This window comes from Musa acuminata, chromosome BXJ1-2 (genome assembly GCF_036884655.1).
Source record: "Musa acuminata AAA Group cultivar baxijiao chromosome BXJ1-2, Cavendish_Baxijiao_AAA, whole genome shotgun sequence".
Lineage (NCBI taxonomy): Eukaryota > Viridiplantae > Streptophyta > Magnoliopsida > Zingiberales > Musaceae > Musa > Musa acuminata.
The window spans coordinates 31,173,180-31,451,000 of record NC_088328.1 but is presented as its reverse complement, the minus strand read 5'-3'; the positions used below and the strand labels follow the sequence as shown (position 1 = coordinate 31,451,000).

At 39.6% G+C, this 277,821-nt stretch overlaps 37 protein-coding genes and 2 long non-coding RNA genes across 59 annotated transcripts; 19 read left to right on the top strand and 20 right to left on the bottom strand.

The window, feature by feature from the left end:
- Positions 1–1,958: 1,958 nt before the first annotated feature.
- On the bottom strand, positions 1,959–2,645 carry LOC135613452 (dehydration-responsive element-binding protein 1F-like). The gene has a single exon (XM_065110482.1). It carries the CDS (start codon positions 2,643–2,645, stop codon positions 1,959–1,961), a length of 687 nt encoding a protein of 228 aa, XP_064966554.1.
- Positions 2,646–4,678: 2,033 nt separating this feature from the next.
- LOC135613446 (uncharacterized) lies at positions 4,679–11,808 on the top strand. Of its 2 annotated transcripts, XR_010487309.1 has the most exons (5): positions 4,679–5,031; positions 8,776–8,859; positions 8,930–9,040; positions 9,476–9,591; positions 11,189–11,808. It is a non-coding gene; the product is annotated as an uncharacterized LOC135613446 (long non-coding RNA). The 2 variants fall into 2 exon arrangements; XR_010487306.1 differs by having other exon boundaries at positions 8,776–9,040.
- A 496-nt stretch (positions 11,809–12,304) lies between these two features.
- On the bottom strand, positions 12,305–14,420 carry LOC135609975 (uncharacterized). The gene has a single exon (XM_065103844.1). It carries the CDS (start codon positions 13,616–13,618, stop codon positions 12,551–12,553), a length of 1,068 nt encoding a protein of 355 aa, XP_064959916.1. The 5' UTR covers positions 13,619–14,420; the 3' UTR covers positions 12,305–12,550.
- Positions 14,421–24,542: 10,122 nt separating this feature from the next.
- LOC135609956 (glucomannan 4-beta-mannosyltransferase 9-like) lies at positions 24,543–29,876 on the top strand. The gene is made up of 9 exons (XM_065103805.1): positions 24,543–25,421; positions 25,510–25,608; positions 25,860–26,112; positions 27,841–27,951; positions 28,154–28,290; positions 28,369–28,482; positions 28,576–28,775; positions 28,870–29,067; positions 29,235–29,876. Exons 1-9 carry the CDS (start codon positions 25,092–25,094, stop codon positions 29,392–29,394), a joined length of 1,602 nt encoding a protein of 533 aa, XP_064959877.1. The 5' UTR covers positions 24,543–25,091; the 3' UTR covers positions 29,395–29,876.
- A 667-nt stretch (positions 29,877–30,543) lies between these two features.
- On the bottom strand, positions 30,544–34,511 carry LOC135609962 (AT-hook motif nuclear-localized protein 7-like). Of its 2 annotated transcripts, XM_065103822.1 has the most exons (6): positions 34,382–34,511; positions 33,419–34,252; positions 33,008–33,075; positions 32,772–32,903; positions 32,042–32,203; positions 30,544–31,106 (listed from the first exon to the last, which is right to left on the bottom strand). In XM_065103822.1, exons 2-6 carry the CDS (start codon positions 33,885–33,887, stop codon positions 30,801–30,803), a joined length of 1,137 nt encoding a protein of 378 aa, XP_064959894.1. In that variant the 5' UTR covers positions 33,888–34,252; positions 34,382–34,511; the 3' UTR covers positions 30,544–30,800. The 2 variants fall into 2 exon arrangements, with proteins under 2 accessions (XP_064959894.1, XP_064959885.1); XM_065103813.1 differs by lacking the exon at positions 34,382–34,511 and having other exon boundaries at positions 33,419–34,343.
- Positions 34,512–36,370: 1,859 nt separating this feature from the next.
- Positions 36,371–41,791, bottom strand: LOC135609972 (uncharacterized protein C227.17c-like). The gene is made up of 4 exons (XM_065103833.1): positions 41,607–41,791; positions 39,516–39,634; positions 36,949–37,034; positions 36,371–36,566 (listed from the first exon to the last, which is right to left on the bottom strand). The coding sequence occupies exons 1-4, from the start codon at positions 41,737–41,739 to the stop codon at positions 36,506–36,508; spliced, it is 399 nt and encodes a 132-aa protein (XP_064959905.1). The 5' UTR covers positions 41,740–41,791; the 3' UTR covers positions 36,371–36,505.
- Positions 41,792–42,245: 454 nt separating this feature from the next.
- LOC103976511 (protein PSK SIMULATOR 1-like) lies at positions 42,246–44,679 on the top strand. The gene has a single exon (XM_009391737.3). The coding sequence runs from the start codon at positions 42,870–42,872 to the stop codon at positions 44,583–44,585; it is 1,716 nt and encodes a 571-aa protein (XP_009390012.2). The 5' UTR covers positions 42,246–42,869; the 3' UTR covers positions 44,586–44,679.
- Positions 44,680–44,740: 61 nt separating this feature from the next.
- On the bottom strand, positions 44,741–50,235 carry LOC103976510 (uncharacterized). 2 transcript variants are annotated; one of them, XM_065103783.1, is made up of 7 exons: positions 49,040–50,235; positions 47,292–47,436; positions 47,110–47,163; positions 46,902–47,014; positions 45,497–45,732; positions 45,175–45,348; positions 44,741–45,091 (listed from the first exon to the last, which is right to left on the bottom strand). In XM_065103783.1, the coding sequence occupies exons 1-7, from the start codon at positions 49,978–49,980 to the stop codon at positions 44,994–44,996; spliced, it is 1,761 nt and encodes a 586-aa protein (XP_064959855.1). In that variant the 5' UTR covers positions 49,981–50,235; the 3' UTR covers positions 44,741–44,993. The 2 variants fall into 2 exon arrangements, with proteins under 2 accessions (XP_064959855.1, XP_009390011.2); XM_009391736.3 differs by having other exon boundaries at positions 46,923–47,014; positions 49,040–50,232.
- Positions 50,236–51,980: 1,745 nt separating this feature from the next.
- LOC103976509 (pyruvate kinase 1, cytosolic) lies at positions 51,981–61,552 on the top strand. 2 transcript variants are annotated; one of them, XM_009391735.3, is made up of 16 exons: positions 51,981–52,180; positions 52,290–52,386; positions 52,499–52,596; positions 52,897–53,052; positions 54,723–54,800; positions 54,985–55,116; positions 55,991–56,071; positions 56,250–56,321; positions 56,407–56,496; positions 58,051–58,195; positions 58,348–58,436; positions 59,342–59,437; positions 59,549–59,616; positions 59,720–59,819; positions 60,050–60,109; positions 61,192–61,552. In XM_009391735.3, the coding sequence occupies exons 1-16, from the start codon at positions 52,112–52,114 to the stop codon at positions 61,342–61,344; spliced, it is 1,584 nt and encodes a 527-aa protein (XP_009390010.1). In that variant the 5' UTR covers positions 51,981–52,111; the 3' UTR covers positions 61,345–61,552. The 2 variants fall into 2 exon arrangements, with proteins under 2 accessions (XP_009390010.1, XP_064959845.1); XM_065103773.1 differs by lacking the exon at positions 59,720–59,819 and having other exon boundaries at positions 51,982–52,180; positions 61,192–61,332.
- A 770-nt stretch (positions 61,553–62,322) lies between these two features.
- Positions 62,323–64,219, bottom strand: LOC103976598 (uncharacterized). Its single transcript, XM_065103762.1, has one exon. It carries the CDS (start codon positions 63,988–63,990, stop codon positions 62,386–62,388), a length of 1,605 nt encoding a protein of 534 aa, XP_064959834.1. The 5' UTR covers positions 63,991–64,219; the 3' UTR covers positions 62,323–62,385.
- A 3,445-nt stretch (positions 64,220–67,664) lies between these two features.
- On the bottom strand, positions 67,665–75,160 carry LOC135609926 (uncharacterized). Of its 3 annotated transcripts, none has more exons than XM_065103738.1 (8): positions 74,797–75,160; positions 73,214–73,280; positions 71,549–71,595; positions 70,390–70,431; positions 69,435–69,522; positions 68,592–68,725; positions 68,402–68,500; positions 67,665–68,175 (listed from the first exon to the last, which is right to left on the bottom strand). In XM_065103738.1, exons 1-8 carry the CDS (start codon positions 75,016–75,018, stop codon positions 68,098–68,100), a joined length of 777 nt encoding a protein of 258 aa, XP_064959810.1. In that variant the 5' UTR covers positions 75,019–75,160; the 3' UTR covers positions 67,665–68,097. The 3 variants fall into 3 exon arrangements, with proteins under 3 accessions (XP_064959810.1, XP_064959817.1, XP_064959825.1); XM_065103745.1 differs by having other exon boundaries at positions 70,411–70,431; XM_065103753.1 differs by lacking the exon at positions 70,390–70,431.
- A 4,663-nt stretch (positions 75,161–79,823) lies between these two features.
- Positions 79,824–88,790, top strand: LOC135613440 (ABC transporter B family member 9-like). The gene is made up of 12 exons (XM_065110472.1): positions 79,824–80,190; positions 80,806–80,860; positions 84,184–84,359; positions 84,728–84,949; positions 85,024–85,262; positions 85,361–85,886; positions 85,961–86,234; positions 86,309–86,936; positions 87,026–87,254; positions 87,326–87,592; positions 87,674–87,937; positions 88,039–88,790. Exons 1-12 carry the CDS (start codon positions 79,924–79,926, stop codon positions 88,681–88,683), a joined length of 3,792 nt encoding a protein of 1,263 aa, XP_064966544.1. The 5' UTR covers positions 79,824–79,923; the 3' UTR covers positions 88,684–88,790.
- Positions 88,791–89,707: 917 nt separating this feature from the next.
- Positions 89,708–93,975, bottom strand: LOC135609921 (uncharacterized). The gene is made up of 2 exons (XM_065103734.1): positions 93,610–93,975; positions 89,708–90,404 (listed from the first exon to the last, which is right to left on the bottom strand). The coding sequence occupies exons 1-2, from the start codon at positions 93,890–93,892 to the stop codon at positions 90,022–90,024; spliced, it is 666 nt and encodes a 221-aa protein (XP_064959806.1). The 5' UTR covers positions 93,893–93,975; the 3' UTR covers positions 89,708–90,021.
- Positions 93,976–95,030: 1,055 nt separating this feature from the next.
- LOC103976504 (membrane protein PM19L) lies at positions 95,031–96,088 on the top strand. The gene is made up of 4 exons (XM_009391728.3): positions 95,031–95,257; positions 95,330–95,549; positions 95,623–95,668; positions 95,740–96,088. The coding sequence occupies exons 1-4, from the start codon at positions 95,140–95,142 to the stop codon at positions 95,842–95,844; spliced, it is 489 nt and encodes a 162-aa protein (XP_009390003.2). The 5' UTR covers positions 95,031–95,139; the 3' UTR covers positions 95,845–96,088.
- A 474-nt stretch (positions 96,089–96,562) lies between these two features.
- LOC135613431 (ervatamin-B-like) lies at positions 96,563–97,794 on the top strand. The gene is made up of 2 exons (XM_065110461.1): positions 96,563–97,023; positions 97,092–97,794. Exons 1-2 carry the CDS (start codon positions 96,591–96,593, stop codon positions 97,676–97,678), a joined length of 1,020 nt encoding a protein of 339 aa, XP_064966533.1. The 5' UTR covers positions 96,563–96,590; the 3' UTR covers positions 97,679–97,794.
- Positions 97,795–99,141: 1,347 nt separating this feature from the next.
- On the top strand, positions 99,142–103,926 carry LOC103976502 (uncharacterized). Of its 2 annotated transcripts, none has more exons than XM_009391725.3 (4): positions 99,142–99,450; positions 99,558–100,006; positions 100,110–100,198; positions 103,590–103,926. In XM_009391725.3, exons 1-4 carry the CDS (start codon positions 99,339–99,341, stop codon positions 103,597–103,599), a joined length of 660 nt encoding a protein of 219 aa, XP_009390000.2. In that variant the 5' UTR covers positions 99,142–99,338; the 3' UTR covers positions 103,600–103,926. The 2 variants fall into 2 exon arrangements, with proteins under 2 accessions (XP_009390000.2, XP_009390001.2); XM_009391726.3 differs by having other exon boundaries at positions 99,143–99,450; positions 103,593–103,926.
- A 1,749-nt stretch (positions 103,927–105,675) lies between these two features.
- On the bottom strand, positions 105,676–107,880 carry LOC103976501 (probable WRKY transcription factor 31). The gene is made up of 5 exons (XM_009391723.3): positions 107,367–107,880; positions 107,083–107,289; positions 106,709–107,002; positions 106,515–106,628; positions 105,676–106,425 (listed from the first exon to the last, which is right to left on the bottom strand). Exons 1-5 carry the CDS (start codon positions 107,742–107,744, stop codon positions 105,787–105,789), a joined length of 1,632 nt encoding a protein of 543 aa, XP_009389998.2. The 5' UTR covers positions 107,745–107,880; the 3' UTR covers positions 105,676–105,786.
- A 3,575-nt stretch (positions 107,881–111,455) lies between these two features.
- LOC103976500 (protein MEI2-like 2) lies at positions 111,456–120,138 on the bottom strand. The gene is made up of 13 exons (XM_009391722.3): positions 119,898–120,138; positions 119,078–119,138; positions 118,843–118,983; positions 118,285–118,754; positions 115,927–116,085; positions 115,713–115,829; positions 115,465–115,616; positions 114,575–114,666; positions 113,478–114,447; positions 113,309–113,393; positions 113,166–113,234; positions 112,835–113,014; positions 111,456–111,975 (listed from the first exon to the last, which is right to left on the bottom strand). The coding sequence occupies exons 2-13, from the start codon at positions 119,109–119,111 to the stop codon at positions 111,832–111,834; spliced, it is 2,613 nt and encodes an 870-aa protein (XP_009389997.2). The 5' UTR covers positions 119,112–119,138; positions 119,898–120,138; the 3' UTR covers positions 111,456–111,831.
- A 4,213-nt stretch (positions 120,139–124,351) lies between these two features.
- On the bottom strand, positions 124,352–129,417 carry LOC103976498 (large ribosomal subunit protein eL20z). Of its 3 annotated transcripts, XM_065103687.1 has the most exons (5): positions 129,094–129,417; positions 128,894–128,996; positions 126,019–126,098; positions 125,904–125,944; positions 124,352–124,620 (listed from the first exon to the last, which is right to left on the bottom strand). In XM_065103687.1, exons 1-5 carry the CDS (start codon positions 129,344–129,346, stop codon positions 124,561–124,563), a joined length of 537 nt encoding a protein of 178 aa, XP_064959759.1. In that variant the 5' UTR covers positions 129,347–129,417; the 3' UTR covers positions 124,352–124,560. The 3 variants fall into 3 exon arrangements, with proteins under 3 accessions (XP_064959759.1, XP_064959767.1, XP_064959761.1); XM_065103695.1 differs by lacking the exon at positions 126,019–126,098 and having other exon boundaries at positions 129,094–129,399; XM_065103689.1 differs by lacking the exon at positions 126,019–126,098 and having other exon boundaries at positions 125,904–126,018; positions 129,094–129,395.
- A 975-nt stretch (positions 129,418–130,392) lies between these two features.
- LOC135609890 (polyadenylate-binding protein-interacting protein 9-like) lies at positions 130,393–135,805 on the bottom strand. 3 transcript variants are annotated; one of them, XM_065103667.1, is made up of 10 exons: positions 135,267–135,805; positions 134,907–135,017; positions 134,727–134,771; positions 134,506–134,575; positions 134,291–134,403; positions 134,083–134,142; positions 133,790–133,832; positions 133,641–133,706; positions 130,782–130,843; positions 130,393–130,716 (listed from the first exon to the last, which is right to left on the bottom strand). In XM_065103667.1, exons 1-10 carry the CDS (start codon positions 135,579–135,581, stop codon positions 130,645–130,647), a joined length of 957 nt encoding a protein of 318 aa, XP_064959739.1. In that variant the 5' UTR covers positions 135,582–135,805; the 3' UTR covers positions 130,393–130,644. The 3 variants fall into 3 exon arrangements, with proteins under 3 accessions (XP_064959739.1, XP_064959749.1, XP_064959754.1); XM_065103677.1 differs by having other exon boundaries at positions 133,785–133,832; positions 135,267–135,803; XM_065103682.1 differs by lacking the exon at positions 133,641–133,706 and having other exon boundaries at positions 130,514–130,716; positions 135,267–135,729.
- A 3,687-nt stretch (positions 135,806–139,492) lies between these two features.
- On the top strand, positions 139,493–149,767 carry LOC135609880 (E3 ubiquitin-protein ligase GW2-like). Of its 2 annotated transcripts, none has more exons than XM_065103655.1 (8): positions 139,493–140,308; positions 140,502–140,553; positions 140,668–140,713; positions 140,831–140,912; positions 140,997–141,156; positions 141,245–141,347; positions 146,773–146,839; positions 148,988–149,767. In XM_065103655.1, exons 1-8 carry the CDS (start codon positions 140,117–140,119, stop codon positions 149,552–149,554), a joined length of 1,269 nt encoding a protein of 422 aa, XP_064959727.1. In that variant the 5' UTR covers positions 139,493–140,116; the 3' UTR covers positions 149,555–149,767. The 2 variants fall into 2 exon arrangements, with proteins under 2 accessions (XP_064959727.1, XP_064959733.1); XM_065103661.1 differs by having other exon boundaries at positions 139,494–140,308; positions 140,997–141,138.
- Positions 149,768–151,564: 1,797 nt separating this feature from the next.
- On the top strand, positions 151,565–163,032 carry LOC135609874 (ubiquitin C-terminal hydrolase 15-like). The gene is made up of 16 exons (XM_065103633.1): positions 151,565–151,793; positions 152,143–152,477; positions 153,055–153,241; positions 153,332–153,940; positions 155,965–156,391; positions 156,493–156,931; positions 157,038–157,189; positions 157,290–157,387; positions 158,284–158,369; positions 158,469–158,631; positions 159,127–159,250; positions 159,631–159,788; positions 159,873–159,957; positions 160,441–160,653; positions 162,080–162,141; positions 162,214–163,032. The coding sequence occupies exons 4-16, from the start codon at positions 153,654–153,656 to the stop codon at positions 162,752–162,754; spliced, it is 2,835 nt and encodes a 944-aa protein (XP_064959705.1). The 5' UTR covers positions 151,565–151,793; positions 152,143–152,477; positions 153,055–153,241; positions 153,332–153,653; the 3' UTR covers positions 162,755–163,032.
- A 172-nt stretch (positions 163,033–163,204) lies between these two features.
- LOC103976494 (uncharacterized) lies at positions 163,205–164,457 on the bottom strand. Its single transcript, XM_009391713.3, has 2 exons — positions 163,942–164,457; positions 163,205–163,731 (listed from the first exon to the last, which is right to left on the bottom strand). Exons 1-2 carry the CDS (start codon positions 164,166–164,168, stop codon positions 163,299–163,301), a joined length of 660 nt encoding a protein of 219 aa, XP_009389988.2. The 5' UTR covers positions 164,169–164,457; the 3' UTR covers positions 163,205–163,298.
- A 1,460-nt stretch (positions 164,458–165,917) lies between these two features.
- LOC135609869 (protein IQ-DOMAIN 10-like) lies at positions 165,918–171,107 on the top strand. Of its 2 annotated transcripts, XM_065103614.1 has the most exons (7): positions 165,919–166,087; positions 166,192–166,251; positions 167,591–167,705; positions 168,563–168,718; positions 169,731–169,958; positions 170,229–170,342; positions 170,420–171,107. In XM_065103614.1, the coding sequence occupies exons 3-7, from the start codon at positions 167,637–167,639 to the stop codon at positions 170,723–170,725; spliced, it is 873 nt and encodes a 290-aa protein (XP_064959686.1). In that variant the 5' UTR covers positions 165,919–166,087; positions 166,192–166,251; positions 167,591–167,636; the 3' UTR covers positions 170,726–171,107. The 2 variants fall into 2 exon arrangements, with proteins under 2 accessions (XP_064959692.1, XP_064959686.1); XM_065103620.1 differs by lacking the exon at positions 168,563–168,718 and having other exon boundaries at positions 165,918–166,087.
- A 4,763-nt stretch (positions 171,108–175,870) lies between these two features.
- LOC135609866 (transcription factor bHLH30-like) lies at positions 175,871–179,043 on the bottom strand. Its single transcript, XM_065103607.1, has 2 exons — positions 178,258–179,043; positions 175,871–176,578 (listed from the first exon to the last, which is right to left on the bottom strand). Exons 1-2 carry the CDS (start codon positions 178,531–178,533, stop codon positions 176,108–176,110), a joined length of 747 nt encoding a protein of 248 aa, XP_064959679.1. The 5' UTR covers positions 178,534–179,043; the 3' UTR covers positions 175,871–176,107.
- A 792-nt stretch (positions 179,044–179,835) lies between these two features.
- On the bottom strand, positions 179,836–180,395 carry LOC103976490 (uncharacterized). The gene has a single exon (XM_009391709.3). It carries the CDS (start codon positions 180,383–180,385, stop codon positions 179,972–179,974), a length of 414 nt encoding a protein of 137 aa, XP_009389984.1. The 5' UTR covers positions 180,386–180,395; the 3' UTR covers positions 179,836–179,971.
- Positions 180,396–181,371: 976 nt separating this feature from the next.
- LOC135612132 (non-specific lipid-transfer protein A-like) lies at positions 181,372–181,928 on the top strand. Its single transcript, XM_065107984.1, has 2 exons — positions 181,372–181,685; positions 181,919–181,928. The coding sequence occupies exons 1-2, from the start codon at positions 181,372–181,374 to the stop codon at positions 181,926–181,928; spliced, it is 324 nt and encodes a 107-aa protein (XP_064964056.1).
- A 5,458-nt stretch (positions 181,929–187,386) lies between these two features.
- LOC103976489 (NAC domain-containing protein 76) lies at positions 187,387–189,306 on the top strand. 3 transcript variants are annotated; one of them, XM_009391706.3, is made up of 5 exons: positions 187,387–187,788; positions 187,868–188,041; positions 188,166–188,437; positions 188,514–189,039; positions 189,146–189,306. In XM_009391706.3, the coding sequence occupies exons 1-4, from the start codon at positions 187,644–187,646 to the stop codon at positions 189,006–189,008; spliced, it is 1,086 nt and encodes a 361-aa protein (XP_009389981.2). In that variant the 5' UTR covers positions 187,387–187,643; the 3' UTR covers positions 189,009–189,039; positions 189,146–189,306. The 3 variants fall into 3 exon arrangements, with proteins under 3 accessions (XP_009389981.2, XP_009389980.2, XP_064966520.1); XM_009391705.3 differs by lacking the exon at positions 189,146–189,306 and having other exon boundaries at positions 188,514–189,119; XM_065110448.1 differs by lacking the exon at positions 189,146–189,306 and having other exon boundaries at positions 187,702–187,788; positions 187,872–188,041; positions 188,514–189,119.
- A 2,996-nt stretch (positions 189,307–192,302) lies between these two features.
- On the bottom strand, positions 192,303–206,704 carry LOC135609857 (ABC transporter D family member 2, chloroplastic-like). Of its 2 annotated transcripts, XM_065103591.1 has the most exons (10): positions 206,218–206,704; positions 203,105–203,300; positions 202,904–202,971; positions 201,040–201,366; positions 200,761–200,925; positions 198,905–199,133; positions 197,080–197,324; positions 196,192–196,507; positions 193,118–193,389; positions 192,303–192,795 (listed from the first exon to the last, which is right to left on the bottom strand). In XM_065103591.1, the coding sequence occupies exons 1-10, from the start codon at positions 206,464–206,466 to the stop codon at positions 192,610–192,612; spliced, it is 2,253 nt and encodes a 750-aa protein (XP_064959663.1). In that variant the 5' UTR covers positions 206,467–206,704; the 3' UTR covers positions 192,303–192,609. The 2 variants fall into 2 exon arrangements, with proteins under 2 accessions (XP_064959663.1, XP_064959667.1); XM_065103595.1 differs by lacking the exon at positions 206,218–206,704 and having other exon boundaries at positions 202,904–202,966; positions 203,105–203,254.
- A 7,617-nt stretch (positions 206,705–214,321) lies between these two features.
- On the top strand, positions 214,322–214,916 carry LOC135612125 (non-specific lipid-transfer protein A-like). The gene is made up of 2 exons (XM_065107975.1): positions 214,322–214,665; positions 214,907–214,916. Exons 1-2 carry the CDS (start codon positions 214,322–214,324, stop codon positions 214,914–214,916), a joined length of 354 nt encoding a protein of 117 aa, XP_064964047.1.
- A 383-nt stretch (positions 214,917–215,299) lies between these two features.
- Positions 215,300–220,679, bottom strand: LOC135613401 (protein phosphatase 2C 51-like). Its single transcript, XM_065110432.1, has 2 exons — positions 219,486–220,679; positions 215,300–216,442 (listed from the first exon to the last, which is right to left on the bottom strand). The coding sequence occupies exons 1-2, from the start codon at positions 220,293–220,295 to the stop codon at positions 216,308–216,310; spliced, it is 945 nt and encodes a 314-aa protein (XP_064966504.1). The 5' UTR covers positions 220,296–220,679; the 3' UTR covers positions 215,300–216,307.
- Positions 220,680–226,716: 6,037 nt separating this feature from the next.
- On the top strand, positions 226,717–227,064 carry LOC135612123 (non-specific lipid-transfer protein A-like). Its single transcript, XM_065107960.1, has one exon. The coding sequence runs from the start codon at positions 226,717–226,719 to the stop codon at positions 227,062–227,064; it is 348 nt and encodes a 115-aa protein (XP_064964032.1).
- Positions 227,065–229,418: 2,354 nt separating this feature from the next.
- LOC135613392 (non-specific lipid-transfer protein 3-like) lies at positions 229,419–230,157 on the top strand. The gene is made up of 2 exons (XM_065110421.1): positions 229,419–229,802; positions 230,037–230,157. The coding sequence occupies exons 1-2, from the start codon at positions 229,459–229,461 to the stop codon at positions 230,044–230,046; spliced, it is 354 nt and encodes a 117-aa protein (XP_064966493.1). The 5' UTR covers positions 229,419–229,458; the 3' UTR covers positions 230,047–230,157.
- Positions 230,158–230,971: 814 nt separating this feature from the next.
- LOC135612117 (uncharacterized) lies at positions 230,972–236,272 on the top strand. The gene is made up of 2 exons (XM_065107950.1): positions 230,972–231,403; positions 231,512–236,272. The coding sequence occupies exons 1-2, from the start codon at positions 230,972–230,974 to the stop codon at positions 236,270–236,272; spliced, it is 5,193 nt and encodes a 1,730-aa protein (XP_064964022.1).
- Positions 236,273–246,134: 9,862 nt separating this feature from the next.
- On the top strand, positions 246,135–248,820 carry LOC103976484 (abscisic acid receptor PYL3). Its single transcript, XM_009391701.3, has 3 exons — positions 246,135–246,599; positions 247,182–247,397; positions 248,312–248,820. Exons 1-3 carry the CDS (start codon positions 246,396–246,398, stop codon positions 248,525–248,527), a joined length of 636 nt encoding a protein of 211 aa, XP_009389976.2. The 5' UTR covers positions 246,135–246,395; the 3' UTR covers positions 248,528–248,820.
- Positions 248,821–250,104: 1,284 nt separating this feature from the next.
- On the bottom strand, positions 250,105–255,873 carry LOC135609855 (uncharacterized). The gene is made up of 2 exons (XR_010485952.1): positions 255,320–255,873; positions 250,105–250,366 (listed from the first exon to the last, which is right to left on the bottom strand). It is a non-coding gene; the product is annotated as an uncharacterized LOC135609855 (long non-coding RNA).
- A 196-nt stretch (positions 255,874–256,069) lies between these two features.
- Positions 256,070–257,567, top strand: LOC135609850 (ethylene-responsive transcription factor CRF2-like). Its single transcript, XM_065103570.1, has 2 exons — positions 256,070–256,319; positions 256,635–257,567. The coding sequence occupies exon 2, from the start codon at positions 256,692–256,694 to the stop codon at positions 257,511–257,513; it is 822 nt and encodes a 273-aa protein (XP_064959642.1). The 5' UTR covers positions 256,070–256,319; positions 256,635–256,691; the 3' UTR covers positions 257,514–257,567.
- Positions 257,568–260,601: 3,034 nt separating this feature from the next.
- On the bottom strand, positions 260,602–263,723 carry LOC135609837 (protein BUNDLE SHEATH DEFECTIVE 2, chloroplastic-like). Of its 5 annotated transcripts, none has more exons than XM_065103543.1 (3): positions 263,465–263,713; positions 263,293–263,362; positions 260,602–261,900 (listed from the first exon to the last, which is right to left on the bottom strand). In XM_065103543.1, exons 1-3 carry the CDS (start codon positions 263,621–263,623, stop codon positions 261,815–261,817), a joined length of 315 nt encoding a protein of 104 aa, XP_064959615.1. In that variant the 5' UTR covers positions 263,624–263,713; the 3' UTR covers positions 260,602–261,814. The 5 variants fall into 5 exon arrangements, with proteins under 5 accessions (XP_064959615.1, XP_064959605.1, XP_064959623.1 ...); XM_065103533.1 differs by lacking the exon at positions 260,602–261,900 and adding an exon at positions 261,935–263,012 and having other exon boundaries at positions 263,293–263,365; positions 263,465–263,723; XM_065103551.1 differs by lacking the exon at positions 260,602–261,900 and adding an exon at positions 261,935–263,017 and having other exon boundaries at positions 263,293–263,365; positions 263,465–263,716.
- Positions 263,724–267,234: 3,511 nt separating this feature from the next.
- LOC135613385 (indole-3-pyruvate monooxygenase YUCCA2-like) lies at positions 267,235–269,993 on the bottom strand. Its single transcript, XM_065110413.1, has 4 exons — positions 268,899–269,993; positions 267,911–268,159; positions 267,709–267,831; positions 267,235–267,617 (listed from the first exon to the last, which is right to left on the bottom strand). Exons 1-4 carry the CDS (start codon positions 269,646–269,648, stop codon positions 267,414–267,416), a joined length of 1,326 nt encoding a protein of 441 aa, XP_064966485.1. The 5' UTR covers positions 269,649–269,993; the 3' UTR covers positions 267,235–267,413.
- Between the last annotated feature and the right edge of the window lie 7,828 nt (positions 269,994–277,821).

The window sequence follows — 277,821 nt, the reverse complement described above, 5'->3', positions numbered from 1 at the left end:
CGCGCTGAGGTGAACTCGGCAGTCTTTGGCCGAGTCGTGTAGATTCAAAAGGGTTTAAGCCGGGGCTAACCGCTAGCCGAGAGGGGGTCAAGCAGATACTTGAACCTTCGCTCGGAAGAGAGTGAGGCAGGGCTTAGATTTTTTTTCATGAGGACTACATCAAGTAGCCACTACGGGTGCTTGACCTTTCTTATGGAGCCCGCGGTCGGAAGTCGTCCCCTCTCCTCACGATCGCCCAGGCCTCCGCTGCGATGTACCGGTAAGCCCGCTTAAGAATCTCTGGCACCGTGGTGGGAGGTCGCTCTGCGAGGGACCAAAGGAATCTGGAAGGTCGCAGGCCTATCATAAATGTCTGCACTAACAGAGAGGGGTGAGTGTCCGGTAAACCCCATATTTGCATGGCAAAGCGATCCACAAAATGTGAGAGGGGCTCGTCCTCCCTTTGTTTGAGTTCGAGGAGCAGTGCTGCGGAAGGCTTCGGCCGTGCATGGGCCATGAAGTGGAGCTCGAAGTCATTGACGAGCTGGTCGAAGGAAGCGATAGTCCCAGTCTTCAGACCGCCATACCACGCATGGGCCGGCCCTCTCAGAGTGGTGGGAAACGCTCTGCACATCAGAGCATCAGAGGTTCCGTATAGTGCCATCTGGGCGCGAAAAGTAGCTACATGGTCCGCCGGGCTGGTGGAGCCATCATAACGTCCAGAGAGGGGAGCTGGAAGTCCGAGGGGACTGTTTAATCCCGTATCTCGGGTGTGAAGGGAGACCCTTGGTGTGCGTCCTCCCCGAGCTCTCCCTTGGACCTGCGAACCTCTTTCTGCACCTCGTCGAGTCGCTGGCTGACGAAGCGCAACTAGGCACGTAGGGAGTTTATAGAATCCGAGGAGAATGCCTCGGGTTCTGGGCGACCGCTCGGGTTTGCCATCATTGGATCCCCGAGTGGGGTCGGTCGGACCCGAGGCGAAGCGGGAGGCTCCGGAAGTGTCGTGTGGGCCCGAACGGGCGCCTTGCGTTGTCACTGTGGTTCGATCACAGGCGGATGCACCGGATGAGAAACGAGTTGGATAATGGTTTGCACCATATCCATCAGAGCTCGGACTTGATGGGCGAGGTCCTGAAAGGCCTCTAGTGACACGGGTGTCGAGTCGGCTGGGGCGCCGTCGGGCGGCGACAAGCCCGGGTCGTTGAATATTCGCTAATATCGTTCCGAGGTCGTGGCGGGGTATTCGTCACGATGGTCTCCGTGCGGGGGATGTTCCCCCGAGGCTTCAGTCGGGTATGACCTCTCAGCCATAGGCTCATCTGAGCTGCTCGGGTGATCGTTCGACATTCCGAGCCCTCCTTCTAGCGCCAATCTGTTGTGGGAAACAACCTTGAGCCGTGGCCTCGGGGCCGACGCGACTCGGTTCGGGTCCGGACGACGGGGATCTCCTTGGGGCGTTCCTCGAGCCCGCCAAGGTGGTCGCGCTGAGGTGGTCCAATTGGGACGGGGTGGCCGCTTTCTTCGGGCAAGAGCTCCTCGCCCGTGCGTCCCGCAGGGACCTTCGGTTTCGCACCTGCACAAAGGTCAAGTCGGGAAGCTCGACCCGACCCCTCCGACGATCAAGTCAGATGATGTGAAGGGGATTTCAGACGAAGAAGTCTTTTTGGTGTGTCTCTCCCCCTCTTTCCTGTTCAGAATACGAGGGTATTTATATGGAAGCTTACTGTGCCCACTTGTAGGGGGTAGGCTGGTAGCGTCTGACATTGGTGTTGGCGTGGCGTGAAGAACCGAGCCTGAGCAGGAGTTAATGCGCCTCGGCCGACATTCTGGTCCATTTGACCAGGTGCTGTCACGTCGATCGAAACGCGAGGCGTCATCTGACGTCAACCGAGTCTTATCATATAATCACTATCCTCGTCAATTACTATTAATTTTCTCGTCTTAACCAAAACAACGGTGTCCATTTCTATTGCATGTCGTTATTCATCGTTCCAAAGTGGCGACAAGTCTATTTCTTGCTCCTCCTCCACCGCAATATCCCAATCGAACCCTCGCCGCTGCAACGCTGGCGGCGTCAGTAGCATCCCCCTCGCCATGTCCTCGATCAACTCCGGCATGTTGAACAGCTCATCCTCGTCCACGAACACCGCCGCCGAAGGTGCAGCAGCGTCCTCGGTCGTTGTATTCTCCTTCCTTCCCTGACTTCCTTCTGCATCCGACACGGCGGCCAGCTGGGCGGGCGTCGGCTTCGAAGGCCGAAACATCTCCACTGCCTCGGTCGCGGCCCGACGGACGTCCTCAGGAGCCGGCGACCGCGCGCGGGGCAGAGTCCCGGCGAGGTCCGGGAAGTTGAGCAGGGCCGACTCGCCGCGGAGCGTGATGGCGGCCGCGTCGTGCGCCAGCGCGGCCATCTCCGGCTCTCCGAACGTCCCCAGCCAGATGCGGCTCTTCTTCCGGGGCTCCCTCACCTCGCACACCCACCGACCGCCGTTGCGTTCCCGCACGCCGTGGTACACCGGGTGTCGCGTCTCCCGGAACTTCTTCCGCCCGGCCTTCCGCTTCCCCGACGTGATCGGTGCGCCCGATGCCGTCGACGTCGATGAGCAACAGGAGTAGGAGGAGGAGGAAGAGGGCGGCGACGACGACGACGATTCCTCGAACTCCATGTGACAGCTCTGCGGTCAGTGGAGGGGTGGGGGTGTTTTATATAGATGCGAAGGCAGGCAGTGCGTCGACGGGAATCAAGGACGGCGGTCGTCCACGTAAAAGTCCACAGACGAGAGAGGCGGTGAAACACGTGCGCTGAGTGCGGCGCCTCCACACGAGAGCCCCCCAGCCGGTGGCGAACGGAACACGTGGTGGTTTTTGTATCGAGCTCCGCCTGTCGGGGTTTACCGGGCCGGCAAAGAGGGAGACGGGTAAAGACCGAGCGTCCACACGTGAGAGGGTGATTGACTCGAATTGACCCCCGTGACGGCGCGCGAAACATGCGTGGCTTCGACCATATAAATCGTCTATGATCTATAACTAAAAACAAAGATTGAGAAACTAAGAGATTATTATTAATCATCAGTGTCTCTCTCCTTCTTTTATTAGAATATGTTACGATTTTAGGTTTGTTTGAATAACACTAGAGAATTCGTGAGTTGATCAATCGGCCTAACAAATGTGTGACACACCATCAAAAACCTACATGTGATCAACGAGATCTCCATACCCCAAGTCAACAGTGTCTTCGAATCTAAACTACGTTGGATGGACACTGTTGCGTCGGTGTGACAGCAACAGCGTGATGTTGACGGCTTCAATGTGAGTATCGAGAGTGTTGCTGCGGAAATTAAGGAGAGTTGATTCACACACAGGTCAACCATTGAGAACGACCGAAAGAGGAAGACTTTCAACTCTATGTTTTACATGGAGAAGTGGATGAGATAAACACACGTTGTTAATATCTTGAAATTGAATACAAGACTTTCACGATGGTTTGACTGCCGGCTAAACTATGTCAAACATCTCACTAGCGGTCTAATCTCAAAATCATTGACATTCAAAACACTTTCAAACTTGAATCACTAACATACAAAACACTTTCAAACTAATTATTAGAACAAAATAACCCTTTGAACTGTAAGGTCTTTTGAGTTGGCTTACCGGATGCAAAGTGATGTTTGAAAAAATGCTACATAGGTGGACAAAGTAACTCGATTTTGCTTTTTTGGGATGACTTGAAACGTGTGAGTCATATGTATGTCCGAGAGGCCGTCAACATGTTTGTGGAACTTTTCTAATGTGGTGTCGTAGTGTGATCTCGTCAGGCTTTGTCATTTCAAACCTTAAGTCAAAGATTCCATGGAAAGTCAATTTCATGCCCTGAGATGTAAGATTTCGCAATGGAGATATGCCAACAATCCACGCCGGCGATTGTTCCTTCACGTTTTGTGGATCAAACCATACATTTCATATTTGTTCCATGTGTTGGCTACTGGTCTTATCACATACAGGCGATAGTGTCAAAACTTGGTCATACATCAAAGCCTAAGCAAACATGAGTCCACCATCCAAATTTGCAAGTTTGATAAGACGGACTCTTTTTCCTTTTAAGGAAATAACAAAGAGTAATTTTAAAAAAACTTAAGTTTTCGCCTCATGTTTATTTTATTTTCATATAGTATCTTTTATTTTCTAATGGATAAGATTATTCATAACTTTTACTTAGTTGTCTTATCATGATCGTTTTGCGAGAGGCGAGGAAGTAAACAGTAATAGCCTGTAGCATGATATGATGAAGATGGAGGGTGAGGATCTTGCGACAAGGTCTGACACTTTGACAGTGATGAATGAGGGTGAGGACAAAGGCAACAAAAGAGGACGACGGTTTAGATGACGACGTGACAATGACGATAAATAAGAGCGAGGACATGCTCATGGGCAATAAACGTAACGAATAAAGATGCAATAACAGTGACAAATCAAGAGCAAACGTAAGAGGGTAACCAAGCGGAAACTATACATAAATTATCATTTAGGTAAAAAGATATTATGCCAAAAATAAAGTAAACAGAGACTCATTAAAAAAAAAAAATAAACCTAATGTTTTTCTTAAAAGAAATTTATCCTAAAAATAAATGAAAATTTTAAAATATTTTATATAATAAGACGGGGCCGTTTTTCCCGTCTTATTCCGCACCTTCCGCTTCCCTTCTCCTCGGCCCTCCGTCGCTCTGTCCTTTCCCTAAGGTCTTCGATTCCGAAAGCCTTCATGGTTCACAAGAGCAACACGCGTTGTCGAGGAGCTGTGGTGGATTTTGAATCGGGGTAGGTGCTTATGGCCGTCTATGAAGTGAAGTGGAGAAGAGAAGAGAAGAAGAATGGACAGACTCGTGGGCCGGAATCGAGGGAAGGCGATGGGCGATTGATGTTACTCATCTCATTGCTCCCCCTCTTTTTTCCTGAAAAAGTTGATATTTGTGATCCACGGGTTGAAACCATTTGTAGTTGCTGGCGTTCCAACACGGAAATTTGCTGATCGATTCCATTCATGTGAACAAGAAAGTAAGTCTTTCCATCAGTTCCTTTCCCAATAATGATAACCCTAAATCATAGAAATTTTCGTTTGTTGTTCTTGTCGTCACTCGTTTACCATTAGACACAAATCTGTGGGATTCTGAATGCGACAAATCACTGACGTTTCAACTTCACCATGTCCTCTTCATGTCTGTGCCTCCATGTGAGTGTGAGCCTTGTTATCCTTTCCGACAGCCTCTCTACAAAGCATTGGTGTGAACCTCGTGCAGTGGGTGTGAATTTGATTTACCATGCTCCTGAAACAGCATATTTCATTCTTAAGCAGTTCCGATCAAGGTTTAGCATTAGTCTGATGCCAGTTTTGACACCTTGTTGGACCAGTATGGTAACCTGTATGTTGCGTGATACTAAGTAATGCTTGTTATCACTAAAGAATAACAAAAATCTACACCAAACGGTAGCGGGCTATATGGTTCAGTATCATTCCTAGTCAAACCGGTAAATACCAATCAGTACATGCTGACTCGATCAATATTTGAACCTTGCTTCTGATATAAATTATTTTATTATACAATTCATTTTCATCTACACAGTAAGGAGAAGAACGTTTTTATTGACAAAATTAATTTGATGTTTGCCACGTCGACTTGTGTCAAATGAAAATTAATTTGATGACCTAGTACCTGACCAAACAGAACATGATTCCTTGTTTGTTTTTTTTCTCCCAACATATATCATTTGTATTTCTGTATAAGATAGCTGCAAAGAAATAATGCATGTATATATCATTTGATTAATCAATTTTGAAGTTTATAGTCCTGAAAAAAATATTATATACATGTATATATATATATATATATCTGCTTATATTTGCGCATCAAATTTTACCCGATGGAAGCATGTAGTTCCTTCTAAGGTCTTATATGGAGCCTTTCTTTTTCTTTTTTCCAGTGATTTGAGTTTTAGGTTTTGTTTAATCTCTCTATTTTTAACAATTACAAGATTTACATTATCTTCTGAAATTGGTGTACATTCAGTAGTCTTATTTTGGACTGTCCATTCAATTAAGTATTGATGTTACACCTCCATCTTCATGTACCAATTTTTCTGTATGCTGACATGTTCATGATAACTGAATTACGATACCACACAATCATATGATTTGTTGAACTTAATTGTTTCAGGGGTATAGACAGCTCTCTTCTGTTTCATGTGATGTCACTGTCTAAAGACAGTGCATTGGAGCATATGAATAAGTTTTTTTAAAAGATGTATGGGGATCATTTTATGCTAGAAAGCAAGAGATTCAACTTGTTGCTACTTTCCTGCCAAAGAATGAAGGGAACAGTCTTGAAAATCTAAAGGAGATTATAAGTAATTTATGTTGTGAGAGTTATTGGGTCTAGGGACTGGTTAAAATATGGTCATGTTTCGGCTATATATTCATTTCTTTTTAGAACAAAACTTATTAAAGTCAAGGACTTAATCTAAAGAAGTTGTATGATGCTGTTTCACTGGTGAGTGGTGCAGGTTCAATAATGTGAATCCCTTGTTTGACAAAAGAAATCAGAGGATTCTGGATGGTTGGTAACTGCTCCATGTATCTTAGAGGACAATTAGGTTTTTGATTACTTTTGATGCAAGATATGCTCTTCTGAGACTCTAAGATTCTAATGATGAGTATAAACTGATGTAATCATTATGATTTGATTCTATTGTAGGTCACTAGACTTCCCTATTTTACATGTATCGGAGTGGTCTGATTTTAAGTTGGTGAGAGTGGAAATGCATACAAAATCAAAGTTGACAGTCTCGTAACAATTCAAATAATTCCCAGCTGTGGCAAATTTTCTGTTATTATTGTCTCTGTCCTGTATCATATTCAGAACAAAGTTTGCTTCTGAAAGCTTTTCCACTAGGCTATCTGCTTACTCATCTTGTATCCTGATTTACCGAGAAGGTAGTCATACCAGTATGGGCTTTTGTTTGAGCTGACAAGGTGTGATTTCCCGAAGTTAGTGATATGGTCAATGCAATCTTGAATAAGTAAATTTGAGGTTTTGAGGGGTTTCACCAATGGCAAGAAGAGTTGAGGTTGACATGAATTAAGAGAAAGGGCACACACCCATCCTCTCCTCATTCTTTTTCCCGATCACAGCATAGAAACATTTAAGACAGTAACTTAGTCTTGGTATCAAGACCTAAGTAAAAAAAAAGAAAAGAATGCATAATTTTATGCCTCCAAAAACCTGGAAGTATTCAAGAGGTTGTGTAGAAAATGGTAATGATTTTACAAAGGAAGTTCTCATGCATTTTGTAAAACATGCCAAAGTGTGGTTTTATGGGCTCATTTGTTCCTGATCATGATCCTATCTGGCTGATCTAATTGGGATCAGATTCTATCTGGTCTTTTACATGGTGTCATAGCTTATATTTGGCCTTTCCTGAGAAATTATTATTTAATGAATTAAAATTTTTTCCTTTGCAGCCATTTTGTTTCACTAAATTGAGCCTTTCAAAAGAACAAATTTGCACTTGACTTCTTTGCCATTCAAATTATAAAATAATACACAGTAGCACTAAATATTTTAAAATCTAGGATTCAATATCGTCTTTTAAAGGCAGACACTGCCTTTATCCTTCTTGTCGTGAATAGCGAATGGAAGTTTTTGCATATCATCACTACTATCTTGTTTTTTCTTAACTGTTTGTCACATAATCAGCATATCCACAATAAAAAAAATTGTTTGTTTTTTCTAATTTTTTTTATCAAGGAATATATCATTGTATGCCTCCCCATATTTTTTCAGGTTACTTAAAAACTCAATTAATTGCTTGCGATGGACCTTGTGATGTCGCACAAAAATTCTTAACTAGAGACGGTACCAAGTCACTCATCTTTATACAATAATCAATACTTTATAATTTCCTTATGTAAGACAAAATGACAAATGTTTCGCCATGTTTTCAACTCAATCTCAGATGTTCTCATTACTGCACATTGTAGTCCAATAATTCTCCTTTAGGGTTATATACAGACTTAAACTTGATTCGTCATTCATCTCTCCTGCTTTTGCCTATATAATTCAGTGATCCTACTGTTTTATAGCGAAGTATGACCATCTTGGACATCAATCTGACCCGCAAAGTGTTATCCCACTCAAAGGGTCCATAGTAGCTCTAGTTTCTTGGGCTTACCATGAGTGTTTATATATCAGGATAGGTTTGTTGAATATAAGAATGCAGTCTCATTTGTAATGACCATCACAAAACTACTATCAGGAGCTCCATAATGCAAAACCATCCAAACTGCTCTATCAGTTGACCTGTACATTTGTATCTATGCAAGAAAAAAGCTCTCCATATAGGTTTCCTACATATGTTCCACTGCTGTAGAACATAGCCAGAACAAAAGTAGAGTTGTGGAATGGCAGCCAATTGCATTACTGTCACTCACAAGATATGGCCTAATTTTGTTATATGTGATTTGTGCACTCCAGCTAAAGTGATCTCAATCAAGTTATGTTGAATACTCTCGATATGGACTTAGTTATCCACCCATTCAGCTGAAGTTTCTTTCTTTTACTCTCTCTCTCTCTCTCTCACAGAAAAGAGCTGGGCTTGGTTATTCACCTATAGTCTTCTATAGCTAATTTTCACAATGGCTATGCTCTTTGTTTGTCTTTTTTCCTTTTCGACCAGCTCCTAAAAGTTATTCACCTGTTTATTTTCAGTTCGTACCTATCTAATTTGTCCCTCTGTTTTTTGTAGGTGTAGTTTCTTTCAGAATTCCAAGAAAAGGATGTTCTGTACATTCTTCGATTTTGTGGGCTTACATTTCATGGAAAATGCCGTGTGTGTAGAATTTCATTGCAAGATCTCCTGATAGAAAACATGCAACCTTAACAAGAAAATTTTGTTTCAGATCCATGCTAGTATCAGTTTGCAGAGCACAGTCAGACTAGTCTGTGGCAGAGACCCAAAGAATGGCATATTCTTAGCAAGACCACCTAGTGCCTTTGGCCTACTGATCTAGGTGATAATCTTCTAAGCATTGATATAACTGCTCTATCTAAAGCGGAACAAATAGATATTAAGAGATATATCAGAGTTCAGTTTCTTAGCCACTCAAGCAACAGGAAATAGGATAAACTTGAGATTGATGTCCATGCCAATGAAACAAGAATAGAAGGGATTTAGAACCTGATATCATACTCATGCTTTTCATTTTGCATGATGTACATAATATAGCTTTTTCTTTCTGAACTGTCATACTTTTGATCAGGTGGATGTACCTTAGAAGACCCTTTGACCATGTACATAATGAATAGGTTCAAAATTTTCACCTTGAAAACAACCTTTTTTCTTTATCATATCCCTAAATACCAATCCAATCCACAGTGCTGTGGCAAGTATTCTGATATTACATTTCCCCATGTTTCTTTAGTTGCTGAAGCCTTTGCTTTTGCAGTTGAGATTTACCCAACACTCTTTGGTTCATTTCTGAGGATGTAGACTCAACTCAATGAGATCAGCAGCTGTATGTGGTGGTACAAGCAGATGCTGAGCATCAACCTCCGTTATCAGGTGAAATTAGATGATCATGTGATGACTGCCTTAATTGCCTGTAAGGAATCCGGATTAGATAATAATTGCTTATATCTAGCCAACAAATAATTTATCTGCAAATTTATTTAATATGAGCAGTAGTGTGATAATTATAATCTAGGATGAAGGATGGTTGTTTATTTGTCTGCAAGAACAAGTGGTAATTTAACATTCATGGACTGGTTCTAGCATGGCTCATGATGGTATTAAAGCCGAGATAAAAGGATGTAGCAAATCATCAAACATCTTGAAAAGTTTTTTGATCAATTATGTTTGATAAGTTACATAAGAAGGACAATGATGATAGAAGCACTGCATGTTGTTGTTATTGTGGTTGTGTTTTCATTCTTTTATGATAGTTTGGTGAAAGTAGAACATCATGGGGGCCACCATAGCAATAGCCTATGTATTATTAGATGTTTCTTTATTCTTGAAGGATTGCTTAATCGTTTTCTTAGTGAATTAATCATATTTTAGTTAATTAATTAATAGATGGATTATTCATGTTTTATTGCTTGACTGAGTAATTCCTTAACATAATCATCCTCAATAATCGAAAATCCAACATAGGTTTTAAATTCTTAAAATCAAGCTTTTTCTTAATCAAAATCTCTTTGAAATAATCACTGGCAAACAAAAACTTGGACTTAAGTTGTTTGCTGTAAAATGACTTGTAGATAAGTGATCTAGGTTAGTCTTGTCATAGTATGTGAATTGTGATGTAGTGGATTCTTGACTGAAATGTCTGACAGCATCAAACAATTCCTGAAATGAAATCATCTGAAAGGCAACTCTATGTCTATAAACTTGCAAAAGAATTCTGAAGGTTCTCTGAATATGATTCTAACAAGGAAGAAACTATACAGTATCATTAGGAAATTCCTCTAGTGTGTCTTTGCTTTCTCTGAATTCCATGTGTTTGCCTGAAAGAAGAACACTCCAACAGTGAAGTATCCATGGTATGAGCAATATAGGAAACTATTGGTCCTCCTTTCAAGTTTTGTTGCTACTTACCATTGCTAGATAATATCCTCTTTGGTATGCACTATCTAAAAATAGTGTCATCTGCAAGACTGCAATGGTGGCATTATAGGTTTAGAAGTAAACCTGAAATTGGAGTTACTTACCAAATTAATGATTTAAACAACAGAAGTGGAGGCCTGGGAAGTGCATGCATAACCTGTAAGCATGTTGATGATTATTCCAATCATCATCCCAGTCGCGTCATTATCGGGTGAAATGCGAACATGGTATTCGGTCTTTTGCTTTCGGAATCTGTCCAGTAGCACATAATTATATTGAAAATGACATTATAAAAATTATATTGATCTATCCCCTGAATTCTGGAAAAGGTTATACCAGAAGGAGACAAGAAACTAAAAGAAGTCAAGGAGATGATTGTTAAGTTGCTCAACTCAGGAAACTTGACAAAAATGCTTACACTTGCTATGTATAGAAATTTCTTTCTTGTGTTGGTAGCAGTATAATTTGGAGGTTGTGCATACTTACCTATCTTTTATTTAAATTAAAAACCATTTTCTGTATCAGTTTAAAGAAGTATACTTTTGTCATGCAGCAGAATTTTTTCTCCGGAGTTTACTGAATGTGCGTGCTCTGGGAGACAAGAATGAATCAATTCGATTAGGTGTCATCAGATACATGTGAGACACCAGCAGCAACACTCATCAATTAGGTTCAGAGTCTTTGGGTCCATCTCTTGTTGCAACAGTTGCTACTATTCCTCATGGCTCAAGAAATGTCATTTCCACTGCAGATGGCAATGGGTTGAAGGAAATCCTTGCTTGTGAGTACAAGTTTGCCAGTGGACTACATAGATTTTGCTTGAACTCGAAACTTCATCCATACCTTTCCCAGGCCAGAAAACTTTTGGGAGTAGGTAGAACAAGATAGTTTGATATGGACAACGGAAGGCGTCAAACCTACCCTACTACTACTACTACTAATTCAAGGGATGTGAGTTGTTTCGAGTAAGAAGATGACCTCATGAACAGTCTCTGGAGTGGCCAAGACCTATTCAGTTCAAAGAGGAAGCACCTAACACCAGACAGACATAAATAGGAGGTCATAAGAAAACTACAAGAAACTTGACATTCCATTATTGATCTGCCAGACTACTTCCCCAAGTACTTGCCATTGTAGTCTGTGGTTTATTTGCCACCGTTTTAGTTGTGAGGATAGGATATGCAATATTATTCTGTGAGATGGAGTAACTTTGGTCTAAATTCAGGCAAAAAAAACAAAGAAAGAAGAAGAAGAAGAAGAAGAAGAAGAAGAAGAAGAAGAAGGGGCGGGTGGTAAAGAAGCACTCACCCATCTCATCGTCATGTGATGAAAACCGACCGTTTGACATGCTGTAGCCGCTAAAATGGTGTCAGACGTTAGCCCTGGGATCTCATGGAGCCCATAACCAACCCATGGGTTGCAGCATGATTAGTTGGATGAAAACTAGCATGTTATTTTCTATCTCATGACCTTGAAATCCTCCTGTGTGTGTTCATAGAGAGTGTTAGTGGTGGGAGAGCCATCCATCATGACAACAAAAAACACAGAGCTCCCAACAGAGTCGAGACAAACCGTGGCGATTATTAAGGGTGGATTCTGCAATTCTTAGTGGCATTTCACATTAAATGCATGAATGTCCACAACCATTTTCCCTCACAAAGGCAAAGGCTAAGAAAGCTTCATCTCCATGCCTTGGAATTTTTTTTCTTCTCAAAAAAGTCAACTGATAATGTAAAGAGAAAAAAAACTGAAACTGTATTATCAACAAGAAAGAAAGAAAGGGGGGGTTGGGGAAGAAGCAATCTACTCTCCATCCCAATCCACCAATTCACATCTCTGCAACTCGATCGAGTCAGTGACTGCTCACGCGCAACAGTAGAAAGCCAGCCAACATCACACGCCTCGCCAAGCTTCTTCAAGTGCTCTTGAAGGCTTGTTGTATCAGCAGGGAGAACCCCGACGCGCCGCCTTGCTCCCTGTCCACCGTCTCCTCCTCCAGCCACAGCCTGCTCTCCAACGCGCTCCGCTTCCGGAACATGAACACCGCCCACCCCGGCGCGTTGCCGAACCTCCACCCGTGCATGTCCCACATCATGTCCACCGGCGACCCGTCGATGAAGAGCGTCTGGTTCCCCCGGAAGTTCCACCGCAGCCGCCTCACGTGCACCACCCGCTTCTTGTCGACCGTCACCGACAGCTCCGACTCCTTGGCGTCCCACCCGTCTTCCTTGCACCTGATGGTGATCTCGTGGTCGCCGCCGTCCTCCCGAAACCGAGCTCTCGTGGAGTGAAGTCCCTGGCCGATGACCTGTTCTTTCCGGCTGATCATCGAGGATTCCGCGGCCGGAAGCGCCTCCTCGAACCTTCGCGTGCATTCTTCGCTCATGTCTCCGAGCGACAGCGCGAGCTCCGAGTTCACGACCATCACGACATAGAACCCATCGATCGGCTCCGGACCCGATCCGAACTTAGCAGAGGAAATGTCCCAGTGAAGTCGAACGGCGCAGTCCCCGGCGGCGTACCCCCTGCTGCCCTTCTTCTTCCTCAGCAGCTGACAGTTCATGGCGTTTGGCTCCCACCGGTCGACCGACGGGTTGTCGTCGATGCCAACGGAAAGCATGGGGCCGGCATGCCCCTTGGACCAGGCGACCCTGATGAGGAGCTCCCTCTGCGTGGCGATCAGCCTCGTCCGGTAGAGGCAGGTGACGGCGCTAAGAACCGAGCAGCTGGTGTCGACCACCAAGGAGTTGCCGCCGCTGCTGCTGCTCCCCGAGCAGGAGGGCTCGGAGACTTTGACTGCGTGCTCGCTGAAGCATGAGGCGAAGTTCTTCATGGACGGAGGAAGGAGAAGATGACCGGAAGGCAGGAGGTTCCTCTTTGCTTTGCTCACCATTGTTGCTCTTCCGAGGTGCATGGAAGCAGAGCAGAAAGGTAGGGAAGAAATATGCTTGCCGTTGCTTCTTTCTTTCTTCTTGCTTTTCATGTCCAGTTCATGTGGAATCCAAAGAAAAGAAGGCTTGAATTGGTTATGGACTTGGTCTAATTTAAGGTCCTTTTCTTGTGCAGTGGCGAAGAGTGTGTCGAACAAGACATCAAGTAAAGGTAAACAAAGTCTTAGAGCCAAGGATGATGTGAGAGATTAGAGGAGCTCACGAAGAAGAAGCCAGGGTCCACCGAATACCATAAACAAACAGTAGAACCACCAACACCACCACCATAGGCGGAATGACAAGGCTTGTCATGTTCTCCGAGGAATGGAGTGCGGTCATCACCACCTAAGAGCACAGAAAAAGAAGAGTTACATGAAGTCAAGCATCAGCAATGCCGTGCTCCTCCTGAGAAGAGAAAACTCCATTGCTGGTGACGTTGCATTGTGTCTTTCCTTGGTTCATGGCAGGAAAGCTCGGCTTCGTTCTCGTGTGACCAAAGATGGGTGAGAGCAAGCGAGGAGGAGACTTCCTTCCATGGTGGCATTAAGCGTTGCTCGAGGGACTGAAACGGAGGGGATCACAAGAGAACAGTGCTTGTCTCGTTCGCGTGGCACAGAGACCGGTAGGTGCATGAAAGGGAGGCCATGCTTTCTGTTGTGTCGACCGAGACAGGAAGCAGGAAATGGAGCGCATTAGCATCCAGAGAGGCGAGGGTCACGGCCGCGAGGTGCGGCCACATTAAAGGGCATACGGAACCCTGTTGGCGGTGCGACAGGGAGATGAGAGGGAAGGGGGTCCTGCGGACAAGAGTGCAGTTGAGCAGTTGATTGTCGAGGACCATTCACCATTTGTTCTCTCCCCATTTATTAGGGATATAGAAAGCTTGAGATGGCAGTAAGTTTCCCATTCCCTTGGGGAAAATGAAGTCTCTCTCTCTCTCTCTCAAACAAACATTCAACATTTCTCTTTGCATACATACTATTCGATCCAATAAAAAAAAAAAAAGGGAACAAAACAAATCCATCAATAATATATTTGACTGACTCAAATTTGCATCAAAAAGGAGCAAAATTGTCCTGAGGTCTCACCACCACCTACTTCTTCTGATCAACAGCATTGCTGTTTTATTTGAGTTATCCATTGACTTCAACAAAAAGTATAATAACAAGCCATTGAATCAGGAGGAAGAGCAGAGAGATTCTCCGACAAATCCAATTGGATATGACAAGAACACACAACTGTAGCTACATGGACACTGCCATCTCAGCTCGTTGACACCTTGCAGAACGATGCATCAGAGCTTCCCCGAACCCTAGTGATTTGAGTTGGGTGGATACAGAACAAGATTTCGAAGCATCACACACGACTCGGTCATCCGCAGACACTGTCGTAAGGCAAACAACATGAAATAATGCAGCTAAGGATGCATGCATACATCAGCTGCTCTTCCCACGGTTTTCCCCCTCTCCTCACCACCATCTTCTTCTTGCATGCCGTGGTGACCAAACCCACCATGTCACAGCTTGCAGACAACACTTCTACCCTCCCACGCAACCTTCAGGTCAAAGGTCCATATAGTTTGGTGGAAATTAGGTGTTGCCGCAGCAATGACTTCTTCTTTATTGCCGAAGCCCATCCTTCCTTGCACTCACGTTGTCCCTATCATCCTCTACTGTTGTAATAATGGTTATTAGTCCTAAGCTGGCCAGCTATTATCCCATGTTCATCTCCCCATCTTCCTCCTTTAAAGAGACTGAGTCATGTTCAGTGCTACATGTCCTATTCTAACACAGCATACTAACTTGATGTACTCATCCACACATTTATTTTAATGAACCTGAACCGATCGTGACATCGCTTTAACCAAGAACATGTGCAGAGCTGAGAGAGCAGGCTGCCATTGGATCTCAAATTGGCTGGAAAACGAGTGACAAAGACGATGAGTTGCTTGTGGAACAACTGCATCAGCTGCCACTGATATCACTCGATTGTGGAAGCGCAACTCATTGTTTGATTCTTGTGAGAACTGAAAACTAAGCTTAAATCATATTAAAATTTTTAGGAAAGCTTTAAAATGGAACATGAATGAGTGGTATTGATCCCATCTCGAGTGATGCTTTAACAACCATCCATCCAAAAATTTCTTTTGTGTGTCATAGAATTTGGTACAAAAGTGGGTACCATGTTTCCTAAAAGAATTAGGCAACATGTGGTGGTGGTGCCAAGAAAAGATGAGAATCATCACTTTAGTGAGAGGAGGCTTTTCACATCCCCTCTTCACCACCACACACACTCAAGCGAACACCTATAGGTTTAACAAATAATTATGTTGGAGTACTATTCTTCTCTTAGTCAATTGTCGGGATTAGTTTGATTATTCTTCTCGACGTAGGCTTTCAACTCGGATATCTATACGGGCCGAAGCCCGTGGTTGAGACATTGAAGGTTCACAATTTGAGATTTGTTGGTAGATCACGAAGAAATTAGGTCTACACAAATAAGTATTTTTCAAGTTAGTAAAGTTGTCCGATGGATTGATAATTGATCTATAATTTTGTTGAGCTCAAGTTAGTGGTAGCGGACCCATCTAATCCATTCTTAATGGGGCATGTAAGGCGATTCCATATCTAGACTTGTCATCTATCTCTATCGACGGATACTCCCAATCTACTAGAACCCTACTCATCTTGCCTAACAATAGATTAACTATGATACCATTTATCACGATATCATTCGATGGGATAATTGACCTACTAATTCTTTCGAATCTAAATATTTGGTCAAGCATAAGTTATGTTTAGTCTTTGTTTAAGTTTTTTTTTTTTTTTTACTTTTAATATAAAATAAATCAGGATATTATAATGTCAATATTTATATTTTGATTAAGCAATGATGATATTTTGGTGACATATTCACTCATCACTAATCTTGTTATAGAGGTTATAAGAAGTCATAATATTGTCTCGGATGATAAAAGTCATATTGTTTATCTTTGCACATCAAATAAATTAATTATAAAATTTATTTTGGAATGATTGATGATGGTAACAACATACTCTTAGTAATGAAACATTATAATGGTACAGATCTTATAAGACTAAATAGAAATTATATAGAAGTATATATATAATGGCTTAGATAAAATCAATTTGCATGAAATTAATGGGATAAGAACTCCGAAGTCCCAAATCCGAGCTTATCTTTGTTTCAGTAAAGAAGATTCGGAAGTCATATAGAAGACATGCACCAGCTTTATTCCTCATCATGATAGCAAGCACCACCACTTCAAGAAAAGTGGGATTGGATGAAGGAATGTTGGCAGATTTATTAGATAGAGCACGAATATTGAAGAGCCACTTTAGGAGAGTAAAATGTGTGAGAATGATTTTACATACACATACATATCTTTGTATTATATCATTTATGCAAATATATAGAAGACTGTTGTTCAATAAAAGAATCAAATGTTTCCCATACTCGATTGTTTGCACCAAAAAGATGGAGAATTAAGCTACTCTCTCTCTCTCTCTCTTTCTCTCTCTCTATGGTGGTGTTTCCTCCTCTCTTTATTCTATTTATTCTCTTGTGGTGATTCAATTTATGAGAGCTCTTTTTTATTTGCTTGCTTAATAAGATAGAATATATTCATATTTTAATTATAAATTCTCCTGCAAAATGTGATCCAAATTATTCACCCATCAACCCAACTGCAAGACAATAATAATAAGGACTTAAAAGAATGAAATCCTGAAAATTAAGATTGTTTTATAAAATAATTTATGTATTTCTATGGTTTGATGGGAGAAGATAATATAACATATAGTAAGCATTACTGGTTTCCATTAGTATATCTAAAGAGGATAAAAGACAAAAAAAAATGAAGAAGAATTATTTTGGATGTATATATGAGAAGATGCACTACTTAAGTTGAGATTAGTTCAAGTGAACTGATGATTTCATCTCACATCATCACATAAGTAAATTATAAACCACATTAAATCTTACGCCAACTTAGATTTTCTTCCTTAGACACATTAATTGATGCTCAATCAGTTTTGATAATTCAATGCTGCATGCAAATGTAACAAAACTCATAGAAATATACCAAATGTTTATTATAAATATATAGGCATGTGTTCATATAAGAATGTATTCTTCCATGTCATTCTTCAAAGTATTCTCTTTGGTGGGCATGAGGAGGGGATGATCTCATCTCTTCCATCATCTCTACACAGTGAAACCTGCAGTGGTGGTGGTAGGTGGATTCACACACTCTCTCACGGGTGTTGCAGACTCCAAAATCTCACCTACAACCTAATGATCCGCCGGTGGGAAGAAGACTTCTCTCTACCTCTTCGCTGCTTCAATCATTGGCGACAAAGCTTTGGATTGCTGTGTCTTCTCCTTCTTCACGACGTGTACGTTTCATATGGGGAAAGCCAAGAAGGCTACAAATAGAGAAAAAAAAGGAGAAGAGAAGCACCGACATGGTGTGGTGAGGGCCCCTAACACGAGACAAGCACACTTTTTGAAGGCAAGATTCCATGATCTCTCTTCACTGCTGTTGGTCTCTCTCTCTCTCTCTCTCTCTGACCCACAAACATCTTATCATTCGGTGTGGAAAGAGAGATCATGCTTTCGTTTACTAATCATATGAGATTTCGAACCCTCCAACTTCGTCACATCATTATCAAATAAGTATTTTAAAATTTAAAATCTATCGAATGAGATTTTGATATATTAGTTTTGTATATATATATATATATATATATATATATATATATTATAATTTTAGGTATAAAATTTAGTATCCTCGATTGTTAGTGGTGCTATGGATTGATTATTCTCTAACACTAAATTTGGATCAAGAGGGAGGAATGCTAGAATAAATGCAGTGGTGGCTTGATGTGTTGCATTGGAATCATATCCAATGGTACATTGCCTCATTAAGTGAGGAACACCTACATTTCACAGATTAGTTACCAACCAATGGATTCTCAAAGCTTCATTCCCGACAACAGATCTGACATCGCAAGTCCTGCTTGTTGTGTTTCAGCACCACTTCAAATGAATGGAGCTCAGCGGAGGACTTTTTTGTTGGATCCATCGTAGCAAACCTTAAACCATGACATACATAGCAAGAGAATTGTAACGCAGCAATAACATTTGTAAGTGCATATATATATGTTCTATTTTTCGTTAAGAATGTTATTTTATTTATTCTTAGTGATGAAGTTGAAGAAGCAACTCGACTTGATCTATTTTTTCAAACTTTTTATGTCGAAGAATTTGATTCTAAGAAAAAAAATAAATGAAGCAAAGAGACTCCCTTTGCGATCTCCCTCGAATACTCAATGATCGCTCTTGAATATTCGAAGTCCATATTCGATCGAAAGAAGAAAATGAGTTATCCGAGATAGATTTTAAAATTTAGACGATTTGAGTAGTAATATGAGAAGTTAAAGGGATAGAGAGAAAAAAGAAAAAAAGCTTAGTTATACCATATGTTCAATTTATTGGTTGGTTGATAGATATTTCTTATATCATTTATATATTTATATATGATGAGTGACATGAGATATTAGTGACAGACTGTGTCTTCAAAACCGTGCGTTCCATCCTCGACTCGATCGTCAAAAGGTGATGAGATCATGGATTGTCACGACTCGTCGGAACTTTTACTCTCTGCGAACGACCACATGTTGTGTACTACGAAACCCTATGCATGCATATGTGATAATATGAGGGACGACTACGAAAGCTCAAGCAATCACATCAACTGGGGACGAGCTGAAGACATCTCCGAGGGAGCCGCCGTCGCGACCTCATGCAATGAATACCAACTAGCTTCATCTTCTTGCGCTGCACTGTCGGCGGCCACCGCATCGCTCCCTCCCTCCTTTTTCTTCTTTCTAATAATAAAAAATTAACGAAGAGATGATGATGATGATGATCGAATAAAGGATTACTATCACTTGGCACTCATAATATCACTCCATCGAATAATAAAGATCAATTTTCGTAAATTTTACAATCAAAATTTAAGAAAATAGATTAGAATTATTCAGATCTTACTATGTGATAAGTTAAACCATATACAAAATATCTCAAAGCTAATTAAATTTATTCGAATAACATAGAAACTAAATTATGTGATGCGGTTTTGTCTGAGGATTTCGATCTCGCAGGAGTGCGAGTAATCTACGTAAGTTGAAACAAAGGAGTAATTGCAGCACTAAGCACCGTAGGCAAAGGAAATAGTTGTCCCACAGCAGGTGGACACTAATGATACAGACAAGATTTAACCCATTTATCTAAGATGAGGACCACAATGAATCAAATAAATCGCCGGATACGATGCATTACATTTGACCAAATGTTCATAAAAAAATTCTTACTCCATTCGAGTGCCTTCGTTGACTTTGTTTGAAGTTTACGATGTTCGATTGTTTGTCGTGTTGATGATGCTGTGGTCATGTCATCGTAAGTTTTCTTTCTTCGATCGTGTTGTACAAGTGTTAGATTTTGTGAAGCTCCCTCTTATTATTAAAAAAATTAGGATTATAATTCATTTTAACCTATGTGATTTGAATCATTTAGATCTTTATGGTTTACTCGCATCTAAAATAATTTTTATATTTTTAAAAACATAATATATAAATTTCTTCAATCAAATCTGAGTTAACAAATATTAGAATTTGCTTATGTGATATGTTGACTCATAATAAATTATTAATATAATAACATATATAATTTAAATAAAATAAAATAGTTCATTTTAGCCCTTGTGATTTTGATCATGGACCACTTATGATTTTGTTTGTATCTAAAATAATTTTTATACTTTTAAAAATATAGTATATAAGTCCCTTCCGTTAAGTCTGAGTTGATCGATGTTAAAGTATACTTACGTGACACGCTAATTCATAATACATTATTAATATAATGATAATGATACATGCAATTTAAACTTTAAAAAAAATCTATCTTGTCAAAGAAGAGGAAGCGACGAAGGTCATAATGATTGACGAAGGTGGAGAGGCAAAGGTAAAAGAGGTCAAAGTTAGAGCAAGGGAGAGTTGGACCACCACATCGTAAGTGCGACTAATGGAGGTGCACGAGAGGATGAAGTATGAGGCAGTGAGGACGAAGATGCCCAAGAGAAGGAAGAGGGATTAGGAGACCATTGTATGCTTAGCATTAGACTCATCAATGCACATCCACTCGAGGTAGGACCAGAAGCTCTTGAGCTTGTTGTCAGCGTAGGAGAGGTTATATGCGTACGATGCCTTATTAGGCAGTAGCGGCTTGGTGTTGCTGGTGGTGGTCGCTTCCATGATGACACCTTCTCCCACAATTGACGGTGGTCTCAATTTTTTTAATTTAAATTATATATATTATTATATTAATAATTTATTGTGAGTTAGTATGTCACGTAAGCAAACTCTAACATTTATCAACTCAGACTTGACGGGAGAGACTTGTATGTTATATTTTTTAAAATATAAAAAATATTTTAGAGAAAAATAAAGCCATAAGAGCTTAAGTGGTCCATGACTAAAACCACATGGGCTAAAATGGATTCTTTTTTTAAAACTTAAATTACACATATTATTGTATTAGTAGTCTATTATGAGGTAACATGTCACGCAAGCATACTTTAACGTCTGTTAATTCAGACTTGACGGGAGGAGCTTATATGTTATGTTTTTAAAAATATAAAGATTATTTTAGATACAAATAAACCATATAGGTTAAGTGGTCCATAAACAAAACTACAAGGGTTAAAATGTATCTTAACCTAAAAATTTATTATGAAAAAAATAATTTTATTTATTGAGATAATATATATTTATGGAAGAGATTTCTTTCGATCATATGCTCACTAAAGTATATGATTGATCCTTAAATATTATGATTAAAATAGAAATGTAAAATTATCTTTTATATTTATCTACGTCATACTTTCTACCGATTACGACAACATAGTTCGATGACATATGATCTAAGCAATTTTGACCAAGTGGATGTAAACAAATCACAATCTATCAATCAATTTTGTCTCGGGAAGACGTGGGCAAATAATCTCGTCACGTTTGTGGTGTATAGGTGTCTCACGTTTATTGGTTGCATTCTTTAATGCGATGAAGAATAGCTACATATCGACACTGTGTAGTTATTAGAGTCGTAATATCCATTAATGCAGAGATTGAAGCGAGAGAGGCGAAGCAGACACACCCACGTTGTTTCTATCATCGGATGTGTAATGTATCTGATGTTGGCTCTATCATGCCTCAACCGTGTTAAATGCATGTGATTTGTCTCTCATATTAGAATAATGATAGAATAATTGCACGAGGAGTTGTCTTATCTAATTTATTAATTAGTATTATTTTCATTACTCTGCTATTATTCGAGGATCAAAGGTCCTATACAACTTCTAAAATAATGCAACATGAATTATATATCAAAGAGAATCATGTATACATAAACCATCAATTGAATCGATGGGTCAAATCATTAGAATCATGTATACATAACAATGGATTGGGCTAATTACATGTAGTTAGATTTTTTTAGCATCTTGATCTTCTATAATTAATTATGAAAGCGAAATAATTAGGTTCATTTATCATAACATCCTTGGTTTTATCAATAGAAACATAAAATCAAGAGACAAAATGATAATTATAATATTCCAATTGATAATGATAGATGATGACAACGTTGATTGTCATGGGTGATTGTTATAGATAAGGAGAGCGATGATAAAAGATGAGGGATGCTCTGTATCTACGTTAACGCTAACGTAGTTGTTGAGCAACAAAAGGGCTATCGATATACATGTTGAGTGACCCTTTCATTACTCGGCAATTATGTCAACATCGATGCAGATGTGGAGCGACGAAAAGGCCGCTCATGGTATCAGCACCGACGTAGATGCAGAGCGACATCGCTCTACATTTGCGTTAGCACTGATGCAGATATCGAGTAGCCCTTTCGTCACTACAACTGCGTTGATGTTGATGTCAACACAATGAGTGATTTTTTCGTCGTTCAACAACTACGTCGACGTCAATGCAATAAGCGACTCTTTTTGTCACTCGATTATTGCATCGATGCTAATACAAATGTAGAGCGACGAAAGGGTCACTCGACAACTATGTTGGCGTCGACATAGATATAGAGTAACACTCATTTCTCGTTGCTGCTCTTCTCATCCATAACAACCACCATTAGCCCCAACAGTGCTATCATCCATCACCACCAACTCGAACGTTTAAATTATCTTTTTATCTATTATTTTTATATTTTCGTTAATAAAATCAATGATGTTAGAATAAATGGACCTAGATGTTTTACTTTTATAACTAACAAAGATTTCAATGTAAATTTTTTAAGTCTAGGGTCCAAGATACTAAGAAAATCTAACTATAAAGGGGTAATTTGTAACTTACCTGATCGAATTATATACATCCGAATAATAAATAAAATAAGATTTAAAAAAATTAAGGGCATTAGCTCAAACAAGATGATTAGTAAACCGAATTGATCGAGGATTATTTTCTGAACCCAACTAATAAGTTCTATGATTAACTAGGAATGACCGATATAACATGGTGTGAGATGGAAAGGAGGTTAGAGATGACTAAGCGAGGTAATAGGGTTAGATCTCTCCAAAGTTAGATCCACCCAAACCTAATTTTGTCGAGGTAGATCAAGTCCAATTTACACGGTTTGAGTTCTAATTTCCAAAGTCTCATCTCCATCCGATCGGATCTCTAAATCCATGTTGAGATCAAAGTTTTGATGACTATGATCCCTAGACCGAGCAAATTATTCACATGGTTGACTGGTCAACGGCTAATTGTTTAAGGTTCATCAAATCTCCTACTCGGGGCATCGGACAAAGTTGACCAGTTACTCCACGTTGACCAATTCATTGTGTCAATTTGGTGGAGAAATCACTAATTTATTAAGATGTTACATAGATATATATATACACCCACAAATTAAACATGCCCACATGTAGGAACACTCTTTGCACTAATGATAGCAGTACCAATGAAAGAGCCTTTGTTCTTACTATGTGAGAACAAACTTGTCATTTGGGCTTTTCTCAATAGTTTTACGTAGATGTGACAAGTGACGTATTGCTTCGAGTGACGATGAGGTATCAATAATCATTCATCATAATCTTTGTATTACATATTCTATCGCTAATTCTTTTAGTTGACATTTCTAAATTTTTAGAATGAGTTTTCAAATAAGTTTGATATATTATCGTTAAATTAATATTTTAGATATAAAAAAAGAGAGGGAAGTGACTTCTAAGATAACCGAGCATAGAATATATTGACTGCCTTGGATTTGTTGACCGAGGGCACAGCAGCCTTTCTTGTCACCGACTTGTCTTCCTTGCGCTCCAACACATGATTGTGGTTGTTCTCTTCTAATGTGTTCACAAGCGTTTGCGACCTCTGCATGCTTTCGGTACAAGTAAAGAGGACAGCTTAGCATGCATGTAGGACCAGCGGCATGTGATGCTTTGGTCCTTCCTAAAGCCCAGCCATGGAAGCTCACAGGCTTCTTCAGACGCTGTGCCGGCACGTGAGTCGTCTCCCTTTTCTTCCCCGCACAGTAATGCCGGTTTGCATGAGCCACACGTGTGACATGCAGCACCCATCCTTGAAGCGTAGGTGCAGGGTCGGCCGTGGATTTCCCTTTTACTGCAGGGCGTTTGTTTTCCTGCGCGCGATCTGTTTGCGACAGGGGAAGCTGAAAATAATGGCGGAAATTATTGAGGCGGGGGCCGCAGATTTGGTGTCCTCCTCCTCCTCCTTCTTCTTCTTCTGTTCACGACCTGATATTAGTCTTAATGTTACAGTAATCCAAGACTAATTCACGTGCTTTTCCTTTTTGCTTCTGTGGAGGAGAAGATGTCGTTTTTTATTTAAGGAGCATGCTGAGGACCTTGCAGTTGGGGTTCTGCCTGTCTTCTCTCCTCCTCCTCCTCCTCCTCCTCTTCCTCTTCCCTGTTCATCTTTGATCTCCCATTTGTTCGGTTTCTCTCTTGTATCTGCTGTTGTTATAGTCTTGGAAGAAGCAGGGGAAGAGAGAGAGAAAAAGAGAGAGAGAGGAATTCTTTCTTTCTTTTTACCTGAAATCTTGAGCTCCGCTTTGTTACGTGGAAGCAAGAGAGGGAGATCTAAAGCGAAGCGTTGTGTTCTCACGGTCTTTTCTTGTTGCTCGCTTCCTTATCTTTTGCTCGCTATCGAGTGTGTGGGTGGGGAAGAAAGAGAGCTCTGACACTGCGGCTCCACCGCATTGTCTTGCTTAATTCCCCAGCAACACTTGCAGCAGAATACGACGTAAAATACGCGATTACTATTTGTTGGAGGAATTCGTGCTTTTACCTCAAGGAGAGAATAAGATTTGTCCTCTACAGGCACTTTCTGAGTGCTACTTAGCGTCCCCTGCTTCCGCTGTTTCCGGTTCGGGAGAGACAGGAGAGGAGAAGGGGAGATGGAAAGGCTTACTTCGACGGCGCTGCTGCCGGAGTCGTTCCAGGGGACGAGGGACGACATCACGGAGCAGATGGGGGTGGTGTGGCAGCAGATCAAGGCGCCGGTGATCGTCCCCCTGCTGCGGCTGGCCGTGTTCGTCTGCCTGGTGATGTCGGTCATGCTGGTGGTGGAGAGGGTGTACATGGCCGCCGTCATCGCCCTCGTCAAGTTCCTCGGCCGGCGGCCCGAGAAGCGGTACAAGTGGGAGCCCATTCGCGACGACCTGGAGCTCGGCAGCGCCGCCTACCCCATGGTCCTCGTCCAGATCCCCATGTACAACGAGAAAGAGGTGCCCGTCCCTCCTCTCATCCCCCGCCCCATGTGCGTACATGTACAGCTCCATGTTTGACGCAGGGGACGACACGCGGGCATCGCAGGTGTACCATCTCTCGGTGGGAGCTGCATGCGGCCTCTCGTGGCCGGCGGACCGGATCATCATCCAAGTGCTCGACGATTCCACCGACCCAGGGACGAAGGTGAGAATAGATTCGCACGCACACCGTTCTAAATCCTCGACGCAATCTCTGTGCTGATCATGTCATGCAGCAGCGTCAGCATCAGCGGATCCCTTTTTGGCTGATTTGGATGTACTTACTAATTAACATGCATGATAATAATATTAATAATATTATTAATATTATGGTGATGAGGATTGATGCATGTTTGGTAATGGAGATGGTGTGGTGGTGGGTGGTGATGGTGGTGCCGGTTGGTTGGTGGCGTGCAGGATCTGGTGGAGATGGAGTGCAACAGGTGGGCGAGCAAGGGGGTGCACATCAAGTACGAGAGGAGGGACAACCGGAGCGGGTACAAGGCGGGGGCGCTCAGGGACGGCATGAAGCGAGGCTACGTCGAGCACTGCGACTACGTCGTCATCTTCGACGCCGACTTCCAGCCGGAGCCCGACTTCCTCTGGCGCACCGTCCCCTTCCTCATCCACAACCCCGACCTCGCCCTCGTCCAAGCCCGCTGGAAATTCGGTACGCCTCCTCTGTTTTATTCGTCATTCCTCTTTTTCTTGAGCTTCTCGACAGTAAAGGCATCCTTAAGCTTTGTCAATGGAGGAACTCTCTCTCTCTCTCTCTCTCTCCGTTTGAGTGTCGGTGGCGGATCTGCTTGCTTTCACTTTCTCCCCGAAAAAAGCTAGGACGTGCCACAATTATGAGCTGCAGCTACCCAGCAGCTCCACCTGCTTCAATCGCCTCCCACTCCTTCGCTGGACCAAATGATTCGTGCAGGTCTGTAATCGCATGGCTTTCACGTTAAGCCCGTCTCCATCTCCTCGCTCCCTTTCTTCTACCCTTCTCCTTAGAAACCTGTCGACCGACCATGTTGACTTTTCATGAATGAAACGCCGCTCTTTTACCTTTACATAGATTTACCTGAATTGGGATTGGAAACATGCCGTGCTGGCACATGGGACCCGGAAGTTGCTCCAATCGCAAGGCAGGTGGTTGAGGTAGTTTTCTTTCTTGCTTTTGTGGGCTTTTTTGGGCCGGCCGACACTTATGTCATGGCCCACCTTTTGTAGCCGACACATGATGTGACACGTGTCTCTCAACCTATCCTATTATCAATTGTCGGTAGACCAAGTCAAAATTTATTGGAAATTTTTATTTGTTACCAATAGACTTAGTCAAAATTTATTGGAAATTTTCTCGGCAAGGATGATAGTCTTAACAAATTATGAAGAAGGAATGGTAGAATAGAATATTAGAGATTCAAAACTAAAAATTTTTATCATCATAATAACTCATATGCATTTAATCTCTGAAACTTTTTCTCCTCCACCTCCTCTCTCTCTCTCTCTCTCTCTCTCTCTCTCTCTCTCTCTCTCTCTCGTTGATCTTTCCTGAGTCATGTGAGGTAAACAGTGGTCTCAAATCTGTATCAAGTTGCTCATATGGAGCCTTCTGTAGCATTTTGTCCTAATCTCTAAGAACAACACATGCCTAGTTTTATGTGGAGGGTGGGAGGGGGGGGACAAAGCTTGTGGTCTTACTATAGGGAGGAATGTAGATGAAGAGAGATGAAAGAGGGAAGAGCATCAGCCAAAGAACAGAGATTTCTCTCTTTTTTTCCCCCCAGAGTAAGTCACTTAGTGTGATGGAGATAGTGCAGTACCTGATCTTGATCTTGTCATCTTTCTTCAGTGGAAAGCTTGTCACCTGTTTCTGATGCTCACCTCAAGTTGTATCATCTCCACTATCTCATCTGTTCCTAACATACCATGTGCATTTGTTCTTCTTATGCTACCATCTCCTATGACATGCATGTATGTTTGACAGTGGACCTCCACAGCCATTATTACCCTGCACAGCATCAATTGAACAAGCCAACCTTTTCCAATAGACCACAAAGATCTCTACCATAGATATGCTTTGGGAATGTTACCTCTTTGTCTTCCCAAATCTGTAAGAGTTTTATTGGTAATCCAAATAAAAATCTAGTAGGCTAAAATATTTGTCATGGCTTATCATATGAATGGTGGGGTTTAGTGGACTGAGTTCTTCTTGAATATAATTCATGATGTTTATACCTTACTTGAGGTAATAAGAATCATCTTATGTCAAAGTTATAGAGAGAGAGAGAGAGAGAGAGATGGTTAACTATTTCATCTTTGAACTATATATAGAAAGAGAAGATCTGTTTTTCTTTTTCTTTTTTGTATGTGAGTGTGTGAAATATAGTTATGTTCATTTTTGCAGTGAACTCAGATGAATGTTTGATGACAAGGATCCAAGAAATGTCACTGGATTACCACTTCGCAGTGGAGCAGGAAGTGGGATCCTTCACACATGCTTTCTTCGGATTCAATGGTGAGCTCCTCGGCCTCTCTGATCTCTTCAAACTGTGCTAACATACCCAAAATGCTTTAAGAACAAGAACATGGCATGTCTGCCAGCAGTCTCTGCAGTGACATGAACGACAAAAAGGTCGATAGAAGAATTGACTAATTTGAAGGGAAAACGAAGAACAGAATCAACATAGTTCTTTTGTGTCTCTCTCTTTGTCATGCAGGGACCGCCGGTGTCTGGCGGATATCTGCTCTCAATGAGGCCGGAGGTTGGAAGGATCGAACCACAGTAGAGGACATGGATTTGGCTGTCCGAGCAAGCCTCAAGGGATGGAAGTTTGTATTCCTCGGTGATCTCAAGGTAAGTTCATCATGTTCTTATCACAAGCTCAAACAGGCTTTGCATCAGTGTTTGATACGGATGGTGTTATGAATTCAGGTTAAGAATGAGCTGCCGAGTACTCTGAAGGCTTACCGGTATCAGCAGCACAGGTGGTCTTGTGGCCCAGCAAACCTGTTAAGGAAAATGTTGATGGAGATTGCAAGCAACAAGGTCAGTTGAGTGTGGAGGAGATCGATGAGATAGAACGATATGAGTCTCTGTGAATCTGATTAGGCTTTCTTTTGTTCTTCTGTTGCTATGTAGAAAGTGAATCTGTGGAAGAAGGTCCATGTGATCTACAGCTTCTTCTTCGTTCGCAAGGTTGTAGCTCACATCGTGACCTTTGTGTTCTACTGCATCGTCATCCCTGCCACTGTGCTTGTTCCTGAGGTGGAAATACCCAAGTGGGGTGCCGTCTACATCCCCTCCGTCATCACCCTCCTCAATGCTGTTGGAACCCCAAGGTGTGGATCCATCGACGGTTCATTGATCACGACAACAGCAAGAAGAAGAACAGCAACCAACTCATCGAAGTTATTTTGATTGCTGCCGTGACAGGTCTCTTCACCTGCTTGTGTTTTGGATCCTGTTCGAGAACGTCATGTCATTGCACAGGACAAAGGCCACCTTCATTGGCTTGTTGGAAGGAGGAAGAGCAAATGAATGGGTCGTCACCGAGAAGCTTGGCGACACCATGAAGGTCAAAATGGCCACCAAGGCAGTCAAGAAGCCACCACGAACCAGAATCGGTGATAGGTGATCCCTGTTGTCCTCGGCTCTTTCTTGCAGACATGACTACTTCTTCTTCTTCTTCCAGCTTCTGCTTCTTCTATGACTGCTTCTTACTTGACAGGAACAGAGTAACAGCAAACACGAATCCATGGTTGTTCATCTCGCCTGATACTTTCTCATGTCCAACTCAGGTTACATCTGCTGGAGCTCGGCACAGGAGCTTTCCTCTTCTTCTGTGGATGTTACGATGTGGCCTTCGGGAAGAACCATTACTTCATCTACCTCTTCCTCCAAGCCATTGCTTTCTTCGTAGTTGGTTTCGGCCATGTCGGCACATTCGTCCCCAGTTGATGAGGTGCCTCCACTAATTGCCAAAGGCTTCGCATGACTTCATCTTCTACCTCGGTCTAAGTCAAGGCAGTGCAGCAACTGCCCGTAGACTTCTAGTGTTCATATGCAGGGATCTAATAGATACAAGGAAATGAAAAAGGAGACAAGCAAGTAGGACAGCAGCTGCAGTTGTGGTAGAGAGAAGACTGGTTTAGTCTCAAGAAGATTGATTGTGTGCATTTCAGAGGAAAATAAAAGAAGATAAAATAGAGTGGTGATGGTTGAATTCTTCCATATATAATGCAAGTTTCTGGTTGAAAAGGAAATGAATAAGCCAAAAAGATGGATGGAGTATCAAACACTCTCAGTTTCATATTTCATTCAGCTTCTTGTAATAAGCAGATGCTCAAATCACTCAGTTTCTTTTAGGGTTTGATTTCTGTATTGTTTTATTTGGATAAATTGCAATCACAAGTGTTTGTTTGCTTGCTGTGTTTGATCTCAATGACTCCATTTTTTCTCAAGTCTTGCTTCAGTTTCTTACATGAATCTCTGCAGGTTTTCATGTTCAAGGAAATTAATGCCACAAGCAATGCCTAATATTTGTGCTCATGAATCAAATATTTGAGATTGGTTAGACTCAAACTCATCGGGCGAGCATATTTATTTATGCTTCTTTTGGCAGTGATTTTTATCAAGTACTGATAGAAGTGAGAGAAGGGCTGGTGAGGGGAGGAGAGAAGACTGCATCCTCATCAGTAATGATCACCATTAACAGAGGGGAGAAAAAGACACCCAATCAGCAGGCTTCAGAGACGAGTGACATGATATGATTTGGGTTTAAGCCATGTTGATCTGTTCAAGGATGCCGCAATCAAGTTGTAATCCAAACTATTTGCTTCATCAATTATCTCACCTGCTTCTTGTCAGGAATAACCACAAACATGACATGGACAGTACTCAAAGTCCAAACAGCATGATAGCAGCTGTTCACAATCCCTAAGGATGCATTTTGGCCTTCAATTCCATCCTCCATTTTCATGTCAACAGTGATTTCAAGCTAACAGTGTTACCAACCTACCCTGACTGCATGTTCTCAAGGTGCTTAAATTTCCAGGAATGAAGGTTTAAGCTCGCGAAATACTAATCGGTAGACAAAACATATGCATATCACCAAAGAAACAAGTTAATTTCCAGCATCAACAGTTATCATGAATTCCACAAAGACAGGTTCCCTCAAGCTTCCACAAGGCTACAAAGATGACGACGACAACAATTTCAGAGTAATAGCAGAACAGTGTTCGATCATTGATTTGGATACCTTGTCAGACGACTAAACTATCCCTAACCTAACATCTAGCAGAAATATCGTTACACATATTAGAACAGTTTGGTAGTGTTAGGGTGTAAAGAGAAGTACCTTGGAGCTATTCTCCCTGCAAGCATATGTTGATGTCAGGAGAAGGCTTATGCTCTGATGACTGCAGACCGTGCCATCCTGGCGCATGAAGAGTAGGGTTTGGAGTGGGGTTGTGCATGCTATTTTCGGCGTGGGATTGCCCGGGCAACGATGAGGTTGGGGTCTCGCACTCATCCTCGGGGTTTGCCTGTGAAACAGGCCTTGCAGCTGTCAACAACCCAGTAGTCGCCGGAAATGATGGAGAAGTTGCTTGCTGAATTGGTTTCGGTTTTTGCTCCTTGAAAGTGTTCGGCATGAAGCTTCCAACCACTACCTGGTAAAGTGCAAATAAAAGAGATTATGTCGATTCTAAATTTTCCCGCACCAAAAGACTCTACTAGTTTGTGATAAACAAGTCAGAACCAAGGGGAAGAATCTATCAGTAATTTCCACTCGTAAGTAGAAAAAGCAAGAATACTTGCCACAGAGGCTCTTATTTCTATCCGATACAACCGTTAAAGTAACATTTGTTAATATAAAAATGATATTAATAACATCGGAATAACAATGAAGAACACCCCATGTCCAACAAATTAAATTAAATGGGACATATGTTGGACAAACACCCCATCGCAGGCTATCAAGTCTGAAGTCGACGCCTTTAAGCTGGCACCCTTATTGCTCTGATCGAGAGAGAACATTTGGGAAAGAACTCGAGTGTGGTGATTCTTATTTGAATACTTGGTCTTCGTTATTCTTTAGGTTTCTTATCTGAGTTGCATGGATATAATACCGAGCTAGGATAATTGACAATCCATAACTCAGCTGATTTTTCAGGTACATAACATGAAACGTGTATCGAATCGGAGCAATTTCACATGAATGACCTAAAACTTTGATGCCACCTATATGCCCTTGCAGCAACTTAAAAAAAAAAAAATCTGTATACAGCCCATGACGAGAGATATGCAAATACGAGTATCAGAAATATCATTTTGAAAAGTGTTATGTCCATTTTCTAATAATGTGTGGGCGCTAAAAGTTTTCATATATTTGAGTTTAGAAAGTAAAGTTTGACACAGCTCATACCACGGTATGAATGATGCAAAAGCAAGAGTGCATCAGCAAAGCAATGACTGTATAAACTATTAGGAGCTGTAAGCACAATAAACATTCCTACATACACCACCTAACTCAATGTTAGGCAGCTCTTCACTTAGACCCAACTAACATAGCAGAATCAAATGGAATTAGGATAATGTTTATTACTTGAATTGGACTAGCAGCAAGCAGTAGTCCAGCAACTCCTCCACCAATAACACGGCCGTCGGGACCAGCAAGCGACACACTTATCCCACCAGTTCTACTTCGTACACCGCCGTTTTCAGTGATCGTGAAGGACCCAGACAGAGAAAGAATCTCGAATCGGCCCTGCGCATCAACGAGATCAAGATGAAATCAAATGGAGAGCCTAACAAAATTGAAAGAAATTAGAAGACAGAAATAAAGCTAATGGACTCAAAAATAAAAATGATCGGGGAATCAACAGTGGCATTGACGATGGATCGAATTGTGTCAGAAATGCTACTCATTAACATATTACTAAAAGTTCGGAATATTATCATAAAAAAGATTAGACCTCTCGAACAACAAGTTTGCATTCTAAGTTTTGCCGCAAGCCCCCTCTCATCTCCAAGTATGCCTTAGGCCTCGTAAATCGATAGATGTTTGTTAATAATTTTCTCAAGCTTCTACCAATTAAACCGCAAATCTTAACCTTAATACTAATTTCAACATTTAGAAGCTGAGAGTTGACTACGAGATGAGATCAAGTTGAATTCTCAAAAGCGAATCCGTAAAGAAGAAAATAACTCTTAGGGGTTAGCATCCACGAGTTGCCGACTATAGTGAAGCTTGAAAGTAAAATGGTTAGCATTCATGAGAAAGAACTCTTGTAACGAAGCCGAGAACCGAAAATAAAATGGCTGCAGCTCCATACCTCATAAGTCAAGGTACCACCAGAAGAACCCGGCTGGCGCAAAGTGACATTGGAGATAGCCCCATTTGCAGAAAGTATGCAAATCGACCGCGGACCCTTGCGGGAGAAGGAGAGTATTCTAGCAGAAACATCCTGCAACAAGAAGATCCAACACCATGATATCAAACTCTGCAAACTTCAATCGTAAGACATCCGATCACCATTAGAACACCAAGATTGGTCGGGAAAAATGTCACCTCCCCTGTGGCAATGGTCACAACATGCGGCGTAAAGTTCCCTCCAGCCGAGTATGCAAACCACTCTCCTATAAAACAACAAAAAATCCAAATATGTTGTGTGTTATTCACCTAAAAATCCCCTTTTTCTTTTAGATGGCATAAATGATTTCTGACCAAAGCTACCACCCAATGTTATAACTTGTTGATTTGTACTCCTACATCACAGTAAAATACCTACTGAACTCTCCTTTCAGGTTGCAGCAAATTAAGCGGTCGATCTACCAGTGAAGCTAGCAGTTGCTTGTCGTAATCTCGATAGGAAGAGAGAAAGAAAGAGAGATGTCGTTGGGGGGTTTGTGCCTTCCGAATACCAGCTCAGAAGAGCCTCAGAGATGAAGAGGGTGGAGAATGGAGGGCATAGCATGTTACCGAGGGCAGCAAGGATCTGGTATTTGCCGGAGCCAGGTGGCCGTCCTCTACCCCGTTTGCCGTCGGAGAAGACGGGAGATATAGGGGAGCCGGAGGTGGGTGTCAGCGCCAGAGCCATGCCGTCCGGCCCGTACTTCCTCGGCCTCCCTCTCTTCTTCCTCCCGAAAAGGTCTCCACCGCTGCTACCGCCGCCGCCGCTCCCCAGCACCCCCATGGCGAGGCCAGCCCCTTCCGCCGGCGGCACGGCCATTTCCGTCACCCCGCTTACCACGCTGGGAAATGCCTCCGGCTGCAGTGACGGAGTCGGCGACGGAGATGGAGGAAAAAAAGCAGGAAACTCCTTCTCTCCTCCTCCTCCTCCTCCTCCTCCTCCTCCCAGCCCACCTCCACCTTCACCTCCTGCTCCATCTCCTCTTCCACCACCTCCTCCTTCACACCCTGACACCACAATGCTCTCTCCTCCTTCCATGCATGCAAGCGTAAGCGGTTTGCTTGCTTTCCTGCTTCCGGCTCTGTTTCTTACCTTCCCTCCGACTCTCCTCTTCGAAACGACCTTCCTCTGTGCCGCTCCACAAGTTAATCCACAGCCTCAGCTCGAGTTAAGCGGAAAGAGACTGAGGTGGGGAAACCTCAGCGGAGACCGGATGGAGTGAGAGTCCAAAGAGTACACACAGAGGAGAGAGATATATTCTCTGCTTGTACAGACTTGTCTCTCTCTCTCTCTCTCTCTCGCCTCTCTGTGGCTGGCTGTGGTAGAAATAAATGACTTCCAAGGAGGGTGATGGATGGCAACTGGCGACGGCTGGGACTGTGTTGTTCACCGATTAATTTAACCTAGCAGGAGATGATCACTATGAGCATGACAAAGACCACCGGGAAACCAAAGGAAACAAAAAGGAAAAAGCCAATTACAAAAGCGAGAAACAAAAGAAAAAGGAGGATCAAAGTGATGCATTTATTTACTGAGCTCTTCAAGTTTGAATCCAAAGCACCAAAGTCACTCACGCCATAAATAACCAGCTGCAGCAGCATCTCTCTCTCTCTCTCTCCTCCCACTAGCGATCCATATATAGATGACCATTGAATATTGATAGATTAGATGGATATAGAAGTTGTGGTTTACTTATGTTCCAAGCAAAACTCGAAGGCTAAGCAGGCATTATGAGGGGGTCACGGCGAAGCCCAAGAAAAGGAGGCCATTAAGCATTGCAGAGGAGAGTAAAGAAAGGAAGAGAAAAGAAGAAAAGAATTGATTGTGAGGATTAATTAAGCGGAATCAACTGCTTGCCCTGCTGTAAAAAGCTCAAGCCAGCCATATTAAAATCTGTGGAATCGGAATAGATTATATGATCGAAGAGCGAGGAGAGTGCGAATCCCAACACCTCCTCTCTTTCTGAAACTGGATGGAATCCGAGCGTTCCCCGGCCACCTTAAGCGGAAGGGAGATGCTGTTGACTGGAGTAAGAGGAGGGTGGCGATAGAGAGGAGTTCGTGCTCTGTGAGATGACATAAACACAAGGAATCCACACAGATCATTAATAAATGCAAAGACAATGGAGCAGGAGACGTTTTTACCGCGGAACGAGAGCTTCCAAAGCGAATACAACCAGCACAGCCTCAAAAGCTGTCGGAAGACTCGTTCGGGGTCCTCTCGCCTCCCCCACCCCCCACTCTCATGCCATGCCTCTGACCTCTGAAACTGCACTAATTGTACCCCACCCTCTCTCTCTCTCTCTCTCTCTCTCTTTGAACGCTTCCAACCTTTGCGGGACGAACGCCTCTCGCATGCACGAGTCGTACGTACCGCGATCAGTCAGTGCGTCAGGCGGGCCGGCATCTCATCGGACGGCGACGACGGGCGTGTCTTCGTGCACATGGCACGCGGCGACGTGCCCGATCGGCATGGCCGTAGCCAGGCCTCTCTCCGTCCTTCGTGGCCTCAGACCATGCAGCAGTACTCGACCTGTTGCTTCGTCTGCTACAGAGATGAGACTGATACAGATTCACACCAAGGATTGTTCGCTGGTTCCTGCAGCATCAAACGACGGATTGTTCTCTGGTTCCAGGATACGAATGATGTTTCGATTCGGCTTAGGTCGCCGCCATGGTCCAGCTCCATGATGTGAGTGCTCGGTGCCATCAGCCGAGGAAACCTTGCGACCATCGTACCTGTGATTGGTCCTGTCATGATTCACGATGACTTGGTTGACTCTGAGCGCCAGAGTCAACGTTGGGTTTCATCTTTCATCTACTTGCTGCTTCTTCAACACGCAGCAGCAGTAACCTCGCAGTTTACCTCCACAGAAGACGGCAGCGGATGAGTCACCTGGACGCAATCTATCACGTGCCATACCATGCCAAAGTGGTCCCCGGAATTCTACTCCCTCTCTCTCTCTCTCTCTCTCTCTCTTCCCACCCTCAGATTTCCACGCTCACAAGTAAAGAGAAAGCGAAGTGACAATTAATTAGTGTGATAATTATATATCTTAAAAGCTATCAACCAAATAGATCAAATAAAAACAATCCCAGAATATAATCATTGACCATATTTTATTCTATTTTCTAAATTAAAATTTTAAATGCGATAGAAAATAAAGACAAACTAGTAATCAAACCTGACACGTTCGGAGAGTGTTGATGTCCAACTATCATGCATTATAATCCAACTAATTTAGTCGAAACTCAAATAAAAAATTTCAAGAGGATGGGAGACAACATCATCATCAAAAAGTCCGATCGAAAAAGAAAGAAAGAAAGAAAAAGATTATAATCAGCTCTCGGGAATAATGAATATTAACAGTGGCTCCAAAAATAAAACAGAGAGATAAGGAGGTTGTCCGATCCATAGTATCGGTATGATTTGTTGTTTGTATATCCAAGATGAGGAATCATAGCATGGCATGCTTTTTTCTACATGTGAAATGGCTTATAAAATAACTGGTTGTCTGCATGTGCAATAGTGGTTGTTCTCGCTCATCATGCATTATAATATTAGAGATTAGAGGTAAACAGCATCTTACTTGGTATCAAATGGATTAACAGCATCTACCATATCATTCAAATAATTCAAAAATAGGCTCTACTGCATCAGACCTTGGTTTTGAATGACTGTGGTTCCCAATAAAGCCTTGGAAGAAGGGATTTGATCCTGCAATAATCAACAAAAGTTGGCAATACTTGAGATTCGGTGCAGATTTCTTGCACAAAACAAAAAGGGGGAAAGCATCCGGTCATCTTTATTTTTCTCCTTCTTTTCATATCTGCACACAGCTAAAGTAGAAAACAAGAAACAAAGAAACAAAGCTGCAAGGTCAATAACTAAAGTGCAAAATAGGCTACTGCATCAGACCCACTGCGAAGCTTCACCCCCCTGTTTTGACTCTTTGTTTGTGCTCACTAAATGGTAACTTTCAGACCTCCTCATGTTGAGTTTTTTGTTTATTCTTGAGAAGAATGGTAAAACCTAATGCATTATCAAATTGGAAATTCATGGGTCAGGTTTAGGAGGAAGCTTGAAGATATGGCCATACATCATCCACCAATTCACCGAGGCTTCCTCCACCGTGCGAATCGTCCAGATATGTTGCTTTGCCTTCTCTCGAGCTTCTAAAATCTCCTGGAAAAGTAAAAGCCTTCAGGATTGCCATTACATTTATCCACGTAAACACATGAATAAAGAATCTTTAAACACATGAAAATGCAGAATGTTCAGAACAGGAGATTTATGAATTTAGTAGTGTGATTGTCAGTTTTTGTTATCAGAAAACCTTAATGCAATGAAAGAAGAGAATCATCTTTCACACTAAATTTTCACTGGATTTACTCAAGTCAAAAACAAAAAAGGGGGCACCATTCTCAAAGGGAGATGTGCCTTAAAATCTTAACGTCGTAGAGATGGATATACTAAATGGTTGATCTATCTGTAAAGCTCCAGGTGCTCTACAAAATAAGCCCATTAGTTGTGTCATTGCACAATCAAGGATAGAGAATAGATCAATTCAAAGTCTTAAAAACAAATTTACCATGCGAAACACTACATGCAGCAAAAAATACCACCTATATAGTGTATAGCTTAATTGCATGCACAAACTTTCCAAACCACCACCCTGTTGTTCTCAAGCTATAATAGATTTTTATTTTTAACTAATATCTTCATTGAATTCTTCAAACAAGTTATGTTCTATCGAATACTTTTATCTTATGTCCAGTATGAGACAAGTTCATTAGAATCTTGAAGATCATCATTTAATTATCTCAACACCAACCTAAAAGAAATCCAGCTGTAATCTGATCCTATGATTGCCAATATCAGCAGTCTCCTCTATGCCAATCTTCACGTGCATGTCAGCAGATTATGGATGTCAGAGATGGATGTGAAACCATGCTTTATAATAGAAGGCACGTGACCAATATGGGCACAACATGCTGCAGCATAAAATGTCACACAAACTTGCCAGCACCATGTCATTGCAAAGCAATATCTAGTCCAATGTTCATTGTTCAGTTTGTATTTTATACTCTCTAGCTGTCTACCCAAAGGTTCAAAGTTTCGGCCCTATACCAGCACCTCGTAATGGTACTAATATACCGGTGGTACAATGGCTTATACTATCTAGTGTAACTAAAAATTTAAAAAAATTAAAGTGACGACAGATGACAAATATGATGACCACAACAAATGACAATCAGAACAACAGACACAATCATTGAATAAGTATTTATTGTCTATCCTCCATTTCCCTCCTCTTCTGCCTCTCCTCCTGTAGCTACGACATTTGTGACCATCGGCATCCTTCTGTTCCTCGTCTTTTTCGTTTTGTTGAGGTTGATAAATTGGTAAAACTAGACGTACTATCAAGTTTGGTCAATTATAGTCAATTCAGGAAATGAGATACATGGAAAGCATGGATAGAGTACAGGATAGTGATATCTGAAGTATGGGTATATATACAAGATACTGATATGACATGATACGACTGTATGATATGTCAAACCTTCAAAAAGAAGGATACAATGTAACAATTAGACAAATAATTGTGAGATATATATATCAAACAAAGATTGACATTGTATTAGGATACAAACATCCTAGAAAATAGTATATCAAGTAATGAATTAGCATCCTAATCTGTTCATCATGAAAAAGATTACTATTTTAGTAACAAAGTGCTTCATGAATGTAGAAAAAATAGCAAGAACTTTTGATAAATGAAGATTACTTTTTATTTCATTAATTTGATTCTTAAATATTATATAAAATTTAATTCAAATATTTAAAATTATTAAAGTTCTCCAAAAAATTCTACAGAACATCTTCTTTCTAAAGTATCTAATCATCTTATCAATTATTCAAAAAATTTAAACCTTGAACTGGTCCTTGACATGTATCCAATATGTTATAAATGCTACCTGAGATTGATAATCATATATGTACATATGTGCATATATGTAAGACAGTTTTGAGAAGTATATCTCAATATGCCATGTATGGTTCACTTCATATTCCACATGTTATTCATTTATTAAATCAACTTAAAAGACTGAATAACACCCACTGAAAGTATCTTTCAGCAGGAAGTAAGCAAGCATCGCTACATGAGTTCACCTAACATTAGATACAGAAGGATAAAGATTGACATAACTAATGCCGATAGCTAATTTGTCATACAAGCTATAAAGGCAAAGCATTGTATGCATGATCTTTCAATTCAAGATCTCAATAGTTGCAAATTCCGATAAAACATCTCAATCCAAACATCATTAAAAATGCAACTCCCATTAGTATGAACAATTGCTAATATAGGCTATACATAAAAAGTTCATCTGATTAAGGCAACGATAACAACAGGCATGTCGTTTAATGTTTGCCTCAAAAATTAGGTTTTGTTGCATTTCACGGTATCAGAAGGAAGCTTCCCAAGTTAAAAGAATCTACTCATCAACTAAAACTAGGGGTAAGAAACTATTTAACAAAACAGTGCTATCTGAAACACTACTATGTTTATCTTTAACCATGTCTCAAGACCACAAAAGAGCACATAAACGTATCACATTATATATAAACAGCATTAAATCTATTTTTTAAACGATCCCTTACCTGAACTTCAGATGACTTTTTGGTCTTGAGGTTCAAACAATCAAAAAGAGCATTCCATTTGCCAAAGCAATTATCAAACTCTCCATGTCTATAATACTGTTGCACCTGGTGAAATGGAGCTGCAAGCAAAAGTTCCATCTTTAATTGGAGCCATGAACTTACATAGCATAAAGAGATGGATATGAACAGACAGATATTCTGTAATAGACTCACGTTTACTTGCATCAACTCCCAATAAGATAAAAAAAACCATTGGACCACACGAGAAAACATAAAGATAAACTTCAATCAAATTCAATCCTTTGAAACATTTAGTAGAGTTGATATTAGATGATAATAACTTAATCTTGAATAAAAATTCATACCTTTCAGATTCTTTTGAGATGTTGGTATGGGAGTAAAGCATGAAAACAACATTCCAGCAAAGTCAAATTCTTAGAAAAAATTAACCAAATCAACAATTTAGTTTATAGACACAATTTTGCTGAAAACCCATTGCCTGCTAAACAATTCGCTATCATGTAAGTTCATTATTGGTAAAGAAAATCAATGAAGTGATGCACTGCATAAGCCATCATTTTTTACTATCCCCCATCTCCCAATTGCATCTCATTTTTGGAATAATCAGAAAACAAGTTTAATGCTATTAGCACATTCGGAACAATTTAGCCCTACATAGTCTACTTCAATTAGTTATACCCATGACAGAAGCACCCCATAATCCTCTAATTTAGTTTGTCACAAGTTCACAACTCAGATCCTATAGTTCTCTAGTATTACCTCCTCTAGAAAATTAAGACTCCAGTGGCTTGTTCAATGATATCAATGTTGGAAATTTTGGTATATGAATGATAGTATTCTTACTTGAAAAATAGAGGGAAAAGGAAAAGATAATATAAAGCGTTTTCCACTGACCAGCTCATTCAGATTTCAGAACACCGAAACAAGGTAACTGAAAAAATTTAAATCCTGGCATGATAAACCTAGTCCACCTTCCCTGTGGCTCTGGATGAATTTCCACTATGTTTCAACTAATTTTAAAAATTTTAGCCAACCTAAATGCCAAAAGAGCTGATATATTTGCTCATCAACCCTCTAAAAGTCATATACATATGACAGTGTGTACAGCTATTTGTTAATGTCGGTGAATATTTGTTACTATTCAATCATAGAAAATAGATTCAATATGTGAATTATCCAGTTGCCTACTGTCAGTGTCAATATTTTTGTACACATCAATAAATTAATTTTTTATTCCCTATTCCCTCTGACTCTCCCACTTAAGCCATACGTTGGTGCAGTTGTGAACCATGAATCTATGCCTCGTAATGACCAATTCCCCGAAGCATATAATAAAGCAGAAGGCCAGGTTAAAGACAAGAAAGCCCACCTCAAGGGTATATAATTTTAGTTTCTTCAACAACAAAGAATCTCGTTCCCCTAAGAAATAACAAAGGCAGTGGAATCGAGCATTTTTCCTCCCATTATATATGACAATGAACAAGAAAACTCCTAAACTACAGAATCTGCAACCATGAAATAGGAAAATGCTGGTAGAAGACGCAAGATATGTGCTCTCATATCAATTATCTCACTTGACGATCAGTTCAATCTAGCCTTGGCTAAACACGGTATCCTCTTCAGTCTCGCCAAGACTCATGATCCATCACAGTAATAACCCCATAGGCATTTCGCAAACTTGGTAAGGTCAGAAAATATATACACATCTAAAATTCACCTTAAGTTCCAACACATTCACACAGGAATTAACACAAACGATTTGTTGGCACTAAAGCCGTGCCCATTATCCACTTCAACTTCAATCATCTAACAGCATTTTAAAGCGATCAAGATAGCACAACCAGGTAATTATGTCAGAGATTAGCCTGTGACACACAAGACGTTGATCGAGAACACTAGTGTCCTCCCAAGAGACGCACTTAGAACGATGTTCTCGGCAAAGGCAATTGTGCGCTCGGCCCCTCAAAGATTCGACATTACCATTATCCACGATTCCGATTACAGATCCAAAGCGTACCATTACGCCAAGACCCAACCAAAAGCAGGGGAGAGGGAGAAAGGAGAACGTACAGTAGCAGAACCAAAGAGCGTCGAAGTGTTTGGTGCAGGACAACTTCTGGGCCTCCCGCGAGCTGCTGGTTGTTGGCGAGGAAGGCGAAACAGCGTCCGCATCCGCCGCCTTCTCTCCTTCCTTGGCATCCATGCCGCCTTCCCCCCCTCTCCTCTTCAACCGTTTCAGTAGGTCGAGATACGAGGTGACGAGCCGGTTCTTATTGCCCCACCTAAACCGTTCGATTGACCTGACCCGACCGGACTCCTCCTTTTGTTTTCGCAAAATTACCCTACAAATTCTTTATATATATATATATATATATATATATATATATATATATATATATATATATATATATATATATATATATATATATATAATTATTAAAAATAAAAAATTATGAAATTACCTTTTTATCTATGTCAATCTAACACACGTATTATGTTTTTCGTCAATAAAACTAATAATATCATAACAAATAAAATTATTTATTTTATTTTAAAAATTATATTAAAAAATGAATATAATTTTTTAGATAATATGCTATAATTTCGTAAGATAATATGCAATTAGCAAGAATTCGATTATAGTAAAATTCTTATCATTAGCCATACAACTCGAGAGCTAATATAAGAACACGACCATCTAAATTAACAAGCAGAAGTCACTCCTGTGACTCGCTTGAAAGTTCACATCAATTGCACCGCCATCTCGAGGAGAAACATCCAAATACGCCATGGAAAAAAGAGAACACCAAAAGCAAGAGGCCAAGAACCGAGTCCTTCCTTCTTGGATCCAACTGGGATCCATCCATGACAGCGAATGTCCTTCCCACCACATCCAGAATCCAGCACTGGACATGCGATTTTTGACAGACTCAGTGGTCGTCAACGACGAATGCAAAAGACCTGCAGCAGCATTGACTTGGAAGGCGTTGGGTAACGTAGTCTTACGAGCGGAGCAAACCCCGCGACGAATCCTTCGACAGTGTCTTCTTTAGCCTTTTCCTCGTCTTCGTTGGCTCGCTCATCTCTGTGCCGGTGGTCTCTCTCTGGAATCTCATTCTTTTCTGCTTACCTCTTTCATGTCCCCTTCACAACGTCTCTTCCAGCGTTGAATGGATCAGAGAGACGAGGATGAGAGGGGGCAACGATCGTGAGCATACGCAGGAGTACCACCCACGGCCATGTCGCCACCATGGTTGCGGCTTTGTAGTCCCTGAGGTGTGTTCTTCCTGCCCTTCGCCTTGGGTTGGGGGGTGCGTCTTCCAGTTGTGATCCATGAGGAAGGTGGAGTCGGAGTCGTGGCTGGGCCGCATGGGACTCGTGCGAGGGAGCGAGCGGAGGAAGGGCGGCGCAGCAGAGCCGACGAAGGCGGCCACGGTCGGGGTTCTCACCTTCGAGGTGGCAGGGCTCATGTCCAAGGCCGTCCAACTATGGCACGCCCTCGCTGACGACCGCGTCGCCCGCCTCAGTGACGAGGTCCTCCGCCTCGAGGGCGTCCGCAAGCTTGTGTCCGACGACCGCGAGTTCCTCCTCGCCCTGGCCGTCGCTGAGATGACGGACGCCATCGGGTCCCTGGCCCGCGCCGTGGCCCACCTCGGCTGGCGCAGCTGTGACCCTGCGCTGCAGCGGTTCGACGCCGCGTACGCGGATCTCGTCAAGACCGGAGCCGACCCACGCGGATTCGAGTACGCCGGGCGGAAGATTGAGGGAAAGGTGAAGAAGATGGAGGGGTTCGTCGCCGCGAGCGCCGACCTGCACAACGAGCTCGAGGTGCTGGCAGAGCTCGAGCAGGAGCTGCGACGGATGCTGGCCAACCCCGACGACAGCGGCCACCTACAAGGGAGTGTCGACGATTTCAAGAACAAGGTGCTGTGGCAGCGGCGGCAAGTGAAGGACCTGCGCCAGGCCTCGCTGTGGGACACGCCCTACGATTTCGTCGTCCGCTTGCTGGGCCGGTCCCTCTTCTCGATCGTCGGAAGGATAAGGCAAGTCTTCCGATTCCAGTTCGAGGAAGAAGCCACGGGAAAGTCCGGCGCCCACCTCGCCCGCTGCCACTCCATCGCCGGCTCCATGCCGCTCTCCGTCCATTGTTCGCACCTAGACGCGGTCCACATGTTCGCCTCCGGTCCGACCACCATCAACCGCAGAGAATTCGCAGGACAGTGTCTTCCTGCCACAACCGGCTCGCCTCCTCCCGCTCGGAAGCGCCAGAATTCTCGAACCTGGTGGCCGGTCCGCCGTGGACCTTTCGGTGACTGCATGGTTGGTGGCGACAAGCCCGCAGTCCTGCTGAGCTGCATTCCCTTGGAAACAGCCCTCCGGAAGTCGATCGTGACGCCGCTGGCTCTCAACAGAGCTGATGGTGCAAGCGCAGAGGCTAACCTCGAAGGCGACATGGTCAACATCAATCTTTTCGTGTCCATGATCGAGCCCAGGTTCCAGCTGCTCATCGCTCCGGCATCCACGCTCGGTGGTGCAGCTCTGGCTCTGCACTACGCCAATGTGATCATCGTCATCGATAATCTCGCGGCATCTCCCCATTGGATCGGTCCAAACGCCAGAGATGACCTGTACAACATGCTAACGACGAGCATCAAAGCAGCTCTAAGAGCAAAGCTAAGAACATTCGCAAAGACTACGGCTTTGTCGGTCTACGACCCAGTTCTTGCGGCAGAGTGGAGCGCGGCGGTAAGGAAGAAGTTGGAGTGGCTGGCGCCGCTCGCTCATAACATGATCCGGTGGCACTCCGATCGGAGCTTCGAGCGGCAGAGTCTGGCCTCGAGCTCTACCGTTCTCCTGCTGCAGACGCTCTATTTTGCGGATCGAAAGAAGACGGAGGATGCCATCACTGAGCTACTTGTTGATCTGAACTACCTGTGGAGATACAGGAGGGACTCGAACGCAGAGACCATGTCGAACTGTGTCAGCAGTAGACAATTTGATGGCTGCTTGCAGATACAGGTTGATGTCGATGCTTGCTCTGCAACGTAGGGGTTTTGGATATCTTTATCTGCATGGTTCATTCTCTCTGTAATTGCTTATCGATAAGAATCATAAACTGTAGTGCTCGCTAGTTGGATGATGATATGCCTCACCTAGCAAAAGACCTCTACTTACAATCCATCCATCATCAATAATGCCACATGGAAGATGATACTGCCACTTCCTTATCCCGGGATATTCCTGACATCCTTTGTACAGTGTATTCAATACTTTACAACTGAAGTATGAACAGCAGACAGGCCCGGAGCCTCCCTGGCAAACCAAACATGCAGGAAGACACAGCATCCATGGCTTACAGCCTCAAGGCTTTGACACATGATGATACAAGAATCAAGTAGTTCTCAGAAGGAATTGTAATGGCTCCGAGAACTGCTTTGAGATTGACAATTAAAAGGATCAGCTGATTCTTCCTGATTGGTCAATAAGGGTACCGACTGGTTCCCCACAAAGTGCCCTCGAAACAATGCCTGGCTCTAATAAATTAAAGAGAACAACTGCAGATGTATATGGAACAGCAATATCAGCAACGCAAATACGAAAGCATCACTTTGTAATCCTAAGCATATCATCGACTTACCTGGTGTGTTGTTCTCTTCGCATAATTTCAATGCTGCCGTGTTGATTGCGGTGAAACCTCTTGAAACCAACTCCCTAAATGAAATATGCTCAAACGCGTTGCTATTGCTGTTGCTGGAATGGCAACCATAAAAGCCATCTGCAGTAGTCCCTTTCAGAACAGCATCTGCGTGAACTGATGTGAGGCACATGTATTAGAGTTGATCACTAACGGTAATCACGAACCAAAAAAAAAAAGGAGTGCAAAAAGTTTGCTCTTTGGGGGTGGATGGTGGTCCACATCCAATGCGGAACACTACATAATCATGCCTGTTGAAACATACTTTCGGAGGCCCTCAAGGCAGCTGCAATGTCGGAGCTAAAAAGTTGATTTCCTGTTCCTCCACCAGCTCCACCAAATATAACAACTCTTCCTTTCTCAAGATGACGGATAGCTCGTCGCCTTATGTATGGTTCTGCAATCTCTTGCGTCAATAAGGTAGACTGTATCCGTGCCTCAACACCAAGATTCTCTAACAATGCTTGGAGCATTATCGCGTTCATCAATGATGCCATCATACTGTCATAATCCACATGCAAATAAAATTTAGCCAAAAAAGAACTTCAACAAATAAATAACCTTACACTAACATTGTAGGAAAAAAAAAAGTTGTAGAAACAGATGTATTTGTCTGTGGATATGCATCTAGCAGTGCTTTTGCAGTAGAGAACAGTCCTGAACATATATGGGAAGCAAAATTGCTATAAAAAGATCAAATAAGAGTTAACTAATGATTTTTTGCATGTAGACGAGACGACAGTCAATCTAATGACATTCTAAGTGTCGAAGGAATACAAACTCCAAGTAAAAAAGGATACCATCTTTATCATCCCAAGCTAAGAACATCAGTATCATCTCTCGTGTGACAACATGGTTCCAGACTAATCTATAGGTAATTAAACATGTCAACTCAAACAAATGTTCTCCTAAAATTTATCTTGCATACCTTTGCAGTTAGCATATTGTATAACTTCATAACATCAATTAAAATTCAAAGAAAGTAATTGACCAAGGAAGGTATTGCTTTTCCTGGACAACAAAGGAATTAGTTTGTGCCTTTAAACCAGTAGTAAAGTTTAACATTTGGTTCCATTTTAGGAACACAGAAATAGCAGATCAACCCAAAGTTCCACCATTCATACATGCATACGATAATACATGTTGGTTTGGATGCAACCACTGAATGCATTCACCACATGCAATATAGAATTACATATAAATAAGGTAAGATTATAGTAATCTGCGTCTTTCTTAATTTACATGAGTCTCTGACTACAATGGATTAAAAAAACATTTGTATCTTCCATTATGAAATGTTTGTTTGTGAGAGTTAATACAAGTGACATACAAAAACATACAGGCGGTATAAATTTTAAAAGATATCCTAGTATCTACATGCAAAAAATGATTTATCTTACACTAAATTTGTTTCATGGGTCATTGTCCAAGCTACTCTTGGGCACTGGATTAAATTGATTGCCTATACCACTAAGATTTTCCTGGGTCATTGATGAAGCTACTCTTGGGCACTGGACGAGATTGACCACCTATGCCACAAAGCTACTTAAGACGATGAAAATAATGCAAAAACTAACAGTATCAGGCTCAATAAAACAATGAAACTCCATAAATGGTCCAGGGAGTAAAGTGCTTCAGTTTAAGAACAAGGGAGCAAAATAAATACCAACCATGAAACAGGAAATGCATACCCTATTTGATAAGTTGTAGCCCTATCAATTCCAGTTGCAGCTATCCAAGTATCACCACAAAAGAAATTTTGACCTCCAACAACAATTGCCACCTGCAGAACACAAGGCAGGGCAGAACGATGGAATAATAACAGATTGCGGGAATAGCTTCAAATGCCAATGAGACTCAACAGGAACTGATTGATACCTCTACGCCGGCACGGTTGGCAATTGCAATTTCCTTAGCAATTAGCATAACCACCTGAAAAATGAACATAGTACATGTTCAATAAACTATGGGATAACATTTTATGTAATACAAAATGACTCAGTCTATGATCAACCATAATATGCCAAAACCCCAGAATGCAAACAGTGGAAAGTGGTAACCTTATGGTCAACATTTTGGGGACCAGCTCCAGCTAATGCCACACCACTAATTTTCAAAATCACTCTCTTCCACCGTGGATTTGATAATGCCTTCATCTTTGAGTTAGTATTTACAATAACAGGGCCAGATGCAGCAAGGGGATATCTGCAAGGCAATTATCATCATAAGTGTACTTACATATTAAAAAAGAGAAAAGAACTAACAAACTGATGTTTCCAAGCATCATGCCCCAATAAAATATTCAATCAGTAAGAGACCAAGGTATATAATGTGCCAGTAAAAAATAAACCTTTTTTCTTAGTAATATAGTAACACTTTGCTTTAGAATTTATTTTTGTTTTTTGGCTTTCTCCAGATATGACATTAGAAAGGGCAGTTTTCAACAATCAGCTATGGTACTATCAGAAGCAGCATTGGTGCTGTGTTCACAAAAATCATATAAGATTACCTATCATTAAACAAATGAAAACTTGTGAAAACTGATTTGATCATTTGTGAATGCAGTACATTTTGGACACGTTATTGCTATTATGACCTATGACTAATGAACTTATCAATCTTCTTTTCTTGGAATGCCAACACATCAAAGCAACAGTTCACTAACAATAGCTTGTTGTTTGTACCGACGAAATTAATATGGTCGCATCAAATTGTATTAGAAACTCATAACTCATTACTTTGGTCAGTGTGTGCTAGCTAGTTGATTATATTCATCACTTTGCCTGTCAAAAAATTGTATGAGAATCCTGCTTAGCATCACAAGTGATCATGACCTCAAACTTAAGTGTGAAGCTTCTAAGTCAAATGCGAACAAGGATATTTAACTTGATTACAAAAAAACTGAATTCTCCATAGTATAACAACAATGATTCTCTTATAAATCTAAGAACTCCTATTGCAAAAAGTCAACAAGAACTAAAAAATCAAAGAAACTAAAGTGAAACATTTTCCTAATTTAGAAACTCAAAATTCATAGGTTTCTAGTGGCTTAATGACAAGCCCTCTAACTAAAGGGAAAAAGAAAAACAATGCACGCCTAAATAGGATTCACACTACCACACAAATTCTGAAACCAATCCTGTAAAAAAAAGATGAATTCAACTAAGAACCATGATAAAAACAGGAAATCTAACTGAAACTATATATATAACTATATAATAACTAATATATACATATACATATAATAACTATATTTAATCAATATAAAAATAATTCGCTTTAAAGTGAAATTTCTGAACCTACCACAACTTAAGATATTCATAAATGTCTCCTCGCTCCTTGATTAATTAGTTTGCCAATGACATTCAAATAAGAACTTTCTTGTCTAACTAACTCCCATAATGAAAACTCATGTTTGGCTTGAAGTTCCTCCGACTCCTTTTTGTCAGTAAGATTGTTTTGCACTTTTTCTTCTTAGACCACAACTACATTGCTCCCTTTCGACAAACTATCTGAAATTTTTCCCCTCAATTTTCGGTTACGATCTTAAATTTTTTTCGCACCTAGATCTTACAACCACTGTCATCAAGTGCTAGATGCTTCAAAGAATCAAATGCCCCCTAAATACATCAATCCTTGCCACTGCAAAAAAGTCTGAACCAACTGCGGTAGGAAGGTCCTCAAAGCTTCCCCAGCATAATTGCATAAAATTCACAAAGTCATGAACAAGCTTTGATAAATGGTTCCATTATGGAAGCAAATATGGCTCAAGAAAATACAGGATTTGGGGTTGGAGAGAAGGAAGGACCTTTTGATCTGTCTCATGACTGCAGCAGAGCCACCAAGGGTGATGGATTTGTCATCATCTGGACCAGCCTTTGACGAGGACGAAGAGGAACCAACGAGCTGCTCCATCTTCTTATACCACGGCCAGTGGCTTGCAGGGAGCCCGCCGCTGCTAAGCCGCTGGCACTCGACCTTGTAGCGCTTCTTGAGGTTGTCGATCTTGTTCTTGCACTGCTCCACGCTCTTGCCAACCTTCTGCTTGTTGCAGCGCTCGCTGACGATGGTGGCCACGTCTTCCCAGTCCCTCCCCCGCAGGTTACCCCGATTGAGCTGCACGTACTTCTCCGTGTAGGCGTCGAGGAGGGAGCTAATGGCCGTATCGCTCCATTCCTCCCGGTCCTTGCGGTAGTCCCCCGACGACGACATCGGCCTCGACTTCTTATTAGCCGCCCCGCTGCTGTTGTAGCAGTAGGGGGACTCGCTGTCGCTAAGATCGTCGCGATCCTTGCGCTTCGGCAGGCGGTGATGAGGCTGCTGGTGCTGGGAGGCGGTGACGATGGCCCCCTTGCGCTCGGGGTAGTTGTCAGGATCGCCATCGTCGTCGCCACCTTCATCATCAGCGGCGGGGTTCTGGGGGGCGAACGGGTTGTCGTCGTCGGCGAAGCAGTGTTGGTCGTGGAAACCCGGGGCGGTGGGGCACTTGGAGGTGTTCGTTTGGCCAAAGGCCTCGCCGTAGCCATCATGGTCGTCGCTCCCTCCGTCGACAACGACCCCGTTCTTTCCGGGGTTGTCGATTGCGGCCACTGCAGCGGCGAGGTGGTGGTGGGGGCGAGGCTGGAGGGAGATCGGCGCCGGCTTGGAGGGCAGGTAGCATTGGGCGGCGGAGAAGGGGCCGGGCTGGGGCTGGGGCTGCGAGCGGGCTTCGTCTCCGAGGAGAGAGAAGTCGTCGTCGCAGTAGGCCATGGCGGAGGCGGCGTTAGGGTTAGGGTTAGGGCCTCCAAATCCGGACGGGGGAAGGCCTCACGACACGGCACGGGAGGCAGACGACGTTAGCGAGGAGGCGACGGATCGCGAGGCCGAGGCTCACTTAATCGGGTAACGGTGGGAGCGCCCCGTGACTTGCCAGCAACGGGACCGTCACGCCCCGTCACGGCGCCGTCACGTAACGTCACGTACCCGCACGTTTGCGTGGGCCGTTGGGCCCATGAAAACGCCCACCTCCCGAGATCGCTTCTTTTTCATCTCTTTTTCTTCTTCCTGTGCTCTAAAAATAGAAATATAATTTCCTTTCGAGCATTCGTAATTCAAATTCGTGATCTAATCAAAGAATGCTTCTAACATAAGGAATTACTATATTATTGAATGGAGTGGTACAAAGGCATTCGATGTTTTTTACGTAGAAAATAATAACAAATACAAAATCCAAGCATTATATTACAAAAATAATAATCACAGATATATTGTCACATGGTAAAAATAATATAAAAAGTCGAACTAAAAATAGTTCCTAATAAGAGAATAACATTTTTCCTATAAGAGATCTATTTTTTTTTAATAATTTAAAGAAATATTCAGAATTTATAAATAAATCCTTTCTTTTAGTCTCAGCCATCTTTTCACAACCCATTCATATAACTAAAGTCCGCTGTACTTCCATTTATATATTAAGATTATTAAATAAGTTAGCAACCCCAAACTTTATTCCACATCGAGACGAAAAACATATTAATGGTAGTATGACAATATTTTTATTCCATTTAATGATCGATCTTATATAATTAAGATATTATAGGTTATTATTACGGTTCGATTCGAACATAAATCAAATAATGTTGTGATAGAGAATATAAGACTTGGTAGTTATTATTCATCATGTTAGTATTATATCATGATCATCATCATCATGATAGAGAATATAAGACTTGGAGTTTTCAAAACACCTCTCAAGAACATAAAAAAAGTAATTCGGATCGATTATGCATTAATTTTTTTATAAAATATTTTAAAAAGATAATTTTTTATTAAATATTTTAAAAGATTAAAGAATAGATCGATTACAATTTGACTTTTGTACGAAATATTCATAATAATATTTCAAGAAGGTCAAGGAATAGTTCAGATCGATTATAAATATATTTCAAAAAAATCAATAGGTGATTTTTGACGATTATAAATTATCCCCAAAAACATCGATGATAAATTTTTGAAATAGATTGAAATCGAAATTAAACTAGTTCGATGGTTTATTAGTTTCAAATCAAATCGGAATCGACCCTCGATAATTTGATTTTTAGATTTGGGAAATCAAAATTGATGACAGCGGTTTTAAATTATTTTAAGTTATTATAAATTTTTTTATAATAAAAAAAAATAACGATCGAATCCAAAAACCGTCGATTTTGAATTTAAAATCAACCTTTTGTCCATTCATTTCTTTAGTTTTAATAAATCAAAATAGTTGATTCCGGAATCGAAACCGTTGATTTAGAACGTGATGAGGCGGTTCAGATGATAATATTGGAAAAGAGGTTACTCTAAAATTAGCGCTCCATGCCAAAGAAATATAGAGGGAGGAATTGCTGTGGCGCCATGATTGCAGGCTCTGCACTGTTAGGGTGCGGCAGGGGGCAGAAGCCGAGGCGCGAGAGCATCCCCCCACGGTTTTGCTCACCCTTCGCCCACCGTTCTCGGTTACCGTCGGCAAAATGCCAGTACGGGTGCCCACCACGCGGCCGAACAAGCCGCGCGCGCTGCCGCTGGATTTTTACCTCCGAAGCCCGTCGAATCGAGCTCCGCGGTCTAATCATGATGGCTCATGAGGTGTTTGCGTTAATGGCACGACCTTCACAACGCTCGGGTATAGAAAGTCGGCATATTCCAAAGATGGGCGGGGCGGGGCAAGCGGCGTGCATCCCACGGTCGACCCATAGAATAATATATATCGGCGGGAATTGGGTCAGGGGGAAAGGCGAAGGCGTAGTGGGCGAACAGCATTAAAAGGAGGGCACCCCCCTGGCGCTGCTGCCGAGTGTTTTCTCTTCTCTACGTCTCCGAGCGAACTCGACCTCCTGCGAGCTCCGATTAACAAAGAAAGATGCATTCGACGAACCTTCTCTTGGAAGAGCCCATCAGAATGGTCTCCATTCTCCAGCCATCGAAGCCGGTACGTCCTCCTCCTCCTCCTTCCAATATGATCCGTAAAAGATATTGGAACTAAGTCGATCAAAACCTGTGTTTGATCCTGATCCTTCTATTCCTTTTTGACACTCCAGAGTTTCTTTCCTGCCATGACCAAGATCGTGGGGACGCTCGGCCCCAAGTCCCGGTCCGTGGAGGTGATCTCCGCCTGCCTAAAGGCCGGGATGTCGGGTAAGCCTCGTGTTCTTTCCATCTTACGTGATGCCCGTCTCGGTATTTGATGTATTGCTTCAATCGGCACTTGGGTTTGGTCCATGGACTTGATGAGATCCTTTTGTGGCAGTGGCACGGTTCGACTTCTCGTGGGGGGACGTCGACTATCACCAGGAGACCCTGGAAAATCTCAAAGCAGCTATCAAGGGCACCAAAAAGTTGTGCGCCGTAAGTCGTGCTTATCCGCCATACGTTCTTTGTTTTTTTGCGGTGGGTAAAAGCCCTACTAGTGTTTGATGGAAACACTTGAAGTGTTTCATATTTCACGTACTATTGATACAAGATATTGAGCTGCCAAAATTGCTGTAGTTCCCAAAACTTGGGTTGATAACTTATTTCGGCTATCTCTTTCTACTTATTATGAGACTCTATCCCCAAGTTCTCGTGTCACTAACCATTTTCTAATGTTTAATGCATTCTTTTTTGGAAGGGGGTGTAAAAAAACATGAACTTTTTGTTGTTTCCCAGGTCATGTTGGATACAGTGGGTCCAGAGTTGCAGGTGGTGAACAAAAGTGAGAAAGCCATCTCACTCGTGGCTGATAGTCATGTTGTTCTGACACCGGATCAGGAGCAAGAAGCTTCATCAGATCTGTTGCCTATAAACTTTATTGGATTATCAAAGGCAAGCAATTTCCTTCTTCATAGCATGCTCATCCTTTGCACTCTGCTATCAATGGTGTTCTCTCTTGACTCTTCTTGTGCTTCATGCATAACTTGATATGGTCGAGTATTCTTGCTTGTATATTTTGTCTAAATGAGTACCTCTCGACTTATTTCACTATTCTTGCTCCTTCGTTACCCAACTTAACATTTCTTTGTTTTTCTTCACTTGCTCTGTTCGATGCTGTTTTAAACCAAACCACTAGCTACTCAATTGTGATGACCAAAGGTGATGCAAAAAGAATGGTCCTCATGTCTTTTACCAAGAGTTATTTAGAATACTTGAACATATTTGTGTCCAAAAATTGTATTGCCATCTTGTGTGATCATTTTTAGTTGTCTTCCATTACTGAAAGTTAGAATTTAGATAAGTATTTAGAATACTTGAGCTATGGAGGCAAGCCTTAAAAATTAAAGGTTTAGATTAAGTAGGATTAAAACTGAATATATAAAATGTAATTTAGTGATTCTAAAATTCGACAAGAGAATATAGTTAAATTGAATGGACAAGAAATACTTTTAAGTAAATGTTTTAGGTATCTTGGATCATTTATTCAACAAGATGAAGAGATCAATAAAGATATTATTCATAGAGTAAAAATAAGATTGATTAAAATGAGGGTATCAGGAATCTTGTGTGATCATCGGATATCTTTGTGATTAAAAGAAAAATTTTATAAGATAATTGTGAAACTAACAATACTTTATGTATTTGAGTGTTGGGCAGTTAAGAAAAATCATATACAAAATGTTTGTGTTGTCGAGATGAGAATGTTGAGATGAAGGTATGGAGTTACTAGGAAAGATAAGAAAAAAATACTTTTATTGTGAACAATTAGGTATCACATCGATGGAGAATAAAATGAGAGAAAATCGTTTAAGATAGTATGAGCATATGCTGAGGAGACTTTTGGATGTGGTAATAAGAAGAGATGAAATAATTAATATTAGTAGTACGAGAAGAGTTTAGGAAAATCTAAAATGATCTTGATAGAAATTATAAATAAATATTTAAGTATTTTGAACTTAACTAAACATATGATTTTTTACAGATCTCAATGGTGACAAAAGATTCATGTAGTCGACACCAAATAGTTAGAACATATGGTTTTGTTGTTATTGTTACTTTCCCACTGGCCTTGAATCTTTGTTCTTCCATATATGCACAATTTTAAAGTTTTTTTACAATGTATTTAATTTTTTGACTTATATTTTCGTAATTTACTGACATATACTTTAGTCTGTTTTGTAACCATTCTAACAAAAATATACTACGTCGTCTTAAATTTTCATCGTGTTGATTTAATCAAAAGAATTTATCCAAAGGATACCTAGTTATGTACCAGACGAGTTGACTCAATTGGGATTAGCGATACGAGGATAGATAAGGCAAGGCCAAAAAGGAGTTTATTAGAAATAGTAGAAAGAGATATAACATGTGTACATATTTCCTAGCTTCTTTGATTACAATATTCTTTATAACATAATAACCTTTCAAGGTCACTGTAGTTGTTGAGTTCCAACGATTTATTTTGTTCATTGAATCAATAATATAGCATAGTTGAGATTTGAGGTCAAAATTTGTAACAAGCATAGCTGCGCTTTAAGTGACAAGCTTTATACTTTTTGCAGTCCGTGAAGCCGGGAGACACAATTTTTATTGGCCAATACTTGTTCACTGGAAGTGAAACTACTTCTGTTTGGTTGGAGGTATGGCTTTGGAGGCTTGTCTGATCTGTTGAAGGGATAAAATATTGCATGGTTTGCAATAGTAATCTTGAAAAGAATTTTTTATATCTAATATTCTAAGCTTGTGAAGATTTGTTATCTTGGTTGCTTTTATTAACGAGTGTTTTATGACAGCTGGCTTCTTTTTCTTTGAATGTCTCTGCAGGTTGCTGAGTTGAAGGGGGATGATGTAGTCTGCATAATTAAAAACTCTGCTACTCTGGCTGGGTCACTCTTCACTCTGCATATCTCTCAAATCCATATTGATTTGCCAACACTTACTGAAGCTGATAAAAATGTAAGCTAAAAACCTGCATTATACCAATCAAAATTGCTGGAAGATCAATAAAAGTTCTTCTGGTATCTGTCATGTGAAGAACTCGTTCACCCATTGATTGATTCTACTATGTAAATCTTAACATGCTTTATAGAGCAACTATAAGCAACAGTAATGGTGAAGCTTTCTTCAAAGAATGGTTGCATGAGAAATGGAAAATATATACAAGCAGTGATAAAGAAGATGGGTTGCAGATGGGTTTGGAATGGAATTGGCATTCTTCTATTAAAATGACTTGCTTTTGTAGTCATGATTTCCCCCAATAAATTTAAGATCCCTTGACACTTAGCAGAGGAGGTGTATCTAGTAGCATTTAGGTCCCAATTATTTTGTCTACTTGATTTCTATTGGCCCCTTAATGTAGGTTTTTCCATTCCTAGAATAATGCATATAGCTGGTGGTATAATGTTCTCACATTTGTATGATTATTAGTGGTAATCCTTTGCATGAGAATTTTTTGTTTGTTTGGTTTTGCTAGTTGCTTATCCCAGATTGGTTACAATAGTTAACCATGCAACAAGGTTGAACTTGTGCTCAACTAGATTGAACTACATGGCGACAGATTGCCTAGTTAACTTTGTCTGCTGTTCTCTTGATTGCTGCTGTTGATTATTTATTTATTTATTGTCTTACAAGCATATTGAAAAAGCAACATGTCTGTTGTACTCCACCCTCAATTAAGGAGTTATTATAGTCCTCGAGAGTTACATACTATTGTTTAAGCAATTCAGGTAGTGGTTTGCTTGTACAAAAATTTTCTTCTGGATGACCTTGTTCTGTCTCATGTTTATTTAAGAAGCTTTGGGTTCCATTCACTGTATGGTCTATATTTCAGGTGATAACCACATGGGGTGTTCGCAACAAAATTGATTTTCTTTCTTTATCTTATACAAGGCATGCAGAAGATGTTCGGAAAGTAAGCTATTTCATTCACATTTATTACCTTTTGTTTCTCTTCTTAATATTCACTCTTATGGTGCATCAAAGTATTTAATCCCACCTTTCCTTTTGCAATTCATTGTGCCTGTTCTGATGCTCTTCTTTTCATTTATCTAAAAATATTCTGGCACCTCAAATGTTGTTATTGATTGCAGGCTCGGGAATTCCTCTCAAAGTTAGGTGATCTCCACCAAACTCAAATATTTGCAAAAATTGATAACATAGAGGTTAGCTGCAAATAAGAATCAAGATAATTATAACATTTACATTAAAAATCTCCAAGTTGTGAGTAGGATTGCTCATTTGTTGCAGGGTCTTACCCACTTTGATGAAATTCTACAAGAAGCAGATGGCATCATTCTGTCACGTGGGAATCTTGGAGTCGATCTCCCTCCTGAGAAGGTTGCGTTCTTATTGTGGCTAGTGTTGATGCACTTATTGCTATCTAATTGTTGCACTTACTGACATTCCTTATACTGTGGGTAGTATTGTAGTTACTGCTAACCAATTATTATGTTTACATGCAAAATTTAATTGCATGTAACACACTAATTACATGTCTAATTAATTAACTTCAATGAGGTTAAAAAGGTTAGTTTATTGCATTTTGTATGGGTTTTTTTACCTTGTTAATTCTTGATTATTAAACTTCAAATTGTTTTCTTTTCTTTCTGGATCCATAATTGCAAAATAATTTGTTGAAGTTCTGCCTGTGTATTCTTAGGCATATGTAACATAGCTATGTGAGCATCGTACAGGATGTTGAAACCTCATGAAGAAATGTAGATATGGTTGTCCATGTATTTAAGCATGTTGATACATTATTTTGATTCCAAGGCATGAGCACTCCCATCTACGTTTATATATGCTGTTCGAAATCCATGTTTTTGTGTCTGATTGTGGCAAGCTATGCGAGTTTGTCTATTGTTCAATCAAATGCTTTGATTGTTACAACTGAGTTTTAATTAGAGAGTCGCAGAAAGGGTGATCCTGCACCTAGAAAACTTCTTCGTTGAAATACTTGGGTACAACTTCCTCAAGGATATGAACTCATAACCTTTTCAAGACAGAGGAGAACCAACCATTATGATGGCACCTGGTTGGGGCTCCAATTAGTGAGATATTTTACTGACGTGAGAACTTCGACTCAAAATTCTGATTATTTTCTCATAGTTATGTCTTGCTTTGACAAATATGGACTCTTTGCATCCCATAGAGGTCCTTGATGTGTTGTTTGGTTAGTTAATGTGAAGATAGTGTATCCTTTTCTCTTTTTCTAAAAAAGATTTGGGATTCTGATTGTTCATCAACATATACAGACCCTATTAGTTCTCATTTCCAATTCGTCACGTTCTCCAATTTTGAATTTACTAGTTTAGAGAACTTATTTTGGTACCATGGTTTTTACACATGTAAACTACAAACTTTGACATGTCTTTGTGATATCACGAATGTTTGGTAATCATGAATATGATAATAGTTATGTCAATAATGTTAAGCAAATATGTAAATAATAGGTATCTGAAGCAAGATGAGTTTACTTATGTCCCACTTATGTCAAGGGTGAATTCTTCTGATGCAACTCACAGCTTTGAGTCAATTTAGATGAATGCATTAATATTCAGGAGGTAATTGATGAGTGTATACTCCATCAATTTTATTAAGAGCATACCTGGTAACATCCAAAGCAACAGTCTTTTCAGTAGTCTATTTTAGGACAAAAATGGTTAGTTGTGAAGTTGTTAAACAAGAAGAGAAGTGGGAAGAACTGCAGAAATTTTTGTGCTTCTTGGTGATCGTGTTTGACTTAATGATCATTCAAGATTGCAGCTGGAGAGTATCATCTAGTCATTTATTTTCTCTTTTGTTCTCTCAAAAAAAGAAAAAAACTATCTGTTTCTTATCTATGCTACTTCACTAATTTGGTTGATGCTAATTTCTGAGATTTGTCTGCAGGTGTTTTTGTTCCAAAAGGCTGCTGTCTACAAGTGTAACATGGCTGGAAAGCCTGCAGTCATCACTCGTGTGGTTGATAGTATGACCGGCAATTTGAGACCTACTCGTGCAGAAGCAACTGATGTGGCGAATGCAATACTTGATGGTAATATTCTTTTGCTAGAGGAAATTAATTGTCCTAAATTGTTTAGTCAATGGCCAAGTATTGTCCAGTTTATAGTTTAAGATGCATGCATTTGTTAATTTGTTTCATGGACTTATTCCAAACAAATTTTCAACAATTTTGATTTTTTCCAGGAAGTGATGCAATCCTTCTGGGTGCTGAAACTCTTCGAGGATTGTATCCTGTTGAGACCATTTCTACTGTGGGTAGAATCTGTTATGAGGTGAGCCTTCCTTCATATTCCTTGCATAAGATCATTTTGAACGTTTTGATTGTTAAGACCGAGGTTGCAATTATGGAAGTTCTATAAACCAAGGTTTGCTGTACCGGACTGTACCGCCCGGTACGGGCGGTACGTACCGGTCCGACAGGCTAGCGGTACGTGGACCGCCCTGTATCGGTCCGCCCGTACCGAGCACTGTAGCACTGAGTGCTACAGTGCTCGGTACACCTGGGTGTACCGAGCGGTATACCGTACCGTACCGGTACCGAGCCCGGATCGAAATGCCGGTACGGTACGGTACGGCGAACCTTGCTATAAACTATATGAGAAGTTTAAATGACAAAAGAAGCTTTTGATATGCAGCCTTCTTTCTCATCTTACTGCTATATGTGTTTTGTAAGTGGCTACTTAATACAAATCTTGAATGCCACTATTGTCCTTTTTATGTTGTTAATGACAAAATTAGTATGGAGATTTATGATCAGATTTCTGTGCTTGGAAAAGATTTTACATGCTTGGGTGAACTACAGAAAGAAAACCACTATAAATCTTGTTATTGAATATAAACAAATGGTTGTTGTGTAGCACACAAAAAGATTATATGTATATTAATTTTGCCCATCCAACATCCATCTTCTATGTTCTTGTTGGCAGTCATACACCTTTCTTATTCTGTTTATGTTATATGAGCTATAATGTTGTGTTTGAGGTAATTACAAATTGTGATGGTAAAAATTTTCTTAGTATGTGTGCATCTATGTGTGGTGAAGAGTTTAATGAATCCAGTGTTTGATCCACATTGATCTGCGGGGGCAATTGTCCCCTAACTTTTAAAATAGGCATCTCTGGATCCACAAACCTCTTCACTTTTTCTTCCTTTGATCATCATAAAACCACTTTTGCAGGCAGAGAAAGTTTACAACCAGGATTTGTACTTCAAGAAAGCTATGAAATATGTTGGCGAACCAATGACCCATCTGGAGTCCATTGCTTCATCAGCTGTATGTTTCTACCGTCCCTTTCTTGATCCAAGAATAATCAACTACTATCCAAAGAAATTTATTCATCTTGAAGCTATTATAAAAAAATTGTTATGTGATGATTTTCTATAGGTACGTGCGGCCATTAAAGTCAAGGCTTCTGTGATAATTTGTTTCACTTCATCTGGAAAAGCTGCAAGGTGCCACCTTAGTTGGGACTCGATTCACATGTTGTAGCATCTGTTTGCAGGCACATGCCAAAAGTTTCTGACTTGTATTGGATTTACTTTGTTCTTTGTGTAGATTAATTGCTAAATATAGGCCCACCATGCCTGTACTATCTGTGGTCATCCCTCAGCTTAAAACAAACCAACTTCGGTGGAGTTTCAGTGGTGCTTTTGAAGTATGTTTAATTCGACCATGCCTGAGTCACTAAGTCATTGAGATGATTTGCAATAATAATATTTGATGATCTGGTTTTCGTCTTTGATTTTCAGTTAATACAGTAATATTTCTATGTCCTTTTGACATGAACTTTTTTACCGTTACTTTCTTTAAGTACTGTGTATGGTTACTGGTTACTCATTGGTATGTACGATTGAACCTACACTAATGTAAGCTAAACATTGGCAGGCTAGACAATCTCTCATAGTTAGAGGCCTTTTTCCCATGCTTGCTGATCCCCGTCATCCTGTAAGTACTTTTACCTCTTATTAGTTTCTTACAAGCTTTAAGTTATTCCTTGTATATATGGTAGTGTGGAATGGTGCAGTTTTTCCTAAAAAAATTCTGTGTGAATCTTTTCTAAGATATCTTTCATTTTTCCCCCTATGAGTCATCTAATCAAATTGGCATCCCTCCACCCAAAAGATTTGGTGTTTTACTTATTCAGAGGAAGGATTTGAGCTCATCTCTGAGGATTATATTTCTTTAATTCACCAGAACCTTTAAATGTTAGTGCTGGAAATAACAAATTTGATGCTTTAATTGTAGGATATGCTGCATGTTAGATCATGATAATCCAGATGTTATAGATGATGTGGCTGAAGTGCATCCAGATTAGTTTACTAGGCTTAGGAGCAAGTGACAGATGCTAGCTAGGAAGGGTTTCATGGGTGGGAAGAACGGGTTTCATGGGATATACTTTATTGTGATAGGGTAATCAAGCTGGGCAATGATTGATAGAGCTAATGAACTCGGAATCTTCCAATCAATAAAATTTTGGTTCTTCACAAATTTGCCTCAAGTTGTTGGGGGCAAAATTATTATGTTGCAGTCATTGATATCCTGTCTAGGAAGATAAAGTGCTATTAACGCTTACCTAAATCATAAATCTAATGGGAGATAATCCATAATTCACCATGGTTCCCATACATATATAACACACACACACACACATTATATATATATATATATATATATATATATATATATATATATATATATATATATATAATGTCTGCAATTTTTTTAAGATCATAAGATAAAGGGATTGTACAATTTATAATCAATTGCTGCTTGAGAGGGGAAACATGGTGAATAACTAATCAGTTCTGATCAAAATGATCTTAAAATAAGGAGGCAATATTATCATAATGGATTTAATGAAGCTTATAGTTGTGGGACAATTGTTCTGATTGGAACAATAAATATGTTTATTTTCTGGGTAAATTATAATCCCATTTGCTTCTTAAACCTCACTGGTCCCTTTCTTTCCTCTAACATGCTTAAATTTGTTGTTAAACAATGCAGACTTATGACTTGTACTTGTGCAGGCTGAGTCAACTAGTGCCACCAATGAGTCAGTTCTGAAGGTTGCACTCGATCACGTCAAGGCCTCTGGTCTGATCATGCCTCATGATCGAGTCGTGGTGTGCCAGAAAGTAGGGGATGCTTCCGTCGTGAAGATCATCGAGTTAGAGGATTAAAGAGCTGTTTCCCTGTCAAACTTCCAGTGCGCTGGCAGTGAGCTATCACTAATTTTGTCTTTTTTGTTTTTGAGAGTTCACCAAAGAAAACACAATTTATCCAACTATATCTATAGTTGGTAAGAGTTTTAAATTGGTATGCTCGTTAGGTTTGCGAAAACCAGTATACAAGTTGCATTTAAGGTGTATGCAATTGAGAAATTCCACTGTTTTTTTGCTGTAATATTGCGACAATCTCCTCTCTGAGATAGAGATTGTTGCAGATTGAAGTTATCTGGTAACATTTTTCTGAGATGGTTTAATCCATTGCCTTACAATATTCTTGTCAGAGACAAATGTGACTACCACCTTTGGTCACTGATTCATTCTCTGCGGTTGTCAACTGAGAACGCACACTTGGTGTATTCTTTATTGAAATAAAAAAGAAGATCCTGGATGACATTAGCTTAGAGATGGTTAAATGATTTAAGAGTTGGGTTATGTTGGCTCTTAATTTAAGTAGTTTTAAGCTTTTGGGTTGTGGAAGTAATCAATTACTATATAAATCTGTTCCACAATGTTATTTTGGATCTGAATTGTGTTTCTCCCCTGTTCTTAGGAATGAGTTATGTTCCATAATGTTATTTTTTTGGATCTGAATTGTGTTTCTCCCCTGTTCTTAGGAATGAGTTATGTTCCATAATGTTATTTTTGTGGTTCTGAATTGTTCTTCTCCCCTGTTCTTAGAAATGAGTTATGTGATCACATCTCCTCCTTCAAGTGGATGTATATGAGGTATTCAATGATTCTTAATCTTGGAATATGATAGCTATGAATCCTTAACTTTATGTTTGGGACTGTCCGAGAATCGAAGAGTTTCTGTTTCCAAACATTTTAAGAACTATGTTTTAGTTGATTTTTCAGAGAATTCAATGCCATGGAGCTCAGCATTCTTTGTTGTGTCTCTCTTGACTCCTCCGTTCTATTACACCACCAAAAAGTTCAAATTAGCTTTAATTGAGAGAAAACTACAGAACATTGAGAGAAAAGAACTAGTACACGTCAATTGCCGACGGCAGCGTGATCAGCATTCGATATATGCTGCTGCTGTACAGAGATTACGGTGACGGTGGAGAGCGCTCCGCCGCCGTGTACTAGTTCCAACTCCTTTTGCCGGAGGAGCAGCAGCATGCGGTCGTTCTCGAGGCGGAGGCGCTCGTTGTCGAGCTTCATGCGCTCCATCTCCCGCTCCTTGTTGGAGCTGAAGCGGAGCCACTTGAAGCGCTGCCGCTCGAGCTGGAAGGCCCGGCCTTGGTACGCCACCCGCTGCTCCTCCAGCTCCGTTGCCTTACTCCTCAGCCACTGCTGCTGCTGCTGCTCCCCTCCGCCCGACACCGCCATCATCTCGGAGCGCAGCTGCTGTATGGAGCTGGATGACGACAACGTCAGCGAGTGCGGCGGCGACGCCGACATCTGGGAGGAAGCCCTCTTGAGCCTCTTGGCACCCGCCGTGAATCCCTTACTGTCCTCGTCCTCTTCACCCTCCTCGTTCTTGGGCTGCTGCTGGTGATGGTGACAGTGGCGCTTATGGCCGTGACGCTCCATGTCGTCGTCCTCCTCTTCCTCGTAATCGTCCTCGTCCTCCTCGCTGTCCACGTCGTCGTCATCGTCCGCCTCTTCCGCCATGCCCTCCTCTTCAGCGAAGGTTCCTCTTCCTCTGCTATCTCCGGGAAGCTTGGCCGGGGGCGCTGCGGCAGGCGGTGGGTGGTGGAAGCAGATCTGCTGCTGCTGATCTGGAGGATGTGGTGGCGGTATCTGCGGAGGGGGAGGGGCGGCGCAGGAGGAGGCTCCTCCGGCGTGGTGGTACGCGCACATCTCGCGGAAGAAGAGGTGCTTGGAATTGAGGAGCTTGCGGGCCTCCTCCTTGGCCTTGGGGTAGAGGTTGTCCATGGTGTCGAGGAGCGTCTGGTTCTCGACCACCCGGCAGGCCGTGCCCTTCCCCAGGAGGTCGTTCACCCGCTTGTACCGCTTGTTGAGGTCGTTGAACTTGTCCTCGCACTGCTGCGGCGACACGCAGAAGCCATTCTCCATCATGGCCCGCGACACCGACTTCCACTTTCCCTTCTTCTGCAACAACGCTGACGCGGCGGCGGCGGCCGCCGCCGCCGACTTCTTGCCCTTGGCGAGCGCGACGTGGGCCTGCTGCTCCCCCTCCCCCGCTGCGCCGCCGTCGTCCCCCACGCGGTAGACCACCTTGATGAGGAGCCGGATCATGTTGTCGGTCCACTTCATCCGCTGCCACGGCGAGGTCGACGGAGACGGCTGCGACACCCCTCCGCGGCGAGCCTGCTCCTCCACGTCCTCCCCGTACCCGGCCTCCTCCTCGGAGCTCATGGCCGGCTGCTGCTGTTTCCCCCGGACGGCCTGGCCAAACGCCTGCACGTACTGGGCGTGCCTATTGGCATACTGCGCCTGGTGGTCATCATCACTACCCACCGGCGCCTGGAACGGCAACATGTGGTGCGCATACAGCTGCTGCTGGTGATGAAGCATCTGTTGCTGTTTCTGTTTCTGTTGCGGGTGGAGGGACATATCCAGCCCCATCAATCCTCCCGAGCTCATGCTGCTCGGTAGCATTCCTCCCGGAATGCCATTCCCTCCATCCATTCTCTCTCTCTCTCTCTCTCTCTCTCTCTCTCTCTCTCTGCTACGTGATAGATCTCTTTGCCACAGCTGCTATGCTCTACCTTTTCATGGGCCAGAAGGATATTGGACCACCAATATACAGCTGGTCTTCCTTCTCAGAAAGAGCTGCGGCTAACGCAGCATCGCGACTTCTACGTCGCTGCTGCTATTCCTAACCCTCGCGACCGAAGACCTCACATAAATTAATGGCGACGAAGAATAAATAAGTGGAGGAAAACCACGAGCAGAAATGCAATCCCGGGTGGTGCTGCCTCCACGGTTACCGTGGCGATTTCGGATGTCTCCTCCGCCTCTTCGCCTTCGTCCGGGGTGTGGAGACCTGTGGGTGCCGCCGGTTTTGGCTCGCCAAAGGGTACGTACGTAAGCGGTATTGCCTCCCTCAGAGAGAGAGAGGGAGGGTTGCATGTTTCCTGTGTTCCTGTGGGTAGAGGTAGTGCGGCTCGGTGTCACACTGACAGTATGCAGACTTAGCAGCCCCGCCATACCATAATCCGCAAGTTGACTTGAAGAACTACTCCAAAACCGGAGAGCTGAAGCATTTTATGAAAGAGGAGAGATGAAGAGAAACGATGAGAAAGCTAAACGACTTCTACTCGCTGTCTGTTATTCTAATCTACAGTACAATGCATCATCATTGAAATGATAGCAGAAATGATGATGATGATGATGATACTGATAATATATTCTTTTGGATGATCTTTCGAAAAGAAATCAGATTTTGACTGTTTACAGATCAGATCCCTCTATTTTCGCAAGGATGAAACTGCCATCACGAATAGCTAATAAATGTTAGAATACTATAACTTTAATGAATCAAAATACTATAATTTTATTCAAAAATATATTTTTTTTGGATTTTTTGGGAAAATGTTAGATAGTTGCTGGTTGTGTGTGTTAAGTATGGTGGAATCATGTAAAAGATATGGAGCGGCTGTGAGTTACAAGCAAAAGATATTTGACCGAGTCAAACAAAAGGTGGGTCCAAAAAGGAAAACAGCCCACAGATTTGCCGGAGGCCGTCGCCGACGGACGGTAGTGGTTGTGGGAATCCACGTGTTTGTTGGTAGACACGTGCGTGCGAGGTGGATTTCTGCGTTGACTATTGTTTTTGTTTTATTCGGTGCCTCTTTATTTTCTTTTAAATACGAGATTACCTCTACCTTCGTGTCATCGGAATCATCTCTATCTCATCGAATGCTAAGGGCTATCTCCACCGTCATCACGGACAAAACCATAAATAAGATATCGATATAATGTTTATTATGTTTTTATCTTTCAATTTTGTTCATATCTTAAGTAGCATACAACAGATATATAGTAAATTTGATAATTTTATTTTAATTGATTTTTTGATCGTTTTAAACATATAAACATATATTATATACAATCATCGTATAAGATAAAATTATTCAAAAATAACTTATTTAGACAGTTATTTTTTAATATTTTTTTAATTTCATATAATGGTATAAAATATCAACTAATACATCTGGAGCTACTCGGGTGGCACATGATTAGATGGACATTTGAGTTAGTATGGTGGTTTATGTGAGTATTTATGAAAACTTTTGATCATAACGGATCATCTTGGATCCTTATGGTGCGTTCATTTAGAGTTTGTAAATTTGTTTGTAATTTGCATTGCTCGTGTTTACTAAAATAATTATTTAAAGGATCATAAGAGATTTCGAAAATACTAAGTCATGCTGCAGCATGCTTATGTAAAACTAGTTAAGTCCATGATAGTAAGGCTCTTATTGTCATCCTCAATGATTTCGTCCCCATGCAAGGCCTCGTTACCTTTATGTTATCGCCATTGTGAGGCCCCACTTAAGCTCTTATCAATTGCGCTCAAGTCGCTAAGGCCCTTTCCTCAATTGCGATCGTTAACCTTGGTGAAAGGGAAAGAGGCCAACGAGTGCGATGCGACCTTGGCGGCACGACGATAACGATGGATAAGGTAAGAGTGAGGGAGAGGATGAAGGTGGTGGTTGAGGGCACCGATCATGATGGAGGCAAAGTAAGCAAGGGTGAGAGATTAGATAGTGTCACCTGCATAACAAAAGCAACAATGATGACTTTGCGATGAGGTAACCATTATATGACAAAGGTGATAAGTGGCGATAAGGAGCCACGATGGATTAGGCGAATGTGGGGATAATATTATCTTCTTTTTTTTTAAGTACTATGAGAGAATTAAAAAAAATTCTATGTAAGAAAAAGTGAAAACTTAAAAATTAAAAAATGCTTATAATATAATTAAATTGATTTGATCTAATTATTGTTTGATGGTCAAATCAGTATTTATTTATTTTTATTTTTGGTGTAAATTACTCGTTAGGAACAAGTTTAAAGTCAAGACATATATTATGAGCAAATTTTGGTATCGACAATTAGGAATATCCGAGTGAGATGTTTAACAGGTATTTATGGGATTTTTCATATCTAGTTTCAATTAAATGGAACTCATATATTATGAGCAAATTTTGATACCGGTAATTAGGAATATCCGAGTGAGATGTTTAATAGGTATTTATGGGATTTTTTATTTTTAATTTCAATTAAATAGAACTCATATATTATGATCAAATTTTGGTATCGACAATTAGAAATATCCCAGTGAGATGTTTAATAGGTATTTATGAGATTTTTCATATCTAGTTTTAATTAAATGGAACTCATATATTATGAGCAAATTTTGGTACCGATAATTAGGAATATCCGAGTGAGATGTTTAATAGATATTTATGAGATTTTTCATTTCTAGTTTCAATTAAATGGAACTCATATATTATGAGTAAATTTTGGTATCGGAAATTAGGAATATCCGAGTGAGATGTTTAATAGATATTTATGGGATTTTCTATTTCTAATTTCAATTAAATGGAACTCATATATTATGAGATACCGACAATTAGGAATATCTGAGTGAGATGTTTAATAGGTATTTATGGAATTTTTTATTTCTAATTTCAATTAAATAGAACTCATATATTATGAGTAAATTTTGGTATCGACAATTAGGAATATCCAAGTATCGACAATTAGGAATATTTATGGGATTTTCTATTTCTAATTTAAATTAAATGGAACTCATATATTATGAGATACCGACAATTAGGAATATCTGAGTGAGATGTTTAATAGATATTTATGAGATTTTTTATTTCTAATTTCAATTAAATAGAACTCATATATTATGAGTAAATTTTGGTATCGAAAATTATGAATATCCGAGTGAGATGTTTAATAGGTATTTATGGGATTTTTCATTTCTAGTTTCAATTAAATGAAACTCATATATTATGAACAAATTTTGATACCAAATATTCGATGTTTAATAGGTATTTATGAGATTTTTCATATCTAGTTTCAATTAAATAGAACTCATATACAGCGGAATCCTACTAACAAATTACCCTAACATAATTATAACCTATGCCGTTTGACATACTTACGTAGTTAGCGTAACATTATTTATTGCATATATTTATAGGGTTGACAAAGTTGACCAATTGGATTGCACTCGATCATTTAAGTATTGATTTAATCGTATACTCTTTACTATAAACTTGACATGATGTAAATGCTTACTTAAACTATCAAATTAACAATAAAACAACAACAACAAAAAATAACAATCAAACCCAATATTTCATCCAACTCTTTTCATTGTGCATAATATAAAATTAATCCATAGTCGAACTCTCTTTTCAATATGCACACTTTCTACATAATTCATTTTGCTCATACACTAACTACTACAAGATGATAATTCCAGGAGTCACGATATGAAGAGTTTAAATCCTGTAAGCTTCAATTAGGAAGAAGTTTTTTTTTTAAATATTGATTTAAATCCCTGACCCATATTTATATATAGAGCAAACTATCATAAACTCTGAAAAACTCCGTATTTGTGGCAGAAGGATCCCCACAGATACATAGTGAACTGATAACTTATTACCGTGGTTGCCGAGCGAGCGCAAGATCAAAAGCAAGGCTTGCATTCTGCTTAAGCCTGCAAATTTTAGCCGATCTTGTGCAAAAAAGACCATGTTCATTGGCTTTTTATTCATCCTTCTTTTTGGACTCTCGCACTCCAAATATTGTTGACCCAATCCGAACATTTGTGCTGCCCATTTCAATCTGCAGAGATCCATAAACACATGTCATGCTCAGATAACGCAGTATGAGAATGGTCTAAACTCAGATATGATCCGACTTTTTGTAATGTACATGAGGCGGCTCAGTTTTGTTCCACAGGAAATTTCATATCAAAATGAATTAGTTAGGTTCTCTAGCACAACCAACACTGTGTCCAAATTGCTAGTCTAAATCTGTAGGATATACTTTCAAACTTGTAATTACTTACAGCTTGCTCGAAGTCAGCAGACATCCCCATGGACAGCTCACACTGCTCCTCTGGTATTTCGAGCTCCTTACACACCTCAGCCCTGCAATTTGATAGTGTCTGATCTCAGACATGTAACCAAGCGTCAGATGAACAGGTGATGAACAGTGTGGATAAATTCCGGAATAGCAAGCTAAATTGAGAACAGTACCTTAAAGTTTTCTGGAGTAGACGAATAGTCCAACATGCCAATAGTCATTAGACCAGAGAAAATGAGATTTGGGCACCCAAGTTTCACGTGCCTCACGAGATTGACACAGCCTGATGGATCAACACCAAATTTTGCTGCCAAATAATGGAAGGTCTTTCAGTGAATAGATTACTAAACCACCATTTGAGTACAAAAGTCAGAAATAGAAGCAAAGAACAATCTTATTTGCCCATTTAATTGTCAAGGGTCCTGATATCATGAATTTTCTAAAAGTTTTGAACAATCAAGTTGGAGGTCCTTTGCATCATGATCCTCTACGTCGTCTGAACAACCAAATTGGATGCCCTTCACCCAGTCAGACACAACCTTAAAAATCTACATCAAAAAACTTCCATGACGCTTCCAACATCTTGACATGTTCTGACATGCTAAAAAAGATGGAAAAATCAACCTTAGTTATTGTTCACTATGTTCAAGATAACTATTTCCTTTGGTGAGCAATAATGGATAACCAGAAACACAGAATCTTGCTTGAAGCTAAGATTGAAGATACTCCTGTGATGGAGATTGTTATTTGGGTGACCCATCACAGCTAATAAATAAATTGAATGTCAAAAGGAACACTATAGCAATTGGATATCATCTGTTGTCAAATGATTAAGAGCTCCTATTTGAGTCAAAGAGGTCTGAAGATGATAGTAGAGTGTATATTATGAAGAAAACAAGGGTTAAAAAAGTCAATATAGTCAACCAAGTAACTTATAATATAAATAACCATAGAAAGTTAACAGAATTTGTACTGGTTGCAGTGTTATCGTCGAAGTTAGCATATTTACTGCTTACATTCTTCTCCACTAGTATTCACTTGCACCAACACCTTCAGAGGCTTCCTTCCCAAGCTAGCAACCACACGATCAACATGATTAGCAATCTGCCGTTCAGATGGAAAGACACAATATTACATATAGCTAAAGATGATAGAGCTTTAACTTTATTGCTAAATTGCTGATAGTTCTGTTGGCAGAGATATAATATGGTGGTTGTGGGAAACATAAGAATGATTGAGACAAAACATTTGCTATAGGGTTCAAAGTTGAAGATAAATAGGTTTAAATCTCAGTCAGGTATCACTATTGATTGTCATACAGTAAGTTAAATATAAGTTCTCCCCTAAAACCCCCACCAATACAAGGCACAACACATTCGTATAAGCTACCATGAATCATATATCAAAACACATGTAAAAGACTAGAAACAATGCATACTGTTAGCACATCATACATGATACATGATAAATGATATATGCATTATGAACCATACATCACAGATATATTAGTCAACTTACAAATACACTACTTATTTATGATACAAGTGATATCCTATTAGTAACATGGTTACTACTACTAAAGGAATGACTGTTGCCAAGGGAGGTGGGTTCATGTCTGCAACATAACATGGTTGAATATTAATAACCACTGTTGTTGGTAAACATGCTACTGTTCAACTCCCTAGCATCATTCCAGACTTCACAGAGACCGCAATCAGATGGAGAAGAAATTTTATCATCCTCATCAAATTATTGTTCATTTATTGTGATGAACAAACTTTCTGATTGCAAGAATGATTCAGATGCTGTCAATAATTCTGCAAGAAATATACATAGATCTAGGCATCTAGCCTTAATTGAACAACAAGACATGATTGAAACGAGAAATTTTAGCCTTAATCTAAGCACACAAAAAGAAAATATTCTTAAACAAAAAGAAGTAATAAATGTGGTAACAAGATTCAGATTTGCCTTAGTTTGGAGAAAACCAACCTTCCTCTCAGGAAAGTTGTCCTGCAGCAAGAGAGAAAAGCTCTAAGCTCATGCTGTTTGAGAAATCTGACGAAAAAAGAAGTAATTTGGAGAAAAATGAAGAAAGAGAGGAAAGAAGCTATTGCTAGAGAAGAAGGCGAAAGCAGAAGGGGAGGAAAAAGTAGGAAAAGGGTGGAGAGGATACCGGCACGGCAATAGGTAAACCATTTGGTAGAACTTGGCATGATAACAGTCCTAAAACGTTATTCCCAAAATAAAACCAAACTGAGAAATAAAAGGGGGAAGAAGATGAGAAGAGGAGGAAATGACATTGAGAATACTGACACCACAATAGGTTACCATTCAGTACAGTAGTGTATGTTAACAATACTGGCAATATGAAACCTAACTGAGCAAAATTGCTTGATCTACATGCTGGGCTTGTGATCAGATTTATAGTTACAAACTTAGATATGAGACATTGTGAACTAGATCTATCATTTGTCCTTTGTGTTCCCCGGGCTTGATATTGCTGCCTAGTAATGTAATTTGGTATCTTGAGAATTGAGAATTGGATTTTAGTTGTGATTTTCTTCATTCAATGAAAAGTTGATTTCTGATGTAGGATGTTGGTTCTCTATGACAAAGGTAGTTGGCAGTTAAGAGTCATAGCAATTGCAGGTGGTCATTGGTAAGTGCTATGTTGAAACCTATTATTCTCTCATCTTTGTATATTATCTATGCATGATCAGTATTTGTTAGTCTATATACATTACAAAAAAACGGTTGACTTTGCTTATAATTGCCATCTTGTTGTATTCTTTGCAAACTAAAAGATAAAGAAATCAAAACATATTTGCATCGTGAAAAGACTCATTTAAATTGCATCATCAAATGATACAAGAACAGTAAGTATAAACACAACAAATCTGATCCTTTAGGCAATTCTTAAACCCATAGAAGGCACATGGCACTCACCTTAAAGATACGGTAATCCTTGATTATTTTTAAATTTTCTGTCTAGAAACAAGGCTAAGTAATCACCGAACAATCTTAGAACTTGAATTGGCTATATAAAAAAAGAAAAATTTGCTAAATTTGATTAATGTTAGCACACTCATCAGCCACATTTAAGAACGAATCATGAAACTGAAATTACCTTTACATCATCTACACTCTCAATCATATGAAGATTTGGGACACCAGCTGCATTATGGACAATGGTTATATCAAGAATTAACACAATTGACAACAGACAGGCATAGGATTTATCAAGCACAGAGTTAGCTTAAAAGAAGAAACATGTTTATTTTGACTAAACACAAAGTAACATAATACAGTATCATTTAGCATAAATCATATAGAAATTTCACAGATTTCATCAAATGAATCAACAATGAGCTCACTGCATAAATGTTGGCATGTCAATCAGCTTTAATCACAAATTGGCATGACATGTGAATCCAAGAAATTAGTCCAGTCCACATTCTTCCATGCAAAATGGTCTTCCATATGGCCTATTCACAAGGAACAGAAATAACATTCTAAGATATCATCACACAGACCATTTTGCTATGCTTATCAAAAACACGTTCTTGATGGGATAAAACAGTACAAAATGATATGGGTTCGTATCAGGTTGGTGCATAATTGGTATAGGTGGGGATATAGGTCAGGCACGAGACAATTATTTATGCCTTATTTTGGCCAGCCAGTCCAAGAGCCATTTAATTGCTTGGGTGGGGCTACTTACTTCATCCATATGCACCAGCCATCAGACATCATAGGAACTAATCCGATGCTCTCACGATGCAAGGTTTACAAAATATCATCACATAAGGTCAGCGTTGAGAATATATCAGACATAATTTTTAACCAAATATTGGTGCTAATAGAATTTATGCTCCACGATGGCAATTGATGTGGTTTTAGGTTTATTTGATGGGATCACATTTCTTCAAAAAATTGATATATTGTCTATGAATCATTAGGTTAAGATGCATCACTTTTAATTGAAACATGTGTCCTTAGTTGACTAATTGTCGTATACCATCTCTCCTTGAGATACTATACTCATCATACATTATCATGGTCTTAGATAATGTGCGTGATCATAAGATATATCATAGATGATCCAAATTCATTCAGAATCCTCAAAAGCAAAATGAATGTTGAAAAAAGTTATCTTATTGGTCTCACATCGATATCACACCGTACAGGTTTAGCATTTGATATATCAAATCCGTGTAGATTTTGATAAATTCTCTTAGTTTAACTAAGAATATGCCTTTACATAGTTTAATGACAGCAAAAGATCCATATAGCCGATATTTAAATCATTACATCTTTATTGTTGTAGTATATCATATGTGACATACCAATCCTTATTGATTAGTATATTCACATGAAAGTTCTCTTTAGGAAGCTCCTGAACTTTTTTGTTTCTTTAGTAAAATCTTAAGTATACTTTGTTTCTTTCTCATAGTTTGTTTTGTTAAAAGAAATTGGGTTTTTATATCTATATGTTTTGGAAGGTACTACTTGGTTCTTCTTGCCTTACCATAGATGAAAGGTAAAACGTGAGACATTTTACAACAATAATTCAATCAAAGAATTTTATTATTGAACTAGTGTTTAATGCAAAACAAACAAAAACAATAAGCAAGACAAAAATATGGTGGAATCATAAAATTAAATTTTTTGACAGTAGTACATCACCTATATTTGGAAAAAAAAATTCAGTAGTCAATATGAAAAGGAAGCTAAAGTCCAACTTAATGGAATGAACCAACCAAAGACTTAACAATGGTTTCTAGAAAAATACCAAGAAGGGATTTGACTTTGTTTCTTTGCAAGTTTCCAATGAAATGCCACTCAATGTCCACAGGAAGCTGAAAAGGCATGAAACCATTGTAATTTTCATGTCTGAAAATGACTTAACAGTTAATATTTACCAACAATAAAATGAGACTTTCTTTTATGTAAGCATGTGAATTTGCCTACTCTAAAACACTAGGAATATACATTTAAAAATATCTAATCGACATAAATAAGTGCAATAAGTAATCAGGGAGCATATCAACTGTTGAATAATCTGCCATTAAGTTAACATGGAAAAGCTAATGTTATCCTTATCTCGTATCATTTGTTAGAAATGCAGAATCTGCACAGAAGTTATTGGTAATTGGTCTTCAACAAATAATAAGTAATTATAGAATGTGCAACACAAGTTATAAGAATGTTTCTCCTCAAGGAACCATCATGTGTGAATATAAGCAACTGCATCAAAGAATCTATTAATCAAACTGAGTGCTCATCTGGGCTGTATTGAACATGGTGTTACAATAACTAAATCATCTTAGGTATGCAACTTTGTAGCTAGAGTTAGAATAATCATCATGAACAACTAATCATGGCTTGTATTATCTCTTTATGTGGTTCTGTGTTACCATGTGAAAGTGTACGATAGATAACTGCTGGGCTTCACCATTATGAGTAAAGTTAGTTGTGGCCTCAATCACACCATCCTAGTGATGCAACTTATACAACAAAGTTACATCACATTTTGAGATTAGAAAAATGCTGCATCAAATTCTTGACATTGTTCCGTCCATTATACTGGGACCACTGCATTATTTATGCTTTCCCTTTCAACTGTGAGGTCACAGATCAAGTTTCTCTTGACCTGGCAAATACTTGTTAGATAAAGACTGACGACCAAAGGTCAAATCAGACAGATGTAATAATTCATCAAATTCTAGCATTTTCAAGCTTCCATGATCCTTGGCTGCAAAGAATGGTGCTTTGCTCATAGGACATCTTCGGACATTCTATGATCAAACAATGTCACTACAGAATTTTCTGCACATCCACTAACTTCTCTTGCTCTTTTCCTACCTCAATGGAATTTCCATGAGCTACAAATTTAAGTTCTCTTCCTTGTTCCAGACGGTTTAGGTATTCAACCAACCATGCATAGAATAATTAAAACTCACTGCTAATCCATCAAAATTCCCATATTTCTATCGATGCACGAATATGGACCACCTTTTCTTCAGTCACCATGCTTTTCTGACATTCTATCTCCAAATGGATGATATCGGACCGTCTACCATCCTACTCGAGCACTGTTCTCGGCCTTCACAAAACATAATCTCGATAGATAGAGTTAGATATTTGAAAGCATACAATGATTAGAACTTTAATCAAGATATTGGAAGGATGAAATAAATTAACATCACGCACTTAGGGTTTCGATCTTATGCCCACACAATCCGTTATCCACACTGACGTCTTGAGACTTCCGAACATTCAATCGAAGCTCGCCAATACTAGCCGATCTTTATCAGACAGATTCAAGGATCTAAATCCACGGCGGCGACTAAGAAGAGAAGAGAGTGGCGGAACCTGAGGGGCTTTCTCGACGATCTCCTGGACGTAATTCTCGCCGAAGCAACGGTGGCCGGCGTCGTAGACCTGTCGTAGGAGGGATGCGGGCTTCGTCTTGCTGACGGCCACCACTCTGACCTGCTCCGGCGACCTGCCGGACCGCTCGGCTGCCTGATGGACCCGGGCGAGCACCGAGCGGAAGGCCGCCGCGGCCGAGCCTTCCACGGCTGGAGCCGACATGGCGTCCGGGCCGCCTGCGCACAGAGGATTCCCTACCTGCGCCGTAGCAGTGGGCGGTCCGGTGGCTCGCCTCCGAGGAACGAGACGACACGGCGCAGCGGTCACAGAGTCTATCCGCGCAGGGGCCACATCGGGATGCTTCCGGAACAGGTTTGGGTCACTTTATAACCGAGTACCAAAAATATATATAATATTTGATGTAATTAATTTTTTAATTTCTTAAAAAAGAAAAATACTGACGAAAATAATTTCGATGATGTATTTTAATGTGAGACGAATAACATTTTAGGTGATTTCTTTGTTTTCGTTAATAAATCAGAGTTGATGCTGTGAGCACTCATAGGAAAAAAAAATTTCAATTCATGAAAATATAAAAATGATATGAAATATACATCAGTTAGTCATCGTCTGTCATGCTAGCATCACGAAAGGCTAAAAAGGCCCAAACGATCTAACACTTGTTTGATCGTGTCGATAAAAGTGTATCGAGTCGATTACTAAACTATCATCCTTACAGAATATTCATAAAAATATTCTTAAATGTCTGAAGGTAGCACATGATGCTTATGAATTGACTCTCGTATGGAATATTCTCGGAAGTCGAAGGGGTAGTTCGGGTTAATTATAAACCGCCTCTCTTGTGAAGTCTTTATGGGATATTTCATCTCCTCAAGATCAGGTATAAAAACACACCCTTAACTCTAGGTAAGGAATATAGAGAACTTAAAGCCATATAAGTGAACTTCAATACTAACTTAAGCATTGAAGGGATCAGCTTGGGAAACTTCTCTCTACTCCCATCTTTGTGTAGGTAATAACTCGGGAAAATATGCTTTCAACTTCGGATGACTTTGTGTGTACGAATCATGGCGATATCGTACCAATAAAGATATTAACGATATTTTTTCATAACATTTTGGTGCGAAACCATCTACTCATCATTCTTGAATCTTACCAGGCAAATGTAAGCACCAGCTGGGATAATGGAGATTGTTGCCCCGCTTCTACCTCGGCTAGCCCGAGAAGCAACGCTATCGCCTTAGCCACTTTCGACAACTCGACAACTACTAGCATCAACATCTGTTGGGGTCCTCCACCCGATGAGTTGATAGCATATTAAGGGCATCCAAGACCCATCGAACCATTGACCAAGGAAGCGCCCCATTCCTTGACCATAGAGTTCAATAGACCACTCCACTACCACTCTACTATACTCGAATGTGGAACCCACTCAATTGATTCAACGAACAACTCTCTTAGGATCCGGTTATAGTAAATGGACTAGTGCTTAGAAGAGATGCGACGAGACTTTCATCAATCCAAGGGTGATGGGCAAGTCAACCTCACCTCGGGTCAATCACTATGTTTCCAAGATATCAAGGAGTCGATCCCAACAAACTTTCGTCTTTCATCATTGGAAACTTTTGACGGCACTACTAACCCACTAGAGCACGTCGTCGCCTTCTGGACTCATACGTCACTATATGGCACTTTGGATGCTCTAATGTGTTATATTTTCCTGATCTCCTTAAGAGGCCCGACAAAAGATTAGTACACTCATCTAAACTCGCTCTCTATTAGTTTTTTTGTTCAACTAACAAAAAAGTTCAAGCTTTACTTCATCGAGAATGTGTGCCCAAGGTCGTCGACGATGATGCTTTTAATGATTACCCCGATGATCATAGTATTGGATATTACAAGAGCTACATGTATCATTCATAACCCTCTCCACTCGAGCATTGATCAACCTCATGGAGACTAAGACATCATTGTAGTTTGGGTTAAGGTACTCTATCTCTATCTCTTTAAATATAATTTTCAAGTCATCCCCCGTCCGTGGGTGTTTTTAAAAGGTAGCTATGGTGTAAGTTTTATGACTCGATGAGCTATCTCCTCTCGAGGTAGATCTACCAATAATGACATCAATATGTCTTTTCATCGGCCTCGAGGTTGGGGTGAATGTTCTTAGTGCCTATAGAGAAATTGCCTGAGGTATCTCCGACGAATGAGTTCTTTAATATGTTATTTCAAGTCATAATAATCTTTCATGCCATAGGCAATCTCAGGGAAAGCAACAGTACTTGGATCCATGTCTTTTTGCCAATGAAATATTCAACGATTGAGGGTCTTTTAAGAGTCCCTTCTTTTTTATTTGTAAAATGATTTTAGTTCTGGTCATATTTATGAGTGTTGACTTAGGCCTTGAGCAAGGCAACTCGAGTCAATCATTTCTCCTTCATTGTGGTGACCTTGGGATTGGCAATGATTATAGTTGATTGTTTGCATGTCTCATCGCATTTACCTGAGATCATTATCTCAATAGTAATATATTGATTGGCATGTTGGAGTGCCTTAGGTATCGTTGCTTGTGGCCTCTCTACTAATGATTAGAAAAGACAATAGGGCTTGAGCAACAAAGGTCTGTATTACAACTGATGGATGAACATCTTGCACACTTTATATCTCGTTGATGAATCATGTGACGAAGTCTGAGAGCATCTTCCTCTTTCCTTACCTAAGTCTAAGAAGCATTTCTACTAATAATTCTGAGTGTATATTTCTGATGAAGTGAAGCTTGAATTCTCAAGTGAGTTGAATAAAGGAATTAATAGAGATGAGTATACTATTCTCATGTCGAGCCTCTTAATACAGTTTGGAAGGCATGACACATCAAGGTGTCTGAAGTACTACATAATAACATTTGGGCATGGAAAGCAATGATGTACTTTATGGGTTGATGTTACCGTCAAAGGCCTCCAATGATAGGAGACAGAAGTTGGTCGAAATCGACTCCTCTTCGATGTCCTTGGTAAATGGCGACTGACCTGAGGTAGGGTTAGTCGACCCTTCTCCCTTGGATTATTAGAATTTTTATAGCATTTCTTCCAAGTACTAGTATATTTATCATAGTTGGATCCTTAAGAAATTATTTGTTGAATCGACCAATTGGGTTTAGGATTCAAGTAGAACAGAGTGGTAGTATGGCAGTTCGTTAAATTTCATAGTTGGGGAATGGAGATGCTTACTTGATCGATCGTTCAACGGGCCTCGAGCGCTCCTGAGATATTGGTATTATATTTGGTGAAGGAACCCCGATAGGCGTCAGTGCCGGTATCAATTGAGCTGCTGACCGCGATTGAGGTGGTGGCATTGCTTATTGAGTTAGTTAGGGCAAGAGCAGAGCAATAGCTTGCATCATATGCATTAGCATTTGCACCTGTTGTGTGAGGTTTATGAATGCTTTAATAGGGACGAGTATGTGACTCGGGGTTACCCCTGGGTCATTGAAAGGACACTAGTATCATTTCAGCATTCGCATCGAGGTGAATGCATCTATGTGTAGAAAGAGTGGCTACTACCCCCTTGAGTGAAAGTACTATAGATCGGGAGGAGAGCCTCCTCGCTAAAGCATTTATTGAGAGGGTTGGTAGATAGATGTTCCTACAATCTTTTAGTGCTAAAATATTAAGGAACATATCGTTGATGCCCTGGTTAGCTCGATGTGGTTCAGATCCGTATGCATAGGGTTGTCTAAGGTATCTCCGAGGTGAAAATGATGAGCTCCTAATATGCCATCTATATGAAGTTCAATGTTGAGAGATGTTTCTCGATCCGATCCCTTCGATGCTCAAGTTAATAACACGATATGTCTGAATACAGGTGCGAGTAATTTCCGAATGTTCCTTTTCTGTGTTAAAAATGAGCTTTTATACCTAGTTATAAAAAGAAGAAAACTTATGATTATTTTTATGAAAAACTTATAATTATCTTTTTTTTATCATAAATGATAATAATAAAATAGTGATAAATGATATTAAGAAAGTTTTATCTTCGCCTCTTTCTCCTATATGTTGGATGATTAATTGATAGTGTATCCCTCATCATTAAGTATTAGTCTAAATTCTATGAAGATTTAGTATAAATATTTATGAGGGGGTAGGAATCAAGACTAGTAATCTCAGTACTAGTCAAAATTTGACTCGGTATATGGATCTATCGAGTATAAATATATCGATACATACCTCTTAAAAAAAAACATATTGAGTGCATACCATGTGTCCTATTATAAAAAAGGTATAGAGTCTGTGTCGAGATGGTACACGTTCTATACCGATAATATCGTTCGATTCTTTCTGATTCAAACCCCATAAATATTGCAATAGCAAACATGGGTCGGAATCATAGTATTGAATCAAACTCAATTGTCATGCATTCTAAATTAATGTTTAGGATAGTAATTTATGTCATATTTTTCAGAAATGAAGATACCATTATACGTCTATCTGGGACGCTGCTTCCTTTTATACATATAAGAGAGAGAACAAACGACAAGGAAACGCTTCGAAAGAGAAATGTTGCCGGTCTCATGCAAGCCTTGCCGTTCCGTTATCCACCTAATTCATGCGTCAGGTGCGCCCCCCCGGTGAGGTGGATCGTCCGTCTCTGACCCATGTCCCTTCCCAGAACATCTACCCGTTTCCACTTTGGCAAGAGAGACCGGGCCCACCTGGGTGACCGACGCAGGGACGGGAAAGGCCAGAAATCTAGGAGAATGAAGTAGAAGCCCGCTTGATGTAGACCACGTGTTCGACCCAGACCGATCGCCGCCGTCCATCGGTCCCTGGGCCTTCTTACTTCTGGAAGCGTCGGTGTTCCGGAGATTGGCATACATTGCTTCGAGGACGCGGGTACGTTTCATTTCATGTGGTGGTACCGCCCGATCACCGTCCCTTATATTCTCCCCACTTCTTCGTTTTGCCCTTGCCGTTACCGATCGTAACAAACTCGATTCCCTGTGAGAAGTGGAGTCAGAAGCATACGAGAACTATTCCTTCGTTCCTCGCTGCTCTCCCCAACGAAGAAGAAGGAAAGATTCCACTCCCTCTCTCTGTTCGAAGGAGAGACATGGGGGACGAGAGCACGAACATAGGAGAGGCGGAGGCCGATGAGAGCGGCGGCGAGAGGGGGAGGAATAAGCAGCCGGTCGAGAGGGTCGCGTTCTACAAGCTGCTGTCCTTCGCGGATGCGTGGGACACCGTCCTCATGACGACAGGGACGATCGGCGCGATCGGCAGCGGATTGGCGATGCCGATCATGACCTTCATCTTCGCCGAGGTCATCAACATCTTCGGGGTCGCCGACCGCGAATCCATCGTCCGTGAGGTCTCCAAGGTGCGCCATAGCCTCCATCTTTGCGTTGATAGTATTCCGAGCTACGATGCAATCGAGTAACCCATTATTCTTTTGCGTCTGATCGTTCTTTCATGGACACTATCATGGAAAGAATACGATTTATCCATATGGTTTTGCGTGTGCTTTCATTTAGAACTGGGAGAGATTGAACTTCTACAATGATGATAAATTTAAGTTATCTTTTAGCTAGTCTTAATAAATATCTTCATTAGATGATCACAAATCTCATAAATCCATATTATTATGAAAGGATCCAAACTATCTTTATAGGGTTTAACATCTCCTCCCACATGTCAAATGTAGATGTATGACGCAAGTTTAAATGATCTGATACCATGATAAGGAATTAGATTGGATGATCATAAATCCTAAAATCTTAAACTATTAAAAAATAAGGAATATATATTTATGACTCTTAACATTTCTCATGTCTTGAGAACGTATACGAGATTCTATGACAAATATATGGAGAATAGATTTCAAATTTTTTTTAAATTTTTAATCTAACAGAGTAACAGCTATCTGAAGGCATTGATTTATTATGTTGTCACTTCGTTGTAGACTATACTCTAATTTTGGAGTATTTTTGGTCAGGTGGTTCTAAAGTTCGTTTATTTGGCAGCTGGATCAGGAGTTGCTTCCTTCTTACGTAAGCGAATTCACGCCTTCATGCCATTTGCATCACTGCATCAGCATGCATAGCTTCACATACATAATGTTACTTAAAACGACGATAAAGCACAAAACATTGTTAATTTGAACATCAAGTAGCTTAGTCCAGATAACTTCAACCAAGACCCGTTATCGATACTCTTTTACATATCATATACTCATGACACTTATACATACACATACGTGTGTGTGTATATATATATATATATACACACACACACAAACAATACATGCATTCATGTATGTATATGCAAAACATACAACGATACATGCATATGTTTTAATGTACATGAATAAACACATATATACACACAATATATGTGCTTCGATAAGTCTATTATAAAAAAATACAAAGAGAAATGATTTAGAGATGGTGTTAGTATGGTCAGTAGAGTCTTTGCACAATTAAGTTTTCTCTATGTAATTATAACTTTTCTAAACACTCAATATTATAAACCCCTATGTAATTATGAGAAATATGAAATAATTCCATATGTGATGTGTTCGTTTAAAGTTCATGTACTCATATTCCATATAAATTTTCATACATTTTTTTTAAAGAATCTTTTGTTTAATTAAAGGTAAAATGGTGAGAAGCGTCACTTCCCTAACTTGAAGTGAGATATTTACTCTAGCAAAATTGGTAAGGTTATGTATAATAATTTTTATATTTCTATTGATAAAGGGAAAGTTAATACACTAAGTTGTTGTACCAAAAATAAAAAAATCAGATACTCTTGATCTTTGACTCCGAGGGACACCACTCGTTCCATTTAACCAATTGAGAACCTTCAACTTATTATATTTAAAGCTTTCCTCTTTAGTTATTTTGGAAACTTCTAAGATAACAATATACTATACTTCTTATACAAGGCGTGTCTTGTTAGGGGGTAGGCTTGGCTTGGCTTGGCTCTACTAGGAGCTTCGGACTTTAGAGTGGAGGTCGGGTCGAGGTTAACACTTATGATAGGTGTCGGGTTTCCAAGGGAAGGGGGGATTAAGTCAGAGTTGAAAAAGCTAATACTGGAGTAAAACCAAATATATAAACTGTAAAATGTCCTGTTTAGAACGATAAGATGTCCGGAGATATCTCATATCAAAAACACATCCTAGATTCAAAATATAGCACATTTGTGTAGATGAATTTGAAGATTTATCGATGAGATCTGATCCATATTCCATCCATGTCTGAGTGTATGAGGAAGTAAGGAGCTGTTAAAACAACTAAGAGCTAATTACATATTATTCTCTGCAATTAGTTATCCTTAGTATCTCGGTCCTTATACTTTCAAAGGTTACATTTAGATTTGTATACTTATTAATAAAATATTTAGCTCTATTGCTCCAACAAAACCCTTATCTCTTTCTTAATTTTTAACCTTGTATAAGGATCTCAATATTTTACTTTCCTAAATATAAGGATTCCAATATAATTTTTAAAAGTATAAAAATTAAGATGTTAAAGATAATTAATTACTAACTAATTACATAAAATAATATGTAATTAGCCATCTTTTTAATATTTATACTTTGAGAAGGTATACGTTATAAAGTGTCCATTTTTATCTTTAATGATGTATTCTTTGTCAGCATCCAAACAATCCTGATAAAAAAAAAAACTATCATATTCAAGGATATGTTAGAAAAGACATAAGTTAATAGTGTTAAAAGTTCTATTCTTATATTGTGCTTGATTAGTACCTAATAGAGTTGAACAAAAATCATTTGTCATGACAGTCATTTTGCACAATAAAGAGTAAGGTCAACCATTTCAAAATATGTGACCATTATAATTGAGACATAGAAACCAAAGAGAAATACCAATAGGACTCCTTTACCCCTTTTTTTTTTTTGCACTTGTCCCTCAATTAACCAATAGTCATGAGGCTAATGGGAGAAGAGTTTGAAGTTGCAGTGCACCTGGTTGGCTAGTCATAATAATTATAAATAAATGCACATTCGCAGAAGATGTGAGGAGAGTCAGAGAAAAGTTTAGACAAATGTTCAATTGAAAGTGCATGATTCTATTTAAAGAAAAATAAAGGTTTGGTAATCTATTCCTAAATAATTTTTATATAAATAATTTAACTTTACAAGAAACCCCAAGCCCCACATCACCTTCCATCCTAACAAACTTTTCTCGATGTGGTGAAGATTGTTTCACATGTAAAACTAAGCACCGCTAGAGGACAATGAGCCTTTAGGAGCATAAGGCCATATCCAACTATCAGGTGTGACATGATATTTGAATAAGTTTAATCTAACCAACAAGGGCTGAAAATGATCTTTAAGTAAGTTGCAATTTACAAAAAAGAAGAGGAAATAAGATCATCTACAAAGGAAACATTAGCTATTTCATTCAGACTAATGTAAGTTGGCCACCAAACCAGAGAAAGATTATCAAACCAAGGGTTATCCCAAATTTTAGTGTTATTCCATTGCTAATTAGCTTACAAAAGCCTCTCATAAGTCCCAAAGTGTTAAAGAAAGATTTTTTTCGAGTCCAAGAGAGATTTCTTTTAAGAAAAATACCAGAGATTTAATTGATCATATTTGGGAATAAGAATGCGGGCCCAAAACAGTTTTTATTATTGAGAATAGGGAGAATTCTTTTAACATAAAGAGTTTTTTTTTTTCATAACAAAAAGTTCTTGGATACCAAGGTCACCAACATCTTTAGGGCTGGAAATGGTCTCCCAATTGATAAGGTGGATTTTATGATCATCCTCCTTATCATTCTAGAAGACACCATATGAAAGTTTTACAAGTCTATTATGGATCTTTTTATAATATCCTCCTTATCATGTCACAAAAAGTCACATGGATTTTTCACACATCATTTTATAATATTTTTTGTCAATACAATGTATAAGATAATTAATCTTATTTTTCAACAAAGTACTTGCTTGTATAATGCCAAAAAAGACCACTGGCTTGGTCACACGAATCTTGACAATATCTGCTACATTGATTTGAAGATGTCTGGATCAACTAACAAGTATGTTGTACCATTTACCTTCCAATTATAAATTTCTGAAACTATTGGTCGTGATTGACGCCTAATTTGTTGCTGAATATATCTAAAGAATGAGATAGTTTCTCAGCTGTTTGATTAGGTCTATAATTAGCCTTTTTTACTGAATCAGGGCAATTGATGTATCATTTTGTGTGGACTAGAAGGATTGATGTCTTTTGATACATGATATTCATTCCAAATTTTTTCATAATACATCATGAAACAATTGTTCCCCCTACACCTAAAATTCTCGCCTAAATATAGTGAACTTTTTTTGGTGACAGAGGTGGCTTGCTGGATGATAACCGGAGAAAGGCAGGCAACACGAATCCGTGGTTTGTACTTGAAAGCAATACTAAGACAGGAAATTGGATTCTTTGATAATGAAACATCTACTGGTGAAGTGATTGGTAGAATGTCCGGAGATACAATACTTATTCAAGATGCTATAGGTGAGAAGGTACGTATCGAATTTTTTTCTTAATATGAAGCCCTAATATCTCCATAACGAGGTGGTAATATCTCAACAATTTAGCCTCAAGCTATATGGATATTATACCATCATTGAGACTCAATGTAAAAAAAGTCGTACTTGATTAAGATCTTCTTATAACTCCTTTTAAAATGCATTTCGATTGTAAAGCTATCTTTTAATCTGCATGGACAAATTGTATATGAAACATGTTGTAGGTTATTTCTTACAGAATCTTAAGAATTGATGCATTCATTATCTTGACATATGCAAGTCCCTTTCTCAAGATCAAGTTATATGTTGACATCTGCTGTAATCATTATCTTCCTAAGAATCACTTTATCTGTCTTTTTCAGGTTGGAAAATGTCTGCAATTAGCTGCAACCTTCTTCGGTAGTTTTGTCGTTGCATTTACCAAAGGTTGGCTTCTGTCACTTGTCCTGATAGCGAGTTTACCTCTCACCGTCATTGCCGGTGCCGCCATGTCATTGATAATATTCAGATCATCAACCCGCGGCCAAAAGGCATATGCTGAAGCCGGCATTGTTGTCGAACACACAGTCGGATCCATCAGAACAGTACGTAAAGATTCTCTGCTGCATTCCGCATTTAAGGTGAAGCTGTTTATAATCCTTGTTTGAATGAATCTCAGGTTGCAGCTTTCAATGGTGAGAAGCAAGCAATCGACGATTACAAGCAGCTCATCAAGAAAGCATATGGAGCTGTTGTCCAAGAAGGGATCGCTGCTGGGGTGGGAATCGGTTGCGTTCTAATGTTCATTTTCTGCAACTACGGTCTGGCTGTATGGTACGGTGCCAAGCTCATCATCGAGAAAGGATACATAGGAGCAGATGTTTTCAATTGCATGGTGACTGTCACGACTGGTGCAATGTAAGTCACATCCTCGGCACCAGTTTGTTTTTGCAGGAAAAATAACTATGAATTAGGCTCATTTCTCTTGTCTTCTCTCGATTTATTTGCTTCACCAGGTCTTTAGGTCAGGCATCGCCATGTCTGACCGCGTTCTCGGCAGGCCAAGCTGCAGCGTACAAAATGTTCGAGACGATCAATCGAAAGCCCGAGATCGACGTCTACGACACGAGTGGGATCGTGCTGGAAGATATCAAGGGCGACGTTGAGTTAAAAGATGTACGATTCAGCTACCCAGCGAGGCCTGACCAGTTGATATTTAATAGCTTCTCCTTGTTCGTACCAAGTGGCACCACCATGGCTTTAGTTGGAGAGAGCGGCAGCGGGAAGTCAACTGTGATCAGCCTGGTGGAGAGGTTCTACGATCCCCAGGCCGGTCAAGTACTGATCGATGGCATTGATCTGAAAGAGCTGAGGCTGAAATGGGTGAGGGAACGGATTGGACTCGTCAGCCAAGAGCCTGTCTTGTTCACCACCACTATTAGAGAGAACATCGCCTACGGAAAGGAAGGTGCAACAGCTGAAGAGATCCAGAGAGCAGCTAAGCTCGCTAATGCTGCAAGGTTCATCGACAAGATGCCAAACGTAACCCGCAGAACACCTACCCACCAACATGTGACCAAATGCTCATCTTCTTAGTTCATTCCCGTCTCCTGCAGGGGCTTGACACCATGGTCGGCGAGCATGGCACGCAACTCTCGGGTGGGCAGAAGCAGAGGATAGCGATCGCAAGAGTCATTCTGAAGAACCCTAAGATCTTACTTCTTGATGAAGCAACAAGCGCATTGGACGCTGAGTCGGAGCGGATAGTGCAGGAGGCGTTGGAGACGGTCATGACGAATAGAACCACTATCGTCGTCGCCCATCGCCTGAGCACCATCAAGAATGCCGATACGATCTCGGTCGTGTCTCGTGGAGAACTCGTCGAACAAGGTACGTGGAAACAGAAACCTCTCGGAAATCTGTAGCTTCACAGATCTGGATAACTGCAACATCGACACATGCAGGTTCACATGCTGAGTTGATCAAGGATCCTTATGGCTCCTACTCCCAGTTAATACGGCTGCAAGAGTTCCATGAGCAAGAGGAAGAATCAATGATTCCAGAGTCTGATGCCATGGATTTGAGTTATATAAGACGGTCCGGGAGCAGTAATTTGTCCTCCAGGAGATCCGTCGGCAGACGTTCATCATCACTCGGACGTAGCCGCAGAAACTCCATGCAGGGTTCCCGCCCAGAAGGAGACAGACTCGACGAAGAGGGTGCCGACGAGGACGAGATGGACAAAAAAGCTTCTGTTAGAAGACTGGCTTATCTGAACAAGCCCGAGACGCCTGTGCTTGTGTTGGGATCCATAGTAGCTGCCATAAATGGCGTCATTTTCCCAGTGTTCGGGATTGTTATTTCAAGCGTGCTCAAGACTTTCTACGAACCCCCAGATGAACTCCGCAAGGACTCCAAGTTTTGGGCAGTGATGTTTGTTCTTCTCGGAGTGGTCACTTTCCTTGTGTTGCCGGCGCAGCACTACCTCTTTGGAGTGGCTGGTGGGAAGCTGATCGAACGAGTACGTTTCTTGTCGTTCGAAAGGCTGGTGCACCAAGAGATCGGCTGGTTTGACAAGCCTTCCAATACCAGGTTTGACTTAGCCATGCTTTGAGTCTCGGTAGTACGTCACTCCATATCCAATACCCACAAACATTTCACTCATGTGCTTCTCTTTGCAGCGGGCAAATCGGCGCGAGGTTGTCAGCAGATGCTTCGACCGTGCGAAAGCTTGTCGGAGATTCCTTGTCCCTTGTAGTCCAGAACATCGCAACATGTATCGCAGGGCTTGCGATAGCACTGTTAGCAAACTGGAAGTTGGGGCTCATAGTCCTCGTCCTGCTACCTTTGTTAAGTCTGCAGGAATATGCTCAGATGAAGTTTCTTCGTGGATTCAGTGAAGATGCAAAGGTGATGTCCAGCACCCCGCTTCTCTCTCTCTCTCTCTCTTCATGAATTCTTTAGCAAACTGTGTGCTGCAGAAAATGTACGAAGAAGCAAGTCAAGTGGCAAGCGATGCGGTCGCCAGCATCCGTACCGTGGCTTCGTTCTGTGGAGAGCAGAATGTCATGGATGCTTACCTTAGGAAATGCGAAGCTCCCATGAGAAATGGAGAGAGGCAAGGGATCATATGCGGCTTGGGCTACAGTTTCTCGTTCATTGCTCTGTACTGCACGTATGCTCTCTGCTTCTACATAGGAGCTCGGTTTGTGCACGACGCCCAAGCAAACTTCGCCCAGGTGTTTAGGGTAAGTGGTGAATCTTTCTTTCTTCATATCGTGTATTCCTTTTCTTATTCTTCTTCTCTTATTCTTTCTTTCCAATGGCAGGTGTTCTTTGCGCTAACCTTGGCAGCCCTTGGAGTTTCGCAATCAAGCACAGCTGCTAGCGATATCAACAACGCCCGGGATAGTGCTCGTTCTATCTTTGCCATTTTGGACCGGCAGTCGAAGATCGATTCGAGCACCGACGAGGGCGAGGTGTTGCAGAACGTGAGAGGAGACATCAAGTTCCACCATGTCAGCTTCAGATATCCATCCCGTCCTCACGTGCAAATCTTTAGAGACTTGTGCTTGAGTATCCCCGCCGGAAAGGTAGAATCCATCAGCTTTACTGGAGAGGTCACCTTCTTCTTCTTCTTCTTCTTCTTCTTCTTATTGTTGTTGTTGTTGTTCTTCTTCTTGGTATTCTGCAGACTGTGGCGCTCGTCGGCGAGAGCGGCAGCGGGAAATCCACGGTCATTGCGCTCCTGGAGAGGTTCTACGATCCTGAAGCGGGCACAATCTCTTTGGATGGGATGGACATTGCGAAGCTGAAGGTGAGCTGGGTGAGGCAACAGATGGGCTTGGTGAGCCAGGAGCCGGTGCTGTTCAACGGCACTATACGAACCAACATAGAGTACGGAAAGCAAGGACCAGCGTCGGAAGAGGAGCTAGTGGCGGCAGCGGAGGCCGCCGGCGCGCACAGGTTCATCTCGGGCTTACCGCAGGGGTACGATACGAGCGTGGGCGAGCGAGGGGTGCAGCTGTCGGGCGGGCAGAAGCAGCGGATCGCCATCGCCAGGGCGGTCCTTAAGGACCCGAGGGTGCTGCTGCTGGATGAGGCGACGAGCGCGCTGGACGCCGAGTCGGAGCGCGTGGTGCAGGAGGCGTTGGACCGCGTCATGGTCGGGAGGACCGCCGTGATAGTCGCTCATCGGTTGTCGACCATCAGAGGAGCTGAGACGATCGCCGTGGTGAAGAACGGCGTCGTGGCCGAGAGAGGGCGACACGATACGTTGATGGGGATCCAGAACGGCATCTACGCTTCTCTTGTTGCACTGCAAACTAGTTCCACGTGAGGAGTAGGAGGAGAATGCTGTGGTGGTTACGATTGATTGTTCGACAAAGTCATCTCAATTGGCAGGTTGGATCCAATGGGTATGCAAATACCTTTTTAATTGTATTGCAATTTGTTTCGCCTCCAAAATGACTTCAATTAAAATATTTATTGTATTAGCATAAAATAAAAAATCACTGAAAACATGCAGAAGACAAATACCAGTTCAAAAAAATAAGATTGGAATTTGTTCCATTAAAGTTTTTCTTTTTATATGCTCTTGCATTTAGAAGACCATGATATGATTAATCTATCTCGTTATTCATCCCAAGGGAGCATTTCCCAACACTGGGAGAAAAACATATGCCCGCTACTGTCCATACAGTAGAAACCGCGTCAACAGCACAATACCACCGTACAAGTATAAGAGGGTGAGCTTGTTGAAAAAAAAAAAAAAAAAAAAAAATATATATATATATATATATATATATATATATATATATATATATACATACAGAGAAACCAAAGCAACTATCAGTTTCTATTGCTACCATTCAAAACCAAAAAGTAAACCAAGCGACCAACAGTTTTAAGCTGGGTTGGACAGACCTAAACATATCTTGTATCCTATTCAGGACAAGATTCCATGCACTAGTAGCCTGTCAAAGGCAACAAGGTTACTGTTTAAGATTCACCAAACCACGAAGTTTATTGTAAATGAGTCATCAAGAAAAGCACAGATAATTGGCCCATGCACATCACAGTAGCAGCTACCTGTGTGTGTGTGTGTCTGAGAGAGAGAGAGAGAGAGAGAGAGACTAGAAAAAGGAACACAAGAATGTATATAAAAAAAATGGATGTGACAGCATTTTGGTTATATAGCATACAGCCAAAGAGAGGTTAGCTTCTAATATTGGTGCCGAGAAATACTATTGATCTCCAGTTAATGCATCATTCATTTGCACTGAGAAGAAACAAAAATTTGATAATAGAAATAGTATGCAAAAGACATGCAATTCTGAGGGGTGGAGTCTGCTTAAGCACGGTAGAGTCAATAGAGCATGACATTGCTAATCCCATGGACAACGGATGAATAAAACCACCCGTCTAAAGATTGGGTTTTCTTTACAGTACTAACCCCAAATATTAGATGCTTTGTATGACTGCAGTTATGGATAAGTTAATTGGATCATGTGTAACCATGGAAGAAGGCTACCAAATAGCTCAAAACTAGGAGTCATGGATAATTTAATCGGACCATGTGCAAACCAAAGAGCTCAAAACTAAATCAACACCATGATAACAAAACTGTAAATGAGCGGCAGATTGTGCTTACCCATATACCAATGCAATATTCTGCTCATGCATTTTTCTTGCTATCAGAATGTGACAAATGGTGATCAATTGATTGCAATTGGCTCCGCAGGTTTTGGTTGTCCTCTAAGAGGCGGTCATATTCAAGAAGTAACCCTTCAGATTGTTTTCTCAGAGCTATGGCATTAGCCTCTGCCATCTTTACCTCTTTCATTCTTTCTTCTGAAGCCAATTTTAATTGCTGTATCTCTTCATTGAGACTCGTGATCTTTTCTTCACGTCCTTTTATCTCATCTAATTTCCCACTTTTCGCTTCTTCTAATAATCTGTTCTGCTTCATTGCAGCCTCCATGCTCTTTCTTAACCCACGCCACTCTCTTATGTAATGGTGAAGACGGTCAATGATTAGAGCAAGAAACAACGAATATCCTGCAAGAAAAAGAGAAAGATTTCCATTTTCAGAGAGAACAAATGAAAAAACCATATTTGCATCAGTTCTAGCATTTAAAATAGAGCAGAAAAAATCCTGACATTCAATGAACATATTTAAAGTAAAAAATGTACGATAATATTGCTTGGTCTCCATCCAAGAATTCCTAATTTTCGGCTAGTGCCTCACTTTTCAACTGTATATGACCATCAAAAAAGCTAAACTGCAGGCTACAATAAAGTTTGTCAAAACAGAAAACAACCAAAATTAACATGATCATAATTTATTAGTCAAGCTTAGTTTGCCTGCATTATATCTCTTGGATCGAATATAAGAGTTTAGATATTCCACTGTAGGGGCAATATTACAGGGGTTATGCATGCTAGATCCTCCCTTGTGAGGCTGTGAATGACTTGTACAAAGGATTGAGGTGTTTCCATGAATATATATATAATGGTTCTGAAAAGTTTCTGATCATGATTAGCACATGATGCGTTTGCAATATTAGAGTGTTTGTATTAATAATAATGCTGAATTGTTATAATATCCTTTATGATCGTCCATTTCTTATCGTGATACACATGAAGACCTGTAGAATGATAAGATTTTGCATTCAAGCAATCTTCTCAATATTAGAAGGTAATATGTGAACATTACAGTAGAATATGAAAAATAAAATATTGTTTAAGTGTGTACTGATTGATACTTTCCAGCCCCTACACAATAATTAAGGTTCATTTTGATTAAGCCTGACTGAGGCTAAGTACTAATATGTTCAGTTTAACAGGCGCCAAAACACATGAGCATTTAGAATAGAAGCATATATAATTTGTGCCAATGAGAATGATGGTCCTATCCCATAAACAGTGATAATTAGAATACTGTAACAGTCTTTTGGTAGGGCATTGGGTACATATTAAGCCTTAGTGCAACAGTAGGAAGCTCCTTTACGACCTAGAAGACCAGGGTTCACGTCACGGAAATAGCTTTTTTAAATATTTAAAAGTATAACTGCATATATTGACGTTCCCGCGACCCTGCATTGGCGGGATCCCACTGAGTATGCACTTTCTTTTTGTTTTGGTATGGCACGATGGCACAAAGTTCGATGTGACATGAACTGGTCGAGCCATGCCCATTCCACTAGTTCCTGTTGAGATCATATCCGTTTAATACAAGGGACCAACCAATCTTGTAATACTTGAGTGCCTGAGTTTGTTCACTAATCCAAGAGATTCGAACTATCTTAGACTCACCAGCAAACTATACAATCTATAGAGTGGAGTAAGCTCACTGATCAGAGGTCAAAGTTATACACACATGAATACACTTATTAATTTCTACCTAAATTATAGAAGTAAATAGCACACAAACTATAGAGCAGAAAGGATAACAAAAGGTACAGTGAAGATTAGAAGGAAGAAAACTGCTTCTACAATGAAAAGGAAAAAGGAGAATAAATTAGAAAGGACACTGCCACCAGCAATTAGCAAACATCAACTTAGCACATTTGCTGCTCTATTACCAACACAAACCTATATTTAAGGTGAATTGTACTCTGATACTCTTACAAGAGAATATACCTTTTGCTGCTTGTTTTAGTTTCTATATTATCAACTAAGAAGAAATTCAGAGAATAACCTAGGCCTTCACGGGGTCACTTAAAGCTAATCATGTCATTCTTGAAGGCTTCAAGATGCTAGGGTGGGTTGTAATATTTTTCTTCCATGGTGTAGTTTGCCAAGATGCAATTAATCTCTTCAGGTTCAAAATCTTGATTGGCCCTTCTTTGGGCTTGTGGCGAATACTAACTACTATTGGAGACTCTGCAAAATGGAGGAGAACATTGTTGGTATAGCTTGTATAATCTTTGGTAATGTTCGGATCATTGACAATCCCTCGTGCACATAAGTGCAATCACCAGTTACATTGATGTCCAACTGGTTTTAGGTGTTGTCAATCAAAACTTTAGGTGGGCTCTCTGGGCAACCTTGTCATGCATGGACAATAAGTTTGTCATTGATCAGCAGGCAGTAGCATAAGAAAATAACTTCTTTAATTATGCCAATGGAGACTCATACAAGAAGTGATTAGCATCGTAATAAACATCCAACTCTTTGTAGCTAGACAAGGAGATAGATAGCAAGGCATGATGGATGGACACAATAGTGGTAAAGTCATAGTAGAGTGTCAAAAAAGATCCCAAAGGAAAAGTAATAAGAAAAAGTTTGGCAGAACAGGGAGAAAAAGGGGAGAAGAGAAAGACAGCAATGGAAGAAGATAAACTGAGAAATAAAAGCTTTATTATCCTTTACATGATGCACTTAAGAGCTGATACTACCCTCCACAAAATCCCTCTATATATATAATTCTTAAAACACAAGCATCATAGAAAAATGACTAACCTATCCTATGCTATACGCATATTAGGACTTTCAGACACTATAAAGATCCTTCAAAATAGCCAATAAAAATAAAAGTATTGCTACAAAAAGTTTCTTATTGGCTTCCCTATCCATCTTCTCCAAATATAATGATGACTTACTTGGGTCTCCTATTATATAATTTGGGGCTGCTATTGGTCGCCAGACCTGGTTGCATCAAAAGATATTCTAAGTAGGATTCATGTTAAAACTCTTGAAATTTATTGATCCCAACTTACTCTATCAAATCATTATAGGAGATGATACACATATACGTGAAGAGGTTTCATATAAATTTGACCAGGACGTGACATCAAGCCCCCTCAAAATGATCATTCAAGGATCTAACAGAATCAAGTTAGCTCTATAGTTGAATCAAAGGGCTAAATACTATCTTTATTTGGCCGGTACTACCACGAGATGATCGGGGTTAATATATGGAGGCTCTGTCGATGATGTCAATTGACTCATTATCGTATCCAATCCATCATTGAAGATGAAGATTAAGTCGTTGTTGTATGCATCATAGCATTGCCAAGACCACTTAGTAGTCAGGATCACTCAACTAAGATGGTTTGAGACTGGAATAGGTCCAACGAAGTCTCGACCTCATATGCTAGTTTGTGTTCTGCCCTAACCAGAATTCTCGATCGCCGGCGTTGGCGGACAAGCAATTTGACGAGACACATGTTGAAGTCAAAGAAGAAATCCAGACAATACTACTCAAGCAGGAGACAACCAAAAGCCCTAAACGAGAGAAAGAAGGAGAAGAGCTCTGCACCCATGAGGGAAGCCTCGAGAAAGTGCCGGCTATGGAGGACCTGATCGGTGGGGGTGAGGGCGCCGATCTGGTCGGATCGGCTCCAGATCTTGGACATGCTGTAAAGGCTGGATCCGAGAACCACGAGACCTGTGGCGGCAATGGTCCTCACCACGAGGGGGCCACGTCCGCGCTTGAGGCGGTCGAGGCCGAGCAGGGCTAGCTTGCGGAGCGGGGTGTTGAAGAGGAGCACCCCCACCACGGCCACCTCCGCGAGCAGCAGCGCGAACAGCAACTGGATCATCGGGGCCTCCTCCTCTACCACAACCCGACGATGACCTACCGCGAGACGAACAGAACGAGCTATGATTCAGACGATTGCGAGGTATTTAATTTGGCCACTATTGATGGCTTTTGACAGTGTCGGCAAAAGAATTACATATTTTTATTATTATTTTAATAGAGTTTTTATTTTTTATCATTTTAAATATAATTATTTTGAGATACATTTTGAAATTTGAAATTTAGTCGGGAAAAAATTTCAAAAACATATCAACTTTTTACCTTTTTTTTCCCGTAAAATTCCTCCTTTTGATTTATTTTCGTATAACGTTATTTATTTTTTAAAAGATAAGATCATCTTTCACCACCATCTAATAGTTTTTATTGTTTGAAGAGATAAACAAAAAATAAATACAAAGAAAGAGACAAATGATCGCGGAAGAGGGCGAGGAAACAAGAATAGCATGAGCCACGAATATCCGATTAACTCGTATACTGTGAGAGGGTGAGGGTAATGCATAGAGACAACGAACGAGGTACGGAGGTAGTGATCGATGAATTAAAAGTTAAGATAATATGATCGTTCAGAAAATAAAAGATGTTTTTTTAAAAAAATACTAAAAAATCTTTTTTTGAAGAATTTGCCCATTTAGTTACTGATTTTTTCAATATATTTAGCATAAAAGATATACTTCTATATTAAACTTTATTCATTCACTTTTAATGTGGGAATAAGTTGGGGTATTACATCTGATGTGAATAATACTGGATACATTTGTTTTACTAAGTATTCTTTCTTTGAATAATAGAAGAGAAATAAAGCTGCAGCTTGCCGGAAACTGCTCGCTCTTCATCTTTGCCATCAGACTGTTTAGAGACCATGATTTGCCTGCAGCCAGAAAGAGTAATGACACCAAATGATCTCTCATCTTTCCCAACTCTCCTTTAAGCTCGTCAAAAAATGCTGCGTTTGCCTCTACCGAAAAGAAAACATGGAACAGATAGAAGAAAGCTAACGTGGATAGATGAGAGATCCGAGTAGGCTGTACTATTCCTCCCCTTCAAGGCTTAGGCTCCTTTCCTTCCGATACAAGTCTTGTTTAACGTTTAGGTACCCCACAGATCACAAAACACACCGAGTCAGGGCAAGCAAAGAACATTACAAGCTGTGCATCGGCATGGATATAAGCTGAGACCTCTGATCTCCATCTGCTGCAGACTAACAAGTAGAAGAAAGGGAAACACCAGCCTTCTTCTACCCTCGGAACCATGGCACTGAAGCCCGTGGCGTCCCTTCTTCTCTTCCTCAACTTCTGCATGTACGTCATCGTCACTGCCATCGGAGGATGGGCCATCAACGTCGCCATAAATCGCGGCTTCATCATAGGTACAACACCTCGTTCAGATCAACCCTAAGACCGACCTCGCCATTGCTGATCCGTTGTCTCGAGTCTTGCAGGTCCTGAACTCGCCCTCCCAGCTCACTTCGCCCCGGTATACTTTCCCATCGGCAACTTCGCCACTGGCTTCTTCGTCGTGTTCGCTTTGATCGCTGGCACGGTCGGCGCCACATCCGCCATCGCCGGATTCAACCACATCCGATTCTGGAACTACGACAGCATGCAGCCTGCGGCGTCTTCTGCTGTCACTGCATGGCTTCTCACGCTTCTTGCGATGGGGTAATGGCAAACGCTACGCATGGCAATACTTGACCCGTGGATGCCTACTTAATTCGATCACATTTGGTTGCAGTTTGGCCTGCAAGGAGATCGTTCTGGAGGGAAGAAATGCACGCCTGGTAAGAAATGACAATCTTCACATCTTTCTATGAACGCATTACTTTAAGGAAGAGTGTGTGCCGCTTTGCAGAGAACCATGGAGGCTTTCCTGATCATTCTATCAGTGACACAGTTGGTGTACATTCTTGTGATTCATGGGGGTTCATCTACACGTCAAGCAAGTGCAAGGAGTTGATATGATCCATTTCTATCCCTTGATGTATCTATTTGTGTGTTTCCCATCAAGAAGAAGAAGAAGAAGAAGAAGAAGAAGAAGAAGAAGAAGAAGAAGAAGAAGAAGAAGAAGAAGCTGGCTTGCTATTGTGGGATCTTTGTTGTGTAATTGTAGATTTGCTGGGCGTGCACACATTTGACTGTTGTCGTTAATCTGATCTTATTTCAAAAGAAGGGTGTTTTGATTTCGGTATTTCAAAAGAAGCTGTAAATAAAGCATTAACTAAGCAACTAATTCAAGTATTAATCAAACAAAAATAATTATCTAATTAATTTTAAAAATAAAAGTAATTAGCTGATTAGATAGCAAATGACATTATAATATGAAAGATTAAATATCTTTATCAAAAATGCATTAAAATAAATAGCACGCAAATGCTTAGAATTATAGTGACAAGTGTGAGCATTTTTTATGCACCATTTAATATTGTCAAGATGTTTACGCAAGTATAAAACCTTACAATATTCTAAGCACTTGCGTGCTAATTCGCATTAAGCAACACGAAAACATTACTTATTTCTGCAAGAATTTATTTGCGCCTTTTGGTTGGTTTGTCAACGCTACATATGGATACCGTGAGCGGGTACAAACGACGCAGTCTTCGTCAACGCGTAGTTGGATCCCTCTACATAAACACAGGCTTGCATGCAATTGATTTCACCAACATCAAAGCACAGAATAATTTTCTGCATTTGCTGCGAACAAGCATGGCTTCTGCATTCAACCTACTGCTCTTCTTTCTCGTCTGTAGCATCTTTTGCAGCACTTGGCCGACAGCCTCCGGTGGCGTTCCAGACCATGCAGTGGTGGAGAAGTTCGAGAGGTGGATGGCCAAGTATGGGCGCGCCTACAAGAACATGATCGAGAAGTCGTACCGCCTCGGTGTGTTCGCCAAGAACTTGAAGTACGTGGACGCCTTCAGCAAATCCGGCCGACGCAACTACACCATCGGCCTTAACCAGTTCGCAGACCTCACCAACGAAGAATTCATGGCGACCCACACTGGACTCAGGCGACCCAACGCCGCCTCCAAGCCACCGGCCTCACCCTGCTCGTACCAGAACGTGACCGGTGTTCCCAGTAGCGTCGACTGGCGGAGACGAGGTGCAGTATCTCCGGTGAAGTACCAAGGTTCCTGTGGTAAGCCGATATCAACTCTGCTCTCGATATATATCGAATCGAGCTTGATCGCTTTGTAACCAAAACAGGATCTTGCTGGGCGTTCTCCAGTGTAGCTGCGATAGAAGGAATCACCAAGATCAAGAAGATGAAGTTGATGGATCTGTCGGAGCAAGAGCTCGTCGACTGCGTCTCCTCCAATTTCGGCTGCAACGGTGGGTGGATGAACAACGCCTTCGCCTTCGTCGTCTTAACGGGAGGCATCACCACCGAAGCCAAGTACCCGTACGTAGGATACCAGCGAGGCTGCGACTTCGAGAAGCTCTCGCATCACGCGGCCTCCATCGCCGGATACCAAGACGTCCCGGCGAACGACGAGGGAGCACTCATGGCGGCGGTGTCGCACCAACCTGTGTCGGTAGCCATCGATGCCGGTGGACTCGACTTCCAGTTGTACACAGGTGGGATCTTTAGCGGGCCTTGTGGGACTGACCTTAACCATGCGGTCACTGTTGTGGGATACGGGAAAGATGGGCGTGGGATCAAGTATTGGATAGCGAAGAATTCATGGAGCAGCAATTGGGGTGACCATGGTTACATACTGATGAAGAAGGATGTCGCCGCGAAGGAAGGACTCTGTGGTATCGCCATGGCTGCTTCTTACCCAACCGTGTGAGATACAGAAGAGCTATGTCACGCCCAACCTTATCTAATTATGGACTCTGTATTTTACCTTTTGAATAAAGCTATGAATATGTAGTGGCAAAAATCATTTATGTTGAGAATTTGGATCCAAAAAGAGGAGATGGAAAGTCAAACATAAATAGAATAACTAAAAATAATATTAATATTTTTAATTTATGATTAAAGACTACTTCATTGATGAAAGATACCTCTCTATCAATACTCTATGATGCATTGCTCTCATAAAAAATAAAAATCATCCTCCTTTTTAGACTCATGATATTTAAAATACTATATGTATTATCTATATCAAGTAACTTAAATTAATTAAGCTGTGGCATCTCTTAGATCAATAAAACTTTTGTTAACATTATGTTAGTAGCCTCATATGGATATATGTTAACGGTTAATGTTTCATCTTTATAAGACTCATCTTTCCAAATTTTTTAATTTGTGTTTGTTAATGCTTTCACAATCTACAGTAAAAATACTAAAAATGTATCCCTTGTGGTACTATGATATTCATATCCACCACAATTGGTGCCATCTGTCACATCCTCCTCTTCGAAGGCGACGACGAGTAGACAAGCATAAGCGATAGGAAAAGAGAGTAAATGCAATAGGTAATATTCATAATCTATTTTGTTGGCGATCGAAGATGGTGGAGATGATAGTTTGTTGGCGATCGAAGAAGGTTGGTAGAGGACAAAGATATATTTTTGTCAAAGTGATAAAAAAAGATGTACCCCTTGTTACTATTCATAATCTCTTAAAAACTTAATAAAAAATATTTTACTATTCACAATACTAGCTTTCCCCGTCGCCGCTCTAGGTTAATGAAACTGATGTAGAAGATGAAACTACAGAATATATATAATCCTAAAATTATTAAACCATTATAACAAGTGTCAAAAATTATTTCTCACATCTTTCTCATCAATCTTCAATTTATCATATTTCATCATTTATTATTTTTTTATTATCAATCTTCTTTGATTAAGAAGAGAAGAGAAGGAGGAGAAGAAGAAAAAGATAAAAGATGAAAGAAAAGAAAAGAAAAAAAAAAGATTTTAGATAAAGAGTAAAAAAGTTTAATTAAAATTAAATTATAAATTGAGAGCATATATATTTATTTTTAAAAAATAGTTTAACAAATATCTAAAAAAATTAATATAAGATTATAAATAATAATAAAAACTATAAATAAAAAATATAAAAAGCCCAATATTAAAAACTATTTTTAGGTAAAATGTTCAAACAGAAGTGATTTAGCACGTGACCTCAAAATCCCAACCAATCATATGCCATTTGGGGTTGCTTAAACCGAGGTGTTGGGAGATTTGAACTTTGTGAAGGAAGCCTTGGAGAGAACCAGATACTGTCTCCATGATGGCAATTAAAGAGGAAGAAGAAGAAGACAACATGGGAATCTCCCCGCTTTCCACTTTGCTTCACGACGGAACTCTGTCCCCATCGCCCCCATCCTCGTCAGAGCGCAGTGCTCCTCTTCTCTCCGCTATAAGCCCCCAAATCCTATCTCTTTTTATCTTCCAAACGCCCATTGCTCATTGGCCCCCTCGCTTCAATCCACGGCCCCTCATCAAACCCCTCCTCGTCTTCCCCCCACCTCCCCCGTCCCATCTCATCCCATCATGCCGTCAGGTGCGAAGAAGAGGAAAGCCGCACGCCGCAAGAAGGAGATGGGACAGGGCGCCCACGCTCCCCATTCCCCGACCTCCCCTCCCGCTCCTCCTTCTCCTTCAGGTAGTACTCGTCCTTTCCCTCTTTTGCTCTGTCCCCGTCCCCCTCCTCTTTTCTAGTGTTTCCCCGGCCACTCTGCTCATCTCTGTGCTCTCTCGTCAACGTAACAGGCGGCGGTGACGGCCACGGCCACCACCGCGAGGAGGACAGCGCCAGCAGCGGTGAAGAAGATGCTGCCGATCGTGAGACCGCCGTGGTCAAGAGGGAGGAGGCAGCCGCGCCTGTATCGAAAGAGGTTCAAGAAGTGAGCGTGGAGGTGGCACCCGTGCCTGCATCGGAAGAGGCCCAAGAAGTGGGTGTCAACTTGGTACGGGATGGAGCTCCAGAGGCAGGCGTCGTAGCGGATTTTCCGGCGGTTGTTCCTGTCGATGGGTCTTCTTCCGCGAAAGAGGAGGTCATGGAGGTTGCCCAGCCTGCGGCCGATCCTTCCAAGACCTCGATCGATGTGGACTCCTTGTCACATGGAACTGAACAGAAGCCAGTCACTGTCCTCAACAATTTGGTCAGCCAAGTGCCTCGTGAGAACACCGAGCTATGCCGTGGGACAGCCGATTCTGAGGCGAGTACCACGAACGCCGATCTCCGTCCTCTGTTACTGTTAGCATATTGTTTTTCGCTAACTGCTAAATGTTTTATGGGGATCGATTGGATTGACCTATCAGGTTTCAGTAACACTACTAGAGCGCCGAGCCACCTGGTGGAATTGCTGTGGATTATTTGATGTTCTTACAGGATCCAGAGAAAATAGCAGGTTAACAAATTGTTGACTGTTATCCTTTTGTTTTTATTCCTTACAGATTAACTTATCTCTGCATTAGTCTTCTTCCACCTGATGAAAGTGTTTGTGAAATTGCTTCTCCTCTAGTTGGTTCATGAAGTTTATCTCTTTTTTTCTCTCTATCTTGGACTATGTTTTAGTTGCTCAGAGTGTGTTGAGGATTAACAAATCATATAGGATTAGGACAGAGATAGGAAAGATACTATTGGAAACGGTTACTTACCAAAGTAACCATGTAGGTGTGACTTCTGAAGTACAATATTGAGGTTACTGAAGATGGGGTGGTCTCTTTCATGGCTTTGATCCTATCCTACAATGTCTTGGGTCTTTGTGCTTACAATCCCTTTATAGATATTTGTGGTCTTGTGATTTAGAGATAGGGCATTCTATAATGTAGTATATATCTAATATTTGGGTTTCTTAAGAGACATCGGTTTTGGTGAAAACTGAGTTTCTTTGTTGGGTTAGGAAACACCATTTTTATATTTAGCTCCATCATAATTGAAGCTCCTGATCATTGGCTGTTGACATATGCCTATCAGCCAAGCCGCATAATCTTGTGTTTTGTGTTGAGTGATTGCCTAGTCCTCTCTTGACTCGTCACCCTATTCTTTGTATATGGTTTCCTTGCTACAACACACAAGATGACAGAATATTTCATGAGCTGTTTCAAATGTACACTTTTCTGCACAGAAGGGGTTACATAAGATTAAAGGTATTGCTTAAAATACTCATGTTAGAAGGAAAAGAACAGGATTTGTGTGGCAAACCAATGGCTGAGAAGAATACAACTTCTCATATATAGGCAATGGTCTCATATATGTCCTTTTTTTAAATTCCAATTAATTTATTCTGTACTATCTTTTTTTTTAATTCATAAATTACACTGAAGTGTACAATTATATCTTAACTGCCCCTGCAATTTACTCTTGGAGAGGTGATATCTGTAGGCACTAAATTAGATAAATTACCTTATATCATTCTTTGTTGATGTACTCACTGTTCTTTTATTTAGTGGCAAATTTGATTCACAAACATAAGAAATTAGTCATTTATTTTTAGTTGGACATCATCATCTTATTTTTTTGAGATTTTTCAGTATAACATCATATCTTATAGGTGTTTTTTTTAAGAACCACCTTCTTTTGAGTATTTACAATCAACCCCAAAGGAACACCTATAATTTGAAGTGCACTTCCTGGTGAGAAACTTGGTAAGTGAGCCTGCAGTTTTAACCCTTCTATTTCTTTCTTGAATTGAACATGAAGTTATTCAATAGCTCCACCTCTATCACGCAATGGCATGCCTTGGTGGTTCACTTGTTGATGGTATTGCTCCTTGCTAGTGACGCACGGAATGATTTCATGCAAATAGGCACCATCTTCTTCATGCATGTGGCGGGATGGAGTGGGACCTTCATGTAGAGCTGGAATAGCTTGATATTTTCACATAAATGTATTGAAGGAGTGCTGGACGTTGAGGAGATCAAAGACACTGAGGACAAGGCCAGTGTGCTTGTAGGCATGGTGGAGAAGCCATGATGAGGTCAAAGCAGCAATTGTAGCTTGGATGAGGAACATAATGGTGGATAGTGAGGAGAATGAGGGCAAACGATTTAGCTAGTATGCCCATAGGCATGATGGAGGCAGAGCATGCCAGTGCCCAGAATTGCAATGCAACGATAATGCACCTGCAACATAATGCAACTATATGGGCCAACAAGAATCTAGTTAAATATTAACATAAGTTAGTCATCTACTAACACTGTTGAAATGGATTAAGTTAACAAGAGCATGCCTGATTCTTTGACCTAATTTTGCACTAGCTTCTTTTATAATGATGATTGGGCTGCCAAATGTGCTTAATAAGCACTGAAGGCATTAATCTTTAGTTTCCATTATATGGAATGAAATCCATTGTGGCAATTGATGTTGATATCCTCCATAAACTACTTTAGTACCATTATGGAAGTTTTGATTGCCATGGTATCAAGAGTTTCTTCACCGCTATATGTGCAACACTTCGATTAGTCCCACATCGAAAGTGGACTAAGATTAAGATTGACTTATAAAGGTTCGATGAGTACACTACTATTAACTTTAACAGCTTACCATAATAATTAGGATATTTTGAGATAAGGAATGTTGAGCATGTAAAGATTTACAAAATTAATAGCTTTAAAAGAGGATAAGATAAGGAAAAATCATTTAAGATAGTAAGATCATGTTTAATGCTGTGGTTACAAGTGGGTCGATTAAAATAAATGGTGTATGGAGGGGTAGAGGGAGACCAAAAAAGTTTACCATAAACTATATTGTTTAATGTTCTTAATTTAGCTAGATATGTTATGTTACACAGAGCTCAATTGTAGAAAAAGATCCATATGTCTATAATTGGGATATTTTGACTTGTTATTGTTACATTAGATTTCCAAGTTGCCATACACTTTTAGCTCGAGGATTATTACAGTTTAAACTTGCTAAAAAATGTGTGAATGTTAACCTTGTTAATTTCATGATTTGATTTGTTTGTTATATATGATATGTTTGAGGATAGGTTGCTGTATGGACTTGAAATGGTTTGTGAATTGCCCTAGAAATTATACAATAATTTGTGTGATGTTACCGCTTAAGTTAAATTTATGATTTTCTCATTAATTCTAATGTTTTTCTTATCTCTTTTGACCTGATTATTTGGAGCTGCTGATACCAATTTGAAGCTACCTGAACTGCCAAAACTACAAACATGTAGGATAAGTTAAATCGAAGTTTTCGTCTCAGCCAAAAAGGTCCAACATTCACAGTGAAATTTACTCTACAAATTAGCTTCTAACGTTTAAGGCCCAAGAAAACAACTATTTCATATGCTTAGGCTAAATGCTATTGATTTTACTTAATAATTTTCTGGTCTGATAAGTTGTTGGTTATATCCAGTAATTGCATCCAACCCATATTAACTTCCAATGGGATGTAATTCGAGATTATATTTGGTTTGTTCAGAAGATGCACATTAAATGTCAGAAAATGGAGTGTTTTTTTTTCTGGGATTGTTTAGGGTTGCAATATATAAATTGGTGCCATCTCTGCTGATCTCAATGATTTGACTATTCCCTACTGTCTCTAAATCGTTTTACTTTGTTTTCCAATCGACAACTTTGACTACTTGTCTGCATTTTTATTCCTTATCAGATAATAAAACTTGTTCTTGATATCCTAGATGACATTTTTTTTGTCATCATATTCATGCTGTGATACAGATTACTTTTGTGTCTGTTACTAAATTTGCTGTTCATATTTGGTTTACAAGATAAATTGCTTACGTTTCTCTTTTCACCCTATTATGTTTCTCCGATTTGGCCCTGTAGCAGGACATGATGATGCAAAAAGGAGACATGAATAAGAACTGCTTCAGGATGCCTTATTCTTCAATGCTTATAAGAGTATGTGCTGCACAAAGGTACTTCAATGTCGGCAACCCGACACAATGGCACGATACAATTCCTTTGTTCTGACGTATGGATGTCGTGTAGCAGTAGCTGCTATCGGTTCTTTTTCATTGGTACATGTGAAACCTTACCATTTGTTATCTTGTTTATAGTCTTCTTTTTATGCCAAAAGTTTGCTTGTTGAGTCTTGGCAGTCACAATTCAATCGGAATTTGTTCTCGTCTTCTGTATGTTAGTAAAAGCTTGATTTGAATCATGTGTGACATATTCTTTGGTCATGTTTTACTAACTTAGGCTTCATTAGAACTTTTAAGCTGATTTTATTTTATTACCTTCTATTATTATTTTTTGGAGGAAAGAGTGAAAAGAGTTGTCTCCACCTTGTTTTCATTCAAATTATAAAGCGCATTCTAATAGATCTAAGGCATTGAATTCCTTGAAGTGCATCACATCACTTTGATCTCTCTGGAATCATTGTTATGACCTGCATCATATGTTGAATACATTTGTAGGAGATATGTGGTGAACAAGAAAAAAAAAAAAACAGATATCATTGGGACCATAAATTCAAAAAAAAAAAAAAAAGAAGTTGAATGTCATGTAATATTTGAATAAAGAATTTTAAAATGGGGGCAAATAGCTAAATTTTGAGGTGGTGTCTATTAAGAGTAAAATTATGGTTTATAATGGATGAGATTAAGACCTTTCTTTTGTATTTTAGGTAATTATGAATGACTAATTATTATTAATTGTCTTATAGTGTTGCTCCCATCACTTGAAATCATTATCATTGAAAATACTGCATAAAAATCCATGTTCAGCTTGTATTTGTATTAATGTAACTCCAAGTCATGTTTCTATTTCTTGAATAAATTAAAACCTTTCTTTTGTATTTTAGGTAATTATCAATGACCACTTATATTAATTATCTTATCGTTTTGCTCCCATAAATAATCATCATTAAAAATTTTACATATTATTTTTTTATAGAAATAAAATAGAAAGAAGAAGATTGTATTGATTGAAATAATACATAATACTGCATATTTATGCATTTAAAAGGAAAAAAATTTCTCAACAGAGGAGGATTTTCATATTTACGATATCTCATGTAATTGGGGAGATCTTAGTTGTTATTGAGGTTGTTATCACGAGAGATCTTGATTGTTATCAGTTTTGAGGTAACTCCAAATCATGTTGATACCAAGAAAATTAAAACCTTTCTTTTGTATTTTAGGCAATTATCAATGGCCAATTATATTAATTATCTTATCCTTGTATTTATTGTAGTCATGTTTCCATCTCTTGGATACCGATTGATTATTACCCTCCGGCACAAAGTTCTCGTTACTAATAGAAACAATTGAAGAGAAAGAGAACACTGTTTCCATTTCTCTTTCAATCCTTCTCTATCACTTTTTGTTTTCTGACCAATTGCAGATTTAGAAATACAAATTTCTCAGAATATGAACAGAGACGAATTTTTTTCAGATTGATTCATCAAAGATTTTCAGGACTGACAGCTTATCAATCATATTTCTTTTAATTCAGAAAGGAAAAAAAATTATCTTTTTTTTTTTCTTTCTTCCCAATCATCATTTTTGTCACCCTTATTAGCTTCTCATAATTCTCTCTCGATCTGATGCAGCCTCTCTCGTGCAAGACAAAACATTATTCTCTGGTGAAAGGGATCTCGTCGTCATCTCCAGTTAAGATTTCTTGTTCTCGGTCCAATTAGATAATGCAAAAGACCAACTTAGTCTCATCCTGTCGGTGTCAACCTTTTGAAGGGGTCCAAATTGGCTTCGACTTCGACTTCGTCTCCTCCTTGTCTGCAATGCCGCCCCTCTCCTTTTCTTCTTCCGCGGCCTGCTTTTTCACGTGCATGGACGCAATCGTTGACCTTCCAACGACGACGCGTGGTAACGCCGGCCGTCAGAGGTCCTTCTCGATCCAATTGGAGTAGGGGAGATGAACGAGCATGAGGGAGTGACAAAGGTCGGTGTACACTTGTCGATTACATGATTCTATTTCTATCCGCAAAACCAACAACGAATCGTGTAGAAAACAACCGAAAAATCAAGAAAACAAGGCAACAGTAGTGTATTAGTAATGCCTATTGTTGCAAGCTGTAAGATTTCTTGGCGACGTTGTCGTTTTGGCTGCTGTTGACGGCCTGATCATTACCGCCGATGATGGACTTGATGGCAGCGGCGAGCACCGCTGTGAAGTTTGGGTCGGCCGTTATGGCAGCTGTTGCCGCGTTCACGGTTTCCTCCAGTGAGGACGGCATGGCCGTCTGCGGCTTTGGGTGTGGGAATTGGGCGGCGGCCATCCCGGACGACACTTGCAGCCCCGAGAACCTCGACTGGTTGAGTAGTGTCTGGCCGAAGACCGGCGGCAGGGACGGAGGCTGAGGCAGCGCACCGAGGGCCGGGAAGGGGAACTGGAATTGGCTTGCGGGCGTCCTCTGGGACTGCAACGGATCAGGGCTTCGGGTGAGATCCAACGTGACGGTCGGGAAAGGAGCGGAAGCCGATATGGTGGCGAGGCTCGAGGAACAAGGGAGAACAGATCGTGACAGGAAGTTCGAGTTCATCAGCCCATCGGCGCTCGACGTGGAACCCGAGAAGAGCGTCGATGCCGCGGCCGAGGTGGCCGACGCCATCGCCATCGCTGCCGGTGGGAGGGGGTGGTTGTGAGTGCCCTCATACGTCGTTATCAGGATCGATCGGTCGTCGGCGCACCTTTGCACCTGATCGAAGAAGCACGCAGTGGATGCTGAGTTGCAGCCATTATAAACAGTGACGCACGAATGAATCGACGAAACCGATCGGCATTTACCTGTTTGCGGACTGGGCAACCGGTGGCCATGGTGCATCTGTAGTAAGCTCTCGGGCACGGGTTCCCCTTCGCAATCTTCTGCCCATACTTGCGCCATTGACACCCATCGGTGATCTGCAAGACGACCGGATCAGTTCAGCCGATCGATGAGTGCCAAGCCCCTACTGGTCGTGAGTGGTGGCGAACTTAATTACCGTGGGGGCTTCAGATCGAGCTCGAACAGAAACACGAGTCCTCCTCATGGTGGATTCCTGCTCGGCAGTCGCTGTGGGGGTCAATTCAAGTGCTTCGCGGGGGTTACCTTCGTTCTTGTGTAGACCGTAACCCATCGATCCCACTTCGACGTTTTCCGGCGTCGACGAGGATCGCTCGAGACTAGCAGTTGACGAGTTGGAGTGCTCGTCGACGTCGGCGTCCGGACCCAAATCCAGGAACTGCCTCAGGACGCGAGCTCCTCCTTGGTCGCCATTTTCGGCATCGATCTTTTCCTGGATGAGAAAGCGATTGATAAGCTCGGGTTCTCTGATTGCTTTGATGTGGATGAGTACGTGAGCGATCAATCGATTACCTCATGTGCTTGCGGGGTTCTGTTCCGCTGCTGCATCAGTGTGGCCAGTTGCATCCGGAGGGCACTGTAGCTGGAGTTGACTTGGCTGAGCATTCCCCTTAGCTTCTGGTTCTCTTCGTTCATGCGTGCCAATTCCGCTTGCATGGCTGCCATCCCATCGTCCACCGATTCCTTAGCCGTGTCGCCGTTGCGCAGGTGCAATCCAGTCTGAGCATATCCAAACTCACCAACATAAGACATCTAAGATGTGCATGAAGACGTTCAAAGGTACTGCAATCACCAACCTGAATGGTGAGGTCTTCTTTCTTGATACCAAGACTTGGCACCTTCAGATCGAGATCTGTCTCCACCGGGCTTGCTGCAATCGTATCCTTTTTCTTCTGCTTCTTCTTCTCATCGGAGAAGAAATCCACCTCATCTGCGACGACCCGCTTGCTTGTCAACGCCTCGTTCGCCGTCTCAGCATCCCTTCGGGGATTTAGGCTGAACGGGAACTCGATGGTGCCGGCGCCACCGTGGTGGCCGCCGGAGTCCATAGGCTGTTTGCGCTTCAGAATACCTCCACCGCCGTAGCTCAAAGACGAAGCGAGGAAAAGAGGAGCCGATGTGTCCAAGGTGAGCACTCCTATGCCACCGCTGTTGTCCATATAGCTCTGTGTCATGAAATGGCTGTGGCAGGATCGAATAGGAAGAGATCAAGGGAAGGCAGAACAAGGAAGAGAGGAGATGAGAAGTCCGAAGTCTTGCTCTGGTGCGATGAGGAGGGCAATAATAAGGGGAGGGGGGAGTAGCCGTGGGCGGCGCCACGATGACATCAGGCGGTGCGTCAGCGCTCTCGGCGGTGAGGAAGAGACGGGGCTATACTTACCACCAGAAGCGGAGGAAGAGGGTTAACCTTGAGATGGACGATCATAATCGGCGCTCTGCCTGGCTTTTTATTGGACAGAATATTACGTGGCTCCCTACACGTGAGAGGTAGGGGAACGGGTAATCTGTAGTGAAGTAATCTATCAGCAGTCAACGGACGAATAACAGTTCAACGCGACGCTTCCCACGTAAGAGGGCGGGCCAATCGTCAACTCTTTGACTGGACCCACCGACTCTTCCTCTATCGACACGAGACACGGAACACGAGATCCTCGCGTTGAAAGTGCGGGGCCGAGACGATGCCGACATCAGCTCTCGTCGCTCCTGCGAGGCAGACTTGGCAACTCATGTCTCGGCCGAAACAGGGATCGGAGGTACTCCCACAAGTTCGAGTCCGTTGCGAGCAGTCACGTCGACGGAAGAGTAGCGGCGAAGGCAACACATAGCTGAATTTTATATCGTCCTTTTGACTTCTTCGGAGACAGAAAGAGTTCTCCTCGCAAATGGAAGTAATATTCTTGGGCAGACAAGGAGAAGTATCGATGCATCATCATCATCTCAATCTCACTTATTCTTACCAGTTGCCATGTCTCCATTGATACGAAGGAACCTTTGACTTTAGCTAGGGCAGGCAAAGCAAAGCCGCAAAGGCTTACCCGAGGAGGAACGACGGCAAACAACAGCTCATTTAATTTCCTCTCCGTTGCTTTTGTTGACTGGAGATGGACAGTGGAGGCTGCTTTGCTGTCGGCGAATTACACGGAGAAGCTGAACGGACGCAGAAAAGTCAACCAGAATAAAGACTAGCCCTTGATCCAAGGAGCCAAAAGTCAGCGGTGCCAGGTTCATTTGATCTTTCTTTATCTCTCTCTCTCTTGTTTGTCCAACCATCACTGATTCAAACAACGCAGCCAAGGATACAATAGTATTGTGATCCAAGTACAGTTTGATGTAAGAGAGAGGGTGATGGATGGATCCGGTCAACATGTGGTCAGAGTCCTGCTGCTGTATGGACAGCGTCGAAGAAAGAAAGACATTGCAGAAAACAATATTCTACGCAAGACATTACTGCCGTTCCCACACACGAAAAAAAAGTCACAATAGCAAGTGGTGGATTCTGGAAATCGCTCCGGATTTGAGACTTGAATGGTAAGCTAGCTTTGGTATCTTGCACACTGACTCTTCCATTCACACGAGGGATAGCCGCCATTAGTGGTGCTACACGTAGGTGGGGATTGAAGATGAAGCTGCAATTGCAAGCAAGGGGGGCGACAGGTAAACGACGCAACGCCCTTCGGAACATAAAGATGTAGATCTGACGCAGCGTAAAATCTAATGGTGTGCATGCAGAGTATGCATTGATTCGTGGACGCCTCCGCCTGTATCATATGCCTTACCAACAAGAAGAGAGAGAGAGAGAGAGAGAGACCCAAGGAAGTGTACTGTGCATGTTGGGAAGAAGCTTCGTGGGAGACGGAAGCGTTGACTGAAATTACGATGGCCGGTGATAAGACCACGCTGGTACGCGTTGACTGAGACCACGTTAGTACATATGGACTCTGAAGGTTGAGGTCAACCTGCATTGACCGATAATATATATATATATATATATATATATATATATATATATATATATATATATATATATATATATGAAACATCAATCTATCCACTTTTGTGGATGAAGATTCAAAATAATATATAGATAAAAATTCAAATCATAGAAATATCTACCTATCCATTTACGATGAAGATTAAGACAATAAATAGATGAGATCAAAGTTATCCTCCACCCATAAGTAACAAATGAAGATTTAAAGCATGAAAATACAGGTTTCTTTCTTATTCATTATGATAAAGAAGATAATCATAATTTTTATTTTATTTTTATAACAAGGAAGATAATTTCAAGCTTTCTTCTCATCTATTAAAATAAAAAATATATATTCTGAACATGAGGACTTTCTCTCTTTTTTTAGAATTAATCGAATCTACATTTGACGATCTCACATTAAGATTTATGTTAACTTTATAAATACTTTATTATGTTTGACTACAGTTTCAAGGGTTAGATTTGAAGGATATTATCGAAATATATTCTTTTGAGATAAATGATGTAATTTTGATACTCTAAACGAAGAAAGAATTGTTAAGCTTTTTCTTCTCTTTTTTTTTTGCCTTATAATTCAATCTTTTCACGTGATGTCATGCTTTATATATAAATAAATAATCAAAGAGATGTGGAAGGGAAAAAGAAGGCTCCTTCTCTTTTTCTTCATCTGTTGCATCAGAATTTGCAGGGTGAGTTTGGGATCCTTCTCTTTTTCTTTGGGGGAGGGGTTTTAATTTCTTTTTCCTTCACAACATTTATTTTGGTAGGATGAATGTAACCCCACAAGTAAATGATTTCGTCTCTTTAATTAAAATTGGGGTCAATTGAGGTTTAGTTGTGCTTTGTCATCACATATCCTACTCTCTAACATCGTCGCAAGACATTTAGTGAGTGTCCTTTCTGTCTCTCTTACCAAAAACACTTTCCCTTCGAAGAGAAGACCAGCTTTAGATGCGATGAAAGTGATGTGACCTTATGTTCTTTCTCATTGCATTGCAATCATAAATACTTGTCGTGGAAAACCATCTTGCTATCAGTGACACACAGTTGGCTTCATTAAGACTTGATAGCGCTGTGGGGGGGGGGGGGGGGGGGGAAGTAGGGAAGTCCTTTACTCATGTGATTTGTTTGTTTGGCCATGCCATTTACATGTCTCACACAAGCCTGCCTACTAAAGGCTAAAGCTAGTGGAGTGGATGAACATGAGTTGCTTTTTATGTCCATTTCAGCATTCAAATCAATCACATGTTCATATCCTCCTCCACTGTGCTTTCAACTTTTGAATCTTAGTTTGACCAAAGTGATGGTTTTTTCTCCATTTAGATTAATCACCTCCAATGGATTAGTTGATTGGATGCATAAGCCAACATCATGGTTTAAGTCTTGAAAATTATTAGTCCAAATATAAAGAAATTAAGATTCATGCATTGACCCTCCTCCAAACAGATGCCAAGCTTATCCTTTCATTACATGAGTCAATATAGAATATAGAACATGAAGAGAATCACATGACTTGAAATCTGATCACTTAAATCACAAAGAAAGTGATATTATCATGACATCAAAACTACCCCACTTTTATTTGATAAACCCTCTCAAGTTAAGCCTTTAAAAATAATGCAAACAATAAAAAACAAATAATTTCATCATCCTTTCTCCTCCATATTCACATCAAAGCAGAGCTGGAATGTTCATTTCATACTTCAGGCTTCCCCGCAATGATAAAAGATAGCTACCAATTCCAGTCAAGGAGAAAATAAGGTGCGGTGTATAATTAAAATTACCCACATAATTCAGTATGAAATTTTTTGCATCACTCAGAAATCAATTTTCTGAAATCGTATAAAAAATATCGAATATACAAGAAAAATAAATGAACATATGCACACAAACATGAATTAATTGTTGTGGCAAGGATATTTTAATCTCTTATGTACAGTTCAAGAAATTCACAAACACATGGACACTGGACTTGGTCCGGGAAATAGACAGAAAAAAACAAAGAAGATCAAAGACATGTACAACTTGTTAGCAATTCGCCTACCAGCAGATTGACCTTGATCTTACCTGTACACTTCAATATTATTTCTTTACATCATTTACAAGAAACAGGGTTTAAGCCTCTGTTTCCTTCAATTGCAATATGATTCTTTGGTGCATCCATGGCTTCAAAAGTGGATGCACCTGCAATTTCTCCCTCACCATATCTTACACTTAAATACCTATGCATAAATTAGTATTCACAGATAAATGGCTGCTGTGGAAGAATGCTATTCTTTCAACACAGTTCCAGGTAAGGTGCTTTTCTCGGACTTCCCACTTGGACTGCTTCCTTGTGGACTTTCAGGCGAGACCCCCACCGAAACAGCCCCATCTTCTTGTTGTATGTGCATACTGCTCGATGGAAGGAGTTCCTGCAAAACCTTCTAATTTATTTGCGATCATCTCCAAGATACTGGAAATAAATAATTCAAAGATTGCTTAACAAAGAAAACACTCGAAGCATGCGGATGCATTTTAGAAGCTGTCTCAGTTTTTTAGAGACAAAATAGCAACAGGGCACAGATATTTCAGTAGAAGCCTGCTCAGCAAAGATTCAAACTAAAAATGTTAGAAATCAATTAATCCCATCATTTAGATGAAGTGAACACAAGAATAAACACTTTATATTCTCCAGAAAATTGTCAGCTCAACAAATATAATAAAATAATTAATCATATTCAGAACCATTTGGGATCAATTTATTTATTTGGAACCATGAGATTCAATGAATAAGAGAACTAAAGAGAAGTCAAAATATAGAAACATGGGGTTAAAACATTTTTTTCCCATGTCTGCCTGTGTGGACACACATGCATACAACTATACCTTGACAGCTCCGATGCAAACAACTTCTATGAAGTCAAAAACAAAAGATTAATTCTGGCCTTTGCATGTGCATAATTATATATCTCACAGGCAATTCAAGTACAATTTATTGCAGTGACATCATGCATTCAGCACAATATATAGCTCACCAGAAAAAAAAAAAAAAGCACATTTTGGTATTAATGCCCAGGACATCCACCTAATTCATGAAATACATTACGGTGAACCTTAAGAATTTTTTAAGCTAAACACAGGTATGGGGCTTTATTAAATAGTAGCATTGAGCCTTAGTTAGGAGCTTTAAGAAATCTATAATGCCTATCAAACCATATGATTCCGGCTTGCATACATCCAACACATGAAACTACCTTTTTGTATAATCCCAGGAAAATTTTCATCTTTTACCTCATTGCCAGTATCTGCTCCCTCAAGATCAAAAAGAATAGGTCGGCATCTCTTATCTTCATTCATCAAGCTTGAGTTTTGGAAGTGGGCAACAAGTGCTGATCTACCCTGGATTCGTGCATATGCCAGAGAAGCAACCTTCTCACTGTTAAACTTCTCCCATTTCTTTCCGTTAAATGCCTGTACATGTATACAGATGTTTAGTGAAGCTCTCCAACTTATATGATCTTCTGGTAAGCCTAGTTTACACATACTTCCTCTCAGACCTATAAGCATTTAAGAAAGTAGTCATAACTAGAATTGTGTCAGCAAATAAATTACAGAACAAAACCTTGTAAAATGAGACCACGTGTGAAGGAGACGACATGTTTATAAATGCATAACCCACATTGCATTTATTCTGCACAGAGTCAAACATTTGTGTTAGTTGAGGGTACTATTGCCAAACCATTATATTGAATCTTTGCAAGCTACCTTAAAATCAATTGGCAAGTACAGAAAATCATAAGTGCCACTGTGAGTTTCATCTATTGCAGCCAAAAGCATCTTCGAGGTGTACCTAGAGACCAATTAAAAGGCATTCAGTTTGCATTTCTGTATGCTTGACAAAGAAGCATAGTATTGTAATAGTTTGAAATTATACTTATTTGGAATATTTTTTATCATTATCGTTGTTCGAGTGTCTTCCCCCTTGATAATTTTGTCCAAATCAAGCTGATACTGCTGCTTGTCTGCTTGACTCCCGTGGTTGTCAACTCGTCGACTGCGGTGCCAATCAACTAGACCATCAATGCCTATGGAACTTAGTGCAGGATATGGAGCATTGCCAAAGAGAGTAGGCCCAGATCTGTGAGCAGACATCATTCTCACATTGGGTGAATTATTATCTGACATGCTTCCTGATATGATGCCTTGGTTCAGTGTGGGGTGAGGAGTCATATTCATAAGTCCAGTCCCACCTTTTTGGTTAAACCCAATATTACCAAGTGCAAACTGGTTCATGAAGGATGGCTCCGCTGACTCGGGAAAATACCCATACTGCCTCTGAAATGGAGGAACAACAGATGGAGCTGATCCGACATGATGGGGATTCTGATTGTGTGATGACCTAAGGAATGAGCCGTGACTGCTTGAATAGAGAAAGCTTTGACCTTGTCCTTGACCATTTGACATGAATGAACTTCCTGTAGGTAGAGGTTGCCATACAGACGACTGTGTATTCTCCGGGTAAGAAGTCAATTTACCCCAGAGGAACTGTGGGCCAGTCAGAGTTCCAACACCAGATGAATTTGGAGTTGAAGAACCAAAAGAAGCTAAGTTTCCTGAAGCCGACGTCATCACTCCACAACTATGATCTGGGAAGGAATGAGAATGATACCCACCTCCATGTAAAAGACTGCTTCTAGAGATTATATGGTCAGCATGATTCAACCTAGTTTGGTCCTTGCCGATTGGTGCAATCTTGACAGAAGTTGACAACATCGGAGGAAATACAGAACCTAATCCAGGCAAATGGTCATTTACGATAGGGCTCATTGCTAACCCATTCTGAGACTGGCTAAAAACTTGTAGTGGGATGTTATCATTTGGACTACTGAAGTGAGCCCATGGACCTGCCATTGAAAAGGTATCCAGTATAATCAATAAATGGCAACTTTAAAATATGAGCTAAGAGTTCCAACAAAGACTAGAGATAAACACCAACAAAATTCATCTCAGGGCATGCATTAGAAGCTATACCTGGAGGTGAATTGTTAATAGGTGAGCCCCCATGATGCAGATAAACTCTCGTTTCATCTTGCTCCAATTCATGAGTCAGATGTTGCATCAAGCTATTTAGAAGATTGAGGATTTAGCATTTCGGTAGAAGAATAAGAGTTCCAAACAGATATTTAACTGAAAACTATACAGGATAGTAAGCAAATAGCAAATAATCTAACTAATAGTTTCAGGTAGAAGACAAATTATGATTTTTGTCAAACTTCAATAAAATAAAATCATTTTAGAAGTTAAATCGATTGGTCTAGAGCAAGGATTAAAATAAAATCTTCTCCCCAGGCGGGGCAACGTCGCCGAGGTGACGTCGTAGAAAAATGAGGCATCATCGCCTTTATATATATATATATAATATTTTATTTATATATCTATATATATATATATATAATCTTTTTATTTATATATCTATTTATTTATATATAAACAGATTAAAAAATGTGCAACGTAACCTTTTATATATATATATATATAATTATAATTTATGAATAAAAAAAATACCGCTCGGTAGCGAGCGGTCCACGTACCGATTTACTGTCGGACCGGTTCGTACCGCCTATACCGGGCGGTATCATTCGAAACTGTATACCTTGGTCTAGAGTAACTTGTCACCAAAAGGTTTTCAGGCAATAAACAATGATTGAGATATCATTAACCACAAACAATGGTTGAGACTGTGCTTCCCCATGCATGTCAAGCTTAAAGTTAAGATCATGAAAACAGAAGTTTAAAGTTTAAACGAATCCAAACTAAAGAACATTAAGTTAATATGCAATCAAAGTAAGAAAAACTACAGCCTGGTATAATATTTCTCTTTCAAAGTAAAATATATGCAAAAATTAAAATCATGTATATACTTCCTCCGAGCTCCACCAGGGCGGCTAGGTTCTAACTTTATTCGCTTCCCAGCTATATCACTTTTGTTCAAAGACCGAAGGGCAGCTTCTGCTGCTCTGACATCAAAGAACTCAATAAATTTGTGGTGTTGCTTGTGAGGAGTTTCCCTTATCTGCATCATTTATTCACCAACATTTTTGCATAAGCCTTATGGGAATTAATTTTTTGGATAAAAGATATGAAAGGAAAAAAATTAAAAGATTCCCACCTCTTTAACTTCTCCATATGCACCAAATATTTGCCTAAGGTCATCATTAGAAACCGAAGGATCCAAATTAAAAATCACAAGAGTTCCTTGGTTCATATCCTTGTCTGAGGGGTTATCCTGAAAATTAGTAGACGAAACAATGAACAAGTGATGGAAAACAAAAAAGGGTTACAGATAATAATATAGGATGAGAAAGGAAGATAATCTGTCAAACCTTTGGAATTGAAAAATGGATGTCAAGCTTTCTGCGTCTTAAGGGCTTGTTCTGTAAGGCACGCATGGCAGTTCGAGCAGATCGAATATCATAGTAAGATATCATCACAAATCCCCTGTGTTTGCATGCAGTATAAAGACTGCGGATTTCCCCATATTGCTAAAAGGAGGTGGAAAAAAAATAAAACATCAGAAACAGTGCCCAGAAAGACAACTAGCATGTTCACAAACCAGTCAAACTACAGGCATATGCATGAAAACAGACAACATATTACACAATCGCATGCACGGACATGAAAAGGTACATGATTTTCAATTCTTTCAAGGAATAAACCATGTTAAAAAATTCTTTAATTGATTAAGCAAACATGTTTCAGACCAAAATATGACCCTTTCATGTCTTTGGCCACAAATCTCTATCTGACAATCCCCTAACACACTGCATGAATCCACTAACAATGCACTGTCAAAACCCAGAACAACATCCATTGGAGTCTTTACATTAAAAAAATTTTGAGGGACAAGGATTCAAATCTCGGACCGCATCAATCTTGGTCGCCTATTGGATAGGTACAGTATCAATATATTAGTCAGTATACTATACCTGCCCAATATCATTAAATAAAATAATAAAAAAATAATATCATCCTGGTGTTGAGCTATATGCTTTGGTATCTGGTTCTTGATCGGACCAATAATTACAATTCATACCATCAAGATTTAAAACCTTATAAAGAATAAGAAAAACACCATTTTACATTTATTTCGTTTTGGTTACTTGCATGACTTAGATGCTTTTAATCAAATATTCAAATATTTCCTTAGATTTAATATAATGTCATACTTGGAAGCATTCTTAAAACACTATTAACCTCATAGGCTGTGACATTCTCTTGTTTTTTTTTTTTTACACATATTCTAAAATCTGCAGTTCGATTGCATTTCATCCTGCTATTTGCATTACATCTAGTTATTTTACTATGGTCATGAAGCATCTCAGATTTAGGCATCTTTAGGTACATCTACTTGGTTGTCTTGTATCAAATATCAACTGCCAGGCTACAGTGAATAAATAAGAGAAAAAAAAAACCAAAAGTCAAATTTGGAAAGATAATGCTTCAGTGATCACTCAAAAGCTCTTAAGAGGTTATTACAAAGACGAGGAAACTTGATGCAGCAATTCTAGGCACAGCCTACACTGAAGCGGTCTTGTTAGGTTGAGACAAGTTTCTTATGGGTTAATTTATCTCTGTATTTTCTATTTAATTTCTTTTTTGTGTTTCTTTTCATTTGCCATACTACAGTTAAATTTGAAATCTAACTAAATTAGCAAGCCAAAACTTGGTCTGCAATACCCCACACAAACAGATCTCTATTCAGCAGCCCCTAAATCATATACAAGATAGTTTTTTTAAAAAAATTCCAACTTCATCCAAAAGAAGGTTCAGCTGAAAGGGAGAAAGATAGGTATTATTAATCGATAAATGTCAAGATGGAATCAATCTTCAATATAGTTAAACACCAAAAATATGAAGAATGTCACAGTATATCATTTTATCATATAATGCAGATAAATCTAACAGAAAAAATATGAATTAGTTTTCAGCGTGCCTATAAAATTGATTTCAGTATTTTGTTATCAAGGTTTCTCCCTGCATTCCGAAAATCAAGTTTTCCTTCAGAAGCTGCATATAGTAGCTATAGCTACAAGGATAAAGACAACAAATGTAGCCTTTCCTATCAAACATCAGATATAAGGGGAAAATGTTATTTTCTTTGAACTAATAAATTTTGGTAGAACAACACATATTTGCTTAATCATTTTATTTGTGCAAAGATCTTGAGCATACAAATACAAGTAAGAGTTTTTTTCAGTATTAAAAGTCTCTGCAGCATGAACAAATATTATTGGTAATTTTCTAAAATCAGAGAATATAATTTAGTAACAATAGTGATGATATTTGACAATAAGCTTACCACAAGGCAATAAAAATGGTACAGCTATTCCTATCACATGTTAACCCAAGCCAAGAGCTACTTTGTTCAACAATTATGTGTGACAAGTGATAACTTCTACCAGCCAATCTAAAGATCACTTTTTAATAAAAATCCTTCCATGGCAATGCTCAAATGTTAAATGATAAACCTATTATACTTTTATTATGTTCATGTACGTTAATAAGGAAAATTAGTTCTACTAATCCTTTTAGCTGAAGAGTAGCTGACACATAGCAAAAGTACTTCCATGTTGGTACCGCTAGAACAATCAGGAAACTACTTGCAAGCTCTATATAAGCTTAAGCAGATTTAAAGCAAAAAAAAAAAATATTACACTATAAATTTGCAAATAGTTGTTTACCTCAAAGAGTAACTGCAATTCAGAGTCTTCCACATTACTATTAATGTTCCTCACAAACAAAGTTCTCGAAGGATGCTCTCCATATGGGTGCTCTCCTGAAACTGCCCCAACACTATTCGGAAGACTGTACTGACCAATCCCATTGCCTAAAAAGCCATCAGAGATGCTCGCCTTTGCCAAACCAACTGTAATACTCTCTGTAGGATCAGAATCCAATTCCATACCCCCTAAATTGCCAAAAAGATCATAATCCTCCAACTCATCAACTTTACCAGGCAACCCACTAAGGTCAAAATCATCCATAATGCCAGACAAAAGTGCTTCTTCATCATCAGGTAACAAAAGCCCCATTCCTTGGAGTTTGAAATCATCCACACGAACCTTACCCTCCACATCTTTGCTTAGCTTTTTCAATTTAGAAGATGCATCAACAGTTGAGTGAACACCACCGAGTGTATCCGAAAAGTTTACTAAATGACAGCATAGCACTGATAACGTCAAATATCCGATCTAATGATAACTATCAGCAAGCTAGTTAACATAAAAAATACAACATACATTTCTCATGACGAAGGACCGGCAATGAGCTAGAGAAAAGGCCAACGTCATTTGATCCATAAAGAACATCGGAACCAGAAGGAATTTCAGGAGCATTATCAACCTTCTCCAGTGTGTTCACTGAATCAGTATTTAAAGAACCTGTGATATAGGGTCAGACATAAGCATATAATCAGTTTCTGGTGAAAGAACCTTCTCTTCCAACCTGGACAAGCATAGCACCATTTTAACTTACGGATTGGAACTGAATTCCTCAAAGTCAGATCCATTGTGCTTCCTCTAAACTCTAAAGTGTCCTGAAGAAAGGCAGATAGTAAGAGAGAAGACAAATGCAAAAGACACATACAAACACAGAGAGTGTGATGCGACACAGTTCTTATACAACAATTTTCTGAGCTTGAAAGGATACAACTAAGGGACCATGAAAAAAATAAAAAACTGCCGCCTTCCAAATGGTTTGCTTCAACACATGGATATTTCATTCTTCTTTCATGAATGATCTTGTTAGATCCTTCGATCATAAAGAATAAAAAGAAATAACACGAGACAAAAATTGACCAATGCGACACAACCACAGGAATATCCCACACTTAACGCTACCTGATTGTGTCCCTGTTTACCTAACTCCACAAAGCCATGTACAACAAAAAAACCGAATTCCAACATCCGTAGACAGCATCGACAATCAAATATAACAAGAAAGAGTAGTTCATCAAGTACACAGTAATCATAAGTGGAAAAAATGATGGATTTTGACAATATACCCAACGTTTGTCAAGCATGGACCCATAAATTAAAGTGCAACCTTATTCAATCATCAAAAGGTAAGGAGGATCCAGCTAGGATTATAGACGAGCTAAAAGGGAGAATTCAAATTGAAACATAATTACACTATACCGATGCAAATAGACACCAAATAACAAAGAGGGAACATCTCTAATGATGCCCAACTCTACCTCTATTTCGCCTCCCGAGCAACAAAAGATCCAACTTTCCAACACATCACATGCGAAATCCAAGTTAAATTTCGTAACAAAGACGGAACAGGTGGTTACCAAGAGAAAAACTCAGATTCGCATCGGGGACACCCTCGATTCACCCCAAACCGGAACCAGCGCCCAGAATTCACTCCCGCAAAACTCCCCCGATCCCTCCCGGAGATCCGCCCTAACAGGCCGAAATCACGAGCAGAGCCCAAGGAAGAGAGCCCGTTGCTCCTCTCGGGGCGCGGGGGCTGCGTCGTCCCTCCTCCCGTCGGCACACACATAAAGGGTGGGTGGGATGATGGGAGGAGTAAAGAAGTGAGAGCGATGGCGAGAAAGATTTTATTTATTTATTTATTTATTTATTTATTTATTTATTTATTTATTTATTTATTTTATCTAAAATTAGCCGTATTTGAATGGAATTTGGCGTCCGAGCCTTTTGTGTTAATAATAGTAATGCTATATATTAACCAAAGAAAATTACTTGTTTATATATTTATACGACGGATAGAATAGAATAGAATAGAACAAACACTGTGTCGTGGATAGTGCACGTCATCACCACTGATGAGTTGGTGGGTGTTTCCTGGTTGTAACACACTGCTTGTGGACGTCGCAATGTGATTGATGCGCGGTACAATAATACCAGCAATATTGATGATATTAATCTAATGGGTTGGGTACAAAGTAACACCCAAACATCGACATTTTCTATGACGTGGCAACAAAAAAGGGTTCAAATGGGCCATTATGAGGCCAATTATGCCCGGTTAGGTGTCGGATAAAGAAGAAAGTGTAGGCAGCGAACGAAACCATATCGACTGCTTTGGAAATATATTTATTTTTTTAATATACAATTAAAAATTAAATTAATATCTAAAATTATATTTTAAATATATATTCATGTAATCTTATTGAAAATTTTATATGATCCAAATATATAATAAATAAATAAATATAATCATATAAATAATTTGGTGAGCAGTAATAAGATTATTGTGTGATAAGATTAATTACCAGTAATTTTCAAACATAATTAGGTTTAAAAATGGGTAAAATATAATTCGATAGTTACGTCTGCACAGTTTGGGAGGGATATACACGTAAATTTGGAAGATGGAATCACCGTCATAAAAGCCTGACCTAATCGAACGCGCATAAAAAGAAGAGGAGAAAAGAATGGAGAGAAGAAGACGACTCACGGAGTGTCGGCAGGAGTCGCTGCGACCAGAAGCACTGCGTCGAGAGAAGAGGAGGAGGCCGCGGGTGGTCGATGATGACGGGCGGAGTCGTTCTGGCGGTGGCGCTCGCGCTGCTGCTCTGTGGCGCGTCGGAGGCGTGGACCGGTGAGGTCCGCGGGAGGGTGGTGTGCGATGTGTGCGGGGATGCCTCCGTCGGACCCGAGGATCACGTCTTACAAGGTCGATGTCTCCTTTCCTCTCTCTTCTTCTTCTTCTTCTTCTTCTTGTGAACAATACGTTCGTTTCTTTAGCCTTATCATTTCTTGATATCAAGCGAACGCCTTTCTTGGGTCACTTCAAAGAATACTCTTCTTTTTAGGGTTTTGATATGATCGGCGAATGTGAGAAATTGCATGGTGAAAACGTCATGGAGTTATGCGAAACTATAAATAAATAAATACTAAATATCCCCCCCCCCCCCCCCCCCCCCCCCCTCCCAACGCGATTTCTTTATAGACTGCGGATGGTGTGGTGATCAGAACGTAAAATATGCTTGTGAGGTTATATCTTGTCGAACTGCTTAAGGATTGATTAGACCATGAATGGGTCTTTTACTACACCTGAATAATCAAAGTAGGTCGTCTAAGAATTTTGGGTGAGGTTTGTGTGTCAGGAACTGAACCTTGTAAGATAACTGACTCATGACGTTGTTGAGCTTGAATCTTTGACCTAAAATGATTAAAATTTAGGTTAATGGGAATACACTAATTAAGCTCTCATAAGATAACTTAAAATCTTCTCTCATTTTCGACATAATAATAAACTAGGATATTACGATCTCTACACTTTGATGAAGCTTACGATGCCATAAACTAGGTTAATGGTAGATCTTTTCTCCATGCTCATGAAATACCTCGCCTATTTTAGGGTTTTGATGAAGGTTACAGTACACATCTTTCATAGATTTGTAACATATCAAATTTACCATGAATCTTCTCATTTTCACTTTATCATGGTGCTACAAACCGTTTATTTCTCCTAAAGTTCTAATGAGGTTACACTTCTATGGAGCCATATGTTCATGCAAGAGACACTTCAATCCTCTCTCTAATCAAGTTGATCTTCTATTGACACCCTTTAAACTTAATTCACTTCCCTCATGCCTTTCAATTAATGCATTCAATGTATGATGAAACTGAATTAAACTTAAAGGGTGTTACGAAAGAATAAACTTAATTAGAGAGGGAATTGTTACCTTTACCATGATAAAAATGAACATGAAGAACTTATATAAGTCATGAAGATGAAGGGACATATAATAAATTTGATAGATTACAAATCTATTAATATAAATATCTATTGTAACTCCTATTTAACCTCTACATAGGTGGGATGTTTCATGATCAAGAGTGGTCAAGAAAAAAATCTCTGAGTGTAAAATTGTGTTGAGAGAATGAGAAATAAAATTTCTTATTTGCTCCTTCCACCAAGTTTCGCACTACTCTCTATCTATCTATCCTTTCTTTTCTTCTCATCTCAACCATCTCTATCAAGCTCATAGACTAACTTAAATCTTCTCGAACTTTCAATGTGGTATCAAACTAGGATATTATAATCTCCACGCTTAAGGAGGAAAAAAAATAAAGTCCTTGCATGATACATGTGACGGTAGTTTAGTGGTTGCCCCATGTCATGATTTGCCTTTGTCTTGGTGGCCCTTTCCTACTTGTGTCCCCATTATACCTAATACTATGTCGATTCTGATATCATTTGTTACGAACAAACTCGATGGAATCATTGACTTTTAGTATGAACCGTTGAACCAAGATGCTTAAACACAAGGTAGTGTTGGTAAACCAATCAAAACCTAATAAACTAACCCAAAATCTTCTTCCACCTTCAATGTGGTACTAAGCTGGAGTAATCCGGTTGGTCCTAAAATGATGAATTTTGTATTGTTGCTGGATGGACACATCAACTGATGCTAAAGAAAAACAATCTTTTTAAGTTTTGGTAGAAGATATTATGTGCCAAAAAGTTGTTTGTCATATAGTCCCTAAAACTGCTATGAAGTTTCTTCTGTTGAATGATCTTGAGCAGATTAAAAACAATGCTCAAGATTCTATCCGAGCAACATAAACATCTCAGGATTTGACCTATGAATTATCATAGTTTCCTGCAATATTGACCATGAATTTTATAATTAGTTAATCTTTTGCATTCCTTTATTTGAAATATTATCTGGCTTAGAAGCTTATTTGTGAACTTGATCTGAGCTAACAAGGTGCATAGTTTTTCCTTTCAGGTGCTGAAGTGGCTGTTCTTTGCATAACCAAGTCAGGTGACGTTTTGAATTATCAGGCCTTCACAAACTTGAAAGGCATTTATAAAGTGGCAGAGACGATGCCTGAGAGTGATCGCTGGGTGTCATGCTTGGCAAGGCCTGTAAGTAGCTTCCATGAACATTGCACGCAAAGGGGAGATGCTCACTCTGGAATAAAATTCTCTTATAATCGGCCATCAGGACATTCCCACACTGTCAAACCATTCCTGTATAAGCCTGCCTCGACCCCATTGTATTGCAGTTGAATGATATGTTGTTTGCACAAGAACGGAATGCTTCTAGTCATGCATGTCATCTGGAAAGGGCAATAAACCGAGGTGTATATAAATTATAACGTGATAATTGCTAAATCAGTCATTTGCATTTCTTCGTTACCATGTTGGTAACGCCATTGCATAGATACCTTGAACAGCTGAATCTGAAGAACAACCAGGTGAGAGCACTGAATGCCAGCAAGCAGTTGTCCTTCTAGGTGGCTATGTTCGGTTAAACAAATTCTTGACACTGGTGTTAGGGAAGATTTTAAAGGGGAATTGTGGTCCTAGCTGTTTGAAGTTTATGAGTTTTACCGATGTTAATTCACAGTTCTTATTGGTTGTGGTGCTACATTTCGGCAGCTGCTCCGTCCACATTTTTACACCTCGGTTGTGGTTGTTGTCTGCCTGTTTGTTCCTCACTTGTTAACTATTGTGTGGTAGCATATTAGGAATCCTAACTGTGGAAACTTATACTTCTATAAATAGCCACATTGAGTTATATATCCCTTGTCACTGGCTTCACCCACTCTTAGGTTCTACAGTTTCCAACAACTATGGTGTCAGTAGGGTATATCAATCACTATATTCATATGATCACATCTTAATGTAAACATCACACATTAATAATGTCATGAATTCAAACAAGAAAGCAGAAACATTTTCTGGTATAATAAGGAATAAGATACAGCCGTTCACAGAAAATATAGAACAAAGGAAATGCAAAAAGATGAGACAAAAAGATGAGAAGGCTGTCGTGTTCATTATTTTCAGCAAGCAAAACACTTTTAGTTGATGAATGCACAACTATAATGGAAAAATGTCCCATGCCAGCAAAAGTTTGCGTGTGTTAAAAACAAATAAGCAGCTTAAATGTAATGCATTTAAAATAAGACATTGCACGGTTAGGAATAAGGTTAACAATATACACATGCGTATTCATAGTGTGAAAGTCACCAGAACACATGGAATTTGAAGGCGTTGAGGATTAGAGGAATGAGTGCCAGAACCGCCTGCAAGAACAAATATAGTCGAAAATACTAAGGTGAGTAACCCGATAACAGCACTATGACTTAGCAGAAACACCAATAGATGTTAGTTTAATAGAAACTAGGCAGGAGTGGGCAAAGTCTAATGCTCGTACAAACTTCCACTTATATATCAATTGCTTTAACTTTGTCTCGAAATCTTGGTTCCAGCCTACTTCAGTGTTGGCTATTCAAAACCAAAGCCATGATGCTAGAAAAAACAATATAATGTAATTAGCGTTTTTCGTTCTATAAGAGAAAATTTGGTAGAACAACCAAACAACTGCCTTTACTTCTTGGTTGATACTATAAATTATCATCCTCAACATTTTCATTATACAATTATTAAGTGCAACTTCTTTCTTTGTGTAAGCTAAAATGATACTTCAATGGGCTTCAACTTCAAAATCTTTCAATACATGAAACAATGCATATTACAATAGGTGATACTTCGGAACACAATGTGTCAGGTAGCCTAATGCCAAGTCATCATGTGTTTTGAGTGTTCTGCCATGGCAATACTAGGCACAAATTAGCATGACTGTAGAAATCAAAGAGTATACTAGAGGAAGGTTGTAGCTGCCACAACCATGCTTTAAGCTTAGTGGATGGCACAAAATCAAGCAATGAAGAACCATGGAGGAGGTAGTAGAGAAAGGAGGAGGAAATTGACTAGGGAGATGAATTTGTTGCACCTGTATAGTTTGATCCAAGCCTAGGCTAAGGCAAACAAGGGGACAAGAATTGGGGTAGATGAAAAAGAGACGGAGAAGAGAAGAGATGAATAGGATTAACATGATTAAGTATTAAGGTTCATCATTCAACCCGTCAGCAGAATATTGGAACTCAATAGTAGAAGCTAGGGCAGCATAACTAAATTAGATCTGACTCATTAGGATCAGGGTTCCTTCCTATTGATCTGAAAGTACTCAAATACAAGGAAAATGGTTTAATTCTAGAGCTAAAAATTGATGCAAATTAAATTGGTAAAGCAAGATAGTTAAATATGGAAATTTTGCTTAGAGAAAAAACTCAGCATAGCATTAATCAAGCATACTAACTCTAGATTAGAGGTTTTGTTAGTTTCAGCGGAATAAGAAAACTCGACACCAAATTTTAATGAAATTGATAATATCCAAAAGAACCTTGAGATAATTGGATGATCTATACAAAAGTTATAAGCAGACAACCTAGATTCATTCAACATACCAAAATATAAGAAAAAAAAAAACTATGTTATTCCAAGTGTAGATGTATTAGATACTTACAGCAACTGTACATGCAACCAGTCCTGGTTTCTCTCTGTAGTCTGTAGCAACAAAGAGCAGAATGAAAACACCAACATACCACGGAATTGAAGCAAGGAAAAAACCTGACACAAACCTTTAAAAGAAATGTAAGCCATTTTAAAATAGACATACAAGGTTGAGAAAATGCAGTAAAGCCACACACAGAAAGTGATGCTGCACACAAAGAGATTCCATGACTCATTAGCAAGCTAAAACATCTAAAGTCCAATAGTTAGTACAAATTACACAATTATTCTGTCCTTGCTAAAATTAAAAAGAGAAATACTTATCTCCAAATAAAACAATATTGGGGCTTTTAGTAGGGTTTGTAAGTCAATAGTAAATAATAATAATAATGCATATCATCGGTTGTTATGGAACTGATCGCACATCACAGGCCAGAACATAACCAAATAGTGAAAAATTATGGTTTTGTCTGCTACAGTTGTAAACTATGGCAATCGGCAGCCAATGGCCAAAGATATCTCATCCACATACTTCCAACTACGCTTGTCAATAGATTGGATCAAATATGACCCACTCCAAAACAATTTATGGCCAATGAAGATTCAACATTTTGACTTGATAATCCTGTCAGTATTTGAACCAGATAATTCATAATTCTATCAATGTCTAAATTAGATATTAAACAACTTGGAGCTCTGATTCTTGATCAGATAGTGGATGGATCAACTTTTTAGGTCTGATTTCTAATTTAATCTCTCAACACCTTTTTTTACTTCCTTTTTTCTTCCATTTGTAATTTTCTCAATAAATGTATTCTAAATTTGCTTAATCTTCACTTTGTTGTTGCCTCATTATATATACAATAAATTTGTTTAATCTTGGTCTCAACCATCTGTGTTGTACCAGAATGATGTTGTATGTGCCACACCAACCCATGCCATAGGTTCCAACATATGACAAGGTCAAGGGGAAATGAGGTAGAAGTCAAAGAAAATAGAATGTAGCCCTTGTTACATCTGCAGTGATGTAGTGTTATGTATGGCATATGATAAGGTCCAGATTCAAATCCAAGACAAAGGCATACAGAATGGTGAAAACCACCAAGCAAAGTTTCACGGTATAATTCTTTTGGAGAAAGAATATGTTAAATGGTAATGATCTTACACACCAGAAAGCATCATTTATTCAGCAATCCAAGTGTCTCATCACTATTTTGGCATTAAGAAAAAAACATTATTCCACAAATTGAACCGTCCATCATCACAGACTAGAGATATGGCCTACTAATATATAAAACTTCTAGTCTTCTAAGATCGCATCACAGAAGCACAACTTTGGCATATTTTAGCATATTGCAGTCATCATACTTCCACATCAATAATTTGGGCTAATTATATATTACCCTTTGTAGTTAGACCTCTTTAGTATCTCGGTCCCTGGACTCAAAAAATTTACATTGGAATCCCTGTAATTATAAAAGTGAAATATTTAACTCTAGTTACCCTAATGTCATCGGCTTTACCGATGGAAGATATATCACATGTAGGAATGACACGAAAACGATGGGCAAAAAAGTAATTTTAACATCTCAGTTATGTTTTCTTTTGTTATGCCCTAATCAAAACTTCTTAATCGACTGTTGTGGTGGTGGCGGACGACAACACCGTCGGGGGCTATGGGTGGCTGTTGTGGTGGTGGTCGACGAGAACGACGCGATGGTCGACCTTACCTATGCCGATCCGAACATCAACGACCGAGGCGGGGACGGCGATTTGATGATAGTAGTGGTGGATCTCAGGGTTGTGAGGAGGAAGAGGAAGGGGAACGACGACGAGAGGTGATGCAAAGGGAGAGTAGGAAGAGGACGAGGACAATAGTGTCGACGCGATCATCGTCCTTGTGACACTATCATCCGTTGAGGGAGGAGGAAGAGGAGGGAGAGCGACGACAGGAGGTGAGGTAAAGAGAGATGAGGGAGAGTGGCTATCTCCTATCCCTTTGCCTCACCTCCTGCCGTCACTCTCCCTCCTCCGCCCGCAAGAGGAGGGAGAGTGACAATGATGCTATCTCCGGCTTCTGCGGCTTCTTATAGAGGGAGGAGGACGAGGAGGGAGAGTGACGGAGGGAGGTGAGGCAAAGGGAGATGAGAGAGTCGCTCTCCCTCCTCTCCCTTTGCCTCACCTCTCATTGTTGCTCTCCCTCCTCTTCCTCCTCCTCCTCCTCCCACAAGAAGCTACAAAAGCTAGAGATAGCGCCACCACTACTCTCCCTCCTCTTCCTCCTCCTCCCTCATGGGATGATAGTGTCACGAGGACAATGGCCGTGTCGATGTTATCACCCGTGACACTAACGTCCTCTTGCTCCTCTCCCTTTGCATCACCTCCCGCCGCTGCTCTCTCTCCTCTTTCTCCTTACAACCCCAAGATCCACCACCACCATCGTCAAACCGTCGCCTCCAACTCAGTCGCCAATGTTCGGATCAAAATCGACAAGGTCGACCATCGCGTGTTCTCGTCGACCACGACCACAACAGTCACCCGCGGCCCTCAGCGACATCGCCGTGGGCTACCATTACAACAGTCGACTAAAAAGTTTTAATTAGGGCATTTTAAAAAGCATAACTAAGACACCAAAAATTATCTTTTTGTCCATCATTTTTGTATTATTTTTGCACGTTTTGTCACGTATTGTATCTTCCGACGATAAAATCGATAGTATTTGGGTAAATAATATTAAACATTTCACTTTTATAACTATAAAAATTTTAATAGAAATTTTTTAAGTTTAGGATCACGATGCTAAAAAGTTCTAACTATAGTACATAATCTATAATTAGCCCCAATAATTCAAGGGATACTCCATGATATAGAAACTCGTCTGTTTAACCCATTTCACTGGGGGCCAAAGAATCCCGATAATTAGAAATAGAAAATTTGAAAGTAGTGAATCGATCAACCACCATTCGAGAAAGGCCGAGGGAAAGGGGGGTAAATTCGACTTACAAAGCCCAGCCAATGCCAATGCCGCAGAAAGGGAGGGGAGGATCCCTCATGGCCATGGGTATCCCATCCACAAAAGTCGGATACGGATGAGATTGGTACCCAACTGAAACAGAATCCAACAAGGAAAGGGGAAAATTAAGGATTCCGAATTGCGAAACAGAAGAAGAAGATTAAGGATTCCGAATTGCGAAACAACCCACCTGGGATGACGTGGTAACCAGACGTGGTTTGCGGCGGCGGTTGGTGATGCGGCACCGTAGGAGGGTACACGAGGGGAGCCGTCGGTGGTTGCTGTGAAAAGGTGCTGTAGGGAGGAGGAGTAGGAGGTTGGACGGCGGGAACTTTGGGGCGATCGGCATCGCTGCCTCGCCCGGCCATCAACATCGTGGTCAAGAGGAGGGCGCCACGTCGGGGTGGGCACTGAAGGCCTTTAAACTCGTTTGGGGTTCCCATCGAAAGCGAGAGCGAATCCTGTGTATATAGCGAGAGACCAAACACAGTCGCACAGCGGCAACTGTCCCAAGACGAAGTGCCCCGCATTTTTTGACCAATGGAAGCAAAGACTTCTGTGTTTGGTGCCTTGAACGAGACATAGATATCGCAGAGACGGGAGGCTGGTTTCTCTAATAATTGTGAAGAGATTCCTACCCTTACCCGTTAATAAACTGCCGTAATCGTCTACCTTTCCTGTGACTGGTGGATGGGGTCGACACTGTCTTCCACGGACGCGTGGGTACAAATTGAGCAGGTGAATGCAAAATTGTGTTTACGGATGTTCATTGGACAGGGCCCACACCGTTGGACGGCTGTGATGTCGGAACTGAGCTCCGAAGCCTGCGAGGAACTCAATATTGGCGAAATTTCTAAAGAGCCATTTATTATAAGTTTTTCCCATAGAAGCTTCTTATTTTCAGTTTTGCTGTATAGCGTTTTATTTTTCAAAAAGGCAAAAATGCACTAAAAAAATGTTGAAGTATTTTTTTTTTTTAAGAATTCACCCTTTATTTATTGTATACTTTTATAATATGTTATGTTTATTTTGTGTATTTGACATAATATGTCTTGTACAAAGCATTATACATTTCTAAGAAAACTACAATGCAACCATTTCTCAAGCGCTTCATGTGTTGGGTAATATGACAAAAAAAAAATATTTAATTAGTCCCAAATATTGTATCAAAAGAAAAACAATGCTGTTATTATCATTAAAGGTTGTTTAAGATGAAACATTGTAACAGTCATGGAAATATCATTTTTTTTTTTTTTGCAAAGGAAAATAACTAAGACAAAATTCTAATCAGAATCTTATGATAATCCATCAAAATTTCTACCAGCAGCTAAACTAGCCAACACAATCTTAGAAAATCGAGGGTTAATAAACTTTCATGATTCCAACATATAGCCTAACAACTGTATTATTTCCATCACACATTATACACACTAATGTGTTAAAAGAATATTATGATTGGAGAAATGACGCAAGGAACAACATCATGGAATTGCATAGAATACCCAATTTACTTCTGCTAAATTAACTTACTGGTCAGACAAATATGATCAGCTACAGAAACTACACCGTAGTCAGTGAAGGTTGTTTGGCCCTTTCCAGCCAAGAACAAATGAAAGAAAGCCATCCTTGTAAGTCCACGAGAAAAGACTCTTAACAGTTGAAACAGTTTGATACATGCAAAATGCGATAAGAGCCCTTATGAGCAGTCTGGTTACATGGACATTGCAACCGAGTTCAGTTGTTACCGAACCCAAGTCAGTTTGATGAGGCTCGGATTGCCTGTGGCCTCACCGGGGTTTTTGAAGGACTCACCCTGAAACCACAATCTGTGTTATAACATATGACAGTGCAGAAATGGATGGAGGATTAGGAAAATACCTGATTTGTTGTGTTCCTAGAATCATGCCACTGCAATTCAGAGCTCGAACAGCACTTTCTGCCTGCCATTCGTAGAAAACATAAAAACATTAGGAAAACCTGAATAAATAGATAAATAGGCATGATAACCACTTTGTGATGCATGAAATTCACAAGCTCAATTTTTAGGCATTGACAATTATGCATACAGAAAAAAAAAAAATTTGTGCAACTCTCAAGTCTTCTTAAATTTCACAGAATGCATTAAACACAGTGAAACAGCTTTAGGACATCAAGATTTATCCAACACATAAAAAAGAATGTTAAGGAACATGTATTTATAGATAAAAAGAATGCGAAGAGGATTGCATGGTCAAAACACCCCAGAAGAGTCAAGATTGGCATATGCTAACACAGATAGGAGAAGGAATAAAGCTTCCTAAGTAAAAAAGCTTACAGCATACAAGAATACAACCTGTTACCGCAACTGCTACACCAAAGGATTCAATTAAGTTAAATTGTTATGCATGTCCCTCTTTCAATCCGTCTTGAACTAAAAATTTGAGCAGAGCAGGCTGAGTATATGTATATGTGTGTGTGTGTGTGTGTGTGGGCACGCGCGCACGTGCGCGCTCGCGTGTGTACATACATACATATATACATAAATATACATATATGCATACATACATATACATACACACACACACACACACACACATATATATATACACACACACATGCATGTTTTGATATGCGGATATACATGTGTATGTTATACATGCATACAAGTATTTACAACACAATCTATTTTTTGAACTTTGATATCATGAGACATCCAAGACCCATCTAGCTCAATCAGGGTTAGTACCTTCTGCAATAAACTAGAAAGTTAACAAATTAAGTAAAGTCTAAAGAGTCCACAAACACAGTACAGCCTTTAAAGCAAAAGAAGAAAGCAAATGCTGACAAAACAAAACTGATGAGCGCAATATTTGCCCCTTAACACAAGGAAACAGAAAAAACTGAACTAAGACAGTAAACACAAAATGTAACTTAGGAGCAAAGAATTCTGTTTCGCCCACAGCGGTATGTACCGACCAGTATTTACCAGTTGGGGTGTGAACCGATAAATGGACATGACCAATTTCGAATAGTCTGGTCCGGCCATATAAAAACAAAAATCACATACCTCCTCCTCACAGTCCAGCCCTAATCCCGGGAGAAGCCTCGACACACGTAATTAGCCGCCACTTACATCCCTATCGCCCACGTTGTCGTGAACCGAGTATGTTTCTCTTCTCCTCCTCTTCTTCCTTCCTATTCCTCCTTCCTTCTCTTCCTCCAGCTCCTCTTGTTCCTCTCCCTCCTTCCTACTCCACTTCCTCCACCCTATCCTCTTCATTTCTTTTCCTCCTCTTCCTCGATCGGGTAGGCTCTTCTCCACCGCCTCCTCTTCTTCTTCCTTTCTCTACCCCCATTGCTGCACCTTCCTTCCTCTTCGAGCCTTTGATATATACCGAAGTACCATATGTCGATACACCGAGACTGGTCAATACATTATCTAGCTAGGGACCGCTATAATACCTTGGTACTAGATTGCAATCCTTGCTTAGGAGTCGAGAAATTTGACAGAGATGTCACCAAGTCCTATCCATTGCATCTTCCAAAGAGTAGCAATTAGAAAGGATATGATAAAGTCATTACAACCGTATGAATTGGGTTGTTCTACTCTTATTTGATATATACATTACCAGACATCATTTCTGGTGCAAAATACCAATTTTGCTTTACATATTCATTATGCCCTTCGATGAAATAATTCTAGCATTAGATCAGATGAAAAAGGTGAATAAAATTACAAATTTGCCCAGCGAACAATCTTCTGACAATTAATTATAATGCATGAATGACATGTTTCATGCCAGATTATGTGTTTTCCTGACTGAATGACCCTTAATTTTACAATCCCAATAAAGAATATAATATGACACTAGAGTGCATCTCTCTCCAGACACTGTCCTTTGCTATGTATATGTGTGTGTGTGTGTATAAGCAGGTCGAGCATTCATAATAATGCCATTAATGAACTGTATAGAAGTATATTGATAGATCCAACATGTACAAAGTATGGAAATGCAACAAGGTAACTGCCACCATTTAGATGCTTGATAACTGTGCCAATTAGACAACAACCAGAGATCACAAAAAAAGATTAAGATTATTTGTCTACATTACAAGGGCATAAGGACATCAATAACCATTCTCTGTTAGTTATCATTAGCAGTTAAGTTTCATAATGTTTCAAGAAATGATAAAAAATCATGGTTATGATGTTACATCATAATTGTGGCTTAATCAAAGTTGCCCTGAAAACCTAAGCATGCCAAGACAACAAGTACAAAAAGAGGACACCATGGAGTGAGGAAGATGATGATAAACAAACTACAAATCTTTATGTGCAATGACTAATCTTCACAGAGCGAAATTAGAACTCTTGGACATTATGATATGGCTGTACAACTTAGTTAAAAACAAAGCATTTAGAAAGCATGATATGTCAAGGTGAATGTGAACATACTGGATTAACTTTAGATGCCCTAAAATGACTGTTACCATAAAGCAGGATTATAGAATATAATGCTTTTTCTTTAAATGCCTGAACTCACCACCAGATTTCAGCACTTCATGGATTTGAACAGGCTACAGAACCTTATTTGTCCATATAATTCAAAAAATTAAAAAAGAAAGATGGATTCACTGACAAACATGATCGAGACATGCCTAACAAAGAAAATTATCTTTTTAACCTTGAAAAGAGTAAGATTTTTTTTAAAAAAATCATCTTACAGATATACAAGGATGGTATTTGCTAATAATTACCTGTAAAAACTCGACAAAAGCAATACATGTTAAATGTGTATCGCCAAGAAGTCTCAAACGAGAAACCTGTACAGAATAAATAAAATGATTAACCATATTAAACAATGAATTAAAAAGGTATCAGTTCAGAGATAATCAGCTGACCTCACCACAAAATTGCTCAAAGAAAACTTTTACTTCTGTTTGGGTAACCTGCAAGAGAGCTAATCCAAAGTCATATAAAGGCAATCTATACAACCATAACAAGTGCAACAGGCTGTAATGTCCCAACTATTTGGAGTTAGCTTATTGGCTACATATAAAGAGAATCCATCAAGTTATCTGCCAAAACTAATTGCATGTAATATTAACTTTTTCCAAGTTATCTTTGCCCATGATCATTTTAAATGTTTTTTAGCCATTTGCAGAAAGCAGGTAACAACATAAGCAGAGTTCGGCCTACCTCTTTATCGATGTTCGTGCAATACACTGTCCTTGAAACCATTTCCTTCTCGTCCTCTGACTGCATTATATCTTTCCAGTTAGCATAATTCAACCAAACTGAAGTAACCATGCAACACAATCTAAAAACAATGTCTGCATTTTCTCATCATATTAGTAAAACATAAAACAATATCTGTAATCATATTAAAATCTAGGCAAGAACTCACCCTAGGAAGAAATTTTGGATTCACAGGCAGGATTGCAGTCTTTGAAGGTAAGACTCTGACTGGATAGTAACCTAGCTTAGTAAAATCAAGATCTAGGGCTGCTCTTGCACCATCTATCGGTAAAGATCCCACCATTATAATTATAAGATGCATAATACTAATAACTTCAGTGTTCAAATGCATACACCAAATAGCCCAACATCATGTGAACATACCCTCATCAAAAAACTCGATGAACGCAAATCGAACCCAGCGTGGATCACCACAAATTCGACAATCAACTACCTACAGTACAAAAGCCTCAAAATAATCAGGAAAATAACATTGCATAATAACTAGCAATTTTCCTCCACCATGAATCATAATACCTGCATAGCATAGTATATATATTTGCTAGTTGCAGCTAAAGGAACATTTTGCAGTTAAGAAAACTTACTTGCCCACAGGTAGCAAATATTCCAGCAAGCTTTTCTTCGGTGACCTGATAAATACGAGTAACCGAGTTCAAATTACTACAAAAGAAAGACAGGAGCGGAGGAGGTCCCTTCCAAATTTGAAAGAAGAACAGAATGGGATAAAATTAACACTGAAAGGGTTTTTCTTATCACTGTCTTACATGATGATCAATATCAGAAACATACACAGTTCGCCGAATGCTTTCTTCGCTCTGAGCACTCCGAACTCTATCATTCTTCCTCCTCCACCCCTGACTATAACCATTTCGCCTCTGCCGAGTTAAAAGCATTTCACTCTAAGTCACATGGTATATCAGCGAAAAAAAAGGAAAAAAATTAATCAAAATATTTGCCACAAAATGCGGAAAATTTTTCCTCCACCCATATTATCTCATTCCTCCAATTTGCTTTTTTTTTATTTCATAAGAGATCATTCCTTTTATGTGAAAGAACCTAAAACCCAAAAACATGGTACAATCTAACAGAGACTATACTAGTAATTGAAACGAATAAACCATTACTCCACGATTCAGCTGGTTATTCGACGATCCATCGCTGAATGAATCTCTAATACCACCATGGCCAATCCCTCCCTTACTATAGTAGTCACTCGCGACCACAAAGATAGGCGCACCAGCCGAGAGGCGGCCATCAAATTTCCAAGCAGTGTACGAAGACGGGACGAACTCCTTGGCAGAAGGATTCAGTTTCGACAGGAAATCCACCAGATTCCTCACGTCTCGCTGGTTCTCCGTCTCCGCCTCTGATGGCGCATGCGACTGGCGGCCGATGAACTTATCCTCCGACCCGACCGCGTTCTCCGCCACCGCACCCATTTATTTCCTCAAACAGCAATAAGGAGGACAAAAAACAGCTGCAAAAAATTCTCGAAAGCGGTCGATCGATCAAGGAAAAGAAGCAAATCGAAAACAATTGATCGCAACTGTCAGCAAAGTCTCTCTCTCTCTCTCTCTTATGAGCTCTATTTGGATTGCTAAGGAAGAGATGGAAGGATTCGATTTGGAATCGAGAAGACAGCGAGAGAGATGGAGAAAGGAGAGGCGTGATGACTGGACGGTTAGGTGAAATCAGGCCGGCCATTCAGAAAAGGTTGTATTGCTAAATTGGAATTTACGCCTAATTATTTTTCTTTCACATATTTTTATTTTTTGATAATAAATTAAACGGATAAACATAAAAAAATAGACAAATATAATTTTTTGTATTTTTTTAATTTTTATTTTGTTAAAAATAGAGACAAATCACAATGAATTATTTGAAAATAAAAGAAATATACCTCTAAAGTTTTTTTTTACTTTTATTCTGTTAAAATAAATAAATGAAATGGTTGGACATGAAAAACTAATAAAAATAATTTTTTGCACATTTTTTTTTAAGATAGAAGCTTAGAAATAATATTGGAAGGGATTATTTTCCATGGAGATTTATTTTATTTGTAATGTTGGTTGTTGCACAATCACTGTGGATAGATATTAGCGTGTGTGTATATATACCCTATGAGATTACTTGGTAGGTGAGGAACGTTTGTTGAGGTTTGAAGCAGTCGTGTGTTTCCAAATTGACTCGGAAAGTTGGGGTTATTAGAATCAGATCCAATCAATGCTCGTTGGTTGAATTGGTAATTCAACGAGACAAATCACATGTTTAATAATAAAAAATTAATGATAAATTACAATAAATTATTTTATTTTAATTTATAAAAATATATAATTGTAATAGGGACGATGATAAGAAAAAAAAAAGAAAAGACGATGAGGAAGAGAAAATCATATAAATATATTAGATAATAGATAAAAAGTTCAAATATGATTTGAAGTCTTCGTTCTTATCTTAAGAGAATTATATATTCTCCGGGCCAAGGTTTCCATACCGAATCGTACCGCCCGGTACGAGCGGTACGTATCGGTCTGATAGACTAACAGTACGCGGATCGTCCGCTATCGGTCCGACTATAGCAGTGCACTGTAACAGTATAGTTACTGTTGCAGTGCACTGTTATAGTAACAGTACAGTGCACCAGTACATTGTAGCAATGCATTATAGTAATGCTACAGTGCTCGGTGCACCTGGGTATACTCGTATTGTACCGTACCGATACCGAGCTCAAGTCAAAACACCGGTACGGTATGGTATTGCGAACCTTGCTCCGGGCAATGTTTTAGTGAAAAATAGTCAACTTATTATTTTTTTTTAATGTGAATTTTATATGAAAATATTAATTTTTCATGTCTATGTAACTCTGATTATCATTATACAAGTTATTCTTTATAGTTAAAATTATGAAAAGATAAAATTATGTATGATCTCGTATTGATGGAAGTTTGGATATATCTTTTTTTCTTTTATTATACTCGAGAAAAAAAATATAGTATCTAACCCATAAAATCATGGATTTGATCAGACTTTTCATAAAAACTTCCACAAAAATATAACATACATTTATTTTCGTTTCGTACAATATCCTGGATGCATGTATAGATATATCTGGTTTACAAGAACACCAACTTTTAGCCTTATATATTTGTTTAAACATATAAGTAATAATCATGCTGCATCTAATTGTTTGAGCTTTGTAAGAAATGAAAACGATAAAAAAAAATTAATATAATATTAGATTAGATTAAAGTAAATCATATTTAATTATGCACTCATATTCATTTATAGGATAAGATAATAAAAAAAAATTTATATGTCAATCTTAATCATTTATACTCGAGCCTTCTCGTCACGTTGAATTGTGTTTTTGAATAACTCTTTTCTAAAGTGACTAACTAAATTATTAGTAAAAATAATTAAGTTAAAATTAATAATAATATACTCATTAGATAATCAATCTTAATTTTATCCATTTGACTAATCGATGTATTATAATTTTTTAAATTCAGGAGTTTGATGTCCTCGTGAAGGCCCAACATAGTCCAAGTCAAACTAGAGATATAGTCTAGTGCTAGCTTTATGTCTTGACGAGTCACTTTGTTCAAAGATAATCCTTGAATGCACATATCGATAAATTAAAATATATAATATATTTATCAGACTTTTATAAATCAATCCAATTGGTCTAAGATGTCCGATACACATACCGATAAATATTATTATCCTAATAATTATCTAATAAAATTTTGTTTTAATGATAATGATAAGCCATTAGAAAAGAACACAAATTCATTTGTAAATCCTAAAAGTTGGAGTGGGGCTAAGTGAAATAAATGCTTCAAGGACAAGATGATTATAAACCTTTTGCAAATTACATAAGATAATAATAATAAAAGCACACAACAAACAAGAAAGAACAAACTGTGTTGGCTGCACTGATTTGTGGTGTCACTTTAGATGATTCAAAATGTCAACCAGATAGAAAAGGGAGAACAAAAGGATTCACCAAACCGAGAGACAGTTTTCTCTGTCATTCCAAAATCAATGTATGTGCCCATGTTCCAGCAAACACAAGTACTAGTCTTGATGATTACTATGATAGATTAATATATATATATATATATATATATAACACCATGATGACTTCTTTATCTTAGTTTTTGTCATTCTCAGCCACAGTAGGGTGCATGTGAAGCCTACCTCCCCTCGCAAGCTTTTCTTTTGTTCTTCTAATTCTTGAGTGTCTCATGAACGACAAGACATTGCCATATATATTATCTAGAGTTGACGATAGCGTTCTTATCATCTAAAGTACTTCTTATCAGCAAAAAGAATTCTTGATGATCTGAGTTAAATCCTCAATTCGATTAATCCATCGAATAGTATCATAAGTGAATATTTTGTGCATAAGATATTATCTCCACAAATCATACATTTATAGGCAATGAGAGATTAAGAGTACGAACATAGATAGAAATCATGAGGTAGGATTCATTCATTACATGATAAATTGGGTTATCGCTAGCTAAAAAGTAGGAAATGATTTCATCATAGCATGAATACAATTTATAATAAGAATTTTACTTAATCTATGTGTAAATTATTAAATAATTTCATGAGGGAAAAGGCAAATAAATGCACACCATGTTTAATATATCAATTTATTACAGTAAAAACATTAATGTTGCTAGTTTACATTAATGATCAATCCCTTAACAATAATGGTATATTTAGGATGTGAGATGACCAATATTTCAATAGATAGGGTATAGTCAATCCAATTCATCTGGTGAGTAAGGAAGAATAATGTTATTTGAAATATTTTTTATTCGAGAAACATTGCGAGAATTTTATTTTTGATCCTTCAAAATGTCTTGAATATCTAATGGGCCATTCAATATAATAATAATAATAATAATAATAATAATAATAATAATAATAATAATAATAATAATAATAATAATAATAATAAGAAAAAAATTTGATATGAAAGTGGAAAGGAGTTGATTAAGTGTTAAAATTAAATGATAAGTTAGAACATTTACATGTACTTATATTCTTAAAATGAGATTATAGAATAATTCGTTGTTTTCTTTGGGTCCTCATCATGTCTTGTCATTTCTTTCATCATCAATAATTATGACATTTTCTGCATGAAATAGGACAGTTAGTGTCCCCAATGTGGACAAATTGAAGACGTTACATCCCCAATTCCAATTATATTATTAGGAACAATCCCTGTCACGTAGTCTGCGTCCACTCCACTAGCCATCACCTACCAAACACCCATCCCTCTCTCTCTCTCTCTCTCTCTCTCTCTCTGTATTACCGCTGTCTTTAACTTAGCTGCTATTACAGCCAAAGTAAAACCCGACCGACCGGCTCTGATCACTGCGTCTGCAAATCTCTGTCTCCCATCCAACCCATCCCACCGTCATATCCTCCCTCCAATCATTCTCTCCGATCCTTCTCCTGCTTCCAAAGCCTCGTACGGCCGATCCCCCCTCTCTCTCTCTCTTCCTGACCTCTCTGTCTGGTTTCGAGATCAGTAGGAGAAGGGGGGGGAGGGGGGGGCGGCGTGATATAAGAAGAAGCTTGGGCTACGACGAGGGGGGTGGTGGACGGGCGCTTAGGGTTGTTGTCGCTTTTTGTTGGGGATGTCCGCGAGTTAGATTTTAGGGTTTTGATTGAGCTCCGCTCGCCGCATTTGCTTTCTTGTTCCGGGTTTGTAGCGACGCTGATGTAGATTTGGGTATTGGGAGCGAGAGGGAGGACCCGAGGTGGTTTCCTGGCTCGATCTGGAGGCGTGGAAATGAAATGTCGGTTCTTGGAGGGGAAGTTGGTTGCTTTTCTTGTTGATTTTTCTGTCTTTTAGCTTTTGTGGGTGATTTAGTAAAGAGATTGAGGAATAAAAGGTCGGGGAGAAGTTGCTTGGTTTGAGGATCTCTTGCATTTTTTTTTGGAGGTGGATTAGATGGGGAATAAGATAGGGAGGAGGAGGCAGGTGGTGGATGACAAGTACACGAGGCCGCAGGGACTGTACCAGCACCCGGACATTGATCAGAAGAAGCTGAGGAAGCTCATTCTCGAGTCCAAGTTGGCGCCTTGCTACCCTGGAAGCGAGGAACGCGCCATTGATCTTGAAGACTGTCCCATCTGTTTTCTGGTTCGTATTCTCTACCCTTCTTTCATCACCTGATTGGTTATTCAAGTATTGTAGTTTTGAACAGTTCAAATGAAAAAGTACCTGATGTAATTCGTTGGGATTTCTATCTTTACCTGTTTATACTTGCCTTTTCATCTCTTTCGATGATGATATGATATAAACTTTTCCCCCCCTTTTTGCTGAACTTTTGTAGTATTATCCGGGTCTTAACCGGTCGAGGTGCTGCATGAAAGGCATATGCACGGGTACTGCAAATCTATCTCTGATATTGAAAAGCTTTTTTGTTTAGACATTTTTTTGTATTTGCTGTACATCCATGTTGTTTACTTTGTTTGACTTCAATTTGTGGCTTCTTGCAGAGTGTTTCCTTCAGATGAAACCACCAGATGCAACTCGTCCTACACAGTATCCTTTGTATGTTACTTTTTTTTTTTGTGAAACATAATTTGGTCATATAAGGTTTACTACAACAACGAAGACAACAACAACAAAGCCATGGAAGTTTACCACTTAACCTAAAAGGTGCCCCTTTTGTAAAACTTCAAATTACGCTGTTGAATACCGAGGTGTGAAGACAAAAGAGGAGAAGAGCATGGAAGAAGTTGTAAGTATTTCAGTTTGTACTACCTTCGCACGCCTTTGACCTGTGAGATGGGGCTTATTTTTCAAAAGTTCTGCATGAATGCAGGAAGAGCAGAAAGTCATCGAAGCACAAATAAGGATTCAGCAGCAAGAAATTCAAGATGAAGCAAAAAAGCTGAAGAAAATACAAGATATAAATTCATCAAGCAGAATAATGAATCCAGTAGAAGTGGAGTATTGTGACATAGGTAGCTCTTCAATTTCAGGTCCTTTTTCCACTAGATATGTTGTTTTACACTATTATTTTAATTCTGGCTACTGACATTGATTTATGCTCCAATAAAAACTCAACAGTGCCACCTTTAAGATGCACTACACAAACCAATGATTTTGTTTCATCTCAAGCCTCATGCTCTATGCCATCAGGCGTGCTTCCTTCACACTCCAGACAGAACAGGTGCAAAATTGTTTTGGGCTTTTCTACTAGTTTAATTGTTCTGTTCTAATTTGGCTAATAATGATTTATAATCCTGTTTGTAATAGTAGAGACTGAACCATCTACAATAAATATGATATTGGTCGACCTTACCACCTAATCATATATATGATCAGCAAAGGAAACTATCCATCATTTTATCATTTAAACCTTTTTTTTCTTGGTCAGGGAGTTGAATACTTTCCTGCGCTGGACTTCCATCTTATCATGAATTTTGAATCTAACCATATCTAGTTATTTTGATTCTCGAGGAATTTCTTGGTAAGTCAGCAGATGCCAGAGTTTGGTAGTATCTCTTAACATTAAGTTAATTAAGTTTATCATGGCGTCATCTTGCTCATAGTTGGTTGACTTGAGGGTTGAATCGGTGAAGTCCCCAGACACATGATCATATCTTAAGCAATTTAAAATATATATAGAACAAGCACCTTAGGCACCTATAGCAGACAATACACTGACCTATACCACAGATTTACTGGGACCTATACTATGTATGATCTGATCCAGTAATCCAACTAGGAATGAATTTTCAAGGGTTGCCTCATTTTACTTGGACAACGATAACTATGATTCTTTGGCATTAGGTTGTTAAAGAAGTAATTGAAATGTTCTTTATCATAGAAAAATCTAGAAAATTTTGAAAGTGAGCTTAGATAAAATTATATTTGAGCCTTGCAACTTTTTACCTTTAAGAAAATGTAAAGAGTTATTTTGGATAAATCTGAAGTTACCACTTGATCAGTATAATAAGATACTTTCCCTTTGTTTTACTTTTGTCTTGACTATTTTAATCCAATCCTTTTCTCATAAAGAAGGGTCAGTTATAGAGTACAACTTAAGTTGAGGATGCTTCATCAAGATTTGATAGAATTCTGTAGCCAGCTGCTTAACCAACTCTCTTCCTTCAATTTCGTGCAAACTTCCTGTCCAAGCTACATTATGGAGAGGAGAAGGATTGCCTTGAGGCCTCGTCTCTATTTCCTTTGCCTTTGCCAGCTTTTGTCTTTGCCATAATGATTTCAAATATGATTCAGCCTAAGCTTGACAGTGGTTAGGCCTTGGCTTGTACAGTGAAGATTTAAAGAATGACCATTAGGAATGATTGTTAATTTGTTGGCCTTATTATATGTAAATTGTCTTTTGAATTGGCTTTATCATGTTGAGAAAAGTTTTCTTATAATTTGTCTGATAAATTGAATCTTAATATGGGAGGATGAGATATGAAAATATCTGGGTTAAAACAGTTTAATACATTCATGATAGGCTAATGTTTCTTTGGCCTCCATGCAAATGACTGTTACTAAAAGCTCTGCTAGGCTGCAATTCTGCATTAAGAAGAAGAGTTATTTATCTTGTGGATAGTGAAAGTTGTTCTAGATTCATGATTTTTGGCTTTTCAGTTAGGATCGAGGAAAATGTTTTTGTATTTATAGTATCATAGTCTTCCTTGTAGCATCGATTCTTGGAATGACAAGATTCATGAAATCATTAAGTGGATCTTATGCTTATGTCAGGCAGTAATTTTTGGAATCATATAGGATGAAACATCATGTATAAAATGTTCTTAATGAATCTGAGCTTTTTCTTGGATCTTGTATTATTATAACATATGAAGCCATGCTATGCTTGATGTACTACTTTGGACAATTATATTTTACTTGATTATTTTGTATACATGTACTTGTGTTTGTATTATTTGATGAAAAGCTTAGTTATTTTGTCCCGATACTAGTCATAATTATCCATTTAGCTTATAGGACCTTATCTGAGTTTGTAATAGTGACTAGTGAGTACGTTAAAAAATGTTGATCTAGTTAAGTGAAATTATGATTGTGTAAAGGGCGGTAGGAAGTAAATAAACATAGATATATTACCTAATTTTGTCACACTTGACATCCAATTGTGCACGATCCCTATGTCACATATGCCATATTTGTAAAGTATACACAACCAAGTTTCAAGTTGGCAGGACCCAAGAGAGAGGATGTGGGGTTCCAAGTGAGGTTGATCGGCCTAGGATAAGATAATATAAGAGAAATTGTATGTGCAGTAAAAATAAGAGAGGTGGGAGGGATATTTGTGTTTGTTAGCTTTCCAAACCAGCCTTTCATAGACACTGGAGGAGGCAATTTGGTCTTAATCTTAAAATTTGAACATTTAGAAAACATTGAATTTTGGATTAAAACACCCCTTTAAAATAGATATTAATAGTTCTTGGGGGTCATTTCATGCAAAATATTTTTGTGCCAAAATTGTTTTTTATATAATATTTTACCAAAATACCCTTGCACCTAATGGGAACTACACTAGGATTATTTAGGGGACCAATGGGTCAGAGCGGTGACAAGTTAAACCAAATCAAGAGAAGAAATGAAAAGCCGACTGCAGAAAATAGACATTTAGTGTGGACAGAAGCATGGGCTCTCTGTCTCATGACTTACTCACATGACTGACACGGTGACAAAATGGGATGGATGCAAGACATTTGAGGTAAGCAGGTGCAATGGTGAAGAATATTTAATGTAGCTTAGGCTTGTGTGGTGCCTGGCTTGTTCACTGTTGGGCTTAGCCATTGGCTACAAGACCCTGTTGGCTTGTTCACTGTTGGGCCCGCATGGTTCAAACCACAGGCTGACTCATGGCCTGTTACTATAGTGCTTAGGCTGCCCATGGTGAATGCATATGTTGTGCCTTCATGGCATGTTCCAGAGCAATTGGTGGAACTTCCACAGTGTTTCCACCTATGACAAGGCAATAGGAGACCACATCAATACATCTTCAACAAAGATTTCTGGAGTATTCAAATTTGACTTATAAATTCTCATAAGCCATTTTAAGAGAAGCAAAAAAGGGACCACCAACAGAATCCTCATCCTCTTAAGTCCTAGAAGACAACACTATTGATGCTGGAAAAGAGATGTATCCAACTATCAACAATGGTCGGTTTAGCCTGGGAAATTTTACTAACCCCACGTTCACCCAATTATGAATCTATCACTTGATATGACTTTATGTGATTTTCATACTTATTAAAGATCTTGATGTGCTATGATTAGATCCATACTTGATCTTGTTGGATCTAGCATGATTAGACAAAAAGAATTTGCTTGATTATATTATTTCTATTTCATGAAAATTTTAATTTGTGCATATAATTGTTTTGTATTTTGTGTATCAAATTCTTCTTTTGGTTAGAAACAAATTTTATATTTTGGTTGATTCTGCTGGTCAATCTTGAGTTTCATTAACAATTCATAAAATTATCTGAAACATTTTTCTCTTTGATTAGAGCCCACACCGAGGTTTTTCTAGGACGCGTGGCTTTCCATTTCTTTTCCTCAACCAATTGAGCTATCGGTCTGTACAAAGCCAAAGAGTGTCCTGCTTTTCCCTTGCTTGTGAACTGAGATCCATCTAGTCCTAAGGTGTTTGAGGCCTTTCTTTGATCTTGTTGAAAGAAATAGGATTCGAGCGAAAAGTGGGTGTGAGTTGTTTGCCTGGCTTCATCGGCTATTTTCTGTACAAAGGATCTGTGACAGTGACTTCTATAGCAAACTTTCTTTTTAATTATTAATTTGTTATGCATGTTTCTGTTTCAATCAGTGTCTGCCGTATCGAAGCGTACCGGCCATACCGGGCGGTATGTACCGGTCCGTCAGGTACTCGGTACGCGGATCATCCTGTACCGCTACAGTACTACAGTATTACACTGTAGCATTGCTACAGTGCTACAGTATAGTACTGTAGCACCACTACAGTATCGGTACACCAGGGTGTACCGCTCGGTACGCCCTGGTGTACCGCCCGGTACACCGGTACCATACCGTACCGAGCCCGGGTCGAAACTCCGGTACGGTACGGTATGGCGGACCTTGGTTCTAATGATTGTTTATATTTTGACCTTCTATTTCCTGATGCTTTTATGTAATCCATTCCTTAAGTTTTATCATAAAAAACCTGGGGACTTGATGGGTTCAGCTTGTGCAAGGCCTTAAGCATTTACTGGGATCTTCTGAGGTCCTTTTAGATGCAATAACATCCTTTTTTGTTAAGATCTGCATGGCTATTTACTGAACAATTTGGTAATAAGATGGAATAGCTTAAAGCGTTAGCCAACTATTGCCTCTTAAGCAAGAGCCAATGACAATGAAGGTGTTTTCAGTTTCTCTCTGGTGTTGTTTTTGTTGCCTTCAGCAGGTGGACTTTTAAATACCATATAGTCAATGAAATGGTAGAAGTCTGTGGTGTCACCATAGTAGAGGTGTAATGCTGCAAACATGTTGATAATGAAGCATTTATGCACATCTTTATTGATACAATGGCCTCCTTTATATAAGTGTGTATGTGTCAGTCTCTTATGAAATTAGATCTGGCCAACGAGCCCTCAATCAAACCTTAACCTGACATTTAGTTCAGCAGAGAGATGTAAATCCCATATGTTTATATCTCATGACCCAAATCAACCATTCAAGGGCTGCAGGAAAATTAGATGAAAGAAAATGTTAAGGGATTAATCTAGAAATTACAAAGAGGAAGGTAACATGCACATGATTGGATAATGGAATCGTGCTGTTGAATGACCACCAAACTTTACATTTGTTTTTCTTATCCTTTTCTCTTTAACCATCAGTTGGAGCATGGATCAAGTGATTTAGGTTTCTAAGATGATATAATATACTTCTTTTCTAAATTATTTGATTCATGATGTACCAAGTGCTTATTGGATATGAAGGTGACTATCTTTGGTTTATTGCATGGTCTCAAATTTTGGTAAGACAGGTCCATCTGTCCTGATTGGTATTTGTCAGTTCGACCATGAACCACATTGGGTTCTTGGTCCAGCTTCATAATAGGTATATTGCTCAGTAGTTTTACTTGGTACCAAGCTATGTTGGGCAGTAAACCTATATTTTGGTACCGGTACCCTTCCCCTCTTCCTCATGACTCCTCCATTTATCTTTTTTTTTTCCACAAGTAGATCCTTATCTTTCCATTTTCTAGTTAATTTCACCAAATTTCTCCTCTTTTGAATCAATTATCCCCATTAGTATTAATTTTTGAGTATTTCTTTCTTGTCATGTGGAGAATTCTTGAGGGGAAGTTTATCTTTTCCCCCAAATCAAGTTATTATTGAATCTTGCCATCATGTTTATAACTTACTTTTTTCCTTAAATTGGCTTTCCGGATGGAATTTTTATAGTTTCAAGCATGCAATGTTGCTCTTTGAGGTAGGTACACTTATATTCTTTAAATCTATTTGAATGGAGAGTGGATCCATCCAGATCTAGGCACGAGTGTAACCATGATCCATCCACACTAACCACCCACACTAACCATGATATATTCTTTATATTCATCTTGATTTTTCAAACTTTGTAAAATGCAGGGCTGATAATTTGGACCTGGATCTTGATGACATAATGGTTATGGAAGCAGTCTGGCTCTCAATTCAGGTAAAGTTGATTATTACTTTATTAGTTCACAGTTAAATTGCTGGAAGTTGAGCTGAATGAATGTTTATTATGCAAACAGTATTTTCAAAATTTGTTGTATTTTAAATTATTCTTAATATTGAGTCTTGAGTTGCTGTGTAAGTTTTACCCTTTTCCTAAAACAGTGTGTATTTATTGCCTGTTCAATGACTTATCTGTTTAATGTTTTGAAAGCAGATATTATGTCCTCATGGATGATATGCTCATCATGTTGTTTGTTGTAGAGTAATTTTGTTCTTTTTTTGCCTTTTAATTCTAGTTTTATGGGACTAGTTTTCCTTTGATTTTCCAATATCTCTCTGTACTTGAATCAGAATTTTCTTTAAAATGATGCTTCCGGTCTGATATAAATGTTATTGCCTCCATAAATTGCACAAACATAGGTGCTAGTTATATATCACTTCATTTGGCTCACTCATTTATTTCATCCAAGTCATGCAGTTAATGATCTTGTGGTCTTCATGTATAAGGTATTCTGTCAGCTGAATTCTCATTAGATTATAAAGAACAGGAAGTGCTCTAAGTTTGTACAATTCATCCAACTCCAAGTAACATTTTAATTTGAATATTAATGTAAATCTGTAGCCAAGGACTTCTTTAATGATACCATGCACAATTCTTCAAAGAAATTATTGATACTTAAAATGTATATATTTTTTAATGTTTTTAGTTATTTTTTAGGAACTTGGTTGTACTTCCTTTCTCTTATAGAAGGATCAAGTATGTAATATTTGATATTCATATCAAGTTTGAATAAATTTCCAGCTAAGAGGAGGCAGCTAGATGATATTGGTATTGGTTAAGACTTAAGAGGGTCTTTGATTGGGATAAAGTGAGATTCTTGACTTGTATAATCAGATGTTTCTTGAAGTTTTTTATTAGTTTGCTCAATCTTTCATTTTCTATGCTGGTCTGCTGGCTGCTAGTTTGGATCTTTTATGCTAAGGTCTTCTTCGCCAGAGCAAGAATGAAAGGGGCTGCAGGCCTCTTCTGATTTTTCTTTTTCTCATTTTGCATCACTATTAATTTTTGTATTTTTCTTATCTAACTTTTGTCTTTCAACTTGGAGTCAAGCGGAAGAACCCCAGTTATGTTCAGATGGGCCTTTGAATTGATCACTCTGAGTCAAACATGGCTATATCAGGACTGGACCATATCCGGATCTTGCCTGGACCTAGTTTAAATCATAGATTGATGTTGTGCAGTATACCAGGCATACTGCTCAGTTTTGTATGGGTCGAATCACAGAAAGTGTGCCGGTAGACTTGGGTAACAAAAAATTCTTAACAAGTAGAAATGTTTGTGTGTTTTGGGTGCAACAGCCGGTACCAATGTGGTACTAGCTGGTACCCGTCTTACTGATTGGTTCTTACTAGTTTGACAAGCATACAAATTTGGATTCAGTTGGCTATTTAGACCTCTCTTTAAGTCAATTATTGATTTCTAAATTTAGGAGATCTTACCAACTGGTACACTCTGTTGACTGTTGGTTAATCCTTGTTTCTCTACTCTCTCCTTTCTGAGTTTTTCCTGCCCCCTCTGTTTGCTGTTGTTTTCTTACTAACCAATCAGAGAAGTCTCTTGGCTTTTGAGATCTCATGTCTCTTCACTCGGTTAATCGTAGGGACTTGTAAACTACATTAGCTTCCCTGAGTATCCACAAATGACCTTGGTGTAGAGCTTGATTCTTAAACCCAGATGCTATGTGATTAATTTTTCAAAACAGCCTATCCTAATGTATGGTTAAGGTTGTAAGCATTGAAGTCAGTGTTGTGACAAATGGCAGGAGCTTTATTTTATTCCACAGAATGCCATCTTTGTGAAACTTTTTCTCTACATGCTTTTGGTGAATGTGTATTTTAGATGGTGTGCATTCATACATGTCCTTTATCTGTTAATAGCTAGTTAGCCTACTTCCAAGTCAGTCCCTGATGTCATTTTCTCAGAGACATATGGAAAAAGTATTTTTAATTTGCATTATTACCGCAAATGTTGAATTAGGTCATATGAAATTATATAATGCATACATTTTTATCTAAAATAATTTTCTCATAATTATATTAATTTTTCAAGAACCCATTCACTAATCAGACATTTTACTTTCACCAGGAACATGGTCATCAAGGATATCCTGGTTATCTTGGCAGCTTTTTGCCAGGGCCATCCTTTTCAGAGGAATGCTACAATTCCCATGGAATAGCTCCTCCAGAAGTATCTCCCTATGGGGGGTTAGCTTGTGCAGCTGCAGCTTTAGCTGAGCGCCAGCATATCAGTGTTGAGTCTGCTGCTAATATGGCCGGTGGTGCTACCTCAGTATTCGACATGGTTCATCGGTCAGGTAGCTTACCTGCTGGAAATGTGAGTTTTGCTCAGAACAATCATTTAGGGAGTTGGACTGCGATACCACCAGATAGTGGGAGGGAAATATTGAGGGAGCAGTTTGGTGAGTGTTCAACCGATCATTGGTCAGACATGGCTGAGGCAGGGACCAGCTACACTGGCTCCAATGTCACGATAGATCCAGGAACTGCTGCAATTCCATTTCCCAACAGTGCTATCGTGGCTCCGGGGCATTTTGTTCCAGATAGCTTCGAAGAGCAAATGATGCTGGCCATGTCTGTTTCACTGGCGGACTCTCAAGGAAGGATGACTCCCCATGGACTTGCGTGGCTGTAGTGATGGTGATTGGATGAAAGAAATCGCTTCCTTTTCCATTCGTTTTTTCTTTAATCTTTTTTTCCTTTTTATCTATTGGTTCTATTGTTCTTTCAGTGTTAGTTTGTTTCCAATATACATGAGTATGAAGAAAATGGAAAAAGAAAGATAAGGGAAAGAAATTTGTATGTCAATCTTGAATGGAATGGTGGAAAGGAAGACGGCAATATGGAATTTTTGAGGCTAATAGGCAATAATTGGCTCATCTCTCATTGAACTTGAAAAAAAAGGCTATTTACTGAGGTGGAACTTAATACAGGTTTAGGTAGGAAAGTTATATTCTTTGTTCTAATAAGGTAGTCATAGCTCCAATCAAAGCTAGAGACACTCATGGATCATGCTTCTGCAGGTGCACTTAGTTCACTGTACTTGTGGTGGAAGCTGAGGTGCAAATTGCCTCTAATATATCATTGAGGTTACATGGCTGTGTGGAAGATTGTCATTGAGTTCATGGGTAGTTGTTTGCTAGACCTAGTTTGATTAGAACTTGTCAAGCACAGTAATATAATTCAGTTAGGAACACTGTCATAGTCTTTGCTACCACAGTACTTATCACATTAACTTGCAAGGGGATATATGGAAGATGGATATGGTTCTGTTGCTGCTTTGGGGGCATCAGGATGTAGTCAGTACAACAGCTAACAGGACATGGTAATCTGACACAAATTCTGTGACAAGGAATTGATCAGCAAGTTGATTTACATCTATTTATGCTGTGACACCAATATATATATATATATATATATATATATATATATATATATATATATTGTATATATTGTTATATACATTTATACCACTCATGTGTGTAACCTTCTTCGGAGTTGCAGGGAAAGCACAATAGAACAATGTCTTAATGATCCTCTTTTTTACATCATAGCCTTGTGTGTGTTGTTCTACTCGGTTGATCTAGAAAATCTACTATAAAACTTCCTTAATGTATGAGAACTATGCTAGTTTGTTTAAAAAATGAGTGCCTACCTTTTGATCACTCAATTTATATTTTATACAATGATTCAATTATTTGCTTTTCCATATTCTAAAATCCCTCAGCATTGGTTGTCATCCAATATTGTTTGCATCAACGTTATTAGATCTTTTCCAGTTGCTAACCATCATCCATGACTCTTACCTATGGTGGGGGCAAGTGTAGCAACAATGTTAATGCAAATGTGGTCTTCCAAGAATGACAGAGATAGAACATCTAGTAAAGTGATCCTTAGCCCAATAATGTTGATCTCAAGTTGTGTACAACCCAAGTTAAGTTATTTATCATCAAGTACATGAAGCAGGAGATTGAATCATTAAAATTATTCTCATTTATCACTTTGGCTTACTCCTCATCCCTTCATATATATATATATATATATATATATTTAATTTCCAACTTGTACTAGTTTTTTCTCAACCAAATCCACCGTCCATATCTTGAAATCATGGTCCAAATCTTAAGTCAGTGATAGGGGACTACTTGGTCTATCTCGGTGCACCTTGGGGGTGCGAGGGATTATCCGCTTTGTGTGAGTGCGATCGAACCCGTACGGTTTTGTTCTTTCGGAACTATAAAACTTCAAAAGGTATCTCTGAGGGTAAGAGAGGTATGACTGCCTTATGAGCTCTTGACTCCCTCATTCCGAGACTAAGTTGATTCTATCAGTTACTAGTCGAGAACTATCAATTAACAAGGATGGATATAGACTTAATGGATCAATTAAGTAGTAGAAGCCATACTTGGAACTTTTCTACTTCAAATCTACTTTTTATTGTGGTGTTGGCATATCGACTTCTCCTTCTTCGTCTTCATGGATTGTGGCTCCACCTTGGACTTCTGTCCCACGGCCATTCATTCATTTGACACTGCCATCACAGCATCATTGTCCTTGTTGGGGAGTGGGGGAGCCGGTCAAAGGGATAAAACCTTTCTTTTCCTCTGGCCTCTCTCCTTCCAATCGAAGGCAAGATGATTTCCCTGCAGCCTCACTGAGCGGGTCAAAACTTGGCATCTCCTCGCAGCATAACATGTTCCCCGATGAGACAAAAGCCATGGAGATGAGGCCAAGAACGAGCTCATGTGCATGTGTCCCGTTGGTGGGCTTGGTTAAGTAAAAGTAACCATGGTAGAAGACAGGAATGCTTCTGGAGTAAGGGGACAATGAGGCGGTACATCTATCTAATCATCAAAATGCCGGCAATTACAATGGTATGATGCCAATACAAGTTTTTGTGCAACTCCACATGTTTCTAAGGCAAGAATTATAGGATTTGCTTTCCCAAAGCTCCATGTATGTGTCGTATTAACCTGGAAAGATTCAGGGCATAAAAAGATTAAGACCCTCAGAAACAATCTGATCTGTATATTAAGAAAATAAATGTTGATGCATGTAAATCACTGATCAATTAGGTAAATATTACTTCAAATTTCTTTGATCTCGTCGTAGAACAATGATGCCTTTTCATTGATATTCCAGTGAATCTAAGGAGACTTTGGGTTCGTAATTGTATGTAGGACACAAGATATTTCAGAGCTTTGACTCTGTTTCCTCTGCCAGGGTTTACCTCCAACTGGTTGGAGTAGGAACAGAAGGAAGGCCAACAGATGCACACAAGGAGGTGAGCACCGGAGGTCTGTTAATTATTACCTTCGTTTCTTTTTATGAGCCATTTAGTCCTGGTGAGCAAAACAGCTACAGAGAGAGAGAGAGAGAGAGAGAGAGGGGTTGTGCGTGTGCGTGTGTGTGTGTGTGTGTGAAAGGTACCACGGAGCCAGGAACAACTCGGAAGAAAAAGCCTCTCCTTTCCTTGTCATAATAGCCTCTCAAGAGGAATTTGGGGAATCTTCGGAGGATGCGAGGTTTTGATGCTTAAGACATCGCTTTCCTTTGAGGTAAGAGCGAAAACCGCATCCTTTTGCCAATTAGTGCCATTTATTTTTCGCTTTTGGTATTTTTCTCAACCGAGAAATTACCTCTTTTGATTCTTTTTCTGCTCTTTTTCTGGCGCTTTCTTGCTCGGACTTTGATACAAGAGGGATTTTTCCGAACTTGTTGTTCATGAGTAGTCTGGAAATGCTGGATGCAATGTGTGTTTTTGTTACGAAACTGGTAAAAGTGCGCATGTATTGGTCAAGGGGCAGAAATCGTGTGGGTTTGTTGGGAGTTAACTCTTTGATTTGGTTCTTCTCTGCCAGAGACTGTAAAACAGGGATCTTGGTGAAATGAAATGGGCCTCCCCTCTAAAACTCCTCTCATCTCTCTCCTCGACGGTCTCCTTCTCGAATCATGATTGATGCCATCGTGTCTCCTTCAGTTTGGGTTGCATTCTCGAGTAATTTCGTTAGACAATGGAGCTTGAGAAGAGCTTTACTTTTAGTCACTACTGAGTTCTAGTTTTCATTTTCTTGAGATGTTACTTTGTGATATGATCTTGTACTGAACTTGCATGCCGAATTTGGTATCCTGCAGTGCGCCATTCCTCAGTTTCTGTGTTGGTTAAAAAAGCTTGAAGATAGAACATTTCAGGCTGAAGTTTCTTAGTTGGTTCAAAAGCTTGGAATTAGGATATTCCAGATTGCTACGTCTCCGTTACTCGTAGATCAAGCCTGGATTTGATTCCTCCTCGTGATTATGTGTTGGTCTCTAACAAAAACTAGTAAGGCTGCTTTCATTTTTTGGTCTTTCTTTTTGTTGCTTCTTTAATATTTATATATATTCCTCAGTTTTTTCTTGCTTGTATTTTCAGAAGGAATGTCTCACTGGGCCTGATCTATCTGGGTTATTTAAGGGTAATTTAACAGCAATCTTTTTCTTCCTTGGAGAGAAAAAAATAGTAGTTTTTTTTTTTTCTGGTACACACGTACCCGAAACTTCAAGAAACATAGTGAGCACAAAGTTGTGGACCTATCTGTGCTACTGATTTTATGCTTTTCAAACATGTCTCTTTATAGACAAAAGGATTTCTATGATCTTATATGAAAATAAAGGAGAAAGTACCGTTGATCAACTGATATGAATTCCTACGTGTAGCACAAGTTGAAATTGGACATGAGTTTGGTGGTGGGGACATGCTTCTGCCAAGGGAAGCTGACATACCTGCTCTTTTCATTTTCCTGGTTGTGCTTCCTCTTATCACTTATGTTTTACTTGGGATATGGAATGAGTCTGCAAAGAAGAAGGCAAGGATAGGTTTGCTTGCTCAGCTTGCTGCTGAAGAAGCTTGCCAAGCAGAAGCAACAACAACTGCTCATGTTCCTTTAATTTTGCCTTCATCAAGAAGCATCTTTCATGAATGTAGTAGATGTTCTGCTCCTGCTACAACACGCTGCTCGAGGTGCAAGTCGGTTAGATACTGGTATGAATAGTACTACATTCATGTATTTCTAACAATGTCATAATTTCATAAGCTCTTATGTTTTTCAACAGCCATACATTCTTTCCTTATCGGAGAATATTTTGCTTCATCAGAAGCTGCCACAGATGTGAACCGGACACTTCTCTAAACATAGTTGATTCTAGATTGCTAATTGGACATGACAGAAAAAAGGAAGAGGTGTTGGAAGTAATGATAATATTATGTCGATGATGAGATTTGTTTAGCAAATATTGTTCCATATGATGTTTTTGTGCCCCAAATAATAGTATTCAAATGCAATAGAAGGATGGATGATGAAGATGATAATGTGATTGTGTGAGAAGATGTCAATTGCCAAATCTATTTTGTGGACTGGTTGGGGCTCATAGTGCACTTGTGGCTGATAAGATCTGATGATAGGAGAATACCATATTCCTTACATCCTTTTTTATGCAATCACAGGGATTCTTGAATACTTTGGAAAGATAAAATAGGCTAATAAGACTGTCATTATTATTATTATTATTATTATTATTATTATTATTGTTATTATTATTATAGATCACTGATGAAGATGATAATAGTTGTAGGTTCAGAAATTTGATAGGTAAACATCTTGAGAGTTGAGACATAGTCACAGTTATAATAAAAATATTTTTTCTTACTAAGAGATAATGTTTATAAATTAACCATTCTATATGCCAGTGATCAATGGTGCTGAAGTTGTTCTTGTTAAGCAAGCACAAGCTAGTCTTGGCAAAAACATATAATTGATAATATTTCACAATTTCACTGCATTGCATTATCTCTGCCCTTGTCAACCTTCATATACCTTTTGGCTAGATTATCTGTTATAAGCTTTTTTATACTTGCAATTTCATTCAAGAGTTTGCATCTTGTTTTTGCTCTCTATGGGCAATGTTAACCAGGACATGGAAGACGTCTTATGTATCAGGGGTCCTGCTTCCTCTAGACATCCTAGTTAATGCTTGCTAACATATGATGGATTATAAAAATTTTTCCTCATCTGCAGATAAGCCTATGTAATCCTTTATTCATGCCATCATCTCTTGTTAATATACTGTAACTGGTCCTGATATCAGAAATTTCTAGGAACTAAAAGGAAATGGTTCTCAAAGTTAATGCACTGTCCTGGTGAAGTTTCTGCCTATCTTTATTAATACTGCTTTTTTGGCTGCATACAAATGTTTTGTGAAGATAAAACAATTTACTTTTGCTATGTTATGGATGTGCTAGAGCCAATAAGTCGACAATAAAGGGACTAAGGGAGGTAAAATTTAGCTAAAGTTTGAACTTCAAAGAATCTCATTTTGCTTGCTTGAATCAATAAGCGGTTGTTAGTGGGAGGTTGAAGATGATATTGTTGAAAGTTGGAAAAATGCATAAGTGTACCAGGCATGACATTTGATCACTTGATACAACTCAAGGCAAAAGTTAAAAGCTTCGAATTTTATAGAGCAATAAAGTAAGACATTCTTTATGTGTTATAGTGTTGGCTATCAGGAAGCCACATACCTAATTATTGTAGCAATCTAGAGCAGCTGATATTGGAGGTTGAGGTAGACAAAAGGGATTCTTAGGAAAGACAACACAAGAATAACATGGATAGTTGTTGAATGGTTTATGATGCCTCAAAAATATAAGATGATCACTATACAGCATTGACAGTTGAGTGGATTGATTCAAATCATTCGCCACAAGGGTAAGAGGATTTGCCCATAGTAGAGCTACATGTTTGAATGGTTTTACGTGGCAGCCAAAGAAATAGTTGTTACCTGATAGCTAATTCTTTCCTGCTTCTCATGATTGTTATAAGTGATTTATTTGATATCTATGCAATGCTTATAAATACCAGTCGGTACGTATCACACTGACTTATTGGTTCAAGCACATGGGATTTGAAAGGTGAAACTAATCTCAAATCCTTTGGGAGCTTTTTTCAGAAGTTCTTTTTCTTTTTTTGTCTTCTCATTACTCTACACTTATTCATTGCATATTTTCAGTTCTGGAAAATGCCAAATAATTCACTGGAGGCAAGGGCACAAGCATGAATGTCGACAATGGAGTGATAATTCCTTGAATGTTACTGCAAGCCTACCTCTTAATGTCACAGTCCAGCACAAGCCATTAATAGATAACATAAAATCACCTTTCCTTGGCAATGGTGTTGAAGAGTCCATCCGTTGCAATATTCATTATACCATGGATGATCCTTCCTCTATGATCATCAATACATCTCAAAATTCAGAGACTGGAAGGAAGCCATCAGAGAAGTTGGTCTTGAACAAGTTAGGAGGAGCTAATCTTAACGACAATGACAGCGCTACGTGTGTGTGTGACGAAGACTCTAGCTATGGTTTTTCTGTTCAAGCCTCATTGACCAGCTATAGGAATGTGATTCCTTCAGTGGATGCTCCTGTGGTGCATAAGGTTCTTATGATTTAATGTCATATTGTATGTGCTTTCAACAAGTGAGTTAGTTTTTTTTCTTTTATGCACTTTCTTACTACCTTATTTACTGATGGTTTTAGTTGGCAAGTGGAAACTTAACTGCTTCCTCTGGACAAGTCCATTCGAATCAAGAGACCAACAGTTCATCTAATTCCAGAAATGTAATGTTTTACCATGATACGTCAGCAGATGAAACAAGAAGGGGATTGGAACAAAATGGCTCCTCTGTATTGTCATCCCCCTTCCATTTGGATCAAGATGTGATAACTGAATGCCAAAATGGTGGAAATATCAGTTCAGCGAAAGTAGACACCTACGGTGCTGAGTTATCTTCTGCTACTGAAGCAGCCCATGTTAGGTACCCTGATGAACATTCAGCTAAACAGAGCATAATGTACAGAAAGCCCCCCTACACTTTGGGACACTCATCTTTCTTGTCACAAAACTTAGCCGAAAATGGTTCAAGAGAAAATCATTCTCAAGGATTAGAAAGAAAGAGCGACGAGGAAAGAGGAACTAGTAGGATAACTGGAACTTATCGTGAAATTCTGTTGCTTATACTCTTAGCTGTTGTGGATTTTTTTTTGGCTTTTGCTTATTGTTCTTGTTTGTTAACTTTGTGCAGCCATTCCACAGAAGAATCTCTCCTCTAACATCCACTTACAGGACCTCAACAAGAATCCAAGCATCGAAGGGAGGCTGACAAGTTCAAAGAAGATTTCTAAAGTTATTAAATGGAATCTTGTTGGATTGAGAAATGACAATAAGAAAACTAAGGTATGTTTTAATTAATTAATTAATTGATTGTTCTTTAGATTTAAAATCATGAATTTCTTTGGTTTAACATATTTCTGACTTTTGTTTTATGAAACATCAGGTTTGTCAGGTGTTGTTTCCTTATGAGGATGTTGTCAAGTTTTTCCAATGTGAAGAAGAGTACATATATCCTAGGGGGCTTTTTAATTGTGGAAATAGGTATGCATTAGAAAGTTTTTTCATTTGAATGATTCTTTCTAGTGGAATCTCAATTTCTGGAAGGCTGGATTGTCTTCAGCTTGATTTGATATCTAATTTGTCAGTTTGAACCTGAATTTTTAAACATTAATCACTCGTGTCGTGTTGCTGGAGTATCTATGTACATCATGCAAAGAGATGATTGTTGCCCCTTGGCTATTATCCATTTATGCAGTTTATTTTATTAGCTGTGATGCTTATGTTATTAAATTGAATCCTTATTTGAATCCATGATTTATCATCTATTATGCAAAATATGGTCATCGTAAGTTCTTCATGTGCATGTGCAACATATGTACACCAGCCAATTGATTAACTCGAAGAAATCTAGATTTGATAAGCAGAAATCTGTGGCAGGTAATAACTTATGCTTTAGAACACTATTTTGGAACAGTGTTTGGACCTTTGGATTGTTTAACATGAATGTCTAGTGTTGCATAGATGCAACTCTTTTAATTGGTTTATACTTTGGTGTTCGATATGCTTAGGGACATCGCTGCGTTCCTAGCATATGGAGCATCAGTAACCTGTAGATCTTCATAAATTCTGTCTTAAGTAAAATAGCATGCTTCATGTTTCGAAATAATACTTCAGATGGTATACATTTATTAAGAGCAAGTGAATGGGTTTGCAACTTATTTGAGTTTACTGATTTGTATAATTAGTCCTTAAGTACATCACAACAGCAATGAAGATTTATACATCTTAATGTTATGGCTTTGGGCATGTGGTCCATGTGCCTAGTCTGTTCCAAAATCATATTGCACTTTTAGAAAATACTGATTCATTTTATTACTATTTCTAATATTCTCTAACAATTTCTCTATATAACTTCTATAGCTTTGTATTCATTGCAGTTGCTATGCTAATGCTGTTTTGCAATGTCTGACTGGCACAAAACCTCTTAGGATCTACCTACTTCGGAGATTGCATTCAAAAAGCTGTAATTTTGACTCTAGTACTTGTTTTAATGATCAAACAATATCAGAAGTTTTATTACTTTATTTGGGTTTCTTCAGCTCAATTATTCTTCATTGTTTAGGTCGTGTCAAAGAATGGTGCCTCATTTGCGAACTTGAGCAATATGTTTCAATGTTGCGGGAAGGAGGTGGTCCTTTATCTCCCAGTAGGATCCTTTCAAACATGAAAAATATCGGGTGTCGCATGGGTGGTGGTGACCAAGAAGATGCACATGAATTCCTGAGGTGTAGCAAATGAACCTGCCTCTTCTTTAGTGCTTCTTTATTTGTTTCTGTCAAAGTTTTTTGCATATCAGTTAGTTCAGAAGAGGGATGCAATAGTCTAGGCAAGCTAGACTGATCTATAGTCTTAAGAAGGGTAGTGAGCGTCAGTAAGCTTGGGTCCAGTTAGACTGGACTTGTTGATGCTGGGTCTGGTTCCAGCCTTGGATAGGTTAAATATGAGTCAAGCTATCCCAGAAAGGGACTGAATTTGTTGTTTTATTTTTATACTGATAATAACTTGGAAAATATGCCCTAACCCGACCTAAACCTACTTGAGGAACTCCTATTGGCTCTAGAATCTGAAATCATGGACTGAGTTTAGTTTTATGGAATGGTGGGATTAGGTTTAGCATCATTCATTCCAGTCTCGTATTCTAGTTAGATTTGTCTACATACAATTTCAAACAGCTACCTTCAACAGCAGTCATATTGATGCATCTTTTCCAAAACAACCAGGCTTCTAGTTATGTCCATGCAATCTGTCTTCCTCGAAGGAATGGGTGGTGAGAAGGAAGTTGATCCAAGGTTGCAAGACACCACACTCATACAACAGATATTTGGTGGTCGCCTCAAATCAAAGGTATTGATCTAACTATCGCTTTGATGCAATATATATACATATATATATATATATACATATATATATACATATATATATATACATATATATATATACATATATATATATATACATATATATATATATACATATATATATATATACATATATATATATATACATATATATATATACATATATATATATACATATATATATATACATATATATATATATACATATATATATATATACATATATATATATACATATATATATATATACATATATATATATACATATATATATATATATATATATATATATATATATTTTTTTTTTTTTTTTTGTTAGCTCAGTATGATCTCCTCAATTATAACTGACAATTAGTCCTAATGAAGGTTAAGTGCCTAAGATGCCATATTGAGTCTGAACGATACGAGAGCATTATGGATCTTACACTGGAGATACACGGTTGGGTTGAGTCACTAGAAGATGCTCTCACTCAATTTACTGCTCCCGAGGATTTAGATGGAGACAACATGTACAGATGTGGAAGGTTTGGTCAATAGTCCTTATTCGTGCATCTGAACCGAATTTGTTGTTTATCTCAGCTGATTATATTCTTATTTTTGAAACATAGGTGTTCGGCATACGTTAAAGCCAGAAAGCAGTTGAGTGTACATGAGGTGCCAAACATACTAACTATAGTTTTGAAGAGATTCCAGGTATTAAGTTCTTGAGTAGATTAGTTTTAGTTTATGCTGGAACAACGCTGTATATATTGATCCTTTCTAGATCTCGCACGGCAGGAGCCTTCTGCACCGAGCCATCTTTTTTCTATGTTGATAGACTTTAGTTTATGCCTTAAAGTAACTGCTTTGTGTGTCTGTGGAATGTCATTTGTCATGTGAAACATAAATGATTGGTTCTTGTCCATTCTATCAACATTTATTCCATATGCCATTTCAGGTTTCTTTTAAAATTCATGTATGATTAGTCCTTCTGTTGTGTGTAATACATGATGATATTGCACAATATCTATGTTCAAAAGATACTTTGAAAGCAATTATTAAATGACCTTGCATATTGTTGACAATACTTCTTGTGAGTAACATTAGCCTATAAAAATAATTTAACTTCTATTAGATCTTTTCTTTGTATTCTGACCCCGTTTCTCATATAACGTGTTGTTTATTTTGCTTAATTAGACAGGGAAGTATGGCAAAATTAATAAGTGTGTTACCTTCCCTGACATGCTGGACATGATTCCATTTGTGACTGGGACTGTTGACAATCCTCCCATTTACCTGTTGTATGCTGTTGTTGTGCATTTGGATGCACAAAATGCATCATTTTCTGGGCACTATATTTCATACATTAAAGATCTGGAAGGAACATGGTTCAGAATTGATGATTCTCAGGTAACTAGAGTTTATTATATCAGTTTATGTTGGATATCATTTGTTACTATTTCCCCCAGCTTAATGGTGATCATTAATAAAGAAAGCTTCACAAACTGGATTTATGGCATTACTAGTGTATCGTTGATGCCTCTCTCTCTTTTCGTTGATCAGAAATGCTATTTGTTGTTGGATTCTATTCTGATAAATTTATCTACACAACTTATTGAACATTTCATTTCTTATCAGGATTGCTATAGGTAGATTCCTATTTTGCATTATCTACACATATTGAACATTTCAGTTTGAATATATTATGCCTCATTTTACAATACATGTCTTGTGTGTTTTATTGCTTGGGTTTTGAAACATGTATTTCTGAATGAACATAAATGTCGTTGTACTGTTACGTGACTGGTTGATGAACAACATTAGGAAAACAATATTGTGATACTCCAATTTTTCTGTCATCTCTTCTGGATATTGACAGTTTTCTTTACTGCATAGTTAGTAACTTAGTATTGTATCAGGTTTCCTGATGCAATTCAGGTTAAAGGATTATTAGACATAGGACAAGCTATAAATGTACAGGCAAAAAGGCCATTCCAATATATACATGTTGGGGAATGATTATATACACGATAATTAATGACTATATATAATCATCGGTGCGAATTTTCTGTAAACACTGCTACAAAATCTCAGAAGTCGTGCCAATGTTGAGCCTTTAAGAATATGGTGAATTCGTAGTGGTTTCGAAGTGTGGATTCCTTCAAAGTTTTGCAAATACCATCCAGGACGGGTAGCATTTATTGGTCCGACAGCCTATTGGCACGCGGACCAGGAATAACCAAGTGGTACACCTGGTAAAAGGTTTGTATCATCCGGTATAGGAGTTGTATTGTCCGGTACAGAATCTGTATTGTCCGGTACAGGATCTGTATCATCCGGTATAGGGGTTGTACTAGATGACATCTTTATTTTTTTTTTCACTTTCTTTTCAGGATAAATCTGAAACTCGGTATCTATTGGCAGACCGAATTGGCATCACGTATAGGTCGCATTCGCATATGTCATGCCAGGACAATACTGGTTTGGTATCCAAAATTAGAAATCTTGACTCCTTCAATCTGATCTCATTTTCTATAAATGCACCTAAGAGTGAGCTAGGAACCTCATTTTTATGAGGAGCTTCTTAGAGCAAGAAATGTCTTGATTTAACCAGGGCTGATAGGGAGATGTGAAATCCCATCTCAAGTACATAAACTGGTCAGTGAGAAGGTTGATGGAGAGTTGAGATTGGACATCCTTCGTATCTTAAGTTGTTTGATGGATGAGTTGATTCATGATTACAAAAACTACTTTGATTATACTCACATATTTAACTCAAAACAGATGCAAGCATTTCAGGTTACTTTTATATGATCTAATCTCTTGCTTAAAACAGGTGCAAGCAGTAACATTGAGTCAAGTGATGTCCGAAGGTGCATACATGCTTTTCTATTCAAGGTATGTTAAGTCTGTTTTGGTGGAATGGTGGATTAGTACACATCAACTTGCTAAATCCAACCAATCCTGCAGATCTTTTCCACGTCCCCCACGAGGTTATGCAGAGAAAAGGCTATCGAGGCCTCCAACTAGTATACCAAAGAGCCAGAAAACATCAAAACATGTGCAACAAAGACGAAATGAGACATTATTTGCCCGAGAAAACTCATCGCACCAGAGAAACGGTTTTGGAAAAGAAAATGAAGATCTCACCGAGGATGCTGATGAATTCTTCCCGAGGCCCACGAGCAGAAACTTCCTGCCAAATGGAAGATATCCAGATACATCAGGCACAGAATTTTCTGAAGCTACATCGAGCGACTGGACTTTCTTTACAAGCTCAGACGATTCATCCTTTACCACCGAGGGCACCCGGGATTCGTTTAGCATGACGGATTACGGAGACAATACCAGCCTTGATGGTACTATCTCTTCTCTCTTTGGCACGTTCTACGAACAAGAGCATGTAGATGGCAACAACATATCTTGGGCAAAATTCACGCCTTCCAGGCTGCAGAGGAGATTCTTTCCAGAGAGCACAGGTTGTGTCATGGATCGATCGATGCTGCCTTGATGAGCCGGCAGCGTACATAAAGGAAGGATTATTGACTGTGGCCGTGCTGCTTCAGCCGCATATGTAGTTGGTCAATGGGAGCGATCCCAGAAGATATGAACGGCCTTGCTGTATCTTCTGGATTTTTGGACAATGTTAGTTTCTCTTAGTTTCTCGGGTGCAGCTGAGTTGTGCTTGTTGATCATCGAGCTGAATTCAACTCCGTCTCATGTCTTTTTAATCTAATGAGGCGTGCCTAATCTTCAGAATCCAAGTAATTTAGTAGAGATTCTCGATTTCTTTGTAGTCTTGTTGGATAAGAAATGGAAGAGAGAGAGAGAGAGACTGACTATTATTGTTTCACCTTCTTCATACGAGTCAGTGGATTTGTTCTTTTGGATGTTCCATTTGGTGTCGATACGATGAATCTAATTGCATTCATCCTCCCACTCTCTACAAGAGACTACAGTATGATTCTGTCGGCATGCATTTACGATCGATACCGATATATCATAATACATTACACACCGACATATACATGTTCTGAAACATGACTCGCCTCGATCTAAATTCTGTGACTGTCCATCGCAAACATCATCCAGATCTCATTGACTCTACCGGAGAACTCGAACGGAGAATTGTACTGCGCAACAGTATAAGCAGAGGTGGGATCTGCCGTCTGTCCTTTGCTGACCGCAGAGAACCAAATGGAGCCCTGAAGGCTGGAGTACAAGGCCGCCGCTTCCTCACCGACGCTGTCGCCATCCGAGATGAAGCCTCCGAACTGCCTCACGGCTGCGTATTTGAGCCCCCATGTCTGAAGCTGGAGTCCGTCGGCAGGCGGTGGATTTGGCTGGTTCTTCTTAGGCACGTAGAAGCTGACGACGAAGGAGGAGGCACAGAAGGGACCGTCGCTGGGTGCGACTTGGGTGATCACCGGTGCAGTCATCTCTATCTTTTCTCCGTATTTGTTCTTCCCTTGGATGTAATCAAATAATCTGTTCAAGTGATACAAATCATTATGAAGTTGGAAGGACATAAAAAATATAAATCCTAAAGAATAATTAATGGACACAATATTTATGTGGTTGGATACGAATCAGTAGAACTCCTGTGAAGTAATAATAATATATTTTTATTTTCATAAAAGAAACAAAAAATCCGAATGCCCAACGTTTGAAGACGGCCACTGCTACTCGAAGGCTCACCGGAGGAAGCCCGTCCGGGTGGCGTTGACGAAGGAGATGTCGTCTATGGAAGAGGTCGACATCCACTGGGTGGAGTTGTACAGGCGAATCTCGAAACCGTTGCCTTTGTCGACCACGTCGTAGCTCGGGCACTCGATGCGCTCGCACGTCGGAGGAACGGCTCGGGACCCTAGAAGATGAGCGGCGAGGAGGAGAACCGGGAGGATGAAGTGGGTCGGCGAGGCCATCAGTACGCTCGTCGGAGGTGGCGTTATAGAGGCGAAGGTACGAGCTACGGTGGGAGCTCAGAAGGGGTTATTATCATTGGCTTGGGGAAGGAGGAGAGAGAAGACTTGTGTACGCGCGGACTGTATGCGTCCACGTTACCGAAGGGATGGGTTGGGAAGACGGTGAGATTGCCGTGGTGGAGACGTGGGTGGGTAGTATGCTTCCACGTTGCTGATTGCTTCATCTTATCAGGATAGTGGTGGAAAGCCATCCACCCAATAGAGAGAGCTCCGGCGAGGGTGGGAAAAAGAAGTATTCAAAGAGAGAGAGATATATATATATATATATATATATATATATATATATATATATATATATATATATATATATATATATATATATATATATATATATATATATATATATATATATATTCTCATAGAAAACTGAAATATCAGATTTATTCATTTCAATTTATAAATTTTACATGTTTTTTTTTTGTGAAAGTAAAAATTTTATTAGATATATTTTATAGATTTTTCAACAATTAGTCCACCGTTTATTTTGTGACGCTACAAGTCATTTCAGTGGTCATCTTTTTTGCTTCTGTGTAATTTATTAATTTAATTTCATAAATATATAATTACGAAAATAATTTTTTAAAAAATATAAATGATTAGGTATACTTGGATGAATGATATAATGATAAAAAATTATTTAAGATGATACAATCATTAACTAAGGAAGTCTATAGTTGTTGTAATTAGAAAAAAATAAGATAATACTAAAAATATATAAAAAAAATAGTTTAATTTTTTTTAACTTAACTGATAAGATTATTTGTTAAAAATTTAAATAACGATAAAATATCCTAACATCTATATGCGTCGAGACATCTGAATTGATTAATGTATTATTACCTGAATGATAGATCGTATATTTAAATTTATGTGTAAATGTTATGTACGTATAATAAGTTTTTTATTTAAAAAAAAAAAGCTCAACACCATAATTGAATCAATCATTATGACTTGTGATCTTTATTTTTTTGTTGCTTGGGTTTTAAGTAAGTTTGAGTGGTGTTGACTATTTACATTCTTGATACTATATCTTAATCACAACATGAAAGTTGATATCATGATAGCATTTGCTTGAATGTAAAGCTTTCTAGAAATAAGATCCACATTTCAACCATAAGTTTGAAATAAAAAATATTTAATTATTAATCACCATGTTAGCATATGTTGAATAGAAAATATTTTAAAAAAATTTATTGCATGAAATATTCTCTATGACTTCATTTAGATCATTTATAGTATTTTCGAGAAGGTCTTATAAATTTTTTATTGTAATGATCAAAGCATTATAATAAGTAAAAAAATTTAAAAATAATTTAAGTATTTTAAATTAGGAGTACTATTTAAAAAAATAAAATGATAGTGTCGATTAAGAAATATCTAAAATATGAATATTTTTTAAAGAAATCATCACAATATAAATGACTAACTTATAGTTTATATAATAATAATAATAATAATAATAATAATAATAATAATAATAATAATAATAATAATAATAATAATAATAATAATAATAATAATAATAATAATAATTAATTGTGGCTGATGTCGGCGGCTGAAGTAAATGATGTTATCGTTGGATCCTCCTGAGCCAGTGAGAGAGGTAAGAGAATGGGGCACTGCAAGACCAATACAAATCTTCGAGACGGAGGTGATCTGATGCAGGTCTGGGCCATGGCGGTGGCTTTCTGCCTCTACCCCACCCACCCACCCACCTGCCCTCCTTTGCTTGCTACGGCTTATCAGCATTGCTTCTTCTCGGTGACTTCTGTCTGCTGCCACAGTGACTCCTCCTCTTGTGAAAGCTCCCTGTCATCTCTGATCTTTCCTTCTTTCCCCTCTCCATTGCTGCTCCTCAGGTACTGCCGCTGTTCCTTCTCTTTGATCTTTCTATTTCTTCACAGAGCAGTTCTGATCGGAGTTGTTGGGATCACCTTGACGATTGAGTTCATCTTTTGTTCAGGGACTTGATCTGACGAGTCCGAAGAAGGTTGCTTTATCGGTGATTTTGGCGAATATTAAGGTGGTTATCTAAATTGGTCAATATTGTTCTTATGTGCAATCTGTTCCTTGAATTATCCAGGCAATCTTCATAATTTGTCTATTGCAATTTACTTTGCTACAGCTTGTCCTTGTGTTTATCGAAGCTGTCCTTGTGTTTATCGGATGCCATATTTCTTTTGTCGTATTAATGTTGGTTTGTTGAAGATTTATACAAAATCTGGTTTCATAAATTGATCAGTAAACCATTTTTTTTATATTTTAATTCAATCGTCATCTGTATATTTGGACATGGAATTTTCCGCAGCTGAGGCCTCTTGTGATCTTGTTGCTTCCAATCTGTAATGAATTTTTATTCGACTGATGCTCATAAAGTATTTTGTTAGAAATTAATTTGGAGTTTTATAATACTTATCCGAAATCACATGAAGAAACTGGAATGTATTGGTTCATCTGTCGAAGTTCTGCTGCAGCTTTGTCTGGTTTTGAATCATAAATTGAGTAGTGAATTCTTCTGAGATGCTTTTTTTAGTCTTTGAGAGGGTTTACTGTGGAGAGCTACTTTAGAGAGTTTTGGTTTTGCTCTTTTTTCTAAGCTATCTTTTCTGGAATCATATTTTGATTTACATGTTTGACACAGTGAAAAAAGAACTAGTGAGATAAGCTGTTATAAAAAAACTTTGTACTGAAATAAATCTTACATTCTTTTAACTACGAAAGGGAAAGGAAGGTTGCTTGGGACAACTTCGATGTTAGGTGCACTTGTTAGGATATTTGGGAGTATTTCTAATATAATCAGCTCATATAGTTTGAGAAATTGTGGACAATTAATCTGCATGAAATTCAATATTCCTGCAAAGGAAAAACAAAATGGTTTGGTATATGAACAATTAAGGTTATTTTATTTGTGTCCCTGGAAATCTCGTCCCTGTGGTCTAATGCTTTTCATCTTGCAAGCACTTGATTACTTACCAATTATGCTTTTCTCATAATGAAGTGACATTATTCTTTTCTTACATCTGAAAATTTGGTTCATAGACATACCCTAATGAATTACAGTTTTACTTATGCATCTTTTGCATGCTTCCCTTTTAGCCATAGTGGTAAGTAGTTATCAAATCATGCACAACTTTTATTGACATGCCTTGTTGTAATCTATTATACAAAAATCATATTTCTTCATATTTTCATGCCTTGATTTACTTTTCCAAATGCCTGGCACATTGAATTCTGCATGTTTTACCAATTTGCTCTGCCTTTATTTTATCTCACTCGAGATGGTCTTCTAATCTTTTCACATGATGAGGTTTATATTATTTTTTCAGGGAGATCATATTAACATTAAAAAAAATTTCTCGCAGGTTTTGCATTCGACGCGTTAGACAAAGTTTAGCTGCCTTCAAGAGGATGGGTACTGGAGATTGGTTAAGGACGATAATTAGTCGGAAGAAGAAGAACAAAGAAAGGCCAAAGCAGGTGATTGGCTATCTTCTCTTTTACTCTTGTTCCATAAGTCTCGTCTCATCTGCGGGCCCGGTGAAATGACCTTTTGTCTATGCAGAAAAAGAATGAGCCTAAAACGCATACTGTGGGCATTAAATTATCAGGTTGTAGGGCATATTTTGGGTGAACATATGGATCTTAATGAGCATTTCATACATAATATCAACATATGACCATTGTATTTTTCTTTGCCTTGATATACAATGGGAGTTCTTGAAATGTCAATAGCACCAATGAACTTGAAACATGAAACTCTAACCTACTGATTCTTCTCCTTGAAATATATATCTCAATTTCGCTGTTGTATCAATGTAGATTTATGGCTAATCCCTGAAACAACCAGGGGTTTAATAGTACATGTACCAGTTCCAAGAAAATGGATCTCATCGAAGCCTTTTAATTGCTGCAGATAGATTACTAGAAGGTGTTCTAAGTTAGCAACTGAAACAGCATCACCATCTTCACTTTTGTAGATAAGGTTATAAGATCTTTGTAGCAATTGAATTGATAATGAAGAATGAGTAAATTGAGCATTGAATCAACAGGAAGCAGTAAAGCTAAAGTTGTTAACTAGCTATTGCTTCGACTTTATAGTAATAACTTTTCTGTAGCCAAGTTCACTAATTTCTTTACCATTCGGTAAATCCAAATTATTTTACTGTTATTTATTTTGCATGCATTATAGATATAATTTCCGTCATTCAATATCTGTTAACTTCTGATGCCTGAACTGCTTCATATTTATCTGCAATAGGAACATCTAAATCAGGTATTCATTCCTTCTCCACATTGTCTTTTTTCATCATTCATGAGCTCAATGGTATTAACAGGATTCTGCTGACCAACCACTTAAGTTGAAGAGTCGATCTCATAATGATCCTAATAAATTATTAAATGGTGCTTTAAATGGAAATTCTCAAGATTGTGGCATGACTATTGAGATTATAGCTGCTATTCGAATTCAAACTGCTTTTCGAGGCTTCAAGGTATGATTGTTTACACTTATGCAATTGTCCATTTCACGCTTCCTGGAAAAACAAATTTCACACTTGTCTCGCTGAACATCTTAAACTGAGTCTTGAAAGTCAATTTGTTTTTTTCAGGGTACCTTTGCACATTTAGTTATTTCAGTAGATTATCAATGAAATCATTCCTCCATCACAACCAGTGTGGTTACAAATGTGTACACTACCAATTATCATGGTGCTCATAGCGATGGGCATGCTATCACATTAGATCGATACTTTCTTGTTTATTATGTTAAATTCGTTTTAGTACTAAGAAATGAAATCAGTAACAGAATTACCGGTTGTACCAGCTGGTGTGGACTAGTATGCCTGGTCTGGTGAGACACCAAGCACATTGTCTGATAAGATTACCTTCTCAAGCAGACTGTTCAATCGTCAAATCTACTGCAATACCAGGCTTTTCATATGATAAGGTTACTTTGCCACAAAGGAGAGATAAGAAAGAAGAGGAAAGGGGGAATTGACTAAACAAGAAGGAAACAAGATGGGAGGATACCAGCGCATAGATAAGTCGGCTTACAATATTGGGTGTCATTTCTGGTATGAAACATGGATTTGGAGAAATTAATTCTTCTATGTGCTGGTCACAGTTGGACTGGTAACTGGATGATACATATCAGTCTGACCGAAGCATTATACCTTGGCTTGCAGTTTATATTCATCCTACCAAGTCTTCAAAAGCAACCCTGTTGATCTGTTGTTAAACATTATTTGGATAGCATCATTTGTTTTCTTTGTAATAATCTTTCATTCACTCCAGGATCTAACCAAAACAACTTGCTGATGAAAATTATTTGTGATGCTTATAATCATGTTTAATCTCCTTTTCTAAAACAAGTGATTCTTTCATGGAGTTGCAATGGAAATTATAATCAATGATCTCTCTGTTACAGCTCCTGCTAGATTAGCTTTTCTACGCATCTGCTTGAATGCTGTTGATGTGGCTAAATAGTGGTACTTCATTTTGTAGGCAAGGAAAACTCTCGGTAGCTTGAGAAGAACTCAAAAATTGCAAGCATTCACTTATCATAATTCTGTAAAGAAGCAGACAACAAACACTTTGATCCATGTTCATGCCTGGAGCAAAATACAGGCAGAAATCAGAGCTCGACGTGCTAATATGGTAGCAGAAGGTCGCATTAGGCAGAAGAAACATGACAATCAGTTAAAACTCGAGGCTAAGCTTCATGATTTGGAGGTAAGAGAGATGCATGTCCAAACGTGTTTTTTTCTTTAAGAGATGCATAATTGATAATGGCTAAACAGTCGAATTCCAATCATCTTAATGTTATATCTTAGCCTTGTGTAAACTGAGCATGATTGAAGCAACAAGAAACTTTGGAGCTATGCATTACATCGGACAAAAGTATGACCACGTCAGGGATTCATTTACATTGTGGCAAATTAGCAACAAGCATAGTATTCACTTATACTCAGAAGCATGAACCTTACCTCGAGTTCCTACCAGGTAGACTGGAACGGAGGCAGCGAGACAAAGGAGGAAATAATTGCCAGGATACAGCAAAGAGAAGAAGCTGCAGTCAAGAGAGAACGAGCCATGGCATATGCGTTCTCTCATCAGGTCTGTCATTGGAAGAACTTGCCAAAGAAAGCTGTGAGTAGAAACTTAAGACTAATGCAATTGTTTTGCACATGTAGTGGAGGGCAAACTCCGGGATGAACCAAGGGCCATTTGTCTTTGAGCTCGCTAAAGGTAATTGGGAGTGGAGTTGGGTGGACAAATGGATTGCAGCTCAGCCATGGGAGACCAGACCTTCCACTCTCACGAAGGTAGTTAACAGAGTTGGTAAGGGTGCAAAACTACCTAGTTCAGTTAAACATGCAAGCATTGACGGGAAGGAATTCGCAAAGAAACCATCTAAGCAATCAGATGAAGAAACAACAAACCAAGAGTCTAACACAAAGGCAGCAAATTCTGGTCATTCAAGAACGAAAACTACATAAACAAGAGAGAGAGAGAGATCTTTACTGGCTTTGGTAGGCGCTGCCTAATGTATGCATGCAGCAGTGTGTGTGGATATAGAGAGAAGATTGTGTGTGAGTTGAAATCTTCGTGGGGTTTTACCATTTGATGTGAAGAATAAGAGGTGATTTGCCCTTTAAAGTGTAGATTACTGGATGAGTGATATGTATGTGTCTTCAAGTGAAGCAGCCTCAAGGTTGGCTGCAAGCTGGGTGGGTCTTCTTCCTTTGTCCTTTCCATGTACCATGGTAGCCTGAGTGATTGAGATGAGTCCTAAGGATTGCGTGGTCCTGTCCATTGTCAAACGAAGAACATTGGTGTGGTGATTGTAATCATCTGTAGCAGGTCTTACAGAGTTTTGTAGTGGTTGTCTCATGCAGTGCAGTGATGGCAATGGCAGTGTCGACATGGCAAGTCCTAATTGAAGTTGGAGCCTCCACTTTACATCCCTAAAGTTATTTTTATCCTAATGCAGTAATGGTTTCGAAAAAGATATTATTTGGAGTAATTTTATTTTATATTTAGATAACTTTAATATTTTAATTGAAAGACTGATATTTGGTCTGACATATGTTTGAATATATAATAAAGGGGATTTATTTATTTATTTATTATTTATTTAATTTTTTTAAAAAATTAATTTTAATTAAATTTTATATCTTTGTCATTTATTGAACAAAATTACATATTAGATCTTTCTCAGACTCAATTAATAATTTCTTTCAAAGATAATTTTAATCATTATTGAGATATATCTTTAAATATCTTTATGTAGATAAGTTGTTTCAATCATATTAATCATCTTAAAATTTTTGATGAGAAATTTTTTTATTTTCATATCAAGGTTCGCAATACCGTATCATACCGGTATTTCGACCTGGGCTCGGTACCAATACGGTACGGTATACCGAGCGGTACACCCAGGTGTACCGAGTACTGTAGCACTGCTATAGTGCTACAGTACACTTGGATCGGTAACAGTCGGTCCGCATACCGACAACCTGTCGGACCAATCGTACCGCCCGTACCGGGCGGTACGACTCGGTACGGCAGACCCAGTTTCATATAACAAACTAATATTACTATTGATACGTAAAATATTATCAACATATAGTATTTTTCTTAAATCTAAAAAAATAATATCATTAACCTTTATATACTATTATTTAAAAGCTTATTTATGATCATAAATGAAGTTTCTAAATTTGTATATTAAAATTTATATTTTTTCTTTTCTCTATGAATCATTTAGGTTAATTTATATAATTTTTTTATATAGATTTTCATTCAAATTTTTTTTTCACATCTATATAATGTAACTCAAAATCATAGTAAACATTAATATCATGACAATTTTTAACAAGTCTGTTAGATAAACTAGAAAAAATACCTTGTTATAATTAATACTTTTTTATGAGTAAAATTTTCGGTTATAAGTTTGACTTTACGTCATTTAATATTTCATTTTGAGTTATGTTTAGTAAAGCCTAGACTCTTTTCTAATTATTAAGCAATTTGACTAGTAATTTCATCTTTATTGTATTGTATCATTTTTTGGAATTAACACTTTTCATAACTTATGAAAATAATGAGGGCTCTATTTGATTCATATATTATAATTTATTTCTTGTAGATATACTAATTAATCATCAGAAATAATAAGTTATTTTTTCTTTTGAGATCTTTTCAAACTATCGGTTATGGTTATTTTATAAGATTATTAGCAACTATATCAATATCAATATCATATGAGAGTTTATCAATATTATTTTATTATTCACTCTCATCAATTTTTTTAATGATTTAAGGAATAATAATTTCTCGAATATAAATAATAAATAAGTACTAACTTATATCTACTTAATATCAAGATTAAATTTTGAGATTTTTGCTCCCATTGATTTATTATTTTCTATAAATATTATCTTCCTAGATTCAACTATCCTCGTATTAAGATTAGGATATTAAAATTTATACTCTTTTGAGTTTTTCTGGATAAATAATAAAATATTAAAAAATAATCTTTAAATTTAATTTCTTTCCATGTAAATCGAAGGCTTTTAACTCTCTCTAGGACAATCCTAAATATATAATTATCTTAGGTTGGGTTTCTTATAAGTCTATAACTCAAGTTGATAGAACTAATTTCTTGGAAACAATGTTCAAGATATAGAACTGATTTAGGTTGGGTTTCTTACCGAGTCTATAACTCAAGTTATATAACCTCATATTGGTTCGAGTATATGAAAAAAATTTATCATACTCCTAATCATATTTCTAAAAGTACGATTTCGTCTTTCAGTAATCTCATTTTGCTATGACACATCTGGTAAAACATACTATATATCATATTTTTCTAGGAATCTTGCAAAAAATTAGAATTATAATTGAGCTTACCATATTTATCATAAAATTTATCATCATTGTTAGATTTGATAATTTTAACATTTCTATCTAATTATTTCTTGACTTCATTTATATACACTTAAAGATATCAATAACCTAAGACCTTATATGAATTAGATATAAATGCTCACATGTCAATATGTTATCCATAAAATAATAACATGTTTCTTTTCACCAAAACAGAGAACATGAAGTGACTCACATATATAAATATATATAATATGAAGGAGTCCATAAATCTATATTTCATTATAATATTTGATTATAGGGTAGTTGTAAACCCAAGATTCATCGTATACAAGTTCATAACCAATTGAATTACAAATATACTGAATTTAGTATTTCCAAAAAATTAATATTATAATAATTTTAGATAAATTAACTAAATTTATAGAATTGTTAGAATATATCATGTATCCACAATATCTATCATATGAATCGTGTAGGCGATAAGTATCTACTATTATCATTTTCACTTTAAGATAATTCCCTATAATGATGATTCTTTCATGCCCTTTTAGTTTTTGATTTAAAATATTTTTTGTATATTATTATTGGTAACCTAAGCTAGAATGCTAGAATTAATTCATCAAGTATTAGAAAGGGAATTCCATAATGATTAATTTAACTTATATCTTTTCTTTTCGGACCAAATCTTATAGTCCTCTTCATATAATATTTTTTTACTAAAGAAATAGCATTTTAATGTGAATATTTTTTTATGAGTTTATATAGTATTTATAAACTAAGTTGATTTATTTGATAAATTATGTTTCAACTTTTTATTATTACCCTCTCATCCCGTGGTACTCAAAATATTAGGAATCTTTTCTAGTTTAATCTTAATTATTTTAAACATATATACTAGTCAATTCATTTAAATTTTACTTATTTATAATGAGCCAAATAAAGAAGGAAGAGAATTAAAAATAAATTATGCTTGAAGAACTCATCTAAATTTATACCCAATATTTTTAAGTTTTATATTTTTGTTAGTCATAACGATAATATATCATAGAATTTCCATTTTTGTAACGTTCAGTTATAGTCAGTTTTTCCATTTAAGGTATCAATTATTGATTTACCAATAACTTTAATTCAATTATTTAATTTCTCATTGTATTAATTATATTTTATAATAAAATCTAAATATTATTAGTAATTATTAAAATTGAGCCTTTTAGACCCTTTTCAAAGTTATTTAATAATTATTAAAGTTTGTGATCCTTTCAACAAATAAATTTAACATCTAACTCTTAATACTCAAGCCATTTATAATAATTTAATCTAAAAAATATAATAACATTTATAAGAATACAATGAAGTAAATATCATTGTAACAAAATAATATACTATTAATATTTTAAGTTTTTTAGTAAATATTAAACTATTGATATCGCTTCTATTTTATTTTTGGATAAAATATTGATATATCTAGTATTCACATAATATTTTATCATTATGAAAGATTGATATCATCATTATGGAATAGAGTTGCTATTATTATATATACAACCATAAACTAAAAGGATATGTAGTATCATCCTACATCATCACATAATTATTCAAAGTATATTTTTATTTGAGAATATCTAAATCTCTTAATTATGTATGAATATTATTTTTTTAATATTATTTAAGACTAATTTTTCAATATAATTTTATAAATTTATTAATCCAAGCTACATCAGAAACTACAAGATCAAAACAATAATATAAAATATAATTTAAATATATTTTATAAATAGTAAAATATTTATCATAATTTACATCTCATAAACATATCATCTTATAGTACTTTGGCAACTACTAGACAAATAAAACATAGGAATATAAATTATAAATAATATTGATTAAAATTTTTAAGTCTAATTTATATAAAAATAATTTAATAATAATAAAATAATAAAATTATTATTATTAATCATCATAAAAAATTCATATGATAACTATAATCATGATAAAACATAATTTATATCTTTATATAAAAAATAAATATTATTTTATAATTTTAAAATATGTACATGTGAATAATTATATAAATATATAAAAATCATAATTAAAATTTAATTATCATACATAAAAAATTTACTACAGAAAGCGATTATGGCAGTGTTAGCAGACGGTCCGGTGGGTAATTCTAGAAGCCAATTGTGAACCAGCGGTGGCAGCAGTAGCAACCATCGGGAAGAAGCATTTGATGGTATCAATAATGGCGTCGGAGTCCAACTAAGGCTATTGCGGAGGAAACAACGACACCTGCTTTTGTCGCCGTCGCCGCCGCCGCCTTCAGAATCGCGGAAGCTTAAAGGCAATGGTAACAACTCGAGGCGCACAGGAAGCAGAGGTGGCGGCGGTCTGTCTTTTTCGTTTCTTTATATATATATATATATATATATAGAGAGAGAGAGAGAGAGAGAGAGAGAGAGAGAGAGAGAAAAGAAGAAGAAGAAGAAGAAGAGAAAGAAAAGGATTAAAAAAAGAGAGACAAAATGCAACACTATTTGAAACTAAATCTGTCGACTATAATGTATGGGGATTGAAGACACACAATTCGAAAGCCTAAACAACGTTTGCTTCCAAAAAGATATTAAAAATAAGCGTAACAACATCTATCCATTAATGAAGGTAGCTTTACGTGCCTCTATATGTTTCTATTCTTATCGTTTTTGCTGATTTTAATCGTAAATCTCCCTTCCAAAAGAGCCCCAGCAAATAAATAACACATGAAAATTACAAGACCAGTTATATAAATTTAGTCCATCAAGTTCACATACATTGCAGATTTACATGTGAGGAAACCCAATATAACATACATCAAACACCAATTTCTAGTTCAAAGCAGCACTATTGACATACTTCAGCTACGGTAGATTAAACAGTCCATGTAAACGAAGCATCACATCCTATCAGGTGCAAGCAGTGCAACTATATGCTTCAACTCCTCGATGTAATAGTCATGAAGCGGAGCTCGATGACTCCAACAGTGAGATTTTTTGCCTTTTGTTAGCAAATGTGGCCCTCGGCAGAAAGTCCACTTGTGAATTGATTCTCTCGAGTATGGACTTCAGAGCCTGGTGAACAGAAGCCACAAAATGATGCCTGTCGATGTTTCTGGAGTTTTTTGCAGATCTCATCACAAACACGTTTTTGATTCGACCACCTAAAGTTGAAATCTCGGCTCTAATAGTTTGAAGATGCAAGCTGTGAAGTGTTTGTCTTAGATCTGCAAGGATCCATGGCCGGTCCTCACAACATAGACACGCTTTGACCATAAAACCGCCGGTGCTCATTGCATCTCCTTGAACTTCAACCCTCACCTCATCGGTATCAGATGGAATGGTGTAGCCTTTGCTGATTTCTACAGCATTCCTCTTGAGTTTCTTTACATGACCAATGACTTCGGCCAACAAGGCAGCTTTGTCCAACTGCAAGAAGTAACCACTACCTTTTAATAAAATATGTCTTAAAATGTAGCCAATATTACTAACCAATTTATTGATCAATAAAAAAAGCAACAATTTATCGATATATTAATAATTCCACTGGTTTCTTCAATGAAAAGATTTTGCACTCATAGACATGCTTTGTCAAGAGAATAGTCGGTTCTTAAAGTGCAAGATGACATAGAATCTTAAGCTGTTGATGGATTAGGTATCCAATGACAATATTGAAATAGGTCTTCAAAAAATTAGATGTAAAAGTCATGATAGATAGATAAGTATTCTAGAAAAAAATATAAAATATTAAGTTCTATAATCCTCATCATATATAAAGTAAACATCTTCCATATATCAGATGTTAAAAACTATCTGATTAATCTTGGAAAGGTAGATGACTAAGGAACGCCCTTACCATTTTCTGGATCACAGTCAACAGAGGACTCAATTGAAGAAACAAAATAGGACATAGAGCATAAGCAAAACCCAGGAAAGCAAAAAAACTACGACTTTAGATAAAGGTAGCTAGGATCATGAACAACAAAATACAAAACCGAACTCCAATTTTAAATTCATGATGGAAATTCAACAAACCATGCAACAAGAAAAGAATATTACAGTTTGAAGAATTAGAACAAAGGGCATGAGTGAAAGCAACAGGGAATAAAGATTGTAGCTCTTGATAAGAGTAGATGCTATCTAGGACCATAAACAAAGGACAAAATAAAAATACAATAAAGAGGAGTCCCATCCATCAAGAAAATGCATGTCTCACGACAAAAAATCTTTACGATCAATGATCTTGACATCAACTGTCCACATCTTCTACTACTAAATACTAATTCTCAAAACTCACTGGGAGTGTGAATTAATTAAACAACACATGAACCTCAAGAAATAGTACACACTCAAAATAGTGGTTGAATGGAGTAGAGTAAGACCCAAACCTATCAAAAACCGAAAAAGGTGAACATTAACTCGCTCATCCTAATATTCGAAAACCAAGGATTTACTTGGGGAATGCCTCCTTGTTGATTGGGCCTTGTCGTGCGACACGATAATGTCAACAACAAAGTTTCATGAAAGCAAGGAAAAATTAGAACAATGAGTGTTAGGCTTGCGTATGTTGGCTAGGTTGATCCTTAGTAAACACTGGTGATTTGAGAAATAACATAAGATCGGCTTTTTCTTCTTCATAGAATCTCAGAATAGGTGCTTTACATATATACTCTTTGAAACTGATAAGTTCAGTGAATAGCTCCAGAGTAGTTTCTCTCTATTTGACTTTCACTTCCTACTGTTCGAATTTTCTCAAACACCCAACCATATCAGACTAAACAAAACCAAGAATCTAACCTATGCCAATGAAGCAAAGAGGCACACCTATAACTACAACACAATTTTTAGAGGCAGGAGAGATTTATATACAACATAGGCAAATTGAAAGGGACAGTTAAAAGAAAATTAAAATTTCTCCTCCAAATCATAGAGATGCCAATAACCTCAACCATGTCAAAGACTGGTGAAGTTCACAGGGTTCCAATAAACAGAAGAACAAATCAAGGTTTTAAATCAAGTTGTGAAGTGGTGTTGACAGAACCTCCACAGCACAAGGCAAGCAGGCACCGAAGCAAACAAAGAAGAACAAAGAGAAAGCGACCACCAACCTTGTCGGCGCAGGGGACCATGCTCCTCAGCACGGCAAGGTGGCCATTTATCCTCTCCCTCCGCCGCCTCTCGGTCTCGCAGTGGCTCTTCATCGCCATCGCCGTTTTGGCGTCCAGAGCCCCTCCGCCCTCGAGCCTCGAAGGCGCCCCCACAAGCTTGCTCCTTTCCTGATCCAACACCACCGAGGACGACGACCCATCCGATCCAGAACTGAACCCCAGACCATTAGGAAACCCTCTAAAGAACCCCGGATCCCCATCTGGAAGAGAACCCATAGCTGGAACAACAACAGCAGCAACAACGCGGGAAACAAAGACAGATCCAAACGCAAGAACTCGAACAAGAAGAAGAGGAGGAAAGAAGGGAAGGCGACTTAAAAATCCAAGCCTTGTCTGCTGGAACTCAAGAACCGGGAGGGCGGTTCGGCGGGCAGGACCAGAGGGGGAGCCTCAGCCGCCGCAGCTTCCTCACCTCGCCCTCTACCTGCTCGCCAACGATGGATCCAGTAACTCGTCTTCTTATAACCCACTCGATCGCTTCCATCACGAGAGAAAACGGGAGAATTGGAGGCAGAGACTAACAGGCGGCGGGTTTCATCTTCGGACTCCTATTGAAATCGATCATTTCTCCTTCTTTCTCGTCCGATCTCAAGCTGTGTAGCTCGGAATCGTAGGAAGGGCGAGACCTTCTTATCGCCGGCGAGAAACGGAAACCGCAAGAGGAAAAAGGAGAGAAAGCAGTATTTGCTATAGTTTAATGGCACGACGTGATCTTAAGGAGCATGAGAACGAAGCAGTCATGTGCTTTAGTTTAAATGTCGGGCTGCTACTAATTGGATCCGCCTTTATATTTCACCATGGAATACTTTCCAATCAAATTCTACTTATAAGAATGTCATGGACTCTATATATCAAATTTTCTCACTCCAATAATAATAATAATAATAATAATAATAATAATAATAATAATATTATTATTATTATTATTGGGGGTTGAACAAGTCAACCGGTTTGGTCAACGATAGCCACCCATCAGGCAACACATTGATCGATCAATCGTTCTTCACTTGAAGTCTGTGTGGGCCACATTAACCATGTTTAGCATCCAAATTGTTGTCGCCGCTCCCTCCAATTTGATAACATAAAGTAATGATATGCTCCACTATGATCTCCCCCCTAAAGAACAATGAGCAAAGTTGATGCCTCATCTTTAAGTATATATAGACTTCATGGTTTGGTGCATCAACTTTTTATATCAATATTTCTTTAATCTGCAACTTGCACCCATCTTTGGGGCTGTAGATAAGGTTTAACACTTGTATTTAATTAAGATACGTGATTAAGGATTGGGTATGTGGCATAGGCATTCATTGTATTGTATTGCCCTAGTGAGATGCTGACGTGGAGAAGATGATAATGGACATTTAATAGACGGTGTGTCGCTTCCAGCTTGACACTAAGTTGAATGACCTGTCGTCCTACATGTCATTGGATAGTCACTTGTGATAATATGAAAAGTATGGACGTGTTGGACAATCGAAATCACCCTTAATAGACATACAATTAGATAACATGAAACATAATAACAGAGAGCCTTCTTCTCCATGTTTTCTTATTCCCTTTGTGACCCCCCAAACAGAGATCAGAAACTAGTAGTAGTAACACCCACCCAACCACTCCATGGACGGAAGGGCAAAACACAGCTCCTCCTCCCCTACTGGCCCAAGGCGAAGGCCTCGACAGGGAAGGTCTTGGTGACGCCTGCGAGGCTCTTGAAGTGGATCTTCCCGGTGGCCGGGTCCTCGTTCATGGTGATCTCGTGGACGGGAGGCCACAGCAGCAGCTCCTTCGCCTTCACTCCCTTCAGCTTCCTGATACGGCCCTTCTCCACGTAGCCGTGGATCAGCTTGTCGTAGCTCACGAGCTTGCTCACCATCTTGAAGTTGTGCTCCACCTTGCTCTTCTGCACGATCCACATGTAGCCGGTGGCACTCACGAAGCCCACCTCGACGACGTCGGCCAGCGGGAGGAGGCCCATGGGGAGGCCGAACTCCTCCAGGAGGGACAGCGCCTGCCTCATGCCCTCCTCGTGGCCCTCCTTCACGACGCCGCCTTCCTTCTCGGCCATGGCTTCACGGTGGTCGATGCAGGTTGCTTTGAAGGTGATACAACCCCCAAGCGTATATAAGGAGGGAGAAGTGAGAGAGAAGACGAATGACAGTGTCATTGGGCTCATCGGCAAGGATTGGAATCCAGCATCGTGTGATCCCCAAACGGCGCATATGAAATGCACAACGCGACATGCAAACGAAGGCCGGCGAATGCGAACTCCACGAGGATATATATATATATATATATATATATATATATATACACACACACACGCACACACAAAGCTATAATTTCAATGTGATGTTTGACATTATAATGTAACAAATATACAATCATCTGATAGACTAATAATGATATTATATTTTAAGATAAAAACAACTCTGTATAATAACAAATGGTTTTTTCAACGCTATCAAATTATTGCAAAGATAGTAATAACAAATGAGATCTACAGTTTCTAAGTAGTGTAGCTAAGAAGAAGAAGAAGAAGAAGAAGAAGAAGAAGAAGAAGAAACATATATAAGATAATTTAAACTTTCTAAATTATCTTTCTTTCTCTTTTGATTTGTTTCTATAGTCGCATACATCAACGTTGACTCTGATGTTAGTATCAATTAATTATGTGTCTGCCAAATATATCAAATCACAAAATAGATGATCATACATAATAGTATAGCTTGATTGGGGTATACATATCCATCAAATCTCTCTTACGCTTGTGATTATGTCGAGATAGCTCATGCAAAATCCGATCGGATTCAAAATCTCTGATCTGATGAGACTTCAATTGGAATCTTTGTCCTGATTTAATTGCATCAAATCGGTAATTGCCTGATTAACCTCTATCATACAACAAATCACGGCATTCTACTCCCTCTCTCTTTCCTGCATATATACATTGCCTGCTTGCGTGGTTTGTTGCAGTCGTCGCAGTTTGTCCTTGTGCGAGTGTAGTGCTTCTTCTGTACGCTCATGGCTCGTCTCTTGTTGCTCGTAGCGATTATGGCGGCCGCCATGCTGAGGGCGTCGTCGGACACGCACACGGACTGCGGGATAGCGCAGACGGCGTTCGGTGAATGCGTGCCGTACGTGACCGGGAAAGACCCGTCGCTCTCGGACCAGTGTTGCAGCGGCGTCAAGAGCATCAAGGAGCTGACACCCACGGTGGAGGACCGCCGGGCGATCTGTGCATGTCTCGTCCAAGAGCTCAAAGATGCCGGAGGTTCTGTCGACTCGTCAAAGGCCAGCGGCCTTGCGGGGGCTTGTGGCGTCTCCACTAACGTCATCCCCACCAGCCTCAGCTTTGACTGCTCCAAGTAAGAACCCGTTTCTCTGTTTCTCTCCGTTGCATGCTCGGTTACTGTTATTTCATGCAAGCAAATGATCAAGTAGTTGTTGTAAATTTACATTTAGTCTCGTGTTTGAGAAAGATTAAGCAATTTGCATATTTTCAGAAAATCATAATTTTGTCTAAGAGAAACATCATATACAGACAGGTAAAAGTTTTATATTGACTTTGAATTGATATATTATTGTTGTGTTTTTGCAGGATTGCATGACTTGGAAAGTACGTGTAGGAGACCGAGAGATGGAAGAGATATTTATATGCATGTCTCTTTGTGTTGGGAAATATATCGAATAATAGTGAATAAACTTGGCTGAACTTTATTTTCGTTTTGCACAGGAAATTTACTTTACTTCTACCAAATATTCACTGAGACAAGAATGTTCAAATGTTGATCTAATCTATCATCCACCAATCTACAATTAAAACAACAAAGAAGGCTCTCACCTCAATTCAGAAGCTTTCTGACACATACTCTTAATAAACTTGGAAAGAGTAATACTAACAATTTTGTTGGTTTTATAATAAGCATAGAAATCTTGAAATAGATTTGGTTCAATTGATAATCAATCTTCAAACATTATTAATTTTGTTTGATGGAAAACACCTATCATCAATTGAAAGAGTTCAGATCCATATGCTCTGAACTCTCTACAGATTCAGCATACTAACTGCCAAAAGAGCTTGTTCCTTCTTCTTCTTCTTCTTCTTCTTCTTCTTCTTCTTCAAGTGTCATAGTAAACTTCTTGCGTCTCCCTAATCAACCTTGCTTGCATATTGGATTGTTGGGATAAAGAGATTCGTAGTTTGCCAAATGTCAGGCTGACTGAGATTAGAATTAGTCTTTGCTTCATCATTTGAATTGGATTAACATATTGTTTTCTTGAGAAACAAAAGTTCTCCTATCATTTTGCACCACTTCCTATCCAAGAAACTGAACTCATCAACAAGCATATGAATGAGTTCATCCACATGAAGATATAAAGTACCTCATGAGCTCTTGCCATATATATAATGTGAGATCACTCAAATTTCTATGTAGCTTGTGTTTGTTGAAATGCATGCCTTTTAATCCTTTTGGACAGAGTGGTTCTTAGGTTCGTATAGTTTCTTTCCTTGATCTGCAAGTTCTTGTCCCTGTGGCTGTAGCACAATTACTTTTTCTTCTACAACACCATTTATAGGGAGTTGATTTTACATCGAATCGATAAGCATTTCATTATGTTGAGAAACTAAAGCTAAACATAGCCGAAATATTGTCAAGCTTTGCTACGGAAGCAAATGTTTCTTCCAAATCAACATTATTACATTTCTGAATTGAGCCATAGGACCTCTTGTGGATCCATTTCAGCTCCACAAGTTTTTCTCTCCTTGTAAACATCGTGCCACCGCAATCATTTCGTAGCTTCTTCGAAGGACTTTGATGTCTCATAGATTCATTTGATGATCGCCATTTTCATGGAGGGGTTTTGGAGGAAGAGGAGCTTGGGAGAGTTGGAACCTAGTGTTGCTCAGTTTTAATTGCGAAAGAGCTGGAATCATTATCGTCTTCATCAACATGTTAAATTAGAGCAACAATTACTCATCATCTTCTTCTGCATCACAGCTAATCAGTAACTTCTTAGTGAGACGATCATAAGACATGGAGTCTTTAATTTATGTATTGCACTCTACTGTCGTTTTGTTATGAGAAACATAGCCAAAGACTTCAAAATGAGTTACCTTTTGTCTTCCACACATACACTGCTTCAAATGGAGTTTGATGATGCAATGTGGATGTATATGCTCAAGTACGAATTGCTTGAGAACACTTTTAAATATCTTTACCAAGCCAATGCTTTCTCTCAGATTAAAGCATGCTGAAAAGTGCATTTTGGATGCCAATCTTGACAAGAAAATTCTTCTTAAACAAATCACCATGATTTACGTACAACATCTTCATAACAAGTCCTCTTTTCTTCTCATCTGACTTCTCCTCCCATATCATTCTGCCTTAGCCATCAATAAAGATAGATAATAAAATAGCTATTGTTATCAATTTATGCACATATTGGCCAAGAAAAACCTGTTATAGCCAAACTCCAAAGAATTTTCTCAAATCATATGTTTGCTATGTTAAATCCTCCCTATATTCTATGATATATATGTATATTTTTTTCTTTTTTTGCAACTTCCATCGATTTTCAAGAAATAATCTTTCAAGGTATCACCATCTCCCATGAACGCACCTTCAAACTCGTGAGGATTACATAGAATTATATTTGCTTAAATCTTTTTCAAGACTGAATTAATTGAGATAAGATCTTATTACATAGGAGGACTCTAATACACTTTTTTTCTTGAAAAATAAGATATGGGTTATATGGAATACAAATTTTGTTTTCCTATTCTTGAATGAGCATTAGATCTACTCTTTTTCTGTGAGTTTCCAAAATTATATAGAATTTTATTCAGCCATATTTGATGATTCTATAGGATTCTATTTGTTTGTTTGAAGTACATCAATTAAGATAGGGATTTCTTAAGTAAGTTTTCTAAATTAGAATTGTTATAGGAATATTCTTTCTTGCAGAGTAGGATATATACTTAGAAAAAGTTATCTTATGTAATTGTATGTAAGAAAGGTCACATTGGACAAATATTTTTGTTTTCCATTCCTTCTGTGAGTGCTAAATCTTTTTAATTTAGAGTTTGGATATTGTTAGATAAGCTTCTTTCTTACAAAACTATATATATATATATATATATATATATATATATATATATATATATATATGTAATTCTATAATAAGATATTTTTACATAATTAGACTGTCAAACAGGTCATAGTCAACAAAATTTTTGTTTTTACTTTTCCTTACATGTTAGATTGATGTTTGGATTTCTCATGAGCCACTTTTATTCATCATTTTCATCCTGAATTTAGCCCCAATAAAGCTAAGTTTGAGATTGATTTCTAACTTTATTTTTGTACCATCAGACAATTGACTGAGTTTGACTTGAGATTACACAAACATAAGCCTAATTCTCAATGAGCTATATATGTGTCATAATTAAATAATTTTATCAAACTAAGACTGCTTGATGGTAAATTAGACCACACCATAAATAAATCTATAGTACTGAAGTTAAGCTTAAATTTTACATTTAGAAAATTTCTATACTTCATACTTCACATTCAAAATAAATAATAATTATATACATGCTATAATCTAATCAAACTGTATCATCAATTTTGACTTTTTCATGAACTCATACTCATTCATCAATAGCCCTAAAGAGGTACAACATAGATTCAACAATATGATATGATCTGTTCAATAACATATAATCATTTAATGTAAATTGAATTTGTATGTGTTATAAAATGCCTTGATCAATGTATGGTTTAAATTACAAAATGTAGACCCTAACATATTAATAGTGTGGCTCATTTATCAACCATAGTAAACATAGGTTTTCTATGAATCAAAACTACATGAATAATCATCTAAATTGAAAGTCAGATCTACATTTTCTTTCCTAATCTTGATAATTTTTTCACAAGCTTCCATTGTTCTTCAAACTTTTGTGAGAGCATGAAAAATAGAAAAGTAATGTTAATTTGCTTGGTTCCTTCATACTTGTAGCTTAATATCATCTCCTTCATTAGTGGATCTCCATGAACAAATTACCTTACTTTTAGCCAATAATCATCTCAAGATCAATGATCTATCTAAAAACCGATGAAACATTCTCATTGGTTTTATGCATTAGTTAATTAAGGACATTTTTTTTTTATTGAGATACCTTGCTTGTCAATTACGGAAATATCTCAAATTTAGAACGACTAGCAATGCGATTCTTGCATGCGAAGCAATTGCATATGCATATGTTCTAGATTGATTATTTTTGTGAAGCGGCTCGATTGTCAAAAAATTCGGTATCGTAGAATTGTATCGGTCGAAATCGCAATCATGTTAAGCAATGTTTCTAGCATGTGGGAGCTCAAAAACAAATCCAACCTAATTTTAGAATCACAACATGCTACATGCTAGTAGTATCTAGATTTAAATGTCCCTTAAAGTATGTTGTCAAAGTTGTTTTCTACAAGTAGCACCAGATGATCCTTCATCAACAAGACATTTTGTACACATTAATGATGCTAATATATGGTGACAACAATGACACAGCTGTTTTGCAAGCTAATTCTAATGAAGACTATATGTATGATGGCAGTCATTTATAAGATTGTCATCCTTACGTAAACTTAGGCTTGTAATTATAAACACAATAAAATTATTCGACGCAATGCACTTTAAATTCACAATCATACACTTCAATCACTCCAACATCTTCTAGGAAAGGATTCCTAAAGAAAGGAGCACAGACTTCCATGTGATGCCATTAGCAAAGAGAATCAACAGCTAAGGAACATCACATACTTGATGATCTTAGCTTCATCCTCACACCAAATGATGGATGATCAAGATATGTACATTATCAGCTCTGAACCGTGTACGTTGGCCAAAAGATGCGATAATGATTTGAGTAAAAGCTGTGGTTAGGGCAAGGAATAATGTGGCGATGATGTCGTGCAAGCTGTAAAAGCTTTCGTTCGTTCGTTCGTCTCTTCCTTTTAGACTATGCTGTCTACGTATCAAAGTGTTCCACTGAAGGTGAGTCTACATGAGACAAGACACAGTAGGAAATGAAGGGGAAGGGAGAAGGGACAGAGCACAGAAATGTAGGCGAAGAAGAAGGGAAGTCACAGACTAGTAGCTTGTGTAACCTCACCCTTCTCTTATTTCCCCCCTCTTTCTGTCTCTCGCTCTCTCTCTTCCTTCGAGGCTGAGGAGTTGAAAGCCTCCTCCATTTTACATGCTCCCATGCATGTCTTTGCCACTGGCATGCAGGCCCTCGTAAATGTTGAGCCACTGATAATTTTACTGCTAGAAATGCTGTCACTACCAGCTGATGGCATGTATTCATTCTCTTGAGCAAGAAAGGGACCAGTGATTACACATGGAAGTAGGAGCCACATCAAGTTATCTCATCTCTCTCTCTCTCTCTCTCTCTCTCGACATCACAAGAATTCTTTGAACGCCTCCGTGTTTGACCGGGAGATGGTGAGGGAGAGATAGCGTAAGAATCCCTTCGACGAGACAATGATGTGCTTTGTTTATTACTGCAAATAACGTAAGAGCTTTTTCTTCTTCTTCTTCTCGGGTGTGGTTGGATTTGAGGCGGCCTCGAAGTGAGGGGCGCGGTGGAGTGCTGCTACGGGATCCTTGCACGTGCAAACCCACACAGACTTCGAGGATCAATCCGCCTCTGTTCTGTTGGCCACGCTGCAGCACGTGCCGCCACAATTCTTCTTCTTGACTGTGCTTTAGGGTTTCCGAACGCCCACTCATCGTCTCACCAATAACTCCATAACTTGAGACAGAAAGTAACAGGACAAGTAGGTCCTGGAAATCATGTTACTGTAAAATGTGTATGAGAACTCACAAATCAAGAATTATGAGAATGATATATGTTATTGAATGGTATCTGAGGTCTCCATGAATCCATTTCTTGGGAGGGGAGAACTAAAATAAGGTGGAAATGTCAGATCTGCATGAGGGAAAAGGCTATGGTGCATAAAATAGGCCTCATATGGGGTGGGGTTGGGGGAACAGAAGGTGAATGAAGAATAGAAGAGGAATATGGAATGAGAGAGAGACCTCATCTCTTTGATATCTATCTCTACTGGTTATTGGCGGTCTGCATGCATGTTTCCTCATTCACTGTGAGACTCTTCCCAAGCAGGTCTCCTCTTCAAAAGACAACTCCCCTTCTTCACGTAGGACTCTCCATATGATCCAAAACCCATGCACTCTCACTGTCACCCTAACCCTAGCTCGACCAGTATATTATTTACCGCAACCTGCATCATATTATATTTGCTATGGTTGCTTGCTGTGAGTGTGTCCTACGCTTACCACCCTCTCCCTTAAAGCCCATCTCCTGGAAGAACAAGTTGCCTCTTGGCTTACCTTACTGTCCCTTGCTGCTGGTGTTCGGAGCAGATCAAGAAGCCCGGTTCTCTCAAGGTGTGTCTCTTTTTCTGTGTTCTTCTGTGTACAGTCCATGCTAAGATATGAACCATGAGAGATGTCTGCTTTGCTTTAGCAAGTATGATGCCGAGCAACGGGCAGCTATCGATCCCTCCGGGCTTCCGGTTTCACCCTACAGATGAGGAGCTGCTGTATTATTACTTGAGGAAGAAGGTGGCATATGAAGTTATTGATCTTGATGTGATAAGAGATGTCGACATCAACAAGCTCGAGCCATGGGACCTCAAAGGTTTAGTCGCATGAGCTTCATCTCCCTTTGCTTCTCTCTGTGATGTGATCCATGAGCTTCTTGAAACGGTATTAAAAGAGATGCCTCATCATAGTCGTCATAGATTTCCTTTGATTCATTGCAGAGAAGTGCAGAATTGGGTCTGGACCTCAAAATGAGTGGTACTTCTTCAGCCACAAAGACAAGAAGTACCCGACCGGGACTCGAACCAACCGAGCAACAACCGCAGGATTCTGGAAGGCCACCGGGAGAGACAAAGCTATCCACCTTAGCAGCTCCAAGAGGATTGGCATGAGGAAAACCCTAGTGTTCTACACCGGGAGAGCCCCCCATGGGCAGAAGACCGATTGGATCATGCATGAGTATCGCCTGGAAGACAAAAACCCAGACGTCCAGGTACCATGTGACCGATCAAGCCTGACAAGTTCCAATCTCTGAATCTAACCAAGAGAGATGTTTTCTGTCGATGTAGGAAGATGGATGGGTTGTGTGCAGAGTCTTCAAGAAGAAGAACTACCAAAGGGGCATTCCTCCAGAAGCAGTCATGGAAGAAGACCAGTTCAGTCCTTGGAAGGCAAGTGGATCTGTTCCAGCAGATCAGAAGCAAAGCATCCAAACCCCATACGACCTCTCATTCAATTCCTCCATGCATCTCCCTCAGCTTTTGAGCTCTGAGGCCACAATCTCACCCTTTGTGCCACCACTCTCCATCAACTCTCTGGACCTCGAGTGCTCTCAGAACCTCATGAAACTGACAACAGGAGGAGGAGCTCTTCTTCCACAGGATAGGTTTCCTGGGGACTGGTCAATCTTGGACAAGCTTCTGGCTTCTCATCAAGACCTAGACCAGCTGTTTCAGAGCAAGTGCAATCCACCTTCTCAACTCCTGGACATCGCGACATCGGTCCATAGGAATCCTTTCCAGTATCTTGGCTGTGAGGCTGATCTACTGAAGTTCTCTAACTAAGATTGCGATGGATTTCTGCAAATGTTTGGAGGTTTGTGGTTTCAGATGTATATAGATTTAGCAGTGTTTGGACTTTGGACGATGATAATTTCATGTTTGCCTTTGCCCTAAGTGGTGCAATTGTCTACTTCATGCAGATGCATATCCAGTGTTTGTTCCAGAGAAATGGCAAACCCTAGTTTCTCTTGGAAATGCTTTTGCTCCCTGAGAGCATGCTGAAATCAATTAGATCATTGTGGCTCAAATAGATTGCCGTCCTGCACATGATACCATTTAAAGTGCCGAGTTAGGACTTTCTCTTCTCTTTGTCCAAAAGTTGAATGCTTTTATGATGATAATAACAATGCTCTTCTTTTTTAGAGGAAAACGAAGGCCTCGATATATATACATAATAAGACTAAACTTGTTTATGCATTACTTAAAACAAAATTATATCATACCATATTAAATGAATCAAGAATTTGGATGTAAAAATAAGATATTTTTGAGATCATGTGGAAGAGGGGTTGAATCAAGCTTTAGTAAGCGAGCTCCCATTACTCACGTAACATTGTTCTTTCTGTTGGGTGGTGGAGATATTATTTTTGTCCTTACAAGTGTTGCAAGTATCACATTGATCAATTATTTCAGATGAGGAAATTGATGCATTGTTCATCACTCTATGACTGTAACTTATCATAAATGCCATATTCTAGGGCTGGTTGTATATGAATGCCCATAAGTCCAAATATCTTCTTGTATACTCTTGAAAAAGAATATTTATGAGAGCTTTTCCTAGTTTCAAACATCTATATATGTACTTCATTTTCAAACAGGAAGAAATCTGAAAGAACTCATTTTTCAAGAGAGATATATGAGAAATTTTTTCTCACTTCTGTCTTTTATCAACCAAACATTTACTCTAGTGGCCATACATTGATTAAAGTTTTTTCTTTTATATTGAGCATTACTTCCATTATGAATATTGGATTGATCATTTGGATATGATGTCTGTCATTTGATCAATTGATGGGTTGGTGAAGCATTCCTATCGACGTCCGTCATGTCGTGGTATATTAAGCGGTATGTATCGATCCGACACGAGATCGATATATAGATTATCTTGTACCGATAGTCTGTGACATATGACCCGGTATCATTTTATATGAAATTTATATTAAGCAGATCAATCAAAATCCGATCGATATCCGATCGATACCGACCTATAATGATTAGTAACATTTAGTTTTTGACTTATACTAGTGGATGAGATTTGTTAAATTCAAATGGTCCATTTGGACATTTAAACCAAATCAAAGGATTTTTAAATCCTTTTTATCCCCTCGTTTATTCTTCTTTCATAAACTCTTCTACCCTTTTAATCTCTTTCTCACTCTTTTTTTTTTTATTCTCTTATTTTTCACTTATTTAACTATACAAAGTTATTATTTATGGATTGAATCAAGTTTGAGTGGTTAATTTAAGAGGATTAACACTTAAGTTAGAGAAATTTTTTTAAAGCAAATGTATATATTATTTTTTTAGATTTTTACTGATTTATGAAATGATTAAGCATATTATATATTTTCAATGTCTAATATGTTGTTTGAGACCTTTATGATTGTTATTATAGGGATAATTAGGATTTAATTAAAGTATTTAATGTTATGATTAATTTATTTAATATTAATTTAATCAAAATTATATTTATATATATATATATATATATATATATATATATATATATATATAATGTGAAATCTTTATATGTCATGCATATTAGAGTGATTTACATATTTTGATGGTATAATAGATTTAATTATATTTTAATTAAATTTATTAATACTATGATTAGTAATTTTAATGATGAGTTAATCAAAATTTGACTTATATTGAATCAATTCAATGTCTTTAATGCCTATTAAGGTATTTGATATGTTTATGTAGTGAAAGAGGACTAATTAGGTCAATTCAATATCATTAATACTTAAATTATACTAATTTTATAATTATTTTTAACTTAAAAATTTTAATCTAAGTTTTTTTTATATATAGATATTTTTGGAGGAATTTTTGATAATTTTTTAGTGTCAACAACATGTCCCGTTATATCGACACTTGACATGTACCATCTCAACTAAGCTCAATTATAAAACTATAGAATTTTTTTCTTAAATAGAAACTTACAAACAACTCGAGCTTAGCATAAACCCACTTGTGATTTCTTTTATCTTAAATTTTAATTTTTTTTAAGTTAAAAACCTACTTTGATTTTTTTTTTTCTCTAAAAGAACTTTAAATTTTATAAACAAGTGGATGAGTACGAAGCAAACCGGTCAACAATAACGTCTATGAGATTAAACAATAATTCAAGTCAAAAGTTTGAACTTTATAATTTACATGTCAAACCCAATATATGTCATCGAACCCTTTTAACACTTATAACATTACGCTATTTAATCCTTCATCATCTCTCAATCATAGATATTCACTTACCTCGTCGTCCAACATCTTATCACATAATTTGCTGGTTGAAATAGTATAATAATAATCTTTCAAATCGAGTTTTTCTTAGGTCTTATTCATCTTTCTAGTTTAAATATTAGTTATGAAACATTCTATATTCATATAAAGAAGAAAACATCTTTCCAACTTTACTTTGCATTCTATTCGGAAGGTGTTAGATTATATATTTCTATTTAATTAGATAATATAGATTAAATTCTGATTATAATTATCAATTAATAATAAAAAAATTAATTATAATATAATTTCTTAGGAGAGTATATTCGAAAATATTTTATTTACTTATTCTAGATCATTTTCTCTCACATATAAATAGATAAAAATTCATAAGAATTAAAAACACAATAGATGGATATGTGACATTATTATGAGATGACATTATTGAAAAATTAAAAATCTTCTATTATCTCTTCAATCACGTGAGTGATAGAAAAATAAAATAATACAAATCTTATTCTCTTTGTAAATCGATATTACTATAGCTTTTGGATCCAATGATGATATACCTACGGAACAAATACAAACTTGATGAATAACATTAAAAGATATATATCATAAATTTGATATATTATTAGATTTTGGTATTAAATTTTTTTACATAATAATGATGATATTTATATTTACAGAAGAACTACTTTCTTTCTGACTCATCTTTTACCTCACCACTGGGCGAAAACGAAGCCATTGTGATAGTAATGGTTCTTCCCCCTCTGCATTCATCAACAGGCTTGTGGAGGAAATAAGACAGCAGGGTAATCAGTAATGCAGCAAGATATAGCAAACTAAAAGTATTAAGAATGAGTATGATAATAGTCCAAAAATGTGGATCAAATAACTTCTTATACAACAATATATCATGATCCAAAAATAAAAAAGAGAAGATTTAGATAATTCTTGAACTCGATATTTCTTCTATACAAGAAAACTGTGACTCCATATCCACCAGCAAATGATGATGAAAAAAAGCCAAATCCAATCATGTATCTTCACTAAGAACCTTTTTTTCTTTTTCTTTTGTTATATTAACCAATTGATACCGAGCCACAAAGTCTGCCCAATGGTTTTGTCGCTTTTCAAGTGTAATACTGCTTCACCGTTAACATGTTGAGTTTGCCTCTGTAGCTGTCTGGCTGATGGGCTCAAAGTGCCAATTCCGCTCACTGCCTCTTGCATCATACTTGGATATGTATAAGATGTTTTTATGGTAGTTTCGAAGTGTCGTCCGATGTCCAACGCTGATGTATGTTATCCCTGCAGCTTCAATCTGTCTGTACAAATGAGCCTGCACATAAGTTGCAGCTATCTTTAATTAGGCATGAAACTAAAAGAGTTTAAAAAAATCCAGATTCTGCATTTAATGTAGGATGAGACATTAGATAACATGACAATGTTACTAACAGGTTTCTCCAAATCGAGAAAGATAACCAGCATTCAAATGCTTATTAATTAGAACAAAATTCATAAGGAAAGGCTTCTCCACGACTTTTCTTTCAAAAAGCATATTTATCCATTCCTCAGAATAAAAAACTGGTTCCCTGGTTATATTTATGCAAAAAGTAACATCTGCATCCAATATTTGAAGAAAAAGAATAAAATTTTCATACCTCATTGGCACCATCTAATGCACTTGTCGACTCATCCAACAAAATCAATTTGGGCTTCGAAAGCAACAGGCGAGCAAATGCAAGGCGCTGTTGTTCACCAAGAGAAAGAACACTAGACCATTCATAGATTGAATCCAAGCCATTGAAACGAGACAAGATATCCCCAAGCCGAACTCTTTCAAGCACCTGAATCATATCATCAATAGTTGGCTTCTCAGGCTTGTCAAATTCATCCGCTAAGCTTGGTGCTTGAGACAAGAAGGGCAGAGAACCTAAAAGCAATTAAGAACAACAATAATTAAAGACCATGTAGATCATCTGAGATTACTTTGACAAATATGATTATAGCAAATTTATAATTACGAATTTTGTTCTCGGAAAAGATATAACCTGCAACACCATGTAAGAGTTATTGTCTTTGACAGTTTCCGAATGTAAATGTCACAAATAAATCACTGAAAGTGTCATTTAATATATTCACAAAATCTAATATCAGAAAGATATCTATCATACTCGTTTCTTATCTCATAGTCAACAGAAATAACACTGAAATTTGCTATTTGTGAAAAATATTTTTAAAAAAAGAGCTTGAAAATGCTACTTTTAATCATACTCTTTCAAGGTATTCTTTTCTTATGTCAAATAAAGAGACAACATTGGACCAATGATAACAGACACCTAATCTTTCATACAAGGCATGAGTTGTCAGACATTCATGATTTATTTGTACAGAACAATAATGGATGTGAATGGATAATACTCGAGATCACTTTAACGGATGAACTTGGGGATATTTCATGGGGATTTAGAAGAGCAGTGAATGGCCACTAGTTGGAAATAGTTCCAAATAAGGGCCACAGCAATTTTTAGTTACCATGAAATGGGCAAAGTGCCTTCCAGATCTTCAGATTTTGGACATTTAGTTTTGGTTCATGACTCTCCTTTTAGTTTGCCCGAGTCATCAGACGAACACATACATCATTCTTCAAGTTATCAAAATTCTATTGTTTTCATCATTGCTTCCACAAAATCATCTGTTGTTGATACGCTAAAATTTCAAATTCTCTCCAATCTTCGAAGTTTTCAAAGATTTCAATTGAAACATCAAAAAAGGTTCTGATTATAATGCAATTTTCGAGATGCAACTGGCTTCCAGAGGTACACATAATTGGGCTCAAATCTAACATTCAGTCTGATCCTTGTCCTAATTGAGACAGGATTCATTAATGAATAAAATAGAAAGTAGCATTTGAGTAGATGTCTTATACAAAACTCTAAGCCAGCCCTCTTTATAATTTTCAGTCATTTTAGACCAGAAATATAGGAGCTACCAAATACTATTCGTGCATTAGTAACTGCCAAAAGTCTGGAAAATGCACACAACAAAAGGTACAATTCTGAAAATGCAATAATGATGACATTAAGAAGGAATAGAAGAAAAGGCTAATCAATAATAACTTGACTTGGAAGTACACCTTGAACGACACATAAATCTGAACCAAGATCACCCTAACTTGAATATAGATACATTCAAGCACATGAAAAAAAGAATACTAGACAACTTTTTTCTGAGGCTAACTTAATTAAACAGAAAACATAATAGGACAAAATTTATACAGAAAGTAGGCTCAAGTTCATTATAAAATAATTTTGAAATTAGATTAAATTTTTGAAAATTAACTATGTTTTCTAGAAACTATGGGTCTGTCTAGGATTTTCATAGCTAAGCTAATGAGTGATATCAATCCATCATATCAGCATATGAAAGGCTAGTAATTCAGGTCTGCATATCAGATACTTCAGAACTAAGCACACAAGATGAATATTGGAGAGAGTTAAACATGTCAAGCATGGCACACTCAGAAGTTTCTCATTGCAAAATGCTGACAAGCTACCCAATCTGTTAAGTTCAAATCTTGCAACCATGTGACAAGAATCAACCATGAAATTTAAGACATAAGCACAAGGAAGTCTTTCTTCACATAATAATTAATTATGCTAGAAAAGTAGTACCAAGTAGTTCCTTGTGTTGCATTTAACAAGGATGAATTAACCACAACTACCAGTGTTACCTTAACTCTAGAGATACAGATGATTTAAAGCAAACTGTCTAATCTGTAGAGTGTACATAGAGTACTGGATACCTCATTTATGTCACATCTCTTTACTCATTAAAGAAAAAGTTGGATAATTTTAAGATTCTCACGTAGTATTTTCTTAGATACATTTTGTAGAAGTATGGCAAATGCTCATTAATGTGGATAAAATGAATCAATGATCTTAGAACTTGGGATGTCATGTCATTGTATACATTATAGTATTATACTATGCAGAACATATTCGTAATATTATTTCATCATAGTTAAGCTCATCTTATAATTTATATAAGGTTAGAGCATTTTTCTTGTGAAACTAGCTTCTCAATTTCAAAAATACATCATCAAGACCTTTTTGTGACTCTTCTAATGTTCGGAGGATTGCCTACCGTTTAAAAAAATAATTTTTTAATAATAAAATATTAGAACATATGTACAATAGAAATTAATAAGTATACTTCTAGATACTAAAAATGAAGATCATTATCTTGAATAAATTAGAGAAGGCTGTCCAGTGACTTGCTTCAGATTTGCATTTTACAGAAATAACATAACTATTTCTCGTGTCACATATAATAGCATATCTGTACCTAAACACACATTAGCAGATCCCCATGTGCAATCTGTGACCAAATCTCATTTTTCATGCAAGTTATGGATTATGAACAATAAAATTGTATTGTAGACATCTTTCTAGGAAAGAAGCATTGATTGGAGGAAGAAATATCAAGAGGTGCACAAAGAGTAAGATGTAAGTAATGCAATGAAGAACAGTTGCAAATTGGAGTACTTGTTGTGAAAATATATCTTAGAATGTCACAAAATGGCCTTTAATAGCATAAGATAAGTAGAATGGAATTGCAGTCTAATCCCAGTTTTGACGGAAAAAAGTAATCAACATTTAAAATGGAAATGATAGACACTATCCAAATTCACATACACCAGTTGTAACATACGGTAAGATATTTGAAAACCTACCAGGGGAGTTATTTAAATCAGGGTGTATTTTGTCACTCCAAGTTGGATAAAGCAGCTGCTGGCGAAGTGTTCCCAGAACCATATATGGTTTCTGAGGAAGGAAAAAAACACTGCTTGGTCTCCTGTTTTTGGGCCTCTGCTCTTCCTCCGTCTTTAGCACATCTTCTGACTTTGATGAATCAGTATCTGCTGAAACAGATCGTGCATGTTTGCCAGCATCTTCCACATAGAATATGACATTTCCTTTACCAGTATTCCATAGACCAGCAAGAGCTCGTAAAAATGAGGTCTTACCACTTCCACTAGGTCCCATCACCTATAAATGAAGCAATTGTTTAAGAAGTCTTCAACAGCAAAGATATGCTGTCATATATAAGGAATTTACTATAAATAAAAAAAGGAAAGGAATGAAAAGAAACAGTTATGGAAACTACTTACAGTTTCAAATTTTAGTTTAATGTGCTGCAATGGTTCAAAAAATCATAACTCTTCAGGATAACCAAAAGGGTGTATTAGCATCCTTTCAATGTCTATATAAACTCCTCTATATCGAAGAGTACAGGATAAGAAAATTTTAGTGCAAACATAGTACTGAATTCTTTCTTTCTCTTTATTTTCCAGTTGAGTTTTGATTCTTCAAGTAATCAAGAAGTGCAGTCTTGATTATTTTGGGAAATAGGCATTGTATCCTGGAGATAGAATTTCTGTGATGTCATCTGCATCTTAGTGGGGAAATTATCTATCTTGAAGACAGTTTCCTGGAAACGCCTTCCTACTTCTGTTTTATTCAAGTTTTACTCCAATTTGTGTCTTTACTACAACACGTGCATACATGTGTGTGTGTGTGTGTGAGAGAGAGAGAGAGAGAGAGAGAGAGAGAGAGAGTACCAGCAAATGATCCTTTTCATTGATCTCCAGAGACAGGTCAGTTATTAGTATATTTTTTCTTCGAGGTGTTTGTAATGTCAAATTTTGAATCTTTAGTAACTGATGACGCTCAACTTGAGGAACATATCCATTTGACACCAACAAAGATGGATCCTTGTTGTCAATAAACAGAATATTAACCTCATCATTGCTTTCATGTTCAGTGATGTAAGATTCATTGTCATCCAAAATATCATCAAATTCCCCTGTAACAGAGAAAAACAAATTAGAGAATGCGAGACATATGAAACAATGGACTAAGAAAAATTAGAAAAATATTCATTCCATGTCTTTTAGCAAAGCTAGAATTTAAAAACATGTTGATATAATTTTACTAACAAAAATATTTTTCTTAGAAAATTATTCACTATAAATACATGAAATACATGAACGAGACGAGTTATATATAGCATTAATATCAAGAATTAATCATGGAGCCCTCTCAGCAAAAGTTAGTGTTTTGCATTAGAACGTCAACAGTACATAAAAGCTCTTCCAAGCTTTAAGGTGACATGCAAAAATAATGGTAGAACTTCAACATTATGGTCCAATTAAAAATTTTCTGGATTTCCTCCTGGGACAGAGAAACAAGCAGTCTGTATGTCCATTGAGATAGAATAAGGCAACGCTAAGTTATCAGAAACAGATTTCCTTCCTACTACATTGGATTAAGTACCCTCTTAAGTATATTGCTTTTTAGATGCATGTCGACTACAACCCTAGAATATAATGTTTGAACCAAGGTATGCAGTTTCGAATAATACCGCCCAATGGATTGAATAAGGCAACACTAAGGTATCAGAAACATATTTCCTTCCTACTACATTGGATTAAGTACCCACTTAAGTATATTGCTTTTTAGATGCATGTTGACTACAACTCCAGATTATAATGTTTGAATCAAGGTATGCAGTTTCGAATAATACCACCCGTACCGGTCCGTCAACTGATCGGTACACAGACCGCCCGTTACTGAATAGTGTGTATATATATATATATATATATATATATAAGGTATATAATACCGTACCATACTGGTGTTTCGAGGTTGGCTCGGTACGGTACGGTACCGTATACCACTCGGTACACCAGGGCATACCGTGTGGTACACCAGGGCGTATCGAGCGGTACACCAGGGCGTATCGAGCGGTACACCAGGGCGTACCGAGCGGTACACCAGGGCGTACCGAGCGGTACACCAGGGCGTACCGAGTAGTTTTAAATATTTCTTTCTCTTACTGTAGCACTGTAGCACGTTCCGTCTGGTAGCGGACGGTCCGTGTACCGGTATGCCGTCGGACCGGTATGTACTGCCCGTACCGGACGGTACTATTCGAAATTACATACCATGTATATATATATATATATATATATATATATATACCGAGCGATATACTGAACGGTATACCGCTCGGTATATTGTATCGTACCATACCGAGCGAATGTTGAAATGCCGGTACGGTACGATATTTCAAACCTTGGTTTGAATTTCAAAAATTGAACCTTAAAGTATCTTGATATACTTATTTTCAATAATATATGATCAGTTTGTCAGGTATTATAATAGTTTATAGAATGTACTAACAGTGCTGGCATGGCACGTGTGTGCTCAAGTAACTAACTTATTTATGTTACATTTCAACTGACAACCCTAGGCATGTCAATAATGAGCACAGTATACTGTGGTGCCATGATGTGTCACACTAGGGTGCGAAAAGCACTATATAGTGCAAAAAGCACTATACAGGAAATAATTCCTTGAGAGAAGAAAGTGCAAATGACTTACCCAAACGATCTATGACAGCTGAGAAGGCACTGATTGACTGAAATTGAAACACAATTAGTGAAAAATCACTAAGAATATGGTTGAAAGCAGAAACAGATTGATTGATTACTCCAAACTCGATTTTTCCTGAGAAGTACATAGGAGCAACAACAGCAGCGGGAAGAATTTGAATTAAATAACGGTATCCATTGGTGAAGAACTCTAGATTACGAGATGAAATCAACAGTTCCTGCAACAGAGTAAAAGAAAGAATTTATAAAATCCAGAGAATTATAAATCTTTTCTGTCCTTTTATTTGTGTTTTCTAAAATGGAGAAGGTATAGCCTGAGATATTTTTCTAGACGTGACAAATGAGTGACTTTTCTAGACATGACATTTAAGTACAGATTCAATTTCATCATTCGCGTGGCACCAATTATGATAAAACCAAAATTCTTTCAAATGTTATGATTCAAGTAATGACTCAAGACCTACAAATTTGAAGCTCAAATTTTGCATTGAAAATTGAAATATCTCACTCTCATGCTTCAACAAACAGTTATCTATGGTAGCAGGGAAATGACACGAGGACTAGATTTATTGAAATGTGTGCAACTACCAATTCCAAAATAGAAAAATATGCAGTTCACCATTCTTAACCACTGAAACATCAAGTGTCAGATCATGTTGGATTCTCATCAAGCAAATATTGATCAAGAAAAGTATCTGAGTACCACCTGGCAAGATTATGTGTTTTTTATATTGATCCTTGGATGAATGATACCCATTCGATACATAGATCAAGTGAGGAAGAAAACCTTAATTCAGATTTTTTTTTTTCTTCATGCCAAAGGTGCAAATGTTCCGTTAGAAATGGGAATCTTACTTCAGTTATGGATGAGAAACAGATCAAGTGTGGAAAGCCTGCAAGTTAAACTTAAGATGATATATTAAGAAAGCCAAATAAACAAAAAATATTCAAGAATCTTGGTCTTCTATTAGAGAGAAAGGTAAAGTCAAGTGACATAAAAATTCTGTGCCAAACCCTAAGAGTATCAGAGTTTGCTGTTATACTTGCACAGCAATGCATGGCAAAGTTCAACTAGAAACAGGCTTCTGAAAAAAAGACACTGCATCTTTCTGTGTTTTCTGTAACATGGAACAAATATTCTTCAGCTGCAAAACTGCATTAAGAATCTAAGAGGGCTTATTGTATGGACTAGTATAAATAGGAAAGGAACATCATAATATTAGAGGCAAAATGATTGCTGGATAAATTGTGAAAGAAAGATGGAACATAGTTCCATAAAATGCTTATTGGCAGCGACCATATACTACATATGACTTGAAAGGAATAGTATAAAACAAAAGGTTGAGCTTTTACATGGAGACGAGAGGGGTCTCAAGTTCAAATGCCAAGATTCCAAGTTTTGATTTTAATATAAAACAGAAGGCAAAAAACCTATTGTAGCACAAATTTTATATCATTTTTCAGATAAACAAAAAAGGAAAGGAAAATATTCCATTTGCAGTCTTCAACCTCTGGTTTTCATGGTCAAGATTCATACAACATGGATAATGGAAAATAGGCCCTAACTCAGCATATATAAGCCATTCATACTTCAAAAATCTACTTATATTTTGTTTGTCTTTCAGTAATCTAAACAATCCAGTAACTGGCAACAAGGCACCTAGTTGTGCATTTTGTTACTATATTTAAGCATTTAATTGTCATACATGTAGCTTATTCACTTGAATGCTCTTGCTAATTTGTACTAGAAAATGTAGAAATAGGAAGCATTTCTGAAAAACTTGACCAATTTCCGTAGATATAATAAGAAACTATATGTGATACAAGAGGCAGACAGGAACTTACAGTTAAATTTTCAAAAGCTCTTCTAAATCGCTGCAGCAGAAGTTGCATTTCATTCCCCTCACCACCATAGAAGGCAATAGATTCAGCATTTTCCCTAACTCTGACAAGTCCATAACGGAAATCTGCTTCTTTCTTCTCTTGCATGAAATTCAGAGTGACTAAACCCTGAAAAAAAAAAAAAGTGGCAAAGATGTTCTGGAACTTCAAAGGAAATGTGCTAAAAAATCAACTTGCAGAAAGAACCATAAGAAGTTAAAAGGAGCAGGCAACCAGAGTTACCTTCCCAAGATAGACACTTATAGCTGTGCCACCAAGAGAGTAAACAAGAAGTACAACAAATAGCGGTGGATAGATTCCAAAGAGAATGTTGCTGAAAGATACCAAGTCAACAGCTGCGTTGAAGAGAATCAAAGAAAATGAAAGTGCTGTTCCAGTAAAAGAACTTAGATCATCTACAATTCGTTGGTCTGGATTGTCAATAATTGATTGAGACTGTATTTTATAGAATGTCTGGTTCTTAAAATAGCGTTTCATGTAGTAGCTCGTCATCCAAGATCTCCATCTCAAGGAAAGAGTTTCTCTTGCATAATCTCTTATAACAAAGAACTGCAATACATAAAAATAAAGTGCATAAAGGACTTATCAGGGAACCAATACAAAGGTCCTCTTAATGAAGCAAATTGGATGCTGATTTTACAATTACTTCTATGAAAAAAAGGATCAAACAAAGAATAAAAGTGAAGTCCGTTTGATGCAATATGTAATGGAACTGTAAGCAACAACAAAAACACTTACTTGAAGAAATATTAACATCCATAGCATAGATTCTCTTAATTAGACAGTAGCATGATAAACTCTTGGATATTTAAAGTCTCATTATGTGAGATTATCCTTCACAATAGAAAATTGCACTGACAGAACCTTTTAGTAACACAGTGAATATAAATCCATCTAAATTCCAATATCATTTCTCTGTTAACTGTTAGAGAACTAACAAATTTGTAATTATTGTTTGCAGACATTTTTTTCTATTATGCATTTATGAGTCATCTTAGATCGCCACCGCCTAACCTCTAACAAAAATTTAATTTATTCAAGATGGCATTGTCTCAAGTTACATGTATGGAGATCAGGGAGTTGTCTACTAGCATAGGGCTGGAAATTCTTTATATATCTGCCAACTTCCAGTTGGGTTATCACAATTATCTAATAAATAAACCAACTGACTAACCCAATTTGACAAGATTAATAATCACTTTGAATATTTTGAATGTAATGTTTGCAGTTTACTGTTTCAACAATCATGCTGCCACCCACCCACATCACAGGCCTACCCACCCATCACCTGCCGCTATTTGCTGCCATTGTGAGCCAGTATTTCTCCTCCTCATCTCTGCCCCCTCTTCCTCCTCGTTTGTCCACCATCCTCATTATCTTGCTCCCTACCACTTTCCCAAGTAGATGTTTGACCTTAATTTTTGATACTTGTCCAGCCAACCTGTCAACTATCAAGTGTTTCACAATATGTTGGTTTTCATATTAACTCAGAACACCATAACTTTTGAACATCTAGCCTCATTATTCATCAAAACAATGACTATGTAGCTTAAACTATTCTATAAGTTTGCTTCTGTTAAATATAGTAGCCGTGACTCATAGACTATGTAGTCTAATCATACATCATGGGAAAACTAATTTTGACTCGGTTATAGGATCTTATGATCCTATCATCCAAGTTTATGAACCCTCGTACAATTCTAGTTACGAGAGTGAGCTTGACAACATTGATTATTATGCATTATTAGAAGCTCCTTAATTAATTTTGACCAGTACTCTCTGTATATGCATCATTGGCCTTTATGTGTGATTTATTTATATAAAATAGATGTACGAATATGTTTGGTAGGTTTAATTAACATGCAGGTCCAATACTACTCTAGATGAGATGCATAATTCCAATTATAACTGAAGCATGATTACATTTACACCATGTTCTTTATTCCGTATTGGAATCAAGCACTCTATACTAAAACACCAAATCTTCACTGGATCATATGGACTAAGAAGCAGAGCACATTATATGCTGCAAAATATTTTGTGTCTTGCAGAGGAATACCTAAAATAAAGCCAGCAATATGCTCACCGGAATTCCTCCAGCAAAACCCCCTAAATAGTAGAGAAGTTGCTTGGTGAATTGTTCTTGATCCTTATCTTGCAAAACACATGACAAGAAACTATAATTAAATTAGAAATGAATTTTATGCTGGCATTTGCTTACGAATGTATGCCATAGTACACTGAGAATTAATATGTAACAGACTGATTACAGAAGAAATTTACTTACTAGCAAGTGCATTATAAAAGTCACGTCCAAGAAAGTTAAATCCAACGCTAATCCCTGTTGTTCCCAAGGTGAGTGCAAATACAGCAGCCAATCTCAGCCTAGCTTGGACTTTGTCCTCAGATGACCAATATGGGGCAGCAACCTTCCAGAATCTCTTCAATAGTGTCTTGAGATCGGAACCTACCCTCTGATCATCCTGAAGAAGCATAATCTATATCAACTAACTGGAGGATTCTAATAAGCTTATACAAATAAGAATCAGCTTTAGAAGCATGAATGAGCAGTTTCAACTAAAAGCCATGAGAAGCTTCACAAAAGATCAATATTGACTTCAAATCGAAAGCAACTCTTTGACGATTATGCATGCAAACAAAGGTCCTGACGGTTTCCCATAGCAGATTGAGCAGCACCTTGATTAACTGGAAGAGGACAGGCATCATAAAATTACAGCTTTCAAGTTTTAAGTTAAACAATGTACTGTATTTTGACTCACAAATTTTGCCAATAAGAAAAACAACTTGAAATGTACAAAGAATTTATTAAGTTGATATATATAACAACAAGAAATAGTAACTTGCAATGGTGTTAGTCCATTTTTCAGCCTATATAAGAAGATTGTTCATTAAACATCTGTTTTAGGAATTGAAGAAATTATGACAACCGTGTAGCAGAAAAATCTGGTGATATTTCTTTAATTGAGTGTTCTAAATATGGGAAACACCACCTAATTGGAGCCATTAATCTCTTAAAGCTAGAGGAAACGATACAAAGGATAAAATCATCTAGATAAGCAAGTAATGCTTTAGTAAATTTTCATGAGAAAAATATGCCAGAAGAGCAAGAAAAACAATAACAGCGTGCTAAAAATTTCAACTGGCCTGAAATGCAAATTGAGGGAAAAAATCATGGTTTTTAAAAATGGAGATATTATGGTCTGATTTGAAGTTAATTTGATTTGGAGGCTCCAAAGCACCCAGTTGCAACTTGCAACGACGACAGTATATGGTATGTTCATATATGACAAAGATGATGAGATCAAAAGAATTCAGGAAGAGAAGATGAAGATTTTAACTCTCCATAGCACATGATAGAGCAATGTAGGATGTTTTTACATCTGTGGGTGAATGAAGAACCAATTTTTGGTATGTACTCATTTCAGTTGCATCTAATGATGGTGAACAATATGAAGGTGTCACCTGAAGATTGAAAAAACTGGCCTAAGAAGAATCCCACTTTAGAAAAAAAGATTGAACAAAACACTTTGCTACAAGGGATGGCAGAAAAACACAAGAATCACTTTGATATAAGGAAAGACAGTAGAAAAGAGGAATTGGAGAAAAAAGAAGATTTAATGGCATCAGTGGTTATCCTAAACTATTCGTGAAATGGCAACTTAGATCCTACCTTTTATTGTTGTTCAAGTTAGTTCCTTAATGTTAATGCATTTTCCTCTTATAGGCACAAACAAACATTTTCCTGCTCATTATATTATTACTTATTTTATTTGAACTAAAATGTCTCCTCTAAAGAGGGAAAGATGGACCTTAGAGCATTTCTTCTTGTCTTTCTTTTTCTGTTCCTTGCCCACTCCAAGCCCTAATTTGGTAATGACGACCTACATGGCTTTTTTCTTCCTCCTATTGCTAGTACTCTTCTTCCTCCATATCTTCATTTTCCCCTTCCCCTTCCGTTTCTTCTTCCTCTTCCTCTTGAACTTCCAAGCCCTAACTTTGAGATGACAACTTCCCATGACCACAGCAACTAGATGTGCATTAAATCTTAACTAACAACAAACAAAACATAAATTTATGAGGGATAAAATATTATTTATATAATGCCTATAAATAATGCTTTGCAAACTAGGTGTATTTAATGGACTAGAGGATTGGATGTACCACCTTCTATTGAGTGGCGCATTGGCGGCTTAATTCGACAAAAGGTAGTTACCACCAAAACAAAAGAAAGAAAATATAGTTGAGAGAAAAAAGAAAGCATTTATCAATTTCAATTGTGTGCTTTTAGGATCTGCATGCTCAGATATTTATAAATCTTATGTGGACTATGGAGAAAAGCTCATTCCATCATCCCAGAAATTCTCTGTACGTATTTACTCTAGAACTCTTCAAATAAATGTTTAACTAGAAAAATAGTTAGTCTAACATAAACTATGTCCATACTCCATATTAGGGTTTTATGAACCAACTTGACTCAGCTAAACTCTAGAAACCCTTTAAAGTTACCACTTAAAACAATAATGAGACTTATATCATAATTTCTAATTCAATAGAAATTGAGCTGGCTGATTAGTTAAACCTTGACCATAGAGATTCTAGGTTTGCATCATTTTAACGAATGAGCCCAACTGCTTTCCCAAGCAATTTTCTATGTGGTGAGTCATTATAGAAGTTCATAATTTATATATTTTTACAAGGAGATGAAATCCTACCATACCTACTAGGGCAATCGACTGTCCATGTTTTGTCATGATTAAAGGTTTAAGTTGCTGTGTTTAGTGAATCTCTAAAATGTGTAGTTGACACGTATCAAGGCATGAAAATATTAGACGACCAACTCAGGCAAAATTAAAGCCGTAAACAGGGTAAGAGCAATTTTAGTGTGATATTAATTCTACAATATGATTATAGCACACTAAGCAACCCTTTATTTTTTTTTCCGGGCACTTCCTAAATCAAACAGTAATTTCATTTCATCATCGAGGTTTCACATTTGTTGGATGTTCTAAGATAACAAAGGATTTTCCCTTAGATGAAATATCCTTTTTACAATCAGCGCTAATTATTCTCTTTATTCTTATTTCGTATGAAGTGGCAGTTCCTTTTAGGTCCCGATTAACTGAATCTCTGGTTCTTAGCAGTAAAACCCTATCCAGTTTCCTATCTCTAAGTATGTTAACTTTGATTACATCAACAACCTGCATAATAAACATGGCAAAATTTTCATAAACAGCCAGGGGGAAAAAAAAAAAAGGATTTGAGCTACGTCTTCAATACAACAAGGCAACCACCCCTCTCCTCCTCCTCCACCTTGAATAAAAGAAAAGGTCAAACTTTTCCAGGAGAAAGAAAGCGAATAACGAGTTCAAACAAGCCGACCTTATCTTTGCCTTCATTGGAGGAATCGGAGCTCTCGGCAGCAGCCGACGACCTGACAACCCTCCGACAGCGGAGCGGCATCAGAGGAGGCAGCGACGGCGGCGGCAGGGAGATCTTGGTGCGGTGAAGAAGAGAAGAAGAGGGGCGGGTTGAAGGGCATGTGGCGGAGAGCCGTTGAGGGGGAAGTGGAATCAATAACAGTGGCTGAGCAGCAGAAGCAGGAGCTGATACCATAGAGGGAAAAGCCATCCTCTCTCTCTCTCTCTCTCTCTCTCTCTCTCTCTCTCTCTCTCTCCTATTCTATATTTCTTAGTGCGTCTGGAACTGCAGCACCGCGAGAGAGAGAGAGGCGGTCGCAGGAACAGCAGTTAGCGGAGCAAACCCCACTCTCTCTGTCTCACTCTATTGCTGGTGGGAGATTCGATCCCTTTCCCTTCTTCCCTCCCTTTCGTCGCCGTCTCGTGGCTTCCGATCACCACGGAAGCGTAATAAATTGTTGTGTTTTGGGAACATCGGTAGCCGCACGCAACCTATCCACACTGTCAACTTTTGGTGGGGGCCATTACCTATTGGTGGCCACAAGGGTCCCGAGACCGCCCAACCCGCTGCCACCACGTGGCGCCTCGTCCGGTCTTGCGGACCACATGATTTTATCAACGTCATGCGAATCAGTTTACAAAATACTATAATCAATCAGATATTTTATATACTCTCGTAATCAAATATTTTACATGTCTTTATTCTCGAATGAATAAGAATATATATTTAGAACATCATAAAGAATAATAAATTAGTCTATAAATTATATTTTAGGTTTTTATTCTTCGGTTGTAATATATATTTTTTTAATTGAATTGGTTCAAAATTATTATAAGTGGTCTGATTCACCTTATGACTGAGGTAACACAGATGATCAAATATTATTTATTTTCATCAATCAGATATACATATATATATATATATATATATATATATATATATTAGAAATATCAAAAAAGACATACTTTTATCAAAAATATAATGATGGAGAAGATATTCTATGTGAATCACATGTTGTTGATAAGGAATCATATGAGGATGTGTTTCATTTTCTCTATGCCATATGAATGTCACTTCAATGATATCACAATGGATAGGAACGATTAATCGAACCAATAAAATAAAATTTTAAATCCTCTATCGATCGTTTTAAGTATTTAAAAAAAAAATAAAAATATATATATATTTTATTTTATTATCAAACATATATTTTATAGTTAATTACAAGACTAAATCAAAGAAAGACATCATAGGTTACAAAAGGAGGTGTAAATGAACTTTGCTCTCTCTCTCTTACAGCAGAATTGAGATCATATAGAGCAACTTCATTGTTGCATATGATCATGGAGAACAATATTGATAATAATTTCTTTATCATGCATTTAAGACCCACACGAAGAAACTTCAGTGTGATTTCCAGATGTACTTAATGATGAGAAAACCATCACTCTCCACATTTGAGAAAGCTCAGTTCAGCGACACTCAGATTGCAGGAACAGAAGACAGGATTATTTACAGGCACTCCACAGTAGTTTCATGGAGTCATTGAGGAACTTGTAATGTACTTGATCTCTAAATCATATGCATAATTTGGGGGCTAACAGGAGAAATACCATAACATGCACAAACACACACACAAAACATCAGTTGATGACTGAGTGGCTTAAGGTGTCTGCACCTCTGAGCTTTCCACTATGCTCTCTAGAGTAGGCTTCCACCCTTTAGCTTTACCTCTCTCTCTCCCCAGCTCTCTGGCCATCTCCTCCAACACATCTTCCAGCCTCTGCTCCCCTTTCTCCTTCAAACGGAGCACCAGCCATTCCAGCTCCTTCTTTGTCAGCAAGATCTTAACCCTGCAGTTGCCTTCCTTTTCAGAAATTCCATCACCATCTTGCTTTCCTGGCTCCATGTCTTCTTCTTCTTGGCTCGGAGCAGATCTCTCCGTGCAGTTGCCCATGACTCTGTAATCTTCTGCCGTGGCTGCTGGAGACCACAAGGGGCAGCTTAAATGTGACAAACTAGGGGGTGCAGGAACTTTATCTCACTGGCAGCACAAGGGAGTGATGCCAAGGATTCAACAAGGCATGAGAGGGTGTCAGAGCTGAAGGTTAAGCAGCACATGATGGGTGGGTCCTAAAGCCCAACACACAGTAGTCGGAGCAATTTGACTGCACATTCTCAGGGTGAGAGACATGGTCGATCTGTAGATAAGCTGTGAGGGACTTTTGCGTGTTGTGGCAATGTGCTTTGACTGGTTGTGATGCAAACTTTGGTGCCTCTTTCCATAACATACGGAGAACACCTCACACTCAGTGGTGACCCACTGTTCTCTGTCACCCACTGTTCTTCTCACTTCTTCTTGTGCTCTTCTTCCGCTTGGTCTATGTTGCTGCTCAATGATGTATTATTCACCGCAATCATTTGACACTTTTTCTTTTGCCAGCAAAGGAGACCACACTGACTTGCCTTCACTCCATATAGGTCAAATTATTTTTTGTGTCTATCACTGTTTATTTAAATTAAACACATACATGTATATATGTGTGTTTATATCAAAAATTAAGAAACTTGCATATATGCTCTTGTAATTGACCTTCAGTAATTAAATATCATTTGACTGTCAAATCAAATATATTTAAAATTTTAATTAACATTAACAACCTTTAAAAAGAAAATTTCAAGAACCTCTTTTGGTTTATTTATATTTTTAATATATTTTAAGTTTAAAATAACAATTGTGTTAGTAGCAAGGAATCTTCTTTTTTTTTTTAAGTGGGGACAAGTTTTGCTAATCCCAAAATTTTCATAACCTCTTTTGTTTATTCCACAGGGATTCTATTGATATCAATCTAACAAGTCTGCAAAATACCTTTCTTAATTTATAGATGTATATATTGGGCTATAATAAACAAAAGAACAACCTATTGTGTGCTCTTTCAGTAGTAGTAGTAAGCAACCTTACTACAATGCTACATTTCATCCTCTGTCGAAATTAATCACTACTTGTTTATATTTAATTACAATCATCCGATGAACTGAAAATATATATTTTAGAAAATTATTTACTTAGTGACACCTATCACAATATGGGTGATTAAAGATGAGTGAATGATTGTTACTAGGCAATGATTTAGCAAGAAGAAGAGCCAAGGCCGACAAAGCCATGAGAGGAGAAGAAGAAGAATATGTTCCATTATTTGGATTCTAGGGGTAGACTAGTACTGATCAATTGTTTTTATATGACTAATATTCTCTCACTACACCCTAATAAATTCAAAAGTATCCAACCCTGCCATGTACTCATGTCTTTCCCCTTCTCTTGCATAATTAAGCATCTACTCCAAGCTATGCTCGAGAAAATGTTGGATTAAGCATAATTTATGAATAGATTGTTACTTAATGATCGGAATTTAACCTCCCAAATGGACCAAATACATGTTTAGTAGTACTAAATGGGAGACATCTAACTATTCCACCTATCCATTGTAGCCACAAGTCCATGGTCAACGTTTTTCCAAGATTTGTGGTGGCTTGTTAAACCCTAATCCTTTGGTCTCTTAGTGACATGAGCATGATAAAATCATCATGTCTCCAAGTAGAGAAAAAAATATTATGTCTTGTGACATTGTTTATCATAATAATGATGTAGTTGTACCCCAACATAATAAATACAAGCATAATGTGATCCTATTTCTAATTGAATCCATATATTCATGCAACTTATTATATATATATATATATATATATATATCTTGAGTGTTTTTTTTTTCTTTGAAACATCGAAAGTTTATGATACTTTGGAGGCTGACTTTTGCAGAATTATCTTTGAAAATATACAATTTATATAATCCGGACCTGTGGTTTCTCTTAACACTTCAATTTCAAAATCTACAAAACTATAATTTCAATGTGATATTTGACATTATAGTGTGACAAATATACAATCATCTGATAGACTAATCATGATATTATATTTTCAGAAAAAAACAACTCCGCATAATAACATATGATTTTTCAACGCTATCAAATATTGCAAAGATAGTTATAACAAATGAGATCGACAGTTTCTTAGCAGTGTAGCTAAGAAGATGAGGAAGAAACATATATAAGAAAATTTAAACTTTTTAAGTTATCTTTCTTTAATTATATTTTTTTTCTCCTTTGATTTGTTTCTATAGTCGCATACATCAATGTCATGGCTCTGACGTTAGTATCAATATCAAATAAAAATAAATATCATACATAATAATATAGCTCGATTGAGGTACATGATAAGTCGCATGGTCCTGAGTTAAAATATTATTATCTTGGTGTCATTGGCTGAGGAGCAACATAGCTTGGTTCGATCCTCCTAGCAAAAATCTATCTAAGATACTCACTCAAGGGTGAGAGTACGACCCGAACAAAGAGTTGAGATGGCAATTGAACTCCCAATGTGTTGCTGGCTCACGGTGACGATCCTGTGATCGTCCTAAGATACAGTTTGTTTGCTAAAGGAAGCTCGTAGACATCCTGATGTGCATCTCGACTATGCCCGAGAACATTCGGCCTCACTCCGAGGTACTCTTTAAATGCATTGTGGTCCTGCACAAGCGGGAAGTGGTTGGTGGGGGGGGGGGGGGGGGAGGGTTTCCCGACTCCTCCGAAGATTAAATTAGTAATCCAAGGTCCCAAATATATGTTAAAATAGTTCAAAATGAGTTTGTTCCCTTCCTTCCCTTGTTTATACTTTGAATGAGAGGAAGAAAGTTTTGTGATATCCTTCCTTATCATAAAGGAAGAGAAAGGAGTTTAGGATTGCCTTCCTTATCAAAAATGGAGAGAAAGAAGGTAGTGATTTTCTTGCCATAATGAATGAGAAGAAGCTTGTGTTTTTTTGGTTTGAAACTTTATACACATAGGCAGATGACTTGGATGACATGTGACAACCGTGTGTCAATTGTTAGTAGATTTTTTATCATTTATCCCCCGAGAAGGCATGCTTTAGGGCTCTGGTAAGAAATTTGAGGCACATCGTTTGATCATTTGGCTCTGTCGAAATTGAGTTTCATGATTTTGTTTGTAGCAATTTTTGTTTGTTTATAGCAGGCGTAGGACCCCGGCATGGTGAGTTTTACCTCGATCGTCATTATGGGAGTAGAAGTCCATCATTGTAGATTTTGCCTTAACCATCGTTGCGAGGAGTGGGAGTTCGATGTTGTGGATTTTGCCTCAACCGCCATTTGCAGGAGTAGGATTCCGCTATTATAGATTTTGCCTCAACCGTGCGAGGAGTGGGAGTTCACCGTTTACGGATTTTGCTTCGATCGTCGTTGTGGGAGTGTGGTTCCACCGTAGTGGCTTTGTGCGACCACCTTAGTGGGGTAGGTCATTTTGGGGGACCTCGATTAGTTGCTCTATTTAGGGGGAGGGGCCTTGCCGAGGTTTCTAGGGTCAGTGTGTGGGACCCCTGACTTCATCTTCTTTCTTGGCGTGCTAAGTCATTTTTGATGTGGCACGCTTTAGTTGGCTTTGATTGTAGCAGGGCCCACCTAAGGATTTTGATCAGTCTAAGTCATTTTTAGGGCTTTGGAGCTTCGATCTACTAAAGTTTTTGGAGCTCGAATCTTGTTGTAGTTGTTTGTGGGAGGCAGCATAGAGATTTGTGTCATTCTAGGCGAATATCCATAGTCATTGTTTTACAGGAGACGAGGGTCTTCTTGTGCCTCAATCGCCATTTGCAGGAGTAGCAGTACAAACCAAAATAAGAGGCACATGAGAGCAATGAGAAGACCATTCCTTCGCCACAAGTGCCCCACCTGGAGATAGAGGGCCATGAGGCTTATTCTCCTCTCGTCAAGGTTTCTCCTGATGGGCCCAAGGCCTTGGCATGGGGTGGGGAACGCACCATTGAGGGGTCATCTTGTGAAGACATGTGTGCTAGCCCATCATGCCAATTGGGGCCTCCTGGGCCTTGGTATCTCCATAGGCTATGTTCTTGTCATCCATGATCGTTTGGGAGAGTGTGTGAGAGCTCCTCGACTACGGGCGAGTACTATCAGGGTTGCTCAGCCATACACTAAGCAAAATGGTGTATTGTACTCTAATGGAATCTTTGGTCAATCAACGTCTTCGAAATAAGGTTAGTTCATCCATTTAGGTCCTTTTTCTATATCTCTCCAATACTGACCCATTTGTTTTGAGCAACATCACCATTACGTGACAAGCCTTGTTGACTAGGCCTATGATGTTCGGATATTGGTGGACAAGTTATCTCGGGCAAACAAAGGTCTTTATGCTAGGATTGCTAAGCTAGAGAAGAGGCCCCCCTTGGTGATTGAGGATGCCCAACTCGCCAAGACAATTGGTCTACTAGGGCAAGCCTGACAGTAGTTGGAAGATGCTGAGTATTGATTGACAATTCTATAACGAAGGTTAGAGGACGCCCAAGAGAGGGGGACCAGTTGGAGGACAACTTGCAAATGTGCTTTAACGAGTTAATGGCCACTAAGATAGAGGCCCATGAGGCTAAAGAGCTCCTAGAGGAGTGACACCAAGCTCACAATCTAGAGAGGGGGGCGATCACGATGTATAAGGAGTCAGAGGGATTCTGGCAGGGCTTGTTGAGATCGGGAAGGGCTTCGTATCAATATAAGTACCTCATTATTTTAGGACGCTTTAAGGCTAGGTAATCGAGAATGAGTGTCGAGAATGATCCCTTCACTTTGTGGCCCAAAGTTCTTGACATCCCTAAAACACATGCCCCTTTTGACGACAGCCTTGATTCATCCTATTCTTCTAAGTGAATGATTCGGCCTTTTTTTTTTATCATTTTTGAAGGGCTCCAATTTAGGTCTTCCAAACATGAGCTCTTAATTGTAAGTGTCACACTAGTGTAAGCTTTCCACTTTTAATAAAAAAAAATTTCTTCCTGTGTCACTCTACTGTGAGTTTTTAGTTGAGGTAGTGTTTTAAATATAGAATCATTTTTTATTGGTGTGTTGTGCTCAAGATATAGGCTCTGCCTTTCATAATCTCGAGGTAATGAGTTTCCTCTTGGGTGTGGCCTTATCGAAGATTTTTTTTTTTTGAGTTGGAAGTGCAGCTCCTCTCATGGTGTTCTTGTTACCTTCCTATTGAAAAAGGGGTGGGGGAAATGTATCCTTGTTCGAAGGAGTTAAATGTTGAAGGAGATGCCTCCTTATTGGAGTCTTTATTAGGAGTTATAGATGGATGTTCTCGTGACATTTGGGCCCTCCTTCTAACACCAATATGATAAGTTACATTTATCCTTAATTAAAATATTGTTGCCTTTGTGCCATTGACTAGGGAGTTAACATGACCTAGTTCGATTCCAAAGGTGAAGATCCATTTGAGGTGCCCTCTTAGGGGCAAGGATGTGACCCGAACAGGGAGTTGAGATGGGAGGTGGACTCTAATGTGTTGTTGGCTCACGATGACTATCCTACAATTATCCCGAGATACAATTTGTTTGCTAAAGGGAGCTCAAAGTCATCCTAAGGGTTTCTCGCCCTGACACCTTCGACGATCAAACGAGTAATTCGAAGTCCGAAATATGAGTTCAAATAGTTTAAAAGGAGTCCATCCCCTTTTTTTCCCTATTTAGGATGTGTTTTTATATCTTAAAGGAGGAAAAAAAAATTGTGATGTATATCCTTGTCATAAAAAAAAAAAAAAAAAGAGTAAAATTTGTGATGTCCTTCCTAAAAGAAGAAAAGGAAGTTTAGGATTACCTTTCTTATCGTAAAAACATAGAAAAATATTATCTTCCTTTGCTTTGAAATGTATTTCTGTGCTTTGAAATTTATGACTTTAGATGACAAGATAACTCATGCAAAATCCGATCGGATTCAAAGTCTCTGATGACACTTTCGATTGAAATCTTTGTCATGATTTAATTGCATCAAATCAGTAATTGCCTGATTAACCTCTATCATACAACAATTTAATCACGGCATTCAACTCCGTCTCTCTTTCCTATATATATGCCATTGCCTTCTTCCGTGGTTTGTTGCAGTCGTCGCAATTCATCTTTGTGCGAGTGTACTGCTGCTTCTGTACGCGCATGGCTCGTCTCTTGTTGCTCGTAGCGATTCTGGCGGCCGCCATGCTGAGGGCGTCGTCGTACACGCACACGGACTGCGGGATAGCGCAGACGGCGTTCGGTGAATGCGTGCCGTACGTGGCCGGGAAAGACCCGTCGCTCTCACACCAGTGTTGCAGCGCCGTCAGGGACATCAAGGAGCTGACACCCACGGCGAAGGACCGCCGGGCGATCTGTGCATGCCTCGTGCAAGAACTCAAAGATGCCGGAGGTTCTGTCGACTCGTCAAAGGCCAAAGGCCTTGCGGGGGGTTGTGGCGTCTCCACCAACGTCATCCCCACCAGCCTCAGCTTTGACTGCTCCAAGTAAGAACCCGTTTCTCTGTTTCTCTCCGCTGCTTGCTCGATTACTGTTACTGTTATTTCATGCAAGCAAACGATCAAGTAGTCGTTGTAAATTTACATTTAGTTTTGTGTTCGAGAAAGATTAAGCGATTGCATATTTTCTGAAAATCATAAATTATTTTTGAGAGAAACATTGTGTATAGAGAAGTAAAACATTTATGTTGACTTTGAATTGATATATTATTGTTGTGTGTTTTTGCAGGATTGCATGAATCGGAAAATACGTGTAGGAGGCTGAGAGATGGAAGAGATATTTATATGCATGTCTCTTTGTGTTGGGAAATATATCGAATAATAGTGAATGAACTTTTGGCTGGACTTTATTTGATGTTTGCTTTCCATTTTCCACAGGAAAAGATGCACGCAAATACGAGGATATTTAAACATTGATCTAATCTATCTTCCACCAATCTACAATTAAAACAACATTAATCTCTCTTCAATCCAGAAGCTTTGTGATACATCCCATCAATTTTATTGGTTTTATATAAGCATAGCAATCTCGAGCAAGATAGTAAGACCCAGGAATTCAATCGATGAATCAAGAAATTTGATTCATGTTATAAAGCAGCTCAGCACAAAATACAGGGTTTTTTATAGACACATTGCTTCCTCTGTCGATACATCTAACAGACTAGAAACTGAAGCTTTCATACATTTACCACGTAACATCTATGTTACATTTACCTAAACACTAAGACATGAAACACTCTTACGGCACTAGAGAGGCTATAAAGAAGGCACATCTTGAAATTTATGAATGCAAATCTGCATTGATGCAGACGTGACAACCACCATGCCAGCATTAGAGCTTTACCACCACCACACTGATGTTGTCTACGCTGCCCCGAGAGATGGCAAGCCTGACCAACACAGCAGCTGCTTCTTTAGCAGCAGAATTAGCCACTCCACATGGGTAACCATCGGATGCCAAGACCTCGAGGCATTTCCTGATCACCCTGCATGCCATCTCGCTCGATATGACATCCCACAGCCCATCGCTTGCTAGTATCAGGAACTCATCCTTCTCGGTGCGACCAGTCACCGTAAGTTCGGGATCCGAGCTGACGTATGGCTTCAGAAGGTAATCCCCTGTAGTTCGGGATTGAGAAAGCCAGAATTTGATGAGTTGAAATAAACTTACTGTGACTCAAGTGACAGAGAAGCCATCGATTCAGAAATATAGATACGCCAGTCATAGAAGAAATAGTAATGAAGAGAATTGACAACACTGATAACTTAAAGTGCCTTGCAATTTCAAAAGCTAATCATTCAATATTTGGGATGGCATATAATAAAAAAGATGAAGAGCTGTTCTATAATTTGGATTCTGCTAACTGTTGTAAAGCAGTTGATTTGTTGTCATAGTAGTATTTTGATAAGCCTATAAACGAAGACTCCAGAATTGGCGTCTGGTCTCTTTTATAACTGGTTTCATGTTGTAGATTTTCCTCGCTCAATACTCAAAAAGAGAAAGACTTATTCCCTCTATTTTCTAAGGAAGGACCATGATCAATGGGAACTCATTTATCCAATTTTGTCATGGCTGAACATTAGCTTTTATATTCTAAACTAAGTAATTGAATGATTGTATTTACCTTTGTCATCGATCAAGTATGAACATGTACATACCAAATGACCTAGAAGTGGATAGTACTCCTAGGACACGAGGACAGTCCCAACAGAGGATTCTCCCTCCTAGAGCTTCCACTCGCCTGAGCTCATCGGGCCTGTCAGGCTGTGTAGGAACAAGTTCATTCATTAGTATTGACTGCATACAAATTGCAAACAAATATGAATTATCAAGTTACAGATTAACTAATGAAAAATTGATGCAAGAAAATAAAAGAAAAGGAAAATCATCAAAAAAAATTTATAGGTGTTAAATACATCAAAGAAGAGATTTAATGGGAAAATTGATATTTCCTATGCCTGGTTATTACCATTTTTGAATAAATCATTGGCATACATTGATTCTTCCATTTGAGATCCTCGTCCACAGACATGGTAGCATACTTCCACCAACATGCACATGGATTTGGGTATTGGCATCAGCCCCAAGCATAAAGTGTGAAAGAATGTATCTTTAGTAATAACTGATTTGAGAAGCAGCATCTTTAGTATATACTGATTTGAGAAGCAAATAATCATAACACCACGTAACTACAGCCCATTTCAGTAAACCTGCTAATCCAAGAACTTTAGATATAACGGGCCAAAAATCAAATGACTTGATTGTATAAGGCTAAGTTAGTAACACTATAACCATAGAGCCCGAAACCTCTCACTCATAATACGGGACAATAACAGTCTCACAATCTCACAATCTTTCTCATTCAGATGATAGTCAAGAATCATTCATGTATGCAAAAGGCCCAGGTGATTCCATACTATGATATGCCTCTTATACCATCCACACAACTCTTTTCTACTTGGTCTCACTCACTACACATATATAGTATTAGGTCCACATTGATAGTAACTAAAACCACATAGCTTGATAGGCTAAGCCAATAACTCGGTTTCAAGTATTTTTCGATACATGATTCTAGGCCAGTTTTACTCAAGTTATGGGCTTGTATCTATAGAAAAATATAGCCATCCTTCAAGCTCAAGTGCATCATTTGTAGTTCTTGAATCTATTATGAAAACTCACTAATGGCAATTTCAAAAGATACCTTGAAACATTATGCTATGAGTGAGGCCACATAGCTTGATAGGCTAAGCCAATAACTCGGTTTCAAGTATTTTTCGATACATGATTCTAGGCCAGTTTTGCTCAAGTTATGGGCTTGTATCTATAGAAAAATATAGCCATCCCTCAAGCTCAAGTTGCATCATTTGTAGTTCTTGAATCTATTATGAAAACTCACTAATGGCAATTTCAAAAGATACCTTGAAACATTATGCTATGAGTGAGGCAATAAAAACAATCCTTGTAGCATAGCCTCATGTTCCATTAATTTGATGATCAACTACACCCGCATTTGATTGTCCAGCCTATTTTATTAATAATTATAGTTGGTTCCCACATGATGAGGTAGATCCATTAATAATGGAATCGATCAAGGCAAATTACATCCTTGAAATACAACAAACACACAGATGTTACATGATTGATCACTAATATGCGTGAAACTGAGAGCACACTTAATGACTTGAACATAGAGTCTGAAGAAGGGTAACATAATAAATAGCCACAAGATAGAAAAATGATTGTTCAAAATAGTACCAAAGGAATCATCAAAAGTTTCGATTGTGGTTAATCTGAAAATTGGAAAGAAATAAACTCTCTGTAAAATAGAATGGCAGAAATTATCATGACCATGTTGGATATACATGCACATGCAAAAATTATTTCAGCATGAAGATTCCCATGCAAATTACTGATTCTTGCTTCAACGGTTAATTAGTTCTTGTTATCTTACCTTCGTTTCGTGCTGGAAGCTCACTAAAGATGATATGCAGGTTTGAGACGGCAAAAAATGAAAGTAATATAATGGAAATATTCTTATAGCTATATAAAACAAATTTATCTAATGCCACATCCACAACAATCTGTTCATAAAATGATTAGATTACATGCGCTGACTTAAATTGAAATTCTTTGTCATTCTTTCCCTTGTTTATGGGATATATCTGCCTCCATGATTTAAACTTTCATCAATCCTTAAAATTGCAAGAATTATCTGAACAAACTGTCATTTTGTCAATTTCTTCTTCTTTTATAATTTAACTTCTACTTCCACATTTTCAATGTGTAATCCATTATATATTAGGCAAGTAATTTAAACCAATTGCTGTCAAACTTCCTTTCTCTCCTTTCGGGAATCCAATCGTGGATTGCCACATTTTTTTTGTTCACTTTTGATTTGATTGAAAATCAAACACTTCAACTAAACACTCTCTTTCCTGAACTTTGTTTCTTTTCTAGCACTTCAGCTTACAAAATAAAACAAGTTGACATGGAGACTTGACAAATCTTTTAGCACCATTTTCCACCTTGCGAAATTTTCTTTGTGTCTGTACAAAAGAAGTTAATCACCCATGTAGAGAATCTTGATAAGCTAGCTAGAATCCCTAAACCTTGCATGACAACTCGCAGAACATCGACCATATTAAGGATCAGATTTTCCTACAAATTTTTTCTTTTACAATTGCGGACTGAAAAGTCACCTTATTGTTTGATCAATGAACTAATCCCTTACTTTTCAGAAAGAAAAAGGAAGAAGTCAACATTTCTGCCTCATTAGTGTGAGATCTCTTCAATTCCTACTTGGAGGTTCTCAACCCCATTCTCTATAATCATCTCTTCATGGATTCCATCTCAACAAGCATGCAGTCTGTCACCCCTGACCACTTCCCAAGAGCCACAGTATACCTCCCTATAGGAAAGGGACCACAGAAACAAATACTTTCTGATATCATGTCACACAAGGGCACTTTCAGGAACAACATGAACTTAATCCTAAGGGAAGCAAAAAAAAGATAACCACAATAATTACTTGACAGTACCATGAATATTTAAGAAACTAAAGTATTTGTATGTGCAAAGTGGACCAATCCTAACATGTCGATCTATATATGAAGAAAATCTAAAATACTGCATGAGAAAAATCTCTAATTTGTACCACCAAAGCTTCAAGTAGAAGACAAGGAACAGAACATACCATAGTAGTTTAATATAGGAAACGAAGGAAGCTATTATTCTTAAATGACGAGAGGATAAAATAGAAGGGAAGACTTCAAAAGTATGGATAAAACCAAGATAGGAATTAGACCTTGTGATCGATTGACAGTGGCACGGCTACCCCGCCGCGGGAGAGCACCGCCCTTGAGTCGCCGCAGTTGGCCACCACGATCCACTTCTCGGCAACCACCGCCACCACCGCCGTTGAGCCCACCATCCCCTTCTTCATCGCCCGGGCGGCCTCCATCACCTCGGCGTCCACCCTCGCGAACCCCGCCTCAAGCGCCCGCCTCCACATCTCGGGTCCCTCGCCCTCGCCCGCGGCACGCCGCCGCCACACCTCCTCCGCCACCGCCACGTGCAGCCTGTCGCGGCACGCCCGCGCCACCATCGCCCCCCCGTGCCCGTCGTACACCGCGAAGTACGCGTACCCGCCCGCCCCCGCCGCCGTCGCGGCGAGACCCGTTACCTCCGTCACCGCGTCCTCCATGTCCCTCCGCCTCCCCAGCACCGACATTGACCCGTGCGCCAGGGATTGCAGGCAACTCGCGCGGCGCAGCGGCGAGGCGTCGGTGGCGTTCTTCTCGTCGATCTTCCCGGAGCCGTCATCCTGGGGGAGCGGGTCGGTGCCGGAGGCGGATCGGGAGCTCTCCCCCTCGGCGCGGCGGATGCGCTTGGCCGGGTCGGGGTTGTGGGGGAGGCAGTGGCGGCGCCGATACCCGCGGCGGATTGAGAGAATAGGGTGGTGGTTGGAATTGTCATTGTTATCGTCTCGGGGAGGCGCTTCCATGAGGAAACCTTGGCGACGAGGCCCCTCCGGCTCCAACCGCGACGCCTGCAGTGGAAGCGGCGCAACTGCTGCTGGTGGTGGTGCTACAGGTGAGATGGTAGCGCTCGCCATGCCGTTTTATAGCGGTAACGGAGGGTCGTCGACCGTTACACTTCGTGTGGTGATGTGCCGAACGTAAGACGCAGCTGCTTGACGCGTTTAAATATGAACGTAACACCTGGAGGCCGCAGGCGAGGAGCCGCCCCCGCCGTCGGATCGCGATGCAACGTTAGATCTCGTCTGCCTTCGCGGGGCCCGCGGGTGGAAGCCCAGCGACCTCCGGCGAAGGTAGGGGGAACGTGGACGGCAGAGATGCAACGAGTCGGGACACGTCGCGCTGTGCTCTGGCCGTTGGATCGCCTTGTGGAAAAATTTACCGGATCGGGTGTTTGGGCTCGACCGTGGGAGGCGGGCAGGTGCGTGGCGGTTCGTGCCCGGCGGCGGATTGACGGTTTTGATGGGGGTTTAGAGAGTAGCGAGGGGCGGCGCGGGGCGTGTCGCGTGGGGAACGGTTTGTGTGCCGGACGCGTGGCGCGTGCTCGCAGCCCTTTCGTCTCTTGGCGACGGCACGGAGGTGGTGTCCTGTTGCCGTAACGGACACGCTGGCGTCTTTGCATTTAAAGCAAACTATGTGCAACAACAATGAAGAGACAGAGAGAGAAAATATTTTTTTTTAAATAAAAAATAATATAAAAATATTTTAAATAAATTAAAGATTTAAGATTAAAATATTTAATTAGAATTATGATAGAGATAATATTATCGATCAATCATCTGACATATAATTTATACATGACAATTTAGGATATGAAAAATAAGATTAGTCCTCTTGATAGTAAGTCCAAGTCGATAATAGATGATTACGAATTATCTACTCCTCCTTCTTCCTTGTCATTTATATGGACAAGAGTTCAAGCAGGGTTATTAGGAGCTATCCCTATGGGATTATTTTTAAAAATATTTTATCCTCTTTTTACCTAGTATAAAAGCTTATCCTAGACTATTCTTGATCTACCTTACCAGAGCCCTAGGCACACTCCATATACAACATGGAAGACACTCTTCGGGTACAACTACAGTAAATAGATTAGCATTCGGATGGCATGCATCGAGAGTTTCAACTATCCAAGGGAGAAGAATTAACCGACCTCAACTTAGGTCAGTTACCATTCATTCAAAAGATCTAAGAAGAGCTTATCCTTGCTAACTTTTAACTCCCAACCTTAAAGATATTTGATAATTGTGTTTACCCAACCTAATGCATCGTAACGTTTTGTGCTAAGATGTTCTTATACAACACAATAGATGCTATGATGTATCGCACCTTCCTTATGATGTTGTGAGGCCCAACGCAAAAGTGATACGCCTATTTGAAGCCATTCTTGATTAGCTCGTTCGGTCAATTAGCAAAAGAGTTTTGAGCAATATTTCATTGAAAATGCATGCCCTTGGCATTCGACAATAACCCTCTTGGGACTTCAGTAGAGTGAGGAGGAGATGCTCTTAGATTTTATTACTTGATTCACAAACAAGATTCGAAACATAATCAATGCTTATTTGTTACTCCTCATATAGATCTTTATAATGAGGCTTAGGCTTTCCTAACTCTTCTAGTCATTAATAGAGAGATCATCAATGATATTATCTAAGATACTCTAGAGTGAGCATCTCAACGGTACCGACACGCCCCTATAGGAATGAGTATCCGAAGATTCCCAATGCGCTCCACTTGAGCGTGAGTATCTCAATGTCACTAGATATGCCTATATATATTGGGGTGAGCATTTGAAATGCTTAATGTAACCTCCTTGGGGATAAGCATCTCAATGATACTAATGCACCTGGGAGTGAGCGTCCGAAGATACCTAATGCACCCTCCTCAAGCGTGAGCATCTCAATAATACCGATGCACCCCTACAAGGGTGAGCGTTTAAAAATACTTGATGTACCTTCCTCGAGAGTTAGCATCTTAACAACATTGATGCACCCTGTGAGGGTGAGCATCCAAAAATGCCCGAGGCATCCTCGAGAGTGAGCATCTCAACAACATTAACATGCTCCAACATGAGTAAGTATCCAAAGATGGCCAATGTGTCCTTTTCGAGGGTGAGAATCTCAATAGCATTAACGCACCCCTACGGGGGTAAGCATACGAAGATGCCTGATGCACCCTTCTCAAGGTTAAGCATCTCAATGGTACTAGTGCACCTCTACGAGGGTGAGTGTCTAAAGATACTCGATGTGCTTGTAGGGAAGTCTAGGGGCGACATCACATGCACAGCGGAAGAACAGAAAATAAAAATCCCCAAATTTCTTAAAAAAATATTCGTCGTCATATGAGAATGAAGGATGTCATATATCACTGAATCTCTACAGATCTATAGGAGAGGATGAAAGAGGTCAAGTGCCCTCCTTTCTAGCGGTGATCCACACAACAAGGCTGCGACAATGCTCCTCTAATCGTTGCCTAAAACTCCATACTTACTATTTGAGGAGGAGAAAGGGAGAGGAGAATAGGAGGTGACAACTAAGAAAACCTCTGGCCTATGGGTATTTGGTTCCCTCCTATTTATAGAGGTCCTCTATCAACTTAATCCTAATGAATCCTACCCTATTGGGTATTGGATCTCTATCCAACTACCCAAACTTCTTAGATTAGTAGATCTCTATCTAATAATCTCTCATTAGTGTTCATTGGATCTCATCCATAAGATCTAATAATTAATGGACTTATTATATATCTAATAAGATAGGGGCTTCGATGAATATCTCATATCTGAACCTTTAATCGTCGCAATGCCTACCATATGTATGACACCCTCTAAGCCCAATATCGAGCTGACCATGAGTCACACCTGTCAGAATTCCTTTTGGCTAAACGATACAGAGGAATCCAATCCTAGGAATCTATATCATTTTTTCTTAATAATATTAGGATAGGAAGATATATATATATATATATATATATATATATATATCTTAATACTATATATATTATTTTTAATATAATTTTTAATTTGATATATTTCTGAAAGGTAGATTTGATTATGGTCGGAAATTGCACAACCTCACCTCATTCGTCGACGAGAACAATGGTTTGCTCACCACCGATATACCACACAATCCAACGTGGTCGGTAACTTTTTACCCTTGGAAGAGGCGAAGTTGAGTCTCTTCGACGAGACACAATTTACCTATCAACAGAGAGAGAGAGAGAGAATAGTACCCTTGGAAGAGGTGAAGTTGAGTCTCTTCGACGAGACACGATTTACCTATCAACACAGAGAGAGAGAATAGTCATCGATTCTTTTCTTTTTATAAGAGAGAAAAAAAATAAATGCTCTTTTTTTCTTAATAATAATAATAACAAGAAGAGAGGATGGTTTTGCGTTGTGATCGCCTGCCACGCTGAGACATCAGGCAGAGAAGCGCACGGGACCCACCAGGTTCGATGCGGGCTTTTTACCTGGTTGGTGGCTCGTCGAAGACAGAGGATCGGAAAAGAATATTCTCAAATTAATTGAAGCCTTTATACTAGCGATAATCAAAATGATATTTTTCTCATCTATGTTTAGCCTTAGCCATCTTGAGAATAAATATGGACTATTGATATGCTACATATGAAAGATTTAAAAAATGTTTAAGAATGAGTCACGTGAAATCATAAATGATATAGTTAAAATCTCCCTTACGAAATATTCATAAAAATATTCTAGAGAGTCCCCTTACGGAATATTCATAAAAATATTCTCGGGAGTCTATAGAATAACTTGAGTCAGTTACCAATCACATCCTCTATAGAATATTTATAAGAATATTCTCGAGAGTCTAGTGACAGCTCGAGTTGGTTATAAATTACCTCCCATATGAAATATTCATTGGAATATTCTCAAAAGTCCAAGGGGACAACTTGAGTCGATTACAAACCACCTCCCCTGTAAAATATTCATAAGAATATTCTTGGAAGTTCAGGCACAGCTCAGATCGATTATAAATCATCTCTTATGTAGAATCTTTATGGAATATTCTATCTCTTTAAAGTTAGGTATAAAAACATACCCTCAACTTTAGATAAGAGGACACAAAATCAAGAACTTGACCTAGAGAAGTTAACCTTGGGACTGACTTATGTCGAAGGGATCGGCTCGAGAAGCCTCTCTTGACTTTGGTCTTTATGCAAGTGATAAGTTGGGAGAAGACGCTTTTCACCTCGAACCACTTCGCATATACGGATTAGGGCCATGTTATGCTAACAAGGACATCAACGATATTTTCCCCGCCATTGTTGATGTCCATCCAAAATTTCATATTGAATGAGTTAGAAATTTTATCAATTAATTAAATCATTAATTAATTTATTTTTAATATAATATAAATTTCTAAAAAATAAATAATTTAAATTTTATTTTTTATGTGTGAATTATAATAAATAAATATTATAATTCTATCTTTATATGCAAAAGTAAAATAAAAATAAATTAAAAATAAAAATTTAATTATTGCTTATCATTTTAGGAGGGCTCATTTTCTCCTATATAAAAGGGCTTCCCCTCACTCATTTCCCATCAAGCTTGATAGTGGGAGAATTGAAAAGAGGATCGTCAAGGAGAGGTAGGATTCTCTAATTTTTTTTTATCAATTTTTATTCATATTTTAAAATCTTTTATATTAGAATTATTATAATTTGTATGATGTATAATAATATTTTGATTTTAAAATTTTATGATTAATAAATATTGATGTTAGATTGATTAGTAAATTTAATATTAATAAATAGTTTTTATTTATTTAATTAGATATATTGATGTTTCGAAAAAGAAATTATGTGTGTATTTGTATAATTTGATTAGTTTTTAATTTAGACTTATGAATTTAAATTATTTTTTATGAAAAAATAGATTTAAGGTTAATTATTATTTTATAATATTTTATCACCTTATTTAAAAGTAATCTAATGTCACATCTCACTCAATAGCTCATGTATTTTTTCATATGTGAGTCTTTGTTTACCCCTAGTATTTTATGGATAAATCACTATGCAAGTTGGTACTTTTGAATATATTGATATCTAATTAATAAAAGAGATTAAATTGGAGTTGAGTTAGAATGATTAGTCATACCAACATATGTGGTTAGGTATAATTCAACTCATGTGACTAAGCATGATCCAATTCATGTAGTCAGATATGACTCAACTTATATGATCAGATATGGTCCATCTCATGTGATCAAGTATGGTCCATCCTATGTAGCCAAATATGACGTAACCTATATGGTTAAACATGACTTGACCCGGGAGTCAAGTATGACTTAATTTAACGCTAAGACTTAGCTTAATTGAGTGAGGCTCAACTTAACCCACAAAGCTAGGCCCGCTAAGCTAGACATATCATCGTCCTTCTATCTAGTCTGTTGTACCTCATTCCAACCTAATACTTGGGACAGGCATGTGCAACACATGTGCCTTGTCCAACGGGCGGATCGATTCAGCCTAGGCTAGTATTTTATGACATAATCCAAATTCCTCTTTTTTTATTGGTTTGTGCTTGTTGGTTGAGTAAATTAGATAATTTTGATCGGTTCGAATCGATTTAAGATGATTCTAAACTAATTTGATTGGTTCAAGCCCATTTAACTTAATTGAAACTAATCAAATCTAAATTAGATCAATGATTCTAAACCAATTCGATAAGATTTGAGATTGGTTTCATTAAATCCTAATTAAATTAAGTTTGGTTTAAGTTAATTAAATTATTTCAACTATAGTTTTGGTTGATTAAGGATTGCTGAGAGCTTTAAGTCTTTATGATTCTTGGAACTTAAAGATTTTATTTGAAGGTGTTATTTAAAAATAATAAATAATAGATTGAGTTGATAATATTAATGGGATTGTTAGCATTTTTAGACTATACGTGAATATCAAATAATAAATTAATATATTATTATTTAATATTAAATTATCAAAAAATATTTTATAAGTATTAAAAAATAAATTTTTTTTATGAGGTTCCGTGGCTTTCTCTGAACACATCAATTTCACAAACCACAAAACTATAATTTCAATGTGATGTTTGACATTATAATGTAACAAATATAATCATGATATTATATTTTGAGATAAAAACAACTCCGTATAATAGCAGCAGATTAATGAAGAAGAAGAAACATATATAAGAAAATTTTTTGAACTTTTTATAATATCTTTCTTTAATTAAATTTTTTTCTCTCTTTTGATTTGTTTCTACATTCGCATACATCAAATGTGAGGACTCCGACGTTCGTATCAATTGATTATGTGTCTGCCAAAATATCAAATCAATAAAGAAAAAGATGATCATACATAATAGGACAGCTTGATTGGGGTATATATACATATCCGTCAAATCTCTGGTCTGATGACACTTCGATTGGAATCTTTGTCTTCGATTTAATTGCATTGTTGCAGTCGTCGCAGTTCATCTTTGTGCGAGTGTACTGCTGCTTCTGTACGCGCATGGCTCGTCTCTTGTTGCTCGTAGCGATTCTGGCGGCCGCCATGCTGAGGGCGTCGTCGGACACGCACACGGACTGCGGGATAGCGCAGACGGCGTTCGGTGAATGCGTGCCGTACGTGGCCGGGAAAGACCCGTCGCTGTCACACCAGTGTTGCAGCGCCGTCAGGGACATCAAGGAGCTGACACCCACGGCGAAGGACCGCCGGGCGATCTGTGCATGCCTCGTGCGAGAACTCAAAGATGCCGGAGGTTCTGTCGACTCGTCGAAGGCCAGCGGCCTTGCGGGGGCTTGCGGCGTCTCCACTAACGTCATCCCCACCAGCCTCAGCTTTCACTGTTCCAAGTAAGAACCCGCTTCTGTGTTTCTCTCCGTTGCATGCTCGATTACTGTTATTTCATGCAAGCAAATGATCATATTTGGTTGTAAATTAACATATAGTTTTGTGTTTGTGAGAGAAATATAAAGCAATTGCATATTTTCTGAAAATTATAAATTATTTTTAAGAGAAACATTATATATAGAGATGTAAAAGTTTTATATTGTCTTTGAATTGACATATATTATCGTCGTGTGTTTTGCAGGCTTACATGACTTGGGAAATGCGTGTAGGAGAATAAGAGATGGAAGAGATACTTAAATAAATAGAATTACAGCGAATAAACTTTGGGTGGAATTTATTTTCGTTTTCCACAAGGAATTTACTTTACTTCCACCAAATATGCACGCAAACACTAAGAATATTTAAATGTTGATCTAATCTATCTTCCACCAATTTACAATTCAAACAACAATATTTTCACAAGTAACTATTGGGATCCGATTTTGTCATGGCAGAACATTAGCTTTTATATTCTAAACTAAGGAATTCATTGATTGTATTTAACTTGTCATCCATCGATGGACATACCAAAGGACCTACAAGTGGACAGGATTGTTCGAGGACAGGATTGTTCGCAAAGAATGAGGCAGATCCATTAATAATGGAGTCGATCGAGGCAAATTACATCCTTGAAATACAAGGAACACATAGTTGTTACATGATTCATCACTAATACGAGAGAGGACACTTCATGACTTTAATATAAGAAGGGTAACATAATAAATAGCTTAAATATAGAAAAATGTTGTGGTCTTGGTGTCATTGACTAGGGAGCCAATACGGTGTTGTTCGATTCCAATGATAAAGATTCATCCGTGGTGCCCATTTAGGGGCGAGAGTGTGACCCGAATGGGGAGTTGAGATGGGAGATGGACTTTCGATGTGTTATTGACTTATGATGATGGTCCTACGATCGTCCCGAGATATGACTTGTTGGCTAAAGGGAGCTTGAAGTCATCCCGAGGTATACCTCGACCATGCCTGGGAACGTTCGACCTCATCTCGAGGTACCCCTTAGATGCGCAATGTCCTACAAAAGCGATCAACGACGGGGTGTCACGAATGGTCATCGCGCACCCGTAACAACTTCGTTCAATAAACCGTTTGTCGCTTTTGCATGCTTATACAAAGATATACAATATGTTTTTGATTAAAAAATGAAAGCAACGACAGTTCGTAATGCTACAATGCAATCGCTCGCACGTCGGGCCGAACTATCCTAAAATGGCTCCATTTTCATGTGCCATGGCTTATTTTCTACTAATCGTAATTGCACGTAAAACGTCAGCCATCTCAGCACCCTGGAACCTCTTGGGTGGCATAGGCCTGGATGGGATTTCGGTATAGTGTCGGGCGTTGAACAATATTCACAAGTTCGCACGTTAACTTGACAGGAACATTCCTTCGCGCTTGACACCCGGTGAGCGATTATTTGTGGACCTATAACTGTTCGTTCTACCTTCTAAAATTATTGTTTTCTTCTCTCTCTCTCTCTTTTCTCTCTTGCACTCAAGGTGCTCGTTGAATTGTTTGTAATGCTTCATACTTCGCGAGACGTCAGGACTTGTCCGTCGCTTGTTTTTAATCTAATCAACTTTCTATTTTACAAGTCCTTCAGGACCAGTACGAGGTTGCAACTAGGTTGACCCTTTGCAGATGCATATGTTGCAAGGATGCCTCATGACTTAGGCAATCTCAGCTATGTCTGAGGAGTTGGCATAAGGGTACTTCACGACTTAGGCAACGCTAGCTAAGTCTATGACTTTGCCGCAAGGGTACTTCACGACTTAGGCAAATCTAGCTAAGTCCGTGAAATGGAGATTTCTTGCTCTGACCCCTTCAACGATCAAATTAGTAATCAAAAATCACAAATATGGGTCCAAATAGTTCAAAATAAGTTCTTCCCCTTCCTTCCCTATTTAGGATGTATTTTTATATCTTGAAGGAAGGAAAAAAGATTTATGATGTCCTTTTTGTCATGAAAGAAGAAAAAGGAAGTTTTACTTTCTTATTATAAAGAAGATAAAAAGAAGTTTCTTACCATAATGGATTAGAAAGAAGTTTGTGTTTCTTATCTTAGAAATTTATGCACGCAAATAACTTTGGATGACACGAGATAACTCGTGCAAAATCCGATCGGATTCAAGGTCTCTGGTCAGATGACACTTCGCTTGAAATCTTTGCCTTGATTTAATTGCATCAAATCAGTAATTGCCTGATTAACCTCTATCACACAACAATTTAATCACGGCATTCAACTCCGCCTCTCTTTCCTATATATGTGCCATTGCCTTCTTGCGTGGTTTGTTGCAGTCGTCGCAGTTCGTCTTTGTTCGAGTGTACTGCTGCTTCTGTACGCACATGGCTCGTCTCTTGTTGCTCGTAGCGATTCTGGCGGCCGCCATGCTGAGGGCGTCGTCGTACACGCACACGGACTGCGGGATAGCGCAGACGGCGTTCGGTGAATGCGTGCCGTACGTGATCGGGAAAGACCCGTCGCTCTCGGACAAGTGTTGCACCGCCGTCAGGGCCATCAAGGAGCTGGTACCCACGGTGGAGGACCGCCGGGCGATCTGTGCATGCCTCGTGCAAGAACTCAAAGATGCCGGAGGTTCTGTCGATTCGTCAAAGGCCAAAGGCCTTGCCGGGGGTTGTGGCGTCTCCACTGACGTCATCCCCACCAGCCTCAGCTTTGACTGCTCCAAGTAAGAACCCGCTTCTCTGTTTCTCTCCGCTGCATGCTCGATTACTGTTATTTCATGCAAGCAAATGATTTAGTTGTTGTTGTAAATTTACATTTAGTTTTGTGTTCGAGAAAGATTAAGCGATTGCATATTTTCTGAAATCATAAATTATTTTTGAGAGAAACATTATGTATAGAGAGGTAAAACATTTATGTTGACTTTGAATTGATATATTATTGTTGTGTGTTTTTGCAGGATTGCATGACTTGGAAAATACGTGTAGGAGGCTGAGAGATGGAAGAGATATTTATATGCAAGTCTCTTTGTGTTGGGAAATAAATCGAATAATAGTGAATGAACTTTTGGCTGGACTTTATTTGATGTTTGTTTTCCATTTTCCACTGGAAACTTACGTTACTACTACCAAAGATGCACGCAACAAATACAAGGATATTTAAACATTGATCTAATCTATCTTCCACCAATCTACAATTAAAACAACATTAATCTCTCTTCAATCCAGAAGCTTTGTGATACATCCTGATAGGGGAATCACCGTGAACGTCAACGGGGACACGGACCATGACCCCAGCCATCCCAGGGCGGGACAATAGAAAAGACTCCCCTCAGGGAGTGATGACGACGCAACATGTCACGCCATCCTCCGCGCGCAGGCCGCACCCTGTCCGAGTGTACGGGCATTAATGTCGACTCGACGTCTCCAACGTCACCCCCTCAGCCAGCGACTCCCTCGCCCATACCCTGCGATCGGATGATCCGACACGCCACCCTAATGGCAACGTCAAATCCAGTCAGAGGCACGACCCCGTTCTGACAAGCAGGAACACCAGGTAATATCAGACCGAAACTATAAGAGTCCAGGGCAAAAAGGCCACAGGGCAGGGGAAACCCCTTTTGATCCACTAACAAGACCGTCGGAGGGGTCGGGCCCAGAGGACGGTCCGACCTTTGTGCAGGTACTCGGCGACCACGTTGCTAGGGGATTGCAGCTGACCACCTCGGGGGATCACCCGCGGATCGACCGGCCGTGACCGCCCACCCCGAAGACACCAGGAGGCTCTACGCGCGATCTTCGGCATCCGGACCCCTGAACCAAGCCGTAACGTCCCGAGGTCACGGCTTAAACAGGTGCAGACGGCATCAGAATGGCGCTAGAAGGAGGGCCCCGAATGCCGAACGATCCTCACGCCAACCCTCTCGGACCCGTCACCCACGGAGAAGGAGAAATGCTGACGTCAACGCCAGATCGTTATTGGTGCCTGTTCAACGACTTAGGGATGCCACCCCCGTTAACCACGGTCGACCCTCCGGCCGCACTGCCCGAGGCGTTCCTCGCTCTCGCTAAGCAAGTGCAGGGAATGATGGAGATAATGCAGACCGTTGTCCCACTTATTCCCGAAATCAGGCGACTGACGGACGCCTCCGCCGACCCGGCCCATCTAAGGCCGAGCGCGGGACAGGATGCAACCGGTGAAACCCGAGACGGAGCCATCCACCACGAAGGTTCGCCCACGCGCGTCTCTCCTGCCCCCTCTCGAGCCGCACGGCGCCGCCCCGAGCCTGACACCGTATCGTCCGACTCGGCGGACAGCTTCCTTAAGGTACAATTCTCCTAGGTCAATCGTCGCCTGGATGAGTTCTGACGCGAGCTCCAAAGGTCGCGGGACAAATCAAGCGAGGGCACCTCGGGGGGGTCCCCTTTCGTTCAGGAAATACAAGAAAAACCCATCCCCCTCAACTTTAGGGTGCCGGCCCTCGAGACATACGACGGCGGCTCCGACCCAGCAGAGCATGTCACCGCGTTCAGAACTCAGATGGCCCTTTACGGCACGTCCGACGCGCTGATGTGCCGTACGTTTCCAACCACCTTCAGAGGACCAGCACGCGCGTGGTTCAGCCGGCTACGACAATCCTCGATCTCGTCTTTTGACCAGTTCGCCAAAGAGTTCGAACAAAACTTCCTTACCAGCACGCGACCTCGGCCTTCCATAGCCGCCCTGCTGGCACTATCGCAGCACGAAGAAGAAACGCTCGCGCAGTTCGTGACGCGCTTCGCCGCGGAGGTCCGCGGCTATTCGGACACTCACCCCTCTTTGATCATGCAGGCGTTCCTGACGGGGCTGAAACCATCGAGATTCTTCTGGTCATTGATCGAGAAGCCGCCCGCCACTGTCCCCGAGATGCTCTACCGGGCAAACCAATACGTCGCCGGCGAAGCATTAGCAGCAGGAAGACGTCCGGTCGGGAAGAAATCGCGAACCGAGCAACCCCGAGCCGCCACCTCGTCGGCCGACTCGCGAACCCATCGGAGGCCCGACCACCACGAGCAGCGGCTCCCGAGGCCTCCGCCCCTCCCGCTCAACGCACCTCGCACCGAGATCTTCCTCCAGATCAGGGAGAAGGGTCTTTTGCGGCCCCCTAATCCCATGAGAGCTACTTACAAAAATCGGTCGAAATACTGCAGGTTCCACCGAGACCACGGCCATGACACGGAAGACTGTCACGACCTCCAGAACCAGATCGAGGAGCTAATCAGAAGAGGGTACCTCGGCCGCTATCTCAAGGAACCCCGCGAAGCAACCCCGCGTCCCCGAATGCCCGTGGAAAGGCAGGTCGATGTCATCATCGGTGGACCGGCGGCAGGCGGCAACAGCTCAAGCGCGAGGAAATCCTATGCCCGGAGCTCGGTCGAGAAGCGCCCCCGACCCGAACTAGAACCCGAAATCTCTTTCGGGGCTGAGGAGGGGGAAAGATCCCACCATGACGACGCTCTGGTAATTTCTATCCAGATCGCCAACGCCCGGGTGAAGCGGGTGATGGTCGACACTGGGAGCTCCGCCGACATCCTGTACCTCGACGCCTTCAAAAGGCTCGGCCTGCCCACTGAAGACCTCATCCCCATGAGCTCGGCACTCACGGGGTTCACCGGAGACTCAATCTCCCCGCTCGGCACCACCACACTCCCTGTCTCCATCGGGGAGGAGCCAAGGACCAAGACAATAATGACTACGTTCATGGTGGTCGACCTGCCCTCGGCTTACAACGTCATCCTCGGGCGGCCGACGCTCAACAAGCTAAAAGCAGTAGTCTCAACCTATCACCGAGCCATCAAGTTTCCCACCTCGGCAGGGGTCGGAGAATCGCGAAGCGACCCAGGCGAGTCAAGAAGGTGCTACCTCACCGCGGTCTCACTCCCGAAGAGGGCGTGCCCCCACATCCCAGACCCCCGAGAAGAGGCCCCCATGCCAACACACTTTGAACCGCCCGAGCGGCTTACCGAGGTGCCGATTAAGGAAGACCGACCCGGTCAGACCGTAAAAATCGGCACAGCTCAGCCCGAAGGAGACCAGCTCCAGCTCGTCGAGTTCCTAAAAGCGAACGCCGATGTATTCGCATGGTCGCCCAAGGAAATGCCGGGGATCGATCGGACGATAGCCGAACACCAACTTAATATCAATCCCGAGGCCAGGCCAGTAAAGCAAAGACCACGCAGGTTCGCCCCCGACCGGCAGAAGGCGATCAGTGAAGAGGTCGACCGGTTAACAGAGGCCGGATTCATTTCCGAACTAAAGTACCCCCAGTGGCTGTCAAATGTAGTCCTCGTTAAAAAACCTAATGGAAGCTGGCGGATGTGCGTTGACTACACCAATCTCAACCGGGCGTGCCCCAAAGACTACTACCCGCTCCCCAGGGTAGATCAGCTAGTCGACTCCACCTCCGGCTACGAGCTCCTTACCTTCTTGGATGCATACTCGGGTTATAACCAAATCTGCATGGCACCAGCGGACCAGGAGAATACAGCTTTCATCACCGACAGAGGAATATATTGCTACAGGGTGATGCCGTTCGGCTTAAAAAACGCTGGGGCAACCTACCAGAGGATGGTCGACAAGCTGTTCAGACGCCAGATCGGCAGGAACATGGAAATATATGTGGACGACATGATCGTAAAAAGCAAAACCGCGGAGGCGCACCTGACCGACTTGGCAGAAACTTTTCAGACCCTCAAACGATTCAATATGCGTTTGAACCCCGCGAAGTGCGTCTTCGGGATTAGCTCGGGAAGATTCCTTGGCTTCATCATCCACCAGAGGGGAATAGACGCCAACCCAGAAAAAGTACGGGCCATAACCCGGATGCGCTCACCCCGATCCGTCAAAGAAGTACAGTGTCTCACAGGGAAACTAGCGGCACTCAGTAGGTTCATATCCAGGTCGGGCGACAGGTGCTTGCCCTTCTTCCAGGCCCTACAACAAGTCAATAACTTCGCCTGGACACCCGAGTGCGAGGAAGCCTTTGAAAACCTGAAGGTATACCTTGCTCGCTTGCCCCGACTCGCTTCCCCAGAGCCAGGAGAAACCTTGAGCCTTTACTTGGCGGCGTCAGCACGAGTAGTTAGCTCGGTGCTGGTCCGAGAAACACCACCGCAGCAGCAGCCCGTATATTACGTCAGCCACATCCTCGCCGGCACCGAGGCGCGGTACCCCCCCATCGAAAGGCTAGCTCTGGCGTTGGTGAGGACAGCGCGAAAGCTACGCCCCTATTTCCAGTCCCACACAATCAAAGTCGTCACCAACCAGCCGGTGCAGAAAATCCTGTCCAAGTTCGACGTGTCGGGTCGAATGTTACGATGGTCGGTCGAGCTCAGCGAGTTCGACATTCGATACTCTCCGCGGAGCGCCATAAAAGCCCAGGTACTGGCCGACTTCATCTCTGAACTAACGCCCGAGGATTGTGCAGAGGGACGGAAAGATACTGACCGTGCTTGGACCCTGCATGTCGACGGCTCCGCCATCACCGGCGCGGCCGGAGTCGGCCTCATCCTTAAAAGCCCTACTGGGGAAACCTACGAAAGGTCCATCCAGCTGCAATTCCAAGCCACCAACAACGAAGCCGAATACGAGGCGCTACTACATGGCCTACGCCTCACCTTGGAGATGCAGGTAGACAACCTCGAGGTATTCAACGACTCTCAGCTGGTGACAGGACACGTAAACGGGAACTACGAGGCCCGGGACCCCACGATGGCATCATACCTGGCGGAAACACAGCGGCTCGCCCGCCTCTTCAGCCGATTCTCAATCACACAAGTGCCCCGAGTCCGAAACGCGTCCGCCGACGCTTTGGCAAAAGCAGCCTCCGCACGGGGCTCAGAAAAGGCCCCCGCGACCGAGTCCATGACAGCGCCAACCATACCGTCCTGCGGCGTCATCGAGACCCGAACCCCGCCGAACTGGATGGAGGAGATACTCCGCTTCAAGATAAATGGGGTGGAGCCCGACGACCCGGCGGCGGCAAGTCGACTGAGACGAACGCAGGCCTGGTATAGCTTGATCGGCGGGAAGCTGTACCGCAGAGGGTTCTCACAACCACTCTTGCTCTGCCTCGCGCCCCCCGAGGCCCACACCGTCCTCGCCGAGCTCCACGAGGGAATTTGTGGGGATCATATAGGGGGTCGGACCCTGGCCTTCAAGGCCCTCCGGCAGGGATACTACTGGCCAACAATGCGCCGAGACGCTGCGACATACGTACGGCAATGCCAACCGTGCCAACGGCACGCCCGACTGCAGCATCAACCGGCGGTCCCTCTCAACTCGATGGAAGTCGCTTGGCCATTCGCCCAGTGGGGGCTAGACCTCCTAGGTCCTTTCCCTCCGGCCTCGGGGCAACGCCGTTTCCTCATTGTCGGGGTGGATTATTTCACAAAATGGGTTGAGGCCGAACCACTGGCCTCCATCACCGAGAAGCAAGTCGAAGGCTTTATGTGGAAAAACATCATCACTCGGTTCGGGATCCCGAGGGCCATTATCACCGACAATGGGGCCAAGTTCAACAATGCGAAATTCAAGGCTTACTGCTCGTCGTACGGAATACGACTAAAGTTTAGCTCGGTGGCACACCCTCAGACCAACGGGCAGGCCGAGGTGATGAATCGGGCGGTTCTAGAAGGCCTCAGGAGACGAGTCACAGGCGCACTCGGAGCGTGGGTAGACGAACTACCGAGCGTTCTATGGGCAATGCGGACTACCCCGAAAACGGCTTCAGGCGAATCCCCGTTCAGCCTTGCGTTCGGGACCGAAGCAGTCCTACCGCCCGAGGTGGTATTCCCAACCTTTCGCACCTCGGATTACAAGCAAGAGGATTCCGAGGAAGGCCTGAGGGCGCGTCTGGACCTCCTCGAGGAAGGAAGGACCGAGGCCCACCTACGCGCCCTGGCCTACAAAAAGGCCGTGGCACGAATGTACAACCGAAGAGTCCGTCCTCGCCCAATCGAGATTAGAGATCTCGTTCTCCGTAAGGTGGAAGTGACCAACCCGACCCGGGCGGGAGGCAAGCTCGCACCCAACTGGGAGGGCCCGTACAGAGTCTACGATATGGTCCGAGAAGGGACCTACCGACTCGAGACCATGGAAGGGAGCCGTCTCCCGAGGACCTGGAACGCAATGCATCTGAAGAAATTCTACCCGTAAGAAAGGACCAAGCGGAGATGTATGTCGCGCCAGATGCGCAAGACAATAGCCAGAATAAGTCGTTCCATTTATGAAGAATTCATACAGACATTGGTTGGGCGATACAAAGACCCGAAACTCCAGCCCGACCCAAAACAAAAAAAAAAAAAACATCAGCACGGAGGGGGTGTCTCGGGCCCGTCATCGAAGGGGACGCTCGCCGGCATGTCCACCGCCCCATCCGCAGGATGGTCGGCGAAGGGATCCGACTCCAACTCCCACTCCGGATGACTCGAGCGGGCACGGGCACAGGCTACTCGGTAACCGAACTCGTACGTCGCCCGCCCTGACCTCACCAGGCCGCGTTCGAACCCGTCCGATGCCTTGTACTCGGCAATCGCCCTCTCTATCCGCTCGGGCAGAGCCTGTTGTTCCTCCTTCAAGGCTGCCTCGGCGGCCCAAGCGGCTGACCGCGCGGATTCGACGTCATTGGAGAGCGTCTGGAGTTCATCGTCCAACGTTCGGGCGCGAGCCTGGCTCTCCTCCAGCTCGTCCTTCAGGCGCTTCACCTCTTCGCCCAGCGCCGCGGCGCGCTGCTCGGCCACTGCCACGACCTCCGGGCTGAACGACTGCCTCAGCTCCTGGTTCTCGAGATGAAGCGCGGCGTAAGTAATCGACTGTCGTTCGATCAGCCGCCCGGCATCAAGGACTCGATCGATCAGCGCCATGGCATAGTGTTGGCCCTGCACCCAGGTCGGCATCAACACCTAAGGTAACGGACAAACGGAAGAGGCAAGGGCGTCACTCACCCACACCAAGGATTTCGCCGCCCGTTCCGCCAACACCTCCGAGGTGGAGCCATAAAGTTCTTTAGCCAGCAGCGGGTGAAGCGCCCCCCGGATAAACTCCTGAGCCGTCGACCCGTCGGCCCAGACCTTGCTGTCTGCTTTAAGCCCGGGCCACCGCGGGACGTAGGAGGCTCCTGCTGCGCCGGTAGGGAGGTTGGCCATGATCGGGGCCTGATACTCCTCGTCCCCCAACCGGCTGACACGGCACAGGTCCCGCATCGACCTCGGGCGTGCCGATGCCCCTTGAGCCGGGTCGCCACCGACCGGCTCGGCCGCCTCTTTTCCCTTAGCGGCCCCCGCCGCTTGCCCCGACGGGGCGGTCCCCGTCAACCCCGCGGCACCACGCTCCCGAGCGGCCGAACGCGCAGACACTTTCCTGACCGCAGTTTTCAGTTTCTTCGCCGGCCGACTCGTGTTCGGAGAAGTCGGCGCAGTCTCGGGCGCCCCCCTCTTCGGGACCTCTCCGGAGCCAGTACCGCCCTGTGGCTGAGACACAGTCGGTCGGGAGTGCGACGCCTTCTTTACGGACTGGAAGTTCACCATCCCTGCAAAAGGAGACCCGATCAATCAGACAACACGAGACAAAGGAGAAGGGGCATGCGACGGGAAGGCAACCGTACCCCCAGCAGCCGGGCTCAACCCTACGTCGGCCAGCCACTCCTCGGTCATCTTTTTGATCATCCGAGAAGAGGACAGGATGCCCCTCAAACGATCTACATCCGCCGACTCTCTGCCTGAAAGCAACGGGAGGACGTTGTCGATCGTGCGAGAGGTCCATCCGGTGTTGAAGCCCCACCCCCGACTGCAGCTGATGAAGAAGAAGCGACTCTTCCAGCCCTTATTATTGGAAGGGGCCCCACCGATCCTGAACCCACTACGAGCGGCCAGATGATACTCACCCCGACCCCTACACAAACGAAAGCAGGCCAGAAATAGAGCCCTGGACGGTTCTATCCTGGCCATCCTACACTCCCCAAGAAAGATGACCAAGTATCGTCAGGAATTCGGCGCCATCTGGGATGGCGAGATGCCCCAGGCACGGAGGCAGTCCTCGATTACGGGATGAAGCGGAAACCGCAACCCCGCCTCAAGAGCACCCACCGTCAGCCCGAATCCCTGAGGGAGCTGATCATACGGCCGTTGGTCCGGACGGGGGGCCCACAAGCTGTAACCCTCCGGGATATAGTAGCGAACCCGGAGCTCCTCCAAAAGCTCCTCGGTCACCACCGACTCTACGTCGTGCCACAGCTTGAGGTTTGCAAGCCGGGCGGAACTTCCCCCCACTTTTAAGGATTCGCCCCCCGGGGACAAATGCCTGACCCCGGGGCCCTCAGAAGAAGAGGTGGAGGATGAGGAAGACGAAGACATCCTAACCTCAGAAACGATGTAGAAGGCCTGAGTCGAAGGACAAGGTGAACGAGGGACAGCAGCAACCCAACGGAGCGACAGCAGCTAAACGACGATCAGCGAAACCCCTTTAAGGAAGGCTTATATAAAATGAGCTAGAGGTAACGGTCGAGCTTCCCGAGAAAGGGGAAATGAATCACAGCCGGCAGCGCGCCTCAGCGCCCCAGATCTGCCGATCCCGCGCGACCGCGCTTGATCCCTAGAAACGGCGCCACCCCCCCCAAAGCGCCACGTGGCGCATGACGCCGCACGATCCACTCAAGACGCCCGCGTTCCCGCCAGTAGGAAACGGCGGGGCGGTATGTCCCAAGCAATAAACGTCCGCACCTCGAACGCAGCGCCAACGCGTGACAGCACGCAATCAGTACCCGACCCGCGACCCCTCGATCCAGTCATTTCGAGTCGTTTCAGTTCAGGTTCCGACCTGCGACTCGACGATCCAGTCATTTCGAGTCGCTCCAGTGCCGTTTCCGACCAACGACTCGACAACCCCGCCGTCCCGAATCGTTCCAGTTCAGTCCCCGACCCGCGACCCCTCGATCCAGTCATTTCGAGTCGTTTCAGTTCAGGTTCCGACCTGCGACTCGACGATCCAGTCATTTCGAGTCGTTTCAGTTCAGGTTCCGACCTGCGACTCGACGATCCAGTCATTTCGAGTCGCTCCAGTGCCGTTTCCGACCAACGACTCGACAACCCCGCCGTCCCGAATCGTTCCAGTTCAGTCCCCGACCCGCGACCCCTCGATCCAGTCATTTCGAGTCGTTTCAGTTCAGGTTCCGACCTGCGACTCGACGATCCAGTCATTTCGAGTCGCTCCAGTGCCGTTTCCGACCGACGACTCGACGACCTCGCCGTCCCGAATCGCTCCAGTTCAGTTCCCGACCCTCGACCCCTCGATCCAGTCATTCCGAGTCGCTCGGACTTATGGTTTCCCTGTCCAAACGCACGAGGGCGCCCTCCGTCCGCGAAACTCAAAAGACCGATGCAGCAAACCTCCGCCTGGGGGGGGGGGAAGTGATAGGGGAATCACCATGAACGTCAACGGGGACACGGACCATGACCCCAGCCATCCCAGGGCGGGACAGTAGAAAAGACTCCCCTCAGGGAGTGATGATGACGCAACATGTCACGCCATCCTCCGCGCGCAGGCCGCACCCTGTCCGAGTGTACGGGCATTAATGTCGACTCGACGTCTCCAACGTCACCCCCTCAGCCAGCGACTCCCTCGCCCATACCCTGCGATCGGATGATCCGACACGCCACCCTAATGGCAACGTCAAATCCAGTCAGAGGCACGACCCCGTTCTGACAAGCAGGAACACCAGGTAATATCAGACCGAAACTATAAGAGTCCAGGGCAAAAAGGCCACAGGGCAGGGGAAACCCCTTTTGATCCACTAACAAGACCGTCGGAGGGGTCGGGCCCAGAGGACGGTCCGACCTTTGTGCAGGTACTCGGCGACCACGTTGCCAGGGGATTGCAGCTGACCACCTTGGGGGATCACCCGCGGATCGACCGGCCGTGACCGCCCACCCCGAAGACACCAGGAGGCTCTACGCGCGATCTTCGGCATCCGGACCCCTGAACCAAGCCGTAACGTCCCGAGGTCACGGCTTAAACAGGTGCAGACGGCATCACATCCCATCAATTTTATTGGTTTTATATAAGCATAGCAATCTCGAACAAGATAGAAAGACCCAGGAATTCAATTGATGAATCAAGAAATTTGATTCATGTTATAAAGCAGCTCAGCACAAAACACAGGGTTTTGTAGACACATTGCTTCCTCTGTCAATACATCTAACAGACTAGAAACTGAAGCTTTCATACATTTACCTAAACACAAAGACATGAAACACTCTTATGGCATTAGAGAGGCTATAAAGAAGGCACGTCTTGAAATTTATGAATGCAAATCTGCATTGATGCAGAGGTGACAACCACCATGCCAGCATTAGAGCTTTACCACCACCACACTGATGTTGTCTACGCTGCCCCGAGAGATGGCAAGCCTGACCAACACAGCAGCTGCTTCTTTAGCAGCAAAATTAGCCACTCCACATGGGTAACCATCGCATGCCAAGACCTCGAGGCATTTTCCCGATCACCCTGCATGCCATCTCGCTCGATATGACATCCCACAGCCCATCGCTTGCTAGTATCAGGAACTCATCCTTCTCGGTGCGACCGGTCACCGTAAGTTCGGGATCGGAGCTGACGTATGGCCTCAGAAGGTAATCCCCTGTAGTTCGGGATTGAGGAAGCCGGAATTTGATGAGTTGAAAGAAACTTGATAGGGGCAAAAATGGTGATGTGACACGCTATGACAGCATCCCCCTGGGTGACACACTGCCCGAGGCTCGCCATACCCTGCAGCAGCTCGGCCTCCCACACAGCCCCAGTGGCAATGTCAGACGCCACCAAAGGTACAGTCCTGCCCTGCAGACAGCTACGTCAGGTAACATCAAACCTCCCCTATAAATACCCTCGCATGCTAAGAGGAAGGGAGGGGGGACACACTCAACACACTGAGGCCAGAGGACACACTCACACTCCACACTTGTATGGAGCCATCTCTTCCTCCAAAACCCCCTCCACATCGCTAACTTAGCCGTCGGAGGGGTCGGGCCGAGCGCCTCGGTCCGACCTTTGTGCAGGTACCAGACGGTCGACTCTTCAGGTGCTGCGGCCGACCTGCCGACCCGAGCTGCGACCGACCTGCCAACCCGAGCTGTGGCCGACCTGCCGACCCGAGCTGCGGCTGACCCGACGTCCCGACCCGAGCTGCGACCGACCTGCCAACCCGAGCTGTGGCCGACCTGCCGACCCGAGCTGCGGCCGACCCGACGTCCCGACCCGACGTCCCGACCCGAGCTGCGACCGACCTGCCAACCCGAGCTGTGGCCGACCTGCCGACCCGAGCTGCGGCTGACCCGACGTCCCGACCCGAGCTGCGACCGACCTGCCAACCCGAGCTGTGGCCGACCTGCCGACCCGAGCTGCGGTTGACCCGACGTCCCGACCCGAACCACCGCACGCGGCCGCCGGAAGACCCCGACGGACGCCGCTAGAGACCCCCGACTTCCGGACCCAGAACCGAGCCGCGACGGCCCCGAGGCCACGGCTTAAACAGATGCCTTGCCGCATCAAAACTTACTGTGACTCAAGCGACAGAGAAGCCATCGATTCAGAAATAATATGGTATACTTGCATTTTACATATTATTTATCCAACATTTGTAAATACATTTTTTTTATAATTTTCTACTCCTGCCATTCCTTTCAATAAATCAAATATTCTTACCATCATAATGAATTTTGTATTTTACTGATGGTATAATTTTTTAGTTTTTGAAGGGATATATATATGTATATGGTAATATAAGATTTAGAGGTATAATTATGAAAATCAAGTGAAATTTATCATTTTACCTTAGGAATATAAGGATAAGAAGAAATATATATCTTAATTATATGTGTGTATATATATATATATACATAATATATTTTTTAATTTTATATATTCTTGAAAAGCTTTTCTTTTTGGGTTTTTTTTTATAAGGTGCCTCCAACATTCAATTTTTTCGGTTAATATCTGATAGGGGAAAAAATCATTGACGTCCTTGTTAGCCTATTGTGGTCTGAACCCATATGCGTAGGGTTGTCCGAAGTACCTTCGAGGTGGAAATGTTGAGCTTCCGATATATCATCGATATGAAGATCGAGATCTAAAAAATATTTTTTTGACCAAATCCCTCTGACACATAAGTTAGTAATCCAAGGCATATCAGTGTAGACACGAGTTGTCAAAAAAGGTAACTCCCCTTTTTCATTATGTTGATAAGTTATTATACTTGGTTGTAAATAGATAGAATATTCTATGAAATATTCTATGGGAAGACAACCTTTAATCACCTTCAATATTCTCTCATTGGCCTATTGTCCATGTGGGCAATAAAGGGGAGGCAATCTATAATTGCCTACCTTGGACTCTTATCCACGTGAGTAGATAGGTGAAGGGTAGCTTTCGTCTTCTCCTTCCACCTTGGACACCATATGGAGGCCATGTATTGGATAATGATTGGCTAATATGTTCTTATCATTTGTCTCCCCTCCTCCTAAGGCGTGTTTCAAAACTTCCGTGAAAGGGATCCGAAGTGCAATGTTTAGTTTATTTGACACGTTAAACTTATGCCTCTTCGTTTGATTCTCCGACTTTGTGTATTAGGTGGACACCGATAAGGTTAAGGTCACTCGACCCATGTCTTGAATCGACAACCTTGGACCCTCAGTCGATATGCTCTCTTCGATAGCAAGTCAATGCTTGTTGACGTGATCCCAACCCTCATTCAACTATGCCTAATAACAAACGAGAAAAATAGAGGCTTATAGGCCTCAATAATAATAACAATTACATCACATACATATATATATATATATATATATATATATATATATATATATATATATATATATATATATATACCACATCACATAATTCATGATCATCCGTTCACATCATACATCACTTGTACACATCACCATGTATGACTAATAGATGATGATGATGATGATGATGATGATAATAATAATAATAATAATAAATTATTTAATTAATTATTTTACAGAATTTTGGGGCACCCTACTCTACGGTGCCCCATGCGACTAAGGTTACCAACAAATTATTTTAATTAATCATTTTGCAGAATTATTTTATATATTTTTTCTTATCTATAGAAAAACTCGGACCTTGGGCGAGATAACTAAGATCATTTGTTTTTCCTTCGCCATAGTGATCTCGGGGTTAAGGTTGATTGTGACCACTCTTGTTTTGGCCTTTTGCATGACTCCTTATACTTAAAACCATTGCTTCGACAACGATGTATTGATTGATCATTTGAAAGCCTTTGGTATAGTTACTAATGGTCTCTTTATCAATAATTAGAATAGGCGAGAGGGTTTTAGTCCCATCATGAAGGTCTATATTATAAGTGTTACATGGGCATCTAGCATGCCTCGAATCTCACTTGTGAACTGAGTTACGAAGTCTTCTAGCATTTCTTCCTCGTCCTACTTAAGTCTAAGGTGCATTGAAATTAGAACTCCTTCATGAGTTGGGACAAAAGAATTAATAAAAAGTTGCTTTAGGCAAGCATACCATTCTCATGCTAGGCCTCGTAACATGATCAGGATGGTGCTATACATCAAGGCATCCAAAGTATTGTACAATGATATTTGGGCATAAAAAGTTGCAATGTGCTCCGTCACACTACCATTGAATGCTTACAAGGATGAGGGTTGAAAGTTTTTTGGAATTGGTTCTTCCTAGATTTTTTGGGTGAACAGTGATTGACTTGAGATAAGGTCGACCAACGTTTCACCTTTTGATTGTTGAAACTTTTATCGCATCTCCTTCAAACGTTGATCCATCTACCATAGTTGGATCTACATGAAATTCTTAATCGAATCCATCGATTGGGCTTTGGATTCAAGTAAGATAGAGTGCTAGCATTGTCTACTGAATGCCATGATTGGGGACCGAAGTGCCCCCTCGCCTGATGGTTTGATGGGTCTCGGCACTCCTGGGATGTCGACACCATGTCGGGTTAGGAAACCTTGATAGGTATCAGTGCCGGTCACGATAGAACCATTGATGGTTGTTGTGCTAGTGGCACCACTTATTAGGCTAACTTAGGCAAAAGTAGAATGACGACCTATATCATGCTTGTTAGCATCTGTACTTGTTGAGTGAGATTTAAGAACACATCAACGGAAATGAGCAAGTGGCTCGGGATCATCCTTCGGAGTGAGAGAGCTAGGTCGATGAATAAACACTACTATTGTATCAATATCTACGTCGAGGTGGATGCACTCATATGTATAAAGGGTAGCTGTTGCCTCTCTTGTGAGTCAAAGATAAAGCCTCTTCACTTGAGCATTTATTGAGAGGGTCGGCTGGTGGTCATTCCTATAACATCAAGCCCTCATTCTAGCACCAAAATGATAGGGGAAGAAGTCATTGATATCCTGGTCAACTCGACATGGTCCGAACCTATATACATAAGATTGTCCAAGGTGCATCCAAGATGAAAATGTTGAGCTCCCGAGATACCACCTACATAAAGATCGAGGTCAAAAGATGTTTCGTAATTCGATTCCTTGAATACCCAAGTTAGTAACCCGAGGTATATGAGTGTTAACATAAGTTGTCAAAAAAGGTAACTCCTCTTCTTCATTGCGTTGAATATGAGCTTTTATACCTGGTCGTAAAGAGATGGGTGAAATATTCTATAGGGAGGTAGCCTCTAACTCCCTCCAACAACCTCCACATGGGCGATAAGAGGGGAACAACCTAGAACTACCTACCTTGAACCCGTGTCCACGTGGGCAAATAGATGGAGGTTGACCTTTGTCTTCTCCTTCCATCCTGAGCACCATATGAATGTCATGTATCCGATGATGATTGGTTAACAATGTTCTCCTTATCAGTATATTTTCTTCTCAAATATTCTAAATGTCTCTCCTTGTCGTCTCCTTATTTTGGTGGATGTTGTCGATCGTTTCTCCATTTGGTCATGATCGCTTTCATCTCGTTGCCTTGTTATGGGCACCTTCATCTTGTCGCATTGTCTCTATCGTACCCCTTGCCCGACACCCCTTATATGTCCCCATTGGCAACTCCATCTCTATCGAGAAAAAGACCCTTGAGAATAAGCATTATGAGACCTTCATTCATACTGTTGATGGGCCCCATGGTGATACTATCGTTATATTGATCTTTATATGGACCTACATCGAAAGGATAATATGAGAGGTCAATTAAGATCTCATGTAGGGAAAGAAGGTAATTAAGCTGAAATAAAATGTCGAAAGTGACATAGCACGACAAAACACTATAGTGGGGCGAAGGTGACGATCGACGTTACAAAAGTGGTGATAACAAGAGGTATATAGGATATTAAAAAGATACCTGATGAAAAAATTGATAATCGGAGAAACTTTTTTAAAAGAATCAATAAAAAGATATTTTTTAAAAAATAATCGTATGTTATATATGAGATTAGAAATTGTAATAACAGAATGTTATTTCCCAACTTTACGGAGGATTGACATGTAAAAACAGCTTCGGAGGGGCGCCGCCGCAACGGACGGACGGCCGTGCGACGGCCCGCCCTTCGAAACTCGAAGAACCTTTCGGAAACATCTCGAGATATATATACTGCATTAATATTCGTAATGGTAAATATATATTAATATATAAACCGCCGAAAACAGGCGCATCGGCGGGACCCGCTCGTTGTCGGCCCACCAGAAGCAACGGTCAACTAAGGGGTGACGTTACGGTCTACCTGTGATGCCAACCTCATCGACAAGCAAGAAGCCCATTCTTTGCATTTAAATGCCACTGTCATTGGCTTAAATTACGGATACGCCGCCGCCCAGTGTTACCTGAGGTTGAAAGCACATCACCGCCCCACTACGGCGGCCGAGCCGAGGACAAAACCGTGATGGCTTTTCCGTAATAAAGGTTACACGATGAGGGTGTCAGTAGAAGAATGGATCTGTAGAGATGAAGCGGCGGGGCCGCCGCCAGGACGTTTTTTCCTTTGTGGGATCGTATGTTTTCTGCGGGCGACGAGAGGACGGTGGAGAGAGAGAGAGAGAGAGAGAGAGAGAGAGAGAGAGATGTTGGTATATAGAAGTAGAATATCCCTTTTCTGTGGGCGAAAGAGGTCGTACAAGGTGAGTGGAGAAGCTCGAGGAAGGAAGCGAAGCGATTTGGGAGGAAGGGGTGGAGGGTATTTGGTTTGATTGCTGTGGCTGCTGCTGCTGCTTCCCCGGATTCGATCGGGTGCGATCGTGCTACCGGGGGCCGGGACAGGAGTTGGATGGTGCGGATGAACGGTGGCAGCTGCGGGGGGGCGGAGTCGAAGGTGCCGGCTCTTTGGCGACTCGCTGACGAGATGAACCCGCCGGGGACCGAGTGCCGGGCGTTGGAGGCGGAATATGTTCGGAGTTTCCACCGGCATGTGCCCAACGAGAACCAGTGCAGCTCCGCCATATTCAAGCACATCAAAGCCCCTGTCCACCATGTATGATCCTCTCTCTCTCTCTCTCTCTCTCTCTGGACATGGTGCTTCGAGATTGATAAGATATATTCTAATGGATTTTCTCGAGGATTTTGTTTGGTATAAAATTTGATGAGCAGACCCGGAAAATCATGCAAAAAAAAGGAAAAAAAACGTTTTTTTCCCCTCTCACAAGTTGGATTTGGTGTTGATTGAAGCTGGTTTATGAAGAAACAAGGTTTCGTGCATGCATCGTGATTTCTTCTCTCATTTGTTGGGTCTTTTAATTTGTTTGAGGTCATTTGTCTCTCTTTTTTCTTGATGAAACTTTTGCTTGTCTAAAATGGAATTTCCGGTTGGGAATCCTTCAATAAAAAGATAATCTTGGATGCTTCAGAGTAGCTAGGACGATGAGAATATGCAGTGATTGGGTTCTTTGTCTATTAGATATACTTATCTTCCTATAACTGGCATCTGATGGTTCCCAAAATGCTTCTTTTTCATGTTAAATCATAAATCTAGAGTTGGAGATGCGAATTGGGTTGTGGCATTTGTTGCGTTCACAGTGATGATGCTCTGTCTTCCTTGTTTGTTGATACGTAATAGGTGTGGTCTCTCGTTCGAAGGTTTGATCAGCCGCAGAAGTACAAGCCCTTTGTTAGCAGATGCATCGTGCAGGATGGCACAGGGGTTGGGAGCCTGAGAGAGGTAAATATCAAATCTGGACTACCTGCGACCACCAGCTTCGAAAGGCTGGAGCACCTCGACGACGATGAACGGGTTCTCAGCATCAGAATTGTTGGGGGAGACCACAGACTCAAGGTGTGTTGATCTCCTCAGATGTTCTTATTGTCTTATTTCCTTTAAAAAATACATCAGATGATCATGAATGAGCCTATTTCTTTAGCGTTATGTTCCCTGTTAATGGTTTTCTATCGATGTGTATCGAAACCATAAATTCGAACTAACCTGTTGGATATATGAACTACTCTGTGATCGATGATGTAATATCATCACTTTGAGAACATATAATCGCATTCCGCTATAGATAGATCTTCATGTTCGGTAAGAAGAAGCTTGTGATTGCTGCTTCTCAAATCTATGCTTTCTTATGCAGTTATGTTCTGATGTTTATATTTTGGATGCATCAAAATAGTTCATTTGCTTGGGTACTCTTTTTGTTCTGATCTGATTCGATTTATTGAGGTCGGATAAACTGTTCATTATTAAATTGAAATTAGAAACTGGTCTCCAGCAATAACTTTGAGGTTAACAGTCTATAAACTTTTAGATTTAGACTTTCATCACCTGTTTTAATCCAGTTCATCTGGAATGAAAATATTCCTGCTTTCGAGTACCGTCGGACATTACAGCTCACCTCGCTTTGTTCTATCCAATTACAAATTATTGGTACTGGTGTCTTTTTAAGTTTGCATAGCTGTGTAGTTTGCTTTAGAAATGTGGGGAAAATTGACAACCTTCCTATGAACAATCGACTATTCAACGATGAAATTCTTATTCTCAAGTGTTTTATTCATGTTCAGGTTCAGATTCTCGTCTATCCTAATTCAATCTATCTGTTTGATGGTATTGATAGGATCGCTAAAGTCCAAACTCAAAGGAAACTTCAAGCAGTGGTCCTTTTTTCTTTTTGATCGAATCCGATGTATCTATTAATAATCAAAGACTTTTTTTACTGAATTGTGGCTTATCTAGCATCTCGTTTTGTACTGCAGAACTACTCATCTATCATTACCGCCCATCCCGAAACGATAGACGGTAGACCAGCAACTCTGGTAATCGAGTCGTTTGTCGTGGATGTTCCAGATGGAAACACAAAGGAAGAGACCTGCTACTTTGTGGAGGCATTGATCAAGTGCAACCTGAAATCGTTGGCTGACATATCGGAGCGCTTGGCAGTTCAGGATTACACAGAGCCGATTGACTGCTAAAAGCCATCCGAGGGACATGGAGATAGCCGCAAGCGAGCGAGCTATGCTCGTTCTATGACTTGAGATCGTTCTTGGTGTCGTTTTCGCATTGAGGTAAATTGGACCATCAGCTCTATTAGAGTGTAAGAACCATAGGGCGTTGGATCATTATTTCACAGCTTTGGTGCATTTATTAAGGCTCATTGTGTCCTGGAAACAAAAAAAATCTGACACTCTCTCTGTTCCATCAGGATAAGATTTGAGACATGTTGGACTTTGGCCTCTGCAAATATGAATCTTGTGCTGTTGTTACATGACTCCATACATTTAACAATCACTTACAGGGTGTTGGATGATTATGTTGACAGCTTTGGGCCATCGAAGTGCAAAGACGACAATCCAACACTCTTTTTATCTGTGTCTGTAGAGATAAGATGTGAGACTAGTTGGACTTTTGGCCTTACCGACAGCATGGACATGTCAATTTTGTGCAGTCTTTGACTTTTTAGAGCTTGAGGAATCTCTTCTGCATGCCTTTTCCTTCCTTCCTTCCTTCCTTCGGACTGGAAGGTCATGATGGTCATCTCAGTGGACGTTGACACGTTCATGCATCTTCTACCAAGTCCAAACCACATTTGTGGGGACGGAGATAAATCCATATTACTGTCTCCTTAAAGAAGGTGACCACGTACATCTCCTCTTCCAAAGGATCATTTATTTCGATACGGTGAGTAACACACAAGAAGACAAGACATTTTGCTATATTGGATGCCATGCCCCTGATGTGTTGATGCGTCGTTCGTTTCCTAGTACGCTTTAAGGAGTGGCACGAGTGAGTGGTTCAATGGCCTTCCCTTTGTTTCTATGTACACAGGAGGGGAGGAATCATCCTTGGTCGACTAATGTCTCACTCATCGGTCATTGTTCACACCTTTATGCATCTTAGTTAGATGCTATGGTCGATCGCCAAAAAGACTTTGGTAAGCTTTTCCAATCTCCTATTATTGTAGAGTGTCTCATCTCGAGCTGAGCTTGAGGAAGGATGAAGGGTGAAAAATACACAGATGGACATAAGCCAAATTGAGTCTCTCATCTCAATTTGGCTAACTTGACACACTTCTAATCTCAACAAGTCAAACATCATTACAATCCAAAATTGAGGTGGTGGTTGGGTCCATTATCAAACAACTTAGTGGTCATTGTACCACCTCAACGGCTGAAACTACCACCCTATAGGTGGTTAGTTCGTGTCAATGACCGACTTATCGATCGTTATGTTACTTGGATGATTGAAACAACCACCTTAGAGGTGGTTAGGTCACTGATATTAACTATGCCACCTCAATGGTCATTCTAACATACATAACTATCCAAACAACTAGCACTGGGAACTCGAACTATAAATAGGAGGAACTCGAGTGACTTACGTATTAGAGGGACCGAGAGAACTTACGTTTCACATCAGCTTCTCGCATCCGCGTCGATACTTCAAACTCCCAATCTATTCCCTTGTGGGGCTTGAGCTTGAATCCATTTCCATGCCAATCAACATGAGGAGGATACAAAGGGATCCATTTTCAGGCAACACAACTATCACATTGGAGGAATGCAAATTAAATAACACATTCACCATATGTGATTCAATCTTATTTAACTTCCTGTAACAATAGCCAACTGCAGCTTCAATTGAGCAACTGAATGAAAGGAAAAATGGGTGACAAGATAGTGTGTACCAAGAATGGGAAAATTTTCTCCGGTGCCTTTTGATGGCTTCATTTTTCATTTGGTGTTCAGAGATTTTCCTCTCTTTGGAGCTTCAGCTGCATGGCCTTGTTCTGCCACCGAAAATTTTTTCACTTTCTGACAATGAAAACATCAACATATTAACATAATGTATCAAACCACGTTAGATGCAAGTTGTCCTTCCAATTGTAATGACATAACTAGGTTAAAAAATGGCAACTCAAATAAAAAATATATATATACTGATCATTGTATGGCCATCCAGTCCCTTGTGCCTATTAAAGTTCTTGAGGGAAACTTTTTATTGAAGCCTAGCAAGTTCATGCACTGATGCAAACTCACGTCAATCATTCTATTGTTCAGTTTACAAAATTGAAAGACAATGCATCATATTTGTACATGTTGCTGCCTCAGGCCGTTATGAAACAGATTCAAAATCTTGCACTACCATTCACCAAAACCATGCATCTGTCAGGGAAGAACAATCTCCTGATAGCTTATGCTCCAATTATCGGTCGGTGCATGCCAAAAAAAAATAACTAAAGAGAAAGCATTTGTAGTAATGGCCCACTCATAAGCGGCTTTGATCATCCCATAAGCTAACTTGCAACTTAATACTGATCCATCTTCCCTAATTTTTATAAATCTACAGCACTTCCAAGTACATATTGCAGGGTTTGCAATACCGTACCGTACCGCTCGATACGGGTGGTACGTACCGGTCTGCTAGCAAACCGGCATGCAGACCGCCCGCTACCAGGTGGTATCAACCATTTGGCCTCGTATCGGGCGATACGAGGCTATACTAGGCGATAACGATCAAAATCTATCGTTACCGAATGGTAACAGTGCTCCAACGATCAATTTGACTGTTGGAGCCTCCTTAAGGTTTTTTAAACCCTTTTCCCCCTCTTATTTCAATCCATTTCACTCTTACATTCTCTTAAACTCTCCCAAACTTATTTTCTCACATTCTCTCTCTTATTCGAACATTTTCACTCTTATATACTCAACAAAGCAACGATTTGTGGATTGAATCAAATTTAAGAGGATTAAGAGGAAGAACAATTCAGATCGGACCAATATTGCAAACCTTGCACAAAGCTACTCCTCAAAGCCCAAAAAAAATGTGACAATATTTTTACCTAATTTACATTAGTTTTACTAAAACTATACTAAATGTATATTTATTTCTAACTTAAAAATCTTATCCTAACCTTTTTTTTATTTTTCATGTATTTTCGGAGAGTTTTATGCCTATTTTAGGCATACCGCTAGATACGTCATACCGTACCAAGCAAAGCTCGGTACATCGGTATGGTACGAGATTAAGAACCCTGACATATTGGAAATATGACTTTGAGTTGTTAACAACAACGACAAAACCGTAAGTCCTAACTATTTGGAGTCGACTACATGGATCTTTTGTCGTCATTGAGATCTGGAAAAAGACATATGTTTAGTTAAGTTCAAAATACTTAAATCTTTATTTTTAATTTCTATTAAATTCTTTTTAGGTTTTTCTCTACCTCTCCTTGTACCATTAACATTAATCATTTTGTCTCTTCTGTCTACCATATCTGGAGATCTCCTAGGCATATGCCCATACTATCCTAAACGATTTTCTCTTATCTTATTTTCTATCGAAGCGATATCATGAAAATCAAGTTTTATTTTTTCTTAATATTGTTTGTTAACAATATTAAGAAAAATAAATTTTTATTTCCATGAATTTAATGAATAGCAATAAGTTCTCAATTTATTTTCTAGCAAAGATGAAGGCAAAGAAAAATAATTCACATCTTAATGTCATGTGGGATTCATGATATTCAGGACGAACTAGTCATCGAGATCAAGGTTCGTCGTACCGTACCGTACTGGCGTTTCGACCTGGGCTCGATATGGTATGGCACCGGTGTACCGAGCGGTACATCAGGGCGTACCGAGCGATACACCCTGGTGTACCGAACAATTTTATACTTTTTCATACTGTAGTAGTGCTATAGTATAGTACTGTAGCACTGTAGTGGTACCGGGCGGTCCGCGTACCGGTAACCTATCGGACCGGTACGTACCGTCTAGTATGGGCGGTACGCTTCGGTATGACAGACCTTGATCGAGATACACTTAAATTGATAAAGGCTTAAATGGAAAGACTAACATCAGCAAAGCTAACAAACTAGTTTTCTAGAAAAATGTAATCAGTTTTCAGTGCAGGTACTAGTCTCTCTGCCAAAATATGACGAAAAATTATTCAAAGCATGCACCACATGTCCTTGAATTTGAATATTTACCAAATTTTCTCTCAGATGTTTATCATAGTCATAGCTACCTGGAAGACCTAAGTGCAATAAATGGAATTTATTAACACTGCAAGCTCACTCAAACAATATTTATCCAGAACATTCTCATCCCTGAGGCAAAATCACTAGTTAACCCGGTTTAATATAGACTACAAATAATTGGAGACAACTTCTTAACATACTAGATGTCAATTAGTTTATTCACAAACACATGGTTGTATAGATTTACATGCTGGTCATCCTCTTAACAATAGAACAAGAACTAATTGAATATGTCTAATGACAGTAAAGTATGGTGTTCCTGCAAACATATAGCTGGTAAGTTCAACTTTAAACCCATTTAAAAAAGAAGACAAAGCGTTGACATATATGCAGTGATCTTGACATATCATTGACAAATGCAGAAGAAGCTTTAAGTTTGAGCAGCACATTCAAGCAGAAAGACCAGTAACGTACAAGTGAAGAAGGAAAAGAAAAGAAGAAAATAGAATGATGTATACTAAATAGAAGGCCATGACGGAAAGAAAAACACATTTATCCTGCACATATTGTACTGTACATCATGTTTTTAGTGGCAGCTCCCTCATATACAGGTAACTGACACCAGCTCTCATCCTAGCTATGACTCCTCTACAAAAAATGTTAAGGTGTTGGTTAACTCATCCAACATTAAAAATGACACCCAGACTAACACACGAGCATAGACAAACAGAACATTGTCCAGCTGTATCATATGAATAAACCGATCTGAAACTGACACAAATAGTCCTCAGAAATTACATATAAGATGTCAAAGCTGAATCAAAGACAAGACCAATCTAACCCACTAAAATTAAGTACCAGGCTAACCACTGCTGGGGATTTCTGCTGATACAATCTGACTTCCAATCCATGCAAGTTCAAATTGTCTATCCAACATTACCACCTTCTGTTGATACCAAATTTAAATTATCTTCAATTAGACTTCATCTTTATGTTAACTTATAGAACCCTCTACTAAAAACCATAAAATGATCTTACCTAGCAGAAACCTAATTTAGATACATAGTTACCATGTTTTTCATTTTCAGAATTTTATGAACTAGCAAGGAGTCTGATTCTTTGGTTAACAATTTATATAATGGCCTATAAATATAAGTATTTAAAAATTGTTTCAATAAGAAATGAAATCATACAATAGTTACCTATTTCTGATTGCTTTTTTTTTTATGATACTGCATGACAGGTAACCACATCAACAATATGTGTATTCTTGCTTTGTTTATTTTAAAAGAAAACAACCAAACATCCACTCATTTTAATGAGATGTATAAAGAATAAAAGAGAAAAGGTTTTAGGTGACATTATCAGGTTTGTTAAGGGAGAAAAACAGAAACGTTGGTGGCAAAATCGTCTACGTACAAGTTAAGCTATCAATGGTTAGAGCTCTTCTGACGACTCAACCTATTTGATGATATTATCCAACTACCAACAGAATCTGAGAACAGCTTCAATCTACATGTTCTAAATGATCATATTCTAAGAATTTTGTTGATACCCTACCACTGATGTGCCACATGTCAAGCAGCTTTTAAAGATGTATGGGCTTGATACGTAATACTAGCATTGTAACACACCAATCAAAAAGCCAGCATATGTTTTCCACAGGGCTAAATGACAACAAGAGCACACCCAATAGAAAATACTTGTAAGGTTCATCCAAGTAAAACAAAAAAGCTCTTAGAAAACTAAAAGTAGTAGCTAAGGCATGACCTATATTAAATCTCAAATTATAATTAACAGAGAAACACTACTACAAACAAAAGCTTCAGTCAATAACATATCCATCTTGACTCAATAGATTAACGACCATCGAAAAGTGGAGAGACAAGTAGCTCCATTAACAAGGAGCTCCAAAACATTACTGACAAGATTGAAGGCATAAAGCACAAACGCACAATGTTAGCTGACTGTCTCGACAATATTCAGTTGCATAAGTTAGAAATACTCAAGTGCCTTGAAGACGAAAGAAAATAAACATTATTACGTAAAGAAGAAGCCTTTTCCTGGGTACCAGTAACATCGAAATCACCACCAACGTAGCAATTGTATCATGGACCTAACAAAATTAATCTAGGTTATTTCACCAAATATTGTTATGATGGTATTATCGGAATGGTTCACGCAGGTTTGTTAAGTTCCTTCTTATTCAAAGTTTTATGATTGCAAATACTATTAACTTATTCCAGTTGGCACTCAGCTGGTAGAATCATTTTCTTCTGCACACATGATGCAGGATGACCACAAAAATTACCATGAAAAGACATACAACAAAAGATACAATAGCAATAATCATTCAACATAGTTACAAGCAATAGTGCACAAGACGCAGCTGAATAGAAACCTATTTGTCATGCCCCTCTGGTGCACCTTATCGAAATGCTTGAGCCTCAACAATTATTTTTCTTTGTTTTCTCGTAATATAAAGTAGCACTATTGCGAGTACTAGTTTTAAAGGTATAAGAAGGTAACGCGATGGCCACCAATCCAACCCATCTGTTTCACTCCAAAGAAGACACTCAAGAGTTCGAATGTGCTGCACTTCATGTCCACTTCAAATTTCTCAGTTCAGCCCAACGCCGCCCACCAACTGTTCGACAAAATGAGCGTAACAAACTTCACACTACGGCATGTCGGTCACATACGCCCGCACCCAATGGGACGCAAAAAAACGAACGATCCGACTCGAAGCACACAGGAAGGCGAACGAATAAGATCATAAAATTACCTTTTCGAGGACGCAGCTCCTAAGGGCGTCCAGGAAGCGGAGGCACCTGTCGCGGTCAAAGGGGGTGTCGACGGCGCAGTTAAGCAGATCGAGCGCTTCCATAGCGCAAACCGGCTGAGGCGTCGCCGCTTCCATCGTCCGCTCACGAGTCGTACGCCGATTTCGCTTCTGGTGATGGGAGAAATCGACCGGGGCTGCAAGAAACGGTCTGCAGAAGAGCGAGCGGAAGACTTCGGAGATGTTTCATCCGATGAAGGAGAGAACCTCGTAACTACATCTTTTGCGAGCGTCCCGGAGTTGGTCTGGTCAAACCCGGTTCGGTTCGTAAGCGATCGAACCATATTTATATCCATAATTATATTGCTTTTTTTTGTTCGATCGGGTTTAGTAGATTATTCCGAAACAGTTAATTATTGGGAGCTAAAGTACTCGGCCATTAAAGGCCCACAATAGACCCCTTCTTTAGGCCTTTATATAAAGAGCATTTTAGATTTATTTTTATTCTTTTTGCATTGATTGCTTCATTTTGATTAGGTTAATTGCTTCGATATAATTTTTTTCACTATATTACTATTAGTCTTTTACTTTTTCTTTTTTCATGTATTTATTCAGAAAAATAGAAGATGAGTAATAAAATTCGAGGAAAGAACACATGGAAAACGAGAGAAGCCTTCCCCCAAATCAAATTAAATCAGATTAGGAACCATTAATTATATCATTTCTTGCACTCGCAAGAAGCCACTGTACAGCCTTCAATCGGAAAACCCACGATATTACCACAACCAACCCAAACACCCTTCCCTCCCTCTCTGTTACGTTATCTTCTTCTTAGGACCTCCTCAGTGGATAGGGATACGGAAAGTAGCAGAGGAGGTCTGCTTCCCGAAACAGAGGTTCTCTGTGCTGCCATAGACTAGCTTGTAGTAACCGCGACGTGCTCTCTCAGGCTCAGCCCACTGCCGCCTCCGCCCAGTCTCGGTTCTCTTTTGTTCTTCTCGAGGTAAGCATCCTAACCATTCTTCACTCTCTCTCTCTCTCTCTCTCGCCCCCCTTTCCATTGTACTTCCTCTTCCTTTCATCTCTCTCGGTGCTGTAATTTCTTGTGGTTTGGGGATTCTGGGTTGGTTCTCGATGCTACAAATCCGTAGAGCTTTGCTGCTTTAGCTTATCTTTGCTACTTGTGGATATATAGCAGAGGAATTCTGCTCTTCTGCTCAAATGGGGCATCTTTGGCCTATCTAAAGCGGAGGAGCAGAGTGGTAGTCCTCTCGTGTTTCCATTGCATTCATTGGGTCTCTTGGATTGATGGTTGCAGGGAGGAAGAAGAGAATAAAATAGGAGAGGATTGAGCTTACATGCACTGTGTGGAGCCATGGAGGGTACGTTGTTGAAGGGTTGTATGAAGCGGACGGAGCACGTCGACGTGACGCCGAAGCCCCTCCCGCCGCGTTCGCAGGAGCGCACCGTCAGGATCTTCTGCGACGACTACGATGCCACTGACTCCTCCGGCGACGAGGTCGACCGCCGCGGTGCCGTCCGCCGCTACGTCCAGGAGATCCGCTTCGAGCCCCGTCCCGCGGGCGGCAGAAAGGGCAAGCCAGCTAGGAAGAGGAAGAAATTGGACGCCTCCGGTGTCTCCGCCTGTGGCAAGGCCGGTCCCTTGTTCCGCGGCGTCCGGCGACGGCCCTCGGGCAAGTACGCGGCGGAGATCCGCGACCCATGGCGGCGCGTCCGGGTGTGGCTCGGGACCTACGACACCGCCGAGGAGGCCGCCATGGTCTACGACTCGGCCGCCGTCCGGCTCCGCGGCCCCGACGCCACCACCAACTTCTCCGCTGCGCCGTCTTCCCTGACGCCCCATGAGAAGTGCCCCTTGGGTACCGACCTCACTTCCACGACTGGCGGATTCGATTACGGCCGGAAATCGCACAACCTCTCCTCCCTAACCTCCGTCCTCCGCGACGTCTTCTCCTCATTCGCTGACGAGAACGGTGGTTTACTCACCACCGACATCACCATACCAGACGGCGTGGTGGCCGACTTTTTGCCCTTCGAGGAGGCGATGCCGAGTCTCTTCGACGATCCGACGGAGACACTAACGGGCGGTTTGATCGGTTCCGAGCCGTTCAAGGAAGACGATTGTTTCCAGGGAGACGGCGACTTGTTCCCGATCGAATCGCTCACAGCCGTTTGATCGGAAGATTTAATATCGACGGCGGAGAAAAATGCGGTTTTATTTTTATTCTAATCATTTTGTAATTTGTTTGTAATTTTGAGATTATATATATATATATATATATATATATATATATATATATATATATATATATATATATAGCATTAACTTATCATTATTTTCTTCAAAAATAAAAATAAAAATGTTTTAGTGTCTAGAAAATTAAGGGTTTTTTCCTCCCAATAAACGACCCAATTTATGAGCAAAAATTGCACTAACAGTAGAACATAAGTAATGTTATTAACAACATGGGTTTCATGACATTCATTATATACGATGCCTTGCCTCCATTAGAAGCCACCTCCACCGAGAAAGCTCCCTCTGATGATCGCCGGCACACTGGACTCGTTGCACAGGCACTCAACCTTCCACTCTGGCACCGCCTCGTTCGCCACCTGCTCGATCTTCCCGGGCCGGCGAGACGCCGAGCCACTCGACCCCTCCTTCGTTTCATTCTGCCCGGTGTTTCCCTTGGTACTCACCTTGCCCACCTCCTGTACTGCCACGGAAGACGGCTCCTTCGCGTTGCTCATCTCTAAGTCCTTTGGATTTGCTCTCTCTCTCTCTCTCTCTAACTGAGAATTTGGATGATTGTTTGAGAAAAGTCGTCTTTTTTCATTAATCTGTTAATGTATATATACATATACATATTATATATAAAGGGTATATATAATATACATTGCATGATAAGTACGTGATCTGAGCAACTATCTAAAAATAAAATAAAAACATAATTGGAATATATTTCTTAAATTTTAATTTTTAAATTTCATATTTATGGATCGAACAAAAGCAAATCAGTTTTTGGTTAAGTTGGGTTAAAATAAGGAATTAATGTGGCTCAATTAAATGATTTATAATTTTAAATAATTTAATATATATTTTATTTTTAAATGAATCGAATCAAAATCTTAGTCCGATAGAATCGTACAATAAAATTTTATTAAATTAGGCTTATATTATTTGTGAAATTGACATTGGAATTGTGGAATTCAATACCCAAAGAAATTTTGTAAAATCGGCTCTATTTGATCTAAACCAATTAACTGAATCCAAGAATATTATCCTTAAAATTAAATTATTTATAATTGGGTCAAACAAATTCTAGATTGTTTCGATTCGATCCGATTTGAATATTCCTAGATTGGATATATGACAAAGGAGATTGATCATGTTTAAATGGAAGTTCATAAACACATTTAAGCAACTATTTAAGCAACACATTGATACATGACAAAGGAGATGGAGTATGATAAAGAAAAATACATCATTTAAGCAACCATTTAAAAATCAAATAAATTTATAGTTGATGATTGCATTACTTGTTTGTGTGATGATCACCTTCCAATCTTACCGGATACATGACCAAAAGATTGATTGCATGAGCTTTCCCTGTGTTTGTCATGTTATTAAAGTGTTTTGTTTCATGATTTCTTGATTACTTACTAATAACACATCCTAAAATGTGTGGAAGACATATTCGGACAAGAGTTTGGTGAATACGTAACAACATACGTATACCATACCGTAAAATGGCACAACATCGTACGACGACATGGATTTCTACGTAACTTGACATACGACACACCTTATGCGATGCTGGAAGAGAAGATGAGAATACATGGCATAACATACGACGACGCTGGAGCATACAGCACCGTCTCCGAGCTCGCTCAACACATACGCCTTTTGTTTGGCACCATCAGAAGCAGCCTCCGATGAGCAAGCTGCCTCTTATGATCACCGGCACGCCGTACTCGGAGCAGAGGCACTTCACCTTCCACTCCGGCACCGTCTCGTTCCTCGCCCGCTCCATCCTCGGCAGGCGGCGAGACGCAGAGCCGCTCGACCCATCCTCCTCCTTCCGGTGCTGCATCTGCTTCACCTTCACCGCCTCCTGTGGCACAGAGGAAGACATCTCCCAGCTCCCTCCCAGTGGAGTGTATAGGATGGCTTCACTTTCCTCTCGCTCTCACACACTATCTATCTATCTCTCTTACCAATCTATGCCTGCAACTACAGATATAGAACGAGGAGGGGTTGGAAGAGATAAAAAGCTCAGAAACAAGAGCGTCACTGTAGAAAAGATTAATGTAATAGGGACAAAAGGCATCTCAGCTTGTGGCACGAAGCACCAACGCCGACACGGTTGGGTAAGGCGAGGAGATACCTTTGTGCACCGTGCACATAAAGCGAATGTCACGTCGGTATTCGTACGCACAGCAACATCTCTTTCACTCGCCCCCACCCACCGAAATATTCCTCTTAAAAGTCGTTGATTCATCAGCAAATCTTGTGATGAGGATAAAAACATATCAAAACACTTATCATAATTACATTATTAGGGTTTAGAGATTATGACAAGTAGAAGCAGAAACAAACAACAAGCACGTCACTGTGATTCATTATTTATTTATGTTTGGATGGGCATGCTTGTAAGCTTCCTATTAATTGTGCTTCTAAGCATCATCTTGGAGTGATATTGATGTCTTCCGAGCTGACGTAAAATGAAAACCAAATTAAAAATACTATTAGAAAGAAAAATAACCTTACAAAGAAAGACAAGTGATATCAACTCCTTATAATAAAATGTAAAAGAGGATGAAAAAAAGACCAACTCCTTATTATAATAAAAAAAAGACCTTTCCTGAAGATATTATGTGTGGATGATTGTATAAGTTTAGAGGAGATATTTATTTATATTTATTTATATTTTAAAATTAATTAACTAACAATGTAAGATAATTATTGAAAATAATCTTCCCGTGATGTTCTTAATTGATTGGATCTTGATACCTGCTTGTAGATCGTCATGAGATCTTTGCAACCATATATTATACTCCTCAAATACTTATATATTTTGAAAGATTTAAGGTTTGAAAGTAGGCTCCTTGATTAAGTTTATTTAGTTTTTTTTTCCTAAGATTGACTTGATCAATTCTTTTATAAAAGTCTTCTCCTTCTTGTTCTAAGTTAAGAGTATATATATGCAAACATGTGTTAGCATTTCACAAATGTACATGTCTTCCCACATCAACTTCTAATGTTAAGTAAACAACATACAGTAGTAGTAGGCTTTGCAAATGAATTGGTAATTGTTAAAATACATAAGTGGATCTAATTAAGCAGAAGATTCAAATGCCTCCCACAAAGATTCAGGCAAACTAAGTCCAATGCTCAACAAGGGAAACCTAGATTTTTCGATAAGCAGTAATCACAACATGACCATTGGGCATCTTGACAAGTTATCCACTAGTTTCATCGAATGTGCTCATAAAGCCACCTAAAAAGCCAGCACCATTGCAGTTCCCACATAGGATCTCCTTCTTACCTCTGCAAAGGTAACCAGAATAAGCACCAGCAACTCATAAACTTCGCTACTATATGCAACTCACTTGTCAGAAAAATTAGACACGAGATTTATTTCTCTTCGGTTTTAGGCTATCGAACACCTGAAAATTTACTAATTTTACGTCCTTAAGGTGTAGCAAACAATATAAAAAATATAGGGATAAACAGAGCAGGATAATCTTAGACATATGGAAATGAAATCTGGACATGAAACTTGTCATTGAAGTCTGAGGCACCCAACACCTCTATCCTAAAACCTAAGATTCAGCCTACAACTATGAAAAGGTAAAGCTAGATTCTAGTAAGGCAAATTTAGTGCAAGCATAGTCCTGAGAATGCTAAACTTATGATTCAGTCATAAGCTAGTTCAGTTCAACTCATGTCATGGTAAAGACTGACACACATCTCTTATTAATTAAGGATAGGTATTATGGCTGTATGCAAAAAGAGGTAATCCAGATTGGAGGTGATGCCAAAAATGATATTCTGCAGAAACCCTATCACTGCATCTGGTATGATTTTCAATCACCAAAGAGGGTAAAGAGTTTTGAACTGTTTCTTAAGTTGCCTTACTGTTTTAAATTGATCTCCGTATGCAGCTTACCTCAAGATCTGCACATGATATGATTAGGTTATAAATTCTCTCTTCCAAAATGATCATTACCAAATAGTAAAATTTCTTCTGTTGTCAAACACCAAACTCAGTCAATATTATGATCCATCAATCTTTTTTTATCTGTTTCATCTGCTAAATTCACAAGTTTACTATACAACTCGCAAGCACCATTCATTCTAATCATGCAAGCAATTCAAGGTCTAAAGTTATAAAATATTCTCTTTTCATCAATGCTCCTGCAATTATCCACAAGTGCAAGAGAAAGCTGCTCATATGCTAGAAGTAAATATATTTAATCAACTACTAACCTGCAAAGCCAACACGATGCTCCAGCTTTAAATCGACCATTGAAGTGATCAACAGAGTTCACACCGGTGCCTTGGCATTGCGTGCATAGTTTTGCACCCGTTGGTCCAAAAGAAAAAGGCATAAGAAGTTAGCATCCGAATATACCAGTGGTGAACCAAATAATACTAAAACCAGTATTAACAGATGCCTTAAGCGAGGGAAAATAAAAATAACTACGCTGGTCTTGGTTCAGTGCAAAAATGTAAATAGACAACAAAACTCAGCATCCTAGCCATAGTCCTCCTAATATAATGGAATACAAGCAAAACCTCCCCACAATTTATATTTGAGGCCATAACTTGTAACTACACCGATCACATGTTTGTTGGATATGCTGCATTCTTGGTGCAAAACAGATAAACGGATATCATGCATCCTTGCCACAAAAAACAAAGAAAAAAACAAAAAACAAAAGAGAATAATAAAGAAATAATGTATATAGCATCTGTAATCTCAATGGCATAAAAGTTACAATATCTCTGCCATCTTAGTTATCTCTGCACCTAAGTTAGACATTATTTAACAAAAAACCAGGAGAAAGATCAAGTAGATGCAGATCCACTTGCTCATACATTTGCTTGGATTTTGGAATATTCACTGGTGCAAAGGCATGACTTCACATGGCTAATGGACAGATGCACCTTTGGCTTTCAAGAGGGAAATAATCAGAATAACATGTCCACCAAGAGCATTCAGATGACTCGAGAGATATATATGAGTTGAATTTAATCCAAGCTCAGTTAGCATATCTTATCTAACACAAAGTTCAGATTTGATGTTGTATAAAGCCGATTATGTCAGAATATGTTAAGACTTGTCAGTCTGGTATAAATGAAAAGGTAAAAGCGAAGAGCAAGACATATATAACTTGGTTCATAGCTTACTAGCTTAAGCTTAAGTCTTTCATTTATTGTGTTGTCTATTTATTGGACTCCCAACAAGACTATTTCCCCAAAAAAATTAATCAAGAAATGAGATCTAACAAGGTATTTAAGCTGTAATGGCAAATATTCCCCACGCACATCATCATAGGCCGCGGAAAAAATTTGTCAGTACCACTAGGACCTCTCTTAAAGAAATCCGGTTGTCCCCTTGTTCATATTTGGCCAACTTGGGCACAGAATCTGGAGCTAATTGGACTACTGTTCTACAACCACACACCAAAATAATAAATTAATCATAATCATAATCATAATCATAATCATAATCATAATCAATAGAAGCAAGATGTATCTTCTAAATAAGTTAGCTATACTCAAACGGATACAACTAGTGCTAGTACTAGCCATACTTCAAATGCTCACATGCTCTGCATCAGGACAATTAATGAAGCAACAGGAAGTAGTAAAAAAACGTTTTTTAAGGAGAAATCATACATCCAATATCAAAGCAAATTAGATTAATCATGGGGTGATCACTCACCATTCCCATCACAATCAGCGCAGACGATGCTGTTTCGTTTCGTGCCACTATTAGTACTGCTTTCAGTAGCCTGCTAAGGAAAAAGACCAACAATTACACATATCGAAGCAATTCTGAGATTAAGCGAAAGAAGCTCAATTGGAATCGAGGGATCCATCAGATGGGCGCTCACCTTAACCCTGAGGGGCTGGAACCTCGAGACCGCACCATGGTGAGTGGGGTTTGGGAAGGGGAGATTGGACTTGGGAGATAGACCAGAAGTGGAGCTAGAAGCCTTGGACGGAGAGGTGATGGAGTTGACGGCGGAGGTGAAGCACACGATGCTCGCCATGCGAACGGAGGAGGAACGAGGAGAGGATAAGGATTTGGTGGTGGGCACCGATTAGGGGTTTGGCGCAGGGAACGATGAGGCTGGTGGCAAGGTGACGTGTAACCCACTGCTTCGTTACACCTTGACTCACCTTGCTTGTGATTGAATTTTATGGAAGCGAAAGTGGGCCCCAAGTCATCCTTAGGCAGGTACGAGATTCGGGTACCAAATAATGAGGTGGACAAAAAGATTGCATTCGGGGCCGTAGTGGCCTCGACATTACCTTGGTTTTGATTGAAGAATTTGGTGGGCCCCAGAGTACATAAGGCAGGTAACCCAACGGGTAACGTAAAATAAGGTGGAAGAAAACTATTGCATTTGGATCACCACTGCGGTCGTTGGGTTGGGTTGGGTTGGGTTTTCTTGAATTGGGCTTTTAGGCCTGAGAGTATGTGATCCAAAATATTTAAGCTTAATTTAGTGGAATTATACCTATTTAGCCATATAAATCTATATACCGATTTAGTCATAGAAAGCCCACTAGTGGGCTTTTAGGAGGGAGAGAGGAAGGAGAAATCCACTACAGTCCCAGCAAGAGTGAAGGTGGATGGAGTTTTCCCCTTCAGCTACCAACACTAAACACTATCTTTGGACTGCCATGCCAAAGCTGCAGAAAAGAAGAAGACACTTCTCCTCTAGTAGATGGTGATGGATGGACTGGTTATGTAAACCGTGGGACCTGTCAGCTCAAATGGCATGGCAATGAAGCACCATAACAAGCCCAACAAAGAAGCAGAAAAGCTCTGTGAGTGCTCTAGTGGCAGCTCCATTGCAGCTTGCTGAGCTCAGGGGTTCGAGGAAGACACCACCCCTTGAGTGATGAGCTTATCCTCATGTAGAGTTTTCCAAAAGTTTAGGGGTCACCATATAATAGTTGTACGAAGCATATCTGGGCAATAAGATTCGTCCTGCACGATCTGTCATCCACCCATTCACCCAGATTCCGGAGAGGATCGACATGGGCGCAAAGCTTCTGGCATCCTGGCTGGCCAAAATGTAGCTCCCCATGGCTAAAGATTCCATCATGAGACCTCTCATGAGTGTGGTGGATGGGCTACAGGTTGGGAGCGGCACTGACAATGGGCGAGGAGTAGGAAGATGAAATGAAGATGTTGTGGGGGATGGGGTCAGTCAGGTGGGCAGGGACGAGCTTGCTGCAGCAAGAGACTACAGGCAGTGGCAACATATGGGTGCATGTCTGAGGTAAGTGTTGATGTTGGAACGCAATGAGCCTCCACCTTCCATTTGAGTTGTCCATGGTCGGTGGTCCTGCTGACATTCATCATTTCTGCAGACCCCCCCCCCCCTCTGAGGTTGTATTGCTCACTCAAACTGAAGAAAGGCCACCTCCTTAAATTCCGTTCCGCACACAAACCAATGGCTGCAGAATATATATATATACATATATATGGGGACCTCCCGAGAGCATTTTGTCTGATAGATGGCAAGATGAGCGTGGAGGCTTTTGGATATTCCAGATTCTCTTCTTCTGTCCTCAAACTCATCATCTCAGTCGAGAACTCTTCAGCTCTTTATATATACCCTCAACCTTTTCGAGCTGGATTCAAACCGTAGATACGTTATGCGGATGCTTCAACTCTCCTCACATTTCTACTTCGAACCACAGTTCATTAATATCAAATCTATCCATACACTATACGTTTTTTTATCTTCTTGTCTTTTTCAAGTATGCCATAAAACCCTTATCTAACTTCATGCCTAGGAAGATATCCTTGACGAGTGAGTGAGTGAGTGAGTGCAACTCATTAGGAAGATGCGACCCACGGGGGAGATTCTATATTCCTGCTAGATTCCCTGGCTATCATTTTAGGAGGTGAATAAGAAGCGGCCAAAACTGTTGATGATGGCAGTGAATTAAGTACCTTTCATGCCAGTGAATCACCTCTTAGGAGGCAGTAGACACTGCCTCGTTGCATGCCCTTCTTTACGATGGCAGTGGATCATCTTTCCCTCCTCTCTCGATCTCGCACTGTTGATGAGAGAGACAACAGACTGACGACGCTGTCCCTGTTTCTTTCTTGCCGCAGTAGTCGCATGAAGTGGAAGAGAGAAAGAGGGAGAGCGAGAGAGAGAGAGAGAGAGAGAGAGAACGCAGTGAAAAACAGATGCGTGATCTATCGGTTTCCGTGGGCAGGCAATGCAACAACACTTTGGAAGAGGGTATGATGAAAGTGACGAGCAGACGCTCACATATCCTTGGCTTAATGCAGTAACACGTGTGCAGTCTCGGAATTACCCAGGCCATGTCATTGCATGGAAGTGGGGCGGCCTCTTACGTAGGTTGAGGTTATTTTCTCCCTGTAACAGTGAGACTAACGTTGGTAATGGCGAACAACGAGGCTGGCCAGTAAAAGCAATCGAGTAGCTCAGTGCCACTTGTTCGCCCTGCATGTGTCAGGGGACCCATTCACCACTCACTCCTCCAAACACCAAAAGCTGTAGCCACCGCATGCACTCTCTGGAACAGCAGAACTGGAGGAGACTGCCACTTTTTGGTAGCTTGCACAACCCCAACATGGGACTTTGATCCCTTCCTATGCTAATCTCTGCTCTTATCTTCTTCTTCTTCTTCTGTAATGCTGATCGGATACTGAAGAAGAAGAAGAGAAGCAGCTAGCTGGGTGATGCAAATAGATTCGGTTCCAACTTGTTTAAGCTGGCATGACAGCCGTAAGATCACTTGGATTGTGTTGCTGGAAGTACAAAAAGCGAGGTGGATCGAGGAGACGGGACCGATTCCGAATCCGGCGGTGACAGAGGGATCCCACCCATTTGTGGGGGGCGTCGATGGAGCTCTTTCGGGAGCCCCAGCCCTGTGGTTTCCCTGTTCATTTGTAGGTATATCACTGTACTCGGGACCGCCACTTTCCTTCTTCCCTCAATCATTTTTGCCTCCGCTTCTCACATGGTATCGACTCCCTTAGTGGATCGATGTAGCTGGTCAAGTTACGTCTCTCACTTTTATTCCTATTTCTTCCTCCCTCCCTCCCTCCCTCTCAGTACTTAAAGGTGGAAACAAAGATGATGATAGTGATCGTCATCATCTGCAACTCGGTGCGAGACCAACCGTAGCCGTCTCGAGGTAAGGCATGAGTCTCCATGAGCGAGTTCCTTTGACCTCCGCTTGTGCGGTCGGTCGACGATGTCGGGCGTTGCTTGCTTCGGCCTTAACAATCACCAAGCAGTCAAAGGGGTTCGAAAGGTACGGGAGCAGGCAACTAGCTGGAAAGTTTCATGGAAGAGTTCGTATGTGCAGGATATGGACAAACAGAGTATTACGTCTGTAATCTTATCTACAGTTCGTCGAATGGTGGAGGGGGCATTGAGATCCTTTTCCCAACCTCATGAAGCAGTAGTGGTGGTCCTCGAGATAGGAACCTCTCCGGTCAATATGATTTCTTTTTTGGGGTTGGGGGGGGCGGAGGGGTTCATAATAAGCACGAGTCGCATCTGCCACAATATGATAAGAGCCTTGCCCAAACCCTAGATCGCAAGAAGGAGAAGAAGAGAGATTCGAATTCTCCTCTCTGTTACTGGTACTCCCATTTCCTTTTAAGAACAATATCAACTCAAAGTCGAAAAATGGCAATATATATGTCTGTACAAGATTACTAGTGAAAGCATAGCGCTCCTCATCTTTACCACACAGCTTCTCCATCAATCCAAACGCAACTCAAACCAATCGATGGTGGACAACCCTAGACCTACTGTTACGTCATGCTTATCGTGTTCATGGACATGCGAAAATCATTATCTTCTTCAGCTCAGCTTTCCAGCATTGTTCGATATCTTGAGCGATCCTTCTTGCGTCCAGCGACGCACCAAGCAAGCCTCGTTTCGTGAATCCAACGGCGTATAGCCCTCTCTCCCCTTTCCAGCCGTCGGGGAAGGGTCTTCTCGGCAGTCCATCATTCTCTGAGAACAACTCCTTCTCCTGCCAAACGAATACCATGTCATCTTGTGCTCTTAATTCTTCGGATGGAAGATCTCATGCTCTCTTTTCCCCAACAAAATGCATGTTATACCTTGAGCCAAAGAGGTACATTGCTCTTGTAGCCGGTCGCTAAGATTACGGCATCGAATCGATCTGCTCCACCGTCCACAAACTCTGCTCCATGTTCTAAGAGCTTCTTTACACCCGGTCGCACCTGCATTGCGTGTAGACCATCAAACAACTGGGAGGAGAAATCAAATGATGCGGTGGTTCTCTTTTGATAGATAACGAACCTTGATGTCTCCAGATTTGATCCTTGCAAGTGTTCCGACATCGAGGACTGGGGTCTTGCCGGAGAGTGACTTGAGCTCAAGGGGCCCGACCTGGGGCCGCGGTAGCCCAAACCTGGCCGTGTCACCCAACATGAGGCGGGCAAGGAGCAGCAGTAATCGATCCACCATCCGCACCGGGAGCCACTTCAGAAGCCACATGGACAGCCCGAAAGTGGAGCTGCCGAGCATCTCCCGGGGCAGGATGTGCACCTGCACACGATAGAATAACCCCCAAAAGAGATCAAAAAGAGGTGGAGGATTGAGATGGAATGAGTTGTGCATGAATTGTCTATAGCGTTAGCTGCATGCATCTTTTTCGGCCACACACACGCGCGCACACGAGCTGGGTGCACACTCTGCATCCTTGCCATGGCGATGCATGCAGAGCAAGTTCCATTGTTTTCTCTTGGCAGTAAGTACATGGTCAACTGGGACCCTTGGATTTGTTTGTTCATTTGGTCCAAGACACTCAGCAATTTGGGCAGCCAAAGCAGTGGAGGTGGACATTAAAGGAAGTGGGAGTGAACTCCGCGTGGGGAGTGAGAAAAGACAGACAGACAAACCTGCGTGTAGAATCCATCTTTCTTCGCATGCCAAAGAATAGCTTTCTAAAACTACTAATTTAACGTGCTGATTTGTGTTTGTCCTGTGAAGTCCAATCACAAGCGCAAGTGCAACACGTTCGCTTGTCGTTTTACTCTGTTGTCGATGTGTGATAATGGCAATAGCGATCACTTCGATGGCAGAGTCAAAAGGATAAAAGAAAGATAACGTGGTAATTAATTGACTAACAATAAATCAAATCTATGCTCTTCTGTGATGATAGATAGCTAGCGGACCTTAAAAGTGCAATGAGAAGCTGGGATTTTTGGAGGTGGGAATTCTTGGACACAAAGATGCATGTAACAGTGAGATCGAGTCTACGCTATGAAGGCAGTAAATAACTCACGGAGTCTCTGACGACGATGGAAGGATGGGCAGTGTTGTTGCAGAGGTCCAAGCAGACCTCCATCCCCGAGTTGCCGCACCCCACCACGAGCACCCTCTTGTCGCGGAACGCGTCGCCGCTCTTGTACAGGCTCGTGTGCAGGATGGGCCCTTTGAAGTCCTCGGCCCCGTCGAAATCCGGCCAGACCGCCTCCGCGTTCTCCCCTGTGGCCACCACTAACCACCGACACAGGTACTCCCGCTTGTCCTCCTTGCCGCCCATCGCCACCGCCTTCACTCTCCAGAAGCCGAGGGCCCCGTCGTACTCTGCGCTGGTGACGGTCTCATTGAAGCGAGGCCGGATGTCGAACTCTCGCGCGTAGGCCTCGAGGTACGCCACGAACTGCTGCTTCGTGGGGTACGTCGGGAACGAGGAGGGAAACGGCATCAGGGGGAGCTCGCAGAAGTGCTTCGGGAGGTGGAGGTGAAGGCGGTCGTACGTCTTGAGCTGCCAGAGCGAGGCGATGCAGTTGGACCGCTCGAGGACGACGCTGGGGATTCCTTTCGCCTTGAGGCAAGCGGCGACAGCCAACCCCGACGGCCCGCCGCCGATGACGATCGACCCCGGGATCCAAACGCACTTCTCAGCCTTTGCGGCGATCACCAGAGGCTTCATCAATACGTCGCAACTGTTCCCCGAGCTGTCCTTGCGGTGATCGTAGAAGAACGGATCATGAACTCGTTTACATTCAGCTTCTCGCCACCAATCCATGAAGCAAAAAGGTTTGAAGCTGCCGCAGAGCTTGCTAATATTGATCTGGAGAAGAGTAGGCTCGGTAATACTAGTGGTGAGCACAGGAAGCAAGAAAGATCCTTTTCATAAGGATTCTAATGTTCCCGGACTAAGAAGAAGTAGGATAGAGATGAGAGAGAGGAGATGTAGAAAACATCGGATCTTGCTTTCTTTTCTCCTCGTATGTACCGCTGGTGCTTAGCAAATCTTGGAGAAGGATTCTTTCTTTCGCTCGTCCAAAAAGGGACTTCTCCTGATGCTACAGGAAACCCTAATCCATGTGCCCTCCACAAGCTCCGGGGAAGGAGATGGAGAAGCTGGGAAGAGAGAGAGAGAGAGAGAGAGAGAGAGAGAGAGAGAGGTGGAACAAAGTGAAGAGCGAGTGGTATTTATATAAGCATTTGGCCAAGTGTTGGAAGACTTTGCTCGCAAAGGGGACATTTGGAGGTGTGGCATCTCCAACTGCTCATTATCACTATCATCATTGGATTTAGATGTGATGCACACAACTTACCACATGAGAGCATCTGTTGCTTTTGGGGATGGAATTTTTCTTTATGTGGGTTTTACTAACTTATCTACATCATCATCATCATCTTGATTCTTTGTTGTCGAAGATCTAAGATTGATTTACGAGGATCTAATAAATTTATTATTATTAATTTTAATTTAATTATTTTGATCAATGATTTTGATTTAGGATCTTAATAAACGATATGATATAGTATTAAGATATGATGGGAGACTCAAATAGAAAAAGACTGTCGGAGTAAGAAGACTTATACATTGAGGGTTATAGCTCATATACATCGTACTAGGATTTTATTTAGACTATACTGAACTTGAATGGTGGAGATTTTAATACCTCCAACTAATTTTCACTTCAATGAAGTTGATAAATCAATTAACCCATTAAACTTAGGTCGAAGATGATTAATATATATAATATATTAAATATTTAAAGAGAAATAATTTTACCGAGGTTCGGAACAAATTTCCAAATACCATTACCATAGATCACAATTACTAGAACAATTTTTTTTTAATGAGTAACTAACAGCACTATCTTAGTGTTGCTTGGAGTGGCCTACAAAGCTCACTTAAGTTTCTAAGAAGGAAATTAAATCTATTGTGATGTTAGTAGATCAAGCACAAAGTTTGTAGATTCGAAGTGATGGAACAATTTCCAGACAGGATCAGACAATGAGCTGCAGGCCTTTTCCTCCCCCCATTGTCGTCTAAAGCTTGCAATCCGTACTCCTCGAAGAAAACAAAACATTTGCATCAATAAGATGGCTCCAAATCTAAAGTGAGAAGAATCAAAGCAAAGTGTGGGCCAACTTAATAAGGAGACAAGTATATAAATAAGACAGCACTATAGCATCAAAATCTCAAGATCGTAGTGGGAATTATGGTGTATGATGATGCCAAGCTTCCCAACTACGTATAGAAAAACATATCACATCACACTTGAAAAGTACTTCCATCTTTGTTATGCTTTTCTTTGGGCCTCTTCCATTAGTGATGTGAGATTATTGATGTTATTATTATGCTTTTGCTTGTCCCTCTTCACCACAATGCTATGTGAATCTCCTTTTTAACTTAATCATTCTGTTTTCGGTTTTTCTTTTATGGAAGAGATGAACCTACTCCCTCAAACTATGTTTTTGAGGTTGACCCAGGAACAACGTTGTAGTCAACATTTTATTTTATTTCATTTTATTTTATTCATTTTTCTTTGAAAAAGAAAAAAAATATATAACTTTATCATACAAGAGTTGAAGCGATGAAAATCGAAAAAAATATGGATAACGAGATGTTGAGATAAACATATGATGTCAGAGGAAAGATACCAAAAGGAAATACTTTTATTTACGAATAATTAGGTGTAGTTTTAATAAAAAAATAAAACGAGGAAGGATTATTTAAAATAGTATAATTATATAATAAGAAAACTATGATACCAAGAAAGGTAGAGAGAACTAGAAATTATAACTAAACATTTAAATTAATTTAACTAAGATTGTTATCATATACTTATCTCAATTGCAGAAAAAAAATATATACACATAGTCAAACTCCCAATTATGATCCTATGGCTTATTATTGTTGTAAGGAATATTCACAAAATATAAAATATTTAATTGGTTTAGCTATTAATAAGGTTTGGAATAACATTGTTAGTTACATGTGTCGTAAAAGTCAATCATGTGAATAATGACACGTGTGATACGTTGCATAATATTTTTTATTAATATTTATTTTGATATTTTTTATTTTATATTGGATAATTAATATATATTGTGAAGTCTTTGGATATGGGCAATAAGAATTAGATCATGATAATATCATAATAATGAGATCAATTCACCTTCAAACACAGATCGCTAAATATTATCGATCATAGGTTACTCAAGAGGAACATCGAGATAACTGAACAGATCGGTGTGCTATATACTCGTACATATGATGAAATCAATTGATCTCATATCTATTTGTGTTGGGATACTAGAGATATAGTACAGGTGCTCATTAGAGAATGAGTCAATTGAATAATCCGCTTATAGAATGTTAAATAGTTAATGATACCTCATTATCAGATAATAATTTCGTAATCCTAGTTATGTATCTGGTCCTTAGACTTAAGATATAAAAGGTGTATTGTTTGAGTAATTCATTCTTTGATACCGAATTTATAGGTTTGGAAGTTTCAAATCTAATATAGACGGTCATTAGGAATAGTAGGCAACCTTATAAAGTTAATTGAGTATCAATAAAGGATCTTCCACTGTCGGTATCATAAGAGGAATATCCTGTATGCTCTCACTTTAGCAAATCCTTGACTATGGTCAATCGGATCATAATGAATCCGATTAACGTGAGAATCAAATTAAGAGAGAAGTTCTCTGGGAGAATCCGATTAAGGTGAGACTCGGATGGATATCATATGAGCATGATAGCATCATGTTTTGTATACAATCTCTCAGATATTAGATGGATGAGGGACTATAGATACATAATAATAAAGAGTATATATGTCCAATAGTGTAGTGGCCTAATACATCAATAGTTGATGAGAGTAAATTATTATGAGGATAATAATTCACTAAGTCAGAAGGAGTTCTGATATGTGCAACTCATGGCCAGCTCGATATTGGGAAGAGTCACACACTTCTGATATGTGCAACTCATGGCCAGCTCGATATTGGGAAGAGTCTCACACACACACACATATATATATATATATATAGTGGACAACGCGACAAATAAAGAATTAGATATGAGATATCCAATAAGTCATTATTTTTTCATATTCATTAGGTGAGACCCAAAAGGGATTAGAGTGATTATTGGGTGATGATTCAATATCCATTAAGTCAAGATAATTAAATGAAGATCCAATATTCATTAAGGTAGGATCCATTAGAGTAAGTAAAGATGGCTCTCTATGTATAGAAGTTAGGGCTTAAAGAGATTATAGGCTAGACCCATTTAGTCACAACATCTTTCATCTCTTCCTTGCCTCTTCCTCTAGTTGACTGTCCTCTCTTAGTGTGAGAGGATAGCAAGAGGGATCGATTCTTTCTTGGTTGTTGTAGTATAGTGGTGCATGAATGAGGAAAGAATGTGCTATGAGAGGAGGTGCATCACCGCTGCATTTGCTACGTGGATCATTACTAGAGAGAAGTGCAAAAGCTCATTCATCTATAGGGATCTACATATTTGGGGATATAAATCTCCTCTATACGAGAATGTCTCAACCATTTTACGCAATTATATGATTTTGTCAATTTTGAGTTTTATGCTCCTCATCTTCGCAAGATGATTCGATAATATTATTTTTAAAAATTAATTTTTATTTTTATTTTTTATTACCTATGTGATGCTTTTTATGATTTCCCAACAAACATAGCTTCAACGAGGAAGACTAGATTCACAATTTAGCTAACTTCTATAAATTAAGTTAGGATAATTTTAAAAGTATCTATTTTTCTTAGTATTTATCTCTTCAGTTAATTATAGATATGGAACATCAACACCATCGACCTCAATGTTTTAAAGAAAGAAATTAATATTTTTGGCCATCATTGTCAATACATTTGGTATAAACAATACATTTGGTATAAACAACATAGACAATGTAAATAGTACCAATGCAAAAATAAATAAATAAATAAATAACATAAAACTGTTGATCTTGATGTAGGCATCATAAAATATGGTATAACTTGGAAAAAACTTGATGTCACACCATGCACCAAGTCAAGCATTGCATTTCTACTTTTCATAAGCACTTGATGAGTAGAAGGTATGGAAAAGACTGATCTTCTCATTTTTAAGATTCCATATGCATTATATCTTATTAAATGCTGTGATTTCCAATCCAAGTACTTACCTATTGATTGGATTTTGACTGGTAGGTTGTCATACTTCACATAACAACACCTTTTCATGGAAAACTATACCCCTTTTTACAATTTTGGACTACAATCAAACTTTAGAAGGTTCTAAACAATATAATATTTCTCAATTGGTACCTAAAGAAATTTAGGTTATAAAAGAAAAAAGGAAAGGAAAGAATGTAATTATCAACTCATGACAAAACATTTTTTTTTTTTTTTCTGAAAGCCACTTCAACTCAATCTTAATGGAGCATAATTTACTGTTATTATAAGGCGAAAATATTTCATAGGAACCCGCTTAAGCATTTCGATGATCCAAAGTCACTCCTACAGTACAAGTTTCGTTGGATGATTCTAACACACAAGCATTTGGCCTTTGTGTTAGGAACAAGCGAGGAACACTCAAATTTGAATATTGTCGTTTTCTCTCTCTTTCCTGTTTTTTTTTTTTTTTTTTTACGATTTCACTTGTTTCGATCCTTTATATAAAAAAAATTATTTTTGGGATATTAATATCATTCAAAACTTCAAGACTGAAAAAAAATTCCTGTTACTCCTCTGTGTCATGCACATATGAAGGACGGTCGTATTTTGTCTTGTGTCGTTCCATTGGAAGACGATATTTTTTCCTTCGAGTTTTATTTTTACAACTTTCTCATTTTATTTCAAACCTATTTATTGTTAGATTTGTTAATTAAACTCGATCTAGTTCGATTTATGCTTTTAACACTACACACACACACACAAATTGAAGCTATAAAAAATATAAATCCTCACGTTCTATTAGTTCTTAGGAGTAAAGAAACATTGTCATACCTAAAGCACAGCATCTAATAACTTTGAGTGATGTCCAGGTTTTCGTATATAATATGACCCACCTTTTAAGTAGCAAACCACTTGAGGTTCCCATCATTTTGAGATAAACAATGCGTCAATTTGAGAAAGGAAGAGCATCTTCAAGATGCATAGAATCTTACTAAATCTTGAAGATGAATGCCATATGTTGAACCAGCAGAAGAGACCATGGTTTCCATGACAACATTGCAGAACAACAGCTCCTGTTTCACGTTGTGAGTCAGCAGAAACACAAATGATCTTTAGTATCACTCTCACTCTAAACTCCTCTCTATTAGAGAGATCAATAATAAAGTTCAAATCAGGAGAGCTGATAAGGTCTGGTGGTCTCATTGGCCATCTTTTCTTTCTGATGTATCTATCAACTTGATTTAATTCATTTTTATTCGAAGAACTTTTCTTTCTCTTAACATTCATTATTCCATCAGTGAGAAACTGTCGAGTGTTCAAAGTGTTTTTCTTCGAATCTCTCTGCAATTAAAACCTTAAGACACACAAGATATTGATATAACAAACACATTCTTAATCACAAAGGATTTATTTTCATACTTGAATTCTCAGTCTCCATATAATCTTATTCTCTTTTCAACCCTAACAAAAGATCATATGCAAATGAAAAAAAGAAAAAAAGCTACTGACACAAAAAAGATTTATTTGTGACCCTCCAAATTCCTTGAGATCATGAAAAACATCCAAAAGAATTCAGTTTTGGATTACATTACATACATTGCCTGCAAAAAGCATGAATCTGTGATGAGTTGACTGTGGTTAACTCCACCAGAAAGCTGCCCATATAATGAGATCACTCATTGCTAATGATCGAGTGGGGGACAAATCCAAGTAACAACCATAGTATTTGGATTGTGCTGCACTGCCACCTTTGCCCAACACCATTCCCTCCCCAAACACATCCATAAAGAAAGTGGCCTTTAGAGTCCATTTCAGACATCAACTCATCCACTTGTTATCAGTGAGTTTTGTGCCAAGGGAAGGAGGATTAGACTCAGTACCACTTGAGTTCATATAATAAGGGGAACTGAAACATGATTAAATGGCAGTGGGTATGCAACTTTCCCATGATTTCCAAGTGCAAGTGATACAAGATTTTGGGAGATCACATTATTATCACTCAACATTCTACTTGTACTTCCTCCACAAGAGATCAGAAAAACAACTCCACTTGCATCAATGCTTCTGATCCACACTGTCTGCTAAGGCCAAAAGGGTGGACAAAAAGACCTATTACCACTCTCTCATCAAGATAAATAAAGAAAAGAGTATGGTTTAGTAGTTAGGTATAGAGGCTCGTGGAATTAAAGTTGTCATGATGGAGATGTTGGTACCCTTTGTTCATCTTGATAGAAAGAAGGGATATAATTATCAAGAGGAAGAGTAGACAAGTTTCGATCTTCTATATTTCTCTCAAGAAAATTCTTTACAAATTCAAAAACTCTTTTCATTTCATGACCTAATATATAGGGTTTATATAGCCCCAAAAATAGATTATATTAATTATATTCGAGATGAATCATTCGAAACCTTTTCAAAAACCAACAATCAATTTAACTTATTCTTTCATAGACTTTTAATCTATTTTTTTTTTCTTGATGTAATGAATCTCCTTCTTGATACAATGAACCTTTCTTTTGATGAAATGAATCTCTTTATAAAATTTGAACAAGTTTAATTCTAACACGCTTGTCCCCAACCAAGCAAATGCATATAATAGCTTCACTTAGGAATCACCACAAGAAAAAGGGCATTATGTAGATACCACGGGAACTGACTTCGGTAGGTAGAGAAGCTTTTTGGAAGATGAGGAGGAATTCAATTTGTGTGAAGAATTTAGCTTAATTGTTCTTTGATGATTCATCCACTTATCCATTCCCTCAACTTGAGGAGAGCTTTCTTTTGGCAGACTTTTTTCTTTCTTTATAATAAACGTAATCCAAGACAATGGATAGATTAGGTGACAGATCAATCAAGCATTAAGAATGGATAGTACATGTTTGCAATATCCTTGGCACCTACCAATACCTTCTTCCTCTTCTTGAAGGACCTGAGGTAAAAGGATCACCAAAAACTAGCAATTCGTGCTCTGTAGCTTAATGTGATCTCACAGGCCATGTCTGAGTGAGTGCTCACCATTTCCATCAAGCAATTAGAGTGCGGAGATCCAACGTTAATAGCATGGCTTGTGTGCATATCGTTGTGGAACTACTTAAAGCACTTGCAATCTAGAAATATGTTCGACTACCCTATCAAAGTCATCTCTGGTGACCTTTGGAGACTTATATGAGTTAAATGCTAAACCGTATATATATATATATATATATATATATATATATATATATATATATATATATATATGTTTATATAGTATGTGTGGAACTACCAAATTAGTATAAAGATATCAAAGGTGCTATTTAGATGCTTGGATCGAATTCTAGCATTGATTCTTCTTTGTAAACATTATGAAAAAAGCAGATCATTTATATTGATAGGATTCACAAATGAGGTGGTCTTGCCAAAGCTAAAGGACATTGGTAAATTGTGCAAATTATGCATCTGATTTGTGTTCATTTGATGTTCAAGAAACAAACTAGATTACCTAAATGTCCAAGAACATCATCTCTTTTGGCATAAGCCTGGCTAATTGGGCCTTAAGTCTTGAAAGATGACAAGGTAATAGAAATCAAGCCAAGAAGATTGTTGGAGTGGTGGAATTATTGAGCATAGGCAATTGACCTCAGAATCTATGAAAGTAAAAAAGGAGGAAGAAAAGCTATTCTCATACGCTTCCACTAATCAATAGGCATTCTTCTTGTTCTAAGATTGAAAATGAACCCATTTATAAAATATTATACTGATGGAGAAAATTTTAATCCGATGAC

Excerpts from the sequence above, each read along its gene's own strand:
- LOC135613452 (XM_065110482.1), bottom strand. The coding sequence starts at position 2,645 with ATGGAGTTCGAGGAATCGTCGTCGTCGTCGCCGCCCTCTTCCTCCTCC.
- LOC135609975 (XM_065103844.1), bottom strand. The coding sequence starts at position 13,618 with ATGAAAAGCAAGAAGAAAGAAAGAAGCAACGGCAAGCATATTTCTTCC.
- LOC135609956 (XM_065103805.1), top strand. The coding sequence starts at position 25,092 with ATGGAAAGGCTTACTTCGACGGCGCTGCTGCCGGAGTCGTTCCAGGGG. Across the intron at positions 25,422-25,509 it reads CCATGTACAACGAGAAAGAG|GTGTACCATCTCTCGGTGGG; the intron begins GTGCCCGTCCCT and ends CGGGCATCGCAG. Across the intron at positions 26,113-27,840 it reads CCAAGCCCGCTGGAAATTCG|TGAACTCAGATGAATGTTTG; the intron begins GTACGCCTCCTC and ends TCATTTTTGCAG.
- LOC135609962 (XM_065103822.1), bottom strand. The coding sequence starts at position 33,887 with ATGGAAGGAGGAGAGAGCATTGTGGTGTCAGGGTGTGAAGGAGGAGGT. Across the intron at positions 33,076-33,418 it reads CCAGATCCTTGCTGCCCTCG|GAGAGTGGTTTGCATACTCG; the intron begins GTAACATGCTAT and ends GTTGTTTTATAG. Across the intron at positions 32,204-32,771 it reads GTGGTACCTTGACTTATGAG|GGCCGATTCGAGATTCTTTC; the intron begins GTATGGAGCTGC and ends GTTGATGCGCAG.
- LOC135609972 (XM_065103833.1), bottom strand. The coding sequence starts at position 41,739 with ATGGATGCCAAGGAAGGAGAGAAGGCGGCGGATGCGGACGCTGTTTCG. Across the intron at positions 37,035-39,515 it reads AAAAGTCATCTGAAGTTCAG|GAGATTTTAGAAGCTCGAGA; the intron begins GTAAGGGATCGT and ends TTACTTTTCCAG. Across the intron at positions 36,567-36,948 it reads TCGGTGAATTGGTGGATGAT|GATCAAATCCCTTCTTCCAA; the intron begins GTATGGCCATAT and ends TGATTATTGCAG.
- LOC103976511 (XM_009391737.3), top strand. The coding sequence starts at position 42,870 with ATGAGGAAGGTGGAGTCGGAGTCGTGGCTGGGCCGCATGGGACTCGTG.
- LOC103976510 (XM_065103783.1), bottom strand. The coding sequence starts at position 49,980 with ATGGCCTACTGCGACGACGACTTCTCTCTCCTCGGAGACGAAGCCCGC. Across the intron at positions 47,437-49,039 it reads GTCATGAGACAGATCAAAAG|ATATCCCCTTGCTGCATCTG; the intron begins GTCCTTCCTTCT and ends ATTGCCTTGCAG. Across the intron at positions 45,092-45,174 it reads CGAAGAGAACAACACACCAG|TTGTTCTCTTTAATTTATTA; the intron begins GTAAGTCGATGA and ends ATACATCTGCAG.
- LOC103976509 (XM_009391735.3), top strand. The coding sequence starts at position 52,112 with ATGCATTCGACGAACCTTCTCTTGGAAGAGCCCATCAGAATGGTCTCC. Across the intron at positions 52,181-52,289 it reads TTCTCCAGCCATCGAAGCCG|AGTTTCTTTCCTGCCATGAC; the intron begins GTACGTCCTCCT and ends TTGACACTCCAG. Across the intron at positions 53,053-54,722 it reads ACTTTATTGGATTATCAAAG|TCCGTGAAGCCGGGAGACAC; the intron begins GCAAGCAATTTC and ends TACTTTTTGCAG.
- LOC103976598 (XM_065103762.1), bottom strand. The coding sequence starts at position 63,990 with ATGGATGGAGGGAATGGCATTCCGGGAGGAATGCTACCGAGCAGCATG.
- LOC135609926 (XM_065103738.1), bottom strand. The coding sequence starts at position 75,018 with ATGTCGGCTCCAGCCGTGGAAGGCTCGGCCGCGGCGGCCTTCCGCTCG. Across the intron at positions 68,726-69,434 it reads GAATACTAGTGGAGAAGAAT|CAAAATTTGGTGTTGATCCA; the intron begins GTAAGCAGTAAA and ends ATTATTTGGCAG. Across the intron at positions 68,501-68,591 it reads CTACTCCAGAAAACTTTAAG|ACACTATCAAATTGCAGGGC; the intron begins GTACTGTTCTCA and ends GTCTGAGATCAG.
- LOC135613440 (XM_065110472.1), top strand. The coding sequence starts at position 79,924 with ATGGGGGACGAGAGCACGAACATAGGAGAGGCGGAGGCCGATGAGAGC. Across the intron at positions 86,235-86,308 it reads TGGAGAACTCGTCGAACAAG|GTTCACATGCTGAGTTGATC; the intron begins GTACGTGGAAAC and ends CGACACATGCAG. Across the intron at positions 87,593-87,673 it reads ACTTCGCCCAGGTGTTTAGG|GTGTTCTTTGCGCTAACCTT; the intron begins GTAAGTGGTGAA and ends TTCCAATGGCAG.
- LOC135609921 (XM_065103734.1), bottom strand. The coding sequence starts at position 93,892 with ATGATCCAGTTGCTGTTCGCGCTGCTGCTCGCGGAGGTGGCCGTGGTG. Across the intron at positions 90,405-93,609 it reads TCTCGAGGCTTCCCTCATGG|GATATTCGTTGTTTCTTGCT; the intron begins GTGCAGAGCTCT and ends TTTTTCTTGCAG.
- LOC103976504 (XM_009391728.3), top strand. The coding sequence starts at position 95,140 with ATGGCACTGAAGCCCGTGGCGTCCCTTCTTCTCTTCCTCAACTTCTGC. Across the intron at positions 95,258-95,329 it reads AAATCGCGGCTTCATCATAG|GTCCTGAACTCGCCCTCCCA; the intron begins GTACAACACCTC and ends CGAGTCTTGCAG. Across the intron at positions 95,669-95,739 it reads AGGGAAGAAATGCACGCCTG|AGAACCATGGAGGCTTTCCT; the intron begins GTAAGAAATGAC and ends GCCGCTTTGCAG.
- LOC135613431 (XM_065110461.1), top strand. The coding sequence starts at position 96,591 with ATGGCTTCTGCATTCAACCTACTGCTCTTCTTTCTCGTCTGTAGCATC. Across the intron at positions 97,024-97,091 it reads GAAGTACCAAGGTTCCTGTG|GATCTTGCTGGGCGTTCTCC; the intron begins GTAAGCCGATAT and ends TAACCAAAACAG.
- LOC103976502 (XM_009391725.3), top strand. The coding sequence starts at position 99,339 with ATGCCGTCAGGTGCGAAGAAGAGGAAAGCCGCACGCCGCAAGAAGGAG. Across the intron at positions 99,451-99,557 it reads CGCTCCTCCTTCTCCTTCAG|GCGGCGGTGACGGCCACGGC; the intron begins GTAGTACTCGTC and ends TCAACGTAACAG. Across the intron at positions 100,007-100,109 it reads GTGGGACAGCCGATTCTGAG|GTTTCAGTAACACTACTAGA; the intron begins GCGAGTACCACG and ends TTGACCTATCAG.
- LOC103976501 (XM_009391723.3), bottom strand. The coding sequence starts at position 107,744 with ATGACACAGAGCTATATGGACAACAGCGGTGGCATAGGAGTGCTCACC. Across the intron at positions 107,290-107,366 it reads AAGAAGACCTCACCATTCAG|ACTGGATTGCACCTGCGCAA; the intron begins GTTGGTGATTGC and ends GGATATGCTCAG. Across the intron at positions 106,426-106,514 it reads GTTGCCCAGTCCGCAAACAG|GTGCAAAGGTGCGCCGACGA; the intron begins GTAAATGCCGAT and ends TTCTTCGATCAG.
- LOC103976500 (XM_009391722.3), bottom strand. The coding sequence starts at position 119,111 with ATGGATCTGACTTTGAGGAATTCAGTTCCAATCC. Across the intron at positions 116,086-118,284 it reads AATTGCAGTTACTCTTTGAG|CAATATGGGGAAATCCGCAG; the intron begins GTAAACAACTAT and ends ACCTCCTTTTAG. Across the intron at positions 113,235-113,308 it reads ACTTGCCAATTGATTTTAAG|AATAAATGCAATGTGGGTTA; the intron begins GTAGCTTGCAAA and ends GACTCTGTGCAG.
- LOC103976498 (XM_065103687.1), bottom strand. The coding sequence starts at position 129,346 with ATGGGAACCCCAAACGAGTTTAAAGGCCTTCAGTGCCCACCCCGACGT. Across the intron at positions 128,997-129,093 it reads TGGTTACCACGTCATCCCAG|TTGGGTACCAATCTCATCCG; the intron begins GTGGGTTGTTTC and ends ATTCTGTTTCAG. Across the intron at positions 125,945-126,018 it reads GGCTTACATTTCTTTTAAAG|ACTACAGAGAGAAACCAGGA; the intron begins GTTTGTGTCAGG and ends TTGTTGCTACAG.
- LOC135609890 (XM_065103667.1), bottom strand. The coding sequence starts at position 135,581 with ATGGGTGCGGTGGCGGAGAACGCGGTCGGGTCGGAGGATAAGTTCATC. Across the intron at positions 133,833-134,082 it reads GCACGAACATCGATAAAGAG|GTTACCCAAACAGAAGTAAA; the intron begins GTAGGCCGAACT and ends GCTCTCTTGCAG. Across the intron at positions 130,844-133,640 it reads CTTTTGTCGAGTTTTTACAG|GCAGAAAGTGCTGTTCGAGC; the intron begins GTAATTATTAGC and ends TACGAATGGCAG.
- LOC135609880 (XM_065103655.1), top strand. The coding sequence starts at position 140,117 with ATGGGGAATAAGATAGGGAGGAGGAGGCAGGTGGTGGATGACAAGTAC. Across the intron at positions 140,554-140,667 it reads CATGAAAGGCATATGCACGG|AGTGTTTCCTTCAGATGAAA; the intron begins GTACTGCAAATC and ends GGCTTCTTGCAG. Across the intron at positions 141,348-146,772 it reads TCACACTCCAGACAGAACAG|GGCTGATAATTTGGACCTGG; the intron begins GTGCAAAATTGT and ends TGTAAAATGCAG.
- LOC135609874 (XM_065103633.1), top strand. The coding sequence starts at position 153,654 with ATGCTTCTGCCAAGGGAAGCTGACATACCTGCTCTTTTCATTTTCCTG. Across the intron at positions 156,932-157,037 it reads CGACGAGGAAAGAGGAACTA|CCATTCCACAGAAGAATCTC; the intron begins GTAGGATAACTG and ends AACTTTGTGCAG. Across the intron at positions 160,654-162,079 it reads TCAGAATTGATGATTCTCAG|GTGCAAGCAGTAACATTGAG; the intron begins GTAACTAGAGTT and ends TGCTTAAAACAG.
- LOC103976494 (XM_009391713.3), bottom strand. The coding sequence starts at position 164,168 with ATGGCCTCGCCGACCCACTTCATCCTCCCGGTTCTCCTCCTCGCCGCT. Across the intron at positions 163,732-163,941 it reads ACCCGGACGGGCTTCCTCCG|ATTATTTGATTACATCCAAG; the intron begins GTGAGCCTTCGA and ends TCACTTGAACAG.
- LOC135609869 (XM_065103614.1), top strand. The coding sequence starts at position 167,637 with ATGGGTACTGGAGATTGGTTAAGGACGATAATTAGTCGGAAGAAGAAG. Across the intron at positions 168,719-169,730 it reads CTGCTTTTCGAGGCTTCAAG|GCAAGGAAAACTCTCGGTAG; the intron begins GTATGATTGTTT and ends TTCATTTTGTAG. Across the intron at positions 169,959-170,228 it reads CTAAGCTTCATGATTTGGAG|GTAGACTGGAACGGAGGCAG; the intron begins GTAAGAGAGATG and ends AGTTCCTACCAG.
- LOC135609866 (XM_065103607.1), bottom strand. The coding sequence starts at position 178,533 with ATGGGTTCTCTTCCAGATGGGGATCCGGGGTTCTTTAGAGGGTTTCCT. Across the intron at positions 176,579-178,257 it reads TGGTCCCCTGCGCCGACAAG|TTGGACAAAGCTGCCTTGTT; the intron begins GTTGGTGGTCGC and ends TACTTCTTGCAG.
- LOC103976490 (XM_009391709.3), bottom strand. The coding sequence starts at position 180,385 with ATGGCCGAGAAGGAAGGCGGCGTCGTGAAGGAGGGCCACGAGGAGGGC.
- LOC135612132 (XM_065107984.1), top strand. The coding sequence starts at position 181,372 with ATGGCGGCCGCCATGCTGAGGGCGTCGTCGGACACGCACACGGACTGC.
- LOC103976489 (XM_009391706.3), top strand. The coding sequence starts at position 187,644 with ATGGTTGCTTGCTGTGAGTGTGTCCTACGCTTACCACCCTCTCCCTTA. Across the intron at positions 187,789-187,867 it reads AGAAGCCCGGTTCTCTCAAG|CAAGTATGATGCCGAGCAAC; the intron begins GTGTGTCTCTTT and ends GCTTTGCTTTAG. Across the intron at positions 188,042-188,165 it reads CGAGCCATGGGACCTCAAAG|AGAAGTGCAGAATTGGGTCT; the intron begins GTTTAGTCGCAT and ends GATTCATTGCAG.
- LOC135609857 (XM_065103591.1), bottom strand. The coding sequence starts at position 206,466 with ATGGCTTTTCCCTCTATGGTATCAGCTCCTGCTTCTGCTGCTCAGCCA. Across the intron at positions 203,301-206,217 it reads CCAATGAAGGCAAAGATAAG|GATGATCAGAGGGTAGGTTC; the intron begins GTCGGCTTGTTT and ends ATGCTTCTTCAG. Across the intron at positions 196,508-197,079 it reads ATGAAAAGGATCATTTGCTG|GTGATGGGACCTAGTGGAAG; the intron begins GTACTCTCTCTC and ends CTTCATTTATAG.
- LOC135612125 (XM_065107975.1), top strand. The coding sequence starts at position 214,322 with ATGGCTCGTCTCTTGTTGCTCGTAGCGATTCTGGCGGCCGCCATGCTG.
- LOC135613401 (XM_065110432.1), bottom strand. The coding sequence starts at position 220,295 with ATGGCGAGCGCTACCATCTCACCTGTAGCACCACCACCAGCAGCAGTT. Across the intron at positions 216,443-219,485 it reads CACTGTCAATCGATCACAAG|CCTGACAGGCCCGATGAGCT; the intron begins GTCTAATTCCTA and ends GTTCCTACACAG.
- LOC135612123 (XM_065107960.1), top strand. The coding sequence starts at position 226,717 with ATGGCTCGTCTCTTGTTGCTCGTAGCGATTCTGGCGGCCGCCATGCTG.
- LOC135613392 (XM_065110421.1), top strand. The coding sequence starts at position 229,459 with ATGGCTCGTCTCTTGTTGCTCGTAGCGATTCTGGCGGCCGCCATGCTG.
- LOC135612117 (XM_065107950.1), top strand. The coding sequence starts at position 230,972 with ATGCCGAACGATCCTCACGCCAACCCTCTCGGACCCGTCACCCACGGA. Across the intron at positions 231,404-231,511 it reads CGGCGGACAGCTTCCTTAAG|GAAATACAAGAAAAACCCAT; the intron begins GTACAATTCTCC and ends CCTTTCGTTCAG.
- LOC103976484 (XM_009391701.3), top strand. The coding sequence starts at position 246,396 with ATGGTGCGGATGAACGGTGGCAGCTGCGGGGGGGCGGAGTCGAAGGTG. Across the intron at positions 246,600-247,181 it reads TCAAAGCCCCTGTCCACCAT|GTGTGGTCTCTCGTTCGAAG; the intron begins GTATGATCCTCT and ends GATACGTAATAG. Across the intron at positions 247,398-248,311 it reads GGGGAGACCACAGACTCAAG|AACTACTCATCTATCATTAC; the intron begins GTGTGTTGATCT and ends TTTGTACTGCAG.
- LOC135609850 (XM_065103570.1), top strand. The coding sequence starts at position 256,692 with ATGGAGGGTACGTTGTTGAAGGGTTGTATGAAGCGGACGGAGCACGTC.
- LOC135609837 (XM_065103533.1), bottom strand. The coding sequence starts at position 263,623 with ATGGCGAGCATCGTGTGCTTCACCTCCGCCGTCAACTCCATCACCTCT. Across the intron at positions 263,366-263,464 it reads TCCAGCCCCTCAGGGTTAAG|CAGGCTACTGAAAGCAGTAC; the intron begins GTGAGCGCCCAT and ends CTTTTTCCTTAG. Across the intron at positions 263,013-263,292 it reads CGCTGATTGTGATGGGAATG|TAGTCCAATTAGCTCCAGAT; the intron begins GTGAGTGATCAC and ends GTTGTAGAACAG.
- LOC135613385 (XM_065110413.1), bottom strand. The coding sequence starts at position 269,648 with ATGGATTGGTGGCGAGAAGCTGAATGTAAACGAGTTCATGATCCGTTC. Across the intron at positions 268,160-268,898 it reads CCATCGTCGTCAGAGACTCC|GTGCACATCCTGCCCCGGGA; the intron begins GTGAGTTATTTA and ends TATCGTGTGCAG. Across the intron at positions 267,618-267,708 it reads ATGTACCTCTTTGGCTCAAG|GAGAAGGAGTTGTTCTCAGA; the intron begins GTATAACATGCA and ends TTCGTTTGGCAG.